General features: G+C 42.3%; 1 protein-coding gene across 1 annotated transcript; it reads left to right on the top strand.

Annotated features, from left to right (window-relative positions):
* The first annotated feature begins 2,852 nt into the window (after window positions 1-2,852).
* Window positions 2,853-192,776, top strand: LOC146812206 (protein-glutamine gamma-glutamyltransferase E-like). Its single transcript, XM_085615144.1, has 7 exons — window positions 2,853-2,912; window positions 7,521-7,665; window positions 25,883-26,125; window positions 35,356-35,706; window positions 99,772-99,929; window positions 151,621-151,754; window positions 190,580-192,776. The coding sequence occupies exons 1-7, from the start codon at window positions 2,853-2,855 to the stop codon at window positions 190,731-190,733; spliced, it is 1,245 nt and encodes a 414-aa protein (XP_085471270.1). The 3' UTR covers window positions 190,734-192,776.
* Window positions 192,777-246,272: the final 53,496 nt, after the last annotated feature.

Below are 246,272 nucleotides of genomic sequence, written 5' to 3'. Positions count from 1 at the left end.
TCTGGTATGTACGTTGTCAGATAATAGCCCATTGTTAATTACCTTGAACTGGGGAAGACTGCACCCCAGGATTCCAGAGTGGTGTCTGCCAAAGATAGCACTTGAAGACCCAATATTTTGTGATCGGATAGGGCTGCCAATACAGCTGTACTTCACTGATAATGAGGGTACAACCACTGACCCCGGGGTGGAATGGGATGCATTTAAAGAAGTCTTACAGGGATCTCTCTCTCAGAGGCAGTGGGCTAAGAATGTGCTCTGCAGACAGTTCAAGGACATTGAGGAATGTGTCAGGGACCTGGAAGTCCGTAACGGGATGGACAAGGGAGTGCATGAGGGTCTGAGGGAGTTGTGGAGGGAGCAAAGCAAGATTCTTTCCCAGCTTTACAGTCTGGATTATAAGGAATACATCAGATGTCAACATGCAATGGGTGATAAGGCGGGCTCTACTCTTGCGTGCCTGTTGAAGTCAGAGACAACAAGGACTCCGATCAATACCATATGTGATCCTGATGGGACACTAGCGAACACACAATTGTATTTTAACATGGTGTCTCACTCTTGCTATAGTCCTCTAGGACTGACGGCTTTCCCATGGAGTTTTATGAGGTATATACTGTGGGCATGGGTCGGCGCTTACTGAACATATATCAGAGGACCAGAATGAGGGGAATTGTACCGTTCTTCATGAGGGAGGTGATAATAGTTGTTCTCCCCAAATCAAGAAGAGTGACCCTTAATGCGGGCTTATACAGGCTGCTGTTTCGCAAAAATGCAGACTATAAAGTGTTGGGAAAGGTACTAGCGTCCCGGTTAATGCCCATAGTGCAAATGATAACACACTCTGACTAGAACGGTCAGGAGCACATTCCTTAACCTTCGATGGCTGTTCCACATTATGGACTTAGCCAAGCGTGGATCGACCCAGTGTTGGGTGGCTGTGCTGGACATTAAAAAAGCGTTTGATATGCTGAGTTGGCCCTTCCTCTTTGCAGCCTCAGCAAGCTAGAAATGGGATGGGAATTCAAAGGTGGGTCTCTTTCTTATATACAGACTCATTGGCCAAGGTGCACATGGGCATGGAGATCTCAGAGCCCATAGCCATACACAGCGGTACCAGACAAGGCTGCCCACTCTCTCCCCATAATATTTGTGCTAGTGATGGAACTTCTGGTGTGCCTTTTGTGACTCAATGGCCCAAAGTTTGGAATAGTCATTTGATGGCAGAGCCATAGTGTTTCCCTCTATGCTGAAGATGTGCTGATTTATTTACAGGTTGACAGTAATAATGTACTTCTGCTGGTTGAACTCCTTGACGAGTTCAGGGCCATGTCGGGACTCAGGGTGAACTAGGACAAATCATGTATGCTACTCTTGCTGAAGGTGCTGGAGGGAACAGTGCAAACATGCCAGTCCATCCCACTTCGCTGGAACTTAGACATATTCAATATTGCAGTATATCATCGCGAACAAGAACTAATAGATCGAAATCTGGGAGGGTTGTCGTAAAGGGGCAGCACTCACTGCCATTATGGACCCAACTGTCGTTGTCACATATGGGAGGATTGCAAGATGTTGCTCCTGCCCCGGCTCTTGTATCTTTTCTCACCACTGCCAGTAGTATTGCCCAGTGCCTTCTTTTCGGACCTGCAATTGCTATTAATGTCATTTATCCGAGAGGGTGATAGACACAGCGTGACCTTGCTGAAGTTATACGCTCCTCTGGACAATGGGGGACTGGAGGCATTATTTTATGCTTAACCCCAATTACAATAGGCGGTACACTGGCTGGGCTAGGGAAGCAGGAGTGTGGGGTGTGCTGGGGAAATTGGGGGAGATTGGCATTCTCAAATACTTAATTGGTATGGCATTGGTTACAAGAACAGACCATAAGTTATTAAAAGCGGCCAGAATCTGTTGGAAAAAGTTGTCCATGCATCCGGGGACAGTAGCCATACTTATCAGACCTACCGATCTGGTTCCTCCCACAGACTTAGCGATTGAGCCCCATATGCTTCCTCTTATTTGGAGCACTATACACTCTTCGGAGACAGATTTGGGGGGGGGAGGGGTTCCACAAAGTGTTTCCGAGCTGACAGTATTGCTGACTCATGACCACCAACACAAGATAATCACTCATTTTTATGGAGCCAGTTACCACACTCAGGAAGCAGTTGAAAACGTAGTGGCAAACTAGACTAGGATGGGAATTGACCCAGACTGTCTGGAAATTGTGCCTGCAGTCTGTAAAGAAGGTATCATCAATGAATGCCAGGCTGCGGTACTCCCAGATTATTATCCTACACCACACTTCCCTGACACCAAAGAAGGTGGGGTGCATGTTCCCGGGGGCATCCCCTGCTTGCTCCTGTTTTGCTGATCAGAAAGCTTATTTCCTAAGCACTGCCCTGTGATCACCAGATAGTGGAAAGAAGTGTTGCATTATTTGGGGGAGCTGATTTAGGGCTCCTTCCCCTCGACCCTGTGCAGACGTTAGTAGGGATGCGCCCAACATCAACAAAGAATAAACACGCTAATGCTTTTCTGAATCTAGCCCTGGTATTGGCAGAGTGTGGAATCGCCATGACGTGGTAATCTGCAGCAGCACCCCATTGCAGAGATGGAAAACTGACCTGCTCATATAGGCTTAGGCAGAAGTAACTGTCCAGTCTGCCATATAGCATCAGGAGAAGGGGCAATAGAGATATGATAAGTTGGATGGTTTTATTGAATAACTAGAAAGCAAGTCTGATGATATACATGTGACCCACACTTATGTCCACATTCCAGGCACAAGTGGCCCATGCCTGGCGAGTGACTGTGACCTTCAGGGATACCTAGGAGTTGTAAGGATGCCGGGGCCATTGTCCCCCAGAATACGAATGTATGACATTGAACTTGCTGGCCCTGAAGTTTGTGTCTGTACCATGAGTTGTTTGTCAGCCCAAGCAAATACTGATCTCAATGATAATGTATCTGGTATATTTGACTGTCCCCTGACCACCCTAATAACCAATAACTGATTGCTTACCTTGGTTATTTGTGTTTTTCTGAAAAATACAATAAAGATATATATATATAAAACTTTCAGTAAAATGAGTAGTTTCCCTATTTTGTTTGGATTAAGTTAACGGGACATCCTACCTGGAGAAGGTGGGAGTCTAACTTGTAAAAGGGCTGTCCTCAGAAATAGAGACTGCTTTCTACATGTGAGAGAGATGGACACTGAGAGTAATCCTTCTGTACTTATGGAGCAGGTATCCTTGATTAAGTTAAGTTGTGGATGGCTGTGCTGAGGTCTCTACATAGCATTGGCTGTTGTCTCTGCAGTTTCTTTAGCATCTGAAGTTACCCTCAGACCATTTCAGGCTTAGGTCACTCAACTGTATCATTACTGTGTCTTTGTCATAGACTAGTGTTTCCCAAACTGATCTGCGGACCCCCAGGAGTCCTTGACATATTCCCAGGGGGTCCGCAGGCGGCAGTTTTAAAAGCACTGCAAAGTTCCTTGTATAATTAGCAGTTTTCAGGCAACAATAAAAGGGTCAAGATAACGCCAGTGATTAATGTACCTGCTGAAGAGAGAAGAAAGTTTTGGCAGCTTTGACTTATCTAATGTAGCACAGAGGGTTAATATGCCTACTGCAAATAACGTGTACCGTGCATTTTAAAAAACAGTATTTTATGAACATACGTCAATGAGTTACTGCTTTTGTCACAGAAATTCTTTTGTTACTGTGCACTTCATAAGCGACAATCGTAATCTAGCACAGTGACCTATAAACTGTCTTCAAAGAGCTGCTTGCAAACTGCATAGTACAAGTTAGTAATGTATGTTTTTCCCAGTCTTTCATTATCCTACTGCTGCTCAAAAGGTTTATTTGGGTAGAAATACATTTATATTATTAAAGTCAATGCTAACCACTGTATTATGTTCTGAATCCTGATTTTGTGCTTCTCCAGACCAAGCACTCTTTAAAAATGCCTATCAGTATGAATTACGTGAATCCATTACCTTGTAGTTCTCTTTGCTTCATGTAATATTTTCTATACACTGATTTACACTTATGATTTATTGTCTCTATATGTATGTGATGTAAAGTGCTCTGACATCCTACAATGGTATGAGAGATGCTATAAAACAAATTAAATACATGTGACAGAGGGGCTATGGAGGGATGAGAGGCACTGGTGGAGGGTGATAGTAAGGGAATCATTGAAGAACCCCAACAAAGATTGTCGTATCCTGGTGCATAGTAAGGTCATCATTTACTATTCTTTAAAAACGAATACAATTCAATATATAATGATAAATATGTTGTAGATGGCACCATTGTTTCCTAACTTTTCTTGGGGGGAGAGCCTTACAAATCCCTCTTTGTAGTGGTCAGGCTCACTCACTGCACTTGGTGTGCACCGTATGGGAACTGGTCTGAAAACAGTTGCCAGGGCTGCTTTGGGTTTCCAGTCTGGCCCTGGCAGGAGCAGGTGCCGTGTACTGCGAAATAAAACCAATCATTTAAACGTTAGTCACGGAGATGCAGCACCAACCTTCCCATAAACATTTTGCTTTTTTTGCAAATTCTTTCAGTATAGAATACTAAAATCCTTAGTAATTTGAATATTTGTTTTGTGTTCACATGTGTTTATTTTTTTTGAATTACTGTTTTAATGTTTGAAATTTAAATCATACAAATTGCTTGGGGGTCCCTGGCTTCTAGTGGTGACTCAGTGGGGGTCCTCAGGAGTCAAATGTTTGGGAACCACTGTCATAGACATTTCTTGTGCTTTGAGTTGTTCCTGGTGGCAGTGAGTCTCACTCCTTCGAGGATCCCTATGAAGTATGCATCCTAGGGTACAGCCTTGAAATTATACTTCCAGGTTATATGGAAGTTTTTAATAGAAAAAAGTACTTGTAAGGTTCCCTATTTTGACACTGCGATTGCTGTCCTCTGCCAATGATTCTGGGATAGTGTAGACCTTGGAACAGCTGAGACAACCGGCAACCTCAAAATGGTATTGGGACCATGGTTAGTTGAGACACTTGAAGCAGGGATTGAGCAAGACACATCTCTGATTCTGAATCATGGAGAGCTGTAGGTCAGAGCCGGGCCTGCAGCACAGGACGCACTAACAAAACTGGATAGAGATAAACTAGGGACCTCATGAAAGGCTCACCTCTATCACAATCAGGGCCAGACTGGCCGTAGATGGCACGGGGCATTTCCCTGGTGGACAGGAGGGGTCGAGACGGTTTTCTGGTCTTTGGGAGGCGATTTTGTCACTGGGGGCCGGTTTCGCAGCAGTGCTGCAATATCGGGCCCCAGTAACAAAAGCGGAAGTGGTGCTTTTTATTAACACCCCCCACCCGCTGGGCCAGTTGAGCAGCAATCTGCCAGGGTTGGTTGTTGTTCCCAGTCCGGGCCTGATCACAAAGGCATGCTTTATGGTGACACTGCTGGAACAGGCAGAACCTTTATATCAACCTCGGCAGTTACTACAGCTTGTCATCCTGTCATCACCCTGACATAGCGCTTAGAAGCAAATATATTGTTAATATGACAGTAGAGGAATGGCTCAGTGCTTAGTTTGTAAAAGAATAAGTGTGACGATTCATACTATTCTAGGCCCCAAAGCTATAAGAATGGCTTGGGAGGCAGGTATTAGTTATTGTATTAGTTATTGTAAATGTACCCTGAACTACTAAATGGCTGTTGTGCTCATACTTAAATTAGCCAGACAGTGCCACCATGTGGCAGACTGTCATAAACCCTGGTGCTGTCAATTAGGTGCGGTGCCGGGCACCTGCAACCACTAGCTCAAATTAAGCCCTGAACAGGTTGCTATTTCATGGAATGATTAGGTCTTTGCAGTGAAAGAATCCAGGACGTATAGTTTTGCTGTAGGGTTCTGATCATCATCCATGCATAATGAATGACAGCTGGTGCTATCTATAACATGTAAATCGCATTCAGTGTTAGGCAGTAGTCATCAGTCACAAGAATGGGTGCAAAATAATAAATTCCTGTTTATATATTTGGAAATGCATATTTTAGTGACATATATTTCCTTGTCTTGGCAATTGGTCCAAAGGCCTCACTAGACATGTTGCTCTTGACATGTGACACTAGCATTTTACAATTGTAACATTTTGTTTTTGGTTCAACAGAAGGTAGATCCACAAACTTTTTCATAAGGTCTTCTCAGTGCAGGTTTATTTACCTCTGCATTTGGTTATAAAGTGAATCTGGCAACCATATTTGGTGTGGGTCAATTGCTTCTTAAGTAAATAGCTTCTATTAAATTGCAAAGTGCTCCCGTATCCAAGATGTTTTGTTCGCACTGTATACTACGGCACATACATAAATGCAAAAAGTTATCAGCAAATTCTAGTTCGATAAAAAGGTTGACTGGTGATAAATGTGTCACATTGTTACTTAAAAACAACCACAAGGTTGTAAGTAAATATATTGTAGCTAAACATCTTATTGCTTCAATCATTTATTATGGACACGCATTTTCAAAGTACTTCATAGCAAAAAAAGACATTAAACAAACTACTGGCCATTGCTAAAATATGTAAATGATGTTTCCTGATTCTAGCAGTGCAATTTATATTATTTTTTTTTCAATATTTAACAAAGATGCACGGGTTTTAACTCAACAATGAGACATACCATTCAGATTCAGGGGCAGATTTACAAGAACTGGCGCATCTCTGCATATTAGCAGAGATGCGCCAGTTCATTTGCGACACGTAAAAAAACCCTTGCGCCACCATGGATGCTTCGCATTTACAATGTACGATGCAACTCCAGCAATGGTAAGGAATGCCCATTCCTATCATGCTGCATCACTCCTTACCCCTGCTTCAAGCAGGCGCAAGGTTTTGACGCAGTGGCATCGTAAAAGTGACTCTTTTACAAGGCTTTCTTATGGTGCAACGCCCACCCTGCATATATTATACCGGACCCAGGTATAATGTAGCGCAGGGCTTTACAACGTGACGCATATCCCTAAAAGTGTCACGTTGTAAATATGTCGCAACGCGGCACATTGTTTACGATGCTGCTGCGTCACAGAAGTGACACAACCGCGGCGTAAAGTTGTCGCAAGGGGCTTGTAAATCTGCCCCTCAGAATTTAACACAACAAATTCCATGTTTGTTGTTTTTCTACAGCAACCTTTGCTGTTCTTCTATCCAACTATATATTGGCAGATTTGACCTGCCAAAATTAGCCTGAGCCGATGGGAAGCAGATGGTGCCCAATTTATCACACATCTTTGAATTACGATGATCAATGTGCAAATATTGATTTTCGCATGGATCAGCATTTGACTCTTTATTCGGAGTCAGGCCCAGAGTCGTAGCTCTGTCTAGTCATGGTCGTCAAAATATGTTCTCCAGATTTGATCTAATAAGTCCTCTTCTGCCTTCTCTTTTAAAGTAGCATGATCAATTCCAGCAAATTTTGAAACTTCTGAATTGGAAATGAACCCTTTTCATGTCCCTCTTCTAGATATGGCCTCCAGTCACCCAATTTAACCTGATATGTTTTAGGAACTTTCACGTCTGGAACGAGGGCTGGTTCACTCGGCCGGATTTGGGATCAGCATATGATGGGTGGCAGGTTCTAGATGCTACACCTCAAGAACTAAGTGAAGGTGAGAGAAAGTATTTTTTTCCAGTCTTTATGTCTTTCATGTGTAACTTGACAAATCACGAGACTATGAGTGTGCATTGCTGAACTGAAATGTAATATAACCTTAAATCCTGCCCTAGCAGCCTATACCGGCCATTAAAGGCCAGCTCCAGTGTTAAAGACCCAAGCCGAAGACCTTTAACAAGAGAGTGGGATTTTGATGCCAGTATAGCCCAACTACAGAGGGCTATAAAGCTATTACAACATTCCACCAATAGAGGGCAGAATGTTCTAACAAATAAAGCAAAGCCCTCACGGAGCCCAAGGGGTTGACATCCCTTCGGCTCCGTGAGGCCTGGTGTGAATGATAACATTGGAATGTTGGCGCTCAGGGCGTCTACTGGCCATTAGAAACCCGGAGCACTCCATTGTTTTCAAAGGCACTCCCAACATTCCAATTTCCAATAATAATGTGAATATTGGAGTATTTAGAGCACCATGGAAGTCAATAGAGTGATTCTGACCCTATAATGGCTGATTTAGACCTTCACCTACGACATTTCAATGTTTGTCTTTCAGTTTCTTTCTGTTTATTTTAGAACATTCTTCCCTCAGTGGATGGAATGTTCTAATAACCCCATAGACCTTCTGTCTTAGGTTATAGTGGTTGTTAAAGGCTCTCATTATAAACCCTAAGCTGTGGCTCAGGGATATAACTCATTATCAAGGCCTTCAACAACCGCTGTAGTCTTTGACAGCAAGCTATAATTTTATATTATTAACAACTATAATGAAAAAGGGAAGGCTTCTAAAAAGGCACAGATTCACAAAGATTTTGTGTTAAGTAGGTGCTACGTCCTCTTGGACCACTCTTAGTTTAATAAAGTTATATAACAGGAATACTTCTTGATTACACATGGTCTACTCCTGGTCTACTCATATTCTGGAGAGAATGTCACAGAAAACATCTCATGATTTGGGCCCATTGAGCAGTGATTCTTAACCTGTGGTCCGTGGACACCTAGTGTTCCGAAATTCATACTCAAGGTGGTCCACAACCGCTTAGAAAAGTAAGTAATACTGCCAAATGAATAAGGTATATATAGATGCAAAATGTATAATGTTTTGTACATGTGAAGGAATTTGAAATTGGAGGCTAAAAACTAAGGTCCTGATTTAGTATTCAGTGAAAGGGTTACTCTATCACAAATGTGACGGATATCTTGTCTGCTGTATTACAAGTGCCAATGGACTATTTGCACCTATTATACAATGGTTGGGATATCTGTTGCGTTTGTGACAGAGTAACCTGTCCTCCAAACTCTAAATCAGGCCCTAAGTTGGTATGCTTTGCTCGATTCATAGGAGAAGCATAAGTACAGCAAACAGAATATAATATGCACAATGGCTGGTATGAACTGAAGTGCTGTCAAAAGAGAGAATGCATCAGGGTAAAAAAGAGATGGGCTAAGTTTAGCATGTAACTTCATATTTTAGAATTATTATCCTCATATAGAAAAGCCCCAAACTTCTCATTAAAATGTAAGTTTTGATTTTACAATACTTGGTTATGATATTTCGACATAGATGAATTTGTTTGACGTGTACTTGTTTCTGTATTTTTTTTCCTTGGTTTGAGGTTCAAACTATAAAAAATGTTTAGGCCTGGGTCCCCGGCATTAAATAATTACCCAGTGAGTCTCTGTGGACTAAAGTAAGTTTTCAGTGGGGGGTCCCGGGATTCTAGTAAATATTCAGTGGGGATCCACAGAAATCAAAAACTTAAGAATCTCTCCCATAGAATACATAACAATTGCTAAGGGGGCGTGTAGGGAGGTTGCTAATTAGGCCATTCAGAGGTTATCTTTTAAGGAACAAGCATAGGCCCATAGAGCTGATTATAGATATGCCTCTGCATTATAGGTGGATGCAGGTCTACCCCATGTCAACACTGGCGCAATGGTGCATGCCTTAGTCCACATTGAAATAAGTCTGTGTCAAGCAGTGTTAGAATTTCAATAAAGGTTTGCCCAATTTTTTGATTTTTTTTAACAATGATCATCTGGCCTTTAATGTGCCAGGTTCTGATGTACAAGAGGTGCCTATTTAGTCATTTCTTCTATTATTTAGGAACTACATTTGTTGTAGTGGGCTTGCACTAATTCATATTCAGGAGTATTGAAAGAAAAGTACAATACTACCTACATGTTGATTAATGGGTGGGGAGCCCACAGTTGCACGATGATATTTTTCTATAGAGGATTCAAACTCCATGCCTTGATAGGAACCCACAAGTAGGACTTACTCTGCAGAAAGAAAGGAAACAACACCGCAAAACAAGAATTGGCTCATCTTGAGGTCACTACACTCATGATGTAGGGAAGCAGAGAGAGGGGCAACATTTCCTACATCTGGTACTTGGGCTGAGCATTTATCATACCTGGGAATAGCAAAAGTAACAGCGCATATCTGTAGAAATTCAATCCCTGCCTGCAGCCATAAAGAAATGATACTAGAGACCAAGTGGACATTTCTCACACATAACAAAAAAACATATATACAGATCAAGCATATTGGTGATTGACATGCACTTGCGGCAATTAAAATCATTAAACTTTCAATGAACATTCACTATGCACACATTCTACATGTGTCAGAAATAACATTACTCTCTCAGTATACTATCTACACCCTCTGTCAAAAAGTCTGTATATATCCTATTCTAAGACACTAGAAAGGCCTATCTCTATAGATGGGAAAAAGTTTCAAAAACAAGTTAAGATTTGAACTAGTCATTATATATCCTGAATGTATATATTCAAAAATATTGCTTCCGATGGCCTGTTTTAAAATCCTATACTGTTATGGATAAATATTGAGATCGTGACTTTCCCACAAACAGCAAAATTTCAAAAGGTTACCCATTAATGAGTTGTTTTACAATATAAGTCCTCTTAGGAGTTTCAGACAGACAGGTTTAAACCAAAGACTTGTCTAGTTTAGAGTGAAAACAAAATGATATTCTCTCAGGTTAGAAAAACTAAAGCCACCTTTTTGAAAAGTAATCATCAATTTCTTCAGAGATACTGATAAGGATTTCCTTGGGTGCCAGTTCAAACTTGCCATCTTGTTCTTTTCAATTTTAGTATAAAGGTTAATCTTGCCGGGAGCACATATATTTTGTAAAATCAATGGTATCCTTGATATAGCATACATTTTTATAGTGGTACCTTTTGCCAAAAATCCTAGATTTAGTTTGTGCCAATGTTCACAGCTACTCCAGGATCAGCTTACTGATAAGTTCATTAATGTTGAACATTTTAGTTACCCCTCTCTGGATTTGTATGTATATCATTTGTGTGAGCTGCCATTGGAATTGCATGTCAGAGTATTCATTTTTTTGCTTGTCAGTTTTTAAATTCTGGTGTCTTACTTCAATTGATTGTATAACCTTGCAAGCATCCCAATTAGTTCAGCAGTTCCAGTAGTATTGGTAAGGATTTTCAGTAAATTACTTTGTTAGGAACATGTCTTATGATAACAATAAGAAAGAATTCTCCATATTCCTTATTTTATCATGTATAATATTGTTGTCAGGCCTGGAGGCTATCACTGAGGGCACAAGGGCTAACTTAAATATGAATTGAGACAATAGGCACTCTTGTTTAGTCCTTTTACAGGGGAACTAGCATCTATAATGTAACATTTACATCAAGGTTTGCTTTACAATCACTATACATGGCTTAGATGCTATTAATAAAGCAATTCCGCCGAAATCATTGTACATAACTTCTCAAATAGATATAAAAGGTTAACATTATTAAATGCCTTTTCCGCATCTAAAACTATTAAAAAGTGATGTCTTCCTTTTGATTTTCTACAGTAAAGTAAATCTCACATTTGCCTTGTTATCACAACTTAATGTGCCCTTATTGTATAAAACCCTTTAAATCTGTGTCAATCAAAGGAGTTATAATTTAACGAAGCTGTTGCCTCATATTTCAGGTGGTATTTTGACATCAAGATTTGTTAGTAACATTGGTCTAAGGTTGGCTCAGTCTTTATAGTTTTGGTTTCACTTTCAAAAGAGATTGTTACATTGACTCAAGACATTATTATGCACTTATTTTATAGTGATACAAGCGTGGGTGCTGTTTCAACCTTAAAGTGATTGAAAATCTATATGTCAAGTTACAGGGACACTGACTATTTTTTTAACGTAGTCCCTTATCTCACTTACATCTAGAAAATATATAGGAAGGCATTATATGTCCACAATGCCAAGGTCTTTCTCACGGTGAAGGCGCACTCCTTAGAAGTCCATATTTTATTCTGCTTTTTTTTTTAATATGTTGTGTTGCCATTTTGTAAAGTTACATTATGTTTCATTACTTTATGTTATGTTGTTTTTCAAAATGTATAATGTAAGGTTGTAAAGTATGGACAATTATCTTAGGTGTGATACATTAATTGAGCAAATCTCATATGTGCTGGATATGGTGGCTGGTTATCTTTTGATGCGCTATAAAGAGAAAAACACAATATTCATCACAGTGACTCCTTGCCTCACACTGAAACAACCTCCCATCAACCTGATAGGGTTTTAATAATGACTTCGAAGGTGATCAGAGAATCTATATGCTACTCAAAAATAAATCTTAGTGGGTCTCCAAGAAAGAAGAGAAGGAGCGCGGTCTACCACTTAGTAAGACTTTTGAAAGCTTGAATACATTTGAACAAACAAAGGAGAATCCCAGAATGAGAATCTGTGGAGAGTAGTGAGCTTTAAAAGTGGCAGGTTTAATGGATACATACCATTTCCTCACTTGCTGTTTGTATATTCAACATGTAATTGCAGTGTTTCATCATTTACCATTTACTCGCCATTCTCTCGGTGTGCCCTTTGTATCATTTCATTGTCACCATTTCATAGTTGTTTATTTACCTTGCGACTTTTACCACACCTATTTGTAAAAATAAAGACTCCTCTAAAACCGTTAACCTCCTTAGCTTTAACCTGCTACATATAACCCCTCACCTTTACATTCTTAACCACTTACTCTTAACCCTCAACTTGCCCTGAGTCCCTTAACTTTACATGCTTAATAAATGATCTCTTACTCTTAACCTCTTATCCCCTTATTCCATACCCTTACCCCTGATCCTTAACCCCCTTTCCCTTAGCCCCATAACCTCACACATAACCCCTCAAATTTACACCCTTAATCTTTTGTCCCCTTATCCTCACGCCTGACCCTTCCCAATAATTCCTGATCCTTAACCTTACCCTCAATCTGTCCGCTGTAGGACTGTCAAACTTGTAATTGTCCCCTTAATTTCTTGCCATCTGACCATTGCCTCTTACCTAAAACCCCCTACTATCTTACCCTGAAAGATTTATCCCTTAACCCCTTAACCTTACCTTGTACTCTAATCCTCTAACCATTCTTACTTCTTATCCTAACACGGACCCTCATATTCCTCCCCTAAAACCCCTTTACCTCATACTCTTAACCCATTAACCACATGCCCTAAGCCAATCTTAATTCCAATACTCCGACCCTTCAGACTCACCCCTTTACCTTTTTCGCATACACCCTTCCCCTTATATTTACACTATTAAACCCTTATATTTACCACCTTACCTTGACCCTTTAACCCCTTACCCCAATCCCCTCACCCTTTCTTCCTTTACATTTAACAATTACCCTTAACCCTATACCATTCTAAAAACTATTATTAATATAGCATTGCTTATGTATTTTTCATTATATGATTTACTGTGACATGACAAACAATGAGATGGCCTATTATGAAATTAGAGTCCTACATGGAAAGTTGATGCAATCAAATGTTATGTTCTTAGTTACACAGTCTGATTCTTTCAGGGATTTGGGAGTTGCTCTTCACCCTCAAAAAACATAAAAAGTATTTTCATATACACCTCCAGCAGTCCATAGTGAAATAGTCCAGGATTTGTGTGTTCTCCTATAAGAGCATTACAATCAGCACGGATGTTGGCTCACAATCAACATGGAAATTATGGCAACATTGTGGATTTCTCAGCACAACGTCCTGAAAAATCGGTCAAAGAACAGTATGTATTGCAAGCTGATTAGTCAATGTCACATAGCCTTTCATTTTTTAAGTCTGGAAAAACAGAACTGCTGTTGTCAATCATATATTGTTGCAAATTATTTAAAATATAGACAGAGTGGACTTTGCCTTGTTACCACAAGCTATTATTTGTTTAGTATATCATTCCTCCCTCCTGGAAGTGCTTCCAAAGGAATGTATGAGGGACTATTTTACATTTAAAAAGTACACTAAATCATCACGTAGTTTGTCACACACAATTCTTTATCTACTGCATTCACTCCATAAAGCGCCCACTACTTTTTGCTACTTTTTCCAGAGCACTGGTAAAACTCAATAGAGGTAGCTTTCATATGATAAGCAGCATTTGCACATGGATTATATGTCAAACATTTTTGTGAATTTCTTTGTTTACTTTCATTGACAAATTAAAGCACACCTATCGGCTTTACTGAGGATATTAAAATATCTTTGATTCTACATCCACCTCATTATCTGCCCTGCCTCTATAATTGAATGTGATATCTCAGAAGTATGTTAGAATGAGTTTCTACTTGGAAGAGGCATGCTGGAACAATGAAGGTAAATCAAATGTTATAATCATAGGGCAACAACAAGTGAGCCAGAGAGGTTACACTGGCAGTGTATGTTCCAGACCCGGTACACCAACACAGAACAGTAAATGTAGAAATGCTTGTACACCAGAGAATATCGCTACTATATCATCCCAGCTTAATTTCCTGACCACTGCATTACCACAGTACATCACAAGGCATTACATCATTTCATGTAAGTTAATTAAGGTTAAAGGAGGTTTAATAATTAAAAAAATAGAGCAATGGAAAAATATTTAAACCTATAGATCCCTAAAGTTTCCCACGTTCATGTGTAAGTAGCTCATATTGTCCTGATTTATTCTTTGCATTCTGTGACTTGGGAGTCTAGATTTTAAAATCCACAATATGCCTCTTGTGTTCCAGGGTTAGCCAGAATATCTCCAAAATTATATTATGGCAAGGATGGGATGATATTATGTGATGACTATAATTCTGAAGTCCACAATATGTCATTCTTGGGGACCATGTTCCTAAAATACCTCAGCCTCCTTAGCAAACATGTACAGCAGACACCCCACACATGCTCAGGCCCACAGCAGTCACTCAGCAGACACACACTGTCACACTCATACTACTTTCACTCACACCACATTCCTCTCGCGCACAGTGACTCTCACATTCATCTCACCCCCCAACTCAGTCACACTCTCTCCTCATGCTGGTTCATATACTTCTCAGTCCAACACATTCTTCTCACACTTATATTCCAATCATAGGAGCTCAAACTCTGCTCACACATACTTGTCACTCACACCACTTGCACTTTCACACTCATAAATATCTCTCACCCAGCTTTCCACACACTCTTCTCATCATGCTCACTCCTCTTTTCACACCTTCAGTCCTCTCATTCACACTCACCGTTCTTACCCACACCCTCATTCATACTCCTGTCACTCAGTTCTCTCACTCATGTTACCACTTATATTCCTCTCATTCACACTCTCAGATTCTCTTCACAACTGCAAACACAGCACTGGGTCAGTTGACAGCTACCCAACAATCTAAGCAAATGGCCCCATCGCCCATCAACTAAGGCCATTGGTTAGGCTGAGAGGAAACAAATATGTCTTAACCCTTGGGTGTGGAGGGGATGAGAAAATACACAACACCCCCACCTTTGGCCAAGGTGGGGTGGCAAAAGATATCAAAGTCCCTGCTTTTGTGAAACACACAAAATGTTGTCCACCGTTAGGCTTTGTAGGAGAATTATAAACATCCCACATTTTTTTTTCTTAATCTCTGTTTGAGATCCATGGAAGAGATTAAAGACATCATACACTCTTCCACAAAGTGGAAAGGAGTAACAGCAAAACTCCTTTTGGGCAAGATGGTGGACTCAAATATATTTACCATGCCAGTCCCCAAGAGTTGGGTGGGTCAAGCACACCCCTCCTGCTTCAGGGATATTGAAAAAATAAACCTCCTGACGTAAGAAAAGCAGGATGGATTAACACACACCATCTCCACGCTTGAAGCAGGGGCGGTGTTAACACAATCTACCCCTCGCCCGGGGACAAGGGAGGAGGCTTTTGATCATTTTCAAATAAGGAAAACTGGGGGCAGGAACTAATACATTCAATTTCTGGCAGGGGTGGACGCTTTCAAAATAAATTAGAATATTGTTAAAAATTGCCCATTTTCTATAACACAGTTGTAATGGTGGTATTTTCTCACCAAATGTTTTAGTAATTCTGATCTTTGGGAATATCAGGAATAATGAATACATAAATGTTACTACCTCATTGCCCTTTATCCAGGCATGCGATGGGTGATAAAGAACATTCCCTAACCTCGGGCAAGGCAGGGAGAGGCCTAAAAGCAAATACAAATCTTTCCCACTCTTGAAATTAAAGGGCAGTAAAAGAAAACTCCATGCCCCATCCTTGGGCAAGAAGAATGAAAAAATATTCCTCCATCCTAGTCCGAGGCAGTGGACTTTACATTCATCACCCCTACCATCAGACATGGAGGGAGTGAAGGGAAATATCCCTCACCGCCATTGGGCATGGCAGGAGGTATTGAGGGTGCCAAACTCACACCTTGCTGCTTTGGACAAACAAGGGGATAACGAACACCCTCTGCCTCATTTAATACAATATTTGCAGACATCAGGAGAGACTAAAAATCCTCTTAAAATCCCCATCACCAGTGATCAAGGCCGTTGGCCGGGTGCTAAAGGACATCCCTGCCCTTGACTAAGGTTGGGTAACAAATATCTCCCCCCTTTGGGTAAACCACGTACAAAGAGACACAACTCCATCCCATAGACAAATACCTCCTATTCTTGGGGAAGTTGTAAGATTTAAGACATTAACTTTCCCTCACTGTGACAAGGTCAGATGGGGCTCACACACCCCATGACGACAGTTGAGCAAGCCTCGGTGGTTACTATATCCTGCCTACAATGTGCTAGCAGAGGGTTAACATCACCCCCAGCCTTTGGGCAAAGTGATGGTATAACACCCTGACCATGATGGATATGAGGAGAAACATATTTTCTATCTTCTTTTGGTAATGCAGGGGGTGATACTAGCCACTCATGCACTTGAACAAAGCCGTTGTGAGGTGTGGGCTTAATATGCACACCCTCGACCTAGACAGAGGTCTATCCCTGCACTCTTGGTCCAAGTTGAGGGGTAAACATTTGCTTACTGGTAATCTTCATTACTGTTGTTCAAGTCTTCATCATCACATACATATGTAGGCCTTGCACCCACTTGACAGACTACGTTTTCCAAGTTAGATATCAGAAGAATTTTAAATATTTCTAGTGAATGCAAACCCTTATGTCATGAACCCTTCCCTTCTTCCCATAACATCCTGCTATATCCAAGCTTATAATGGTGTTGAAGGTGTATCTATGGAGGATAGTAAGAATCCTGACTGTGACATGGAGGACTAGTGCTAAAGTATTAAAGGTTACCAATTAGTAGAAGTTTATTACCACAGTAACTTTCCTCCTCGTCACAGTCCTTTACATGTTGAGGATCTACCCAGGTATTATACATAAACACAAAGTGTGAATTATAAGGTTTTAACTTAATGTAATTTAGCAATTACCTTATTGCTGATTGTAGAACAGTAATTCCACAATTTTCCCAATCACTGGAAAGGAAGTCCAAACGATCATGAAATAGAAATGCTTGTGGGGTAGTCATGATAGCTGTCCTTTATATTCCCTGCAACGACACCCCTGTAGTTTCTTCCCAAGTAATTGACACATCTCTTGTAAATTTGACTTTTATCTCTCCTGGGACATCCTGATCCACTGATCGAAATGCTTGAGCTTTATCTTGCCTCATGCAACTACTCAAAGTAGCTGAGATACTTTCTTGCCTTGAATTGCTGGTCCATTGGAGTCAAAGACCTAGACATCAGCGGCTTCTCTGCTAAGGCAGAGGAGCGCCGCTTCACTGCATTTTGAGCATTGGAAAAATGAAAATAAAATGATAACAACATTATACTATTATCATTATATTTTTCCTTTGTAAGGAAGGTGTACGTGGTGAGTGGAGCTTGGCTGTCATCACAGCCAGCAAGGGGAGGAGTGGTGGGCACTTAAGTGCACATGACGGTTTGGCTGGCTGTCTTGGGCCGGCAAAATTGTCATGCACACTGTGCATGTTCCCCACTAGGCTGTAATATGCAGCCTGGTGAGGAACATGCACAGGCTCCCACTGCCTATCTGAGCATCGAACCATAGTGCTTGGACCAATCTCAATGCTGAATTGCAGCATTGTGATTGACTTAGTGGAGCCTGGGTGTGCTTCCTGCTTCAAGCAGGAACAGAAGAGGATGACGCGAGGCGGTTGTCGGGCAGCAAGGTAAGGAATCTTTTTATTTATTTTTCTTCTCCCCCTGCCCACGCTCCACTCGTGCTACACGGTGACAGCTGCCACTGGACCTAGAAAGCCCTGTTTTACCCAAGTCAATTATGAGAGATATCTTGATATCTAAAGAGTCAGGCATTCTTTGAGATGCATTCAAAACCAACAAGACAATCTCTTAAAAATAGTAAAATAGAGTTTTAAATTTGGGTCTACAATTCGGATCAACATGCAGGGCTACCCTGTTTGGAAATAATTTAAATGCCCCTAACTCTCTCAGTCTCCTTGCTCAAGGTAGAGCTATAAGGATGGCTACTTTATCTCCCAACCAAAAAAATCTTTGCATCTTCAAGGGTCTCATAAGAGTTCTCCTGAAGACCACTCATGCCATTGTTAAATCTCAAGGTGTGAGAGGATTTTGGATGACTGTTTTCCTTGTTCTAAATCTCTTAAGTGTAGATACTAAAGAGATCCTTTGAGATGAAACCTGACAAGGGCTCCTGACAGCTCTTACTGCTGTCCCTTCGGCTTCTTAAGTAAAGGTTGATAAACCCTTCAAAAAGCTGTTTTTCAAGACTGCTAGGATTTTCATTGATTCACATTTTACTGCATCCAAGCCTCTCTTTGTACACCATAATTGAAAATTCTTCCAGTATTTTGTGTATGCTTTTAACGTGGATTGTTTCCTAGAAGCCTTAATTCTAATGGCAACTCCACGGGACAGCTTAACTGTTGAAACCTAGCCGTCTCAACTTCTAAGAGGCTAACCACAGCGGCAGATGTTAACTTGAGATATAGCAGAGGAGAATGAAGAGGGGAAAAAGATACTGCCATACTGATAACAACCTCGGTGTCGGGAACCACTGCCTCATAGCCAAAAAAGAGCATACGATTACAACCATCCTTTCCTTTCATGTTTTATACAGAACAATTAGGAGGGGGGTAATTGGAGATAAAGCATAGAGTAAGCTCTCTGGCCACGGGCGTGTCAAAGAATGTACTCCCCAGGCTGCTTGGCACCAGTTCTCTATAAAGAACATGTGGAAGTATGACATTCAACTGAGAAGCAACTATGTCGAACCAAGGTTGATCAAAGTGCTCAGTCACCATCTGAAATACCTATTATCTGATATGAAGCTCTTGGAAAGTTGAAAAGGTCAGCTTTTACCAATATTTAGGAGTTAATATTCAATCTTCAATATCAATTAGCTGAGAAGGCCTCTTTTTGTGCTATTTTCTCAGGCTAAGTACTGCTGAACCAGGAACCCTAAAATTCCATCTAAAAAGGGAATTGGATTCATGGAACCCAACATCACATTAGAATATTGCATCAGCCTCAGTCATAAAAGACTTAGACATGCCCATGAGAGAGGGAAAGGATTGTATATACTCTAACCTAAAAAGAGCTATATCAAAACATGTAAGATCTTATTGAAAGTCAAGCATGTTGCACTACGTAACACAAGAACAACTTGCTAAATTGTTGCTCCTGCTGTTACCAGCAAGCATGCAGTGCACTATTTCTGAAAGAGGAATTTTCAGAATTGTGACAATACTTTACCACTAAAAATGGCTTTTAATTACTATTCTTTAGCCACCAAACTCAAGCTGTGCACCTGCTTCCAACTGAAAGTTATAACTTCTAAATTTAGTAAGGTAACCCAGTATTATCCTATGGAAAAAGGTCGGCCGTGTGATAGTGAAAAACAAATTTAGGAGTTTTTTACTACCAGGACATGTAAAACTTATAAATACAAGTCCACATTCTTAAAGACACGGCAACCTGCCATCCGGGCTGTTCAGAGCCTACCCTGGAGTAATTCACATATATTGAAACGAAGGTTTGGGCCCAGCAAAAGGTTTATTTTGCCAGGTCGAAATGGCAGTTTAAAACTGCGCACACAGGCTGCTTTGGCAGGCCTGAAACATGTTTGCAGGGCCACTTAATTGGGTGGCACATTTAGTGCTGCAGGCCCATAACACATGTGAAGTGTTTTCTTATTTATAATGTAGTATATTCTTTTAATTACGTATCAAAAAAAGATTTGATTTGATTTGGTATGTTCCGACTCTGCGTGAATATTGTTCTTCCCTGGAATATACAACACCCTCAGGGATAGCAGATGTGTCTCCACCAAAAAACCAGATGGGAGAGAGATTTGCTTCTCGTTCCCCCTTGACAATTTAAGTAGCATTTCACTACTTGGTTGTCTGTTCTTGTGTGAACTGGGTCCCCCACAATGTACTTAGCAACTCCTGAAGAGTGTACTATATTCCAAATGGATGATTTAGCTTCTCTAACTGTGTCCAAAAGTTAATTACTTCATCAAATCTAGAATCACCTCCTGCCCCAGAGACCTGCATCTTTGGAAATTATTAAGGGAAGAGGGCTCTGCATGGAAACTGCCTTCTCTAGGTTCTCTGGAGATCCTGAATAATTTCTGATGAGACAGGTCGGAACTGATTGAAGTTTTGGGACCCTGTAGACCAATTATCTGACAAGTGATTGATCATAAAGTTTAAGTGGTGCTGCACCAATGGTAAAACTGCTGTTGTAGAGGGCAGTAACCCCTGTTCAGTTAACCAGAGATGAGCTGAAGCGTTCGCAAACAGCCAAAAGACAAAATAATTGATAGTGCAATTTCAATCTTCTGTCCTCTGGAAGGATCACTCGCCTCTTCTGTGTGTCAAAAAGGTCTCCGACAAAGTGTGGCTGCTGCGCTGGTTGTTTTTCCAATTTAAAAAAAATTACCAGGAAACCCAGTGACTCAGAGCTTGACCAATTATCTTGCCCAGCTTCTTGGTCTTAAAGAACGAAGCACACATTAGCAATTCACAAAGATATGGAAATATCTGAGCCCGCGCCCAACTGCAAAGCCGCAACCACCGGAGCCATTGCCTTTAGGAAGACGCACTGTGTTGATGGGAGTCTGAAAGGTAGATATATGAACAGAAATTGCAGCCATCTCTGACTGTGTAGATGTATTGGCACATGGAGGTAAGAATAAGGTAATTCTAACAGGACAGGTACCAAAATCAGTAGATCAAGTGAAAGTAGTACATTTTTTACATTTTGTCTTGTGTTTTTTATTATTGTATTTGTTGTTTCTATTATGAACTAAAGCCATCACATGTTTCGAGACTTATAAATTACACTGCAGATTCATCAAGGCTGCTTCAAAATATTGGTTTACATTGATGCAGAAGGTAGTCCCTTGCTTTAAAGCGACTAGCTTCCAGTAGTGGCTGGCAGTGAACGGTGGTGGAGGGGCCTTGAGACAGAATAAAAAATAAAAATGCCACTTACCTTTTCGCCGGCCGCCACCTCTCCTCCGTTCTTGTCCCCTTCCTGCAGTCCTAGCAGCAGGAAGCACACAACTCCTGAGCTCCCTGAGCCAATCACAATGCTGCATGCAGTGTTGTGATTGGTCTGAGTGCCATGGTTCAGCGCTGAGATGGGGACAGGGAGGCTTTGCATGTTTCTCACCAGGCTATGTAATGCAGCCGGGTGGGGAACATGCAAAGTGTGCATGAGCTGTTTGGTTGGTCCAAGAGGGCAGGCCAAACAGTTCATGTGTACTTTGGGAGTGCACACCACTCCTCCCGCTGTGCCATCAGCCCCGCCCGCCCCAACGCAGCCCCGCAGCTACAAACACTAAAATGATAATAACATCGTTATTATCATTTTATGTTTGCTGCTCTGCAATGAGGCGACGCTCCTCCGCCTTAGTGGAGGAGCCACCCCTCCAAAAGAGTCACTTTCCTACACACCTGTACTTTGATTCATTTCTGCAGACATACAATCAGTGTAGGCTTGTACTTATAGGAGGGAGGGGTAGATTGGACACACACATACACACACTCACATCTATGCATTCACACATTCACACATGCACACACACACACATCAATTCACAACATCTGTTACCAAATATTCAAACATACATGCAGGCACGCACCAAACATTAATAAAAAAAAACACGCACACACTTGCCAGCAGCTCTGCTTTGGGGGTCTCAGGAGCGTTGAGACTACTGCCTTTCCTCATTGGTTGGCAGGGCAATGAGGCAAGGCAGCAGTCTGAAGCCTCAGAGGACCCAGAAGGCTAGGGATTGCTGGGACCTTAGGTCAGCAAACGAGGGAAAGCAGCAGTCCCTCACTCTTTACAGAGTGTTATGGGGTCATTGGGACTGCTGACACCATCTCTCTCTGTGACCAGGTGTCACTGATTGATACTCAGGCCCTGGGCACTTCAGGGCTTAAAATTGAAGCACCCAGGTTTGAGGCAATGAGTGACACTTCCCCTCTCACGAGGCAGAGGGCCTCTAGGACCTTTGCTGAGCTAAGGAGGTCATGCCCACCGGAGCTGTGACATCCTTATTGGAGCAAAGTTCAACTCTGGGGGCCAGGAGCCTGCGCATTTAGCTCATACCTGCCTCCTGGCTGCCTGACCTGAAAATAAAGAATATTTGTCAGGCTGACATTTGCAATTACAATCATAACTGCAATATTTGTCTTGACGATATTCTGATATACAACCATCCAAAGGCAATAGAGAAAGCAGGTGTACTATAGGAAAAGATGATCCCTAATTAGAATTCCACAGGTGCAGCTAAGTGAGTGTAAGGAATAAAAACAGCATAAGACACAGCCCATCAGGGAACCTGAACTCCAGTGCTTAATTTGGGCCTGCGCTTGCTGGTGGTCATGACTGGCACTTATTCCTGAACACTGGCAAGTGGAGACTTTATTTCGAGTATACCACATGAATTTGATGATTGTCTATTTTCAAAAGAGTTGATGAATGGAGAGTTCAACTATTTAATATACTTTTAAAATATATTAAAACTAGAACTTTCATGCCATCCCTACAGTTTGAGGTGGAATAGTCCAAAATGTCACACTTATTTGCCTGTGTTCGTAATGCTGCCACCAGTATGCAGCAGAAGGGGCAGGTGCTGTAGGGGGTGCCAGCTGCAGTGGACCTCCGTGAAGTAAATGGGGACCTGGTACTTGATTGTTTTTTCAAATTAAGCACCACAAATATCCATGTGAGGAGAAATGTTATGATAGAACAGTGGTCATTGATGATTCAGCCATCAGATAGTCCTGTGAGAAGAGAACAATAATACCCTACAAATATGCAGTCCCTATCAAACGTACAGATGCGCTCCCAGACATATGCAGGGCTGCATTCCCGCCCACAAGTGCACTCATGCAATTTGTGATAGTATATATACTCCTACCTGTGCACACTCACATATGCAAGACTGAACACTCACATATACAAAGTAGAATACTCAATTAGTCAGTCACAGAGTGACAATTGCGCAGCGGCACGCACACTGCACACACACATATATGTGCACTGAAACACATCTATTAACATAAACACTACCCGATGCAATGGCATACTCATCCTTGTGCACAGACATAAGCATGCACACAGAATGCCACACACATAGAAGTTATGCTGGAACAGTAGGGGTTGATGTTGGTATCTGCCTCAGGGCATTTGTTTGTGTGATAGATAAAAAGACGTTTAATTTTCCATCAAAGTAATTAGAAAGCCAATAAGAAATGAGATGAAAAAATAGGCCAATATACTTCAGAGAACAAGAGAGTGCTTCGCCCAAGAACAAACTTGAATAAACGGATAGAAGATTAGGAATGAAGGAGAATGAACACTAGGAATTGAGGGGCATATTCTTACGCCCCCATCGCCACAACAACGTCACTTTCAGTGACGTTGTTTTGGCAAGAGGGGCTTAGCACTATTCAGTGGCTTAACGCAGCTTAACGCTGCCTTGTGAATAGGGCCCCCTTCACGCTGTTTTTAGCGTGAAAAGGGAGTGCAGTGGGTGTTGCGGTGGACGTTCCACCGCAAAACCCATTGAGTCTGACGCTACCACTTATTCACAAGGGCAGCGTAAATAGGAGGTAGCGCCAAATTTAAGACCAGGAAAAATCTGGTCTTAAGGTGGCAAAATGAGGAAAAATGCTTTATTTCGCCTCGTTTTTGCTTTTTCCATGTGTGCTGCCTTGTGCAGCACACATGGAAAAAGCAAAATGCCATAGTTTGTTTATATACTGGAAGGTGTCCTTTCCTGTACATAAACAAACCTTTTTTTAATTCCGTTTTGTGACTTACATGTGTGCTTCATGAAGCAGCACACATGTAAGTTACAAACTGGCATTGAAGGTTTGTTTATGTGCAGGAAGGGACACCTTCCTGTACATAAACAAACCTCCTTGCTTGCAGACACCCTTGCACTCTGGTTGTGAAACTTAGCGCCATCACAGGGGGAAAAGCAAGGCTGCACCATATCCTTGAGAATAGGGTGCAGCCTCGCTTTTCCGAAATGGCAGAGAGAGGCGTTAAGCCAAGAAGGCTAACGCCTCTCTCCACCATTTCCTTGAGAATATGGCCCTGAGTCTTCCCAGTGAATAAAAGGGCCCGAGTTAGAGAGCAGTTTATCTGTCAGTGACAAACTTTTTTTGCTCCGCCTACCTGATATATAGCAGCATTCCAAATTTAGAGATGCCCGTTCCCCCAGCAGATATTATCATCATCATCATCATCAATAAAACTTTTTTCGATTTTTGCAAAAAAAAATCATAAAAGCACTTGATACCACACAACATTATAATCAATACAGCTTTTAAATCGTTATTAAAAATGATTTAAAATATCGTCAACGACGTATACTAAGATCCCTGCTTCCTTCAAATTTAATCGAGGGGAATAACATATTATGAAAAATTCATATTAAAATGGTTCTTCAGCATTTAATTTCCTTTTTTCATTAAAATTAGCATACAGTAATCATAATCTTTCATGTTTTAAAACCCCGAACAAAAAACACACAAGATAAAAGCAAACAGAAGGAGAGTTTAAGAACTGTAAAAACAACAGAGCAGGCCTGGTCTTGGCCTTAGGATCGGAAATATGAACTTGTAAATAAGTGGGTAGATGGATCACAAGATACTTCTAGTTAAGTTACAAGATTTATTAAGACACAGCAGAGCACTACACCTTGCCAGCTGACCAGACCATCAACTGACAAGTGTGGAACATTCAAGTATAAATAGAATGCACACAGGTATTCTGGGAGGCTTAAGAGGTGAGAACATAGAGAACGGTCTCATGACCAAAGGTGGCCATGTTGCGAGGAGTATAAGTTTACTACAGAACTTATGCTGGAGAATATTATATTTTGGGCAAAACATAGTGATATATGAAGTGTCATTAACAGTTGTATTGTCACATTCGCAAAGGGGCAGGTCCGAGTTAGAGAAACAACCATAATTAAAGGGAATGAAGCGGATAGCGATTGTATTGGTAGGAACTGCCATCATGGCAACATGACAGAGCTTTATGGCACAATTTCACTTTGCTTTTTTCATTTAAATAAAAAAGAAAATCCAGTGTGGGATATTATTATTTGGGGGGAAAAAGCAACAACCCCTCTCGCCATGGGGTTTTCTCCCATGGAGTGAGGGTCATTGAAATGTTTGTACTTTCACTTACTGCTATTCCTATGCCTTGTAATTATTTTGTCATTCAATCAAAGATGCAACGCTGATGAAATGTAATGCTTCAAGTGTTTTTTATGTGCCATGATTTTAAAATATAACATGACTTGCTAACCAATGTGGATAAAGGACATTTACTGTCCTTTCTTGTCTGCATCAGGTAAATATCAGTGCGGCCCCACCTCAGTGAAAGCCATTAAAGAAGGAGACATCGACCTCGGCTATGATGCAGCTTTTGTGTTTGCGGAAGTGAACGCAGACCGAACCACGTGGCTTATTTCGAAAGACGGAACAAAGCGGAAAGTGAGAAGTAACAGCAGCTCCACTGGAAAATACATCAGCACAAAAGCTGTTGGCAGTACCAGCCGACTGGACGTCACAAACAACTATAAATATCCGGAAGGTAGGGTAAACACCTCTCATATCCAGCGACGTAGAAAGGTTGCCGCGGTCCCTTTTGCAATCAAGGAAAATGCCCAACGACCGCGATTTGGGGAGCACAATAAATCACTAGTCAGGCTTTGATGAGCCTCCTCAGGTCAGTTGTCCCCAATGCCACTTCACCTGCCGCACCTTTCCTAGCTAAGGCCCTGCTCATGCACTTTATTTATTGCTCCTCACGGCATTTTCCTGTCCTTGTTGGCCTGAAGGATGAGTGCCATGTTACTTCGTTGCTGGCTGCTTTGATACTTGGTCAACCATGATAGCAGTGAATCTAGCAAGTGTTAAATAAGGCTCTTAATACAATGTGAGATATGCCGATAATGGGACAATTCTACATTACGTAAGAATATCAACATCCCAGTAGGCTATTATCAACTTTAGTATGTTGCTTTACTTTTAGACGTTCTGTGCAAAGGTGATGGCACCGGATTCTTGTCTACCTTACCATCACCAAGAATCCTCTCAGGTCGCCAGGATCTTTTTATCTGCAAAATTGTGTAGAGGGGAGGAAATTCAATTCTTAGTACATAATCAACAGAATCAAATCTTAGTTCCAAAGGACCACTGACTCCAAATCTAAATTTTTAGGATTTTATTACAACCACGAATAAGTGCACATACAAACACCTCAATACAAAGTGAAGGAAATAAATGGGCACTATTACAAAAGATATCCTACGCAGGAGTCTCATTCGACTCAGAATAAGAAGAATAATCAATTAGTCCAGTCTCTACATTAGAAGTCATTAGCCTAAAAGGAAAAACAGTTAGTCTATTCCTACTCTATCTCTAAGGTGACATCCCTACTTAACATTTTTCCTCCCAGGCAAGAGAGTAAAAAGGTGTCAGAAGTGAAGACTTCCTTAGAAGTACACTCACTTAGTCAGAGCTCGCTCTAAATGCTTCTTCTAGCTTCCCATCTAAACCTCAACTGCTCAACCCTCAGGGCACTGTCCCTAATACAAAATCCCCAATACATGGAACATGCCCTTCGGCACACCTCTTCAGCCAGGTCTTCTTCCAGTACTTTTCTAGTGAAACTTGTATTCCATCCAACGACGGTTAGCTTGACCTTGGGTCCCAGACACCATCTCTGCTGAAAGTATCATCCCTAAATTCCGGTGTACTCCCATATTGGCTTCTCGTACCGTCCTAACTCCTAAAACAAAGGCCTAGTCTCTCTAACGAGCTAAATGTCCTTGCACCTACAACAGAAACATGAGAACGAGAAACTTTTCACTTCTCTAAGATTTTCTAACATCCTGAAACCCAAAGCCTTTACCAAGGGAAATCATTTTCGGCCTACAACATTTAGCTAACATAAGAAATGAACAGGCCTTTCTCTTTAAACGTATATGCGATCAGGCCTTTACACTGTTTAAACACACTCCTAAAATCACACTTCAAGCATTAATTTCATTTCTCCTTGTACGTGAGTAAGCAGATTACACGTGCAAACTTTAATATGGTGCACGTTAAACCCAATACATTGCATTACATGAAAACCAATCATTATGCATGGACTAAAATACGTTTGCAATGAACTATGACATTACTCTTCAAGAAAAGCATGGTTACATTTGTAATCACACTTATGTTAAGCAGATTCTAGTGATAAATTTCTAAGTCACACCTTAATACTACTTCGATTAATATGTGGATGCGGACTAACAGTGAATATGATGCACCCCTACAAATTTCAGAATAACATGGCACTCTATCAAAGGCGAAGAGGGATGTTTATTTAGCCATATATGCAAGATGGCGTAAAAAGGAGCTGCAATTGGTGGCTAGATGTGCATGCAACCACCTAACAGCATGCTACCTCTCTGAAAATACAGCAGCTGAGTCTGGTGGCTTATTGGACTAATGCATTCAGTGTAGCAGCTTGTGTTGAACCATAAGTTAAAATCCCAGGGGGTCCAGTAAGCCTTTTGTCCTGAGGTTGATAAAATGAGTGCCATTAAGTTGGGTAACAATAAAAATCTGTTATTCAGCACCAAGATACCCTTGGGTGATCGTACACTTTAGAAATACATGTCATGTTAATTGGCTAAAACAAGCACAAGTGCTATTTATGCACTTTTTAAGTTGTGCCTACCAATAAGCACAAGCTGTGTGTGACAAAACACCCATTAGAGACTTACCAAGAACTTACTGGTGCTTAAAGTCATTCCATTGCCTATTATTGGTTGGCTTTATTTTAATTCTCATTTGCTTCTTCTTTATTCGATGGCTTTCCCATGGTTTTTGGCATGCACTGTTGTACTGGTATGACAGCCCTGCTGATCAGAGATGAGCTTTGTTGATTGCCTAATTAATCTTTCAAAGGGAGAAATGCACTGTATTTCGCATTATGTTGGCTTACTAATGTCAAGACTATAGCAAGAGGGAATGGATGTGTGGGGGCGGTAGAGATGTGCTGCTTGTGTAATCAGTATATGGATTATGACAATGTGTGTTGAGCTACAGCAGTTATTTTTGGTTCTATTGCCTCTTTTGCTTCCTTTTGTTTTTTCTCTTCTTCCTTTTATTGGAGCCCTCTGTGCTAAATTCCCAGCTACCACTAGGTTGTGGGTTAATCCTTCATTAGTACTGTTGAATCTGAATGAAGTGTATCAGTAGAACACAGAAAGGACTCTAAAAACTTGTAATTTCACATACCATAGTGTTACAAAGGGAAGAATGTGGTACATTTTTGGTGTGAAATGAATTAAAATCAATAATAAAAAGTTTAACAAAAATGATTTAATGGCTTTCCTTGTCCATCTTGTGTTTATCCCTGCCTTGGAATTCTGCCTCGACAATCTCTCAGATTGACTGGCTTCTATACTTCCACAGCTCCCTTTTAGGCAACTGCTTTTCTCTTTTTCTCTAAAGTATTCTATGAGCGTGAATGTGTTTTCCAGTTCTCTTACTTTTGTGCTCCTCCCCCTGCCGAACACCCAATTCCCAGTGCTCTCTCTTTTATTTCTCCCCAACAAACTCCCTGCCCATGGCCGGACTGGGAACCGAAACCAGCACTTGCAAGCAGCTCCGCTGGCCCCTGGGGTGGGGGGCTGTTTGCCAAGGCTGGTTTAGGCAGATTTTGTTATAGTGGGGCGATATTAAATCCAGCCCCCAGTAGCAAAAACGGCCTCACAGGGGTCTAAAACCATCCCCCACCATGGCTGCCCACTGGGTAAATGCCCGGTGCCCGCTACAGCCAGTCCGGCCCTGTCCCTGCCTCCCCAGCATTTTCGTGTTGCTTACCTACTCATGTGCTTTAACTTCCACCACTATGTTGCAGTAACTCATGTTATTGCTTCTCTCTTCCCCCACCTGATCTTCCATTGCCCCCATGCCCACTGTTTTTTTGGGATGGTGGGAAGGACCAAGCAGCGAACTGCTGCAGCCCCTCCCCCTTAAAACTGCTCTTTTTTTGCCATTTTCTTTTTAATTTACCCATCTCCAATCAGTAAAATAAAAAAATGACACCCTCTTCATTTTATAGGTGCACATGCGTAGTGATGCATGCACGTGCACACGTCATCGTGCATATTTCCACCTACCCAATGAAGTGGCTGATGCAGCTGCCTCATCAAACCTTTTTTATTGCTTCTTTAGTTTTACTCTGCTGCGCAGCATCTTGCCAATGAGCTAACACAAGCAAAGCCAGAAGGCATAGGCAGAATCTATAGGCCCCAAACTTCCTTTGACGATGTTTGTTAGAACTTATTTCATTTAAGAAATTGTAATGAAGGTTAGCGCTTAATTTGAAAAAAAAGTAATACAAGTGCAAAGGGACAAAGTTCATCTTAAGATCTCGCAGCTGGCAATGAACAATGCTAGGTTATACAAATGCTACAACTGTCTAGTTTTGATTCCACCTCATGCCTCTTTCTCCAATCACGAAACACTTTCTGGAGCTTTAGCTCACTCTTGCAGATTCTGCTTCATCCATACTTTCTCCCTCTCTTACTGTTTGCTATGTTTCTTTCCCCCACTTCTTTCCCTCTCCTGCTTTAGTTGGAAAACTTATGATGAAGAATTAGTATTGGTCCCTGTAAAATGCATGATGGTGCACACCACCCTCAACCACCAAGACAAATTATGCATTGATGTGCAGACACTTATCACTCGGTTATAACTCATGATCATTGCCCACACAAAACCGTATGCAAAGGGTGATCCCATGTATGAAAGAGGAATGTTTTAAGAATGTTACTGCACCTGTAGAGTAACATTGTCCTTTACCGAGGAAAGCCCAAAAAAGAAGATCCTGCTGGGCAATATTTTGAATTATAGATGGATATACTGAATAATGGAGATGTTTTCCACCGAGGGGTTATGAATGATGTCAGATATACAATGAGAGCAATAGCGAAGTTTCTTTATTCTCCCTTAGACTGCAGAGGTGAATACCATTCCCATTATTCACTGTTTACCAGTTTGTAATTTTATCTTAATTATGACCCTCCCTGTCAGTCTTGCCAAATATTTTACCTTCAACCTCCTGTTTTGCTAACTATGTTTTTGCTGGCCTTAGGATTCTGTGCACTCTTACCACTGCTAGCCAGTGCTAAAGTGCTTGTGCTTACTCCCTAAAACATGGTAAATTGGCTTAGACCTGATTGCCATTTTTAATTTACTTATAAGCCCCAGTAAAGTAGCATACCATATATCCAGAGCCTGTAAATTAAAAGCTACTAATGGGCATGCAAAACTTATTGTGCAAACCACCTAAGGAGCCCCTTAAAACATATCCCAGGTCTGCCATTGCAGCCTGAATGCAATTCTAAACTGGTTTTTTGACTTGGCAAAGTAAACTCCTTGCCAAAACTTAAACTCCCCTCTTAATACATATAAGTCGCCCCAAGGTAAGCCCTATGTAGCCCATAGCAAAAATAACAAGATGATGGATGGAGAGCTGAAACTTTTCAACCACTCACCCCCAGTCAAAAGATCTGGGCTTAATCCTTCGTTCTCTTTTCACTATGCACCCCAGTTTGGACCCATAGGGCAGGGTACATTGTAACTAAAAGGTTGGACATTTACTTTTAAGTTTTGCATGTCCTCCTAGTGAAAAGCTCAATGTGACTTCCACTACAGTGAGGCCTATCTCTACCATATGATAACATTTGGTTGCCTTATTCCATGTAATAAGCACACATTTTAATTGGGAGCATGTATTGGCTTCATGTTTGGTGTCTGAGCAAATGTAATTTAAAATTCTCTTTAATGGTAACGTCGAGTTTTTAAATTACAATTTTGAAATTGCCGCTTTTAGATATGTGACATTTTCCTATCCCAACTATTTGGTTCCTGCAGCCTGTTCCTGGAATCACATGACTGGGTGTAGTTGGCCGTTGGATATTTGAGGTAGTCCTTGCAGTAGTGAAAAAGGAATTAAAGAGTTGTGAGTATTTGGGTGTATTATGTGGTATGGCTGTGCAGCCTTATTGTGGAATACACTCACAAAGACTGTCTTGGGTCCATTCTGGCTCATTTTAATAACCTTAAGATTAATCCTGGTACCTATGGCTTCGAGCAGAAAGGCTTGCACAAAGGAACTTAGTGTAAAGCATTTAACAGTACCTAACAATGAAATAAGAAAGCCACACAACACAAAAGAAAAGCAACATATAAAAGTAGATTATAATTTATGAATTTTTATAGTCCTTGATGAGCAAAATACATAGGAAAGTTCCAGAGGTACAGATTTTTAAAGGATTTATCACTGTTTATTTCAACCGCAAACAAACATTGGTCAATTTAAAGTTTAATGTAGTGGTCGTGATGCTGAAGATATAGGATGTAAAGATGCTGAAAATGGTATGGTTGCTGTAAAGTCAACGCATTGCTTTTGTGGTGATTCCTCTGTCCACGAGTAGTGTAGTGCAATTTTGGCCACAGAGTTCAGGGTCCCTCAAGGTACTCTTCCAGACCATAAAAGGCCAGCAGGGGCCGAGGAACCGATTTCCGTGCACAGCGGTCCCTATGAATACCATCATTGAAGGCCAGTGTCCTTCTTGGGCGGCCCATCTGGACTCTGATGACACTCCCTGATGCAGCTGACTGGGTGCAAGTTTTGGCTGTAAAGGATCGGTCCCTTGGGACGCACAGTGGCAGTTAGTGGTGATTCCTCTACCAACTTGCCAATTTGGGCTTCTTTAGTTTTAATGCCCCTGGTGCTCTCCCAGGGATCCAACCCCCTGACTGTTGGAGTCACTGCTTCAGTCCGGATCTGGCGGATATCTGTTCTCTGAGCCAGGCACAGTCCTAACTTCATTGGTCCAAGGTGCAGCAGGTGCAGACCAACCGACAGTGCAACCTCTTTTTGTGTGGTCCAAGGGTCAGCAGGGCAGTCCTTATTCAGTCCTTGCTCCAGTTCCGATGTGATGTGAGGTTCAGGGTGCCAAGAGTGCCATATTTATCCTGAAAATGCCCTGAGAGGACTCGTCACTAACCAATGGGTTAGCAGTTATCCCTCTTGGTGATGACTTCCTTGCTATGTGTGGCATCTGACAATCCAAGAGTGCACTATTCTGGCAACTGTCAAGATGTCTGAACCGTTACTGTGAGGAGCTTGGTAGCCCACCCTAGAGTTGTGGCTACCTGTAGGCTACACCCACAGGAAAACCGGTTTGGGAACTTGTTTCCCTGTCTGAACCTGTGTCTAGCCTGCCTGCCTGAAAAAAGGGCAGCCCCTCAGGAGTATTATTGCCATTTTCCCACCAAAGGTGGCTTCACCTTTGAATCTCCCCTTTTGGGCTAACACCCTGAGTGTCATCCTGCAGAGGGAGGGGGGGGCACATCTCCCTGCAGCAGGATACTACTGTTTCTAAGCCTGGGAGTTGTTCACAGTACTCTGCAGATGGGCAGAAAGCTTTATGTTGGCCAGTGCCCCTGTGAGGCAACTTGACCACCTAAGTCACAGAGTTACAGCTTTCTAAAAGTTGCTTTGCTTTAATAGTGACATTAAATTTGACCAGTTAATCAGGTCAGGTTTAATACCACAATTGTTTGATACCTTACAGTACCCAGTTAGGTAGTCCCATTCAGAAGTTATACAGGCTCACCTGCAAGCCAGTAACCCTGTTTTAGCCAATGGGGCTACTAATGTTTCCCCAGTAAAACAACTTTAGAGGTTTCTCTGCTAAGACACTTCTAAGCATACATGTCATACTTAATAATATACAGCTCCCTGTCTCTGGGCTCTTTCGGCCTTCCTTAGAGAAGACCTACATATATTGTTAAGGTAAGTGATGATTTTGCCATCAATTGTAATGGCATAGTCGAACTGACAGTGTGACAGCTGACCTTTCAATTCGCAGTGGCAGGCTTGGAGCCATTTTATAATTTGTCACACACAGGGTGGCACAATTGGGTGGACACTCTGCCTTATACTATGGACTAGGGACTTATAAGTAAGTATATTTTTGCAAACTGGGGATAGCCAATCAACATACACTTTGTAAAGGGTTAGAACACTGGCACCGAGGTCTGCTTAGCATGCCTCCGGGCACTCTCAGCATCGAAAAATCGGAAGCTGGTAGTCCAAATTGGGGGAAAAGTGTGGGAGGGGGTGCTGCAAAATGCCTTACAAGAGGTTTTCACTACCAGCACATGTAGAGCTTAAAAGTACATGTCCAGCGCTTTAGATACACTGCACCTTGCCCTCTGGGCTGTCCAGGGCACACACAAGGGGAGATTTGTATGCATTGAAAAGGAAGGTTTGGGTCTGCCAAAAGTTTTTTTTTTTCCAGGCGGTCCCAAGGCAGCTTAAAACTGCACACACAGAATGAAAAGCCAGCCTGAGACATGTTTGAAGGACTACTTATGTAGATCGCACAATAAGTGGTGCAGACCCACTAATAGCATTTAATTTACAGGGTTTGGGTATATGTAATTCCAATTTACTAGGGACATGTGAGTAAATTAAATATGCCAATTGGAAAAAAGCCAATGTTACCATGGTTTAAGTAGTGTGCACATGCACTTTAACACTGGCTAGCAGTTGTAAATTGAGATGAGTTCTAAGGCCAGCAAAAACGAGATCAGCAAAAATAGAAGGGGTGAAGGCAAAATGCTTTTTGGAAGACCACCATAAGGCTTGAAGGTCTACCAACCTCACTCTTGCTTGTTACAAAATGTAGGAATATAGGCATTAATGACATTTATTAGCAAAACATTAGATATCCTGAGTGGTTGTCGTATTTATGTTGCATGCAATATTTATAATGCAATTGTCGAATATGTGAATGTGAACACCTGCTGAATTGTACAAATGTTCTACATCAAAATAAACACAAGGATGGTTAAAAACATATTTGAATGGCATATTTCAGGAGTTTTGCACAAAACGATTAAATATTATATACATTTCCACTCACACAGAATCATACATGCACACATCATACACACACACACACGCGTACAGGGCTTGACTCCCCATATGAGACAACAGGAGAGCATGAAGGCTACTATTAAGGGTGGATGAATGGGAAATCAGATATCCAGGTCAACCAGCCATGAGGAGTGAACACAATTTTCTTGCAGACACATTAATAATTTGCCTGCAAATGCTCCTGGAGAAGGTCACACTGACTTTCTGCATTGCCTCTGTACATTTTGGAGCTGGTATGAAAACATTTCCCACTGCTGCTTTAACCCAGTCCTGCGCTGTACCCACATGGGCACCGGCACAAACAATCAACTCCCAGATGCAAATACAATCAGATATGCATAGGTGCAAAGGCACACACTTTACCTCCTCTAACCAACACTCATAGACACTCACCGACACTACTCCTCTTAATGCGTTATTCTCCAAGTCTTTAGAATGACTTTGATGTAATACCATAAAATGTTTAAAACACATAGTTAATTTAAAAACAATGATATTTCAGTTGTGTTACAGATATAATTATTACAAACACTAGAACACACAAAATACTTTTTCATTATATACCCTGTGCCAACACCACAGGACGACACATGCTCCTATAAGTTCAAATATTGAATCTCATAATTCAAGGCAGCTTCAAAGTGTAGTGACTGATGTGCTGATGATAACTAGTTAGAGGATTGTGGTCAAGATAGCATAGTGAGCCTTCTGGTTTTTAATGGTATCTTCTGGTTCACCAGAGCATTGCACACTATACAGAAAAAAAACCTAATACCTTCTCCCTAATTTCTTTCTGCCAGGTTCAAACAAGGAAAGAGATGTGTTCAAAAAGGCCTCCAGAAAGCTGTTTCAAACAGGAGTGTTTGCAGAGAGCTTGAGCCCCGAGGAGTGGCTGAGCGATGAACTCATCGATGAATTTAGTGATGATTCTGATGATCAAGAATCAGAAGAGCAGTTTTCTGGCGAGTTCCAGCTTTCTAAATCAGCACAAGTTGGTCAAGATATCAATGTAGTCATAGCAATCAAGAACCCAACCTCTGAAAAGAAGACTTTCAACGTGAAGATCTGCGCCTATGCGATAACATACACCCGTACTCCTGGGGCGACGATCATAAAGCACTCAGTCATTCTCCAACTCGCACCTAATGAAGGTATGGTCAGAGACTGTCCAGTCGCAGAACACACATGTCTCTTGTTGACTCAATCTTTCATAGTTACACTCCAGTAGAGCTAAGATGGAAAGACCACTAGAGCAAGATGTGTTCATATAAAGAATGCGGCAGATAAAAAGGGCATCAACCTCAAATAATTTTAACTGCCTAGAGATGATCAAAGGTAACTTGATTGGTCTTTATAAAGACAAAGTTTATGGGGCTCTAATGTAAGATAGTTAAAAGGACTGGAAAAAGGTTTAGTGAATTAGGCCCTTTTTCATTTTGAGCACTGACCTTTCAGTGTCACTGAGCACCCTAGATATGTTATGCCTTTATAGAGAGACAACAATTTATGCATGGATCTATTTTTGGCAGGTTGTCAAGGTACACTAAATTATGACACCCTCTAATGGATGTCGGATGAACGAGATAAAAAAAGTGGTCTGTTCTACATTCACATTCTCTCTCTTGTAGTACACAACACAACTAGGCAAATGAGACAAAGAAAGGGCAACATTAGGATAATTTCCTTATTCTGGAAGACCTTTTAGACCTTGACAGTTTATGAAATCAATATAGGACCACAATATATCAACATTCCTATTATACCTCACACAGCCCCTGAGTGTCATACTTCGTCATCGGCCATCCTTGCTCCCCAGAGCAGGGCCAGCTCACCTGTGAGTTCACAGAAAGCACATATGGATGAGGGTTGGGTGGGAATCCAAGAGGAATAAGAGCTAAAAATCTCAGGAACCTTTAATCAAGAACTACCTTTATTGTGTTCTGTTTATGCTGTTCTGAAGGAAACAAGTTGATTAAAGGCTGAAGCATGTCTAGAAGTCATAATTTCTCCTGCATGGGCCCATGTTTCAGCCAATGGGCCCATACAGGGTCTGCGGCTTTCATCACGACAAAGGACCCCTATTCCTTATATTACTTTGCAAGCATTTTATTCATACAGCAGGCATACACATTCAATACTCATTTGTAGATATCTTCTATCCTGCTAAGTAGAGGAACATTTCATCAGTGTGTATTTAGGAGGTCCCTACGCTAAACTAGGAGAAAACCTCATAGAGGAGTACATTTGTGGTGGCTCTGTAGTAAAACATTAGTCCAAGATTACACCCTGCTTTTTCACCTACTATGACATCTGTCTCTGATCAAAGGCTAACTGGAATCTATTATTCCACATCTAAGCTCAATGTAGCAATTTTATTTAGAGAAACACATGCACTTCATGTGGCAGAGGGGTCAAGCAGGATCAGGGCGGCTTATTCTCCTGTCGAGTAGGGTGCGGATGTTATCTGTTGCAGCGATCAGAGCTGTCTCTGTGCTGTGATTCGTTCTGAATTCTTATTGGAATGGGTCTAACAAGTTGTTTCTTTCCAGGTGTTTGGTGAGTTGTAGATTGATGGTGGTCTTGGCATCGGCAGGGAGCAGAAATTCATGTGTTCCATAGTCGGCGTGGTGTCATCATTGGTGATGGTGCAGGTGATTGATTCTTTGTGTACGATGACGGTGCCTCCGCTCTGTCTGTTGGTGCAGTCTCTTTGTTTCATCATTTAGCTGCAGGGGGTTTCCATGGCAATGTCTGGGGCTGCTGTGGGGGTGAGCCAGGTGTCTGTGATGAAAATCACGTTGGGGGCGATAGTAGAGATGGTGTCCCAGATTTCAATGGCTTGTTTGCAGAGTGATCTGGCGTTGATTAGGGGGCAGTTGAGTTGATCTGGTGGCGTTTCGGCATCTGGGGTTGGCATAGCATCATTCAGTGAGATGGGGGTCAGAGGAGGGGTGTGGAGCATGGTAATGTGAGGAAGTAGTTGTTGTTGTGGGTGGGGTTGATCGAGCAAGGGTTACCAGCTAAAGATGCACATAATTCAATACTCATCTGGGCCCATAAACATTCATACATCAGCTAGTAAGCACCGCTCAGATCAATTTATTGTGCTAATACCTGCGAGATGAATTTACCTCACCAATTCTTACCATTCCTTTTCGTCCGTACATAATTTCCTCTGATCAATGGACCTAGTTGTTAGCAGTATAGGTGTAATATTATCAAAGTAAATACTTTAAATGACCACTGACTCAAGGGAGTTTAAATGTTTATATAGTAAATTTCATGTGAACCAAAGAATACAAAGTACAGCTGGAAGACCGTTTCTTCAAGGAAGGAAAATCAAATTAAGTCAGCAATTTAAGACTAAGTTATAGTAATGACAGTACCTGAAAAGGGAGAAAACAGAGAGAGCAGTACATTGACATAATACACAGAATTATAGTTACCTAGAATGGTGTGGAAACCAACCCCTTGGCATAGGAGCTGGAAATGGGTCCCCCGGGACAGTTCAGGAGACAAAGGTTCAGGACAGGATTCAGGACAGGATAGGTGACCTCTTTTAGATCCTACGCCTGCGTCGCACCCCTCGCTGATACTCTTTTCCTCCTTGATTTTCTGCAATCTTCTTCTAGCTCTTTACCTAATTCCCTCCTTGATTCTTCCACGATGTTCTTCTAATTTAGCTTTAGCTCTAAGTTCAGTTCTTCTTTAGGATCTGCTCAATTCTCGGACAGCATCTCGGTCTCTCAGCATCTCTGCAGCACAAGCAATCAATCTAACTAACTAACTACCTCAATTATACTCTTCTAATGGTAGACACCACCCCTAAATGTTTCACGTTCATGAAATTCCTAATTCTGATTGGTCAAGCAAGGGGGATGATCATCATCACACCATGCTAAGTTTGAATATTTTTCGGAAGCTTATTGTTCAATATTCCCACCCCTTAATTTACTTTCCCGAGCTTTATTTCCCACCCGTATTCACATCTTAATCAATACAATGTATGCAATTTGGTGTAAAATCCTTTCCGTTCACAGGACATCATGCTTGTTCCCAGGACATGTTGCTGTTTTCTTTTGGAGGGCATTCACGGCTTTGCATCGCGGTTCCAGACTTCTTACTACTGCGCATGTGAAATAATCACATGGTACACGGGCTTCAGTCCAACTCGGAGGCCCAAATACGAACTAATAGAGAGGTCAAAGAAAAGAATATTAAAATCAAAAATAAATGATTTCACTGTATACCACTTATCTCTACTCTAATCCCATTTACTTATAAAAATCTTTAGCATTAGCATTTTGAAAACAACTGTGCAGCTGCAAAGATTTCCCTCCAAGCGATAGTACGTCATACTACGTAGATGCAGTAGACGCATGCTCATCGCAGAGTCCCACTTTTAGCAGCTATCTTTAGTGACACACATATTACTTGTTAGTAAAACACACAGACAAGCTTCCCCTAGATTCAAATGTACGAATTTTGGTGCAGATTAGTATTTGCAAACATAATTAGTAGGGAGTTATGAGTTATTTGAGACGATTGCTTTCGAGAAAGTCTCTTTTTATACGAGTCCTTGCTCCATCAGGGTCCAGGGCACGGAGATCTGTGGCGATGTACCTGTGGGAGTGAGTTTGGACAGAGTTCCTGTCACTGGGAGTGTTCCAGGCGTGGATGGGTGCACTGCAGACGGGCTTGACTTTGGCACGCCAGTTGCATTCCCACTGTGCAGCTGCATTGCACCCTCCATTAAGTAGACCTAGGAGGCGAAAGGGGCTGTCTGATAGGTGAGAGGGCAACGGGGCAAATGCTGAGCAGAGGGGCGAGAAATGAAGTGAACCGGGTAAAGGGAAAAGAAGTAAAAAAACAACAGAGGAGAAAAACAAAGTACGATCAAAGCCTGTTGCAGCCCATAAAAGTTTATAATTACAGGAGCAGTAGGTGAAAACACGCAATGTACAATTAACAGTCAGGCAACAGAGTCACACAGAGTGGAGAGCAAGACCAAGGTGGTCTAGGGCTTTTGAATGGAGCCGTGCTGCGGCCTCCATTAAGTAGCCCTGGGAGGTGGGAGTGGCTGTCCGGGAAGTGGAACGGCAGGGGGCAAAATACTGCACAGAGGGAAAAGAACCAGAGTGAACCTTGTAAAGAAGTCATAAACAATAGGGGAGAAAAACAAAGTACAATCATAGCCTGTTACAGCAGATAAAAGTTTACAACTACAGGAGCAGTAAGAGTAAACACGCAATGCACAATTAACTGTCAGGTAACAGAGTCACACGCATTTTCAGGCAGTTGTGCCATTGTTAAAAATGTTTTTCCAGTAATACAGTTGGAAAGAAAATAGTAACGATACTTGGCAGGAGGACCGGGGCTTAAACTAGATAAAAGGTCGTTGGAAGACCGGCATTTGTTGCCATCACTAATTTCCCACCAGCAAATCAGATGCCAACTTTAGCACATCTCAATTCCTTCTTCAATCTTTTCAATTATTCCTTTTCTTTCTTTCTCGTTATTGAACTGCAAAATCGTCATCTTTTTATATAGATCTCCTTTCATTTCCTCTAACTGTATCTCATTGTATTTTCACTTCTTTCCCTTTTCATTTACTGTATATCTCTTTCTTTTCTTGCAACATTTGAACCATGTCATTATTGCTAAAACTAATAATGTTATTCCTAATATTGGCCGTATTATTTGACCTATTATACTATTACCTATGTAAGAAAACCAGCCCCCTATGGTAGTGATACTATTTGCTAACTTCTTCCATACACTGTCAACTTCCAGTAGTTTCAAGTCTTCCTCCAATTTCGTAATATTTTTAATATATCCTCCAATTTCAACACTTTTATCAGGAATGTAAGTGCAACAATGTTGCACTTTCAGCATTGTACAGACTCCACCCTCTTTTGCCAATAATATATCAAGAGCAAGTCGATTTTGCACAACCATAGATCTAATTGCAACCATTTCTGTATCAATCATCAAGAACCCTCCAGCAGTATCAGTCGATAGACGGTCAACCACTGTAGATAATTGACAAATTTTACGTGAGTTTTGAATTAATCCCACTGAAGGTATCAATGCACTGAATATATCACCTACTATTTCTGAAAAACGAGCTCTCTTCATACGTGTTAGTTCTTTTGCGTTTTCATTGCTTCCAGTGATTCTTTTCACATGGTACACTTTTGGTTATACTATTCTAAAATAGCAACTCCGGTACTAATGATCATGCAGCCTAAAATATGCTTTGTCGCCACATACGTAATAAATTCCAGGAAATACTGGATCTGTTCCACCTTTTAGTTCCCATCCCCCAATTACTAAAAAATTATGTTCTCATCCACTGGAACCAATAAATACATTGTTATAGACAGTCTTTAATCTATAGAGGCAGATCTTCCCCTTCTTTTCAAAGTCCAGGGACATAGCAGCATGAGTCTTGCCAGTTGTATACATATTTTCTTTCTCAGCCCACTTAGGTATCTGAGGTTTGGGTTCAGAAGCCCTTCTTTGGAAGTCCTGTCTCCTCTGCTCAACTAAATTCAAAAATATATTTTCTTCTTCGCATAATTTACATGTTAAATTGTGCTTGTGTGCTTCAGCTATATCTATTGTTTTCAAAGTTAGAATATATTCTCCCATAAATTGTGCATCCTTAGTACTAAGAACTGGGTTCATGTTCTTTCGCATAGGAACCTCAGAAAAAATCACATCTACATTAGAATGATAATACTGTAACTTTCCTGTTCTATAAAACAAACATGCTAAATATGCTACAAGAAATACAATAGGTTAAGGGAATATGGTGATATGTTACACCTTCTGCTACTGATGCTGGTAATTTCATACACACATAACAATCACTAACTTCCATTGTGTCTACATATTGCACTAATAAATGTGTGAATACATTTAAAGCAGTGTCATTATTTGTCAAAGGGTGGTATACATCTAGCTCATCTGGATCTTCTAAATATACTCTATTTCCTTTAATGTTAGCTAACCTTTCATGCGTGCTTGTGTCATTCTTTTCTTTTGTAACCATCAAATAAGGAATGGCTACTGTCAGTACTAACCAAATTACGAGCACAAAAAATATACTACATATACATATTCTACAACATCTTTGTACACAATTTTGTTTCGGTTTTCAGCAGCCCTATCATCAGCCATCAGCCATCTTGGGCTAAGAAGATTTCTCTTCTTTAATTCTGATTGATTTTGAAATATACATTTCTTGGGAAATTTTCAAGTTGGTCTCACTTCTTCGGCAATCTGTTCTGCATTTATTTCTTCATCACTTTCTAAATTTAAATCTAAATTCTCGAAATCTTCAAGAATTACATAGGTCCATTCAGGACCTTTGAACTTATTGTTCAATACTTTTAATCTTTGACTTCTTCGTTTGGGCTTTTCACCAGATGTCCAAGACTGACTAGAAATTTTGTTTACTTGGTCAGATTCTTCATGAACTGTTTTGAAATGATACTTTAACCTTTTCACAACAGTTGGCCAGTTATCACCTCTTCTGACCCTTTTTGCTTGTACTGCACTGTCACGGTCTTCAAGCATTCTTTTATTTTCATTAAGTTGTGGCACAATTTGATAGTCTTCGTTCTCAGAAACCTTTTCTAACAGACCCTGTCCTGGGCTTATTTTTACAATGTCCTTTTCTGACTGGATGCGTCCTTCTTCCCTGACTTGACCCTGTTCAGGTTTTATTTCATTTTTCTTTTCTTCTACCTGAACTACTTCTTCTTTTACTGTCTGATCCTGCACTTTGGTTTTCTGCAACCCAAACTTGTTCTTCTAGACCTATCTGTCCCTCCTCAGACTTGTGAATGGTTTCATCTACCTCCGTCTGAGTAGATTGTTCTTTCCTTGTCTGTTCCTGCTCAGGTCCTCCAACAATTGTATTTTCACCTTCCTGAGCATGTTTTTAAAAAAAAGTTTTTTATTAAGTACCTGGTACGATAACAATAAATACATTATATAATAGAAAGTCTGACATAAATAGGTTCTTACGATATTAGTCATAGATAATACAAAATCAGGTGTTTCTTAATCCAATTATATACATAGTACAAGAATACATACATTTAGGAAGCAGTTCATTAATAAATATTTGAAATATTTAAAATCTGGATACAGCTCTGCCTTACAGTTCCTCCAAGCCTTAAGGGGAGCCCATACTTCCAGCCCCAGCTTCCTTATCTTCCTTCCTCTCCGACTATATAAAGCGGATTCTATATTATGTATCCCCAGGAGTCTAGACAACCACAGCTGAAACGTGGGGGCCAGGGCGTCTTTCCAGCTCCCCGCTAACATTATACGCAGAACAGCCAGACATAGAAACACAAAGGCTTCTTCCTCCATCTTCAAACCCAAGTTGCTGTCAATACCTATTATCATTAGGGTAGGGGATAGGTTGACCTTTCTACCTAGCAGCCCCTCCCAAAACTTTTCAATCTCTTCACGAATTGTGCTTAGTTTATTGCATAGATAAAACATATGTACCAGATTAGCAGGCCCCTCCAGACACCTTGGGCATTTATCGTCATCCCTCTTATTCCACTCGTATAATTTGGCAGGTGTATAATATAAGTTAAATAAAGTTTTATAATGTTGTGTCTTTAAATTTGTGGATCGAAAAATTTTCCCTGCCATTTGCAGTGCCTTATCCACATCCACATCTGGATCGCCTAGTTTCAACATCCAAGAAGCTTCGACTTTTTCTATATCATCTTGTAGACTTAATAAAAGGGTGTTATATACCAATTATATTTTTATCCCCCCGCCTAATAGATAGTCAAGCATATTAATTCTGCCAACTGGAGAGATCCGAGGTCTGATACCCATTAAAGTATTATGTATTTGTATATATTTAAAGCTTTGATTATCTTGTATACCAAATTTCTGTTGAATAGTGCCAAAGCCTAGCATTTGCCCCCCTTCCAAGATGTCCCCTATTCTTATCACTCCTTGCTGTTCCCACATTCTCCCCTTTCTATCATAACTAAATTGAGGAAATAGGCTTGAGTTCCAGAGGGGGTATAATAGTTTATTTTAGGGACTCCAATTGTTCTTTGGATCAGCTTCCAGAACTTCCAGACACTATCCATTAATTTGTATCGCGTTTTTTAAAAATATCTTCTATCCGTTCTCCGCAACAGAAGCCCTTTAGCTTCCCTACCCAGCATTAGTTCAAATATAGATGGAAGAACCTGATTGCCATATGGGTTATCTGTCTGATTTTTAGAAGGCTCAAATAATATTGCCATTTGGCTAATCAAACAAGCTCATTGATGAAATCTAATGTTAGGGATAGCCAGCCCGCCCTTCGCCTGTGGCTGAGAATGATATTTCATGGATCGTCTTATTTTACCATACTGCCATATGAAATTCATGAATGTTGCCTCTATTGATTTCATTAAGCCTTCATCAATCAGATAGGGAATGGAGCGAAAGACATATAACATTTTGGGGAGCATAGTCATCTTCAATACATTGGCTCTCCCTATTATAGTCAAATGTAGAGCATCTATTCTTTTTAGATCCGCCATAATTGTTGTTAATAACGGGGCAAAGTTGTCTTTTATAATTGCTTCAGGTACAGGGCTCACTCTAACCCCCAGATAGACTGCTGATTCAGTACACCTTTTATCATTCATTACGATATTACTAGTGCAGACTATCTGGGTCTTGCTTTCATTTAACATATAACCAGAGCATCGTCCAAATTCGCTAGCGATCTCTCTTATACTACTCATAGCCCTGCCTGGTTCGGGGGTAATTATTGCCAGATCGTCGGCATAGGCCAGAAGCTTGGTCTCAAATCCATTACTAACTATTGATCTAATATTATCACAACCTAGCAGTCTTTGAATTAACGGGTCTATATACAGAGCAAAAACAATTGGTGAGCAAGGGCAGCCCTGACGTGTCCCCCTGGAGATAGATATTCTTTCCGAGCTACTGCCCATTAATTGGATTCTGGCCGCCGGCTCAGAGTACATGGCCTTAATGGATCTTATTATTTTAGGTCCAAAGCCTCTATATTCCAATATCCCCCATAGATACTTCCAAGTGACACGTTCAAAGGTCTTTTCTGCATCAAGAAGGATCATGGCCATCCGTCCCCCAGTGGCAGCCTGCACATCAAAATGTGTAATAACCCGCCTGATATGCTCTGTAGTCCCTCGACCTGGGATAAACCCATGCTGCCACGGGGAGACCAGACCGCCTATGATCCTTCCCAGCCTTTTGGCCACAAACTTTGCATAGATCTTGGTGTCAGTATTAATGAGGGATATTGGACGATATGATGCAGGACTCTCTGGGGGCTTCCCTTTTTTATGAAAAACTATAATATTGGTTTCCTTCCATGAATCTGGAATTACCCCAGAGCTCATTATACCGTTAAATAAGTCCAGAAGTATCGTGATAATCTCATTCTGAATACATTTGTATACTTCTAGCGGAATGCTATCGGGTCCAGCAGCCTTCCCAGTAGATAAATCTTGTAATGCTTCAGCAACCTCCCCCTTTTCAAAATCTTTCTCCAATACCTCTATATCCTGGCTACCGAGATGAGAGCCCAAATCTAAAAATTCACAGCTACCTGCATCTGGCAGCTTCTCTTCCTTATACAGATATTGGTAGAAGCGTTTAAAAACATTTAATATATCTTCTGGTTCTGTATACATCCTTACCCCCTCTTGTATATTTGTTATTGTATTCTTTTTGTTTTTCTGTCTAATCCGGAGGGCTAGCAATTTTCCTGCCTGTTCTCCTGTATCATAGAGCTTACCCCTATTCGTCTGATATTCATCAGCAGATTTTTGAGCTATCCCTTTATGTATCTCTGCTTTAATAGATATAATCTTCTGCTGGATCCCGGAGATCTCTTTCCCCTGACTAATATGCAACATATGTTGCTCCTCTGCATCCGCTAGCTGACCCATTAATCTCTTATTATCTTCCCGCTCTTCTTTCTTCACTCTAGCTGAAAAACGTATCGTTTCCCCTCTAAAAGCTGTTTTAAATGCATCCCATACAGTATTTTGGGATGCACTGTATCGGTTCATATTAAAATACACCTGGGTCCACTTCCTTATATGTTCCACAAAGTTAGGATTAGCTAGTAGTTTCCTCTCAAATGTCCACTTTGTTTGTTTCTTATTTAAGCTATCTGCTGGCAGCTTCAAAATTAATGGGCTGTGGTCCGACAAAGTTTTTGGAAGCTTCTCAATTGTGGCATTCTTAATTTCTGATCTGGTAATCATAAAATAATCCAATTTAGTATACTTACTAAAAGGGTAGGAAAAATAGGTAAACCATGGTTTATTTGGCTTTTTACTTCCCCAAACATCAATCAGCTCATGTGAATCCCTTAGTGCTTTTAATGCGCGATATACCTTGGGTTTACGGCCTACATAAGTGGTATTTTTACCAAAATCAACCGAAATATTAAAACCCCCGCATACTATCAAGGGTCTTGGACAATTATTCAATTCTATTTCCAGCTGTTCAAACAATTCGGGATCGTCCTGATTCGAGCCATAGATTGTGCATAATTTGTATCCCACACCCAGTTCTACTAGTGCCCATCTTCCAAGGGCATCTGACAATTGGCGTTTAGCCCCCCCCCCCCCCCCCCGCCTGATTTAGCCAGAATTGCAACCCCTCTAATGTTAGATGTCTGGGTGGAGCAAGCCAACAAATCAAATCCTCTAATATTTAATAAATATCTTTTTGCCCAAGGCACATGGGTCTCCTGTAAACAAACTAAGTCTAAATGATTTGACCAAACAAACTGTCCAAGCCGTTGCCTTTTCCTCCAGTCATTCAGGCCCCCAATATTCACCGTACCTATCCTAAGCCTCCCCATTTTCCTCTGCAAAATGGCCACACCCTATTTGATTCAATCCAACACCTGTTTTATATATCAAGCCTATTTCCAAATTACCATTCAATACCAGGTATTTCTTTTCTCCCCTCCACCAAACACCCCCATCCCAGCCCATCCCCCCCAACCCTGATAGCCCCCAACCCAAACCAATGTCTCCCTCCCCAACACCCACAACTCCCTCCACCCTGTTGAAGCGCTCAGACCTTGGTCTGTGCATGTGATGTATACAGCACTAGCGGCCTGGGTCCTTCTAAATCAATCACTTATAAATTTATGTTGCCCCATAATTCAAACTCATCAAATAACACATATAAAAGACAAAAAAGCACGGATCCAATCTTTTATATGGTTTAGAACTATCCCATATCCTATGTTATTACGTATCATCTTTATTTGTCCAAAGCATCCAAGTATTCTCCGGCTTTTATTTCCGATGCAAAATACCTTGTGTGCCCATCATGGATTACCTTGAGTTGCGCCGCATTAATAAGATAAATCTGAATATTTTTCTCTTGAAAAGGCTTTATTAGCTGTCTCAGCCTCCAGCGTCTCTCTACAGTTGAGTGACAGAAATCAGGCCGAACAAAAAAAGAGACCCCCCCCCAACTGATCTCCTTGCTTCTGGTCTAGCCTTTTCTGAAATTGCCTGTCGCAAAAGGAAATTGCCGAAGAATACAAGAATTGCCCTTGGTTTGTCCCCCTCCTTAGGTTGAGCACGAGGTTTAAACGGAGTTCGGTGTGCTCTTTGGATCTCCACTGCCCACTTCCACTCTGACATCTCCGGAAAGGCCGATTTAAAAAGATCGATTATATATGCCCTCGTATCCTGTCCCTCCTCCCCTTCGGGGATCCCCAGCACCCTGAGATTATTCCTCCTTTGTCTGTTCTCAAATTCTTCCAGCTTCCACTGGATATCCTTGATTTGAGCGCCTTGAGCCACCGCCTGAGTTGTCGCACTGGCCGCTTCTGCTTCAGTTGAAACTATTCTTTCCTCTAGGTTCGCCACCCTGTCGCCCACATTTGTGCATGCCTTGGAAAGTTTCCTGACGACCCCCTGCATCTTTCTCATCACGGCCTGCGCCTTCCGGCTATCCTGACGTGTTTCTTCTCTATGAGAAAGGATGGCCTGATGTATTACCTCCAGAGTGGGGGAAATTTTTCCGACGTCAGTCGGTGATTTACCTGATAATGGAGTATCAGACGAATAATCCCAGCTTAAATCCTTTTTCTCCCGCCTCTGTATACCAGGACACAGATTTAATTAGTTTTTTCTGTTACAGGGGGATCTGGGTCGCTCTCCTCAAGATCTGACTCTAAGTTACTGGCCCCTGGCGATGAGCTTAGACCATCATCTGACCACTCTGCCCCTTCTGAAACAGAGAAGAAGGCATCACTGGGCTCCTTATCCACGTCAGTTCCATTCTTAACCCCTGCCAGCGGACCTTTTGCCAGAGTCAGACTATTCATCTCCAATGCTGAGGGAGAATACCAAGATCTCTTTCCATCTTCCTCAGCTCCATTGGATATAGGAGCTTCGTCCTGCATATCTTTGCCGTTTACCATTATTTTCTGGCTCATAGTGATAGCCATTGCCTCTGTAGTATCATAAGGGGGAGGAGCCGAGGGTAAAGTCGTAGAACTTGATGTATCTAAACTGACCCCCCCAACAGGGGCATCCCTCTCGCCACCAGCATCAATGTCAAGGCGGGGACCCTCACCATCAGATTCAACTCCTTGACCCTCTCCATTACCCCCTGTGACCTTTGTACTCGGGATCACTAGGGTACTTCTAAAAGTTCCAGAGAACCTTGCTGGGCTCACCTCCTTACTCCGCTTCTGCCTCGTACCAGCTTTCTCCGTCTTTCCCTTTGCTGCAACCGCAGCTGTCACCGTCTCCATCTCCATCCGTGGCTCCTTTCCCCGCATCAACAGATCAGCTACGGAGGGGCCGACTGGACAATTCTTTCCCATAGCCCCGCCTCTCCCCCTCCTCGGCGGGTCCGATGCGAAGGGCTGACGCGTTCCCTCGGACGTCCGATCCGAAACATCCAGGCACGCCAGAGCCTCTCCCCATGGTCCTCGAGCTGCCAATGCCTTAGAGCCGGGTGGATTCGCGATCTTCGTGGCCATACCTCCACTAACCAGCAGCTGAAGCAGGTATTTCCGTACAGAGCGTTTAATTAATCGGGATCCGGACTTGAGCAAAAAAGCCCTGAATCTGTTGGAGCTGCTCCGTGTACCCAACATAGGAGGGGGGGGGTTATCTCCCAATATTACCGATAATTCGCTGTAGCAAAAGATCCTATGAGGGGCCTAATATTAAAAAGTTTGACCCAGCATACCCCGCCAGTGCTGCACTCGGCCACCTAAGCGGCCACCATCTTGCTCCCACCTCATCCTGAGCATGTTTTTCTATACCTATCTGGTCCTCACTATTCTCCTGTCTTTCTGACCTGGTTTGGATTCATGTTCTCACAATTACTTCACGTATGTCAACCACTGGTATCCAGTCATCCTGACTTGTGCTTGGTTGTTCTTGGTCAGCTACTTCAGGATCGGATATTCTAGATCCTTCAAATGTACAACCTTCTGCAGCCTCAACTGCTTGAGTCAGTTGGAGTCCTTCCTCGTCAGGTGCTGGTACTCTCTTATTATGGCTTGTATGAATCCAATTAGGCAAGCCTGCACATTTCACTGCTGTTGTTGTAATTAATTTAACCTGATGTGGTTTTCCCCACCTGGGTGCTAGGCACGACTCTCGAGTGTGAACCGTCACCACCACCCAATCACCAGGATTCAGATTACGTGCTTGATTCTGCTGCCTGGCAACTGTGTCTTCTCCACCCTGGTGGGAGATATAATGCACTAGGTCAGCCAGTTCTTTGCAATAGTCCAATACCAAGACATCAGATATATTCAACAGCTTGTGTCCTGGTATACATGCCTGCCTCATTGCTCTTCCCATGAGTATTTCATGGGGACCCAACCCTGTATTCCTGCCAGGAGTGCTTCTGAGACCCATCAGAGCAAGAGGTAAAGCATCAGGCCAGTCCAGTTGGGTGGATGCACATACCTTTGCCAGTCTCACTTTTATAGTGCCATTTATTTCTTCTACCACTCCAGAAGCCTCTGGGCGGTATGCACAGTGCAGGTTTTGTTCAATTTAAATGCTTCACAGATTAGTCGAAATATTTCATTATTAAAATGAGACCCTCTATCTGATTCCAAGGTTACTGGAAAACCAAACCGTGGAATCAGTTCTCTCAACAATAGTTTGGCAACTGTTATACTGTCATTTCTTCTAGTAGGGTATGCCTCCACCCACCGTGAGAATAAACAAACTATGACAAGTATGTACTTCAAACCTCTGCAACATGGTAATTGGATGAAATTTAATTGTAGCCTTATAAATGGACCTTCAGCTTTTCCAATGTTTCCGGTACTAACCACCACTGTCTTTCGACCTGGATTCATTTGTTGACAAATTAAGCATCTCTGGCATAGAATCTCTGCTACACTCCTAAACCTTGGGTTAAACCAATACTGTCTAAAGAGTCTGATCATGGCATCTCTGCCTATGTGGGTGTCTCCGTGATACATCCTAGCAAATTGTGAAAACATACAGTTTGGCATTACTGGCCTGCCATCTAGGTAAACCCACACATCCTATTGTGACCTTTTTTCGCATCCTTCTTTCACCCTTTCTTCCTTTTCTTTTAATTCTACCTCCTCTTGTAGTCTTCTTACTTCTTCCCATGTTTCTAATCCTGAGAGTAATATAAGTTGGCAGCTGATTCCATTTGTTTCAATTTTCTTGTTCACTGCCATTTTATATTTGGCACAGTTTTGGCCAACCTGGTCAGCATACCTATTACCAGCTGTCACATAGTCATTTCCTGACTGATGTGTGGCACACTTGACCACTGCCACTTCTTTTGACAATTTTATTGCTTCAATGAGTTCTTTTACGAATTTTCTATTTTTAATTGGGGATCCTGAAGAAGTCAAAAAATCCCTCTGCATCCAGAGCTGGTCAAAATCCTTCACAACCCCGTAACCATACAGGGTATCAGTAGAAATGGTTACTTTCCAATTTTTCCCAATTTTACATGCTTTAATCATATCACCAATTGGGCTACTCTTGCAGATTTGACTCCTGGTAAATAGGATGCTTCGACTATTCCAGCCAATGTACACACAGAGTAAGCAGCACTTAGTCCTCCCTCCTCATGGCGCATACACGAGCTGTCTACAAATAGCTCATGTTCAGCATTCTTCAATGGTTCTCCCTGTATGTCTGGACGGGTTTTGGTGCAAAGTTTAGTCACATCTAAACAGTTGTGTTCAACTTCATCTCTCATCCTTCATCTCTCATCTCTTCTCCATATACATCTGGCAACAAGGTTGCTGGGTTTAGAACGGTACAACTGACTATTGTCACATTTTCAGCACCTAATATGATTATTTCATACTTAGTCATCCGACTAGGGGTAAGATACTGAGTTTGAGTTCTTGTCAACAGAATCTCAACTGAATGTGGAACATGCACCTTTACCGGATGTCCCATCACAATTGACTCACTTTGTTCTAGACTTGTGCAGGTTGCAGCTACTGCTTTCAAACAACCTGGTAAGGCTGAGGCAACAGGGTCCAAGTAGCGGAAAAATATACCACTGGACGTCACATCAAACCATGTCTCTGGGTTAAAAATGAAAGTTTACAACTATTCCTTCCACAGAAAAACAGTGCACATTCTTTTGAGTAATCAGGCAAACTTAAGGCAGGAGCTTCACACAGACACTTCCGTAATTTTTCAAATGCTTCCATACTTAATCATCCCATTCTATTGGATCTTTTGCTCGTTTCTTGGTCATTTGTATTAGGGGTTTGGCTAGCAAAGTAAACCCTACAATCCACTGCCTACAGTATTCCACAACTCCAAGGAACATTCTTATTTCTCTCAAGTTTCAGGCAATTTCATCTGTCTTATTATTTCTATTCTTTCGAGAGTCACTTTTCTCATTCCACGTTCTATTTGGTGTCCAAGATATTTGACTCCAGGTCTGCAAAACTTCAATTTTTCAGGGGACACTTTATGTCCACCATCAGCCAAATGATTTAACAAGGCAATTGAATCAGTAACACAGTCATCTCTTGTTTTTGAAGCGACCAATAGGTCATCGATATACTGCACCAGGACTGACCTACTCGGCAGCACTAAAGTTTCATGACACTTTTTCAAGATTTGGTAAAAAATTGAAGGACTTTCAGTATACCCTTGAGGAACACGATTCGAAACGAAGATACGATCCTCAAATTTAAAAGAAAACAAATACTGACTATCAGGATGCAACGGAATGGAGAAGAAAGCGTGGCATTAATCAATTACAGTAAACCATCCTGCTTTCCATGGTATTTGGTACAGAATAACTGCTGGGTTAGGCACTACAGGGCAGCATGGTACAACAATCTTGTTGATTTTTCGTAAATCTTGAACCACCCTATATTTCCCATTGGGTTTCTTAATGCCAATTATAGGTGAATTGCATGGACTGCTCATTATTTCTTTTAGAATGCCTTGTTCAACCATTTAATCAATTTCTGCTGCAACACCAGCTTTAACTTCGGGACTTATTTTATATTGTCGAGTGTTTGGATAGACTGCACCTTCCTTCATGGTTACTTCTGTTTTGTTTGAAACGCCCCCTACTTGGATTGAATCTCTTGATAGGGGTAAGGGTAGGTTTAGAATGTCTTCTGTTGTCACAGTAGAACGGGTAGCACCAGTGTCCAACAAAAAGGTAATAACATTTCCTTCTACTTTACCATCAATATATGGACCTGAAATATATACCGGTAAGGACAAGCCAAGTACGCACTCCTCTTCCTCCCCCCTCAGGCACCGTCATTGGTCACTGTCACTGAAATAATTATCCTGCAAAAGAAATTGTGATGTTACAGAATTTTTCTTACCACTTCTTCCCTGAAATCTGGTGTCCGCACTGTACTTGGCCTGGTTCACAAAATTTGGCATAGGGGCAGGTGGCAACTGACTTTGTAGATTTACAACCTGCTGCGGTTGGCTCATTATCACCTTATTTTACGTCTGTGGATGTACATTTTGATTTGGGCAATTATTATTCTGAATATTTTTACAACCGTTTTTCCAATGCCCCAATTTTACGGACTCATGACAGGGAAACTTTTTCTTTGCCTCGCTACTCATTCTTGCCCTTAGGTTTCCCCCACTATTTTCACCTTGGCCTTGCCCTTTTCCTTGATTTCCTGTCTGACTATTTAGTTGGAGTTCCTGCTGTTCTGCTAGTTTTACTTGGGCCCACATCACCTTCTCTTCTAACTTTCTCGGTCTATTGTCAATTTTGTCTCCGCAGTACTTTGAGTATTTGAGTATATCATCTATCGACCTTGCTTGCCAACACAACATACGTGTTGGCGAATCATGTCTCCAATTTCTGGGTTTAATCCTGTCACAAATCGATATACAAAATGTCCCATATCTTGATCACCGATATTCTCAAATCCGCTATACTGCTTAAACACTTGCAGCAGTCGTTCATAATAAGTATGTACAGACTCATTTCTATCCTGAGTTGTTATGTCTATTTTTACCGAATCTGTTTCTTTCGGAGGAATTTTCCCTTTCAAGAAAGTGATTACCTGGTAATATTTCTTCATTACGTCTTCTGAAGGAGCTCCTGTTTTCTCATCTCTCGGTTATTCATCACTAGGCCAATCAACAGTAATTTTACATTCTGTCCACAAATCTGCAGGTACCACTATGTCAAACAGACCATCCAAATCTTTTAGCAAAGCCTTTGAAACCTTCACAAATCTCTCAACGTGCCTGTACCTTTGAACTGTTTTTCTCTTAGCTTTGGGAAATCATTAGTAAAAGACAAAATACCTTGTCTAGTCCATGGAACATGTACATATCCTCCTCCTGGTACCTCTCTCATGGGACATAATCTCTCGACCTTTCATGGTTCTTTCCACAGATAATTGTAGGTTGTTCTATTTTCCTATGCTTCTTCCTTTTTCCTCATCCATCTAGCTTTCCACTTGTCTAGATAACCCCATTTTTCTAAAATAGTCATTAATGCTTTAACTTGTAATTTTCTTCTGGATACATTCATATTTTCTAAATCCTTATCACTGAAGTCTGCTCTGTATGGTTTCTGTAATACCTTGGATTTCCCAATCTCGATGCCCATTTCATGGGCTAGATCTGTCAATTTCTTATGGAATACTTTTGTATTTCTAGTGATACTTCTACAAATGAACAGTAGTCCCACATTTCCAGCTATCATTTCTTCCAATTCTACTTTTAATTTGTAAATATCTAAAATTTTCAGTGGCTGTTTTGGCTTGTCTATTCCTTGTGCCCACCTTTCTATTTCTTCTGGCGATACTATTGTGGCACTCTTGACTCCTGTTGAAGTCTCTATTTGTACTTCCTTTGAACAAATAGGTGTAATTCTCCTTGGAGTTTCATTTATCTGTCCTCTTATTGGTAAATCCATTAATGATATCACTAATTCACATTCACTGCCTTGGTCATCAATTATTATTTTCTCCTTTCTGGGTTCAATTACAGGTGTGGACATTAATGGAGGTTAGGGGCAGATCACTGAATCCCCATACAATGGAACAACTGGAACTATAGTCAATGGTATGGTTAATGCTTTGGGATGGTGTTAGAAATGGGGATCTCTGGATGGCTAAGGCTTGCGCCAAAGCCAGGCCGAGACCACCACTCTAGTCAGGGCAAGGGAGTTACACGCCAAAGATAACCCCTGCTCACCCCCTTGGTAGCTTGGCACGAACAGTCTGGCTTATCCTGGTGGCAACGCGTAAAGCATTTGTGCAACACACACACACACAGCAACAACATACTAGGCACACCACAAAAGGAACTCCACACAAGGTTAAATATAAAAATAGCCTTTGTATTATCATAAAACGCATTAGATGGTAATCACATAATATACACTGTGCCAACTGGCACTGGGCAATATTTACAGGTTATTATACACATGACAGGGCCATGTGGGCCACTTTCAGAATCATCACTTGGTGAAAATAGTAAACGTAAGAACGTATCATAAATATAGACCACAGCCAGTAATTACTGGCAAACACTATATTCAGCATCATCCTGTAGCATAAATAATATCATGTACCGTATCACATTAGGCGCAAAATATATTCTGCGCCAACCTCATAAGCCTAAACATAGTAGACCATAATCTCCTAAACATAACTCGCATTAAGAAATATTTTACTAACATGAACCACAGTAGGGAGTAACTGATACCTAAACCACAGTAGAGAATGAAGACTAAAACATAACGTAGTAGGCAAAACCTCATAATCATAAAATCACATCTAGTAGCATAAATCAGGGTGCATACAACATACTATATAAATTACATTTCCTAGCACCACATAACTCACACTAGGGCAGGGGTCTTCAAACTGTGGGGCGTGACCCCCAGGGGGGCCGTGGAGTGATGCAAAGGGGGTCGCGCCTTCCCAGTGACACTTCTGCCCAGGCCCAAGGGCTTCAGCCCCCCCCCACACTTCCCCCGTCCTGTGTCTCAGCCCGGGCTGCTGCAGTGAAACTTGAGCTGCTGGGGGCTCAGCTGGGCAGTGTCTGGATTCCTATCTCCGGCACCCCCGTGTTTTTCACAGGTCTTTAAAGACCATTTGCATTTTTACATGCCTTTGCAAACTGGTTACAGAGGCTTAGGTTTTTTTGCTGGTTCCAGTACCCCCTGGGTCCCCACTGTGCCTATTCCTTACATTTGGATTTTACATTCACTGCTATAGTGTGAGAATGCATTTCATGGAAAGGAATACAAAGTTGGCTTCCTGGGGGCGCCGTGTGTGAAAGTTTATTGTGCTTTTGAAGCACCTGCTGCAGTGTTTCTTTCCCCGGCAATTACCAGGCCTCACATAAATGTCAAGATAACTTGCGTGATTAATTATCTTCCTGGAGAGAGATCAGAATTTTGTATAGTTGAGGTTTTGACTTCGGTGATGTTAGTGCAGAGGGTTAATATGCCTGCTGCAAAGAACGTGTACCAAGTAGATTACAGAGTGCGTATGATGTGAACAGATCAGCAGGTTACTGCTTTCAAAAGAGACATCCTTTTGTTACTTGCAATTTATAACTTAAAGTCCTAATATAGAATAGTGAGCTATTAACTTTCATCCTAGAACAGCATGCACACTACAAAGAATACATTATTAGACCATTAATTAATGTTGCAAAAAGGGTTAATTTGGCTAGAAATCAATTCTTATTATTAAAGGAAACTCCCAACTAGGCTGTTTCTTTTTGGACTCTGAGTTTGTGCTTCTCCACACCAAGCTCTCTTGAACTATACTGCCTACCAGTATGGATGACATGTGACTCCTATACTTTTAGTCCTTTGGCTTATGTAACATTTCTTATACACTTATTTACACACTTATGATTGATTGTCTCTGTGTAATGTGTGTGTGATGCAAAGTGCTTGGACACCCTACACTGGTATGAGTGGCACTATATAACTAATTCAATGCATCTGAGAGTGTGGGGTTATGGAGACTTGGTCACTGTTAAAGGGTGCTAGTGAGAAAATCCGTGGTGGGGGTGGTCATTGGGGGGGCACCAACAAACATTGTTGCACAGGGCACCACCAGCACTAAAGCCGGCCCTGGGAAGTATGCACAGATAAGCGCTGAAAATACCGCTTTAGGTGACTGCTTTTTTTTGTACCGACTGGGCCATCAAAATAATCTGCTGGTAACCCTAACCATAGGACTGGAAGTTTGTTGCAGGATCAGCACATTATTTATTTCCTTCACCCTCGATCCCCGATTAATGCCGCAATAGTTTAACTTAGATCTTAACGCCTACGCCCCCGTCAATAACATGCTGAGTTACTTCATGGGTCTGGGAATGCACCCTGCATTCAGACAACTCATTCCCCATTCCCGCCATTTATTGTCACGCTCACCTTGCACTCACAGTGATCACAATGCACTCACACTGATCACCATGCACTTGCACCATTCACCCGCTCACCTTGCACTCACAGTGATCACTCTGCACTCAAAATGCACTTGTCCTGCTCACACTATACCTCAACCTGCAGTCACACGAGTACACTACTCATCCTGCACTCATGTGACACTTCACTCACCTGTCCCCCTCACTACTCAATATGCAACTCACTCAAACAAGCCCATCAGTAATCATACATTCATTCATCCCATTCTGTACTTGCATCCGCACCCAAAATGAGAGAGGACAGCAAGGGAGTGAGAGAATTTGATTGAAGAGGTCAGGGATGAGGAGAAATGTGAATTGCCGAAGAGAAGTGTGGACACGCAAGAAGTGAGTGTGATCCAAAGGTGAGGGCTTCTGTTAGAACAAAGGGGAGATGTGAAAGAGGAATGGGGGGACTGGAGAGGTGTAAGATACAAATAGACAAAAATTTGAATGAAGAGACGAGGTGAATGAGAAGTGCTGAGGGGCACAGGAGGTGACCGGGCCAGAGAGGCCATGAGATAAATGTGAGAGACTGTTAGAGATGAGGGCAGTGAAAGGACAGAATGGCAAGAGGTGATTAAAGGTGAAGTGAGAGGTTGAATGGGGAGAGTTCAGAAGGTGTAAAAAGGGGTGAAAGAAAATGACCTGCAAAGTGAGAGAGGGATCCGGGGTTAGGAGAGGAGAGAGGGATGGAAGGGAGGGGGTGAGAGGAAAGCTGCATGGGTAAACGGCTTAACTCTACACAAAACCGCCAGGGTTTTAAGGGACCCCTGCTTCTTCCGGTCAGGGCCAGGTGAGCTTCTAATGTGGCAGCACGTATTGCTGCAGAGTGGAAGGCCATCACAAAGGTTGACTTGAAATCTTTCTGATGATAATTGCTGTATTTTGGTTATAAATGGGTACTAATTGGGTGAAGTCTTTCCTCAGCGTTACTGTGTGTAACAAATATCAAAATAATGAAGCAATGCTATCCCAAAATACGTGGCATCACATAACCTCATTTACATTTTCATCCCACGCAATTTAGTCAACAGGTTTAGACATTTTTGTCAGGAGGGGGTCCTTACGCCTCAAAATGTTGACAGGGGGGTCTCGGCATCCAAAAGTTTGAAGACCTCTGCCCTAGGGCCTGGCGACCTACAAACCTAATAGTCCCCCTGGCCAACTGGCCATCTCTAAGGGGCTCAAATACCCTCTGTCCAATAGACAGGGCGCGCTGCCACTGCAGCAGGAGTCAGGGGTGCGCAATTGCGCAAACCTAAACGCTGCAGCTGGCACTAAGTACTGCACAGCTGTGAAGAAAAGTACTGGGGCAGAGGAGTGCATCTCACTCCTAACTTCAGACATGCCCCCAAAAGAAAGAAAAATCTAAACGGTGCAGCTGCCCATACTTGCTGGGCAGCTGTGAATATTGAAATAAGTCTAGAACACTCCTGGTGCCCTTAGAACAAATATGCAAAGCGTTGGAGCCACACGGGGCTCTGTAAATAAACATGCCCCCATGGAGCACACTGGCTCCTGAAATAATCATGCGCCAACTAAAAAAAGAACTTGCCCCCAACGTTGGAGCCACACAGGCACAGGAAACAACATGGCCCCCAAAAGAAAATCAGTGCGGTCATCTCGGGCCCTAGGGGGGCCCAACTCGGCTCTTCTTGGGCCCCCTCCAACAGGGATACAAAATGCCAAGTCCCACTCTGGGACTTCGAACCCTCACTGGCCCCAGCACCAACACTGCTCACAGGGAGCACAAGATATCCGCTCCCACCCCAGCCTCCACTCACCGGGATGCGCTGGGTCTCCACTGGACTCCCTGCTCTCTTCGCAGGTGAAGTCTCCTCTCTGTGGGCAGGACTCTGTCTTCGCCCGGTCCCTCCCTTGGGACCGGGGATTTCACCAGGGCAGCATGTGGGGCTCTGTCTTCGTCACAGGAGCCCCTCTGGGAATCCCGCTCCGGTCTCTCTCTTCACCCGGCCCCTGCCTCCGGGACCGGGACTTGACCGGGAGACCAGCGAGGCGCTGCACAGCTTCCCCCAGGCAGGGGGAAGCAGAAGTCGAGTCCATAAGCCCCTGCCCACGTCGCAACACGGGTTGCCTGACTTCCGGGTCGCACTAGGCAGTGGCCCGGAGGAGATTCCTCTTACGGCTCGCCCACGGCGGTGAGACGCGGGGTGGGCTCCCGCTAAGGTAAATAAAATATCAGGCGGACAAGGAGGGGTAGGCTTCCTCTAATTAAATATATAAAAGCGGGTGGGCACCCGCTCAGGTAAATAAAGTAAATAAATCCAAGGCTGCCATGTGGGGTGGGCACCCAACGTAAATATAAAAATAAGGTGGGCACCCGCAAGGCCGGCATCACAGGGGAATCCCTACGCTGGGGGTTCCTTCTCTCGCTCTTCGTGCAGCGCCGTGCTGCAAGGCCCATGCGCTCCCAGGGCATCCAAGAGCCAGGTGCTCTTAAAAGTAAAGGCCAAGCGCTCCCAAGGCGCTTAGGAGCAAACAAAGGTCCTGTAGGTAAAATAATAAGTCCTCAGTGAAGAAGGGGGGCAATGCAGGGCCCAGGGAGGCAAGCCCTCCTGGCAGCCCCCCTGGGCCCCAACAGCAGCACCCTCAGCAGGAACAGCACCAAATACTGAACATTTTCATGGGGTCACAGTCCCTATATTTATACAACATTTTCCCTTTGTGACACAGTACAGGGCTGGGGGAAAAACCAGATGCAACTGGTTTGGGGGAGCTTTGGAGCACTTTGTTTTGCTCAGCTCCTCTCTCCTTTGTTAGGTGGGGGCTAGGTGCTCAGACGCACCACAGGGGGCGGAGCCAGCATTGTGGAGGGAAGGCACTGTCCTATTCAGGTCCCAGGTGCAACTCCTCCCTCCCAACTACATGCAGATCTCCCTATTCACCACTGGGCAGACTCATCCTGACTCCTGGAATACACCAGCCCTCTCAGCTCCTCTCAATCACAAGCCAGACATGCAATTCGCATCATGTAGGCAGACACACAGCACACAGAAATGCCAAGTTCTAAAAGTGGCATTTCTAAAATAACCACAATAAATCTGCGCTCCCTATTGCGCAGCATTTATTCTCACGAGTTCGCACATACTAAACGTGACCCTGCACTCCCCTCATACCAGGAATTACCATGGACACTCATATCCCCCATGCATTCCGATGGGAGGGCAGGCCAATCTCACCACACACACTCAGAGTGCACACGCACTTTACACTGGGCAACAGTGCAAAAGTGCGCAGAGGCCTAAAATCACTACCACCATGTCAGAGCTTAAGGGAAAAAGTTCAGGGGTGGACCTGCCAAAAAGGGCCAAGTCCAACAGATGGGTATTCCATTCGTTGGGTCAAGTATAACTTGTGGAAGAAATGGCATTCCCAAAACCGGGGCACTAGGAGTTGTTCTACTGGCTTCATCGTGGTATGGCGGAGGGTTTTTCATTAAAATATCCTCAATAAAATCATCTTCTGATTCTCCACTACCTGTCATCGTTAAATGTTTTGTTTTCTCTGTGCACTTGCCTCCTGATTGTTCCTCAGTCATCAGTACAGGATATAATCCTTTAGCCACCATCGCTTGTCTCCATTGTTTCATCTGACTATCTCGTGTTTCACGATTCAGTCTAGGATAAAATCCACTAATGTTTCTGCTACTTCTGGATATATCGCGCTCAAATGCTTCAGTTTCCCTTTCTTCTAATGCCTCATACTGAGTTAATCTAGGCCTGGGCTCCAATTCATTCATTCTCAATCTCAGATTATGTAAAATTCGTCCATTAAACGTACCATGTTCTGGGAAAGCTAGCACTCCATCACTTTTCGTATATTCTATCCAATTTTCTAACCATACACAAGTATGATAGCCTTTTTCAATCATCATGTATGATGCGGGCGTTTTCAGGTGAGGGATAAGAATTCCCTCTCTAGTCTTAAGGGGTTTATCCTTCTTAAAATAATTAAAACTTTTCTGCATAAATGTCATCTTTCTCCGTACATTTTTGTTGTTGATCCTTTTATATACTGGTCTCTGGCAAATACTAAATACCTTCTGTCTGGGCGATTCCCTAATAAAGTTGGTTTGTGTCTCCACATGCAAAACCCACTATCAATTATTATTATTGCTTCTATTTTTCTAACCTATCAAACGTTCGTTTTTATTTTAATGATCGACCAATACCAGTGCGGCTTCTATTCTTCTGACCAATCAAATTCTGTCTCACGCTATGCGTTTAGCCAATACTAGCGCAGCTTTTTGAGACGTCAATATCACTCCTTACTACTGACCCCTCCTTTACAATTTTCACGTCAGTCACTCACCCTCTGTTCCAACAAATCCCAGCGCGGCCCTATGTGACGTCAGTGCAGCACTCGCAACTGACCCCTCCTTTACAAGTTAACACAAATGACTTCTTTCCTTACAATTTTACATGAAACATTCATTAAATGACAACATAGAAACATTCGCTACGAGAAAACTGTTCCGCTTACTCTTCACACACTACAAGTAAAACTTTTCTGAATACTCTTCACTTAAGCACCAATGAACCTGCTACTCCTTTGGTATTACCCTTTCGAGGTGATATAAGACCAAAATTTCACCAGCGAACTCTATGCTATCAATCACTCTCACTTTTATACAAATTAATCCCTAATTCAGCACTGTAAGCCCTGCATTGCTTTTCAGCGCTACCTTTAGCAAACGAGCAACCTCACTGCACTTCCATTTACCACCCGCTATTCAATATTCCCGGGAATTTCCAGACAACATAGAACAAGATACAAAACGGGATTGTTAATACATTAATAATTCAAATCTCAATATTTACACCTAACTTAACTAAAACTAACCATAGCTCTGCTACCAGAAAAACTGATCAAGCGGAGGGTTACCAGCTAAAGATACACACAATTCACATACTCACCTGGGCCCATAAACATTCATACATAACCTAGTAAGTACCGCTTGGATCAATTTATTGCACTAATACCTGCGAGATTAATTTACCTCACCAATTCTTACCATCCCTTTTCGTCCGTATATAATTTCCTCTGATCAATGGACCTAGTTGTAAGCAGTATAGGTGTAATATCATCAAAGTAAATACTTTAAATGACCACTAACTCGAGAAAGTTTAAATGTTTATATAGTAAATTTCATGTGAACCAAAGAATACAAAGTACAGCTCGAACACCTTTTCTTCAAGGAAGGAAAATCAAATTAAGTCATAAATTTCAGACTAAGTTATAATAATGACAGTACCTGAAAAGGGAGAAAACAGAGAGAGCAGTACATTGAATACTCTACAGAATTATAGTTACCTAGAATGGTGTGGAAACCAACCCCTTGGCCTAGGATCTGGAAATGGGTCCCCTGGGACAGGTCAGGAGACAAACGTTCAGGACAGGATTCAGGACAGGATAGGTGACCTCTTTTAGATCCGACCCCTGCATCGCACCCCTCTCTGATACTCTCTTACTCCTCGATTCTGCGATCTCCTTCTAGCTCTTTACCTAATTCCCTTCTCGATTCTTCCGGGATGTTCTTCTAATTTAGGTTTGGCTCTAAGTTCTGAAGTTCGGTTCTGCTTTAGGATCTTCTCAATTCTCGACAGCATCTCAGTCTCTCAGCATCCCTGCAGCACGAGCGATCAATCTAATTAACTAACTACCTCAATTATACTCTTCTAATGGTAGACACCACCCCTAAATGTTTCAAGTTCATGAAATTCCTAATTCTGATTGGTCAAGCAAGGGGGATGAGCATCACACCATGCTAAGTTTTAATATTTTTCTGCAGCTTATTGTTCAATATTCCCACCCCTTAATTTACTTTCCCAAGCTTCATTTCCCATCCGTATTCACATCTTAATCAATACAATGTATGCGATTTGGTGTGAAATCCTTTCCGTTCACAGGACATCATGCTTGTTCCCATGACATGTTGCTGTTTTCTTTTGGAGGGCATTCAAGGCTTTGCATCGCGGTTCCAGACTTATTACTACTGTGCATGTGAAATAATCACATGGTACACGAGCTTCAGTCCCACTCAGAGGCCCAAATATAAACTAATAGAGAGGTCAAACAAAAGAATATTAAAATCAAAAATAAATGATTTCACTGTATACCACCTATCTCTACTCTAATCCCAGTTACTTATAAAAATCTTTCGCATTAGCATTTTAGTAAACTTGTATGGTTTAGTTTCAGCAAAGCATTATCATGTGAGTTTCAAGCGGACATTTTGAAAACAGCTGCGCAGCTGCAAAGATTTCCCTCCAAGCGATAGTACGTCATACTACGTAGATGCAGGAAACGCTTGCGCAATGCAGAGTCCCGTGTTTAGCAGCCATCTTTAGTGACACATGGATTACTTGTTAGTAAAACACACAGGCAAGCTTCCCCTAGAATCAAATGTATGAATGTTGCTGCAGATTAGTATTTGCAAACACAATTATTACGGAGTTATGAGTTATTTGAGAGGATTGCTTTCGAGCAAGTCTCTTTTTATACGGGTCCATGCTCCATCACGGTCCAGGGCATGGAGATCTGTGGCGGTGTACCTGTGGGAGTGAGTTGGGACAGAGTTCCTGTCACTGGGCGTGGTCCAGGTGTGGATGGGTACACTGCAGACGGGCTTGATTTTTGCACGCAGGTTGCGTTCCCACTGCGCAGCTGCGTTGCACCCTCCATTAAGTAGCCCTAGGAGGCGGAAGGCGCTGTCTGGTGGGTGAGAGGGCAACGAGGAAAATGCTGCGCAGAGGGGCGAGAAATGAAGTGAACCGGGTAAAGGGAAAAGAAGAATAGAGGAGAAAAACAAAGTACGATCATAGCCTGTTGCAGCCCATCAAAGTTTATTATTACAGGAGCAGTATTAGAAAACACGCAATGTACAATTAACAGTCAGGCAACAGAGTCACACGCATTTTCAGGCAGTTGTGGCATTCTTAAAAAAAAAAAAATCAGGAATATATTTGGAAAGAAAATTGTAACGATACTTGGCAGGAGGACCGGGGCTTGAACTAGATAAAGGGTAGTTGGAAGACGGGTACGGTGCCTTTACGCTATGTGACCTGCAAGCAAGGGAGCGTCGAGCAAGACTGAGGTGGTTATGGGCTTCTCAATGGAGCCGTGCGGCGGCCTCCATTAAGTATCCCTGGGAGGTGGAATGGACAGGGCAGGGGGGAAATACTGCGCAGAGGGGCGAGAACCGGAGTGAGTTAGATAAGGGCAAAAACAATAGAAGGGAAAAACGAAGTTCAACAACAGCCATTTACAGCACATAAAAGTTTACTATTACAGGAGCAGTAAGAGAGAACACACAATGCACAATTAAGGGTCAGGCAACAGAGTCACATGCAATTTCAAGCAGTTGTGCTATTGATAAAAATGCTTTTTCAGTAACACAGTTTAGAAGAAAAATGTAACAATACTTAGCAGGGGGACCACGGCTCAAACTGGGCAGAGAGTAGCTAGAGGACTGGGATAACACCTTTACGCTATGAGACCTGCAAGTAAGGAAGCTGTCAGGAAGATAAAGGTGGTCTAGGACTTCTCAACTGAGCCGCAATGCAACCTCCATTAAGTAACCCTGGTAGATGGGAGGGCCTTATAGGGAGGGCAGGGGGAAAATACGGCGCAGAGGGGTGAGAACTGGAGTGAATCAGGCAAAAGCAACATGGTAGAAAAACAAAGTACAATCACAGCATGTTACAGCACACAAAAGTTTACAATTGCAGGAGCAGTAGAGAGAACACGGAATGCACAATTAACGGTTAGGCATGAGAGTAACCCACAATTTTAGGCACTTGTGCTATTGTTAAAAATTAGTTTTAATAATACAGCGATACAGTTGAAAAGAAAAATGTAACGATATTTACCAGGGAGTCGGGGGCTTGAACTGGGTGGGTGGAAGACTGGGACAGCGCCTCTACACTACCTGATCTGCAAGTGGGGGAGTGGTGAGCAAGACCAAGGCAGTTGAGGGCTTCACACAGCAAAATAAGGGAGAATACTTTTTAACACTATAACCCTGGTACTTAAAACAAAAAGTAAGCTATGCACACAAAGCAAAAATACAACGTTTACTTCAAAATGGAGTTGGGCACCGAGGCCCAAGCATGTCAATGTTAAGATGCATATCCCAACTATAGCTAAATGAAAAATACGTAAATCACTTTTTTCACTAAATCTAAGTTTAAAATAATGTGTGCACACATATAATTAATGCTTAACCATGTTGCAAGATAACATTTTATTAAGTGCCAATAAACGATGATGACTTTGTGTCACCACCTGCAGCCCTCCTAATACATAGGGCGAATCACAAAATGCGAGCCAGTATGCAAAAAGTTGTTGTACAGTTCATGCTCACTTTTTGTGACATATCTCTTAGTGTTTTCAGCCTTAAGTTATCGAAACTGTTCATATTAGATGTGCAATTTTTATTTGTGATTGTATAATTAATATTTAGGTCTTAGTGCATGTCTTTTACATCTCAAGTTTATTTAAGTATTTATTTAGCTTAGTGCATGCTCACTGAAAAGATAGACAATGTGTTGTAGAAGCATCTTCTCAAACTACATTCATCTCTCTACATGTGGTTACTGAGCGTGGACCAGTGCCATAGCATAAAACTCAAGACATTCCTAACACCTTGCAGTCAGCTGTGGATGCATTCAACATTAGTATCTCTCATGAAGGTGAATTGTACTGACACTCGCAGATCTACGCTGAGCTACGCTTAGAACACCTCAAGAAGTAAGGTGTTTTGTATGCCTCTGTCTTTGTGTCCCATGAAGTGTGTGTTCTGCTCGAGCCAAGTTCCCAACAAAGTCTGTTCTATTTCAATGACTAAGATCAAACTCTACCTTTCAAAGTTACGTTTAAGAACCTACTTCTACACTCAACATGGGTCAATATTTTTGAGGATGGCGCGTGCACGAGTGTCTATCCATGGAAAGCTACACATGGTTGTGGGGATCAGTTGTGTTCAAGACGCTGCGTGAGTCGTCTGAGACTGCCTGGCACATCGTGAACAACCTTATAGGGTAGCCTCTCATGTTTCTTAAGGCTCGAGCTTCTGAAAGTTTAAAAAAAAAAAATGTCAACCTCTCAAGTGCATTTTAATCTAAGGCATCCGGTCTGGGTGACGTATACTTTTGAAATTTACTGCCTTCTTTCAACAACTGTGCACGTTCAACTGCTGTGTTTTTTTTTCAAAATGTAACGCGTGGGTCATTCGGCACGCGCTCACTCACCATTTTTCAATCCTGCCCGGTCATTTCCGCGGAGTCACCGCTCTCAAGATTTCGTTGCTAGGCAGTTCTTTTCTCTTCAGTGGTCACCGGGGCACGCCTTTGCCTTCAACCACCCGGTGCGACGTATCATGCGACCCACCATCTTGTAGTTGGCGGCGTCTTGCCTTCAACCACCCGGCGACGCATCATGCTGCCCACCATCTTGTGGTTGGCAGCGTTTTCTTCAGCTTTGCCAACTGCATGTGATGTATGCAGATTATTTTATTTTATTTTAATTCCAGTTTGAATGGATTTTGTTTTTTTCAACACATGGATGGGAGTCCTCGGTGATTTGTGCTGTTGTCTGGACGATCTCTAGTAATAACACTAGTGACTCGAGCATGACTTTCACGTTCTGAAGGTACAATTTTCGAACCCGCTCCTTTTCTGTTTCATATTTGCACTACGCATCTTTGATGAAAGCGCTGTTATTGTGACATCACGCATGATATTCATCAATGTAAATTTTACTAACTTATTATATTTATATGTATTATCTTAGGTATATTTTCTTAATTATTCAATGTGTGATTGTACATTTAGGTTTACCTTCATGTGGTTGCTACTTCTTAGGAATTCTTCAATGGGAGTTACTTTCATTTCATTCCTCAATGTACATGCAGGTGTTCTATTACTCAATTGCATCAATGTGCTTGCATGTGTTTGATTTCTCAATTATATCAAGGTATGTGCATGTGATAGTTTTATTACTCCATTGTTTCAATTTATCTGCATGCATGTTATGAGCTTTCTCTATTTGGGATTGCTTCTCAATTGATTTCCTATGTGCACATCTGTCTATTGCATTCACTAGTTGGATTGTACATTTCAATTGGTCTTTTATCTCAATGTGCATGTGTGTGTGTGTTTACTCAGTTATGGAGTTCTATTTTATTTTTATTTTCAATTTTCAAGCTGCGCAGTATTTCTCTACCAAAGGCTACGCGGCTAAACATTTTTTTTTCAAATTTCAATGCTTGCAGTATTTCTCCAATCTTCATCTACCAGAGTTTTCTTTTCTTTTTACTCTTCAACTCGTGTGTCTCATATTTTGCAATTTCTAGGGACACAGACCTTCCTCCGCTTTTAGTGGAGTGCATCCTGCCTTCCATAATTAAGGTTTCCGGTTCCTAGTCCCTGGTACCCTGGAAATGTCATCTCCATTTCACCTCTCAAGCGTGTCAATTCAATCTGGGCTGTGTTTTTCATGAGAGCAAGCCTGTTTAAAAGTGCTCTTTCACACATCCATTGTACCTGCCTCCCAGTTTCTACTAGCCTGTCTCAAAGTGCTACCGCACATATTTTTTGCACCTGGCTCCCAGTTTTTATTACTTATACAGCGCCTCTAAAGTCTACTTTGCAGTGTGTAACTCTTCCTAACTATCAACCAGTCTGTTCCCAGTAAAACGTAGGGTTTACAAGGTTCAATTACTCTATTTTTCTCAATTCAACCTGTGCTGTGCTTTTCGTGAGGCCAAGCCTGTCTCAAAGTGCTCCTGCACACATCTATTGTACCTGCCTCCCAGTTTCTACTAGCCTGTCTCAAAGTGCTACCGCACATATTTTTTGCACCTGGCTCCCAGTTTCGATTACTTTTATAGCGCCTCTAGAATCTACTTTGCTGAGCATCTCCTCCTATCTATCAACCAGTCTGCTCCCATTTCTCGACGTGGGACTTCAGATCAGCAACACTTATAGATGAGTCTGAAGCACACATCTCGACTTGTACTTTAAATGTGCTTGGGGGGGTCAAGACTCCACTTATAGACACATTTTATACAGTGTGTAAGCGGATCTTTATTTCAAGCACGTTTGGCAATGATACTTTCTCTCTAACACCCACGTTACTTTTCATCCATGGACATATGGGGTGGCTCAATTTCAATGTTATTATGGGCTCCACTCTTCCCCTGTGCTTATGGCAGTTTAAACGTATAGTGAATATACCTCTCAAGGCATGCACGGCGTTCCCCTGGCGTGGGGACTTTTCAAAACATGTGCACCTCTGCACGTGCATTATTATCTTTTTGCCAGTGTCCATCGAAGTCATTGTGCAATCCTGGTTACGTCGTCCGCTCTTCCTTTTGTGACACCTTTTCCACATGTTTAGAGGTTTTAGTGTGCGGCTGACCTTACAGACACCCGCATAAAAGTCTGGTAACATCTCTAGCTGCTCTCTCAGCTCTACATGGACACTGTATTTGTTGAGCACAAGTTAAGTATGGTTTCAAATTTAACTGCACATTGTTCTAGTGTTACTCCTTTGTTTTTTAAACTTTCACATGCATGCCTGGACTTGGTTTTACTTTTCTGGTCAAATGTTATCACAAATTGTGTTTCACTTTGTGCATTTTGGTTGGGCCTTTTATACATTTTGTTGTTACTATTTTTCAATTATTTCTTGCAAGATTGCATGTGTGTAAATCGCTCTAATTCAATGGTGTACCTATACATGAGGTTGTCCGGGTTTTGCCCATTCTCAAAGTTATACGATTTCAAAAGATATTACATACTAATTATTCTCTGATTCTCTGATTATCCCCTATTTTCAATGTGTGCAACATTCCCTTGTAAGGTTTACAAGGTTTAATTACTCTATTTTTCTTAATTTTTTTTTATTTGTGCAACTTTACTCGATTTTAATTTTCCCAGTACTTTCACGAGGTATTGCAAAGGTAAACTATTCAATGTTTTCAATTTCTATCTGTGCAGTGCTCCCTAGTTGGGATTGCACATTTCAATGTCAATTTGGGAACGTTTGTCAGGTTTTTTCTGCTCAAAGTTTTCCAGTTTGCCCAGTACTTTCACGAGGTATTGCAAAGGTAAACTATTTGATGTTTTCAATTTCTATCCGTGCAGTGCTCCCTAGTTGGGATTGCACATTTTAATGTCAATTTGGGAACGTTTGTCAGGTTGTTTCTGCTCAAGGTTTACCAGTTTGTGCTTTCTCAAGTGCACATTTCAATGTATGTCAATTTGGGAACGTTTGTCAAGTTATTTCTGCTCAAGGTTTTCCAGTTTGTATGTTCTCAAAAGTCAATTTCAATTTTGCAGTATTCCCTTGGTAGGATAGCAGTTCAACCTAGTTTCAAGTCTATTATATGAGTTTTCAATTATCTAGTTTTGTTGCTTTACATCAGGGAAGGAATAAGTCCATTTTATTTGGTTATTCATTCTCTTCTCTGTATCATTAGGAGTTTTTGTCATCTTCAAGTCCAGTTGCCTAGCATTATATTTTACCCTTCTGCTGTTTGTTGCTTTCTGTCGCACCTGTGTGACTAGTGGGTGTATCGGTAGGTAAAGTATCTTTCCAGTTTTTGAGTTTCATTGTATATTGTTGTGATGGGAGAAAAGGAGGTATGTTGTATCTTGCTTATTGTACATTTATATCTATGTCTTTATTCACCTCTTGCCCTTCTAGTAGAATGCCTATGTACTGTGATGCACTACGGAATGTTGGGTGCTGGTTGAGAAAAGCCACAGTTATCATGGTTCTGAGCAGCATGCTGGCTGCTCCTGGTGGGGTTCATCTATTGGACTTTTGATACTTCCAATAAACACCTCCTAAATATATCTACCAGCTTGGACTTCATTACTACACAATGTTACAATATTTTACATATCAGCGAGTTTGGGCCCAGTTGTAGGTAGGCTCAATTACATCTCTCACTCAATTAAGGGTGTGTATTGCACATCCCCTACTTATAATGACATGTGTGCACCAGTAAAGAAATGGGTTCTGCCCTTCAAATCCGCCCAGATTTGTTGCTTTTTGTCCAACGTGTATGTGTCCTTTTTACTGTGGGTTAGCCTCACAACCTGTGACTCACCCACAGTAAACTCATGGCAAATGGACTGCCCATCTTTACCGCCAGTGTCTGTCTTTTAAGATAAGACTGTTCCACGCAGCAAGGGTAACTTGGCTGGTTACAACTACTGAACAGATGAGCACAAGTGTGTGCACACTTGTGAAGGCTGCATGTGGGTGACTTCTGTTGTGTGCAGCCCAGTAACTGCACACAGGTAGCCTGGAGCAGAGGGGACTCTGCAGGATTGGATATTGACCTGGGGTAGGCCTCATAATGTTAGTGTACACTCATAGGGAAAGTCACTGTGGATTACTGTCTTGTCTGCAGTGACACTCCCTTATACATCTATGGGGAAGACTGCTTTAGAGCGCAGTTTCCCTTCCCTATGGTCTACAGAGACCAGTATGGAAGTCATCCTTTTTGCCCTTATCACCTTCATTTTGTTAACCAGGCCAGGGGCCAGTGCTCTGTCTTCGAAAGACATATGGTAGTTGGTATAATCCTAATTGGCAAAAACAGCCAGACCCCGTGGACGAAATGCACTGAAGTGTGCACTACTGTGGTACCTGGTGTCATTTTAAAGCCAGGCCTGCCTTGCATGCTAGTTTCAAAATAAAACTGTGCCCAAATTTGAATTTGGAATTAAAAGTACTTCTAAAACACCAAACTATCTTGTATTACCTATGTCACCCGTCTGCCCTAGGTGCCACTAGGGTAGGATGCATTGTCATAAAAAGAAGGGACAATATAAAATATGTTTTATATGACCTGGTTAGGAAAAATGGCAAAAGCCGTATTTCCCTAATGTAGAGCTGCTAGCCTCATAGGGTAACATAGGAAGGCTTCATTAAACTTCATAAAGTCTATCTTTGCTTGGGAGCTAGCTAGCAACATAATTCAAGGTAGTAGTACATTTATTTGATTAGTATATGATCATATATATACAAACACATCAATAGACAATACAAACTTCTTGATGTAATACATCATCATGAATATGAACATATTATAAAATAATATTAAAATAGCAGACTAAAATACATTTACAATACCAAACTGCTGACGTCACATACCTTATAATATATATTTAAATGCACATAAAATTAGCAGCACAGTATGTAAAGATTCCATTATAACTACAACACTATATAACTGAATTCTCAGAAAATAAAAATAGAATAAGGAAGAAACAGCTGTAAATGGTATGAGCATTCTAGTCATATAAATTTATCAGAGGTGTCATTAATCTTTTGATGGTCATACCTAAAACAGAAGTAGGTCATATCTATACATAAGCTTAAAATACCATTCTACAATAGGATATGTAGTGCATAATAAGCAGGTAAAAGTACATACCACACTTGTGATAATATTTGTAGCGCAGCTTTTTACAAAATGAATCTCATTATTCAATGGAAATATATGTAGATGCATACTTCACCATAGGCTCGTTTTTATCGCTGATCATTTTTTAGGACAAACCCTATTCCTAATATAGGGTACCCATTATCAAATAGAAGACACTGCATTGCAGTGGATCCACCAAGCATACATTACATATCTTAGTATTGCAAACACAAGCCATTCACTATTTTCTGATCTAAAAATCCTGGTAGCCTCTGTTAAACGATTTAATAGATAAAAGCCAACAAATTGGCAGTAGCCACCTCCTCCTTGGTTATAACCCAATAAACTAGAGGCTTTAGGATAATAATGTGTGAAATGTTCTTCAGGCCTAAAGCAAGATGCATCAGTACAAGTGGGGCACTCTTTGTCATTGCTAATATGGTTCAAATAAAAATATTTTCTGTTTGTTCCATCTCTTTAATTTGGACTGAACCCCCATAGTTCTACTCCATAGAGGACAGCATCATGGACCCTAGCACGTTAAATATCTATCATGTGGGTAGTTGGCCTGTTTGTTTGATGTATTCGTTTTCTTTGTAGTTGCCTTCATTACATGTTGTAAGGTCATTTCACTCTTCATAATCTGTGCCAACCAAGATAGATTTCTTGCCATCCTTAATCCTAAATAGGCCAATTCCTTGACCTGTTCTAATAACCCTGAGCCAACCTTAATTTTCCCTTTAAAGGATTTGTGAGGGCGGAAAGTCATAACTTTTGTTTTAGATCCATTTATTACCAATTCCAATGCCAATTCCTTGACCGTGCAGCCTAAGTGGTTCTGAAAACCTATCCAGTATATTGTGTAGACGCAAAGGGGTTTTCAAAATTAGCAGCACATATGAGAGCTGGTATTTGCTGTCCCGCCAATTCCAGTGGATAGCTGTTACACTTGTATAGCTTTTTTATGACCCCAGTTATGTATAGCGTTAACAATGTAAGAGCTAAAATGCATCCACGTCGGAAGCCACAGAATACATTGATTCGCTCCGACAGTTTGCCTTCACTCCCCCCCCTGACTTGTGCTAAATTCCCCTCATGCAGACAACTTACCAGATTTAGTAGCTTCAGTGGCATCTCCATTTCCTTCAGAACAGTCAACAATTTCTCCCTTGGAATTAAATCGAATACTGATTTAAGACCCACAAACACCACATATAAATTTCCTTTACCAATTCGACTAGGCGGCCGGACCTTCTCGGCAAACGTCACCTCTCTTTGGAACACCCTACCTCAAGAAATTCAACAGGCACCTTCTGAGCCTTGCTTCAAGAAATTACTGAAAACGTGGCTCTTCATTCATCCCCGCTAGCCTCTTTCCTTCTGCCTCTAGGTCAACTGTACTCCTCTAGCGCCGGGACACCTCCATTGCGAGGTAGCTGTTCGCGCTTTATAAAATGCAGTATTATTATTATTATTATTATTAAAACCTATTTCCATAAAATCAATAAGAATCGAAACACCTGTTCTATGGTGCTTGTGTGTACCCTAAATCTGACCTGCAAATGAGATATCTGTTCTTCCTCCATCCAAGTCTGTATTTAATTTAATAGCTGCTTACAAAAATACTTTTTGGGACGTATCTATTGAACTGATAGTTCTGTAATTAATTGGGTCTCCTTGATCTCCTTTCTTATAAATGGGGATAATCTATTCCCCCTCCATGTGCCCAGGATTTCTACCCTCCTTGCTATTGCGTTAAAAACTCTGTTCAAGGTAAATCCCCAGTTAATTGGTTGTGAACTATAAAGATTACCTGGGATTTTATCCAAACCTGGTGCCTTCCCTTTTTTGACACTTACAATAGCTGCTAGTTTCCTCCGTAGTAAATAAGACAGGCAGAATAATGTCCTAAACTTGGAGTAACATTTTATAATCGCTCTTATGATCTTGCGATACATCCCCTACTTGTACAGAGTACAATTTAGAAAAATATTGCTCCCAAATATGTGGCTGTATGTGAAAGGCGTCCTCCACCTGTGATGTAAGGCACTCCCTTGGCAAGAAGATGCCAAAATGACCTACTGTCCTTTAAAAGGGCCAACCTAGCTAAATCATGCCATGTTTACTTCTCCTAGCTTGTCCTTGCATGTGACTGGCCTTTATTGTATATTGTATAGCGAGCTTACAATCTTTGTTAAACCATTCTGCTTCTTTCCGTTTTATTAACTTAATCCTTGGAATTTAATAAAATAAGTCCCTGATTGAGGTAATCAAATTGGGGAGTATTCATGTAACAGCTTGTTCATTATATATTACATTCCCAAACTGGTTAAGGGCGTGTATAACAAAAGTGTACAACTGCAATTGGGTTTCCCCATTTAATTGAACTAAGGGCCACTTTACCCTCCTACCATCATTTGATGTTATGATTGGTGCATTCAGGCTGTTTTTGATTACGAGACAGACAGGGATTGTTTCTTAGTTCAAGAGCCAAGGCATTATGGTCGGTATTAATTCCTTCAATAACCTCCATATTGTGCAGATTGGGCCATACATTTAAGTCAATTAATATGCAGTTTATTCTGCTTTTGACATTTATTGTTTTGTAAGTGTGTCTTGCCTTACTGTCTGATTTAGTGCGCCCGTTGCATGCTCGTAGCCCATTTGTAAGGGCAAGAGATGCAAATTGTAAAGCAGCCTTGGTGATTTTTTTCAATGACACAATCTCCAACTTGGGAATGCCCGCTCCTCATCCTCATCAAGTATTAATTCTTGAAAGAACTCTATATGTTCAAATGTTGTATTAATGTCACCAGCTATAACAAGGTGATTCTTTGTATTGTTTCTTTCCAAAAATTAAGTCAATTTTGTCAATGATTCTTAATCATGATTCTAGTTCAATGGGTGATTATAAAAGTTTATCAATAGTATGCCAGGATGGCCATTTATTGCATTTATATCTAACCTCAGGATATCAGCAGAGTTTATGTTAAATTTTCTGAAATTGCAATGCATGGAAGTCTTGACCCATATTATACTCCCTTGGAGCGACCTGTGACTGATGGCCTAGCTTCTACACTGTAGTTGTTTTTGTGTAAATATCTTTTATGATTTTTCAAAGAAAAACAAACCAACTCAACAATGATACACTGCTTGTAGACACATAGTTAAGATCTCAGTAATCATGTTGATGCCTACAATATAATCAGAAAAAATACATAAAACATAAGTGGAGAAAAAAGGGGGCAGCCATGCCAATAGGCCAAATGTATGAAGGAACAAAGATTTGAAAGACTAGGAAAAGGTCATGCTGCTACTAGGAAGAAGGACGCTAAGGTGGGATGTTGGCGTCTAATGTGCGGAGGTAATCGCGCAGTGGCCTCCAGATATCCTTGGGATGGGAAGAAGGAGGTTGCAAGAGTGCATAATCTTAACTAACAGTTTCACAAAATGAAATACTTCTGAGCCAGAGAAGATAATATCTAAGACTGTCTGTCCTAGTCGAAGCCTGCACTACCTAAAAAACTCTATTGCGAGTATGTTTAATTTCATTAAGCATGAGAAACAATTTTAACAAAACTTCATCAAGTAAACAAACTCAACACTCCATGGTAAACTGATGTGCATAAACGTAATAACAAATTTCCGATCCAACGTAGTTCATTGCTTCTTTTATTCAAAAGCGTAATTCATTGATGAATGTAGAACTTCACATAACATTGCATGTAGTACTATAACTCGGAGTTTGTTGTTCCCAATGCATTTCGGGTGTGTCATGCACCCTTCGTCAGGGGAAATCTATTCTCACCCACGAGCTCGATCGTTTCTCTGATTGCCAATAATGTTAATCCAGTAATTACAGCGCGATTAGCGCGTGGGATGTCTATCTGTACTTCAAAAGCATATCGAGACGAGTGTTATTTTTGTATGTAAAAGACACCCAAGGTTGTCCTTACTGCTTCTACACCGGCTAATCGGCTTGAAACATCTAGAGAAATAAGGGTGGTGCACACAAGGGAGGAATGTTCACCCTACATTCACAATTTAGAACCAAAGGAGGTTCCAATACAAAGTTTATACATTCCCAATGGCACACACAGTTTATAGTAAAAGCTTGATTTGGAGAAATGATGCAATCCATAATTCATATGTTCTTTCAGTTCTTAGACTACATAGGACAATTAATCAAGTTTAGGTCTCCAAAATACTCAAAGTAGCCAACACGTGTTTCGTCGAGAATATTGACTTCATCAGGGCTACAAATAACAAGAAATAGGATTTTTTTAAACATATATACAATTCATTGTCAAGGCACACATTATTGCCACCACCAGTGACTTAGTGTACCAAGATTTTTTGTCAAAATTATATTAGCTCATTGTGGGCGGGCACGTGAACAAAGACAAGGTATTTCACCTGCACGCATGCAGTTCATATTACAGAGGTATCAAAAACACACATTAATTCCACCACCAGTGACTTAGTGTACCAACATTTTATAAACTTTTTTGTCAGGGGGGACTTGACCTGGCAGTTCGGTCTGGACTGTTCCCATGGCGCACAGGGTCAACACTGATTAGCATATGGTTAGGTCCAAACTGGGGTGGCGTAGTGGGCAAAAGAACAATGGATTTAACCCAGATCTTTTGACTGGGGGAGAATGTTTGCATTGTCAACATTCCATTCATCATTTGTTTGCTGTAACACTTTTCGCCTAAAGTGGGATGAATATGCCCAGACGTGGGTCCCTTGCTCACTGTGCCACTGGATTCAAGCTAGCCTGGCTGAAGAATAGTGACATACCCGAAACCGGTTGAAGGATGCTTGTTTCCAGTCCAGGGAGGACCTGGCCTGGCAGTTCGGTCTGGACTGTTCCCATGGGCACAGGTTCAAGACTGATTTGCAAATGGCTGGGTCCAAACTGGGGGGCGTAGTGGGCAGAACGATGGATTTAACTCAGATCTTTTGATTGGGGGAGAATGTTTGCATTGTCAGCATTACGTCCATCATTTGTTTGCTGTAGCACTTTTCGCCCTAAGTGGGATAGGTATGCCCAAACGTAGGTCCTTTGCTCACTGTGCCACTGGATTTAGGCTAGCTTGTCTAAAGAAGGGTGACATACCCTGAAACCGGTCCCAGGATGTTTGTTTCCGGTCCAGGGAGGATATGGCCTGGCAGTTCGGTCTGGACTGTTCTCATGGTGCACAGGGTCAAAACTGATTTCCATATGGCTGGGTCCAAATTGGGGTGGCGTAGTGGGCAAAAGAACGATGTATTTAACACCGATATTTTGACTGGGAGAGAATGTTTGCATTGTCAGCATTCTGTCCATCATTTGCTTGCTGTAACACAGTAAACGTACAGTGTCACATCAAAAGTTACAGGTGATAGGTGGAGAATTGTAAGATGTATACATAGCATAATTTGTTGTATATCCCATCACTCCCCCAGGAAATATTGAAACTCATGATCAATATTTAATCCTGTTTCAATGGAGTGCAGATGTAAAATCCATTGAGCCTCTTTGCGTCTGAGGCATAGTTACCTATTTCCCAGCATGTGTTTAGACATTTTTAAGTGTCTTTCCTCTGGGAAATATTATTTCTGGTCTGTCTAATATGTGGCTTCTAAGGAGTCTGTCCGCTGTGATTAAGTGCCAGTGTTTCTGCAGGTATTTACTGAACAGGGGCAGCTTGATCCAGGGATCAGCCTGGGAAGCGAGTTTGGCTACTGCCAGTCCAAAGTTAAGTTGTAGAACTTGGTCCCTGTCTCTAAGAAGCCATATACCATATATTTAGTAGCGTCCACAGCCCAGGTAAATGATTATTAAGCTGGTGTTGGCTGCGCCACATCAGTCAATGTAAATAGTTCTGATTTGGCCCAGTTAATTCAGAGCTCGGACAAATTATCAAAAAAACGATTACCTCCTGTACCAGGGGGGAAAAAGTTCTCTGATGGATGACGAATAGGCGGTCCATGCGAAAGTGAAAGGCCAAATTGCACATGACAGTCCTGCATATAGCGGACCAGTGGGTCCATAGCGATAAAAAAAAGGAGGGGAGAGAGGAGGGCAACCCTCCCTGGTCCCTCTCGAGATAGGAAACATTTCACAGAGTGAACCACTGACACAGCCACTGGGTGAGTATACAGAAGCATAATCAGGGAGATGAAAATTGAAGGGATTCCCAGTTTACCAAGGACTCCCCTTAAAGAGGACCACTCTAACGAGTGAGATGCCTTCTCAGCATCCAACAGGGCCACAACTGTGAGAGTAGATGGTGAAATCTTATTGAGGACAGCAAGTATGATGTGATGATTGAAAGAGGTGGGTAGATGCAAGACAAAGCTGGATTTATCGGGTGAAATAATGTGTTCCATTAAAAGAGACAACTAGGTGGCAAGGACCTTAGCTAAGATGATGTTGTCAAGGTTTAAAAGAGGTAGAGGACAGTAGGAGGAGCGTGAGAGGGAGTTCTTTCCTGGTTTCAGCGGGAAGACAAAAATGACCCAGTGCATTGATGGGGGGGCAGGGTGCTTGTGGCCAAGGACTCACTGTATAGTGCCAGAAGGTGGGGAGTCAGTGAGTGTTTAAAGGACTTATCTAAGGCCCCCGTCAGGCCTTCCAATCCGGATGCTTTCCAGCTGTCAAAAGCGTTGATGGCTTGCACAATTTCTTCGATGGTAATGGGCTCAGTGAGAAACTCGCTCTGGCCGTCTATTAGTCAAAGCATCGCCACCTCCTCAAGATTGGAAGATATTTCAGAAGGAAGATCAGGGACATGTGAAGAGTATAGACTCCAATAGTACTGTTGTAGTTAGAGTATGGCCTGTGCCTGAAACGACCCAATGTTCAACTCAAAATATTCAGTCATAGCAACTTGAACTTCAATGCAGAATACCAGGTCTCGAAGAGATTCACTATGGAGTCTCCAAATACGTTCCGTGCCACAGCCATATGGAACCTGCAAGTTAAGAAGGACTGGACTATGATCAAACATTGTGCACGGTAAAACGTAACTTCCCACAGTCAGGCGTCCACAATGGCCAAAAGAAGCTAAAAGTCCAGCCTGGCCCAAACGGAGTGGGGGGAGGAATAGAAAGTAAATTCTGAGGTAGAGAGGTAGCAGGAGTGCCAGGAGTCATATAGCAAATAGGAATCCACGATATGCCACAGCACATCCCGTGCTCGGGGCTTAGCACTAGGGTGTGTGCTGGTGGAGTCAGTTTGGGCGCACATCGGCATGTTTAGATCCCCATCCTGTAACACATAGTCTGCATCTGAATGTCCATTATGAGTTAATATGCCATGAAAAAAAGTAATCATCATCCACATTGGTGGCATACATTTTCAATTATAATACCCGTTTTTCGGCGAGAACACCCTGAAGGAGTATGTACCACCCATCGGGGTCTAAGTGACTGGATTGGAGGGTAAGAGGAAGGCTCTTATGTATGAGGACACAAGTGTCCCAGGAATATGAACGGTAGCAGAAGAAGTAGCGATGGGCACCCCATGGCCTAGCATACGAGCAGTCAGCAGCAGGGGACAAATGCATCTCCTGCAGAAAGGCGATTTTAACACTGTCTCTGTTCAAGTGTGACAATACCTGTTTTCCCTTCCTACTGTTGATGATTCCCTAAATTTTCCAAGTAATTAAAGTGAAGTCCAAAGACCTGTTCACTTGGATGGGCGGCATGGCAATAGCAAGGAAAGAGTATAAAGGAATGTGCAGAGAATGAAGGTGTAGGTGTCACAGGAAGTGTTGCAGCAATAAAACATGAATGAGAAAATAAACAAAAGCTTAGATCAAAACCTAAATCCCCAACCCCCACCCACACTGGATAATAAGGTATCCAGTGAGACCCACCAAGGCGAACCAAAAAACAAAACAATTCCAACAACAAGTATGTGTTGTATATTATGTGGGCATAGCAACAACACAGCGGGAAATGGCCCATTATGAAATATTATTATGCAACACTAGATATTAATAAACCACAGTTATACTGAAGCAACAATCACAGCAAAAACGAGATATGCACAGGTGTAAATGGCACTGGATAGTTGGTGGGAGGACAGCGAACAGACATCGATCATACAGAAATAGGGCAATCATGTTGGAGCAGGATGGTCCGAGGAGATGACCTTTTGGAATCGCTCTGCACTTCTGTTACACTCGTGCTTGTGCTGGCATCCACCTTACGGGAGCGAGCAGCGGCGCGCAGGAGCCATCTGTTTCCAATTAGCGTGGCCTCCCGTCCTTGTTGACATTCCTCTACTCTCGCTTCCCCTAACTGTCTCACCCTCGCCCTCGCTTTTTTTTTATGAGCACAGTTCTCTTGCCAGGCTTCCCTTCCCTATTCCCTATCGCGCTTGTTTATTTTACAAATGATTTTCAGTTCAAAGTGCTTCACATTTCACGCGACGGGGACGCCACATCTCCGAAGAACATATTGGATGTTATTGCTTAATATTGGTGATGTGTAACTTTGAGGTATAGAAATACCACAGGAGTTTAACCCATAAACCAAACTGAGATCTGGGTAGGTACAGTATAAACGCAACAATATCTCAGCAGGAATTATTGCAATTACTTAAACTTGTATGTACAAGACATTACAATAGGCGAACAAAAGAGAGGAGGCTTCAAGTAATTCAATTAATGTGCCCATAGGCGTCATATATTATGAGAAGATCAATAAATGTACAAAACAGTTGTTAAAGCACTGTTGGGTAAAAATACCCAGGCAACCCTAGTGGAATGTGTACAATGTGCTCGTGACAGTGAGGTAACGGCGCAAGTGACAACGTGAAAAACACCACAGCATACGGCACAAGAGAATTTGCAATATATATACAGATTGAAAGGTTCATACATCAACTTGTTCAATAATACAATTAGTGATTTCCATTATGTTAATGAACCAAGGGTCAAAAATGCGCCTAAGGCGTTTGAGCTGGTGGGCAAAGGTCGACAGCGTTTCAATCCTATTAGATTAGGATCATCTTCAGGACCTGGGTCGCCTATTCGTGGAGTGCTCTGATGCGCGTAGAATCAAGCGCTGGCGTAGGGAAAGAAGCGATGTCGATATGATCGGCGTGCGGTCTGTATGTCAGGATAGAATCCACCGCAATGTCGTTTGGAGAATTTGAATCGGGGCAGGAGCGGGGAGTACAACTTGCTCGTGATTTGAAGCTGCAGGACCGAGCCTAAACGGCGAGTCAAAAACGATCAATCTATTTCAGGAGACTGGAATGAATCCACAGTTTCACGGAGAGCAGGGATGCCACGGGCCTGTGCTATCCACAGTCAATGCAGTGGTACTCCCCGCTCCTCCCCCGATTCAAATTCTCCGAACGACATTGCGGTGGATTCTATCCTGACATACAGACCGCACGCCGATCATATCGACATCGCTTCTTTCCCTACGCCAGCGCTTGATTCTACGCGCATCAGAGCACTCCACGAATAGGCGACCCAGGTCCTGAAGATGATCCTATTCTAATAGGATCGAAACGCCGTCGACCTTTGCCCACCAGCTCAAACGCCTTAGGCGCATTTTTAACCCTTGGTTCATTAACATAATGGAAATCACTAATTGTATTATTGAACATGTTGATGTATGAACCTTTCAATCTGTATATATATTGCAAATTCTCTTGCGCCGTATGCTGTGGTGTTTTTCACGTTGTCACTTGCGCCGTTACCTCACTGTCACGAGCACATTGCACACATTCCACTAGGGTTGCCTGGGTATTTTTACCCAACAGTGCTTTAAGAACTGTTTTGTACATTTATTGATCTTCTTATAATATATGACGCCTATGGGCGCATTAATTGAATTACTTGAAGCCTCCTCTCTTTTGTTCGCCTATTGTAATTGTAAAGTTGCTACTATGCGTGTAGTGCATGTACTATTCAAGGATGTGCTGGAGACAGGTTGTAACGGTATAAAATCGCCTTTATTGACACTTTAGATCACCTTCACCGAGAGAGCACCGGGCTGCAAGCTCCCTACACTTCTCTCGCGCCATCTAACGCGCATGCGCAGTAGCGTCCAAGATGGCCGCTACGCGCATTCCTCTTCTGACGTAGTGCGCGTCAACTAGACCGCGACACTACATATCTCCCCCTTTTATACCATGCAACACAATGTACCTGATCTGGTGGTCAGTCCATTTCATAGTCTCTGAACTTGGCTGGTCTCACTACTGCTCGCCCAACCCAGGTGTGTCTTACCGGGGTGGTATGTCCTTCTTGACCTCCTTCTGCGACCGGGCTCCCTCTTCTACCTTCCGGAGTGCCCTGGCTCTCTCTCGCTCCATCCTCATCGTCTTCCCGGGCTCTTTCCTCTGGGGCCCATCCATCCATTATGTCTCTCTCACCGTCTTGTTCTTCACTCCTGTTCTCTCTGCATTCTCTCTTAGGAGCTCCTGCTTCCCTTGTCGCCCCTTCTGGTGGTGTCGCCCCTTGCGCGTCCTCCCGGGGCCATTGTAATATTTTGTTGCACTTGGCCATGCGGTCATGGGACCACACGTTTCCATCGCTGAGCAACGCTGCTGGGTCGTACACCTCTTCCACTCTTAGGGGTGGGGAGTACTTGCTTTCTCCCTTTCGTTTTAGAGTTGCCAGCTTCCCTCTGACCCACTCCCCTTTTTCCAACACCGTCTCCTTCACCTTTCTGTTTCGGTTGTAGTGTTCCGTGTAAATGCGTTGTGCCTTTTCCAGGTTGTGTTGTACCACCGCTGGAGACCACTTGCTGGTGATTGTCTTCTCTTGCCAAGCAACATTGTCTCTGGTGAATGGTCGCCTTCCTCGTAGGATTTGGAAGGGGCTGTACCCCGTACCGGTGGGGGTGATGCGGTAAGCCCAGATGGTGCTTTGTACTTCCTTTTCCCAGTCTTTGCCCCTCGTGATGGTGGCCTGTATGGAACCCATGAGCACCCTATTAAACCTTTCCACTTGTCCGTTACTGGCCGGATGATATATCGACGTGTGTCTGAGTAGAATGCCGTTCCTTTCTGCGAATTTAGACCATTTGTCCGAGGTGAATTGGGGACCATTGTCACTGATTATGGTTCTGGGGATGCCTTCCCTGAGGAATACCTCCTTGAGGAAGCGCAATATTGCGTCTGTGTCCATGACCTCTTTGATGTGTACCTCTGGCCACTTTGAGTACTTGTCCACTAATACGCATAGGTATTTGGGTATCCCCTGATCGTCCAGTATAGGTCCTAAGATGTCCACTGCCACTTCTTCCCATGGGTTGCTGGGATTCATGAATTTCCCTAGTGCCGGCCTCATTGGCTTTAGTATTTTGTCCGCTCCTTGGCACTGTGCGCAGTCTCTCATGTGCCTTTCTACTTGCATATCCATCCCCGGCCACCAATACCTTTGTTTGGTCCTGGCCTTCGTCTTCACGATACCCAGGTGTCCTTCGTGTAATATGGATAGCAGATCCGGTATAATGTTTCCCGGTGGTACCACTCTGTTTCCTCTGTATATGAACACTCCGTCGTTCCCCACCGACAGCTCCTCTCGAACCTCGTAGAACTGCCGGACCTTGGGCCTCTGTCGTCTCCTCTCCGGCCACCCATGTATGATGTACTCCTTGATGTCGCCCAGATCTCCATCTGCTGCGTACGCGTCTTTCCACTCCTGTCTACTGATGGTCTTTTCCGGATCATCCGTCAGGGCCACCATCTCGTCTTCTTCCGCTGTGCCGCTGGTGGCGCTTTCCATTGCTGACGCCCTGCTGAGGTAATCCGCTATCTTGTTTCTCGAGCCCGGTAGGTACTCCACGTCGTACCTGTACTCCAGGAGTTTCAGTGTCATTTTTGCAATCCGGGGAGTAGCGCTAGCATGGCCGTAGGACGTCAAAACCTTCACCAGGGGTTTATGGTCCGTCTTCACCTGAAAACGTGTGCCCCACAGGAACTGCCCGTACTTTCCCATGGCCCAGACCACGGCTAGCATCTCTTTTTCAATTACGCTGAACTTTTGTTCAAGAGACGTCAATGTTCTGTACGCGAAGCTGATCGTCTCCGTCCCGCCTTCTGGTCTTTCTTGCATGAGCACCGCTCCTAACCCTTTTTCGCTGGTATCCGTCATCAAGATGGATCTCCCCCGGGGGTTGTACCCATGCAGCGGGATCGCCTGGCTGATTTCACGTTTCACCGTGTCAAACTCATCTTGCGCCTCTTCCGTCCATGCAAACGCCGTCTTGTCCCTCGTGAGTTGTCTCATGTTGTGTGTTTTCGTGGCGAAGTGGTGGACAAACTTGCTGTAGTATTCCGCCATCCCTAGGAAGGACCTTACTTCTTCCTTGGAAGTGGGCGGGGGCGCGTCACAGATGGCCTTCACGTTCCCTTTCTTCTGTGTTATTCCGTGTTCTCCTATCTCGTGCCCCAGGTATGTGACTGATGTCATTCCGAAATGACACTTCTCCCACTCCGCCGTCAGACCATTTTCCTCCAAGATCTTTAACACCGCTTCCAACTTCTCGTCGTGGTCTTCTAGCTCCTTCCCCATTACAAGGATATCATCCTGGAAGTATTGCACTCCCTCTATACCCTTGAATAGGCGGGCCATCAGCTTTTGGAACACTGCGGCTGCGGATGCTAGTCCGAAGGGCATGCGACAGAACTGATAGCATCCAAACGGCGTTATAAATGACGTCAGTGTCTTGCTCGTGGGGTGCAGTTTTCTGCCGCTAAAGCGGCGATAATGTTAACGCCATGCTTGATAATATGCCCCTGTGTTTTTTAGATTTGAGCCAGGGTATTTACTCTGCAGAGGTGTCAATTTTGAAACAGATGGAACCAGCTTTGAGTCCCGGCGTCGGCTCCACGTCCTGCGATTCTGGGAAATCAATTACTCTCCCTGTGACTTAAAAACAGGAATCTGACTTGACCTAAACGCTGTTAAGGCAGTGTTTTCAGTCAAATGTACTATATTATGGCAGATTTCACTAACTGGCTTAAGATTTAACATAAATAGCTGAAAATTGTTACCCCAATGGCATGTTGTCCCTGTTAATTAGCTTTAAAGTTTGAGAATGTACACTTAAAATGTGCTGCGGGATTAGGGATTAAGCACATACGCAGAGATATACTATCATTCATACATTTAGAGAGATTACCCATGAAGAAGAAATGACTTAAGATCGAACTAAACGTGCTTGTTTAGATTCGAGCCGGGGTATTTACTCTGCAGAGGTGTTGATTTTGAAACAGATGGAACCAGCTTCGAATTCCGGCTCCGCTCCGGCTCCGCGTCCTGTGAAAACAGGAATCTGATTTATGTAATGTAATCTGGTGCTCGTGTAAAGAGCTCTAATTTGGTCACGTTCGCGCAATATAACAAGCATTGGCATTGCCAATAGGTCTCTCTTTTGGGACCTTATAAGTATTAAGTTATGCAGCACAATATTCTTGGTGCAACAACATCAACTGTTGCATGGCTAAACACTTATAAGGTCCCAAAGGTGAGACTTATTGGCTTTGCCAATGCTTGCCTTCTGAAACTAACAGATATGGAACTTATCTATGTGAGCTCCCCATTCTGGTTCTATTATTAGGGTGATCAAATTGAAGTTTCTCTGAATTCCCAGCCAAGTCCCCAGTATTGCTGTATAATGTTGAACTACTATTTATCTGAAACTTAAATGGAATAGGGGGAGTGTGCAAAAGCTGTGGAAAATACCCTCTTACTGCTGCATCACTACCATTCCTGAGTCAATCATTCTCATTGGGGTTACCGCACTTCTCAGCTTCACGAAAACCTGGAGGTCAACTAGTTTGTTAATGACAATGATAATCATTTTTTTCCAGTGGCATGAAAGATTGACGGAAGGCAAATTATGTTTAAAAAGGATTCAAGAGCACTTTGGGGGGAAAGACCCACTGCAAATTCCTCTCTGCTCAGATCAATGGCTACGTAGTCAAACTGTGTATTCTGCATGGGACACCGTTTCACATCCACTACATCATGTCTAATCAATGAGTAACAGTGTCGGAAACTCCTCACCCAATTAATACCTTTCTTTTTAAGAGATTCAGTATTTTCTCTAAACCCATTTTCCAGTTTGAGAACATTGACCATGTATACCCGTTTCGGGAAGTTCTTACTTGATGTAGCACAATGTTCCTTCCTACTTACTAGCTCATTTCCCCGGTCCATTTTTGATCATGGGGGCTCGGCGATTGCATTGTTTTCCTTTACCAGGAATTGCAGTTTTACTGTGTGTACTTTCTTGCTGGTGGATAATTTTGGTAATTACAGGATGATTTATGGGAGGACCTTGGAATCCTATTTCCCTCATTCCCTATCCCATTGTCAGAGCGTTCTAATTGTTTGTTATATCTGAATCCCTTGTTATCCCGTCCCCCCTGTTTGGGCATTTGAGGTAATACTATTTGTACCCTCTTAACAAACAAGGGGGCCAAGCCCTCCTTTTCGAATACCGAGCACAATTGCACAACTTGTGTTCGTAGCATACCAATTTCTCCCCTCATTTGTTCAATGAACTTTCTTAGTTCAGTTAATGAGTCCCCGACATCCGATATACTGGATTTATTAGCCGTCACTCCATCCTGTTTAAGTACACTGATAGCATCTCGGGGAACACAGTACAAAGGTGTAAATCAATTTTCTCATAGACATAATTACTGTCAGCTGCATCAGCATTAGGTCCATCTGAACTGCTTAGCGCCTGGATCTCCATACTATCCTCTACAGTGTACTGACTAGACCCAGTAGAAGCCACATTTACATCACTAGGTTGGGTTTTTACCAGAGATTGCACTTTATGTTTATCCAAAAATTTACCCTTTTTAAATATATCAGCTATTTTTGGACCATCAACTGCACAGTCTGGTTTCTTCCTCACTAAGATGGTTTTGACTTCCTCTATGAGATTGTCAATCTCGTAAAGGATACAATTTCCAGCTGCATGTTGAGCTACTCTTCTACTCTTTGCATTTCCTTGGGGGCTACACCACGTTTTTCTTTTCTCCATTTTCCCATGTGACTCACCAGGAAAGGATAATGAATAGAAATGCCGTAGGTGGATCTTTCAAAGGCAAAGCATAAAAAACCCAGTCACTTAATTACAGGCACCTCGCTCTCTTATGTCTCCCTTGCAATTCCAACTTTAGGCAGAAAAAGAGAGGGCATCAATCACCGAGGAGCAGACAGAAGGCTGGGCAAGCAAATACAGTCTGATGGTAATGCCAAATGGGGTGGCCCAGCCCAGCCTCTTCCAGGCTCCGATGGGAGTAGGACGGACCTGACCTTGGCCTGGACATTGCTCGGGTGCTGCAGGAGTCTTCAAAGCACTTTATAGCATAACGGCTGGTAGCAGACCCCTCCTCCTAGACCTGGGAAAACTGATAAGCGTAGTGTGGCAATAGCAAGAGTCCCCCCAGCACTTGGCATCTCGCACCGCAGGAGTCTTCAAAGCACTTTACAGCATGGCGGCAATTGCAGGAGGTCCCTCTTCATAGACCTGGGAACTCTGGTAAGTGTTGTGAGGCAATAGAAGGAATCCCCCAGCACATTATTCAAGGTATCGAAATAATGGTTACAATAAATCCAACAACATGCCATGGTCTGATTTATTATTAGTATTACATAAATTAATTTTAGAATTTACTATCCTGAAGTTACCTAACACATTCTCTTCTGATTTGCCAGCCTTTGGCAGCCTGAGCCCAACTGCCTCCAGAGTAGGTGTGAAGGGCCCTGGGGCTGGAACAATATAGCCATTTGGTGGGAGGGAATTTGCTTTCTGGGGAAGCCAGGAAGAGGAAGTGGGCTGGGAAGTAAACTGGACTTGAAAGGTAGGAGAACAGTTATTACAGGACCTAGGCCAGCCCCCACTTCCTTGATCTCTAGCCAGGTGGAAGCCCCCCCTAACGAGATTAGGAGAAGGGCTTGAAGGGGAATGTAGTGAATTGTTATCACACCTCTGGGTTGAGTTACACAGACACACTCACCAAGGAGAGATTTTCTCCATTTTGAATTTTGGAGAACAATGCATTCTGGGTCAAAATATGCCAGACTTTGCAGGAAGTGGCCACAGCAGAGAGAGGTAAGTTTACACCTATTGGCTGGAGTGCCCACCCCGCCAGTCCAGAATGAAGAATAAATATGGGAGAGCTGCAGGAGCACCTCATAACAGTGCCTTGAACAAAAGATGAAGAAGGACTGCCTTGCTGGACCCTTGGACTGCACCACAGAAGGCTTGCACTCAAAAGGGCAATACCTGTTGCACTCCAGGCTCCACAAAGAAAGTACTGTGCCTGACACAAAGGAAAAGGAGTGAACTCCCTGGTCAGCAACAGGTACAACAGCTGGGGAAAGTCACCTGCAAGCCCTCAGAGAGGATCTCCCTAGCTGACCAGTTGCAACGGGATTTTTTCCGGACTGTGCAAGTGCATTGTTGGAGATTGGGTCATAACTCCTAAGAGGCAATACAGAGTGTTGTAACCCTTGGCTGGTGCTGCTGGACACTTTTCTCCCTACAAGAACCAACAAGGAACAAGATCTGAAAGTTTGGAAACTTTCTACAATGTTTTGCTGAAACATTCCAGGCGGAGACTGGCTCGATGTTGAGAGTCAAGCTGGCGTCATCGACTCACAAATGGGCCTGACCGCTCTGGTTTGTCCCATTGAAAGCTTCGGAGCTCCTCGCCAGCGACGACGAGGAGACATACTTCAAAAGGTCCCCAAACACCAGCCCAAGGAGGGAGATCCCAGAGCCTTTCCACTTATATGGGGAAGGGGAATCAGGAAAGATATTTTGACTCTACAAGGGCAGGGTTGTGTTATGATTGCATGTAGTCAGGACACAAAAGGGGAAATTCAGTCTGCACAAAGAAGCCCCCCGGTGTGCAGTCCAAGGGGATTGCTATTATAGGTGTGGGGGTGGATGTTTGCCCAGGGATGGAGAAAGGGTATGCAGAGGTGACCTTAGTTTCCGTGGGTGGGGTGGAAGTTGCAACCTTGGCAGCCTTACCTCCAAGCATGGTGAAGTCCAGGAAAAGTCTAAGATCAACAGACTGTGGTTGAGGCTCTGAGGGATACAGAAGCCAGTGTGACCATCCATGATGTTGGACAAGCTGGTATCCACAGAGCAGATCCTACCTGGTGTATTCCACCAGTTTACCTTCTGAGACAATAGGGCCAAGCTCCAATCCCATGGCAAGGGTGAGCTTGGAATGGGGAGGCAAGACTGGCCCTAAGAACGTAGTTGTGCCTCATGCCCTCTCAGTCGAGTGTCTACTGGGAAATGATCTTGAAAGTCTGAGTGGTCAGGGGTCGATTCTCATTTGACCGTCCTGAGTGAGTTTTTGGTGTGACCAAGGCACAGGCTGCACATCAGGGGAGTCTTGGACACTTGGACCCTGGAACAATGGGACAAGCTTCCAAGAGCAATAGAAAGGACAAAGGGTCTGGTGAGCTGCCTAAGTAACACAAGAGGTCCAGAAGGAATCCAACCCTGGGCAGGAGGGTGTGGTCTCAAAAGGAGGGAGTACACACCTGCAAGATATGTCCTACTTGTCAGAGTTGCAAAGAGCCGGTGGACCCTCTAGAGGGGAGCTGTGTCAGTGACAAAGGGTTTGTCCCACTCTTCAGGGCCTTAGGCAGACTGCCTCCTGGCAAGAGAAGGGTGATGTTAGTGGTTCCTCAGAGTCTATTGGGAGGATTGGTTCTTCTATAGATTGTGGCCAGGGACCACAAGCCAGGGGAAACCAAGAGAGTGATGGTACCCCAATAGTAAAGAAAGTTCCTCCTCAAATTGGCTCATGACATCCCCTTAGCTGGACATTTGGGATAGACCAGGCTGGTCAATCATTTCTATAGGCTTCTGATGTCTGGCAAGGTAAAGGAGTTTTACAGCTCCTGTGTCGCCTGCCACACCTGTGACAAGAGTGGTGGCAAGCCGAAGGCTCCCTTAATAACATTGCCAGTGGTTGGCACTCCCTTTGAGAGGGCAGAGATTGACGTTTCTCCCCTAGACCCAACTGCCTCTGTGAACAGATATATCTTGGTGGTAATGGACCGTGCCACCTGAAACCCAGAAGCAATACCCCTCAAGACAGTCACTGCCACCACAGTGGCCAGAGCCCTACTTGGCATCTTCACCAGAGTAGCCTTTCAAAAGGAGGTGGTCTCAGACAAGGAGAATGACTTTATGTCTGCCTATCTGAAAGTGATGTGGGATGAATGTGGTTTTAATTACAAGCTCACTACCCAATATAATCCCCAGACCAGTGGTATGGTGAAAAGATTTAATAAGACTCTGAAGGGCATGATCATGGGCCTTTCTGACAAACTCAGGAGGAGATTGGATGTTCTCCTCCCATGCCTTCTGTCTACTTTCAGAGAGCTGCCACAGAAAAGGATTGGCTTAAGCCCCTTTGATAGACTTTTTGTCTATCCTGTAAGAGAGCCAGTGTGTTTGGTTAGAGAAGCTAGGAATAAACTTGTCAAGGAGCTCAAAGATTTGCTGGATTATGTGCTAAGCCTGCGGTCCCGAATGGCAGAGTTCGTGAGGAACATAAGCAGCAACCTGGATTCCAGTCAAGACCTTATTAGGCTTTCGTATGACCAGAAGGCTACTATGCCTGAGTACCATCCTGAACAGGTGGTGTGGATGTTGGAGTCTCTTTCCTCCAAGGGCTCTCCAGGACAAGTGGACTGGGCCCTACCCTATTCTGGAGAAAAATGGTGAGGTCACCTACTTGGTGAACCTTTGCACCCCCAGCAGTCCCCACAGGATACTCCATGTCAATAGATTGAATTCCCACCAAGACAAGGCTTACATGGCCATGCTGATGGTCACAGATGATGGAGGAGAGAAGGTGAGTGAGCCTGTGCCAGACCTCCTCTCAACCAATGCCCAAAATTGGTCTGTGGATGAGGTAATACTCTGTCCCAAGTTGACAGACCAGTAGCAGAAAGACTACAGACAAGTGTTGGAGCAGTTTGCTGGGCTGTTTTCTCTTACACCTGGAATCACCACTTGGTGTGTCCATGGCATTGACACAGGTGACAGCCAACCTATAAAAACAAGTTGTATGGGTTTTCTGACCAGGTCAAAGCCAGCATCAAGGCTGAGGTAGCCAAGATGCTGGAGCTGGGGGTAATTGAGCCCTCCGACAGTCCATGGGTCAGTGCAACGGTCTGATGCCAGAGCCTAATCCTCAAGGGGGAAGAAAGAATTGAGGTTTTCTGTGGACTACAGAGGCTTGAATACAGTCACAAAGACTGACGCTCACCATATACCTAGAGCTCATTTGAAGGGTGGGTGCTGCCAATTACCTGAGTACATTTGATTTGACCTCAGGTTACTGGCAGATTGCCCTTAGCATAGAGCACCTGAAAGGTCAGCATTTTCCGCCCCAAAGGGCCACTTTCAGTTCATGGTGATGCCCGTTGGCTTGAAGAATACTCCTGACACCTTCCAAAGGCTAGTGAACAGAGTCATGTCTGGATTGGAAACTTTCAGTGCAGCTTATCTGGATGATACAGCTGTATTCAGTTCCACCAGGGAGTAGCGACTGTCTACCTGAGGGAAATGCTTCAGGCCCTGCAGCAGGTTGACTGACTATCAAGGCAAGCAAATGCTAGATAGGGCGAGGTCAGTCGTGTATCTGGGCCACCTTTTACGTGGAGGCCATGTACAACCTCTCCATCACAAGATGCAGACCATCCTGGATTGGGAAGCTCCTAAGACTCAGACACAGGTCAGGGTCTTTCTTAGCCTGACTGGTTACTACAGGAGGTTTGTGAAGAACTATGGGACCATTTTGTCTCCCCTGACAGAATTCACCTCAAAGAAGCAGCCCAAAAAATTAATTTGGACCCCAGACTATCAGGAGGCCATAGACACTCTGAAGGAAGCCAATGGCCATATTTATGGACAAGTCACAAAGTGCAGCTCAGCACAGGAAGTCACCTTGCTGCACTGCGTGACAGGGAAAGAGCAGGAATTCGCTATATTTAAGTCAATATGGCATATTTCTGCCTTTTTCCCTACGCTGGTGCCCTTTTGGCAGCCTAGCACCAATGCAGTCATCCTTGCACCATGGTGCAAGGGTGCCTGCATTGTAAGGAGGATTGTTTTTCCGCAGGAAGGGGCACTTTCCTGCACAAAAACAATTCCCTGAGGCTTTTTCCTCTTTCTATGTGTGCTGGAGAATAATGCACACATAGAAAGAGGGAGAAACACGGAGAAATAAACATATGTCTCTTCGTTTTGGCTCACCTCAGGAGGTGCAGGTTTTTGGAGCATTCGCAGGTCTATCACTTGCCCTGATTTCCTCTGCATTGCATTGTTCAAGATTTATGAAGCCACTCAGGACCATGTGAGGTAGCCTTGTTTGGCTTCATACATTTAATTTTCAATTTTTGGCTCTCTTGCACCTCATTGCCTGGTGCAAGAGCAACGCAAAGGGGCTCATAATAATGCCTCTATGTGTTCAGCAACAGTCCTACTGCCCCGTGTCTACAATAAAGGATTTGTGGTACAGATAGATCCTTCAGAGCAAGGGATTGGGGCACCAATGACACAAGTAAATATAGAAGGCTAAGATCAACCAGTTGCCTTCATTAGCAGGTGTCTACTCCCCAGGGAGCAAAAATGGAGTGCCATTGAGAGGGACGTCTTTGATGTGGTCTGGTCCCTGAAGAAGCTGAGGTTATAGGTTTTTGGTACTCCCTTTTGTGTTCAAACAAACCACAGGCATCTCAAATGGCTCCTGCAGATGAGGGGGAGAATCCAGAACTGTTGAGGTGGTCCATTCGCCTAACGTGGATAGATTTCACCGGACTTCCCATGCCAATTCCTTTGGAATTTCCAGGTTTTTCAACTCAGATGATGAGGACTACCAGGGTGTAGGTTAGCTACCCATCACCTTTCATTGGGGGGAGGCATGTAGGAATGTCATCCTTTTTGCCCTTATCACACTATTTGTATGTCTGATGTTGGTGGTTACTGACTTTGAAAATGCCCTGGACTCTGCTAACAACGCCCAGGGCCAATGCTCTGTTCTCTAAAGGTATATGGTAATTGGTATAATTCTAATTGGCAAAGGCAACCTACCTGTAAGTCCCCAGTATATGGCAGGGGGTGTAGGTTTAGAGATCCCAGTGGACTAATGCAATAAAGTGTGCACTGCTGTGGTGTATGGTGTCATTTAAAAGTCAGGCCTGCTTTGCAGACTGGTATTAAAATAAAACTGGCCGAAATTTGACTTTGGAATTAAAGGTACTTCTGAAGTCCAAAATTACCTTATATACATATAACTCACCCCTAAGGTCTGCCCTGGAGTGCTCCTATGATAGGGTGCATTGATATAAAAACCAGGGGCAATATAAAATATGTTTTATATGCCCTGGTAGGGAAAAACAGCCAAAGTCATTTTTCTCTTTTGTAGTGCTGCTAGAACCATAGGCTAACATGTGACTACTTTATTAAACTCTATAAAGTCTATCTTTGCTTGGGAGTTAGCTAGCTATTTCATTCAAAGTATCAAAATATTGGTTACCATGAATCCAACAGCTTGCCAAGATTGGATTCATTATAACTATTATAGGAAAGTTGTTTTAGAATGTACTATCCTTGAGTTACCTAAAACAGTGCTGTAGCAGCCTCTTCTGATTGGTCAACCTTTTACACATTAAGCAAAGCTGCTCTCGGAGTAAGTGTGAAGAGGCATGGGGCTAAAACAATACAGCCATTTGGTGGGAGGAGATTGGCTTCCTAGAGAAACCAGGGAGAGGAAGGGGGCTTAGAGATAAGCTGGACTTGAAAGGTAGGAAAACAGTTGTCATAGGACCCATGCCAGCTCTCCTTCTTTGAACACCAGGCAGATGGGAGCCTCCATAATTTGATAAGGAGAGGGGCTGCAAGTGGAGTTTAGTGAGGTGTTAGCCACACCTCTGGGTGGAGTTAAACAGGCACACACACAAAGGAGAGATTTTCTCCATTTTGAATTTTGGAGACCAGAGCATTCTGGGTCAAAAATATGCCATAATTTGCAGGAACTGGTCAGAGCAGAAGAAAGTCACTTTACCGCTATTAGATGGGATGCCCCCCTCCTGACAGCCCAGAATGAAGGATAACTATGGGAGGGCTGCATGAGCACCTCAGAGCAGTGCCTGAAACATAAGAAGAAGAAGCCCTGCGCTGCTGGTCCATTGGACTGCTCTACAGAATGCTTGCACTCCAAATGACTGCACCTGCTGCACTCTCCAGGCTCCACAAAGAAAGGACTGTGCCTGACTCAAAGGAAAAGGAGTAAACTCCTGATCAGCAACAGGTAAAACACAGCTGGAGGATGTCACCTGAAAACTCTAAGAGAGGATCACCCCAGCTGACCAATTGAAACTGGATTTCCCTGATCTGTGCAGGTCTATTGTGGGAGAATAGGTCCTAGTCCTGCAGTGGCAATCCAGAGTCTCTGAACCTTTAGATGGTGCTGCTGCACAGTTCTCTTTCCAAACAAACCAACATGGAACAAGATCTGAAAGTCTGAAAACTTTCTACAAAGTTTTGCTGAAAAGATCCAGGAGGATACTGGCTTGACGCAGAGAGTCAAGCTGCCGTCTTCGACTCGCAAATTGGCCTGACTGTGGTCGTTTGTCCTGCTCAAAGCTCTGGAGCTCCTCACCAGCATAGACAAGGACAAAGACTCCAGAGGCTTACCAAGGCATTGCGCCGCAGGAGGCCTCAGTAGTCGACTCAAACTTTGGATCTGAGCAGTCCGAGGATGCGCTGAAGAGCCCATCAATAAGAGAAAAGCACCCGGGCCTGGCGATTGATGGTTTTCTTTCAAATTCTCCAAGAAGTGGACATGGGTGAGGCCCCTTCCCAGACTCTCCCTATGGCTCGGGACCCTATCCCCCAAGCATGATTATCAAGGGGTGGGCCTGGACCCCATACCCGACCCCATCATGCCGGAGGTGGAGGAGGGATTGGTCATCGGAGATGAGCTGCTGACCCCTGCATGCAGCGGGAGAAGTGCTGCTCATGTGGGAAGCCAGCAGGGCAGCATGGATAAGCTCACTCAGCTGTCCGCAATGTCTGGAGGCAAGGGGGTGCCAACTGTAACTAGGACCCCCAAATAAAAATAAAAAGCCACACGGTAATGGGTGTGAAAAAGAAGAGAGAGAAAGGTAGCGGCTCACCCAGACAAATCAGATGGAGAGCTGACCATAAAATATTCACTGTTCCAGGAGGAGCATCACATAATTCCCTGCGGGTGTTGAAATGACCAAGCCATTTTTGCTGTTTGTGGTACCCCACTAGATCTAGTTAATGGCCCTTAACATGAGTAGGCATGTTAATATATTGGTGGAAGCCCATAGAATCTATGATATCCCTGCTTTTGGAATCTGGGTTTTCTAAACAGAAATTTAAATATCCAATGACCATTAGATTTGAAAATTGAACAAAGAGGTCAAATTACTTCAAATATTTCTTGGCTAATATTTTCCATGGATTGAGTTGGTCAATACACAAGTAGGCAAGCTATTGTACCATTTTTTAGTTCAATTTTGAACAATAAAGAATCCACATTTTCAATTGTGTTACACTGAAATTGGGTGATCTGTGAGTATTTATGTACATAAGCAGCCTTCCCTTCTCCCTTTTTCGTAACGGCCATGTTTTTGTGAAGGAGCAAATAATCTTCAGGAGTTCTTCAAGTATTTCTGGTATGGGGTCCTCTGCTAGCCAAGATTCTGTAATTAACATTAAATCTAGGCTGGTACATTCTGTATAGCTATTTACTTCCAACCTATGTTTAACGAAGGAATCTGTGTTCAAGTAGACCACATAGAGGGATTTGTGTGTTGAGTAAATTTAAGACTATCCAGATTGGTTTGCCCAGAAATAATGCACAATCCCAGTGTTTTTAGACACCTACAGAGTAGCTCACAGCCATAGGTTCTTTTTTAAATAAGCACAGGGTTACATTTTCTTTTTAAAGTTAAGGGAAGACTGTTTATTTTACATTATTATCTCAGGCTGTGGATAGCAGGGGCTGCTAATGAGCAATGCTGGAGTCAGATTTATGACCTGGGGCACAGAGGTAAAGAACTGAAGCACTGAGTCATTTAAATCTTAAATAAATGTCCTTGTTAACTCAATATTGGAGCATAAGATCAAAATTATGTTTCTGAATGCTTTTAAATTTTTCCAGTTTCAAAGTGTTGCATTCATAAACAGCAGCCCTCTTGCTCCCAGTGGCCAGTAGACACTGTACCAGATGTATAACTGAAAAATACTGTAATTCCTTAAATGGGGGAAATTTTAAGTGACGAAATATAGTTCTATGAAAAATTCAGTCAATGTTTTAATCTACTTTCAATTACTCCAAAAATGTCTTAATATTTTATTAAGCATGTTTCTTCAGTTTAAATTCCTCCCATTGAAACAAAAAGCCTTTGGATGCAAGATGCCCACTGTTTGTAAATGCAATGCTTTGAAATGGGAGAAAATGTAAAAAATGAGTTTTATGAAATCCATATAAACATAAAGCTAAATCTTCAGTTTAATTTTCTTCCATTTCAATGTGTTGCATTTACACACAGCAGGCATCTTGCTCCTAGTGGCTGGTAGACGCATTGTCATATATATTACTGAAAAATACAAATGCAGGCTCCGTGGTTAAACAATCCTCTATAAGTATGCAGCTGTCCTGCCCCCTTTACTAAATAGCCATCCTGTTTCTCTCTCACTGGCTCCCAAAATCACTAGAGCACTAACCATGCAATCAAAAATGGCTGCACACGGAAGTGATTCTTGTTAAGTAAAGTGTAAAATTAGTGCAAAAATGTGTTTCAGCAGCCATGTTGAATTAATAATCTTACAATTGAAATGAGTGTAATATGACTTACTGATGTGTGTTTATTCATGTAATTTAGTTGTGCCACATTTACACGAAAACCCATATTAGTTAACATGGATGTTACTATGAGGCTGTTCCTCTCACTCCTGCTCAATCCTCCTCCCATCTTATCCGCCTGTGCATCTTCTTCTTTCAGACAGCCTGAGCAAAGATTATATCATGTTTTTTTCCCCTTAGATTGCATGTATTGCAAATGAACTTCCTCTTGTTCCTAATGTTGCAAATGTCCAAGGTCCTTTCGCTGTAGAACTAGTGTTCTAAATTTTTAACGATGCGTTATTCTCTGATTTGATCAATTTGTGTTCTCTTTGAAAATGCAAAGCTGAGACTACATTTTCTTCTCATTCTGTATGCAAGTATGGTGTTTAAAACCCCTTGATTTTATGGGTGAGCCAGAAGACTTTCCTTTTATCCTAATGATGTTGTCGGTCTTCTTAATGATTCTGTTATTTATTTGGGACTTTGCATTTCAGCCTTTATGGTTGTAACATTTCTTCTGTATCGTCTGAGGTTTTGTAAAAAATCTCTTTTAATTTCCCCTTGATCAAGAACTCAGTTATTGAGTGGACCAACTTATGTATTTACTACTCTGCTAAGCTAATGTTGGGTTCAGTGTTCAGGAGGGTGCCTTGTAGCACAAGACCAACCCCAGAGCAGAACCGTTAGAGGTAAATTTGGGGTGATCTAAATTTTGGAGCGTCTTGAATTTTGGAGTTCAGGGTTCTGCTTAGGCCTGGGCAAAAATTTCGTTCCGTTCGCGGAAATTGCGATAATTTGACATTTTTGCGTTCCGCGGAGAGCGCGAAAATGTCAAAAATTCCGGTTTACGCAGCTTGGCGATAATTTGTTTCTTGCTCGCGCTGTAAAATGATACATTCTCGCGCGCGCGCGATCGCCTTACCTGAATCCCTGCGTTCGCCGACAAGTTTTCTTGATCCGGTCGCGTTCTCCATGAGATGTTGTATTGTTTTTAGCCATTTGCGCTGTCTCGCGACAGTTCGCGCCCGCAGTGACGTCATGCGTCGCGCGATCACGTCTTTCTTCTCGCGATCATGCACCGCGAGAACAACTCAAAACAAGATGGCCGCGCCCGCAAGCAACCACATGGGTAAGTTGGCGACCCGCAACCATGCAGAAAATCTCGCGAACATGCCGGAAAAAAACTTCCGCATCTTTGCGATATTTCTGCTTGTTTGCGATAATTTTAAACATTCTCGCGATAATTTGCGAAGGTTAATTCCGCAAATTCCGCCCACCCCTAGTTCTGCTCCCATGTGTGTTTTCAACTTTCCCTGGAAATCTTGCCTATATAGTGTAGGTCGCACAGGAAGGTGATCATATAGATCATGTTGTCTGTGTTACAATTCATGAGTGTCCTGATTTCCCGTGCCACCCAAGTCCCTAAGTCTACTACCTTGGTTGTCGTAGTGAAGGGGCATATAGTACATCTCCTACTGGCAGTGGCCTGTTACTAGGGGAAGACCCCAGAGTGTACTATCTTAGTGTGAGTGGGTTTAAATGGCCTAGTACGGACCAACATGGCTCTAATTTTGTGTCCTCCTTTAAAAGAGGAAAGGGCAATTGCCAGTTGTTACAACTGGTATTGAGAGCCTGAGTTTATTATAGGTGAATGTCTCATTTCTCCGCCAGGGCAACGTAGTAAATTACTCCATCCCTCTGACAGAGATGCTTCCCTCCAAATTTATAAAAGACCACCAAGTTGGCAGTTAATTATAAAGCATGGTGGAAAGTACATGGCTCAGTAAGAATGGAGGAGCATATAAAGAGGGAAGGATAAGACAAGAAAAAGGAATATATTAATGCATACAAATTGTGTCACGCCAAGTAAACATTAATGCATCAACATTTATAGTGGCGATAAAATCACATAGTTAAAAAACTTTGGTATTGACAATAATAGTGCATATCTGTATGTGGTCATTTTCTCGAAGGAGAGTTCAAAATAACCAAAATTGAAAAGGCAAAGAGTTGTTGCAAAACTGTGCCATTCCTCAATGGAGTTGCAACGTTCCATGTATTTGCACTCCTTTTTTTTGCAGACTATGGGTAATGTCGCAACTGCCACATCAATCACTTGCCATTTGAGATCTTCCGCAGTATGGGTTGTTCTGTGGAATGTGCCACCATGGGTGCATTGGGCACTGCACAACGTATTCTGCTCCGATGTTGGCAGATCCTGGTTTTGATGGGTTGAGATGTTTGGCCAATATAGGACAAGCCACAAATGCAGTATACTACTTTGCGTGAATGCAATTAGAAACAAAATTAAGTTCATTTTTGAGATTTCCATGTTCAAAGAACTTTGTGTCAAAGGAAAGAGTACATGCAATACAGGGGCATATTATCAAGACAGGCGATAACATTATCGCCGCTTTAGCGGCAGAAAACTGCCTCTAAAACGGCGATAATGGGCTTGATAATATGCTCTTTGGAATTCCAATTGAAGTCCATGTTAGATGTGAAGGACATCTAACATGGGCTTCAATTGGAATTCCATAGAGCATATTATCAAGCCCATTATCGCCGCTTTAGCTGCAGTTTTCTGCCGCTAAAGTGGCGATAATTTTATCGCCTGTCTTGATAATATGCCCCACAGTTGCCACAATGGAAGGGTTCTTTCAGTTGGGGGAGGCCTCAGATTGTTTCAAGAGTTCTTATTCTAGTGGTATTGTGGCATTGCATTGAGGAATGGACCAAATGGTCTTTGATATTTTTCCCACGCTTAAAGACAAACTTGGGGGCTTGCAGAGAGGGGTCTATACTCTCAATTAAGTGCCAATTTTTTAAAATCAAGTTTTGAATTTTGTTTGTTTGGGTGCAGAATTTAGTTGCACAAATCATTTTATCAAGAGGGGTCTTTTTTTGTGGAATTAGTAGTTTTGCTCTTGAGCAGTACCAGGCACATTTGAGGGAATTTGTCACTATTCTTTTGGGCTAGCCCCTTACCACCAGTTTGTCTCGTAAAATGAAGACCTCTCTGATATAATCCTGTTTATGGATACAATTTCTGCGGAGGTGCAGAAATTGGCCATATGGTAGACCATCACATAGGGCCCTAGGGTGACTACTATTGTAAGCCAAGAGAGCGTTCCTCTCTGTGGGCTTTCTATAGAGGTTTGTGTAGAGTTTACCTTCTTCATGTTTGATGGTAAGGTCTAGTAAGGCAATTTCAGTCTTGTGTATGGTGCATGTGAAGGTAAAATGTTTCTCGTGAGCAAGCAATATCGTTGGATCTCATGAGCTGTTTATATGCACATTTCAGGATGTGATATGCACATTTCAGGATGTGATCTGTAGCCCGGGATCCACAGCAGCAATGCTGCTTGGCAGGTTATAATGTTCTGCCTTCCTCTCTCTAGATCACCTTTAGACTGAGATTTGAATTGTTTGGCTGTTCCCCTGATTTCCTTCTAGGACTCCTATCTGTATACTTCTGTAGTGACTACTGTATTGAATTTGTCTTTTTTTCCAGCTGACCTCTGTTTGCACCCTCAATTATTGATCTTGCAGTTTTGTTTCATTGTTGACAATTTTTGTCTTTATTGTCTCATCCTGGTCTTTTGTGTCACTTATTATATTGTCTACATTGTTTTGGTACGTTTTTGATGTAAAGCACTTGATGCCCGTAAGCTTAGCACATGCCAAATAAAACTACCAAATAATTAAACATCCATAAAAAAAATCTTAGTAGATAGAAGCCATGCCATGTCATTTGGAATGCAATCCAGAACTTTAGATTGTAATCACTAAACTCCAGAGAAAGATAATTTCTCATAATTCTTTATGTTTTTTCACCATGCTGTGTCTTCTGCATTTTCAGAGAAACAGATCCCACTGAAGATCTCCTACTGTCAGTATGAAAACGCCTTGACTGAAGACAACATGATTAAGGTCTCAGCTCTGTGTGAGGACGAGCAGGGTAAAAAACTTCTTGTGGAGCAGGATATTGTACTCAATAGCCCACCCATCTCTATCAAGGTAAGGACATTTTCTGCTATATGTAAAGCATGAGAAGCAAGCCGTTGTTTATTGGCTCTGGCTACTCCACATTTACAGTGGCAGCTCCTCGGCAAAGGCAGAGAAGCGTCGCCCCACTGCTCACGAGCAGTGTAAAATAAAAAATAAAATGATAATAACAGAAGTTACTCTCATTTTATTTTTAGTATTGGCAGGTTATTGCGGAGCTGGGCTTGGCTCCCCTGACATGAGGAATGGTTGCTGCACTCTAAAGTGTGCATTTTGCTTTGGCTGGCCATTTCGGGCCGGACAACATGTCACACGTACTTTGCATGTTCTCCACCCAGGCTGCCTTACAGCCTCGGTGGAGAACATGCCCAGGCTCCCATTCCCCACCTGAGCGCCGAACCATGGCGCTCAGACCTATCGCAATGCTACATTGCAGCGTTGTGATTGGCTCAGGGGAGTCTGGGTTTTTACCAATCACAACGCTGCATTGCAGGATTGAGATTGGCTCAGGGGAGCCTGGGTGCTTCCTGAAAATGAGCGGAGGAGACATGGCATGGGAGAGACAGTGGAGAGATGCAGCACTCAGGTAACTGATTTTCTGTTTCTTACAGTCAAACACCTGCCACCCCCGTACTGTACCAGCCGCCATTGGATACTTATTCTCTCAGGAAATGCAAAAAAGCCACACCACTTCATCAGCAAAATTCAAGACATCTCCAAAAACATTAGTTTTTAATACATTTTATTAGACTTAGATACAACCTCAAAGTGCAAATCATATGTTCAGTCCTAGAATCAGAATAACCAACCTACCATATTTTCACACAGATAAATGAATAGATAATACTAGACTTGCCGTCAACAATGTAAGTGCATATAAAACTATATCTATAAAGAAAGATCTACATAGAAAACATATACAATCAGTGACATGAAAAACAAGACCGATATACACACTCATTGGTCGTTCTCTGTCCTGCATTTGTTCATGTTTGGATAAAAGCATCAAATCAACTGGGCAACATTGAACCATTGAAATCACTCTTGATTTCTACATTTTGAGAATCTGCTTCTTCACTCCCACCAAAACATGCAACGACCATAGTTTCAATCAATCAATCAAAGCTTTATTTCGACATAAAATATCATAAAAGCACAAAAGTACATAAAACACAATTTCATAAAAATACATTTTAAAAACATGTTATAAAGGAGTCTGTTTACTTTATATACAATAAATATTTAAACATGTATTAAACTTTCACAGCTTTGAGAATGATAAGAATAATCAACTGGAGCTAATTAGCCTCTGCCTGATCAGCCATGCCCAGCCTAAAAATTTAGCCACCCCGCAAATTATAGTAGTATTTGTGTCCGTTTTAAGGATTCTCAATGCAGCAAGGTGGTCTCTTGTTCCTAACTGCAGACAGACAGGCCTAAGACATTTCATTCTAGGTTTCGCATATGCTGGGCAAGCGAAGAAGAAGTGGGAGATATTTTCAATAGCACCCGAGCAAGTTGGGCAATCCAGGGGAGTCTTGTGCGGGGGATTCCACTTGCTGGTACGGTCGCGAAGGGGAAGAGACCCAAACCTAAACTGAATGAAGAGTGATCTGTCCTTAGGCTTCATGATAAAGTCCAGATAGGGTTCTAAGAAGGGCGTAAACTTGTGCTGACGGAATGCCTCTGTCAATCTGCCAGGATTGGGGTCTCTTGCCTCCAGAGCATCAACCCATGCCCAAAAAGCTCTTTTACCTCCTTGGATAATGGTGCCCCCAAATCCTGATCGGATGCGAGGCCTGTTGCGACCAGGAGCTTCTTGATATGCATGAGCCACTCGATTTTGTGGGCTCCTCGCAGATTCATGACCTCCCTTCGGCGTAGTTGGAGAGCTCAGGGGTACGCCACAACCGCGCCCAATATAACAGAGGACGGAGAGTGACTAGATCTCTAATAGAGCGCCTACCAAAATCGCTCAATAATGGTTTCGTCGGGGTACCCCTTGGGAGCGATACAAGGTCCCTAAAGAACCTATTTTCATTGGTCACAAGGGCATCTACACAACAAAAGCCCCATTATTCCGCGCCATAGAGAGCACTACCTACCACCTTTGCAGCGTATATGTCCAGAGCTGGAGCAATGGGTTTAGTAGTGGAGGCACGAAATTCCTTTCCCAAGGATCCAACAACCCGTCTATGGTTTAACACCATTTTATCAATATGGGGCTGCCACTTGAGTCTGTCAGAGATTCTAATCCCCAAATAATCGAACTCCTTGACACGCTCAAGTGGTTTCCCATCCAAGGTCAGGGTGGATCTAAAAGATCTGGTTGGTTTAAAGTAGAGGAGTTTAGTTTTAGAGGTATTGATGACAAGGCCTCTCAACTCACAAAACAGAGAGAAGCGATCTAAAAGCTTCTGCAATCCTGCTGGTGTTTTTGATATTAGGAGCGTGTCATACGCGAAAAGAAGGGCGGGGACTTTGTCACCTGCCAGAGTGGGGACATCAGCTTCAACTTCAAGCAGGTAAGAGACTACGCCGCTCACAAACAGTGTGAAGAGCGTGGGTGCCAGCACGCAGCCTTGGCAAACCCCTCTATTCACCGGGATTTTATCAGTTTTCTGTTCCTGAGACCCCCATCTGATGCGAGCAAAGTTATCTTCATGCATCCGAATAAGAAGGTTCAGGATATATGGTGGAATCCCCATCTCCTCCAAGATCAGCCACAGGCGATCGCGGGGAACTAGATCGAAGGCGGTCTTAAGATCGATAAACGCCAGGTAAAGGGCGCCCTTGCCAATAGTGACCACCTTCCAATATAGAAGCACTAGCCTAAAGGCCTGGTCAATTGTACTAGTGCAGGCCCTAAAGCCTGCCTGGAACTTTGTCATAATGCCATTTTCATCCACCCAAGAGTGGATTCTCTCCAGGAGGACCCTACCGACCAATTTCTGTCCAGAGTCTATGAGACTAATTGGGCGGTAGTTCGCTGGGTCCCCCCTAGAGCCATTCTTGAAAATGGGAATTACTTCAGCTCCCTTCCATGATTCGGGCACCGGTGAGCCTTTCAACAAAGCGTCAATAAAAATCGCAAAATACGCAGCCCATCCATCAATGTTGGCTTTGTATAGGTCACCCGGGATACCATCTTGTCCCGGGGCCTTTGCAGGTACAATTTTATTAATGGCGGTCTCAACCTCTTTCTTCTCAATCCTGGAGAATAAAAGTTGATCTGGATGCGTGGCTATAAACCCTGTTCGAGTGCAAGGGTCCCCCGTATGCTCCACCTCTACATATAGATTCCTAAAATGGTCAAACCATTCCCTATCCGTAATATGGTTGGAAATTTGGTCCTGGTCGTGGTTAGTAGATCTTCTCACTATGGACCAAAAATACTCGCCATTTTTTGAGTGGCTCGCAGATTTTAAACAGTCCCAACGCTGCTCTTCCCAGTCCCTCTTAGCAGATGCGAGGGCCTGTATATAATGCAGCCTCGCTTGCCTGACCTCGCCCGGATTGTTAGATTTAATAGCGAGGACCAAGCTGTTTTTTTTCAATCTGCAGCCCTTATTGAACCACTTGTTTTCTGACTTGACACTTGGTTTGCATTTTTTCCTATGATCAAGAAACAGAATACCAATCGAGTCCATAGTTTCCTCAAAGACTTTGGCTACAGCAGTATAACCAGCCGTGTCCCTAGATGCTATGGAAAGCCTGAGGGTCTGGTCAGCAAGGATTTTCTCCAGGGTACCTAGTTTTGAATTACACAGAATACATTTAGGCCATTTGAGGAACCTATTACAATTAGAGGGCAGGAGTGCCTTAGTTGTCATTTACGTTCCTGATGAGGGGGTTTGCTCTTGCCTGTGCCACATCTCCTGCATACTGAGGGACAACGGGTTATGGTCACTATTGATTGATGGTATCACAATCATATTAACAACAAGTTTCCATCCCCTCCTGTCGACCAGTATGTAATCAATTCTGCTTTGGCAAGAGACCCTATTAAAAGTATTTGCACCCGCTGGGTCAGAAATTGTACGCCCATTAGCAGCTCTAAGCCCGAATTCTAATGCTAGAGCATTTATTTGAATTACAACCGGGGACCATCTTTTTACAGGGTTAAGAGATAGTGAGAGAATACCCCATCTAGTGTCCTCATCGTGTGTTCCCAGAATATCGTCTATAGCAAGCGGTTCGAATGAACAGTTAAGATCGCCAGCAACGAATAAGAGGGAATCAGAGGGACAAGTAGAAAGCATATCTGAAAGCGCTGTGATAGTGGAGGATTTAGCGCCCCCTTGGGTTCCTCGGGCATAAACATTAAAGAATTCCCATGTGTAGCCGCTCTTAGTACCTTTAATGGTAAGTCTCATTATATCTGGTGTAGAGCAGCTATTAAGGGTGATCCTAAGATTAAGTTCTGCCCTAACCCATACCATGAGTCTGCCAGAGGGGCGACCACGGCCAATTGAGGTAGCTGGTACAAAGAAGCAACAAAACCCCGGCTTGTACAATGGCTCGAGGCTCCAGGTTTCCTGGAACAGACATAGATCGTATTCCTCGATAAAATCACTCCAGTCAGGGAGAGAGAGCTTGCTGCGTAGACCTGCCACATTCCAAGAAACAAGCTTAAAATGACTAGAGAGATTTTCCCGGGGAATTGAGGCACTTAAGGGATGGTCTTGATGATAATCAGTGCTAATAATGGGCCTCTGAGGTGAAATTGCCAAAGTAGATGATTCCAAACCCGGGTGTTCTGGTGGTATAATAGATTCTAATGTACAGCAACCTGAGGGGGGCAGGGAGCTGTTTAGTATACCTCCATTACCCTGTAGTCAGTCAACAGCCTCTAGGCTGCTGTATCGATTATCCATAGGAATAAAATCTAGTGGCAGTGGGGGTATAGGCCAGCCCCCTTGCGAAAAACCCCTCCTATTCCGGTGAACAAGCGTCCACGCATCCGTGAAATGACCAGGGGGATAAAAATAGGTCAGGGGAAGGGCTCTAATGGATACTCCTGGACTAGGATATCTCCAGTTGCAGATGTATTCAACAGTTTTGGGGTCATTAAAATTAATTAGGATACAGTCCCCCCTTATATTCTTTGCCAAGTGGCCTACCCATGGGACCCTTCTTATCATGAGTATTTTACAGGTTTTGTGCATTGGCAGCGGTCTATTTTTATTGAGCCAGTGCACCACCCTGTTCCTCAAGGTTGTGGGGGACTCAACTTCGTTTTTGCCCAATTCGGGGACCCCTGTTAAAATTACTACAAATGGGGAAGTTTCAGGTGGCAAGTTAGGGATATTTGCCCCACTTGGGGTCCTAAGTGTAGATATCCTAACATCCTCTTTTGGTTGAATTGTACTATGCTGTGTGGGTTTCCTGTGATCGGGAACTAATATAGGCTCGTTAGTTACAGTTGATGCCTGATATTCAGAGGGGACTACTGACTGAACATGGGGGACCACCGGATCTTTTTCTACTCTAATATAATCCGATGTTTTCGGGGCCCCAGATTGATAAATATTATTCGAAGTATCAGTCAGTACCCCAAGACCACGTTCAATTCTAAGTAGGTGTTGTTCAATCTTGTGTATTCTGTCCTCCATAGGACGAAGGAGAAGCCTAATTGCTTCATATATATCATGTATATTCAATAGGTCTGAAGCCCTTCCCTCAACCACTTCACTTGTCCCCCCAATAGCATCCTGACACACCATTCTAGTAGATGATAAATGGAGTGGGGGAGCAACTTTATCTGCCAATGCCGCCAATAGAGGCTGCTCGAGGGCGGCAGGAGGTATTTTAGGTTTTCCGGTGTGGCTTACTGGTTTTTGCTTTCTTTTGCTATTCTTGCCCTTCCCACCGTTAATGGAGGAACACCCTTGTTTATTTTTAGGGATTGCCCCGGGGTTTCTCTCTCGCAGCTGCCTAGTGCTAGACTCTGGAACTGTGCTAGAGGCAGACGGCAACAAGCGAGGAGAGATTAACAAAGAATCAAAGGCCATAGACTGATCTTCCAAGGAAGCAGCAGCAACTGTTCCACTGGGTAGCAAGTCCTGGCCCGTGAGATCCACATCAGAGCCAGTAATGGCAACATGATTAAAACCTTGCTGTACAGGGGAACGCGCATTGGCGAAATGACCCATAGAGGACCTCCTGGCTGCCACAAGGTCCTGCGAAACACGGCGTTCCAGGAGCATAATTTCCTGGTCAATAACACAGTGAACCTTTGTTACAAATTGGTCCATCGTTCCAGTGAGATGTACATTAGCCACTCTACCTTTGATATCTTTTGGTGGCATAATAGAGGCCGGGAGGTTGGTTGAAGTGGAACCAAGCACAACAGAAATAATAAAAAAAAAAAACCATCCAAATATACAGCCTCAGAAAACAGTATCCCTCGCAATAAGTCTCATGGAGGAAGAAGATCAACAGTACCTTAGCGCGTGTGATGACAAAGCGTTGAAAGGGGGATTGCCCAGTCCGGTCTGCTCCGGGCAGTGACGGGCAAGGACGGGCCCGCCCTTGGCCCGGGCTTCGACCGGGCGCGTCCCGCGCGCATCCCGCGCTGCGGGTTCAGTGACCGCCTTTTGACCCCCCGGGCGCTGCCTGATGATGCGGATGGCGAGCGCCCGTAGCAGAGGATTCTGGGTGTTGGAGTCTTTGTACGCCGTTCCCCTCATGGCTATGCGGTTCAGGTGGCAACCCTCCGGCCGAGAAAACACTTTAGAAGCGCCGTTCCCCTCACGGCAGGATTGTAGCTTCAGGGCAATGGTATCAGGTCAGAAATGCGCGCGTCCCCATAGTTTCTGCTTCAACATTTTTCAACAAAACCTTCAATCATGTGCATTCCCTCTAAAACTGATATCACAAATGGATGTCCATAGGGAGACTTTGCAAATACATTAATCATAAGAATTCTGGGCATTCCTACGGGAAGACCGTGATAGGTTCATAATCTCACCTAGTGACCACATGTCCCCCATGCTCCCAAACTAACAGTAAATTCTGTTTATCCAGAAAGTCATGCTCAAGGCTGTGTGTTATGCACAATGAGAACAGAGGCCAAGAATTCATCAAGAACAGACCTTCTAAATACCAACACATATGTACAAATAGATAAAGCCAGGCATTTGACACATATAAAATGATAAGCAGCTGCTACTCCTTGCTGATGATGGGCTTATGGAATGCTCTTCTCACACCAATTTACCCCACTTTAAGCTCAATGCAGGACTGCATGGCCTTCTGAAAAGCTCTAAAAATGTAGCTCTTCGCAAAAATATTCTAAAAACTACAAGTCTCAAGGTTTTCCCAGATCTCTTAAGCACCTGATAATGAGATGCAGGCTCCAGAGCCACATCTGCCGTGAGTGGAAAGGAAAAGGAGGTTCAGGGCTTGAAAAACAGAGACGAAGGGACAGGGTGACTGAAAAACTCAAATGCATGGCAACAGGCAACGATGGATACACAGGAAAAGGGCTTTGCAACACATTTCTTTGGTAAATTAAATTGTGTGCATTAGAAAAATAGGCAAGTGTTTGGTGTGAGAGTTAGCCCGATGTTCAAAAGAGCCTATATCATCCACATTTACTCAAGGAAAGGGTCAGATGTCCCGCCCTCCCAATGGAGTCCTCCATTTGGAAACCCAACCACCATTGTTTCCACATTTGAGCTTCTCAACAGTACCTGTAGACCAAGGATTTGGTAAACACCATCCTACAGCTGACCTACATACATAACATATAATATATGAAAAGTCAGTCAGCTTCACAAAGAGTGGAAACTAAAACCGGAAAAAGTGACCATGTTGAGAAGTAAATAACTTGTCTGCAGAAAATCATCCTGGTACCTCTGATTTCAAGCATTTTTCACTGTGTGTGACCTAGAGCGCAGCTGTACAACAATACATGCCCAGTGCTGAATGGTCATTAGCAGCACAAAGCAGTGTTTATTGCTGTATGGTTTTAAGGCATCACCTTAACACTATGATTTGAAATGGCTAAGGCTCAATTTTCAAGGGACTGGACCCCAAAACAATTCAATCTGTTCATTTCTAATAACTATCAATGGAGCGCATATTTGAAGGCAGATGTTTGTATGAGTAATACTTAAGTATAAAAATGTATATAGCACATTTGGCTGATTAAGCAGTCTTAAGGTGCTGGGCTTCTTGCAACAATGAGTAAATGCTAGGGCGAAGTCATTAGTGGACATGAGTTAAAAAGGTAAAGCCACCAGAAGTGTCTTGAATTCCATGGGCTGGCTGTGATAGACAGTTTATTATCTACCAAACTAGCCATATTATCAACAAAAGTTCCCAAATTTAGGACCTTATTTAGAGTTTGGCAGATGAGATATCTGGCACAACAGGATGGATATCTTGTCCCCGTATTAAAAGCGCCATAGTCTGTAATGCACTTGTTATACAGTCTGCAAGACATCTGCCAAGTATGTGATGAAGCATTTCCTCTGCCAGACACTAAATAAGGTCCAAAGTCAACATTTAAGTGTGAGAAAGTATAGTATTAGTTGGGGTGGATGGGAGTCCACCACTAGTATTAATGTCATTATTCTTGTTATGTCCAGTAAATGTTTCAGTAATTTAAACCTGAGCTCAACCCCTCGTAGCTATGGCAAAGAGTAGACAGGCTTAACTTGAGAAAATGAGAAAAGCATTGCGAAGTATTAAAACTGTTAAAAAGTAGAAAACACAACAAAATAAAAATCCATCTCCAAGTTGTAAAACTAGAAAATAATTTATTAGAGAAAATGACACCAAAGTGACAAAAAATCCAGTAAAAGTAACCTGAGTTATGAATTTTTTAAATTTTAAATGAAAATAGCATGAAAAATGTTAGTGTCAACCGCGGTCATATAGTTGTGCGTAACTGGTACCTTGTTGCGAAATAAGGCCAAACACAATAGAGCATGAGTTGGACAGAGAAACCAGGGGGCATATTTACAAAGAAAGTGGCAGAGCGTGTCGTTAAGTCTAGAAGGCTAGCGATACGCTCCGTCACTTTAGAAACGCAGGGCTGCACCATATTCACAAGAAAATGGTGTACCTCTTCGTTTCCCCCTGCGCTGGCAATAACTTCATCTGCCTAGCGCCAACGCAGGCACCCTTGCACCATTGTAGAAGGGTGCCTATGTTCAGGGGAAGATTGTTTATGTAGAGGAAGGTCCTCCTTCCTGCACATAAACAATCTTGAAATGCTGTTTTGTAACTTCTATGTGTGCTTCTTAATGCAGCAAACATTGAAGTTGTAAAACGGTATTTAAAAAAAATGATAGCTTATGTGCAGGAAGGAGGACCATCCTGCACATAAACAATCATAGGCAATTTGCTGTTTTTATGTGTGCTGTACAAGGCAGCACACATGGAAACATCAAAAACGAGAAATAAAGCATTTCTCCTTGTTTCGCCTATTTAAGGACAGGTTTTCCCTGGTCTTAATTTTGACGCTGCCTCCTACTTACGCTGCCCTTGTAAATAGGAGGCATCATCAAAATCAATGGGTGTTGCGGTGGAATGAAGCAAACACAAGGAGATGGCGGACAGAGTGCTAAAACTTTCTAGACACTCACCCCCAGTCAAAGATCTGGGTGGAATTCATCATTGTTCTTTAGCTGACTTCGCCACCCCAGTTCAGACACTGTTATATGCAAATCAGTCTTGACCTTGTGCCTCATGGGAACACTCCAGCCCGAACTGCCAAGCCATGTCTTCCCTGGACCAGAAACAAGCATCCTGGAACCGGTTTCGGGTTAACAGCACTCATCAGCCAGGCTAGCTTGAATCCAGTGGCAAAGTGAGCAAGAGACCCACGTCTGGGCGTACCCTGCCAACTTAGGGCGAACAAAGCAGACACAAGGAGATGATGGACGAAACACTGAATCTTTCTAGACACTGACGCCCAGTCACAGATCTGGGTTGAATGCCCACACAGCACTTAATGCTCTCCCCTTTCACTCTAAATACAGCATGAAAGGGGGCCTTATTTACAAGGCAGCATTAAGCCACTTTAAGTGGCTTGAACACTGCTTTGTAAATAAGGCAAAGTTCCTATCGCCATCACAACGTTACTAAAAGAGACGTTGTGGTGGCAATAGGGGCTTGTAGATGTGCCCCCAGGTTCGATCCGGCCACACGTTTTACCTTCTGGTTTAGTCTCTGAAATAGAAGACTTCTATTGATTTCTTCTGTTTCTACCATCAGGGTCCAAGGACTGGACAAGTTCGAACTGGTCACCTGGACAGTTCAGGAAAAGGTTTCCAGCAGTTTGTTGTGTCTGTGTTACTTAACAGCAGATCAGCCAACTGATTGTGGGAGTCCACTAGTTTGTCCTCGATGCAAGTGCTGCAGCGTGGAACATCAAATTCCCCCTTCGTCACAGACCAAATACCTCAACATCAAATTCACTCATATACATCCATTGGTGGGGCCATAACACCAATACTTACACTCCGTTGATCTGCCTTCCTAGGGAAATAGGCTTCCAAACGCTGACATGAAAGGAATACCTTTACCTTACCCTAAATACGTTGACTTTCAATTCTAAGATATTCCCCTCATACGGCAATGAATCATTTAGTTGTTTGTAGGTTTAGTGTCACAATCATTTATCTACTCTTTAAATACTAAACTAAATTCTCTTCTTTAAATAATCGACACAACACATTTGTCAATTAATCAAGTATTCTTTATCTAAGAAACATTGCAAGAATCGTTAGAAATGATCATCAGCATTACGGAGCATCATATTTACCTATTCTGTCTAAATGTCGTCCTCTAAGTCAGTCAAGTCAGGGAAGAATTTTTATTCAGCAAAGTTAGGCCGCAATTCAGTCTCTCAAAGATTCTGGATAACAGCTGTCCAGCAGTGTCACTGTCCTCTCCATCAGCATAACGTCAGGAAATCGAGTTCGTCAAAGAAGAGCGAGTTTTTTTAGTTCAAATCCCTACCTACTTTTATAATGAAAATAATGTCAAAAAGTTTCAAGATCGGGGTTTAGAAAGTCCTGATTGGTCGACTTGGGGTCGCGAGGTGAAGTTCTCAGGGTGTCCGTGTGATGAACTCATCGCACTTGCTGGTTCCGGTTTTTAAATTGGTCATTGTTTTTGGTACTGGCGACGTTCCCGGAGCGACCTTGAAGGGTACATGTTCTCCCGGGGTCAGGTCCAGGCCACTGCTGCTGCCGGTGACGCCTGCGCACTTCACCCAGAACCTCATGTTGCCAGGGCAGTCATGTTCAACGTCTCGTTCAGCCATCTTGTCTAGGCCGAAATGGTCAACTTAAGCAAAAGAAACACAAAAACGTAATTAAAACATAGAAATGGCTAATAAAATGTTATCCCTTCGCTAATACCCATATGTGTGTGATCTAGCAGAAGCAACACTCAGAGCGGTTTATACTCACTTAATAAAGCACAAATCACAAATACATCACCAAAGCAACATATACCATGCAATTTCTAATTTTCTACTATTAGTATGCGTACATGAGTTAGTTTACAATTAATATAACCATGCAAAGTGCAATTCCCACGTGTAATTCTTTTGTTAGTATGATTGATAAGTATTTCACTGCAAACCAATTAATAAGATTACTATTAGTTAATTATTCAGATTAATATAAACATGCAGAATGGGGGGTATACAAAATTTTGTACTACCCGCTCCAGCAATCCCCCCTTTGGTGATTATATCACCACACTAACCAAACATTTTGTATCCCCTTTTATGGAATTTTAAATTGATTTCTCGTTTCGTTCATATTTCAGTTTCCCCTGTTTCTTCTCTTTTTGCTGTTTTATACATGCTATCCTTGATCTCTTCTAGTTCTATTTCTTCAAATTCTCTTTCTTGTTCTTATCCCTTCTCCTTAAGTTTTCTCTTTTTATTCTTTTCTGGTTTTTATTCTTTCTACAACAAACACAACCTAGTCTAATTATTAATAACAAGGAAATCACACATGTTAATGGAAATAATATCTTACCTATAAATGTACTACCTAATTTTACTACAAAGTCTTTAATAGCTGATATTTTCTTACCAATCTTCTCCCAGACACCTTCAACCTCCAGTGGTACAATTTCGTCATGCAATTCTGTAATATTCTTAATATAAATTTTCAAATCTCTACTTTCGTCAGGAATGTAAGTACAACAATGTTGAACTTTCAGCATTCCACAGACTCCACCCTCTTTTTTCAATAAAATATCAAGGGCAAGTCGATTTTGCATTACCATAGCATGCATGGCAACAATTTCAGTATTCACCAATAAGAATCCTTCAGCGGTGCTTGTTGACAAGCGATCCACTACTGTTGAAAGTTTTCTAATTTTGTTCGCATTCAGAGATATTCCCACTGCGGGTATCAGTGCTCCAAAAATGTCACCCACAATTTCAGTCCAAGATTCTCTCTTACTACGTGCTAAATAACTACCTAAGCTATGTACACCATCTTCTCCTCTATCCATATGAAAAATCTTTGGAAAAACCAGGCCAACATAACATGTGCCATACCAATGGTCTGGCAAACGATAATATGCCCTGTTCCCACAAATGAAATACAGTCCTGGAAAGACTGGGTCTCTTCCACCTTTAAATCCCCATCCTCCCATGATTCGGTATGTATCATGGCACTCACTATTCCCTAGAAAATAATTGTCATACGCCGTCTGATTCCTTCTTATACACAATTTCCCTTTCTGAGGCCAATCTAAAGCCATAGTTGGACTCGTTTCCCCTTTCAGGTGTTTCTCCATTTCTACATCCCAAACTGTTTTCTCCACTTTCCCTTCTGAAGCCTTTCTTTGCATTTTCAATCTCCTTTCTTCAACCATATCTAAAAATGTCTTCTCTTCCTTCTTTAAACTGCAAGTCAAGTTATTTCTAAATATATATTCTAATGTTAGTTCTTTAGTCTCTAAGAAAAATTCACCTAATACCTTTGCAGGTTTTACCTTGTTTAGTTTGTTAATCGCTGGTACTTGTGAAAATATAGTATCTACATCTGAAAAATAATACTCTAATTTACCTGTTTAATAAAATAAACTAGCTATTAAACTACATGTTATTCCATATGTTACAGGAAGGTGATGATAAGTCACTCCTTCAGATACAGATGCAGGTAATTGCATACAAACGTAGCAATCCCTTATGTCCATTGTTTTAACATATTCATACAACAATTTTGAAAACACATTATTAGAAAAATCTGTTATTGACCTATCTTTATGTAAATAGTTTTTATCTATTCTAGTTGTAACTACCTTTGGAACTTTCCCTATATTAGTTATGTTATCACTATGTCCTTCTAATGTATCTACAGTAACTTTAAATGAAATTAGTAGAGCAAGAAAACTCCAAAGAAGCATTAATAATCCTGCACAACAACAACACATTTTGCACCATCTTCTAAGGAAGGTACATCTACTTTTGCTAGTTTCTATGTTTGCCATCTTTCTAAAATGAGCCGTGTCTTTTGACTTAGCCTCTTCTACTTCACAACTAGTTTCTAACCCAAGGCTTCTAAGCACCTACGTGGTTCTACCAGTTTTTGTCTTTTTCAGTATTTTATTGTCTTTCCATCAGTAATTTTCTTGTCTCATTCAGTTTGGCATCTCATCATCTTTCACTTTCCCTTCGTTCTCAACATACAGGTTATCCTGAACATCCGCTTCTTCTCCAATATCGGACAAGATAACTCTCAGGATTTCCGATTCTTCGTCTTCCTCAACCACTTTCGGTATAACCACCTCTGGATCTCCTTGGCTATCCGTCTCTTTTTTCACTTCAGGCAGGGCCACATATGTCTATTCCGGTGATTTATACTTCTGGTTAGGTTTCCTTGTTCTTTTGCTTTCTTTGACTACTGTTTGTTCTTCTCCTTTCGATTTCTCCTGACTCGTTGCTTCATTCACCTGTTCAGCTCTTGGCGAATTTACACGTGTCAGTCTATATTTCAGTCTCTTTATTTTGTTTGGCCACACCTCGTCCTTTGCCGCTCTTTTCAATTTACTCCCTTTATCATTCTTTTCTCCAAGCTCTCTTTCTCAGAACTCGGCCTTCTGGTATTTTATCTTTGCTTTCCTCAGACTCTGTTTCAACTTGCTTTTTACCTTCAACGATTTATTTTTCCACCACTTCTTTTGTTTTCCCTACTTCTGTCCCTCCACGAATCTCCGACACACAATCTTACTGCTGACTACTTGTCCCTGCTTCTAACTGGATGTTGCAGTTCCCTACATCTCCTCGGGGGTCTTCCGCAATAATCTTTCCCTATCTCTCTGTATCTGGCACCTGTCCATCTAAAGGTGTTGTTTCAGGTGGAATTACTCTCAAGCTTTCATCTGGCACTTCCTTCTCATGGATTTATTTTATTGTCTCTCCACTGTCCTTGTCTTTGTTTTTTCCTTGTTCTTTCTTGGAAGAATGTGCTCTTTGTTCTGTCTCTGAGTCTGAACTGGCATCAGAAATCTGTAGCCTTCTCCTCAGGGAATTACTTCTGGGGACCAAAGTAAACCATGGCTCTGTCTCCCCCCTTTCAGGGTTTTCTCTTTCTTTGTCTTTTGGCTCTCCATCATCCGACTCAGTACTGGATTCCGATTCATCAAAGTACTCCTTTTCTTTACAGTCAACTGGAACTTTGGAATTCTCAAAGTATGACTTGCATGGATCCAGTTCTTCAATCCAGCACACTTCACAGCTGTTTTTGTGGTCAAGATGACTTGCCTTGGTTTTCCCCACCTGGGAACCAAACAGTTTCTTCTTCTGTGTACTTTTATCCTTACCCAGTCCCCTGGGCTTAGATCATGGGCTGGCTTCTTTTCAAGAGTGGTGGCATCCGCTCCAACCTGATGAAACACAGAATGAACTGCGTCAGCCAGGCTTTTACAGTATTCCAACACCATGTCATCAGTTATAGTCCTCAGCTTGTTGACTGGTATAAACACATGGCGCATAGCACGTCCCATGAGGATCTCATGCGGACTTAAACCAGTAGTTCTGTCTGGAATTTATCTAATAGTCATGAGTACTAGAGGCAAGACATCGGGCCATTTCATACCTGTGGCTAAACACTTTTTCCCTATTCTGTTTTTGATAGTACCATTCATTTGTTCTACTACACCAGAAGCCTCTGGTCGGTAGGCACAATGCAGTTTTTGTCGTACATTCAATGCTTCACAAATCAGTTTTATAATCTCGTTATGGAAATGTCCTCCTCTGTCTGATTCAATTGTTACTGGGAACCCAAACCTAGGTATAAATTCCCTCAACAGTAATTTCGCCACTGTCATTCCATCATTTCTTCTTGTTGGGAACGCCTCTACCCACCTGGAGAATAGGCATACCATCACCAAAACATACCTCAACCTGTTACAAGGAGGCATCTCAATGAAATCCACTTGCATTCTGGTAAAAGGTCCTCCCTCTCGACCTATTGTTCCTAGACTCACTACTGTCTTTCTTCCTGGATTGTATTGCTGACAAATTAGACATCTTTGACAAATACTTTCTGCTACAAGCCTGAACTTGGCATTATACCAAGTTTGCTTAACCCCTTCGCTGCCAGGCCTTTTCCCCTCCTGTGCCACGCCCTTTTTTGGCTATTTGGGGTAGTGCGCGCTGAAGCCCCTGTAACTTTTTGACCACATAAGGTATCCACGCCAAATTTGCGTCCTTTTCTTCCAACATCATGGGGATTCTGAAGGTACTCAGGGTTTGTGGATTCCCCTGGAGGGGTCACAGAAATGAGCCAAAATACAGCAAAATGTAGTTTTTTGGGGGGAAAATGGAAAAAACGGGCTGCAAATGGAAGCTTCTGGGTTTTTCCCTGCAAGTGTTATAAAAAAAGGGTTTGTGGGACTGAAATCACCATTTTCCCAGCTTTTAGGGGATACCAGACTTTTGTCAGAAACACAACAGTTTTTACACAGTTTTGGAATTTTTCTGGGACATAGCCTATTTTTGCTATTTTTTGTGCTTTCGACCTCCTTCCAGTTAATGGTAGAAATGGGTACAAAAGCAATACTGGATCCTGGAAAGCTATACATTTTAGAGAAGTAGACAAAATTCTGAATTCAGCAAGGGGTCATTTGTGTAGATCCATCAAGGTTTCTTTATAGAAACTAACAGTTAAATATAGGATACATTGAAAATTTGTAGAAAAAGAGCACCTTTTGTGTCAACGTTTTCACCTGTAACTTCTTGTAATTATGACAGCTCTTTGAAAACATTGTAACGTTACATCCGCTGGACATTACTGGTTGTGGGGATATATAGGACTTGTAGGTTCACCAAGAACCCGACGAACCCAGAGCCAAAAACTGAGCAGCAACTTGCAATGGTTTTTTATTATGTACCGGGTATATAGTAATTATTCTGTAAAAATGTGTACATGGAAAAATCGGTATGAAAGACACCTATGTATTTCTGAAATGGGAACAAAATATAGAGTTTAGAAACAGTAGATATTTGCACATTTCCGAATTTGGGAATACTCATACTAGCATGAGAATTATCAGTCATTTTTTAGAATGACTTCTTTTTTACACAATGTCTTTCATTTGGAAGGCAGAAATGCATCGAAAGTCAATAGGTAATACCAGTTCCTTTACAAATCTGAATTACCCTAAGTCTCCTGATAAAAATGGTACCTCACTTGTAGGGGTAGGCATAGTGCCCACGACAGGAAATGGCTCAAAACCCAACGTGAACACACCACATTTTCACAATGCAAAATTACCCTTTTTTAGCAAAGTGCCTAGCTGTAGTTTTTTAACCCTAGCTCTGCCGGCACCTAGGGAAACCTAGCAAACCTATACATTTTTAAAAACTAGACACCCAGGGGAATCCAGGATGGGGTGACTTGACTGCCTCCCACCAGGTTCTGTTACCCAGAATCCCTTGATAACCTAAAACATTGCCAAAAAACCCACTTTTCCCCACATTTCTCTGGTGGAAAGTTCTGGAATCTGCATGGATCCACAAATTTCCACCCACCCCGCGTTCCCCAAAGTCCTCCGAGAAAAATGGTACCTCACTTGTGTGGGTCAGCCTAGTGCCCGCGACAGGAAACGGCGCAAAACGCAACGTGGACACACCTCAATTTCGCTGTGAAAAATGACCCTTTTTTGGCAAAGTGCCTAGCTGTAGTTTTTGAACCATAGCTCTGCCGGAACCTTGGGAAACCTAGCAAACCTATACATTTTAGAAAACTAGACTCCCATGGGAATCCAGGATGGGGTGACTTGACTGCCTCCCACCAGGTTCTGTTACCCAGAATCCCTTGCAAACCTAAAACATTGCCAAAAAAAACACTTTTCCCCACATTTCTCTGGTGGAAAGTTCTGGAATCTGCATGCATCCACAAATTTCCACCCACCCCGCGTTCCCCAAAGTCTTCCGAGAAAAATGGTACCTCACTTGTGTGGGTCGGCCTAGTGCCCGCGACAGGAAACGGCGCAAAACGCAACGTGGAAACACCTCAATTTCGCAGTGAAAAATGACCCTTTTTTGGCAAAGTGCCTAGCTGTAGTTTTCGAACCATAGCTCTGCCGGCACCTAGGGAAACCTACCAAACCCACACATTTCTGAAAACTAGACACCTGGGGGATTCCATGGAGGTATGGCTTGCGTGGATCACCCAATGTTTCCTTATCCAGAATGCCCTGCAAACCTCAAATTTAGCTGAAAAAATCACCTTTTTCACACATTTTTGTGTGGGAAAGTTGTGGCATCACCGCGCTAACACAAATTTCCTACCACCCAGCGTTTCCCCGGGTCTCCTGATAAAAACGGTGCCTCACTCGTGTGGGAGGCACAAGTACCCGCGACAGGCAAGGGCCCAAAACGTATTGAGGCGACATGAAAATTGCCTACCTCAAAACTACCTGGTTTTGCAAGGGGGGTCACCTGGGTTTTTGGCCCGGTGCTCGGCGGCCACCTAGGGGAACCTACCAAACCCACACATTTCTGAAAACTAGACACCCGGGGGATTCCAGGGAGGTATGGCTTGCGTGGATCCCCCAATGTTTCCTTTCCAGAATGCCCTGCAAACCTCAAATTTAGCCCAAAAATTCACCTTTCTCACACATTTTTGTGTGGGAAAGTTGTGGCATCAGCAGGCTGACACAAATTTCCTACCACCCAGCGTTCCCCTGGGTCTCCTGATAAAAACGGTGCCTCACTCGTGTGGGAGGCCCAAGTACCCGCGACAGGCAAGGGCCCACAACATAGTGAGGCGACATAAAAATTGCCTACCTCAAAACGACCTGGTTTTGCACGGGGGGTCACCTGGGTCTTTGGCCCGGTGCTCGGCGGCCACCTAGGGGAACCTACCAAACCCACACATTTCTGAAAACTAGACACCCGGGGGGCGCACTACGTTTAGGACCCTTGCCCCCCAGGGGGCAGATCAGGGGCCACTGCCACCATCTGCCCTCCCGGGGGGCAGAAAGACTGGAATTTCTCTGGGGTGGGGTATTGTCATGCCCATTTTGGGGAGCCTCTACCCCATCACTAATAAAACAAAAAAATCCATGGTTTCTAGTGGGCATTCTGCGCCCCCAGGGGGGGGGCAGATTGGGGGCTACAGCTCCCATCTGCCTCCTGGGGGGCAGAAAGACTATAATTTTTGTGGGGGGGATGGTGGGGGCCTTGGCGTGCCCATTTCGGGCAGCCCACACCCTAAAAACAATTGCGCAAAAAAATCCCTGGTGTTTAGTGGCCTTTCGGCCCCCCGGGGGGCAGATTGGGGGCCAATGCCCCATCTGCCCCACAGGGGGGGCAGACAGGCTGTAATGGTGGCGGGTGGGTGGGGGCATTGGCGGGCAGCCCCCACCCTAAAAAAAACTGAAAACAAATCCCTGGTGTATAGTGGGCTTTCTGCCCCCCCAAAGGGGCAGATTAGGGGCCAATGCCCCATCTGCCCCCTGGGGGCAGAAAGACTGTGATTATTGGGGGGTGGGATGGGGGCATGGGCCTGCCCATTTTGGGCAGCCCCACCCCTATTTTTATTTTTTGGAAAATTCCCTGGTGTCTAGTGGGCTTTTTGCCCCCCCCAGGGGGGCAAAAAGACTAAATAATGCCCACATTTTTTGGGGGGGAGCAAAGGCCCTTGCCCTTGCCCAAGGGGCCACTCCCCCCTCCCTGGTGTCTAGTGGGTGGATCCCTGCTTGGGGATCGCCCTCCTGTGGCGATCCCCAAGCAAGCAGTGATCCATTGGAAAGGGGAGATTCTCCCCTTTCCAACGATACCTCTCACATCTTTCTACGTGCTCAGGGGGCTAAGATAGCCCCCTGAGCACGTAAAAAGTGAAACCTGAAATGAGCCTCTTGGCTCATTTCAGTTTCACTTTCACTGTAATGACGTCGGCACGACGTGCGCGCCGATCGTCATTACAGTGAAAGGGGGGTGGCCTCGGGAGCTGGGGAATCTCTTCCCCAGCTCCCGAGGCTATTTGCAGTAAAAGGGAATCCCTCTGGTGCCCGCACCAGAGGGATTCCCTAGGGAATGCCTCATGACGAGCTAGACTCGTCATGGGAACAGCGCGACTGTGCTCCATGACGAGTCCAGCTCGTCATGGGCACACAAGGGGTTAAAAGACCTAATCATAGCGTCTCTCCCTATATGTCCCTGGCCATGATACATCCGTGCCATGGCAGACATCATGCTATCATGCATAACTGGTCTTCCATCTCGATAGACCCACACATGATCTTTTTCTCTTGGTGCACATCCTGCTTTTACCCACTGTTTTACTTCTTCCTCTCCTGCTTCTTCCTGCAATTGTCTTACCTCTTCCCATGTTCCCACAGTGTTAGTAAACATTGGGAAACAAGAAATCAACTCCCTTTCCTTTGTCCGATTGATTGAATTCAGATTTTGTGCACAATATTGCGCCATATCATTGGCAAATTTGTTTCCAGTGGCAATGTAATCACCACTGCGACTATGAGCAGCACATTTTGTCACAGCCAATTGCCTAGGCAGCTTTATTGCCTCAAGCAACTTTCCAACCACTTCAGCATTCTTAATGGGAGTTCCACTTGAGGTTAGGAAACCTCTTTGCAGCCAAATTTGGCCAAAATCATGGACCACCCCATAGCCATACTGGCTATCAGTTATCACAGTCACTCTCACACTTTTCCCAATCTTACATGCTCTGGTGAGGGCAATAAGTTCAGCTACTTGGGCCGACCTTACTCCTTTCAAATAGGATGCTTCCATCACTGCTGCAACTGTACATACCACATATGCTGCACTCATCACTCCATCATCTGTTCTCAAACAAGATCCATCAACAAACATAACATAATCACTTTCTGCCAAATGTTCATCTTTTATGTCAGGTCTTGGTTTTGTACAGAAATCAAGTACATCCAAACAACCATGATCTGCTTCATCTCTTACCTCCACATGCTCTACATCAGGCAACAATGTTGAAGGATTCACATTCACACATCTCACAAGACTTACATTTGTTGCACCCAAAATGACCTTTTCATACTTAGTCAGTCGGCTTTGCGTCATATACTGAGTACGACTCCTTGTTAAAAGAATCGCCACATCATGAGGTACAAACACTTTCACTGGATATCCCATCACAATTCCCTCACTCTGTTCCAAACTTCGACATGTAGCAGCTACTACTTTCAAACACCCAGGAAGGGCTACAGCTACTGGGTCCAACAAGGATGAAAAATACGCAATTGGTTTCCTCAGTTTTCCATGCTTCTGTACTAGAACAGAGAGTGCACATCCATTTCTCTCACTGCAATACAACTCAAACTCCTTGTCATAGTCAGGCATCCCTAATGCAGGCGCTTCACACAATCCGTCTCTCAACTTCTTGAATGCTGCCAACTCCTCTTTGTTCAAATCAATTGGATCTCTCACATCACTTCTTGTCAATCGTACTAAAGGTTTTGCAATCAATGAAAAATTGCCTATCCACTGACGACAATATCCAACCATTCCCAGAAACATTCTCACTTCTCTTTGGGTCATTGGTGGACTCATTCTTTTTATGATCCTGATTCTGTCTATGGTTATTTTCCTGTGTCCTTTCTCAATGCTATGTCCCAAATATTGGACTTCTTTCTTACAAAATTGTAATTTCGATGGTGACACTTTTAGTCCTCCATCTGCCAAATGATTCAGCACAGCTACTGTGTCTACCACACAAGCTTCACGAGTTTTCGATGCCACAAGCAGGTCATCGATATATTGGACTAATACTGTATTTTCAGGAATTTCTAGACTCTCCAAAGACTTTTTCAATAGCTGATTAAATATTGAGGGGCTTTCTGTAAACCCCTGTGGAATTCGGCACCACGCCAAAATACGCTCGCCGAAACGAAATGCAAAAATTTGCTGACTGTCATGATGCAATGGGATGGAAAAGAAAGCATGGCACAGATCAATCACTGTGTGCCATTCTGTGTCGTGAGGGATCTGATATAAAATCACAGATGGATTTGGTACAATGGGACAACATGGAACAACAATTTTGTTTATCTTTCTCAGGTCTTGCACTAGCCTAAACTTCCCGCTTGGCTTTTTCAGTCCCATTATTGGTGAATTACATGGGCTACTCATTATTTCTCTCAAAATTCCTTGTTTTATCATTTTCTCAATCACAGGAGTAACTACTTCGATTATTTCAGGCGTTAATTTATATTGTGGGACATTTGGATAACATACTCCTTCTTTTACAGTTATTTTTACTTGATCTACATTCCTCATCAATCCTACATCTTCTCCTGTGAAGTCCCAAACTTCTGCTTTTACTGATTGTTTTAATTCCTTTGGTAATTCATCAGGGTTAAATACAGCATATGTTCCTGTAACCTCTTTCTCTCTGTTTGCCATTGTCATTTTATACAGCACATCATCATCTGGTGTTTCAAAGGCTATTCCATCTGGAGTACAAAATATGGTGCAATTCATCTTGCACAATAAATCTCTACCTAACAAGTTCACAGGACTGGTATCGCACACTACGAATCTGTGCATTTCAGAAAACTTCCCTATACTAACTTTCACTGGTTCTGTAAGGTACGTTTTAGTCTGTCTGTTGGATACACCAACTACTTGGATCGTTTCATACGAGAGAGGAAGATTCTTGACATCAGCTGATCTAACAGTTGATCGAGTAGCACCAGTATCAACTAGGAAAGTAATATTTTCATTATTAACTTTTCCATCTACAAATGGGCCTGTCTGGTCTACTTCTAGAGTTACGCCAAGTACGCACTCTTCTTCCTCCCTTCGGCACCGTCAACAACCCTCTTCTGAATTGCTTTCATCGCGTTGCAGCCAATACTGCGAAGCAACGCTAGCGCGTTGCGGCTTATTTACCTGTTCTTCGTTGTGGAATCCATTCTCTTACTATACTTCTGGCAATTTTTGTTCTGTGGAAAAGGTGGTTTTGGCACCTGATTCTGTTGTGTTACACCCTGCTGTTGTCGTTGCTGTTGACCACTCAACTCATTCTGCACCTGTGGAATCAATGATGGATTTTCATCGTTAGTACTTGGTGGAAATTTACACTAGTATTTCCAATGCCCTATCCTACCGCAATTATGACAAGGAAATTTCTTTTTAGCTTCCTCAATATTCCCTTTATTTTTCCCAGGATTAAATTTTTGTTTCGACCCAGCTTGTTCCGCTAATTGTGCTTCCTGTCTCTCTGCTACCTTTACTTGTGCCCACATAGCCTTCTCTTTCAGTTTTCGCTGTTTTGCTTCAATTTAATCACTGACTGGCACATGCATCAACAATGCAATTTGCGATTCCTTAATAACGAAAAATAAGGATTCGCTAATAAGGAATAGCAAAAGGCTATGCATGTAGAAATCGCTTACAAAACAGCGATTTCTAAACATTCCTTAATTGCTACTCGCAAATTGCGAGTCGCAATTAAGGAATACCTCCCCATTGATTCCTATGTGCCTAGAGGCCCATAGGAATGAATGGGAAGACTTTCTCAATTTGCTAATCTCAATTAGAGAATCGCAAATTGCTCATGCTATTTCAAGATTGCCAGGGCGTCAAAAAGACACCCTTTTGCACCCCTGAAATCTGCATAAGAATACATCTTGCACACACACATGCCCCAAGGGCATGTGTGTGTGTAAAATGGAACTTTGAAAAATGCACTTTAGTGCATTTTTCAAAGTTTTTGCAAATTTGCTCCCCCTATTAGCGAAATCGCTTTTAAGGAATCTCATTGCATTTAAGGAATCTCAATTTGGGATTCCTTAAATGCAATAGCAATTTAAGGAATCGCAATTTAGAAATTCCTTAAATTGCGATTTTTGCATTTGATGATGCATCCAAATGCAAAAATCCCAGTCGTTTGCGACTGGCTTTTGCTTTGATGCATGTGGGCCTGAAATATTTAGCATGTCTCAATACTTCATCTATTTTCTTATTTTGCCAATCTATCGTATGCTGTTTTATCATTTCACTAATTTCTGGACGAAGACCATATACAAATCTGTATACGAAATGACTCAAATCCTTGTCACTCAAATTTTGATCTCCACTGATTTGTTTAAAGGCTAAAATTAAACTCTCATAATAGGCATGTACTGATTCTTTGCTTTCCTGATGTGTTCTGTCAATTTTTACCCAATCTGTCTCTTTAGGGGGTACCTTGTTCTTCAAAAATGCCATAACCTGTTCATATTTCTTCATTACCTCGGGGTCTGGAGCTCCTGTTTTTGGATCCCTTGGGTATTCCTGTGTCGGCCAATCTATTACTATTTTACATTCTGTCCATAGATCTGCTGGTACTATTATGTCAAACAAGCTATTCAGATCAATCCACAATACTTTGGATAATTTCACAAATCTGTCCACCTGTCTATACCACTCGACGGGTTTTTCACGCAGTCGAGGGAAGTCATTCGTAAATGATAAAATATCCTGTCTAGTCCATGGGACATGTACATATCCTCCTCCCGGAATCTCTCTCATAGGGCATTCTGTCACAACCTTCTCTTTTTCTCTCACAGGATAAGCTGAAAACGTTTTGTCTGAAACTTCGTCTCGCTTACGATACCATCTGCTCTTCCATTTGTCCACATCTCCTCATTTTCTCAACAAAATAATTATCTCTTTAATCTAACCTATTCATTCTGTGGTATTCATGTTTTCAATGTCTTTTTCGGTGACATCTCCTCAATAGGGTTTCTGTAGGGCTTTTACGTTTTCAATATCAATACCCATTTCATTTGCCACTTCTTCTAATCTTTCATGAAGACTTTTTGCTCTCCATGTTACGCTTTTGCACAGAAATAACAACTCCTCATCTTGGTAGGTTTTTAACTTCTCTGTCGGGATAGTTCCTACTATTAATTCTTCCAGTACCATTCGTAATTTGGCTACATCTATTGACTGGGATTCTTTGTCTTTCTTTTGCAAGCTTCTCAACCATTCACTCAACTCCTCTGTTGATGGTCCTACTGGCTTTTCTATATTTCCTTGTCCAAAATCTTTTTGAGTTTCTGACATTGTTTCTATCATTGTCATAAGCTTTTCTGCACAGTTTTGACCTAAAAACAGGTTATTTGAAAAATTCGGTTCAATCATACTCATAGTTTGTCTCCATGGATTCTCACTCTGACTCATTATTGGTTGTTCAACCGGTTTACTACTTTTATAAGGGACTGTCAAACAATGTTCGCTATCTTTCTGCTTATCAAAAATAGGCATTACTGGACCTATCGTTACTGGAACGGTTACCGCTTCTAAATTCTTAGTCAATTCTCTTATTTTCTCGGTTAATTCCAGGGTCGTTTTTGATAGTTCTGCTGAATTTTCTCCATCTAATGTTCCTCCAGACTTCTTTTCTACCTCTCTAATGGAATTGTTTCTTCCCAAATCTTGGAACTCTGGTTCCGAATTTTATGATTCGTGCTGTCTCTTTCATTGGGGCACTTGGAGTTAATATTTCTGGTTCTGGTCGGTATGGTGGTGGATTCTTATAAAACATATCATCAAGAACATCATCCTCTGATTCATTCATTCCATACCCTCTCGATTCCACATTATGCCTCTTTTCTACACACTTTTGTCCTTCATTCTCTCCTGCAGTTCTTATGGGAAACAAACCCTCAATCATACTCGCATTCCGCCACCTTCTCATTCGATCATCATGCGTCTCATGTCCGTATGATCTGCCAAACAGGTACCTATATCCTCTACCATTTCTCTGTCTTTCTCGGTCATGCATCTCGTCTTTCCACTCCGCCAAAGCCTCAAATTGAGTCGGTCTAGGTCTCGGTTCTAAATTCATAATTTTCTCTCTCAAATTTCTCAAAACAGCCAGATTAAATGAACCATGTTCCGGAAAAGCCAACACTCCGTCCTTCATTCTCTCCTGCATTTCTTACGGGAAACAAACCCTCAATCATACTCGCATTCCGCCACCTTCTCATTCGATCATCATGCGTCTCATGTCCGTATGATCTGCCAAACAGGTACCTATATCCTCTACCATTTCTCTGTCTTTCTCGGTCATGCATCTCGTCTTTCCACTCCGCCAAAGCCTCAAATTGAGTCGGTCTAGGTCTCGGTTCTAAATTCATCATTTCCTCTCTCAAATTTCTCAAAACAGCCAGATTAAATGAACCATGTTCCGGAAAAGCCAACACTCCGTCCTTCTCGGTATATTTGACCCAATTATCCAACCAAATCCAACTGTGATATCCATATTTCGCAACCATGAAGGATGCAGGGGTTTTCGGTGGAGGAAGTAACTGTCCTTCCCTAGTTATGATTGGTTTATCCTTCTTAAACCACTTCTTAATTCTCCCAAACCATGACTTTTTCTCCTTTTCTGGTGGATCGTAATACATTTTCCCTTCTTTCGTATCTCACTAGTCTCTTTTTACAACTGTACCACTTTTCTATTCAATCGTAGCGCGACTCACACTAACGCACCAATCCGGAGCATTTATGTCACTTTTACAATTCTCCAATCCCAGCGCGGCGTACACTAACGCACCAATCTGGAGCCTTTTACGTTTCTGACCGACTGTCCAATCCCAGCGCGGTCGTTCTGACGTCAGCAGCCGCTGCGGCAGCTCCTGCTCCTGTCTACCCCTCCTTCACAAAATCCGCTCAGTAAGTTTTTGTTTCAATTTCTACAATTCTGTTAGCAACAACATAAAAACGCCACCATTGTCCGCTTCGCTAACCAAGGAATAGCAATAGACCTTTCTCACCAGAATTCTGTCTTTCCCGAGAGCAGCGCTTACCTCTGCCCTACTACGGAATCGTTACTTCCGTTGATAAAGTAGCACACCCCTCTACTTCACCCTTCTAACAAGCATTAGCTAACCGTTTCTCCAGAATTAAGACACATAGTTAGAGACCCAATGCTCCTGAGAAATAAAACTAGAGTTTCACAATTAACCCGAATGCCTTTTCATTCACGCACTTTCACACAAGAAAAAGAAGTACATTCACTCAGAATCCTGTCTTTCCCGAGAACAGCGAACAGTCTGTTCTACTACAGAATTATGACATACGTTAACAAAGCAGCGCTTCCCTCTCCTTTGTCCTTCTAACAAGCTCAGAGAGTACCTATTACCTTTCCAGTGATAAGCGTTATCGGAATGCCATTTGGATCCCTGGTACCTAAGACCAGAATTTCACAGGTAACCTTCGCTATCATACACACTTCTCTCACACAGAAAATGTCTCTAATGGCAACACACGGCGATGTCACCGAATCGAACCCAGACAATGCGTCGTGCAACTTCAATCGTCACACGTTTCTCCTGTGTACCTACAGGATAACAACAATTCCGTCTTTCCCGAGAACAGCGCTTACCTCTGCTCTACTACGGAACTGTTACAAACTTCTGACTTCCTACATCCCAGAAGCCGTGCAAACAACATAAAACTCAACACGACTCAACATAGAGTGTTAGTACATAAACCAATATCAATAACCAATAATCAATAAGCTATTTACAAGCAGTAATCACCAAACCAAAACAATAAAAACCATCATACTGCTACCAGAAAAACTGCTGCAGCATGGAACATCAAATTCCCCCTTCGTCACAGACCAAATACCTCAACATCAAATTCACTCATATACATCCATTGGTGGGGCCCATAACACCAATACTTACACTCCGTTGATCTGCCTTTCTAGGGAAATAAGCTTCCAAACGCTGACATGAAATGAATACCTTTACCTTACCCTAAATACGTTGACTTTCAATTCTAAGATATTCCCCTCATAAGGCAATTAATCATTTAGTTGTTTGTAGGTTTAGTGTTACAATCATTTATATACTCTTTAAATACTAAACTAAATTCTCTTCTTTAAATAATCGACACAGCACATTTGTCCATTAATCAAGTATTCTTTATCTAAGAAATATTGCAAGAATCGATAGAAATCATCATCAGCATTTCAGAGCATCATATTTACCTATTCTGGCTAAAAGTCGTCCTCTAAGTCAGTCAGGTCTAAGAAGAAATTTTAATCAGCAAAGTTAGGCCGCAATTCAGTCTCTCAAAGATTCAGGATAACAGCTGTCCAGCAGTGTCACCGTCCTCTCTGTCAGCATAACGTCAGGAAATCGAGTTCGTCAAAGAAGAGCGAGTTTTTTTAGTTCAATTCCCTACCTACTTTTATAATGAAAATAATGTCAAAAAGTATCAAGATTGGGGTTTAGAAAGTCCTGATTGGTCGACTTGGGGTCGCGAGGTGAAGTTCTCAGGGTGTCCGTGTGATGAACTCATCGCACTTGCTGGTTCCGGTTTTTAAATCGGTCATTGTCTTTGGTACTGGCAACGTTCCCGGAGCGACCTTGAAGGGTACATGTTCTCCCGGGGTCAGATCCAGGCCACTGCTGCTGCCGGTGATGCCTGCCCACTTCACCCAGAACCTCGTGTTGTCAGGGCAGTCACGTTCAACGTCTTGTTCAGCCATCTTGTCTAGGCCGAAATGGTCAACTTAAGCAAAAGAAACACAAAAACGTAATTAAAACATAGAAATGGCTAATAAAATGTTATCCCTTCGCTAATACCCATATGTGTGTGTATTTATCTAGCAGAAGCAACACTCAGAGTGGTTTATACTCACTTAATAAAGCACAAATCACAAATACATCATCAAAGCAACATATACCATGCAATATCTAATTTTCTACTATTAGTATGCGTACATGAGTTAGTTTACAATTAATATAACCATGCAAAGTGCAATTCCCACATGCAATTCTTTTGTTTGTATGATTGATAAGTATTTCACTGCAAACCAATTAATAAGATTACTATTAGGTAATTATTCAGATTAATATAAACATGCAGAATGGGGGGTATACAAAATGTTGTACTACCCGCTCCAGCTCAAGTGGGAGCAGGTTTAGCCTACCAGATTTCATTGCAGGTCTCAACAGCAGGTGCAATCCTTCTTCTGTCTTCCACAGTTCCAGTAGTTTTCTGGAGATGGTGACCATGATACCCCTTTTAAGCCTGGCCCTAGCCTGTGGGTGAGGTATGACTCCTGGCCCTTTCCTAACCAATAGGGTAAATCATTGAAAGAGTAACCATACCCACTTTTGCAGCAGTTCCTGTATGCCGTACGGCAAACATCCCTACAGTGCGCCCTTTACTTAAAATCAAGATGGCAGAACCTTTCTTCTTCTGTGCAGAATTCTTGTGCCCACCCCAGTGGTGTGGACAGGGAAATATGCAACCCCTCCTCTGTGGTCAATAAAAACTAGTTCTGGGAACAGTTCCTCTTCCAGTGGGGTTGGTGGACAAAGGAGGCTCTGCCAAGGTGTCAACTAATGTTAATCTTTGACTGAGTAGACCAATTTGAAGTTAAACAATTTCCTGAAACAGCCCACATTTTCCTCCTGCCGGAGAAACTGAACACCTCCCCAGACCCAAAGCCTTTGTCCCAGCTCTGGGAGCAAGTTTATACCTCACCAAGGATTCTATTCAGCACCTGGGTGACAGCTGGAAGCCCATGCAAATGGGATTTACAGAGGCTTTAGGCATTGAAAACGTAGCTTTCTAAAAGTACCATTTCTAAAATATTTATGACAAACCCAACTACCATTTGGGCTTATCATAAATATTTTAAAAAGTCAAGAATGACATTTGTAGCTGTTTCCTAGGCCAAGATAACATTATTAAGCTTAATTTTGTATCCTAAGGCTTTCTTATGAAACAGCTAAATCTACAACAGTGAAAATGGATTTTGGGGCCTTGTCACTGTTAGGACATTTCAACATTAAACTTTCACATGTCCTACTTTTAAATCCCATTTACCCTGCCTTACGGGCAATTAAACCTGTCAAAAAATGTTTTTGGGCACGTCACATTTGCAGTTTTTAAACTGCAGAGACAGGTTACAGTGGTAGGCCTGTAGTCATGTTTTCACTGTGTCTGTAATGGATGGCACAATGTTGCTCCAATCCACTAGTGACATTTAACTTACAGGTCCTGGGTATACTTTGCACCATATACTAGGGACGTACAGGTAAGTTAAATAAGCAAAGTAGGAGTATAGACAATTTCAACATGTCTTAGTGGTCAGAGCACATGCACCTGGGCCTAGTTAGTAGAGTCCCAGTGCCCAGAGTCAATAAAACAAGTAGCATGAGTCCAAATATATTGGAGTTGATCAGACAAAAATAGGTATTTTTCTACAGTAGCAAAAATGTATTTGTTCTTCCTTTTTCTCCTCAAGGTCACAGGGGGGCATAGTAATATATTTTGGACCACTTTTAGAGATTGCTGCTTTCATCATGATCTCTAGGGCATTCAAACAGTTGTTTCCTATAGATTAACTCAATGATTGTGTTTAATATGTAGGTAGACCGCCACAACATGATTACTGCCCATTGCATTCAAATCAGTTTCATAATACTGTAGCTTGCTCCCTTTATTTCCAGAGGATGTTGACCAGATTCAGAAATACCATGACTTTTCCACACCAGAAAGGAAATGGAAGGCATCTCATGCCAAAGATAACAAGCAGCGCAGGGATTGCTCTGGCTCAAAACAAACTGCACCAAACCTGCGTGTGACAAACAATATATACACACATTCTGTAGCCTTAATAGGGGGATTTTTCAAGAAAAGAAAAAGGGGGGTCATACAACTTTAATGAAGCAGACACTTAGCATTATTATCTTACTACAGGCTGACTTTTCCCAAGTTCAATCTCGCCCATCCATATGTTATTATTTCTCAATCAATGTCTACGTGTAGATAATTTGAAAAACACTTTTGAGGAAGCCCCCCGCCCCACTCAAGGCTGTGCTCAAAATTGTCATACAAACATGTTTAAGTTCTGAAATAATATTTTATGAATTTAAAAAGGCTTTGTGCAGATTTGTTAAGAGTGAATAAAGTTGCTGGCTATGAGAAATGTGTTTTGTAATGAAATGAAAGACTGAACCTTAAAGGAAAGTCTCTGTCACTGAAATATCTACTCAAACACACAAGCATGCACTGCAAATCCAATAATTATCATCATTTTGGAAAGCCCTAACTTTATCACACTAACTCATGAAAGGATGGGCATCACATTCAGGAAGAGTACTAACATTGTGTATAATCACCTAATGATTAGCTATTTCCTTATAAGGTAACTCACTATGTATTGAGAAATGGGTGTTCGCATTGCCTAATTATCATTTAGGAGAGATGAAAACTAGAACATAAAATAATGACAAGAAGAAGTCACATGCCAAATGTTGACAGATGTGCTCCAGCAGTCTCTTTGATGCAGAAATGACCTCAAATGTACATTCAGTCATGACCAATGGGAAATGCTCAATTTGGATAAACTGGAGCATTTAAACAAGTGTCTGGGTGAGCCAGGATAAAAGGTATCACCATAATTGTGGGGAACATTTATGATAACATTTACAGAGGAAACTCCACCTATTCTTGTCAAAGCTGGAACCAATTTGTGATGTATTTGCAAGTAAGAGAAATACAAGTAATGCTGGATTTATATAGGCTGCTAGTGACAGCTCAGCAGAAAAACATATGAGCAAGGTTCTAAATTGAAGAACTGATGAAGGACAGCTTTGCTCCTCAACCATTCTAAAGGCAATGGACTAGAGACCATACCTTCCAACCACCACCGTTACGCCTGTGTTATCCAAGTTCATCCTCAGTCCTGTACACATATTAATGTGGGCTGTAAACCTAGAATAAAAAATAATAAAATACCTCCTAATCTGTGAGCTCCACAAAATCTGTCCAGCAAACACCTACTTATTCCACATTTGGGAAGCAGTCGAGTCCCATACTGCCAAAAGTAATGTCAGGAGAACTGAAAGGGCTTGGTGGAAATGCCCTCCCTTTTGTCGGAGCAGTTGAACACTCAAGTTCTCTTGGCTTTGATGTCTGGCAATAAACACTCATCCCTTTTCATCTGTTTTTCTTTAAGACAGTTCATTTTAGGTATGAAAACTCAGAATCTGTATCTCTGAATAGAAATTTCTCTGTTATAGACCTTATTTTGTTTTTCCAAATTATCCTGATTTTCTGTACTTTTTATAAACTACCCACATTCACAAATAAAAACCTAAAACCTAAGGATAGGTACCATTTAATTGTCAAATATATGCCAATCACTACTGCCTTAATTCTATCTCCACATGGAATAAACTGTGTAGAGGCTTTGGGCTACTTACCACCACTTGCTCGTCCTCCTTCCAATAGATCATGCTTGAAGAGAGGACAACCCAACATTACTCTTTTGTTAATTGATTTTATTTGGTAAGGACCATTGTCTGTTTTCCTCCTGTCTCCCCTTTAATCAGTAATGTTGACCTAGACTCATAATATGACTCTTGGTGCCTTAGAGCGAAGCTGTGTTCAATGGTTTCCCAATGCTTGCATTGTATTTTACTCAAAGGCTGGCCCCCCAGGAAGTAAACTGTAATCATGCAGTGCCCCAATGACCTTACTGGGCTCTGGAGTTTCTTGTGCTCTTACTTCTAGACTATCATCATTATTATTGGGCTGCTAGATTACTTTTCATACAATTGTTACATGCTCTAGGCATCTGCACACTGCCTAAGTTTGTGTTTCTTATAGCTCTGATTTCCTCTATTAGAACATACTTTTATTTAACTGAATTTAATAGCCCTATTTTTCCACACACAAAAAATACATAGTTTAAAAATAAGTCAAGGTATAGTTTGAGGAAAAATTACTTTCCCTCCGCTGTGTGTGGGTTGATGCAAGCATGCAGAATACTATAAGATCTTTATAGGATTTAATTGACACACATGGATTTCTTAAAGAATCCAATACTCTGACTGGAAAATGTGGGACTCAATTCTCAGATATCCTTTATATTTTAATTACAGCAATGTTTTAAAGTTAATCTTGGGGAACATTTGAATACTAATGAGCATTCTTTTGATGACAGATATGTATACCATATACTATCTCAATTATATATTAAACTTCATTTGGCAAACTTAGAGACTGATTTAGAGTTTGGTAGATGGTACTCCGTCACAAACATCACGGATATCCTGTCCACATTGTTATTAGTACATTATGATATTATATTGTTATGCACTTGTAATATGTAGACAGGATATCTGTTACTTCTGTGATGTAATACTCATCTGCTAAACTCCAAATCTAGCCGTTATATTGCTGTGATGAATTTATGGATAAGTGGGATGGTGAAGATTCAGCATTAGATCCAGGCCTATAGGAGGCTGTTTTGGCTCTTAATCATGAAGCATTCATTGGCACAAACAAATGTGGTCAGTTCTTTCTATATTGTATGGATTCTTCAAAAGAACCTATATTCATTTTATAGATGTATTTTAGGTATCTGGACAGTACTTTTTTCACATTAAATACATGCACTATGTGGGGTATAAGTGAAAGGGAATTAAACACGCAACTAAGATCTGGGGAATGGGTTCCGTTCGTACTTTCTTCATTAAGGGCGCTTCAATTGTAAGGTTAATTTTTCCCTAGGAACCTTAAGACAGCTACAACACTGTTAGGTCGAGACCAAAAAGAAGTTGCTGGGGCTTTGCCTCCCTAAATCTGTGACCCATGTTCAATGTTAGGGTTCTAAAATATATCGTAGCACATCTAATGTAATTCAAGTCTGGGCTACAGGATGCAGAATTCATTGGTAAGTATTGGACAAGTATGCTATTGTCTCTTCTGTCTCTTCTCCAAAGGCATCCAATTCCTTCGTCCTAACAAATTCATCAACATGTATCGCAACTGTAAGGTACAATGCAGCTGCAGGAGAGGCACTCACTTCATTTTTCACTTTAAATACACACACTATATGGGACAGCAGTGAAAGGGGATTCCCACTCCCCATTTATTTATTTATGTATTTGCAAAGTTTTATATAGTGCTGGCTAGACCCGGAGGTATCAGAGCACTTTACATGAGGATCAGGGGTTTACAAGCTACATAATTACGTCAGTTACAGGAGCCATGTATAGACACTGGAAAAAAATTGAGATTACACAATATTATGAGTAAATAACGCGTAGTATATCCAAGACACTGGGAAGAGGAGGAGGAGAGGAGGAAATCAAAGCGGGGAGACGAGGAAAACTGTGTCAGATGTCTGGCTGGGTAGGTACCGGCGAGGGGGTGAAGCCGAGCCAAGCTCCTCTATTGCTGCATAGGACAGCTCCACCTGGCATCAGCCAAGGCTGCTCGGGTGCCACTGTAAGTACGAACAGTTTAGGTATCCACCCAGGGGGCATCGTCATAGAACCATCAACGCAACGTTCCCAGTGTTACAGGGAAGCGCTAACCCCCTCATCCTCCTACTCACCCCCAGGTCAAGAGAGGGGAGAGCAGAGATGTAAGGGACAGTTCCAAAGTCTGTAGAATTGAGGGACAAACCATTGTTCTTGTCTACAGTCCACTTAGCGGGAGTGAAACTGAAGAGGGGTTCATCCGAAATTAATCCTCAATAGTCCCCCATAGAGACATTGAAGATATCGATTCTTGGCACCATTTTAGAGTCAAGCCTGGGCCTGACCTTTCCTTGCATTAGCAGGTCTTGCTATGCCCCAGGTAAGGAGCAATGATTATGGGGATATGTTTAACCCTGTGACTCTGCATTTTGTCTTGCCCCTTGTTTTGTGAATCTTTTACTCAGTAATGCCTTTGATCCAGTTTATACATCGGGATCCTCCCTCACAGGGGGTATTTCCCTGGCGGACGCCATTTTGTGGTCAGGCGTGGCGAATTTTGCTTAGAAATATTAGCAAAGTTTTTTATGTGGGATATATTCAGGCACCCTTCGGTCCTCAAATCTCCCAAATTGGATCGCCTGGGGCAATCTCCGCTCCCCCACTCACCACCACTCAGCCCCTGCAGCGCGTCTGCTAGGGCATGCGGGATTCTCGCAACACCGGAGCCGACTCCCCACGGACTCCCGGTGTACTCACCGGATGTTGCTGTGTCTCGCGTTTTCACGGAGTTACACAGGTACCGTGGGATCGTTGGGTTGTTCTCGGTCTTAGTGGTTGCTGCCTTGCGTGCTGAGTATCTGCGTCGCTTCGTGTGATTCAGGGCTGCACCATCGGTAACAGCAGCTCCACTTCTTCCGCAGGCGCCCACCGCGGATGCAGAGGGGGCAGCTCCGGGTCTCGCCGCTCCTCCAATGCACGATGCAGTCTCCCGGAGGCCCGCTCCTGATTTAGCGGCCCCCACTCTGTTACAGGAAGAAGCAAGTCCGCTCGGTCCCATGCACCATTTTGAGGCGCGATCGCCTGGCGAGGTTTAGCCGATTGCACGGCAACAACGCAGCTTGGGGGAACGGCGCCCACAGCGGCAGACGCTCCCAATGCTCCGATGTCGGGAGTGAGTTTTTCCTGCTGGTTTTGGTGTGATGAAGCACCGCTCTTGCTTTGCTGTGTGCAGGGCTTCCACAGAGCTTCAGCTCCGAGCAGCCATGATGGAAGCAGCACCTCCTCCTCCATTCCCTATATTGAGGGTGCTTCATTTATCAGGTTTATTTTTTTCCTAGCAACATTGAGACAGCAACAACATCATGGGGTTGTGGTGGGTGAAGGAATCTTTGACCCAGGTTCAATATGAGGGTTCTAAAAAATATCTTAGTACATTTAATATAGTTCAAGCCTGAGCTACATAAGGCAGAATTCACCAGCATGTTATTGTCTTCTCTCCTTATGAATCGTGTTCTTTCATTCTGACAGAATACATCACCATGGATGACAACTTTAAGGCACAACGCAACAGCAGGACTGGGCGTCACTTTATTCCTAAGGCAGGGTTGCACACTTAAAATCTTCTGTAGGCTTTGTTGCTTACTGGTCCGAGTAAGAATAAAGGCAAGATGCAGACTACAGGGACATGCAAAAGTTGATCCCCTGTTTCTGTTATTCTTGCCAGAGACAGGGTCAACCATGGCTTCCATTCACAATAAATGAAGCTATAATATTCTAACATTCTCTATACACTAACCGAGATGGTGCAAACACTTTCCACTCCTGATTTTAGTGCAGGAACCTGACAGGAAGATACCAGGTCAAGAAGATACCCGTTTTTCCTCTTTGATACTTTCATTGAGCAAGCATTGAGCAAGTTTCTAATACATCTTCAACTGTCATGTCTTACTAGACCCTTGATAACACTTGCTTTTGGTCACTGTGCTGTCTTAGAGGCTGCTTCCCTTAACAGAAACATCAGGCCACATGGTCAGTGGCTACAGCTTCTTAGGCCATGTGGTACTTGAGCTGAAGTTGTACTCTTGAATTATGAAAAACATAATTACACCGCCCCTTGTTGGCTTGATATAGCTTTCGAACCTCTTGAAGAATTCTGTATGACATCTTGCAATCAGAAATACTTAAATAATAGGGAATGGAAGATCTAGACAGCTGATAATTATTGCTTTAATGCCTAGAGTAAAACTATTTTCTATTTGTTGAAGAGGGTGAGAACCTACTTCAAAAAATAATCACAGTCCTTCTCAGGAGTGAACCACAACTGTCAATAATTAATCCAGTAGTTAGCCCTTTGGTAGCTCGGCATAACGCAGTCAGGTTTGACTTAGAGTCAATGTATAGATTATTTATGCAACACTCAAACAATAATAAAGTGAAAATGTAACACAAGAAGAATCCCAAACCACTTTATAAAAATAGGGGATATTCTAATAAATAAAATGACACCAAAATAAGAAAAACCCAATCAGGATACTTGTTTTTTTTTAAAGTTTAGGATTATAAATAGTGCCAACTGCAGATGTCAGGTCCCTCCGTACTGGGACAAAGTCAAGAGTTCAGGCTGACTGCATTGGAGCATGTCCCAGGTAAAGGACCACGTTTGGCCAGTTGGGAGTTTTCCCCTTCTGTCCTTAGTGCGAGGGCTGCACGGTGCTGTGATGCAAAGGTCAGCATCGCTCTGTGCCTCTCTGCGTCATACTCAGTGAAAACTTCAGTCAAGCAGAGAGAAATGCACGCTGACTCCAGCTAAGTATCCAGGATCTTGAGGACAGCATTTAGGGGTCAGGAATCATCCCCCCGAGGCCAGCCAGGGGAACCAGGTCCAGTCCAGTTGGGTCTGATCAGCTGGAAAGCAGGAATAACATTTATAAGCTTCTTTTGCCCCTGTGGCTCAAACAGGAAGTTAGCCAATGGACCACTGGAATTACTTCTGTGGTCCTGGGTTCCAGGCAAGCAGGTCTAGTCTTCAGATATTGGGCAGTTCTTCTGGATCTTCTCTGGTCTGGTTATGTTGTGATTTGAGGACATGGGGATGCCACCTTTATACCCAGTGCCACCCTATTGTTGCGCACACCCCTTTATCTAACCCTAAAACTGGTTCTGGTCAGTTTTTCTTCCCTTTCCTCTTTATACAGCACCAGTATGTCTAGTAAAAAAAAGGGCAGGCAAGTCCTGGTCTGAGCTTTATTGGCAAGTGATGGATTAGGCATCTTCTAACATCAGGAAGGGGTTTGGTACAGCCCTTAAGTGATCCTTTGAAGCTCAGGGAGGGGCTCTGTAAAACACCCCTTGTTCGTCGCATCTCGGGCATAGCCTTCTGTCACCTGTGCTCCCTTCCTGCCCCCTGAGGGGTGGATATGCCCACGTGTAAGTCGCCACCCCCAAAACACCTCCTACAGCCTGCAATCTGTCCTAAATTGGCAGCACACTGTAAATGGACTACCACCAGGAACCTTCTTTCACATGCAGGGTTGGCAGGAGGACCTCGGTAATCATCTGCCCTCATGGTGGTGCTCGGCATCAGAAAGAGGCTGGATATGCCTCTCCTGATGCCTATATAGCCTACAACCTAATCAGCCCCTTCCCCTAACTTATCTGTCTCCACCCTGTCTTGTGGCCAGCATGAAGCACCCCAGGGGAAGACTGGTCTGCGACCTTCACTTCTGCCGGGGCCAACATTGTGCAATAACCACGTTGTTGTATTAGGGTAAAAGGCCATTTATTAGGACAGGGTTGCTAACATTCTATTGAACTTTATTAACATTAACAATAGCTCATCATTCTAAATCTTGACATAAAACCAGACATTTCCATTCTCCTCGAATCATTCACAAGTCACTTGTTTCCAATTCCCCAGTAAATCCATATCCTCTGCTTAATTCTTCCCCTTTCTGTCAGTGACCTTGTTCCTTATACCCAGTCACTCCTTCCCTTGCCCTACAACCACCTCCCTTGAAGATTCTTCCTGTGCTCGTCGCATCCCATGCACTGCGTTCAATCACCTGTGCTCCCTTCCTCCCCCTCGATGGGTGGATATGCCCGCATGGTACTCACCACCCCCTAAAATACCGCAAACCAGGAAAACCCCCGTAGAGCGGTTTCCGGTCGCCACCCCAGAAAAACGCGCACCTTTCGCCTTTCAGCAATAAGACCTTCAGCACCAAACTGAGTCATTCCACAAAGTGCTCACCACATCCTGAAATTCCATCATGTAATATAAATTTCCCAGGTGTGAAAGGTGCACCCCATCATCCCTGAAAAGACCCAGCTCCTCTTGCTTAAGCCCCCCCATGTGCAATCACCTTGCTGTCATAAGTCAGGCAGAGATCCGTCTTGCTCTGTTCAGCTTCCTCTGGGCCTTATCAATCCCAGGATGTTTCAAGGTCCCCAGCCAAACCCTGCACTGCACAAACTCAGTCCAGACCAAACATTTGCCTGAAAAATGTCTCTTGATCGCCTCCTAGTCCCTCTGCATATGTTGGAGCAAAGTCAGTCCTGACAAGCGAACCAAGTTATATATTTCACCAGATGAATCAGGAGCATATCCGGCAACCCCTCTGTGGAACCAACTTTGTCAGCTATGGCAACAAGGCACCCCAATACATTCCCCCTTTACCCCACCGAAGCACCACGTAATGACTGGTCTGCAGGCCCAGGTTCCGTCCATAAACTTGTTTGTCCGCATACTTTGCTGCCCAGTGCACACCGAAATGTCCAACAACCCAGGTAACCGCCTTAGTCTCTGGAACACTCACACACTCTGTGGCAGGAAAAAGAGGCAATTTGCTCAGACACCTTACCCCCCTTCCCACCAGGAAAAGTCCCCCACTGCTTTCGCACATAGTGCTCACAGCACCTCAATCTCCACCTGCCAATCTGATGAATCCATCCCCAAGACCACCCCAAGCATGCTGCAGCCGTGGCTGCCACAATCTGAAAGTAATGCATACTGAACCTCGTTGGATCTCTCCCAAGTCTGCGCAAAGCCATGCGCAACACTGCCAACAATGGAAAGGCAGTGTTGTGGTGTTCCTATAAAAAATATACAAGATCTGCGCGTTTAGACAACATACACTGTAGGATTGGTGTCAGACGAACTCTGATCACCCCAATCGGGTATGTTGGCCTTCTTGTACCAATTAGCTCACAGTGCCACTAGAATCTCCTCTTACCAAGGAGAGAATAGGTTTTGGCAACCATCGAACATGACAACCCTGATCCCTCAGGACCGTAGAAACAATATACTACCTTTCGCTCAGTCACTTGCGCTTTTTTAGTCTGTCTCTGAGAAATACACAGAATAATTAGGCTGGACGTTTTCAATATGAATTTATTGAACAGTTGTTATTCTGGTGTAGAATAGATGAGCTGCAACAACCGTGAGACAGTATACGATATAAATGATTAGCAGTACGATAAAGGTAAGTGGATGGTATAGCTCTACCATCTTACTATAGTCATGAATACATATGAATATATACAACACATGAAATAGGATGCGTACTTCTATGATGCCTCCCTAACTAGATGTACCTAAGTGTACCTAGCATGTATGTAAGTGTTAAGCCAAGAATCCCTCTAGGATTTAGTCAACCCCATTACTTGAAGTGAGAGACTGTGGGACCCCGTCCTGGTCTCGAGCTAGGCACCCCACGAGGGATGTTAGACCACTGCAAGCTGGAGGGTCTGCATGCAGGAACCACCGCGTCTCTGGTCACTTTGTCGGCTGGGAAGTCTCAGTCTCCTCTGCCTTATCTTACGAAGATGTGATGTATATATACCCATAGGTCTCCCCAGGGGTCCTACCTTGCTGTATTACTGTGTCGGCCTAAGGATGACGTTGGTCATGAACTTTGTACATAGATTTTATTCAGGAGATGGTAGTCCTGCTGTGCTTCCAACAATCCACATGCATAATGTATGAGATTTCGAACTAGGGAATATCCACGTTCTGAATGCAGTGGATTATCTAGGTGAAAGATCAGTCCCTGTAAACCGTGATAAGTGTAATGTAGGGAGAGAATATAGGTGAAGGGTAATGGGATTACCGTGGCCTATATTATGGTACCTATATGGAATATAACAGCAGTGACCCTACTGCCATCTCCGTGACAAAAAACCACGATGAACACCAGCTGTCCAGAAACTGGAAACCACACCATTCCCTTACAGGGTAGACTTAACTGCTGCCACTTTCACACAGCCGCACCCATTTACCCTCGTCCTCCAGATCCACCTTAGACTGCTGCAGTCAAATGCACAACCTCCCCTGCTGCAAATGCACCTTTCATACAACCGCCCCCCCATGGCATGCGGTACCCAAAAGGCCCTGAGATCCAGTACACCCCAAAAAGCATCAAGATCATACATAGCCGAAAAACTGCAACCTCACAATGTTCATAGCAACAAAGAGGCAAAACAGCCAAGAACTCCTGCAACAGCTCAAACGTAATAGCTTTCTGCAAAGCCACCCTCCCCACACCCCTAACACTGCCCACCATTTCAGAACCCGGTGCAGATACTCATCCTTGGCAGGGTCAAAACTCAAGTACAGCTTGCATTAGAAAGAGATGACTGCCAACGTGCACGCAATAGCCAGAGGTGACAGACCTTTGTCAGTACAAGATAAAATAAAACTCAAAACTCCCTGCTCAGTGTCCTGTCGCTCCAGTCGCATCATTTCCATAGGATGGCCTGAAAACTCCCCAAATTAGTTCCATGCTAGTCTGTAACTCCGCCTGGTGGACTCCGCCAGCGACCTCTAGACCAGTCTCACAACTCTCACTCCCACTAGGCCCAGATGTCTGCTGGTAATTGCATCTTGAACTCTTCTGCTCCTGGCACCAGCCGGCGAAAATGCTGCCACTGCCAATGAGACAAGGAATCAGCTATACCATTGCTACCACCCGGCACATGCTTCACCCTAAACACCTCATTAAACCTCAAGAATACCAGCATGAACCTCCACAACAGCCTCAACACCCACAAATCCCTTGCTATCTGCCTGTTTCACTAGTTTCACCACGGCCATGTTGCCCACATGGAACAGTATAGTCTTCTTCATCAAGTCAGCCCCCCAGACTGCCAAAGCCACCAACAGTGGGAAATACTCCAAGAAAGCAATGCTCCAACCTTGACTCAAACAGTGCACTGGTTACACTTCTGCACACCACCTCCTGTCCCAGAAAAGACCAAAACCCAGGTCCCCAGCCACATCTTAGACTATCTGGACCTGCCACACTGTATTCTCTTCCAAAAAGCCCAAGGACACACCGTTGTAATCATCCAGGAATGTCTGCCAAACACCCAGGTCAGCCCATACTGCCAAAGAGATTGACACCCTGTGGTGCGGCAGAACTGCCCCCGACACGGCCATGCCGATAGACCTGCAAAACGTCCTTCCTGCTCTCACCACCCAGCATGCACAGTTCAGGTCGCCCAGCAGCTTTTGCTCTGCTCTCAGCTCAATCTTCCTCTTCCCAATCACATCTGTCAGAAAGCCCTGTACCTTCGCCACATTCTCATTTGGCAACCGGGTCCCCCACTGCACTCCAGCTCGATACCCTGGAATGTCAACACACCACTAGAACCCTCCATCTTCTCAGGAACCAAAGGCACTCCAAAATCCTGTGCTAAGGACTACAATTGTGCCAATGGCTAGACACAGTTCCCTGAGACTTGTGTGCCAACAAACAAAAAGTCATCTAGGTAGTAAGACACTTCACGGTGGCCACCCCTCTTGTTGAAAACACACTGTACAAAATGTGCTGAAAAGTTCAAACAAGGCATAGGAAATGGTACATCTTATCGGCAGCACTTTGTCCACATAGATAGCATCCCAAATTGCATGCCTAGTAAAGAGAATTCCGCTGGATGTATGGGCAGTAACTGAAAGGTGGATTTAACATTGTACTTCTACATTTCAGCCCCCTCCCACACTTCTACACCAGGCGGATAGCATCATCTACCTAGGCGTACAGCGCCCTGGTATCCTCCTCAGTAATTAATTTGTCCCCCACTCCTTTTTTGGGCACCGCCCCAGTGGAGAAATAATCAGGTCCTGCAGGTGCCACTCAAAGAATAGACTCACTACTCTGCCCTCAGCCGCATCTTTGTCTAGTTTTGCTGCTACCACCTGAGGGAGTTCCCTAGCTGCCTTCAAATTGTCTGCCCACCGACGCCCCCTAGAACCCTGACACCCCACATGAAAACCTTCAGTGAATCCCCACTCCAATTGTAGAACTGCCTCCCTGTCTGAGTACAGGGAGAGCCAAGGTACCAAGACCTCCACCTTAACTGGAGTAAGGGCCTTTCATTCCCAGACTGCCCCCGGCCTTTAGAGGCCTTCCTCTGTTCTGTGGGGCTTGCTAGTGTAAAACACTGAGAGAGGGGGTGGTGTCCCATACACTTGGAACATTCACATTTAAACTTACTGGGGTGCCGGGAGCAGAACCCCTGTTTGAAGTCCAACAGGCCCCAATGCTGGGTCCTGTTGACTTCTGTGCATATTCCGCTCCCTGTGGAACGGCATAGGGCTGAATGGACTGATAAGTCAGAGGCAGGCTATATGCTTTGAGGCCGAGTATTGCGTGGACGACATCCACTGCATCCATAGCTCCAAATCCACCTGCCCCATGGCTTATCCGGGTAGAGGCTGACCCTAGCCCTAAATTCCTCATAGTAGCTCAGCCAAGCATATCCCCTGAAATGCGTCTGTGCTTTGCGAATAATATCCATGTACTTAACCAGAGCAACAGCCCTATCTAAATGGCGCTCACAATTTATGCTACAACAAACAAATGATGGACGGAATGCTGACAATGCAGACATTCTCCCCCAGTCAAGAGATCTGGGTTAAATCCATCGTTCTTTTGCCCACTACACCACCCCAGTTTAGACATGGCCATATGCAAATCAGTCTTGACCCTGTGCCTCATGGGAACAGTCCAGCCCGAACTGCCAAGCCATGTCTTCCCTGGACCGGAATCAAGCATCCTAGGACCGGTTTATGGCTATCAGCCGTCATCAGCCAGGATAGCTTGACTCCAGTGGCGTAGTGAGCACGGGTCCCACGTCTGGGAATACCCATCCCACTTAGGGCGAAAAGCGTTACAAGAAACAAATGATGGACGGAATGCTGACAATGCAGACATTCTCCCCCAGTCAAGAGATCTGGGTTAAATCCATCGTTCTTTTGCCCACTACACCACCCCAGTTTAGACATGGCCATATGCAAATCAGTCTTGACCCTGTGCCTCATGGGAACAGTCCAGCCCGAACTGCCAAGCCATGTCTTCCCTGGAGCGGAATCAAGCATCCTAGGACCGGTTTCTGGCTATCAGCAGTCATCAGCCAGGATAGCTTGACTCCAGTGGCGTAGTGAGCACGGGTCCCACGTCTGGGAATACCCATCCCACTTAGGGCGAAAAGCGTTACAACAAACAAATGATGGACGGAATGCTGACAATGCAGACATTCTCCCCCAGTCAAGAGATCTGGGTTAAATCCATCGTTCTTTTGCCCACTACACCACCCCAGTTTAGACATGGCCATATGCAAATCAGTCTTGACCCTGTGCCTCATGGGAACAGTCCAGCCCAAACTGCCAAGCCATGTCTTCCCTGGACCGGAATCAAGCATCCTAGGACCGGTTTCTGGCTATCAGCCGTCATCAGCCAGGATAGCTTGACTCCAGTGGCGTAGTGAGCACGGGTCCCACGTCTGGGAATACCCATCCCACTTAGGGCGAAAAGCGTTACAACAAACAAATGATGGACGGAATGCTGACAATGCAGACATTCTCCCCCAGTCAAGAGATCTGGGTTAAATCCATCGTTCTTTTGCCCACTACACCACCCCAGTTTAGACATGGCCATATGCAAATCAGTCTTGACCCTGTGCCTCATGGGAACAGTCCAGCCCGAACTGCCAAGCCATGTCTTCCCTGGACCGGAATCAAGCATCCTAGGACCGGTTTCTGGCTATCAGCCGTCATCAGCCAGGATAGCTTGACTCCAGTGGCGTAGTGAGCACGGGTCCCACGTCTGGGAATACCCATCCCACTTAGGGCGAAAAGCGTTACAACAAACAAATGATGGACGGAATGCTGACAATGCAGACATTCTCCCCCAGTCAGGAGATCTGGGTTAAATCCATCGTTCTTTTGCCCACTACACCACCCCAGTTTAGACATGGCCATATGCAAATCAGTCTTGACCCTGTGCCTCATGGGAACAGTCCAGCCCGAACTGCCAAGCCATGTCTTCCCTGGACCGGAATCACGCATCCTAGGACCGGTTTCTGGCTATCAGCCGTCATCAGCCAGGATAGCTTGACTCCAGTGGCGTAGTGAGCACGGGTCCCACGTCTGGGAATACCCATCCCACTCAGGGCGAAAAGCGTTACAACAAACAAATGATGGACGGAATGCTGACAATGCAGACATTCTCCCCCAGTCAAGAGATCTGGGTTAAATCCATCGTTCTTTTGCCCACTACACCACCCCAGTTTAGACATGGCCATATGCAAATCAGTCTTGACCCTGTGCCTCATGGGAACAGTCCAGCCCGAACTGCCAAACCATGTCTTCCCTGGACTGGAATCAAGCATCCTAGGACCGGTTTCTGGCTATCAGCCGTCATCAGCCAGGATAGCTTGACTCCAGTGGCGTAGTGAGCACGGGTCCCACGTCTTAGGGCGAAAAGCGTTACAACAAACAAATGATGGACGGAATGCTGACAATGCAGACATTCTCCCCCAGTCAAGAGATCTGGGTTAAATCCATCGTTCTTTTGCCCACTACACCACCCCAGTTTAGACATGGCCATATGCAAAAGAGTCTTGACCCCTGTGCCTCATGGGAACAGTCCAGCCCGAACTGCCAAGCCATGTCTTCCCTGGACCGGAATCAAGCATCCTAGGACCGGTTTCTGGCTATCAGCCGTCATCAGCCAGGATAGCTTGACTCCAGTGGCGTAGTGAGCACGGGTCCCACGTCTGGGAATACCCATCCCACTTAGGGCGAAAAGCGTTACAACAAACAAATGATGGACGGAATGCTGACAATGCAGACATTCTCCCCCAGTCAAGAGATCTGGGTTAAATCCATCGTTCTTTTGCCCACTACACCACCTAGCTTAAATCAGAAACACTGAGATCCAATTCTCCATATTTATGGGAACCCTCTGCCTCCTGGTCAGTTCCCACTCCTCTCATTTTGACCCCTCCTTCACCTGGATTTCCCTATGGAAGAGTGTGAAGAAGTTGTTATTCGTGCTTCAAAATTCTATTCATGGTTTTTCCAACAGATGGGACCCTAAAGGCATTGCAACCCCATGTAACGTAGTCTCTTTTTATGTTTATCCTCCTCAGTGTCATCCTTCCCGTCTGCCTCGCCTTGCCCTACTGTACTGTACGTTTGGACCCTGGTACCCACTATATGCTTGCTGCCAACCACCTGTTCAGGTGCCCCCAGGGCTGCAGCCACATCCGTTAACGCGGCCCATGAGCCATCTACCACTCCATTCCCCACACCCATCAACCTGCAAGACCTACCCCCAACACTAGGGTCCTCAATATCTCATGCTGCCTACTAATCGCCTTTACCTGTCGATATGGCACTGCCCATCGACTTATCCTTACGAAGTCCACCACTGCTCCAGGATTCTTTAGTCTTGGCACTCCCCTTGTCCGGACTTGACATCTGTAAAACACCAGCTTCACCTGTTTTCAGCTCCTTCCTCCCCAGAGGCACCTCATCATCATCACACACCTCCTCTTCTTCCTATTCATCACTTTTGTCATCATAATCAAGGAGTAGCTCTTCTTCACCCACTGCAGCTGCACATTCAGGCTCCTACACCAATCCCTTCTGTCATTGCAACCGACACATCATGCTGAGACAAACAGGGTTCTGGACGGACTCCAAATGTGTGAGCCCTGTAAGGAGGGCAGGTAGCCGCTGGCCCCCCCTGCCGCTTCTGACCAACATTCAGAGGCCTTTTGTACCGTGCTGGCATCCCCATCTGTTTCCTGGCCTCAATCAACAGTCTTGCTTCTCCTTTCCCCACCAGGCTGTTCCAACCTGCAGGGTCCCTCGCACCACAGAACCCCAGCGCCACACTGGCTCCCACCCTACCTATCTCCTGCTCGTGATCCTCAGGACCCACACCCACTGTTCCCCTGGTCTTGGGCCCACTGACCAGTGGGCCCCAACATTTGCATCGACCATCTGTGGCTCCCTGTCAACAGGGGCAAGAGCAGATTCCCTCTCCCTGGCCTCACACATCCTGGCCCAGTGCTCCTCTGTCTCCTGAATGAGAAGGTGCTGCTCATGTATATGCGCCTCTAGGTCCACACCCTGCCACCAGCTTAGCTGGGGGTCCCTAGGGCCCAAAAGCCCCTGCCAACCCGCAGGGTCCACTGAGACTGCCTCCTGATAAGAAGTGGGGCCCCACTCCCCCCAAGGCCCCTCCATTGGGGACCCAGACCCCACCAATTTGCACTTTTAAAGGGCTGGGCCAGGAGGCCCAGCCACCTTCATGGTAACACTCCCAGGGGGATCCTGGCCGAGAGGTCCAAAGGCCCAGCCCACCCTGGAAACTGCACAACATCTGCTATTCCCCTGGTTGAAGTTTTCGTCCGAGCATCCACCAAAATCACAGGCCTCCATCCTCCGGCATATCATCCCTCTCCTCGGCCAAGAAGAGACATGCTGGGAGGCTTTTCTGATGGTCTCCGATGGCGGTTCGTGCTCCTGCCACAGCCCTCCCCTGCTTTTTTGGCTGGTAGCAGCTCAGTTTACTGCTACAGCCAAACCTACCGACGCTGAACGTGTCAGGTGCTTCACGCAAAACCCCTGCCTGTTCTAGTACACCAGACCTGAGCAGGTCAGCCGTACCTGCTGCCCCCATTGTCTGGAGCACCGCCCGGACCACCTCATTGTCGGACGTTACCATGGCCGCTTCACCGCACCGGACCGCAGTAAAAAGAAATCAGTTATGCCACTAACACTAACCACTGCAGCTTGTTAATCACCTCCCCTCCCGGTGGTGCTCAGTGTCAGGAAGAGGCCAGATATGCCTCTCCTGACAATTATATAGTCCACAACCTAACCCTCCCCTTCCCACTAGCTAACCTAGCCCCACCCTGTCCTGTGGCCAGCATGAAGCACCCATGGGAAGACTGGTCTGCGATCTTCACTTCCCCTAGGGGATGACATTGCCTGTTTGATGCTCCTTCAGGATTATTTATCATGTATGCTAGAGAGAGAAAGAAAATTAGGAGCAGTTTATAGGCAGATTGTCAGGCATCAGCCCAGGACACAATAACTGCAGGGTATTCCACGTATTACCCGGAAGGTGCAAATAAAATCCTTGTGTACCACCTGGTCAGTGTGGTGGAACCTCAAAACAAATATTTTGATCACCCTTTTTCCATACAGAGGTTGAAAGTAGTTCATATATCTTGTTTGCCCCTAGGATACATCAGAGCTGTGGCCATTGTGGTATCCTTTTGACATGTAATGGTGCTTCTAAGCTCAAAAATGATTACTTTGACTTTTCGTGTAGTCATGCCCACATATTTTTCACTACAGGGGCATATGAGCATGTATATCACGTTAGATGACTCACAATTAGTGAACCATTTCAAGCGCCAAGGAGTCGTGAGGCCAAAATCAAGTTGCTTTACCCTGCTTATGAGTTTACATACGTTGTAGTGTCCATATGGTGCATGTCCTACTATAGGTGGTAGGTTTCAAACAGAGACTAGGTAGGTTCTGGTCTTTTGAATCTTCAGGCGTTTGTGCACTAATTTGTCTTTTATGGATTTCCTCATTTAAATGAGAACATTGGCTTTTCTAGCTCTAATGTCCCTGATGTCAGAATGTTCCAGTTCTTTCTAACTATTTTTTTAACCATATTGAAGTGCAGCCCATATGTGGTCACATAAATCAGTCATTCATAAGTGGTTCACTGTGTGGTTTGTAATAAGGCATCACTGGGAGTATTGGATACCCTTTTGCAAGCCCTAGGGATCTCTTTAGGATAGTTTTTGCCCACTAACTTAGTTACTATACATGCCGTGGGTAATCCTGTTTCTCAGAACATTTACTCCTGAGCCCAAGAAATTGGCCTACAGGTAGGTTATCCCTTAGGGCTTTTGGGGGGTTGCTGTCATATTGCAGTAAGTTGTTACAATCCATGGGTTTATAGTAGACCTCACTTATCGTGAGGTCCAGGAATTGAATTTCCACTTTGCTGTTTGACATAGCGAATTTCAGTCTCATTGATCCATAGGATAAACTGATTTTCTTCCTCCTCTGTACCTGACCATATCACAAATACATCATCAATATATAATTTCCATAGTGTGAAATTGTTCATGTATGGATTGAAATCACTGTAGAGGTGCTATTTAGCAAAGGAGTGTACAAATAGGCATGCCTGGCTTCGGGCAAAGGTACTGCCCATGGACATACCATGGGTCTGTCGGTAGAAATCATCTTCAAACCTTAAGTAATTTCCAATAAGGGCTGTTAAAACTCTTTAGGTGTTATGGATGCCCATTCCAACTCAGATAGTAGATTTTTTAGTATTCTCAAGGACTCCTCTTTTGGTTTGCTTGTGTAGAGGGTTTTGATGTACAGTGTCATCCGCAGTTGCTTGCTGGGATCGAAGTGCATGTTGCTCAATATGTTCAGCATTTCCTTGGTATCTTGAACATATGATGGCATCCTCTTCACCAGTGGTCTCAAGAAAGAGTCCACAAACTTCGATAGGGGTTGTAATGCTGATACTATGCCTATCACTATAGAGCAGCCTGGAGGTGAAGTTTTCCCTTTATGTATCTTTGGTATGATGTTAAAATATGGCACAACTGCGTTAGTCTCCATCATGAATTCTGCCTTATGCTTTGTGATCCATTTATTCTCTTCTGCTTCCTTTACCATGTATGCTATGATCTATACAATCCTCTGTGTTCATGGGTCTTTGCTCAATTTCTTGTAGTTTCTGCTGTCACTCAGACGTTTTGACCTTACTGGACCATAGGTTTCAGTTCTCAAGTATTTTGTATGCCAATCTCACCATGCTAGAAAGGGAGGGCACAAACACTTTACCACTGATTAGCAGGAGTCCTTTGGTCAACAAAAATGGGTTTAGCAAAAATACATAGTGGAGGCAAAAACATCTGGGGAAATACTACGCAAACGAGGGTTGTTCCCAACCAGGCGACTGTTTGGGATGAAAAGATACATAGTGTGAGCATAAATTATGAGACTCAAAGTTCCACCTACTTGTATGGCATCCCGATGTAAGCACCCACAATATAAATTGAAATTCATGCTCCAGAGTCTCGGGAAAATGGAAATATCCTCCTTTAGGTGTCCTCCTACATTTTGAGTATATTTCCAAATGTTTTGGAAGTTAAAAAGGTATCCAAAGTGCAGTTTGGAAGTTAAGATGGGTGCAGTTTTCCCAAGAGTACTCCTGGAAAACTTTTTGTGATTTCCATGTTTGCATCAGCAAAATATGGTTGCTAACTTTTTTCTTCTTTTCTGTACTAGCAAATATTTTTCCAACAGTAAAGACCTTTTACTTAGACCCCCCCCCCCCCTTATAGTTTGGTTAGCGAGAAAATGATTTGGTCCTTCACTTGACATGAGAAAATCACCAGGTAGGGAATGCTTGTGAGTATGATCAATCTCACAACTTTCTGAGTGTGGCCAACTTTCCAGGGCATGAATTGTGGATTAAGAATCATCAGACAAAAATGTGATGACCTAAAAATTGTCAATTTGAAATAATGTTAGAAAATGTACATTCAATCAGAGGATAGTTTTAGTTTTAGATTTCGGAAACTAAGTGAAAAATAACTTTTAATCAATGTTATAGAATTTTACAGAGCAGAGATAAACAATATTGGTTTTATTATTGCCAGGCCTTTTGATGGAAAATGCAAATTTACTTACATAATGAGACACAGCCTTTGGAAATGTGTTTACTATGAGGGCATACTTTTCCCAATATGTAATATGCCACATTTTTATACATTAAGCACCCAACCTAAGAGTCTAAAAGACATTCTGTAGAAGTGGGTTAGCTAATGTACAGAAAAAGAGTTTTCTACATGGCATAAGTACTTTTCCTTTTCATGTTACTGCAGTGCTTCTAAACTGTGCTTCCTGAAGCCATTATTTAAGTGAAGTAGCCCACATATGACAATTAGCTTCCACTCCTTAGGTGCAATTTCTACGACAGGTTACAATGGCCTTACTTGAAAGTTTAATAAACTAGTTGGGTGAAAACAATTTAGCAGTACAGTTTTAGCGACAGAGCATATGCTCTGTGGTACTGAATAGCAGTGTAACAGTGCACAGAGTCCTAATATGAACAAACATGGAGCCCATAAAAGGGTGAATTATCTGGTGGTGACCATGCAGAAAAGACGTTAGTATAATACATGCGATAAAGTGTCCTGAGTCCCCACAATCTTTCCTATGGTGAAGATTGCTCTAGAAACTTGCCAACAGCCACTTACTTGACTTTGAGATTGACTGCTCCTTTCCATTAATACTAACCCTGAGACTTACAGAAAACAATTGGTGTGCCGCCTGTTTTTTTTGTCTCCTGGCATGTCTAACCAAATCCAGTCTCTCCCATGAGTCATGGTTCAAAAAACTGTCACTATTTTACAATTAATATATTGAAAGACTGCACTGGACAGAGTTTTGTGTAGAATTAGCTTTGTAGAGTCATCACGACCATCAGAGAACCATTTTACTATATATGTGAGTAGATGGTTCACATTAAATTATGGTATGTCCTTTTTCAAAGTCTGATAACTTGTTTCGAGTAACAGTCCCTCGTTTCTCTAAGCTGTAGGCTTAGCCTGTGATAGTTTCTGCGATGTCTGTCCTTACATAGGTTTCCAAGCTTCTCAAGACATGGTTATTCACTCAGGCATATGACTAAATCAATAAGGGCTCCGGCACTTCCTAGAACCGCGCCAAGAAACCAATCGGTGTACGTGCACTCTATAACAAATTTTAGCATAACATAAGATTAACCTTCAAATGTCTCTGTTATGTTTTCCTAACCTTGGATCTCAAAGTTTGCTTGTGGTAGTCCTTGGCTCTTGCAAAGGCGTCTTTCAGACATCTCCTATTCATGTTCAACTAAAATTATATAAATCCTTTCATCCTTCGATGGTTAGTTGATTCCAGTATAATTGTATGTGGCCTGTCAGCTCATGATCATTGGTGCATTTTTGCACTGACTGTTCTACTTTTACCTTCTACTGTTTATGGCTTAAAACAGCACAGTGTTTGCTTGGTCTCAACAACAACTTCAATCCACAATCTGAAATATAATATGCGTTCGTAGAAATATTAATATAACAGTGAGGTGAAACATCCTTTACCACGCAGGCATTGCAATGCAATGCCTTTACAACACAGTCAATACAACATGCGTTGTAATGGCTTGCGTTGTAATGGCATGCGTTGTAATGGAAGTTGTGTGGTAAAAACAATGTTGCAAAGGTATGCATTGTAATAGTTTGCTTGTAACATCATACATCCAACAGTGAGTAGGAGACAGAGTTGGAAAACTGATACATGCACATTTACATGATAATACATGAGGTATATGATGGTTTAGAGGTAAATGGAGATGGACCTCTCATGTCAAAATTCAAAAGGGGCATTTTGGAGAAAAGCACCACACTTGGGGACTGGGCTATATCTTGCAAAAAAACTTTGTTGAGAAAGTATCACAAGAAATGTAGAAGTGAATGGCGCAAATAAGCACAAAGTGTTTCATTTGAATTATACTGTTTTAATACTCTTGCATTTGATAATGTGGCACATACCACTCCTACGTGTAATTTTATCTTTTCTATTCCTCTAACCCTTCAGGTACCAGAAAAAGTTGTAATTAAACAGACCTTCAATGCGGAAGTCACCTTCCAGAACCCTCTTTCTGAGGTGCTGAAGAACTGTGTATTGCTGTTGGAGGGAAGTGGCCTCTTGAAAGCACAACTTGTGATAAAGTGAGTGGAAGAAACACAATTGGAGAATTGGGACAATAATTTACATTTTGGCATGAAGGGATATCCGCTACAGATTGTGGGTGCTTCTGCTTTGACAAATTTATGATTCACCTACCACAATTGGAGGTGTGGGAGCTACTGGGTTTCGGAAAGCAGAGTCACATCTGTGTCCTGCTCTCAGAAACCCTTAGCCTGGCGACTGCCACAGGGCCATTAGGTCACAGTGCCAATAGCCCGCCCTAACTTCATTAGGGGTATTGTCACTGATTTTTCCCACAGAGACCACCATGAGAAGCATTATATTCCCGGGACGGAAAATGTAAAAGTGTCCCTAAGTTGCAATGGAAAACTGTCTATGCCTAACACATTTTCCTTTTCTTTTTCAGCAACAAACCTCAAATTAGTGAGTTTATTGCTGGGAGGGAGAAGGGAATGCTGAGCAGGCTGGAAGAAATGGACATGGAATTCAATAGTGATAACAATGCACCTTCACAATTATATAAGAAGAATATCTGTGTGTTTGCTTAGCATGGTGTGGAACAAGTAGAAGCTGCAAGGACGGTTGATAGTTGGCATTAATGTAAATTTTATAGGATTAAGCTTAGTTTTTTCTCTTAGTTACAAATGATCAGATATCGCACCCCAGCTCGATTTTTGTGCAGGGTTCTCAAAAAGTCAATGGATTCTTGAAAGTTGGGATCAATTTAATGTATTCTTTTTCCTAGAAATAACTCTCCATAGAGACACAACTTTGCTTAAATCCGGCACCAAAGCCTTTTACAGTTTATCATCCTCAGGACTGTTCGCTATTTCAATGAGTTGCAGTTTCAACTGCAGTGCTGCAATCAACATTCACAGGGGTATATTCTCAAAACAAACTATCCTAGAAGTTTCACTTTCATCTACAAGCTTGAGAGCATAATCTAGTTAATATACAGTCAACCATTTATAACTTGTTCATGTCCAGATACATTCAAACCTTTTACTATATCCCAAATGTTTGCCCCATCAGAACAAGATAGACAACAAGGCCACTTTCCCAAACCCTCTTGCACTAGACAAACACAGTAGCTAGGTTGGTTTTGATAATTTCACCCACAGTAATTAACAAACGTGTCCCACTTCCTGTCTCCTCCTCCTTTTCACTATTTAAATATTTGAATACGGTTCTCTTACAGACCTCCTCAATCTCCCACTTAATTCCCTTATGCCTTAACTTCTCACGCATTTCTAAATAAACTACTACTCATTCTTGTTATCTTCTACTTTTAAATAGAATGGCCCATCACGACTCTGAGCCACTTGACTTTTAATGTCTACTCCAACTCTGGGCATTAGCCCTCATTCTGTACCACATGCACACAGGACGACACATATTTAGACCTTCCAGTGATTGAATGAATGAATGAATGAATGAATGAATATCTTTATTCGATTAAAAATATATAATTATAAAAGAGCAAGCAAATATAAAATTACACAGAATAAAATCAAAATACATCCAAAGGAGAGCCATAGATTATATTAAAAAATGCAATAAAATGCAGCCAATAAAGTACATATTTAAGAAAAGCTCCAGATGAATAGCAAACATCAGAGTTAGGGAACATTCAAACAAAATAGAGGGCAGGCCTATATTGGCAAAAACCCTGTTTTTTAAGAATTGGCAATACAATTTTTCGCCTAGGTCTTTCATAAAATGTACATAATAATCTGAAACGATCCAGAGTCTGGGAGATGACTCATCACAAGGGCAGAGCAGCATAGATTTAAGGTCGAATTGGCTAACAGGGAGACTCAGGTAGCACCTTATATTTCCTAGTCGGAATTTCATCAACAGTGCCCTTTCTCTTACATTATTAATACATGTGAGATATGGCTCAACGCCTTTGGTTGTTTGCAGACCATTTAAAACTCTCATAGTAGGCTTCATAACCTCTCTACCTTTCCTGTTGGACAGTACCCTGCTCATGAACAGATCATTGTTTTTGTCAATACCCCCTTTAAGTATCACATGGTTTAACAAATAGCTCTGGTCTACCCATTGCAGCCACTGTATATAATTCAGCCAGGGGATTCTTAGACCATAAACACAAAACAGGCGATCCTAAATTATTTAATGATTGAAGGTGGCCTCCGGGTTACTTCATATAGGGTTCCAAAGGAGACGAGGGGCAAGCCCCATCAAATCGGTCACATAGGCCAGTCCTAATTATTCATGTAGAAAATGCTGAGGACTGACTGGACTAAGACCAAGCAGCCATCTGAAGAAGCGTTTTTCTTCCCTCTGAAGGCTACTGCAATCTGTAAACCCCCAGATGCCCGCACCATAAGTGAGAACAGGTAAGCATTTTAGTCTATACATTGCTAATAGGGATGCTATTGGTTTACTTCCCACCTTGGTAGATACATTAAACAGGGCCCCAACTGCACGAATAAAACGTGAACAGCGATCAGATAAACAGGGCCAAAAACTGTTGATCAAAGGTCACTCCCAGATAGGAAAATACCCCAACCTTAGTGATGTTTCTCTCCTTAATGGATTTGGGTCTGACCTTACAGCTCTACAGCCTGCATTACATAATATGCAACTTTGCAATGTTTGTGTCTAAATCCAAATTATCCATAAAGGATATTAAGTTATCAGCCAGGGCTCATAGGCCATTTGATGTGCCGGAGAGCAAAACCACATCATCAGCATATAAAAGGGCCATCACCGGTTTACAATTTATCCTGGTTAAATCATTACAGATGGTAATAAGAAAAGGCTTAGATTGTTAATTTACGATCAAATTAAAATTGGTGCCAGAACGTGCCCTTGACAAACACCCAGCCTCAGGGGAAAAAGAGAGATGCATTCCCCAGCTATGCCAAACCCCACCTTTGCAGTGACTTCACAGTGGAGTGCATATAGAAAATCCCCCAAATTCTGTGGCATACCGATCCGTTGGAGAATAGTCCATAACTTGGAATGGTTGACTCTATCAATTGAACTGCTCGGGTCTTTAAAGGCAAGATATAGCGGGCTTTTCATGGCAATCGCATGTTTACCCACTATTAAATTGAGGGTAACACGCTGTTCCTTTGTCCCCAAGCCTTCCCTGAATCCATAGTGGACCCTATTAAAAATTCAGTTCTGCTTAACCCAATCCTCCACCCTATGCAGGATCACCCAAACTTTAAGCTTAACCACAGTGTCCAGATGTAAAATTGGTCTAATGCAGTGGGGATCTTGACTACCATTTTAGAAGATTGGCTCTATGTTAGCCTGCAGCCAGGAAGCTGGAATGATACAGGGTGCTGCAGCATTCAAAGTGCTAGTAAAGATAGGGGCCCACAGGTTGATGTTTTCTTTAAATAGGTCCATGGGAACCCCATCTGGTCCTGCGGCTTTATGTGAAGGACTAGAGTGGATAGCTTTTATTACATCATGCTCAAACGTAATGGTTAGAGGGAAGGAGATCGCTGGCTCACCAGACTCAGGGGGAAAATGTTCCTCAAAGTAATAAATATACTTGAAATGGTCAACCCAGCTCTAGACACTAATGTTGAGCCCATACCATCACGCTTGTTAGTGGACTGCCGCTGATCATTAACAATAGCCCAAAAATGTTTAGGGTCCACTTTACAGAAGCTTATTATTTCAGTCAATGCTTCCTCCTTGAGGACAATCTTGCGCTTTTTTATGGCAAGCTTATAATAATAATATACAAAAATACTGTCGGTCTACTGTTCAGTACAGGTCAAAAACTGATGCACCTGAAATACAAAATTGAAAAAACTGGACAAACTAGTGTATGCTCAAAAAGATTATGCTCGAAAAGTTTTAGTTCCCATCACCCACCGACGGTGGCTTGCTTCATCATCTGGGAACACTGGGAACTACCATGAATGCCACACACCTCTGAAATTGTGGTGGCTAAACAGTTGTCCCAGAAGTGAGTACTAGTGTACTTCTTTTCTCGCAACGATTATGATGATGATTTAGAGGGTGATGGTTGCAGTACAAAAAATATAGTGAGTGAAAAGTGCTACTAAAAATGGCTACCAAGACACAAATATATTTATTCTGGCGCTGCCTTGGTGTCAATTAAAAACAGTGCATGAACAGCTTTAACAAATAACTGTCAGATGTTTTAGGTCTACATGTTTCGGCCAGTGGATAATGAAATCCTAGCCGATTCTAGGCTCACAATCTTTTTTGGTAAGGGGGAATACTTGCTTGAATTAGATCCTTACATTTCTAAAACAGTTGGCCCCATATTGCACCCAGGATTAGCAGAACCAGCACAACTAGGTAGCCCAGATGAGGCACCATGGTCCACAGTTCCTTTAGCCACGTGCGCTTTAGTTTTTACTTTTTTTATCAGTAGCCCCATCCTTGGAGCATCCAATAGTCCTTATAAGGTGCTTCCTTTTGGCAGATGGGCCTCTTTCCAGTGATGGATTAGAAGCCTTAGGGAGCTCTTGTGGAACTTGGCAATAATTAACACTGCCTTTGACTGAGTTTCAGAGTGGTCAGTAGATAGTGCAAACACTTTGGTTGGGCCACTGGCGGCTTCAAATTTAGAGACATACAGTGAACAAGGAGAAGGAACACCTTGTTACAAAGATAAACGTCTCTTCACCAAGTCAATTACTTTTGAAATAACTCCTACCACTCTAGCCAGAAATGAATCAAGTGTTGTGCCAGTATGCAAGGATGTAGAGGCCATTGACTTGTCCCCATCTGGCATTTTCCGCTTCCCCATCTTAGCACCCCTAGGATCATCAGTATTCACTGGCGTAGCATATGCAGGGAAGAAGGAGGGAATAATCAGGCTTCAAGAATTTCTGGCAATAATAATGTTTAAGACTCACCAAAGAAAGAGATGGACTAAGGCAGGCCCAGTCTTCGATCGGGCACATACCCTGCGTCCCGTGCCCAGGGGAGTTCTTCAGCGCTATATCGTTCTGCAATCAGCTTGGCCCCTCCTCTCTGGCAGACTGCAGCAGAGCAGTATGAGACTAGCAGTCCCCTCCAGGTGTCAACTAGGGCATTTCCAGGGATCCTCATCACTTGTGTGTGTATATTTCTATGTATTATAAGTATAATACACCACACTGCTACGGTAACAGAGCACTACTCTACGTTGTAATTATAATATGTAATAAGAACAAATACAGTCAATCACAGCACAGGCTTGATCTAATCTTCTCCATTCATTTCTCAAGTATTTCAATGCAACTGATTTATTTTAACAGTCGTGTTGATATGTAATAGTTAACTAGCTCCACAAATACATATCCTTTGGATGATATTCAAATATAACTGTTTCCAATTGACCACTGCTCTTTCCAAAATTGAGTCCTGATGGCAGGAAGTTTGCCTTGAGGGCTCCAGGATGGAGGCCACGCGGCTCCCCGCCACAACATAAAAAGCCCCGGGGCTTGGGCCGGCCTTTGAGCCCCCCAACCATTTTTGAGAAAGCCCCAGGGGGTAGTGGTCCTTGGGGCTGGGGGGGCCTTTGAGACCCCCACCCATCTATTTTGCTGGGGGTGGCAGTTGAGCCCCCCACCCATTTATGTTGTAGCCCCGGGGGGTGGCAGTCCCCGGGGCTGGGGAGCCCCTCTGGGCCCCCCATAAAATGTAAAACTTTTGCCCCCGGGATTTGTCCCCCCCGGGGGCTAATTATTAAAACCCAAACGTAGTTTTTTTACGGCATGATCCGCGCACCCTGCGGGTATTTCGCCATTTAAAAAAAAAATATATGGCCCTGGGGGTCCTTGTGGGACCCCTTAAGCAGGTCTAGACGGTCAGGGTATTTCTACCCTGCCCCCTTTATGAGTTTTACACACTAGTTCCACTGATTTCTTCAGCCTCGCTTCTACCGAGGCACAAAATGGCTACCAACACTTCCTGGTTTGGAGTGTTGACAGACAGTTGACAGCCAATTAGCATGCAGCTCGTGATCGGGAGGGTGCACTCAGGGTGCGTTCAGGGTGCGCGGATCCAGCGCGGTCATAGATATATATGTGATTTTGATTTTGATTTTCTCAGGAACTACTGAACAGATTTACACCATTTAAGCAAAGGCACGACCAAGGTCTACCTTTCTGCCAAATTTGGTGTAATTCCGTTCAGCAGTTCGGGCTGTAGCTGCGACTAAAGGGCCCTATGGAAAATTGCATGGGAAAAACAAGTTTTGGGACCCCCATTTTTCTCGGCCCCCGCTTGACGAATCACCCCAAGACTTTCAGGATAGGAGACAAACGGCGAACTACTCGTAAAAGTAATATATTTTTACATTTAATCCTGTATTCTTTTTAAAATCAATTTCGTGGATGCACGCTGGGTGCATGCTGCGTAAGCGCACGGTGCGCGGATCCCATGTGACCTGAAAAAAAGAGATTTGATTGGTTCATTACACTTCCTGTTCTAACTATTGAAAAACCCCACCCATTTCAATCATTCTTCTTTGACCTTCTTTGGAGGAACATCTCTTTGCAGAGAAGAAGCTTTTTTGACTAGGTTTTAACTTAGCTCAAACTTTTATCTTAACAAACAATGGCTTCAGGGCAGGAGGGATCTCCAGCATCTCAACATTCTTCTGGAGAGGAATTTCTGGTTGAAGAACCATGCCAGGAAAGATATTCATCTATCGTTTGGAAATTTTTTACTTTTCCAGAGGGGCAATCCAAGACCAATGCCACCAAAGTGACATGCAAGATATGTCAAAGAGTGCTCTCCCGTGGCGATCCAGAAAAGAAATACTCATGTGGTACAGCCAGCATGAAAAAACATCTCAAAGCCATGCATCCAATAAACCTGGCACGTCTAGAGTGCCGAAGAATGAGAGTTCTTCCTGGACCTTCATAGACATCAGAGCCAAGTACTTCTCGCGTGCATCCATCGTACCAACACCTGGACATCCGTCCTCAGTTTGCCACACTGAAAGTCCTCTGCTTGATGTGTAATGCAGTGCTATGCTACGGAGAGCAATCTATTGACTTAATTTGCAGGATGCAAGAAAGCCATCATTGTTAGTTTTTTTTTGTTTTTTTTCCCTTGAAGTTCATTGTTTTGTTCCACCAGTTCTGTTTTTTCCTTTTTTTTTCAAGAAAATCCAAATAAAATTAAAAATTGTTCAAAAAAACAAAAAAAATATATAAAAGAAAAAAGAAGAAAAAAAAAAGTTCTTCTAAGAACTAACTTTCCTGGTTTAGAAAAAGAGCTATATATTTGTTTGTTGGTGTGTGAAAGTTTAGATGAATGTATGTGTAGTACATAATTGACTGAATGGATGTATTAATAACGTATAATGAATGTATAAGTGCAGAACTATGAGGAAGTGCTGCAGCATCACACAGTAACCTCTTTAACTGCCGTGTGCTGTAGTACTTCCGAAGCAAAGGGATGCAACATATGTAGATAAATATGTTGCACATCTGTCCTTTTCCCTGCACAGCTGCTTAAATTGCAGCAATGTGGTGACACAGCCACCCTTGCACCATGGTGGAAGGATATCTGTGTCATGTGCTGTTTGTTTTTGTGCAGAAAGACACACCTTCCTGCACAAAAACAATCGGTAAATGCATTTTTCTCCTTCAATGTATGCTAAACATTTTAGCATGCATTGAAGATTAAAAAATGAGGAGAAATGAAAACAATTCTCCTTGTTGGGCTTTCGAACACCAATTAAAGAATGGTGCAGCATTCACACACATATCGAGATTTATGATTTATTATAAATCTGGAGATGTGTCCTGTTCTATGAGTATTCAGTGCAATCATGCACAACAACACTTATAGAACAACCTTTCAACGCAAAGTGGTGTGTATGATGAGGTTGTATTTACATGGAGTAGAAAAAGTATACAGAGCGCCTTTTCCTCTCTTTGTAAATATGAAAGAGTGTCTTGTGCAATAACTATGTGTCAAAAAGTGACATATTTCTATTTTAAAATTGCTTCCGAATGATAGAAGGTAAGCACAGAGTTTTGTCTGCATAGATGCTCAAACAAGAATGATTGAAATGATTGAGGTCCTTCAATAGGTACAATGGGAAATATTATGAACCACTCAAATCTGTTTTTTTGGAGGTCACATGATATCCGGTAACAGAGAGATTTCAAAACTACATCGGTATAAACAGAGTGTTTTTAAAAACTTGTTCAGTCTTTGTAGTTTCTTGCAGATCTGCCCATTCTGCATATTAATACTTAGTTAAACTTACCTTCCCAGCAATAGAAATTAAAAATGGTATACATTTTTTTCAGATTTTTTTTGCAATGTAAATTGATATAAACTGCTTATTTTAGAATTAGGATCTGTAAAGAAAAGAAAAAATAGCTATAAAATGTAATAATACATTTTTTACAACACAGCATAATTTCAACAAAGTAATTTGTTTGCCTTTTTTGCTGTTCTCAGAATATATTGAATTTCACTAGAAATAGTGATATCAATCGTACTCATCATTTAACAGCGGGCAAAAAAAACACAATCAAAAAGATTGTTTAAAAAAAACCAACATGCTATTCTCATAAAATACCACAAGATACAAATCACACATATATGAAATGCTTATGGCTAACAAAATTCTATAAATTTAACTTATAAAAACTATAAATGTTGTCGCTTAAAAATATTCACCGAGTCAATGAGCACAAAAAAGTCCTTAATTCAAACATATGCCTTTCCTTGAGACCAAATGGTATTTTTGCACTCCTTTTTATGTAAATTGTCCAATGGTAGTCCTATTAAATTATAATAATAAATTCCTCAGAGAATGAATTATCTTCCTAAAACTTTGACTTTAAAAATATTAGGTAGGGATTAGGTAATTCCCTAGGCAAACGTTGTTTGAAATCCAACTGGGAATCATTACAAAGTGTCCAGCCTTTGTCACATTTTAGATAGGCAGTGTAATGTCCAGATGTGGTGGAAGGACCATCATGGAAAATTATTGCAATTGCTACAAAAGTCCTTCCCGATATTGATAGTTGTGTTGCTACAAACTGCTTTATTAAAATATCCAATTTTCTTCCATCAGCTGTACAACGTTGCATCATTAAAATTATGTATTGTCCATATTTTGTTAAAAATAATGTGGATAACATTTCTGATTTACATTGGCTACACTCCATGTTTTGATTTGCACCTTTAACTAATTTATTGAAAGACACTGATTTACAGTCTGGTAATGTAAAAATACAGAAATCTTTCAGTGTCTACATTAGTGGAACATGTATACATGCAATTTTCACAATGATGTTCCCATTTGTAAGAAAGGCCAAAAATATTTTCTATTTCTACACCTTCATTTTCAAAAATGGTAATCATATACATTAAAAATTCCTGAGCATCTTGTTGGATATTTTGTGTAAATTGTGTAGAACCAGAACACACATCCGAAAGATTACGAACATCTGAAACAGATTGTATTTTACTTGTATCTGTTGTCAATTTTTCATAAACAGAATGCAACAGAGAACAAAATCTTTTTTGCCGATTCTGCATAATTTGTTCTTGCAAACCTTCAAGATAAAAAACAACATTGACCACTACATTAGCATAGCAGTTGACACCTGAACTATTTTCAAACTGATAACCAACAACCTCTTCAACAGTGTCCAATTTCTTTTTACTTGAAATCACAACATTATCTTGTTCTATTCCCTTCTCGACACCTTCAGAACAGATATTCTCAAACCTTCTTTTTCGACCAATCACACGCTTTTCAAACACAGGATACTGACCTAAATTTGGAGCATACACCCTTCTTAACCTATTATACTCTTTTACACAGTTTGCATCTGCAGTAACCTATGTCTCATCAAAATCAATCAAAAACAAACCAGATAATGTTCTGACTCGCGGCAAAGCAACATATGCCATACCCTCTTTAAATACAGTAGATCCAATGTTCACCAATGCACTGTCTACACTCAATCCTTGAGATTTATGAATAGTCAATGCATATGCCAGAGAAAATGGAAATTGTTTCCTACGGACATATAAATCTTTAACAAGCAAAAAACGAACTGAACAACGACCAATTTCTTTAACTTCTTCAATCTGATCAAATTTAATTTTTAAAAATTCAATTCCTTCTTTTTTCTGATAATTAACAAAATCCACCACTTTACCCATTGCGTCATTAACTAACCCTTTTTCTACATCCAAATTACGCCTTAAAATTACCCGACAGTTTACATACGCATACAGTGTCTTTTCTAAACCAGCTGTTTTAGATATTATTTTTTCTAAAGAATCCAGTTTTGTTTTCAACTTTTCCGTCAAAATAATAGTGATTCCTTCATGCTCTATTTTATCGATGGCTTCCATTTTTATAATTTCTTCATTTTCCAGTTTCAATAGTTCTTCGTTGAATATGGAACACTCGCGCAGTGTTGGCATTAAACAGATCACTGATTTATATTCAGCAATTTTCATGTACACTTTTGCAGGAACTACATTTTCATTTGGAAAGACATTGCAAAGTAATCGACTTTCCAAAGCTTGTTTGCCATGTTTTGTAAGAATTCCAATTCTTATATCTTGAAGAATACTTCCATATTCAGCATCATTTGCCTGTCGCATATTTGTTGTCAGTTCTTTGTATTCAAAATTAGTCCAAATGTTCACATTACCAACACTACCAAGAGACTTTCTGGTATCTTCATGTGCAGTGTTTTAAATACCGGTTGTCCTTTTACCGGTGTCAGTTGCAGTAGATCTTCAAAAACTATGACGTGTTTTCCTCCAAATAACACGTCATACTCTGTTTTAAGAATTTGCTGCATTCTTAAATGCACAAAGGCAAGCATCAAGTTTGACACCATGCTCACCTCATCAATAATGAGAAGTTTCATTTTCTTCAAGACTCTTGAAACTTCACAAGAAGCTTCTCCAGATAGCTTTGTTCTCATGCTCTACTGGTAGCATTACTAAACAATGTAAAGTAATTCCTTTAATGTTATGTGCTGCCAACCCAGTTGGAGCAGTGACAGCACAAGACAAATGCGACTCAGTTGTTTTTTGCAGATAACTTGTAATTACTTTAATTAAGAAACTTTTTCCTGTTCCAGCTTGACCACTCACATACATTCGGATAGGTTGAAATGGTGTACATGAGCACCCTTTCTTTTCATGAAGTAATCCATGGTCAATCTGCTCCTTCACTTGTTGATATATTTGTTTCAGTTCAACATTTAGTTGTTCTTCCAAGTTTCCTAACTGTATCACATCTTCTTGAGCTTGATACATTGCTGTTTCCACGTCATTCATGGCAGTTGCTGCTTCATTTTCAACAATTGGTTGTCCAAGTGGATCTTGACTCAGTGCAGCAGAACTTTGACTGTCTTGAGAACTGTCTCTATCAATCTCAGCTGCAATTGTAGCTCCTTGATCAATTTCATCATTCAACATTTTCATATAATTTGCAAAAGCACTGCATTGTATGCTATCTTTACAAGCAATAAATGAATCTTCATAGCTCTGAAAATCTCCAAGTAATTCCAGTTCTGAACGCCATGGTTTGAACATTTGCAAAAGGGCTAAATAGTAAAATTCCCTTTTATCAGCAGTGTCGCAACTCAGTTTCCTGTGATTAATTACATTTCCTTTCATTTGTTTCACCAGACATCCTTCAGAACCAATCACTGCATATTTTCCATCATTGATGTTCTCTGTAGTATTCCGTTTAAAACTGTAGTTTTGCAGCACTTCATAGAGACACCTGTTCTCAAGATGATGACTTCTGTTTGGGTAATATGTGTCCAACATATTCGTTTTTAAAATATCTGTGCTTTCTGGTTCTTTTCCTGCTAAATATTCAATTTCTTGAACAGATTTCAGTACCTGATTTCGCATTCCTGCAAGACCTAGACTCACCCAAATGATTCTTCTACTTTTGGAATATAGACTTGCAGAGGATAACCGATAAGAACATTCATATGCTCCAATTTCACGATGCAATAACATCTTTAAACTGAAACTGAATAATTTCTTACTTATAGTCTTCTTGTGAGAAATCTCTTCCCACATTTCTTTCAATTCCGTCTTTTCTGATTTAGTAATGAAGGACGTTACATATCGTGCAACAGCAATGGAATTGTCCGCAACATACTGAATATCCATGTTAGCATTCCACATGGATAAAATAACTGGATTGTAGTCATTTATGTATTTTGATTCTTCACTTCTTCTTAAGTTGAAGATATTTTTCGGATACTTTCTTGTGATGCTATGTCGCATAGCTGACATAAAACTGTTCACTATTCCTTTGGATAATACAGGACGTGCAAATCCAAAACGACATTTGGTATAGAGCTTATCCTTTGACTTGTACTTTCGTCGACAGTATTTTCCACATCGATGGCTTTGGAATCGTAAGACTTGTTGTTTTAAGTTTTTATGTTCTCTGCTATTGGGTACAGCACATGTGGCATAATCTTCAATGAAAGACAAAACAGTTTCATCTGAATCTGTTCCAAATTTGGGGGCGTCCTTGATCCATAACAACATATGTATATGAGGAGCACATCTTGCTTGATACTCCTTTCTCCAAAAGAAATCCACAACTTCTCCAAGAGGAGGATCCTTTTTATTGCAGATAAAAGACATCATAGCTTCAAATCTATGATTGAAATATCTGCATACATTAACAGGATCCAAAGAGCACAATTCTCCAGGTGTCTTGTATTCAATATTTTTTATATTGGAATTTGCCTCTCGAAGAAATTCAAGTAAATCATCCCAAGCATATTCAGCACAGCTTAGTGTAACAAACCATGTAGGAGTTCCCAAGTTCTGTAGAATACATTTCAGTTCTCCATGACGATGGTACCAATATTCATTAGTCCCACGCTGACATGCCATCAGATTAATCAACTGAGATTCTAAATGATCATCTCTCTGATGCACTTTATCCATAAAATCCTTTGAAGTTACATTTTGAAGATGCATTCCAGTTTTTAAAATGTGATTTACTGCATATGAAAGTCCAGACAAGTCACTTTCAAACAGAAGATAAAACATATAAGGGATACATTGTCAAAATCTTGGATCTTCTGCATATAATCTTGTTGTCCGATATTCAGATGCAGGAATCTGCACAGGACGTTCATCATATCGTCCACCTTTTCCTGTTGGAAACCACTGCGGGAAACAATGAGCTTCCAAGCTCTTTTCCCATACACTCATAAGACTTCCTGTTGCTTTTTTCATTTGGAACAACTCAATCGTATTCCCCATCACATCTTTGAAATGAAGTGGATGTACACTGTAATGTTCATAGATTTCTTCACATCTGGACATGTCCACTTTTTCAATTTGTCCACTTAATGTTTCAGTATCTTCTGCTAAATCTATTTCTTCTTCTCCTACAAACGCATTTCTATAGTACTCATTATTTTTTAACAGATACAATGATGCCTTTTGCACTTTTCTAACATCCACTAACTCTTGCCAGATTTTCTTATTCTTAGAAGGAACACCATTAACTAGAATGACTAGTGGTTCATTTTCTGCATGATCTACACCAATAGTTTCGAAGTGTTTCTTTAAATCTAACAGTAAATACACAACTCTTCCTTTCAATCCTCTTTGCAACTCTTATGGAGGTAATTTACCTGTTTTAGGCTCCATAGGAACAATAGCCTGAAACGGGTGAACACATTGAATGAGAACAGACTCATACGTATTTAAATCTATCAGCTCTGGAGAAATAGCAACCAACTCTAGATTATTATGAACAGCTCTAGCAGGCATTTTATTCTCATCTAATTTGTTATAGCAATATTTGCAAATACGCTGCTCAGATCCCAAATAAAAACAATCCTCTACCAACAAATAAGTTGCAAATTCCATCCACTTATCATTATCTACAATTTCACTTTTTTAATACAGATTCACACCCCTAGTCTGATTTTTATAGTGAGTTCGCCGACAACAAATACAATAAACATTTGGTCTTTCACCTGAAATTACCTTAAACTTTGTGATTTCATCCTCAAAACTTTTTGTAATTATGGGTTCTACATTGTCTTCAACATTTTGTTCTACTAATGTGTCAGTTTCTGCACTCTCTTGCTGAGGACCAAAGTAACAAAACTCAATATTATCACAAACCTTCTTCACATCTGATACTGAGCCACGCAAAAGAGCACTGTTCAACTCATTTAGCTTTAGTGCTGGACTTTTCGCATAATACAATCTTCTCACTAACTTCCGCATTTGAGTATGTTGTACTGCCAGCATCCTGAAATGGTGAAAAACACTTTGACAAACTTTCCTAGAAAGACAAGCCAGAGAATGACCATGCAAACCAGTATTTTTTCTCACTCTGCAAGGGTCTAGTCCTTGCAACACCTTAATCTTTTGTTTAACACATTTTTTACTATATGCTCATAAAAAACTACATAATTTATCAATAGATTCTGGTCGTACACTACAAATACTACTGCAAACCCAAGTATACACAGGGTGTTTAGGACGTCTCTCTAGAACTTCATCAGCTATCACTTCTTCTGCATTTCTTTCAACCATTTTCTCTTTCTCAATTGGACAACCATCTCTAACTTCATAACCTCTACCACTGGTGTCAACTGCAAACAGTAATTGTTTGCTCTGTAAATAACTCTCTTCATTAAAGAAAGGCTCTGAACTGGAACTGTGTTTCCATTCTCCCAAAAAAATTACAATTTTTTTTTCTATTAATTAGTCTTTTCCTCCTACTTTTGGCCATCATTAAATTGATTGGTTTATCTAGTGATCGAATTCTGTTTAATACTAAAATGAATAGTTTCCTATTTACTTCAAAAGCCTTTTCAACAATGTTTTCAATATGCTTCTTCTTTTTATAAAATAGATCTCTCTTTTTATATTTCTTCACACCTTTCAGCAAATTATGTACTACTATCTTGTAAAATATTTTTTTGCGTAATTCCTTATACTGATTTTGCCTTCTTTTAGCATACTTTGTCTCGTTTGACTGAACATTTTGTAGTTGAAACATTCTCAGTGGTTTCAGCGTTCTGTACATTCTGATTGCTCTTACAAACATTTTTAATAAATTGGTTTGTGATCTTACCAGAAGATTTTTTGTTTTTAGCCACATTATCTTGTACATTCAATACTTGTGGTTGATTTTTCTTCAAGTAATTCTCCTATCTCTGTTCTTTTCTTTTTCTTTTTGTTTCTGGCATGATTTCTCTATTTTAACGTTGAAAAACAGTATCTGCAAAAAAGAATCACAAATAAAAGTATATTAATAACTTTCAAATGTATACTATTCTAATACTGTAGAAACACATTTTATATAAAAACTGACTAAGAAACTATAGCCCTGAAGCACAAGTGTGACGATGGTGAAAAAACTACATGCATAGTGCATACTACTTTGAAGCAGTACATGTCCTAAAGCCTACCTCACTAAAAGACTACATGCTAACTGACTGAATGATTACAATACTATAAGGAGACACACTGGGTGAGTGACAGTGTGTTTCCTAGAAGTGTATGAATACTGACATGGATATTGATGGTGTGAAAGACAAGTGTGTAGGTGATTAGAGACCTACATGCATAGTGGACACATGTTTGAATCCATCCATATGTTAAGGCCTGTCTCAGTCCAATACTACTTGGATACTGACTGAATGATTAGAGTACCGCAAGGAGAGTGCCTGGGTGAATTTATAAGTGTTTGGGTTTTGGCACAGTGAATGGATTAGTCCATGGTGCTGAATGGGTCACTAGAGGACTGCATGGGGAGTGACAGGGTGTTTGCTAGAAGTGTATGAATACTGACTAGGGAATTGAAGGTGTGAAAGACACGTGTGTAGGTGGTTAGAGGACTACATGCATAGTGGATAGACATTTGAAGCAATTCATGTGCTAAGGCCTGGTTCACTGCATGAGTACTTGGGTACTGACTGAACGATTAGAGTACTGCAAGGAGAGAGCCTGGGTGAATTTATAAATTGTTGACTTTCGGCGCACTGAATGGATTAGTACATGGTGATCAATGGGTCACTGGAGAAGTATAAGGAGAGTGACAGAGTGTTTGCGGGAACTCTATGAATACTGTCTGGGATATTGAAGGTGTGAAAGACAAGTATGTAGGTGGCTAGAGACCTACATCCATAGTGGATAGACATTTGAAACAGTCCATAGACTAACACTTGGATCACTGCAAAACTACCTGAGTACTGACTGAATCATTAGAGTACTACAAAAAGAGTGACTTGGTGAATCTTTTTAAGATTTTGGATTCTAGTGAATAGGTTAGTACCTACTGCCAAATGAGTCAGTGGAGGTGTGCAATTAAAGTGACATAGTGTTTATTGGAGTTTATAGATACTGACAGAGAAATTGAAGGTCTGAAAGGCAATTCTGTTGGTAGTTAGAAGCCTCCATGCATACTGGAAACACGTTTGAATCAATCCATGTGCTAAGGCCTGCCTCACTCCATTAGTACTTAGGTACTGACTGAACGATTAGACTATTGCAAGAAGCGTACCTGGGTGAATTTACAAGTGTTTCAGTTTTGGCACAGTGAATGCATTACTACATGGTACTTAGTAAGTCACTGGAACACTGAAAGGGGAGTGACAGGATGTTTGCTGAAAGTACATGGATACTGACTGGGGAATTGAAGCTGTTAAAGACAAGTGTATAGTATGTTAGAAGAATGCATGCATACTGCATAGACATTTGTAGCCCTCTATGTGGTAATGCATGGTTCACTACATGAGTACCTGGAAACTGACTGAATCATTAGACTACTGCTAGGAGAGTGCCTGGGTAAAACTTTTAAGTTTTTCAGTTTTGGCGCAGTAAAAAGATTAGTACATGGTACTGGATCAGTCACTGGATGAGTGCACGATGAGTGACAGGATGTTTAGTGTAGGTGACTAGAGGCCTGTATTCATACTGGATAGGAGTTTGAAGCAGTCCATGTTGTAAGGCCTGGCTCGCTGCATGAGTACTTGGATACTGACTGAATGATGAGAGTACTGCAAAGAGAGTGCCTGAGTGAATTTATAAGTGTTTGGGTTTTGGCGAAGTGAATGGTTTAGTATATGCTGCTGAATGGGTCAATAGAGGAGTACATGGGGAGTGACAGGGTGTTTGCTTGAAGTGTATGGATACTGACTGTGGAATTAAAGGTGTGAAAGAGAACTGTGTAGATGGTTAGAGAACTGTATGCATAGTTGATAAGCATTTGAATCAATGCATGTGCTAAGGCCTGCCTCACTCCGTTACTACTTGAATATTAACTGAATGTTTACAGTATTGCAAGGACAGTTCCTGTGTTAATACATAAGCAATGCCTGCCTTCTAATTCTACCAAAAGTTGAGAACATGAAAGTTTTTAAGCAGTTATGCGTATTCAAAGATATGAGGTACCCAAATGCTTCTCTCACAGTGCTTCCCAAAAGCACACAGACTCATAGTGTGATTCTAGATGAGCAACACTATCCCTAGGAGTTTACCAAAACTCATTCACTACTGTGGAAGGGGTAAGGGGACTGCACACAAACTACATATTTCAGTACTGCACTTTACTGTCAATGCCTGACTCATTTTGTCAATGCATAAGCAATGACTGGTTTCTAATGCTACTAAAACTTGACAACATTACAGCTTTTGAAACAGTTATCTGTCAGCAAATACATGATGTTACCAAATGCTTCTCTCACAGTGGTTCCCAAATGCACACAGAGTCACAGTGTGATTCTAGACGAGCAACGCTATCCCTAGGAGTTTACCAAAACTCATTCACTACTGTGGAAGGGGTAAGGGGACTGCACACAATCTACATATTTCAGTACTGCATTTTACTGTCAATGCCTGACTCATTTTTTCAATGAATAAGCAATGACTGGCTTCTAATGCTACTAAAACTTGACAACATGACAGGTTTTAAAACAGTTCTCTGTCAGCAAATACACGATGTTACCAAATGCTTCTCTCACAGTGGTTCCCAAATGCACACTAGCTCACAGTGTGATTCTAGACAAACAACACTATCACTAGGAGTTTACGAAAACTCATTCACTGCTATGTAAGGGATAAGGGGACTGCACACAATCTACATATTTACGTATGGCACTTTAGTGTCAAAGCCTGACTCATTTTAACAATGCACAAGCAAAGACTGGCTTCTAATGCTACTAAAACTTGACAACATGGCAGGTTTTAAAACAGTTATCTGTCAGCAAATACATGATGTTACCAAATGCTTCTCTCATAGTGGTTCCCAAATGCACACACACTCACAGTGTGATTCTTGACAAACAACCCTATCACTAGGAGTTTACCAAAACTCATTCACTACTATGGAAGGGTTAAGGGGACTGCACACAATCTACATATTTAAGTACTGCACTTTAGTGTCAAAGCATGACTCATTTTATCAATGCACAAGCAAAGACTGGCTTCTAATGCTACTAAAACTTGACAACATGACAGGTTTTAAAACAATTGTCTGTCAGCAAATACATAATTTTACCAAATGCTTCTCTCACAATGCTTTCCCAAATACACTCAGACTCACAGTGTGATTGTAGACAGACAACTATCCCTTGTACAAAACACATTTACTAGTCTACAAGATCTAAGGTGACTGCACACATAACAGAAAACTTTCTACTACACATTAGTACCAAAATGCTTCTCTCAAAATGATTCCTAAATGCACACAGACTCACTGTGTGATTCTAGACAAACAACACTATCCCTTGCACTATACCAAAACCCATTTCTTAATCTATGAGTACTACATTTTAGTGTAGAAACATGACTCATTTTGCAAATTCATAAATGACTGGATTCTAATTCTACCAAAACATAAAAACAGCAGACTTATCTGTCTGCAAACACAAGAAAAACACAAATGCTTATCACACAATGGTTTCTACATGCACACACACTGTCAATAAGATTGTAGACAAAAAAAAGTACTCCCTGCACTTTAGCAGGAGAAATACATTAGTCTGATTAAAATCAAAATAGACTTCATACATCCCCTCACAATTAAATAACTCACCTTTCAAGTTGTTTTGTAGATTAAGAAGTATATCCGTCACACACCAGATTTTCTTATACAGAATCTCTGCACTGTGCACCTGTCAACAAAACCAAAGAATGGCAAAGTTTCCCTCTCATTTTCCACACATATACATATAAGCACCAAATCACATTCCTTCCCACATAAATTCAAAAGCAAACACACATTTCTATTGGTTAAACATTTCAACCCTTTCCAAATGACATAAATTTGAACCCTACCCCCAATCTGCCTTCTGCCTGTTACCATAGCAACAGGTCATGGAACACTGAACTGAGCACAGAGGTCACAAGTTCAGCACACAATGTTGCTAATCAAAACAGCAAGTGTGCTTGACTTTTCAACATATCAGCTTATCATATATTATGTTCCTTTCACTCAGTTTTTGTTAATCAAAAAGAATAATGCGTCTAAAAAACAGAAACATGCACCCTACCTTTCACTGTAGAAGGTTGTCAAAAAACCAATGATTTCTTGTCTTTTTTCAAAACTGCATTTTAGCCACCATTTTAGAAAAATCTTACTTTTCAAACTGCCATTTCGTTTACATCTGAGTGCATCCAGACCTCCCTTCAAGATGCTTAGAGTGTGGATTGTGGGACACAGCTATATTTTCTGGAGCCAAAGGTATGCAGAAAACAAAGGCATTCACAAAGACCTAGGTTTGCCAAATGTAGACATTAAATGGATTGGACAGAGAGGGTTAAAGTGGCACCAATTGATGCCATTGGTAAAATCCTTTATGCATATCCAACACCCTGACCTCATAATAGTGCACTGTGGTGGCAATGACCTAGGCACTTTGACTGGGGTATGTTTGGAAATGCTTATGAAGGACACCTTTGCAGAATTTATTTTACTTTTTCCCAAAACTGCCTTTGTGTATTCTAACATATGCCAAAGGCAGAAATGGAACTGGTCCAATCATTTTTGTCCACAAAGTCCATTTACAATAACAATCTGCGCTTTCATATGCAAGAGATGTATAGGAGTGATGGAGTACACTTTACTGATGAAGGAAACAGAGTCTTCCTCTACAACTTTAGACTCTGTATAGTACCAAAAACTCTCAATGAACACAACAGCTCTTTTTAGAGCCACTCAAGAACAAAACACTTAAGCTTGATGTTTATATCCCAAAAATTACAGTTATTTTTCCTTGGATCCGCGCACCCAACGCGTTAGGAACCGCGCACTCAACGTGAGAGAAACCGTGCACCCAACGCGATAGGATGCGCGACTCCTAATTTTACCGTAAAAAAAAATAGCCCCTATCACTAATTTTCATTATCCCCAGGGACCCCATCCCCTGGGGCTTATAAAAAAACATTGGAGACCGTGGGGGGAGACCCAGCACCCCCACGGTCCCAGCCGGCTCCCCGCGTCCTTCGGGAGCCGGCATTGCTTTTCCACTTGGGGAGCTGCTGACATGCAGCTCCTCGTTTGGAAAAGCAATATCGTTTGGATTTTGAAAGAGAGAGCAGGTTTCCTTCTCTCTCGAAGTTTGCTATGGGAGGGTGGGAGACTCCCGCCCTCTCATAGCAAACAACAGTGTCCTGGGGGTGGGCACCCCAGGACACTGTAGGAGCCGACCCTGGGGGGTGGCGGTCCCCAGGGCCCTTGAGGGCTCCAGGAGGGGGCCACGCAGCCCCCCTCCAAGATATTAATTTACCAACATTTTGCCCCCAGGATTTGGCCCACCCGGGGGCTAATTGTTAACGAAGCGCGGAAGCCCGCCCCAAATCACCACGAAACTTTAAGGATAGGAGCGGACCGGAGCTGGCCAAAAGTTTGGAAAATTTTGCGAAGATTCGTCAACCGGCGCCAGACTTATTGGGAATAGAATGTTGTGGATTTCCTATGGAAAATAGGTCCTAAGTATAATTACCTACTGGAGACCGCCAGCAGGTTATATATATATATATATTATATATATATATATATATATATATATTATCTACTGGCGGTCGCCAGTAGATAGTTATAGTTAGGACCCTGTTTCCATAGGAAATCCGCAACATTCTATTTGGAATAACTTTGGCGCCGGTCGATGAATCCTCGCGAAATTTTCAAAATAGGTGGGGCGCTACGCTCCGCTCCTACCCTGAAAGTCTCGGGGGGATTCGTCAAGCGGGGGCTGAGAAAAAAGGGGGGTCCCAAAACGCATTTTTCCCATGCATTTTTCCATAGGACCTTTAGACACAGCTACAGCCCGAACGGCTGAACAGAGTTACTTGCAATTTGGCAGAGAGGTAGTCCTCAGGTCAAGGAAGTGCCTTTTGTAGGTCTGGTGTAAATCTGTTCAGTAGTTCCTGAGAAAATAGCATTTAAATCAATATATATATGTGGGCGGAGCCTAACCACACATCTCATCCTGAGATCTGATTGGCTGTCAGCACTTCATCCAAGAAGTGTTGGCAGCCATCTTGGGACCAATATACATGATAGCACCTCATTAAAAAGCATTGCAGTTAATAGAAGATTTTAAGACTTTAGTTACATTATAAATCATTTGTTGATGGTACCATACTCATTTTAGGAATTGTGGTATGTTCTAAGGTGATTTCACCATGTGAAAAAGCCTTCTGCTGGGATATCATGATTGAGAGAAAAATATTTTCCCATGCTTTTACCACAGAGGTTTGGAAGGTGATCTATAAGCTAAACTGAGAGCTTATTTTCTGTAAATTCACATTATCTTTCTCAGTCATGTGAGAATGAAGTCTGACATTCTCAGTAAAACATGTACATCCAACAAGGGCAGAGACTGTCGGTTGATTCCTTTGTGTTCTACTGCAGCTTTCCAGAGTGTTCCAAAGAACTACTAGAGCGCTAACCGTCCTACTTATGATAAATGTATGGCACACCTGAAGCCATCTTGCTTGGATTAAAGTGGTAACTCTTAAAACATTTAATTTAAAAAGGAACAAAATGAGGTGGTTCATTTTTCCATAAAAAGTATGATTAGTGCTGCATAAAGAAAAATTAGGGCACATTTTGAGTGACTTCTCAAATCCTGGCATGCAGACTGAAACATGCACTTTCAATACCAGCAGCAGTTTTCCCTGGTGAGCAGTAGCTTTACTACAGTGATCTAATGAGCAAAAAGAGTGCTAACATTCTGATTTTATGGCAAATGTGTGACACATTTGAATGCCTTCTTGATGGAATCAAAGTAAAAAACTGAAAGTATTTCCTACTGAGGAGACTGCAGTAAATGAGGAAATTAGGAAACTTCATAACAAATAAGTCTCCCAAGATGGCCACCAGAGACAAAAGAGCCCAAATGTAGCCCAAATATCACCCAGATGTAGCCCAAGTATAGCCCAATGACAGAATGTCCAAGAATGTTCTTAAAAACAACTAGAGCACTTCTTGTCTTCATTATGACAAAAGTATGGCACACCTGAAGCCATCTTGATTGGAATAAACTGGTGACACTTAAAACATTTAATTTAAAAAGGAACACAATGAGGGGGTTCATTTTGCCATAGAAATTATGATTAATGCTGAAGAAAGAAAATGAGGGCACATTTTGAGTGACTTCTCAAATCCTCTTCTATTTCATTAAAAAATTCTGACATGCAGACTGAAACATGCACTTTTAATACCAGGAGCAGACTTCCATGGTGAGCAGTAGTTTTACTACAGTGATCTAATGAGCAACTAGAGTGCTAACATTCAGAATTCATGGCAAATGTGTGACATATCTGAATACCTTCATGATGGAATCAAAGTAAAAAACTGAAAGCATTTCCGACTGAGGAGACTGCAGTACATGAGGAAATTAGGAAACTTCATAACAAATAAATCTCCCAAGATGGCCACCGGAGACAAAAGAGCCCAAATGTAGCCCAAAATCACCCAGATATAGCCCAAATATAGCCCAATGACAGAAGTGTGCAAAACACTTATTATTTTGTGTTTTTGCAGTGTTATATAGTGCAGACTTGTCAGGTATTGGAGTGCTTTACATGAGCATTGGTTACATCACACAAGAACAAATTCATTTTGGTTGTAGACATGGGGAGACTAAGTGATTTGACCAGAATCACAGAATGTCGAGCTGAAGCAGAAACTTCAACCTGGTTCCCCAGTTGCAAAGTCTGCAGTTCTGGAAGTAACACCACATCCTCTCCCCTATGTGCAACATTTAATCAAGTTGTCAACTAGATAAAAAAACATAAAGATAACAAATAATTTAAAAGTGCTTTGTCGCTATTTGAAAACTCAGAAAATATGTCCTTATTTTAGTCTTTTAGAGCACTAACCATAATTTTGATGCCAATAAGACCCTCTCATATATGTAATTTCTAAAGGAATGCTCTAGGTATTACAGTTTTGATTACATCAAGATGATGTCAGGCGCTCCACACTTTTGTAATAAATATAGAATGTTAGCAATCTAGTTGTTCATTAGGATACTGTTGAGAGGCAGAGGCCAGGGGCACGGACTCTGAAAATTGAAGGCAGGTAGGAGGGTGCAAAGGCAACAATTTAACCACACTGAGCAGGCAGGAAGGGCCGTGGAAGCACAACAGACTATGGAGGGCAGTGGAAAGGGGGGCAGGGGCAACAAACCAACAATACAGGACTTGCAAGAGAGGCTGTTGGAGGGAAGATCTATTACGGGTCAAGGAAGCTAGGGGCGGTCCCCAGAGCCCCGGGAGCCACCACAGAACTGAGCAGGAGAGTGAGTCAGGGACAAAAGGGACACCTTAATTTGAGCCGGGGTGCCTAGGAACGCTTGCTCCAAAAATGAAGAAAACAGACATATGAGACATGGAATTGGAGGCAGAATACAATGGCAGTTTAATGAGAAGATGCAACTTCAAAGAAACCGCAGAATAGAGACCTAATGTACAAAATACAGAATCCAGATAATCATACAGCTGTCATGATATTCTCTGTATCTCAATTAATGGACTGACAGAGAGAGAGAGAAAACACATCTATAAATGCATCATGAGAAACAAGTTACACCAAGGAAAATGTTACCTAGGGACACTCATATTTACTCTTAGAGCAAGCATTCCTGCAATTACAATACAACATCTTTTAAATGCAAAAGTAAAGAGAACAATGGTTAAACATAACATGACATTTCATATAGGTAAAATAGAATAAGATACTTCAAGCAAAGCCGAGCAAGACATTTTAAGCAAAGGAAGACAAGAGCTCCCAGTTCTTGGGGAAAACCTGCACAGCCTGTTAACCTACATACAGACGGCGAGGTTGTCCGTCGATATCTGTGGGTGCTCCCTTTTTATATCATTTTGTGGGCTCCATTGCACGCTACATCTACCTACGTATGCTACCCAAAAGCTTCGTCTGCAGATTTTACCAGACATTTCGTCATTTACCCACTTAATGCTGACAATGGACTGGGTGAAAAGGTCAGTCTCTCAGGCCAATCGCTTATCGTAAGTTCCATAGAGCAAGCAGAAAATAATGGGTATTGTACAGGAATTCAATATATTCATGTATAAAATCTCCTCAGTTCTCCTAACTTGACGCTCTGCGGTTGCCACTTCCTTAAAAGCGGGAAACCTGCCCAGGAAGCAAGTACCAGTCCAGGATGCAGCCTACTGTATGTCGACAGCTTCAGGGGGATGTTGAACTTTGATACCGAGCACGGAGCACTCGGGTAGGGTGGGGGCTACTAGTTTGGAGCAGAAGGCCTCGCAGACCTGCCTTCAGACTGCTATACACTAAAATTGCAGAGCTATGGTCAATTTAACAAAGAGGCCTACATATTGAACAGAAGGGCCTACACAGGGGTTTTATGCTGGCTGAGTGGTAAGGATGTCTCAGGATAATTATATAGCAACACAGGACCCGCTGGTCAATTTAATACGGCCTACAAATGCGGCTGGCAGGGCAAGGACAAGGGTCTCATACTTCAGGTGTGGACAGAACGGGCCAGGGGCCCCCTGTGATACAAAATCTACCCTCCTTCAAGGCTGTGGCAATGTAATAGACCATTGTGGGCAGAAGGAAGAGGCAATGGTAGTACAACCATACATGCCAACAGACCCGATTCAGCCAGGAAACGTCCAATGTTTTTAAGCTCAAATGGGCTTTATTTGATCTGTCTCCTGTCTACAATATCCTCTTTTTCAATGTAACTCAAAGGGGAAAATCAATACCCCAGTTTTTTTTCAAAATCTCCCTCTTACCAAGTTCAAAATGTTCGCAAGTATGGTACATTGGATCATGGAAGGAAATGGGATAGGGACATGGACTTGGATAACAGAGGACAGGAGAGACATGGAGAGGTGCACCAAACTGACCGTGCAGGGCAGGCATCAGGGTTTGCAGCAGCACAATACACCACACAGGGCATGCAGGACGGGAGTGCAGCACAACAATCCATAGAAAGCAAGAGGGAGGGGACAGGACCATGCACATGGACAACAGAGAACAGAGGGGCAAGAGGCAATGGTAGCTAGCTGACCATAATGGACAGACAGGAGAGAAGGCTGCAGCATAACAGACCATAAAGGGCAGGAGGGACGGATCAGGGGCATTACAATGGAACAGACAAGCCAGGAGGGAGGGAGTAGGGGTCTGCACATGTAAACAGAGGGCTGGGGGCAAGGGGGCAGGGCAGGAGCAGCAAGATGGCCATGGAGGTCAGGCAGGATGGGCACTAGAAGCAAGACACAACATGAAGAGCAACAGTGAGACTGTGATGGCATACACACAGACCATGGAGGGAAGGTGGGAGGGGGTCAGGGGCAGCTAACTGACCACACAGGGAAGGTGGGAGGGGCCATGGCAGCACAGAAGACCATGCATGGCAAGTGGGAGGGTTAGTGGCAGCACAATGGCTATGATGGGCAAGAAGGAGGGTGCAGGGGCATGCACAAAGGACGATGGAGGATAGAAGGGAGGGTCAGGACCTGTGCACAGACAAGAAAGTTCAGGGGAAGGGGCCTCACAACAGACCACACGGGGCAGGCAGGAGGAGCAGTTGCAGCACAACAGACCAGGGAGGGCAGAAGGGTGTGGCAGTACAATGGACCATGTAGGACAGGAGGAAGAGGATAGAGGCATGGCATGTGGACAGGCAGGGTGGAGGTGGCAGGGACAGGTTACAGTCATCTGACAATGCTAGGCAGGTGGGAGCGGAGGGGCAGCTCAACAGAACACTCAGAGTAGATAGGAGTGGCAGGTCCATGGGACATGGTGGGCAAAAAGGATGGAGCAGGGGCATGCACAAAGACATCGGAGGGCAGGGGGAAGGAGAATAGGGGCAGCAAGCTAAGCACAGAGTTTAAGCAGGAGGTCAATGATGGGGCATAGAATTGGGCAATGGAGGGCAGGAGGAGTGGACTGGTACATCATACTAAATTGAGGGCAGTGGCAGCACATCAGGCCATGCATGGCAGGAGGGAGGAGGCTAGTCCATGGATTCACACAACAGAGGATAGGGAGGAGGGGGATGGGGCAGCAAGCTAACTGTTCAGAGAAGGCGGGTATTAGAAACTTTATTGTTTTTAAAACATTTTGTCTGTGCAAACTACTTAAAATATGAACAAGTATGCAGCATAATCTCACTTTTATTCAGGAAGAAGAAGACGTTAGTGACTGTGACTCCGGGCTCACTTGGCAAAAACACCCCCTGACCCTCCACCCCCTATCGCAAAATGTAATGCCCGTGAAAAGGGTAGGTGAACACAGTGTTATATAGAACATAGTCCTGAGAGCACGATTGAAAATGAAAACTAGATATAGTGTATGGTATAAACTATGCACCAAAAAGTGTGATATAAGATGAACCAGGCGTGAAATATAATATGCAATACATTGTGCGCAATGACAGATTCATTGGAGAGCGCGAGATAGCACAGGCACTAGCGTGTGCTATGCGATATGCGCCTTGGAGTGTAATATGCACAGGGCAGTGTTGTGTAACCTAACTAGTCTCTAAAGTTGTAATATAAAATATGTGCTGGGGAGTGTAACGTTGCATATGCACTGTGACAAAGATATGGATCCCAAATTGTAATATGCATGACATAGCACTGTGCGTTATAACATAGGCATCGAGGAAGGCACGTTAGATGGGGCAATATAATCCGTGCGAAGACAAGTGTGGCATGACATTTTCACGGGGTGGTGTTACAGTGCACATGGGCTAGAGAGTGTCATAGCATATGCACTAGCTAGTGGAATACAATACAGAGGTGTGTGGCACTCGGCAGGCAATGGTGGGTGTAACACAGCATTGGGCTCTGTCAGGAGCGCGCTGTGACTCGCAAGTGATGTTCGTCCCCTTTCCAGAGAGTAAAATAAAAAGTATTACACATCCGGCAGTGGATGTGTGTTTTATTAACTGTGAGGGGGGTTTCTTGCATAGTTTTGGTCGAATTTTTGTCGAATCCCCTTTGAATGGCTTGGTGTGCATGTGTATTAAATGTGCCCGTAAATAGCTACCCATGTTTGTATAAATAAACGACAAGGGTGTCTACCGGGATTAGGCACGGTAGAGCATCAGACATGTCAGAGCATCACTAGTGGTGTAAATACATTCCACGTGGATTAATTGCATGCATAGTCGCCTTTTAATGAATATCACGCAAATCGTCATGGTGATAGGTACGTACGGTTTGTCCAGCATGTCCTAGGTGTGTCTATAAATATATATTTTTTTAAAATAATAAAAAACAGTGGCCGGCCCTGGGGATTGGGGTCAAAAAAATATAATTAGGAGACAGGCCCTGGGGGATGGGGTCATCAGGGCCAATAAATTAGAATAAGAAGGGGAACCATACAGCCCCCCTTCTTAAAAAAATAAAATAAATAAAAGACTGGCATCGTGCCGGAGGCCATGCCCCCTCCATGCAGCACTCTGCAAACGCGCCCCCAACAGGCATCTCCAGTATGCGCCAGGGAGCTGCGCTGCAGACAGGTGTTCTGAGGCCAAGCCCCTTTTTACACCTCTCTGCAATGCAGCTCTGTGGCGCTTACTGGAGGTACCTAGTGGTCTAGTGTGACCCTAGGGACCCTTAGGATTCAAGGGGACTTAATCTCTCAACTTAGAACAGCCACAGGGCGCGTTTACACAGTGGTGAAGGGAGGGGACGGGGCCTGAGGTGACGTGTGCAAACACGCACCATGGCACGTTTTAAATTGGGGGATATAATTTCCCTTCAATACTGAGGGCCCCTGGGGGCTAACTAGCCCACCAAGTGCTTCCAGTAAGCGCCACTGAGCTGCATTGCAGAGAGGTGGTCCAGGCCGTGCCACTTTTTACACCTCTCTGCAACGCAGCTCTGTGGCACTTACTGGAGGTACCTAGTGGGCTAGTTGGACCCTAGGGACCCTCAGGACTCAAATGAACTTAATCTCCCAACTAAAAACGGACACAGGGCGTGTTTACACAATGGTGAAAGGAGGGGTCGGGGCCTGAGTTAACGTGTGCAAAAACGCCCTGTGGCCTGTTTTAAGAGGTAGTTTTCATCCCCATGCCCTATTATATACTAGGGGCTTATAGAGGAGGTAAGGCTAATCACAGGGGGACCCCAACGCATAATTTTCCCTAGTGTATGTAGGTGTTTTCACTGTATTCTAAGTGTCTTTTAACATAGCACTGGCTCTAGGACTGGTTAGTCAGACTCAGTTACCACCAGTATCCGTCTGAAAAAGTTGAGGGTACAGGATGATTTTGCAACAAGGCTTCTTTCTGCTCTTCTTTTTGTTCTTTCTGCACGTTATCCTTCTTCCTGCACTTATCTTCGTATTTGAGGACTTCTGTTGCTTCTTTCTGCACTTCTTTTGTTTCTTTCTGTGCATTTTTTCTTCTTTCTTCACATGTCCTATCTCTGTAGGCATAGTTAGAAATTAGCATTTAAAAAACCTTTGAAATTAACAGAAAAAACCATAGGTTTCAGGCACGTTATAGTTAGGAATTAGCATTTAAAAAACCTCAGAAATTCACTGAAAAAACCATAGGTTTCAGGGGTGTTATAGTTAGCTGGACTTTTCACTTGTACAAAACCATTGAAATTCCCCCGTTATAGTTAGTTCAGCTAACTATAACTCGCGCGCCCGCAATGCACTGCTGATGACGTCACATATTACATCAATCATGACATGGTCAGTGACATCACTCATGACATCACTGATGACATCTCAAATGACATCACTGATGACATCACTGATGACATCATCCTTGTGATAGAGTGGCAGACCTCCTCTCACCCTAATATAACCTTTGATACACACATTCAAAAATAGAGACTAAAATTTTCAAAACAATGGACATACCAATACCAGTTACAACAACCTCTTCAGTAATTCTAAGATCCACATACACATCCACTCATTCACCAACAGTCCAATACAGTCACTCATACATGTACTCACTCATCATATGTACTCATACACCTATACATCCTGTTACACAATGCCACTCATCCATAGTTACTCACACACATAGTCACTCATGCTAATAAAGAATCAAACATACATTTACTTGCATATACAGTTATACACACACCACCACACTTACTTCTACGGAAACTTACACATACTTAGTCTTTTAAACAATCACTTATAGAAACACATACTTATTCATACAGGAACTCTTTCAATCTCTCTCTCACATATACTCACATATATACACCAATAGCCACATATACTAGTTTAAAACATATGTAGTTACTCATAAAGACACTATTGAGACAGTCATTCACTCACTAACACACCCATACACACACTCATCCACCCATACAGTCCTGCACACATACTGTGTTCAACACATACAAACAGTGAGTCACTCATTCATGCACCTATGCACTACGTAATACCCCCACCGAACCATGCAGACACTCAGACTGATACTCAAAAAACCAACTAATAACCTATATAGACACCCATGTAGCTACTCACCAACCCATGCAGCCACTATACACAAAGTGAGAGACTGATACAGATATTTACATATTTAAACATTACTCACTAAGCCATGTATTCACTATGATACACTTAATCAGTCAGTTACACAATCAATTTTTCAAAAACAAATCATCCATTTAGACACTTATATACCCATTTATTCTTCCATCGACCTTGAGATATACATATATAAAACATATTTAATTTTCAGAATAACACACATTCACTGGATGATGTCATCAGTGATGTCATCAGTGATGTCATTTGAGATGTCATCAGTGATGTCATGAGTGATGTCACTGACCATGTCATGAGTGATGTAATATGTGACATCATCAGCAGTGCATTGCGGGCGCGCGAGTTATAGTTAGCTGAACTAACTATAACGGGGGAATTTCAATGGTTTTGTACAAGTGAAAAGTCCAGCTAACTATAACACCCCTGAAACCTATGGTTTTTTCAGTGAATATATATATATATATACACACTTATTGCCTCTCGATATCCAGATAGGAAATAGGATATCATATAGAACAACTGAAAAATATTTGTGTATATTTATGCAAATTCTTAAACTCACCTCACATAAAATTTACATCACAGAATAGGTCCAAGGGGGACTTTGTTTGACTTAGAAAGAGTATCACCCACCGGAGGGTACAATGAATAGAAGTATAATTTAAAGCCCACTAGCGGGCAAAAGAACACACAATAAACCGAACAAGAGTTACACATTTGACCCTTGTACAAGTCATATTGACCAAAAATCGCAAGATTGCCAATTCAACACACATGTCAAACAAACACTTTACGTTCCCCCTAGGACATGAAACACATATGAAACAAACAGACACTTTAAATGTTAGTGAGAATTAACATTATCACATGATATTAATGCTTAATATAATCCCAATATGGTTGGTGCACTACAAGGACCACAATGCAAAGCAGGATGTGATGTAACATCATGTGACTTGTATATAAAAAAGAATGTTGAAAAAATGTCCTTCACCCGTGAACAAGGTCTGAGTAGACTGAAACGCGTTGGGTTTCTAACCTGCCTGCCATGCTGTGGATATAATTAAACTGATTTGGAAATAACATTATACCAGGGAGTGCGTGTGGATTTATCCTGCAAAGGAATTTGATATATATATATATATATATATATATATATATATATATATATATATATATATATATATATATATATATATATATATATATATATATATATATATATATATATATATATAAAGTACTCCGCAGATGAGCAGCAGCTGAATCTTTGCCACTTTGACAACATACACGGACCAAACAAGTTAGTGCTGATTATTTTATTTCGTGCAGTTTTGCCGCCATAACGTTTCGGCTCCTCCGAGCCTTGATCACATGACAACGTGAACCAATGAAACCACAGTTTATAAAGTGACAGTGCATAATAAAAACTGATCATGTGACTTGTTTGATGAAAGAAATGGAAGACATACTATGACATTAGTCCATAGAAACAGTTGTAATGCTTGTGCATCAGAATATAAAAATTAAAAATGTATAAATACCCTGTATGGAAACACAATACTTCCGATGGCTTTACATATGTGCAACAATTAGCAACAAATGTGCAAACGCGCTTAAGTGCAAAGAGATGCTGTAAACATTGTTTCATTTAAGAGTAGTGAGGATATATGGATGAATCCAACTAGTAATTTAGTACCTCATCTACAAAATATTATTACGTGAGCAAAACATTTTTTATACAAGGTTAAATCGTTGACTAAAAAAATCAATGTACAACCGACCAAATTACAGATACATTTCATCATCTATTGGTGCATCTCACATCACTATGGGCAATATATACATGATAATTTTGTCATACTTCTATAAATGCCTAATAGCCACCATCATATTGGAGTAGTGTAATTGCTGTATAACCAGGTGCACAATCAAAGCAACTGTGGTCAATCATGGGAGAAATCCCTTGTTTGTTAGTCACTGCCATCTTTCCTCCTAACCCAGGAACAGAGTCATAAATCTTTATCAATCGGTTGAATTGTGCAAATGTGCAAAAGATAAAAAGTGCTGAACCATATCCATAAAAGTAAATTCACTGTGAATTAAAACAACTTAATTGAACCTTATTTGATACCTGTTGCCCTAATTCGGGGAGATTCGTCTTGCCTTAGTATAGACTGAGCCCAGTCGCAATTCTCTAATGGCAAGTAAGATACTTGTATAGATATCTGGTTAAATATTCCATGACTTATATCAGTTGCCACCAATGTACTTGTGAACATATTTACATCTTAGCACACTATTTAGTCCTTGATACATTAAAGACATGAAAAACATGACAAACTAGCAAATGGGGAGAAACCTGATTATCATCCCCAGCCTAATTCCTGCTTTCACTTTCTCAGACTATAAGGCAGCTAGATTTCAAATTAGGGGGGAGAGAGAGAAACTAAGGTTGTCTACCATGAATCTTATAGAGAGAGAGATGGCTATTTAGATCACCCTCTTTGCATTAGACAAACCTAAAACAATAAATAATTATCAAAATGGTAAAACCACTCACGGGTCTGACCAGCTAAGATAAAAACTTATTATGCTTATAAACATGTATCAACCGAAGTTTTTAGGGTAGACATGTATGTAAGTCCTCAGTAATATTCAACCCCCCTGGATGTTTGGTATCGAGCTGCAGGATAAATCTTGTTTCGAGTTTACGGAGCTTAGATTCTCTATCGCCTCCTCACCTACTAGCGACTACCGCATCAATGACATAGAATTTCAGGCCCTTATTGTCGCTACGGTGGTCTTCTTTAAAATGCCTTGCTACAGGATAGGTGTTGTCCTGGTTTTCTATTGCCTGAAGGTGTTGTAGGATGCGTTTATGCACCGCATGTTTTGTACTTCCAATGTATCTTAGATTGCATGGACATTGGAGTACATAAATGGCAAATTCAGTCTTGCAAGTGAGTACCTTATTAATGCGATGTTCCTTGTTACTGAAACCATCTCTAAAAGATTTCATGTTGATACCATGACTACAGGACTTGCAAGTTTTGCATTTAAAGAAACCACTGTTGGTCTGTAGCCACATAGTTTTTTTCAATAATTTCTGGGCTAGTATTGACCAGTCGATCCCTCATAGAAGGGGCCCTGCTGTAGGTGATGGAGGCTCTCTGGGGCAGGGTAGAACCAATAACAGGATCACTTAGAATTGTAGGTCAATTGCGATTGATAATTTTATACAGTTCTTTGTGTTGCCTATTATATCCTGTAATGATTCTAAATTGGCTAATTGACATAGGTGACTGATCATGTATTGCTGTGTTTGCAGTTGTTTCTAAGTGAACTGTGGGTTTGTAAGTATCAAGAAGTTCTTGTCTGCTGACTTTCATAGATATGGCTAGAGCGCTTTTAATAACTTGTTCACTATAACCCCTTTCGAGAAACCAGTTCTTGCTAGCTTGTTGGGCTAATTTTAGATCTTGTTCACTGCAGCACACTCTCCTTAGATGGAGCATCTCTATGTAAGGGATACTGGTTATCAAATGTGCAGGGTGCGCACTGCCCGCATGTAGGATGGTATTACCTGCAGTGATCTTTCTGAACAATCTTGTTTCAATCTTATTGTTGCTAATGAACACCTCGGTATCCAAAAAGGTAACACTAGACTGACTCATAGTTGCAATAAATTTAAGATTGAATTCATTTTCGTTAATCATGGTGATAAAATCCTCCGCCTGTTCCTTACCACCCCTCCAAACTACAAATAAATTGTCAATGTAACGATACCAAGCAATCACATTAGTACTAAAAATAGCCCCATATTTGACTTTGAGGACCAGTTCCTCCCAAGCACCCATATGTAAGCAGGCATAGCTTGCCACACCCTGCAGCTGGTGGTAGAGAAGATTATTGTACATAAAAATGTTATTACGTAGGCAGAATTCAAGCATTTGCAACAACATTCTATTATGATCCCCATATTGCTCTGATCTCCGAGTTAAATAATGATTAATTGCAGATATGCCATCAATGTGTACAATGCTCGTATATAGTGCTGTCACATCGGGCGCCAACATCCAGTCATTTTCCATCCATGAAACCTGTTGTATTTTGAGCAAAAAGTCACCTGTGTCCTGTATGTAAGACTCTAAAGCTTTCACATGACATTGTAAAAAATAGTCGATGTACACTGATGTTTTTTCTAAAAGCCCACCTCTTGCAGAGATGATTGGTCTGCCGGGTGGGTTTTCCATGTATTTGTGAACTTTAGGTATGAAATAGATCAGAGGGGTTACTGGATTGTCATTTTTGAGATATTTGAATTCATCCTCAGATAACATTTTCTTACTTCTCCACTTAGCCAGTTTATGGTAATATTCTTGCTGTGTAGCTTTCAAAGTTGTCAGCGTTCGTAACATTGTCTGTCATTAAGCTGGAGGTAGGCCTCCTTGTCATAATTTCCTCGTGTCAAAAGTACAATATTGCCTCCCTTGTCACTTCCTCGGACAATAATATCCTTTTCTTTACTTAGTCTTGTAACCAACGCCTCATATTGTTGTGTTTGTTTGTTATATTTTTGCTTTTCATTAGATATCCGCCTCTGAAGTCCTTTTAACTGTAAAGTGACATTTTCATGAAAAATATCAATAGCATCATGGGGCATAAGGGGACTGACGGTTGATGGTGACTTGAAAGATGTTTTTGGCGCTATTTGTTTCATAGGCAATGTTACTCTTTCATCCTGCCTTAGACTGTCATCATATCCTGCCCCCTCAGTTTCCCACAATTCCATAATGTCACTTTGCATTGTTGAACATGAGGCAGTTACTTCATCCACGGGATCCGGATTTTGGGATAGTGTATTTGTATTTACTTTAAGTAGATGAAATTTACGTGGCTTGTGTTTTCTGACCGTCTTATATAAATCAAATCTAGTTGATGCATAGTCTAGATAGGTTTGTGGTGCAAATGACAAGCCCAATTTAAGAATGTTTCCTCCTTGCAAGTGAGCTTCATAGGGGTCAGGTTCACAATGGTACGATTTTCATCTTTATATACTATTGTTTCTTGGCTGACCATTGACCCCTGCCCTTCTTTCTGTTTTGGTATTATGCCCCTCTTCCTCGCGTTGCGCCGCTGCCTGCTTTTTTGATTTGAGTATTTTCGCTGTAATTTCTTTGTACTCGGGGTCTGAGAGATTGCATTCTCTCGTGGCATAAAAAAACAATTTCCTCCTCTGGAGAGGGTTTAGTCAGCAGGCCTTGCATTTCCGCGCTTCGGAGCTCAGAGTCAGATTCATTATCCCCTACTGAACTGATGTCCGACAGGGTTGAGTCGGTCTGATCTTTGTTTCTTGGGACCTTAGGCTTTGCATATGTTTTTGCCACTGGCCCGCGTAGGACATCATACTTCTTTGAAAATGTAAATATTTGACCAAGCTCATAATCATTACGGTCTCGCTGAAATATATAGGCTTTTCTTTCTCTTATTTTCGCTTCTTCCTTTTTCAATCTTGCATTCATTTAGCTTGTTTGTTTAGTTTTTTCTTCGGTTTCACCTATTGCCTCCAGATCCTCATAGATTGCAGCTATTTCTTTAAGCAATTGTGCTCTATCAATATCTGCATACTTAATTAAAATCAATATCAGACGTCGGGACGATTCTAAATTACTTTCCGCCCATTCCCGCATGAGATCAGGATTGGGATTGTCATAACTGGGGGTCGTTAGAATTCGCAGACCTCTTGGGATGCGATTGACATCGATATATCCTTGTATGATTTAGATTCCCACCATTTGCTTTGTTCATTTTTAAGTTTTTTCTCCAAAATTTTAAATTTATCTTTAAGTGTGCTGTTACTGGGATTATTGTCTATATTCAATCTCCCCCGGATGTTGGCAGGTATCGGGAGGCTGTCCGAAAACATCGTCATTGCTACAGCCTCCCGGTCTCTCACGCTGTCGGCCGACATACTGAATAGCACTATCAATGTCTCTCAGGCAACTCATACAGTGTTCTTTTAGATTTTAGAACTAAGAAGCGCCAATGCACAATTACTCTCCACCCCAGAATACCTATCTTCTTCTGATGCCACGAAGCCAAGATTCTCCTCCCGGTGTATTGCGTCCTCCAACCCGGCACCCACAGAGCCTCCTCTTCTTAATATGGCGTCTTCGCATGCAGGTTCAGGGGGGTCTAACGCCGTTCTCCTTCCAGAAATACTTGCATCCAGGTGAACCTGGATAGAGTTTCATAGGTGGCGTTGTCCAAAAGATATATATATATCAGTTTACACTCCAAGATGCATGCAGGCAACATGTAGAGAAAAACATACTCTGGAATGCGCTGTTCTGCTGTTCAAGATATCGTGCTTTATTAAATTAAATTAAATAGTGCACGCGGTCATAACGTATTTCGGCCAACGCAGTGGCCTTGATCACATATATATATCCCATACATCACAGCTTACTCTTGGTTCCTGTATAGGTGTTCTGAGGACTTCACTCCCACCACTAAGGAATCTCCTAAGTTGTTAGCCTTTGTCCTGGACTTTAAACTTTCCTGAAGGGTCCACATAAGTTATTTCTACTAATATAGGACAACTTCTCCTTCTCCCTGACAGGTTGTACACGTCTTGTTTTTCTCCAAGGTGAACAGAGGAAATGTTTCATGTCCTCCCTAAGGGCACACTGTTTCCCCAAATTTTCCATGAAAGGATTCAATTCTGCCCATCACCTAACTGGTGGGGCTAAAAGTTCTGATGGGATCACTCCTATTTAAGAGCCTTACGCCAGCTCTCTGTCAAATTCCGAGACCAATATAAATGTGGTTACCGGGTTTGTAAGACTTGGTTTGTGAGGTTTCCACCTTACCTAACTGACACGTTGAGTTGTCAGGAGAAGTCCTCTTTATTGGCCTCTCAAATACGAAACTCCTTTCTTGTATCTTTGTGACTGGCCTCCTCTGTGATGTGTTTAAAGGTGTTCTTTCTTAAACTGCTCTCAGTAATGCAACATGATGCATTTATAGAGTTTTTTTGGTAATGTTTTTAAACTTTTCTTTGCCATCCTTTGTTGGATGGTTTGTACATTGTCTCATTGGTCACACTTTTTAAGAATGTGTTGTATGCTTTATGGTAGCCTAGTTGGAAAGGTTTGCCCTCTGCAACAGAATTCATTAAAAAAGATAAAGAAATGTATGGGGAGAGGAGTTGGCCTAACGGCTAGGGCGGTCGATCTCGAATCTGGGGAACTGGGTTTGAGTCTTGGCAATGATGCTGAACATCCTGTGATTCTGGGCAAATCACTTAATCTCCCCGTGCCTAACAAAAAATTAATGTGTCCTCATGTAATGGAACTGGTGCTATGTAAAGCGCTCTGATGCCCGAATCGGGTCAAGTTCGCGCTATATAAAATTCTGTGGGAAAAAAAAAAATCTGCGAGGGAACAGGCTTACTTCTATCATGAAAACGAAATTTCCAGTACATTATCATTTAAAAATACACACTATCAAAATGAAAATACTTTAAATATATTTTTCTCTAACTTCCAATGCCACCTTAAAGCCAGAACCTCTGACAGCAATGTGGATGTGTAAATTACACAATTCAATAATAACCAAACAGTTTCTGGATTGCCTTAAGCTTGCTATTTTTGCCTTTTCTACTGTTAGTTACAATTTCATAAGTGAAGTTGTGCTTTCAATACATGCAGTTCAACCGACTTACAAAAGTAATTTTTCCTTTTTCTTCTCCATTGGACAATGTTTTTTTTACTTGTTTACAATGTACATTTGTTCGGTATTCTGTATTCTCTGTGTGTGTAGGTTTCAGAAAGACTTGCTATCTGGAATTCACTAACAGCCCTACATAACCCCAAACTACCAAAATCCTGCACTAGGCTGTTCTGTGGCACCTAAATGTAAGTGCAACACTATTCAAATATAACCTCATTGTACCATCCTATACTCGGAGAAAGAACAAGGTGTAAAGCACGCTGCCATGCACTCTTTACTGATTCCATGGTCTACACAGGAAAAGTAGTGGATACAGTGCTTAATTTGAGCCGGTGGTTTCCGGAGCTCAGCACCAACACTTAATCATCAACACCGGCCCTTTTCATGAGCACCAGTTAAGGACACATTTATGGTAGGCAAAGGGAGATTAAGTGATTTGCCCAGAATCACAGGATGTTCATCCAATGCCAAGACTCGAACCTGGTTACCCAGCTCCAAAGTTGGCAGCTCTGGCCATTACGCGACATCCTCTCCCCACTTTGATGGTTAGTAGTTGGTTCTGTTTTAGACGGTGCTAACAGGAGAAATGGTCTAGGAGAAATGGTCTAGTGCAAGCTGCCTCCTGACAAGAACCCCGGCACTTATTTTTTTACAAATTAACCACTGAGTTGGTAGTAGTGGATGGTCGTCTGGTAAAATCTAAAAAGCATTAAATGATGTAAATGAGGACTGGAAGTGTGCATATATCACATAAAAGTGTCTGCTTGATTAGGTTTTTGTTGTCCTTATTCTGATAAAAAAGATTTTTGTTTTGATGTGTCCTTATTTTACTGGTGCTTTATTAGTCAGGTTCTCTTCCTGGAGCCTTCTCTTCGATGGGAATGTGTCTGGTTCCTCAATGAGTTGGGAGGTGTGAGTTTTTATTGTGTACTTTAAGACATAAAATTATGAATATCTGCGATTTATCACTTGAAAGTGACCACAACTTATTCCTACCAATCTATTTCCAAAACTGCTATAACCTCCTACTACAGCACAATGGAGAGTCATTTACTAAGGTATCATAGCATCAATATACTTTTGGTTTGTCTTTCTTGAATACAGGGTACAAGATCTGAAGCCACAGGAGGTGATGAAGATTCCTGTAGAAATTACTCCATTCACAAAGGGAACCCGGCAACTGCTGGCCAACCTGGTGTGTGATAGATTTTCGAAAGTCAAGGGATTCCAGAATGTTGTTGTGGCCCAGAACTCATGATACCTACAGCATCTCATTCGTTAACGCAGAATGTATACATTTTATGATATTTCATGAATGCGCTTTACAGGATTGCTATGCTTTTTTGCTGTGATCAATTTCTAGTCATAATTTCAATGCTCACTAGCCATATGTCACTGGGGAGATGCTGTTTGGAGTAGTCTGAGAGGACATGCATGATGGGCATCCAGAACATGTACCTTTCCTGTTTGTCCTATTCCTGTATCTGCAAATATAACTAAGAAAATAATAATTGGTAAGAACGCACTAGACATCATTCAGCTCATATATACTGTTATACCAGCCAAATAGGTCGGTCTTGGGACAAATGTAAGTTTCGGCATATCGACACTCTGTTGGAAATGCCATAAAGAATTAAATGGAAGACTCAAATTGCAGCATATCATCATCCGCTCATTGCCAACCCACTGTTGTTGCGTATATAAACATTTACCTTTCATTTATAGTTGATTTTCAAATAAACGTGTTGCCTCATTTTTAGGTCTCGCCTTGGCAGCGCATGCGCTGCATGCGCTGTCTCAGCGAGACCTAAAGTAATCTCTATATGTTGGCAAGCAGCCGGTAGTTTCTCCTGCTGTTTGCCATTGGCATAGTGTTGGCTTAGTGTTTCTTACCGTTGTTTTCAGTGGCCCAACTGACTTCCGTGTAGTCAGGAAGCAGCGGCCACCAACTACAGTTTTAGTCCGCACTGTTTGGACTTTTTGTTTGTCTTGCGCATCGCTGCATGACCTGAACATGGCAGCGGCGCATGCACAAGGTCCGGTGTGCGTGAGGGGTGGGCAGCGCATGCTGCTTGTTTCACTTACACCCATATTTCGTTCACTCTCTATCTCAGAAAGGAAGTCCGGATGGGGCACATTGAGGCTAATGGACGGCAGGGAACGTTCAGGATGAAAGAGCCCCTCGTGCTTTTAGGCTGGTAAGCTGCCTTTCCCTCTGCGCCAACTGCACACAGACCATTTCAATTCAATAACAGTTTAATGACTTTTACATTAGAAGATAATAGCGCATTTAGTGTCACTGCTGAGTGTTCGTCTTTTCAAATTAAATAGTTGTGGTTTCGCGCTAACGACAAAGCAATCTAGCAGATATTTTTAGTATTGCCAGTGAGATACAGAATATTGTTTAATTAGTTATTCCCTTGCCTCCTGTTTAAGCTGCCGTTTTTTGCAAGCTTAACAACTGTAGGTAGGGCTTTTTATGGCGCAGATGCCCACCTACAAATTCAGTAGATGCTGGCAGCTGCTCGGAGGGCAGTGCAGCAGAGTGTGTTTGCAATACTCATTGGACCTAACCTGACAGTCTTCTTTCTAAAGGGCACGGGACGTGTTTCATGGCCCTGTTTAGTGCAGCACATTTGGCCCATAACATGCTGTTTTTTACAGAGAGGCAATGCTTCATGGTGAATCAGCAGCCATATACCTCCTTTGGGCCTTGTCTTCTTGGCTATCAGGCTAGCAGTGTAGTCACTGTGCAGACACGTGACAATGCGTCCTTGGCATCATCAGACGTGTTTATTGGCATTATGACCACCGTCTAGCATAATTATGGCACAGCACGTATGCCCAGTTTAGCCTAGTGTCTTGTGATTACATTCTGTAAGTACTAAGTTTACTTATTTTTAGACGCAGAGTTATTCAACTGCCTAGTGGACGCAAGGTAACAAAAGAGACTATTCCTCAGTACCAGCAGTTCCTTGGAGCCAGTGCCCTTCTAATGAAAGGAATACTAAACACTTACAAGGTCCCAAAGGCTAGACCGATTGCATTGCAAATGAATCTTTTTTTATATGCGCGAACTCCATTTACATTACAGTCACTTCTAGTAATGATACTATTAATGTGCACAGCATTTGAACTTCCTGCGACCCTATTTTATCAGAGTACCTAAATTAAGTCACTGCATTGTTCCATGTCTGCTACATTTTTATTTCCTGTATAGAGCTGCAGCTATATGGACGTATAAATCACACGTTTAGACCGAGGAGAGCTGTGTAAAAACAAGCCTTGAAAGTTCAACATGTCTCGCCTTTTATTAAGTTAAAGCCATCTGATTTGCTATACAATACCATTAGCAAAGCAAATGGCTTTAACTTAATCACAGGCGAGACCTATTGCGTTTTCAATGCTTGTTTTCAGTATATCTTTACATAAACTTGCATAGTCTTAACTGATGTGTCTTTTACAGCTTGCAGCAAGTGACATTTGTATTGGTTTTAGGTAGAATTTCAATAAAACGTATTTTGCAATCTGTTTGAAGTTCTGACTATTCAATATAAACGGCGTACATCTGGTCCCTCTACATGTTTGCAGGAACGTGAGAAAAGTCTGAAAGCTTAGGGGACCTACTTGTGTTGTTCCATTATTAAAAGTCGAGTCGAGTCCTAGAGCTGTTTACCTCAATTGCATCAACTGTACAACGACAGAGACTCCTTGATCCTAACATCGTCATTTCAGCCTTTTAATGCAGGTGATGTAAGAACCAAGAGGCATATTTGCAAGGAAATGAAGGAGGGTGGAGCTCTGGCAAACTTTGCAGTGCTGCGTCATGCCATTTCCAAAATGCATGGATGCACAGTATTTACAACAATACGGCGCACTCCTGTTTTTTCTCTAGCATTGGTGCTAATAATTGCTGCCTAGCACCCACACAGAACCCTTGTGCCATAGTGCAAGGGTACCTGCATTGCAGTGAATGATTGTTTATATGCAGAAAGGTGTCCCTTCCTGCACATAAACAATCATCAATGGTTATTTGTTACTTCTATGTGTGCTGCGTTCTGCAGCACTAATAGAAGTAGCAAATCGTAATTATTTAATGATTGTTTATGTGCAGGAAGGGATAGCTTCCTGCATATAAACAATCATTAATGGCGTTTTGCTCTTTCTATGTGTGCTGCAGAATGCAGCACATATAGAAAAAGCAAAAACGAGAAGAAATAAAATAATTTCTTCTCGTTGCGCTATTTTAAATGCCTGCTATTGCATGGCATTCGTTTTTGGCGCTGCCTCAGATTTACAGATTCTTGTAAATCTGAGGCAGCATCAAAAAGCAATGGGTGTGGCAGTAGAGCTCCCACAGCAACACCCATTCAACGCCAGACAACTGCATGAAAGAGTACCATATTTACAAAGCGTCGTTAAGCCAAAAAAAAGTGGCTTAACGCCACTGTAAATATAGAGCAGGACATTGTGCCACAGGAACGTCAGTAAAAGTAACATTCCTGTGGTCGTGGAAACCCCTTTTAAATATGCCCTCAAGTTCTTGTGTCAAAAGTGAGTGACTTTTTGAAAAGCAATATGAGCTTTATTACGTATCACAGTCACAAAATACAGTCAACATGGTTATGTGTAAAATACAATCAACGGGTTTATGCATGGACCACACTCAACGTGTTTATGCTAAGAGCTGGAATGATATTATTTGTTTTCGCAACTGGTAAATGGTTAGGAGTACAACAGACCTATTAACAGATTGGCAGATGTAAATATCAACAACAACAACATTATTAAAAAATATTGGGATCACAAATACCGACTCTACATACCTTGCATGTGAAGTAGAAAATATCAATGATATATAGAAGACCACAATATTGGCAGAAAATAGGTGAGAATAATGACTTCTAACTATTACTGACTGTATTAACTTTAAAACATTTAGAAGCTTCAAAACAATATTACACATTTTAAAAAATATTCTTAGAATATAAAAACGATATAAATACATTTATAACATCAATATAAAATAAAAATATATACTTTAAATAAATCACAAAAAATCAAAACATTACAAAAGAAAATTTATATTTAAACATAAGTAAAAAATACTACAAATGAATTATAATCATAAGAGCTGGATATTAAAATATTTTAAAAATATAGAACAACAATATTAAATGAAAAAATAAATCAATTACTGTCAAACTATTGAACTTCATGAGGGGGAATTACTATCACCACTCCAACATAATCAAAATTAGAGAAAGTGTTGGACTTTGGAGGGGACAGATTTACTGTTCCCACTTCAACGTAAGCAACAGTAGGGAAAGTGCTTTTCTTTCAAGGGGTAAAATGTACTTTTCCCACCCAAGTCTGAGCAAGAGTAGGGAAAGTGTTTGACTTGGGAGGGCTCACCTATCCTATTCCCACTTCAACATAAGCAAAAGGAGGAAAGTGTTAGCCTATGGAAGGACAGGTTTATAATTCCTGATCCTGAGCTAGCAACTAATCTGTTAGGGTTTGGAAGTCCCTTTAGGTCATACCTTCTGCAAACAGGGTGGTTGACATCTACAAGTCAATTATTCAATAAAAGTCATTTATATTTTGTTGACAATAAAGCTACACAAAACTGTGTTTCAGTCAAAGCCATCAGTTTTCCATACTGCTGTTTGCTGTTGTGCTGCTCCCAGGAATTTAGGTAAGGATACCAACATGATTTTTGTAAATTCCCTCACAGTGACAGATTTAAAATTTTCAGTTTTACATTTTGTTTTTTGATTTGTATATTCTTCACTAATATGCTAATAATATATGTGAGGACAGTGGTTTATTATATGGTGTGGCTGTGCAAATTCACTTTATATGAATGACACAATTCCATATCAGGTCTGATTAGGTTTGTTTGAAAATCCTTAGCTCAGTCCTGGGTAGCTGTGACATTGACCAGTCTTACTGTATGAAAGGAACAAGTATAAAGTACTACGAAGTATCAAAAAAGTTGAATGAAAAGAAAATGCAACACAATAAAAATCTGACATCAATTTATAAAAGTAGGTTGCCAATGACAGAAATCCAGCTGAGGGTTGTGGAGATATAAACTTGTAAAGAAAAAAAGAACTCACAGCTTTTCAATGTAATGCAATTGATCATTGAAATCTACAGCTGCTCACAGTTTAGCGTTAGCCACAACAAGTAACTTGAAAACGTCTGTAAGGGTTGTCTTGTGGGGACCAACTCCGACAGGTTTCAGTTGAACTGTTACCAAGCCAACTGTCATAGAAGTCAAGGTATGCAGGATGCTGAAGATGCTCAAGGATGCTGAGGATGTTGAGCCGGTGTCCAGGGACTTCCTTGGTCGTGAACACAGAGGGGCGATTTTGGATTTGAGGCTTCAGATCCCATGAAATCCAGTTGAAGTTTAGCACAAAAACGGCTGCCACTGGTTTACTGGTAACTTACATGCTGGGTGACCAAAACTGCACTCTGATGACCCTCCTTGGTATAGAGACAACTCTCTGGGGTTCAGCATGCTCGGGCACACCTTTTGAGGGTCTGGACTTGGTCTCCCAGGCTGCACCCCCGCATCCAGCCGCAGTCAGACTTCTTGGTGCTGGACTTGCAGAGGAGCAGGTTTCTGAGCTTTTATGGCCTTGTGGCTGTAGCAAGAAGTTAGCCATTCAACTCTTGGAGTCACCTTCTCTGCTCTGGAACTCAGGTTGACTTTTCCTCAAGCAGGACACCTCAGGCACCATCCTTTCATTGTTATCCCAAGTTGCAGTAGGTGCAGTCCAGCCTTTGATGCAGCCTCTCTTTGCTTGGTCCTTGGAACATCACGGCAGCCCTTGTTTGGTGCTGACCCAAGTCCAGACATGTTCTGAAGTATGAGTGCCAGGGTTGCTACTTTTATTCCTACTACAAGCCTAGGAGGATGAGATTACTAACTAGCCACTGGCCTTCCAGGTTCCCTCTTGCCTAATGATGACTTGCTTCATTGTGTGAAATCCGGCTAGCCCAGAATGCACCATTCTACCCACTACCAACATGACATAACTCTTCTCTTGGCATGTAAAGCCCCCTAGCCCAACCCAGAGGTGTATCTGGCAGTGGGCTACACGCCCTCTGAAAAAACGGTTTGACTATGGCTCATCCATCTCTACCCGAGATGCTAGCCTGTCGATTAAAACAAAAGAGTAGCTCCTATTGTGTTTGGTTACCTTTTACCCTTCATAGGCAGCTTCCCCTTCGAAGCTTGGATTTTGGGCTCACACCTAATCTGGCCATCATGCCAGGAAGAAGTCATACTTCTATTCTCAGAAGATCCTTTGTTCCTCCCACTGAGAGTCATCTTCACCTCTCTCGAGGAGGGTAGAAAGATGTCTCAAGGACAACAGCCTGTTTGGAACCGTAAATGACTACTGGGAACTGTGGTGTCAAAAAAGTGGCAAATTTCTAAAGTTACCATATGTGTATTCGTAACATTAAATTCGACTTGAGCAACAAGTCATGTTTAATGCAAAAATTATTTTGATACTTTGAATTATAATATCTTATAATCCCATTCAAGAAGATAGCAATGTTTTGTTGTCAGTGTGTAATCCCCACACTCACCAATGGGGCTACTAGCCTTACCACAGTAAAAATATCAATGTGGGGTTGTTACTCAGGACATGTAAAGTTGATAAAACATGTGTCCTTCTTTTTAATGTCCTGCACCCTGGCTCTGGAGCTCAGTAGGCCTTCCTTAGGGGTGACATACATTTTAAAAAGGAAGGTCTTGGCGTTACCATTGGTTTAAATGGAAAAGTCGAGTTTGCATTTTAAAAACCGCTCTGCCAGTTGGAAATAGCGGGCTGGGAGTTATGCTTTGCTTTGTCACATTTGTAGTGGCACAATAAGTGCACTTTAACTTGCAAGCCCTGCGTACCTCTGGTACCATATACCAGAGACTGATAAGTAAGTTAACTTCTGACAGTTTCAGAGTAGAAAACCAGCAGCATCAGTCCAAAATTTGTTGAGTGAAAATGCAAAAAAAGTATTGCCTTACATTATTTAATATTCTAAACAGTTCCTTACCCCCTGAGGTCGGCCTCTCTCTCTCACACTCACACACACACGCACACACCCCCTAAATGTTTTTTAAAATATAGCACTGCAGCAGTAAAAATTTGAAAAATACATCACAAATGCACCCAAGACCTAGGGCAGGGAAGTCTAGGCCCCAAACGGTACAACAACATCACAGTAAAATGGTAAACAAATCAGTAAATAATTCAACTAATCCACTCAAGAAAATGAAGAGGTATATTTAACCCTTTGCCTCTACTAACAATAGCGTGCAGATATTTACCCTTAAAAAAGTAAATCCTACCTCCCAACCCAACCCAAACTCTAGGCCACCCACCAACAAAGATACAAAATAAAAAAAACCAAAAGGGAACATAAAATGCTATGGGCATGCCCTCCCTAAACCAACAAACATTTTCCAAAGTGCTACATTGAACATTGTGAATACAGCAGGGATTTCAGACAATGAGAGAGTGATGATTTCCCTTCAAAATCCAAATCCAAAGTGATCAAGGGCTGAACATAGAAGAGGGAGAAGTCTCTAGGTAGTAAGAGGAAGTTGCTACTGTATGTAAAGTAGCCTCACAGACTTTATAGTGCTTTCTTCTAGTCTGGAATCCAAGCAGTAGAACTGGAGTTATGCATTTTTACAGTTTTAAGTATAAGATAGCTCCTAAAAGATCAAAACGCCAATCATGGGTATTTGGCTGTGCGAGACCGGGACAAAGTCAAATGTTGAGGCGGACTTCACTGGAGCGTAGTTCAGCTACACAGGATGATTAGACCCGCTATCTGTTTACCATTAAACTTAAAGGAATTTTCGAAGAAAAGTTCCTGAGAAGGTAAAGTTCAGCTGGGCATGGCAGCCGGAGGTGTATGAGGAGTAGGCATTGTTGTCAGGGAGCTGCTGGATGGAGTTGCAGTGAATATTTCTGCATTCAGACTTTGATAAATTTTAGGAAGTTGGAAATGTCCAGTGGGACGAGGCTGCAGGCTGTAGTTGACAAGGCTTCACAAGTTCAGATAACGTTGCTCGTAGGTCCGACTAAACAGATTTTGCTGCTGAAGAGAAGAATGTGTCAGGTTTAACAACTATTTCTTTTAAATACATTTAGTGTTTATACGTTATTCTCTAAAGTCTTAAAAAATTCATATCTCGGCTGTCTTGACATATGGAACACATTGCAAAGAGTAACACACGTGACACCAATTGCTGAATACTCTATTATATAAATTGAGTCATTCATATATATCTACACATTTGTAAATAAAGGGCTGTCAAAACAAGGTGAGGTTTTTGAGTGATGAGTGATTAAGTGACATTTGTGCTCAGTGTTGGATTTTAGTGCGCAGTATATACAACGTGATTATAAAATATGTACATGGGAAAGGAGGCCAGAAAATTAGAAAAAAACACAATGACTCTGTTGCCTATACATTAATTAGTCTTTTACACGCAGAGCCTTGGTTAATCTGGACCACGTAGGATTGTCGACGTTTCAACCCAAACTATGCTCAATTAAATAGTCAAGGCGGGTCTTCATCGGGACAGGGATGGGGGTTGGGGATGACAGCCCACCAAGAACCAGAGTTAATCCTGGTTAATCACTCATCTTGGGATACCTGGTGGTTACATCATGTATGATCTCCGCACAGGTAATGTAGATCAAGTCAATGAATCGCCAGAGTGTTGAATCTAAAGGTCTTTGAAGCGGCAGCAACAGGTGATTCAGTGCTACAGCGTGGAAACAGGCATGAGTCCTGTAAAGATGCAGCCGTCCATCCATCAGTAATTTTCTGGCCTCCTTTCCCATGTACATATTTTATAATCACGTTGTATATACTGCGCACTAAAATCCAACACTGAGCACAAATGTCACTTAATCACACATCACTTAAAAACCTCACCTTGTATTGACAGCCCTTTATTTACAAATGTGTAGATATATATGAATGACTCCATTTATATAAAATAATAGAGTATTCAGCAATTGTTGTCACATGTGTTACTATTTGCAATGTGTTCCATATGTCAAGACAGCCGAGATATGAATTTTTGAAGAATTTAGAGAATAACGTATAAACACTAAACATATTTAAAAGAAATAGTTGTTAAACCTGATAGAACCATTGTTTTTGTTTATATATCCATACCCAGGTTCTGAGGGACACAGGGTCACCCCATTATTGTTTAACTTGAAGAGAAGAATGTAGCAGGATCTAACACGGAGTAAGGCTGACTGGTAATGCACCTTGGGCGGACTGGCAGGCTGGTAGGTCCCTGTCTCCGGTCGATTCTCATGCCGCTTTTTGGTGAAAATGTTTCAAAGTCCCTACTTTTAGGATTAGTTTGGAGCAGTACCTTTGGCACCACAACCAAGGGTCCATGACTGGATGAGCACCACTTGGAGGGTCAGGACTCACTCCAGCAGAGGCCAGGTGCAAGGTTCAAGTTCTCTGGAGCTTGTTATGTCTCTGTAGCTCAGACAGGATTCCAACCAACTAACCCTTGGAGTCACTCCGGTGGTCCTGGGTTTAGGGAGCAGGTCCAGTCCACCTTCAGTCAGCAGGGCAGCAAGGCTGTCCCTCCAGTTGCAGGGCTGCAGGACCATACTTCTGGCAGCAAGGCACCAGGCAGTCTATTTGAATCTACCAGAGGTCCAGGAGTGTACTGATGAGATGGTTCAAGAGGTCCAATATTTATACCTGGTGCCATCCTTTGAAGTGAGTGTGACATCCTGGCGAGCCCCATAGTCAGGTTCTGGAAAGTTCTTCCCTTTCTCTGCCAAGGCTCCAGGTAGTCTAGGGTGACAATAGACTGGTGTCAAGTTGCTTTGTGAGTGTGCTGACGGCAGCCCTTTGAAATGTAAGTGAGGCAAGGAACAGCTCCACCCCAACCATCCAGGCAGGGTGGCCCAGCCTGCCAACACTTATCCGTCTTTGTCTCTCTGTCTGGGAGGAATACACAAAGGCCAATTGCCAAGCTATTCACAGTCATGTGACTCAGGACACTGGCTGGGGCACCAAATGGTTAGGACAACAAATGTCAACTCTCCAAAGTGATGAAAAAAGCAGGACATCGATGAAATAATGATCCATGAAATGTTTATGAGTACACGCGTTATTATTGGAGGACTTGGATTACTGAATACATTAATGGGACAAATTCCCATTTTTTGCTGTGCGACAGTGTAGAGCTTGAGAGGAGAGTTCGTATTTATACAACTCTCCAAAGATGGCATTTTCAGAATTGTTAATTACAATCTGGCTTTACCCTTAAAGAGGATTTTAAATTACAATTAATTTGAGAGCAAACATGACATTTCTACCTGGTCCTTCCAAATCAAAATACCATAGCTTATTATATATAATAAGATAATCCAATTTTATCCTATGGGAGAGGTAGGCTTTTGCCAGATCGAAATGGCAGTTTAAAACTGTTCAACAGGCTGCAATGGAAGGCCTCAGACGTGTTTTAAAGTGGTACTTTAGTTTGTGGACTTAGCCCACTAATAACATTCAATTTGTAGGCCCTGGGTACATATTGTATGTCTTTACTAGGAACTTACAAGTAAATTAAATGAGCCGATCAAGTGTATGCCAATTGTACCATGTTTCAGGGAGAGGGCACAAGCATTTTAGCACTGGTAAGCAGTCTTAACACTAACGGAAACAAAATTCAGAAAGGGGGTAAAGGTAAAACATTTTGGGGGGACCCTACAGAGAGGGCCAAGTCCAATACATCCTGTTTGAAAAAAAGTGCATCATGTGCTAAAAGAAAATTCCCATTCAGGTCAAACATCAACTCTGCATTACAAGTTGATTTTCTGCTGCTTCACTAAAGAACCTTCTCAAAATGCTGATGCCTTCCGCCCCATTACATTTATTGCAGGTCACGTTCAAAATGACAGCTGAACATTGTGATCCCATTCGCCTAAGGACGAATGCAAGCAGAAATGATAAAACTCTGTCATCTCCACAGGTGGAGCAGAGTTCACTTCCCACCACTACTTATTTAAAATAAAGGGGGTGTTTAAAGCTTGGCAAGTAGTTTTAAAAGCCAAGTAGAAGTGACAGTAAACTGCACACACAGGCCCTGCTATGGCAGGTCTGAGATAGGTTAGAAAGCCTACTTGTTTGGGTGGCACCATCAGTGCTGCAGGCCCACTAGTAGCATTTAATTTACAGGCCCTGGGAATATGATATACCACTTTACAAAGGACTTACAAATAAATTAAATATGTCATATAGAGTTTAACCAATCATACCATCTTTAGAAGAGAAAGCACATGCACTTTAGTACTGGTCAGCAATGGTAAAGTGCTCAGAGCCACGAAGCCAACAGAAAGAAGGGCAGAAAAATGGGAGAAGGAAAGCAAAAAGTTTGAAGTGGCCCTTCACAGAGGTTCATTTTCCAACAGGTTCCATCCCAAGAATGTCCCCTCCATGGACAACCTTAGGGAGCATGATGTAAGAGAGTGGGGTATGGCCTGAAGAGCTCTCTCGGAGAACACACTCCACCACCTGTCCCTTGAAGCAGGAAGCGGTGAAACCCTAGAGTGTAGCACTACAGAGGATACGTGAGATTGACAAAGATCAAGACGGCATATGGCAATGGTGCAGACAGAGAGCAGAAACACTCCCTTGTTCATGACCTAGTAACCTGTTAAAGCCACGTAGGAAAAGGGTATGACCAAGGGAGAACGTGATCGCAGAATATCCAGGGCCCAAGAGCCTTACAACCAGCACACCCAGTTTCTTTTACATGGTAACCATGGAGCAGGAAGGAAAAATGAGCATTGGCTCCCCACAAACTAGATGGGCCCCCAAACTGGGAGCCAAAGAAGGCACATTAAGATTCCAATCACTGCTGGCAGATCACATATCCTACCTTGATTGCACAAGACTTAAGAATCCAAATCAGCCCAGGCACCACAAGACCAATGCCCCTGGTCATCAATACAATGGGATCCAGAATTGGGCCTATAAGACAGAAATGCCGCAGAAAGAAGGGTAGATGGCCAAGGAGACAGTCCATGGTGCCACAAAGTTCAGGAGACAAGGCGCTCTAATAAAAGCCTCTGCCTGAGCTTGTAAAACCAGAAACGGGCAAAAGCACAGCAACACATTCTCACATCTTCAAGCAATTCTTAATTTCCTGAGGTAGGCCCCAAGGAAGAGAATGTGCAAAAGAAATCCAACCTGTCTATTGCATGGTTGAACAGTTATGCACAATCAGGCAAGAGGGTTAGAAAGCCAGTAAACACCCTGAGGATGCTCTACAGAAAGCAGAGACCAACACAGAAGTGACACAAAAAGATGACTCCGGGATGCTGAAAATCTGCAGCTAGAAACCCTAGGTGAGACCACAGAAAACAATTGGTTGGCTCACTAAGACACAAAGGAAGAGTGCAGTAACTGCAGAACTGCCCAGGTGAGGAAGGGTGATAGAAGTTTTAGCATACAAATCCTAGACTGTACTCCATACACATTATACCAGGGAACATCTGAGCATTCAAAACAGCAGAAAAGCATACCAAATGCTAGCATCAATGTGAGCTCCTCTAGAAGTAAGTAGATGTATATCATGAAACCTACAAAACAAGGGATCTTTATCGGCATCTCCCAAAGTTGATATACCATGGAAAACCCTCAAGTCACGTCAAGCCAGGCAGGTTAGCAGAGGACATCAAGGATGCAGAGAAGGAAGCCAAAGCAGGTCTTGTTCTGCCAAGAGAGAGGAAACACGCGAAGGATGCTGGTAATGTTACATCATGTATTATTAATTGTTGGAGATGGCTCTTTTTGCAGGGTTATCCCCAACATTTTTGCTTCTTCCTCCTATTTTTTCCTGGCCTGTCTTTGTTGATTTTAGGACTCTGGGCACTTTACCACTGCTGATCAGTGCTAAAGTGCATATGCTCTCTCTGTAATTTGTATTATGGATTGGTATTTGCATGATTGGCATATGTGATTTACTGGTAAGCCCCTAGTAAGGTGCACTGAGTGTGCCAGGACCTGTAAAGCAAATGCTACTAGTGGACCTGCAGCACTGATTGTGCCACCCACATGAGTAGCCCTGAAAAGGTAACTGAGACCTACTACTGCAGGGTCGCGCGCAGTTTTTAACTGCCATGTTGACTTAGCAAGTGCACCCACTTGCTGGGCCCTAACCTTCCCTTTTCTTGCATGTGAGTCATCCCTAAGGTAGGCCCAAGGTACCCCTGTGGGCAGGGTGCAGTGTATGTGAAAGGTAGGACATGCCCTGATGTGTGTGGCATGTCCGAAATACTGTCAACTTTGTTTTTCACTACTGTAAGGCTATCTGACCCACAGGATAGAATGGGAGTGTATTTATAACATCTTATAAATATAACTTTCCATTGGGACAAGATAGGAAAATAAAGTGTAGTATGCCTGAACTCAGAATGTTTAAATACATCTTTTAATGAGGGTGATTTTTACATTCTGTGTTTTAAAATACCACTTTTAGAAAGTAAGTATTTTCTTGCTTAGCCATCCAGTGTGCCTCTGCTAGGAGTGTATTGACTGTGTGGCTTTGGAGTGATAGGGGCTGGGGATGTGCAGTGGCTCCAGAGAGTCTGGGTGAGTCAGGGCTGGGCTGAACAGACCTGGGCTGCATTCAGAGTAGTGGGAGGAGTTTTCACTAGCAACTGAGTAGGCCCGGTCTGCATTTAGAGTAGGGGAAGGAGATTCCTTTCACACCTGAATGGGCCTGGTCTGCCAGAGACAATACTGTCTCCGCCACTTGCTGGGCAGCTGCACTGAGAGGACAGAACTGGTCTGGCTGGGCACAGGAATTCTCTGCCTGAGAGAACAAAAAATGTTTTGGGTATAAGTACTGGGGCGCAGACCCCAGACCTTTAGAACTTTGGACAAAGAAGACTGCCAAGAAGAAGAGCTGGAGAAGCTGTGAGGAGGAACTACCACTCTGCTGAGTGCTTTGCTGTGTTGGCCTGCAGTGGCTGCTTCTGTCTCGGGCAGTTAAAGGGCTGGACTGAACTTCCTGCAACTTCTTTATTGAGTTTCTCCAAGGGCTTGCGGTAGAGTTTGCCCCCTGTTCAAGAAGTCTCAGGAACTGCCATCAGCCCAGGGGACTGTGTGTTTTGTGATGCAACAGAAGAAAAAGCAACTTGATGCCGTCTACGATGCCGCTGCCGACACCGTGTCCTGAAGGCACCGCCGCATGCCGCACCGCAACCCTGGTCTCACGATGACGCCACCTGATGCATCCACCAAGCAGCTGCTTGCAACACGACCTGTGAGCACCGCACTCCACACCGCCTCGCTTCACGCCATTGCCCTGGTATCCCAAACAACGCCGCTCCATGCCGACATCGACTCCGCTGCTTGCACTGGGGTTCAAGGGCACTGCTCGTAAGTTACACACCACACGGTCCTCATCCTGCACCGCATTCTTGGCCCACCGACACCAGCGCCATCTACTCCAGTTTGTTAGCCGATGACAGCTCTGCAGCAACAACGACGCCGCTGCTTGCACCGTGACCTGCCAGCACCGGAACGAGCACCGCGAATCACTTTGCACCGCAGCCCTGGTCTCATCAACACCGCTGTATGATTGCCACCAAACTGCTGCCTCCACTGTGACCTGAGGGCACCGCACGCCACACTGCTGCACTTCGCACCCCAGCCCCAATGCCTGGCGATGCCGGATCTTCTGACTTCAACCGCTAGAAGTTCAATCTGCAATGCTTGTGACATCAAGGGCCCGACAACTCCTGCACCAACCTCCCAAACTGACACCTGCAGATGTTGCCCTTTGGGGCTCATTGAGTGGTCGCCGATGCCCCACATTTCTAAAGGTACTGTTTTGCAGGTCTTCCCGACACCGTAGCTGGCCCGTGAAACCACAGTCAGCCAGAACTGTTTGGATTTGTTGCTCACGATGCCGTGATAGCCCCAGATGGAGTTATCAACTTCAAGGAACTGTATTTCAAGTCTTTTTTGATTACTTAAGATTTATGAGAACTGTATGGAGCATTTTTATCCTTTTTGGTCTTGTTTTGGATATATAAATATATTGGATATTTTTCTAAACTGGTGTGGGGTCCTTTTGTAGTGTATTCATTGTATTACTGCTGGTTATGTGCAAATGCTTTACACACTGCCTCTAAGATAAGCCTGTCTGCTCGTGCCAGGCTATCAATGGGGTGAGCAGGGGTTATTTTAGAAGTGTATCCCCCTTACCCTGTTTAGAAGCAAGGGTCCCGATTTAGACAAAGGTACCTACCTCTGCCAACTACAGACCCCATTTTTAACATGGATTCTCCAGCCCACAGTAGGCTGGTTGGGAACATACATTTACATTTTAATTTGAAGTTACTGTTTCTGTCGTGGTACCACCTTAAAAGCAACTATTGGAACAAGGAAGAGAAATATGGAAGGAATTACACCTTCATCTCCAGCACAACATACGGTCCATAATATTCATTGACCATGAAATATGCAGTTGCCATGCTACTTAAACTGTAAGGCTAGGACTCTGGGTAACTAAGTGTTAGAAATAATCCAGACTTGCTTCAGTCACAAAGGCACGTTGTACTAGAGCCTCTTGTAACTAGCATCCTCATCTGGGCCTTTGAGCAATGATGAAACTGTAGAACCTGTAAGCAATATCACTCAGTGACTGTGGTAAATGGCCATATTCTGAATGGCTGTCTTAACTGGGTCACTGATGGTTATTGTTTCTTCCAGTTACAGAATGATGTGTGAGCTATAAAATGTGCTGTTTCGGGGACAGGAACGACTACAGGACCTAATGGTTTGTTCAGTTAAAGGCAATAAGACTATGCATCACATTTTGGTATGTTTCTGAATTGCAGTCAGAAGAGAGGGATGTGTCAGCTATTCTGGATGCCAGCATTTTCCTTTCATCGTTGTTGGTGAATACTGCTGTTATCTTTTATGTGTATTGTGCCTTGGAGCAGACTATAACAAACACACCAGAGATATGATCTTCTTGCAATTAAGTAAAGCTGCCTTATAATATTTAGGACTGAAACTCAAAGTAAAATGATGGGACCTGAGATGGCTAACTTGGGTTTTGTCATTTCTGTTTTTTCTAGTTAGGATGGTTGTGGTTAACCTGCATAGTGATTCATTTTTTCTAGAAATTCTCATTTTTGAGGCTAAATGTCTTAACAGAGATTTTTTAACAGGGATTTGGTATTCTTGTGTTATAGCATCTCCATTGTTCTGTCCTCATTCACCTTTTCACTTCCAGCCACAAACCTTCGGCCCCCATGATGTTGCCCTGTATATCCGTATGGAGTTCTAGGCTTACAAGCCTAGGGAGACATTGTCAACCTTTTCCAAACTTAACCAGACCAGCTTGATTACGAGTTCATGGTCTGGTGTAATCATGGGAACTAAAGTTTATCTTTCAACCAGATTCTCCTCAAACCATGTAATCAATGGCACCCAAACATTTAATCCTCTTAGAGACCCTGGGGAGGTGTCAATTTTCAAAGTATATGTCACTGAATTTAGCCACTCGCGATAGTGGGAGCATCTTTTGTTTCCCACTTCCTATAAATCTCCCTAATAGGAGGAATATTTTTAGGATTACACTATTAAGATTATAACATGATTGCATTCCTAAAGAAGAATGGGGCACGTGCATCAAGGTAATCATTTGTGATCACCAAATAGTGAATATTAAGGTTTTGCTATTTGGTAATTGCAAATGCGTATGCATGAAGAATTTGCTATTAATCTTGCGAATCCTTAACATTCCCTAGTAGGGAATCACAAATTGCGAATCACTATCAGGGAATGCATTCCCATTTATTCCCATGGGTCTACAGGCCCATAGGAATGACTGGGAATGCATTTGCAATTTGCGATTACCAAATTGGTAATCGCAATTCGCAAATGCAAATCCAAGAATGCCTTGGGGCCTAAGGCCCCCCTGAGGCATCACACAAAAAGGTAAGTATGCTAATGTGTAGCACACATTGTAGGAGAGTAGGATCTGCTTCTTATGGTTACCCCTACTTTTTGCTGATGTTTCACTGTTTTTCGACTTTAGTCTGGCTGGAACCCAGCTATTCAGGACCCCAGCCTAGCTGCTTCCTCTCTAAAATGGATTCCCTGTACATTAGGTACACTCCACATTGGATTCTGGGGTACCCTTGTGAGTCCCTAGTATATGGTATACTATATACTCAGGGCATAGGCACCCCAGAGGCCTACCAGGGGCTGAAACATGTGTTATGCCACCCCTGGGAAGCCTTCCAAAATGACACCACAGGACTGTTACTGCAGCCTGAGTGAGGCGGTGCATGCACCCCTTACTGAGATATAGGTTCACTATATCTCACCCTATCACTGCACATAGAAAGCTATCGGTCACCCCTATGGCAGGCCTTATCAATCGTAAAGGCAGAGTTCTTGGTTATATGTGAGAGGGTTCCCAGGCATGAGCTGAGCACCCCTGCAGCCTTCGGAATCTATCCTCCGCGGTTGTCAGTGGTGCAGCCTGACCATATACTCTTAAGTGCATTATAACCTCGAGGTAAATACTAACTTTGGACTGGTTGCACAGAAACATGTTGTGTTTGGTGTCAAACACCTTGGAATCATACCCCCACACTAGTAACTGGTGTGGGAGTATGATCCCACCCTTCTAGAGGGAGAGACATGACAGCACCGGTATACCCGGTACCAGCTTAAAAGAGCCCTAGCATCACAAAATGGATGCTGCAGCCACAGACACGTGTCTGGCCTCCTGCTGCTGACCGAAACTCTGGCAGGGGAGGCCTGGACAATAGCTTTCCTGTGACAGGGAGGTGTCACCACCTCCCAGACAGGCTTTTGTGTATTGGGGCTGGGTGGGAGCACTCCAAGAGTGCTTTGAAGTCCTGTACTGGGGGCACATTTGGTGTCCCTGTGCATAGTCCAGTTCAAACTGGTCCCAGGGGGTATCAGCCCCTGCTCTGGTGTGAAACTGGACAAAGGAAATGGGTGTAGCCACCCCTCTTTCCAAACCCTCCCATAGGTGGGTCCCCTGTGTTAGTCCAACCCCTTCCTTTGGTGTAAAGAAGGAACCTCTGTAACCAGAACTTTAGATATCCCTGGACAAAACTCTGAAACTGAATCCTGGACCTTCGACGATCTGTTCAATGCCAGATGACTGAAGAATATCCCTTGGAGTAAAGGAGTTACTCCCCTGCTTAGCAGGCATCCACAATTCATCTGTCCGGTCTGCATCTCCGAAGCTCCAGTGGGACGCCAAAAACTTTGCAACACCAGAGGTGGATTTCCAGACTTCCCCGAGGCCGACCTGAGTCCTCAGCAAAGCTGAGACCAGTAGCCATCATGGGTAACGTGAAACCAGAACCCCTGAACACCGTGCACATTTGCAAGTGCATCAGCTTTTCAACGTTCTTCGAAGCTGTGCTTTGGGTTCCTTGTAGCCCCAACCCCGAGCAGAGAATCCTCCACAGATTGCTGGCCTTCCCACTTCGAGTGACCCGTGGGCCGCCATTTTGCGATTCAGCTCGAGGTTACTTTGCGATCTCTTGTTCGTCGACTTGTGGGTCCGTGAGAAGGCAACTCTGATTTTCCTTGGGCTTCCCTGGTTGCTCCAGATGTGTCCTGACTCTCCATTGCTTGGTGAGTCCCCTGGACCTTGCTGGTCCACTACGAAGCCATTGTTCTCTTCCTGCATGGGTTGCTGTTGCCAAGGCTTGTTGTGTCCAATCCGGGCACCGACACTGCAGCACTCGACATCCTTTGTGGGACAGCTCGAATCCAGCTCCTGGTTGTCATTGACGCCTCCTGGTCCTCGTGGCTGAAGAGTCAATCTTCCCCACATCTCACCTGAAGCACCCGACATCGGTGGGCATTCGACTATCGTGCCCCTGGTCACTGGCTAGTGACCCAGACTCTGTCCCCTCTACTTTCAGGTTCTTCTCATCTTCGATCCAGGCTTGGATCTCTTCGGATACTTCTCTTCACAGCAGCAGCACTTTGCAGCAACTCACCATTGAAAACGACGACGCGACCCAACACCATTTGACACCTATGCACCCGGCTTCCCTGAGTTAGGTAACACGAGTACTCTGGTGCTCCCGTGGGTGTTGGCCCTGGAACCATCTAAGTCCAAAAGGGTTTGTTCCTAGTCCACTCCTAAGTGTCCTTGAACTTTAAATTTCCAACTGTGACTTTCCCCATAGAAGCTAACAGCGCTCGTGGCTGTGTTCTCACAATGCACACGTCCCCCGTGGGTCCCCTGTGTCACTACCTTTGGTGGTTCTGAAGGGGCTCAGCGATTCTACAGGCTCTAGGCCTTGTGTCTAGTGAAGTCGTGGTTCTTATACCACTATTTTAGTATATGGTTTGGTCCACCCCTGGGGCCTATCGTAAACTCTGCTACTTACTGTGAATATTTGACGTGTAACTTGTGTACTTCAACTTCTAGCCTCATAAAGAGACTAGGGGGGTGTGTTTTAGAATAAATACATACATTTTATATATATATACCTTGTGTGGATCTCTTTTCATTTGGTCATTCAAGAGATTATAGACTGGAAAAACAAGCTGCTTTACATTCCTTCAAGACTTAGCCTGAAGGCTGCTCTCCATAGCTACCACTAGGATAGATTTCAATAAAGGTTGTCTTTAACCTATCATCAATAAGGGATGTTTGGACTGGTACAAGGTGCCCACTATAACTGGTGGACAGCATATACCAGGCCAACTTCTCACACACATGCCGCTACATGGCGCACTGAAAAACATATTTATTTTTTGCATTTTCCAATGCATGCACAAATTACGATCAACATCAAGTTGATGGTAATTAGCGATCCTAAATGCACACTCACATTTAGGAAATGCTACATGCATCTAAAATAGGAAATCACAAATTGTGATTCCCTAAATGCATTTGCATTGAATGGGAATACATTTGCAATTTATGATTACCAAATTGGTAATCGCAATTCACAAATTCAAGGGTGCCTTGGAGCCTAAGTCCCTCCTGCGGCAGCCCCAAAAAAGGTACGTATGCTAATGTGTAGCATGTGCGCTACATAGGGCATTGAAAGAATTTTTTTTTTTGCATTTTCCAATGCATGCACAAATTACCATCAACATCAAGTTGATGGTAATTAGCGTATCCTAAATGCACACTCGCATTTAGGAGATGCTACATGCATCTCAAATAGGGCATCGCAAATTGTGATTCTCTAAATGCATTTGCAATTTAGGTAATCCCAAAAAATTGCGATTACCTATTTTGTGAATGCAAAAAGGTACATGCATCGGAAAAGGCATTTTTCAAGTTGCAAATGGGCTGAGTCTTCAAAACGGCCCATTTGTGATCGCTAAAAAACTTGATGTATGTGCCACTATATTCCTAAAGTGGTTGGTGTGCCAGAAGCTTCTAGTTTGAGCATTCAGAGAGCTCAAACACTGGATCATGAACACATTTTTTATTGTTTGGGTGCACTGAACCGAAGAAGGTACTATCAGCTGATAAGGAGAAGAAGATACTGACATGGTCTGTGTGTTCATGCTGCCTCAGGACTTCAGGCTCCACCTTTCCTGCATTTTGAAGGAGGGGCCTGCTACGAGCCGCCCCCACCTGCTGTGATGTGCTGCATAGACCCTGGACATTCTCCAAGGCACGGGAGGCTGTGTGTGGGGGATTAGTCATCCTGCTGCCTCGGGACTACAGGCACCATTGTTCCTGCATTTTGAAGGAGAGGTCTGCTACCAGCTGCCTTCTGCCAGCTGTGATAGGATGCACGCTGGCTTGGTCAAAGCTTGGCACAGGCCAAGGATGGGCCCATCCTGCGCCTGTCAGTGACTGACAGAGGTGGGCTGGGTGACCCCTCTTGGCTTTTGGGGTTATCCCCTGGTAATGTTGTTTTGTTTTAGGGCCAAACATTTATCTAAGAGCTGGTAAGCAGGTCTGCCTTCGCTGGGACATTGGCACAGTGGGATACAACCTGTTATATCGAGATGGGCGAATGGGACAACACATCTGCTGAAATGGGGACTTCACATACAGGGGTTGCCCGAAATGGTTCTACCACGTCCGGGCATTTTAACATCTTAAATCCTTTCTTATTTATCTTCAATGTCAGAGCAATTAATGATGAAATAAACACCTACATTCGTATTGTCCCAACTGCTTCAGTTGTAACCACTGATGTTATTTCTGAATACCCCATTATCTCAGTCCCTAACGATATAACGAATGGTGCCGCAGGAGGGTCTGGCTCAACGTAGTTAGCTGCCACCATGGTTGTTGCTGCTGAAGTTCATCAATAAGTGGCTTTGGCTGGTCCGAGCTATTTATCTGAGAATTATGTTCCCCCAGCCCCAAAGTGCGAGACAAGTAAAAGGGCAGAAGCAGTGGCTGGGACGAGAATAAAGGGAGATACGAAAGGTCAGACTTCTGTGATAGATAAGCCCCTCACTTCAGTCTCTGAAATTATTAATAATAATAATAGGGAATTTGTTTCCTTGCTGCAGTCACTGATTGAGGACGGGGGTGACAGATGTTTGTCTAAATGTCTGGACAAACTTTCCTCAATTGAGGCTAGTCTCAATACTTTATTAGAGTTTTGTAAATCAACTTGATTCAGGCACTGCCTAATGTTATTTCTGCGACTAGTGGTCCTGAAGGGCATCCCGGTTGGGGCAAGCGGGTCCTAAGTTTGTAAGGGAGCCTGAGCTGGGTCTTACAGCCAGACAACACCCTCTGCAAGGTGGGCCTGTAGTACCTTCTATTAATTCATTGTCTATTCAGAAGCCACCAGTATCCCATTACTCATGCCGGGTTTTATGGATCACTGACGAAATATCGAGAAGAAGAATATCGAATTGCCAAAATATCGAAGGAAAAATATAGAATGCCAAAATATCGAAGCCCTCGCTCCAAACAGGTAAGTACAAAAATATAGAATCCCAAATATCGTTGTAAAAAATATAGTTTGTCACAATATCGAATTTTTTTAAATGTCTTAAAATTAATGTAAAAGTAATGAAATAAAACATATAATTAACTGAAACATACTTAAAAATACTTAAATTAGTTTAAAATTAATAAATAATTAATGTAAGTAAAAACAAAATAATAATACATATATATTAGCGTAATATTTATTACAAAAATGCACTATTTTTTGCGTAGGATAGCGGGCGGGTAAAATTTACTATTACCACTCCAGTAAGTACAATAGTAGGGAAATCGTTGGATAGCGGTAGGGTAAAAATTACTATTCCCACTCCAGAGAGTGCAACAGTAGGGAAAGCGTTGGATAGCGGGAGTGTAAAAATTAGTATTCACACTCCAGACAGTGTAATAATAGGGAAAGCATTGGATAGCGTAGGGGTAAAAATGAATATTCACACTCCAGAGAGTGCAACAGTAGGGAAAGCGTTGGATAGCGGGAGGGTAAAATTTACTATTCCCACTCCAGTGAGTTCAACAGTAGGGAAAGCATTGGATAGCGTAGGGGTAAAAATTACTATTCCCACTCCAAAGAGTGCAACAGTAGGGAAAGCGTTGGATAGAGTAGGGCTAAAAATTACTATTCCCACTCCAGAGAGTGCAACAGTAGGGAAAGCATTGGATAGCGTAGGGGTAAAAATTACTATTCCCACTTCAGAGAGTGCAACAGTAGGGAAAGCGTTGGATAGCGGGAGGGCAAAATTTACTATTCCCACTCCAGGGAGTGCAACAGTAGGGAAAACGTCAGATGGCGTAGGTGTAAAAATTACTATTACCACTCCAAAGAGTGCAACAGAAGAGAAAGCGTTGGATAGAGTAGGGGTAAAAATTACTATTCCCACTCCAGAGAGTACAACAGTAGGGAAAGCTTTGGATAGCGTAGGGGTAAAAATTACTATTCCCACTCCAAAGAGTGCAACAGTAGGGAAAGCGTTGGATAGCGTAGGAGTAAAAATTACTATTCCCACTCCAGTGAGTGCAACTGTAGGGAAAGCTTTGGATAGCGTAGGGGTAAAAATTACTATTCCCACTCCAAAGAGTGCAACAGTAGGGAAAGCGTTGGCTAGCGTAGGGGGTAAAAATTACTATTCCCACTCAAAAGAGTGCAACAGTAGGGAAAGCGTTGGATAGCGTAGGGGTAAAAATTACTATTCCCACTCCAGAGAGTGCAACAGTAGGGAAAGCGTTGGATAGCGGGAGGGTAAAATGTACTATTCCCACTCCAGTGAGTGCAACTCTAGGGTAAGCGTTGGATAGCGTAGGGGTAAAAATTACTATTCCCACTCCAGTGAGTGCAACAGTAGGGAAAACATCATATGGCGTAGGGGTAAAAATTACTATTCCCACTCCAAAGAGTGCAACAGTAGAGAAAGCGTTGGATAGCGTAGGGGTAAAAATTACTATTCCCACTCCAGAGAGTGGAACAGTAGGTAAAGCGTTGGATAGCGTAGGGGTAAAAATTACTATTCCCACTCCAAAGAGTGCAACAGTAGGGAAAGCATTGGATAGCGTAGGGGTAAAAATTACTATTCCCACTCCAGTGAGTGCAATAGTAGGGAAAATAATAATTTCATATTTTATTAAAAATCAATACATTATTAATACCAACTAAAAATATTAAAATTAATTACCAATCACACAATATTTAATAATTAATTTATTATAAATGCCAATGTGTTTTATTAATAATTAATTAACAACCAATTAATTTTCAATACCAAAAATTAATGAATAAAATTAAAACCAATTAATAAGTAATTAAGAATAAATTAATTAGCAATATACAAAAATTATTTCAATAATTAATTATTTACAATTAAATTAATTCCCACCATATTCCCATATAAACCCACAACCCGCTACAAATATTAAATTAATACAATTAATATAATTATCAATTAAACAATTAATACTAATTAATTACCAATTAATACAAATTATTTACCAATTAATAATTAATCAACAACCAATTAATTTTTAATACCAATTAATAATTACCTAATAACAATTAAATTACTTCCCTCCCTATTCCCCTATAAACCCACAACCCGCTACAGAAGTAAAACGCAAAATTAAATTTAAAATAATTAATAATTCCTAAAAATTATTATTTAATGTACTATAATTAAATTACTTCCCACCCTAATCCCCTATAAACCGCTACGGAATTAAATTACACAAAAATTTAATAACATAAAATTAATTACTTTAAAAATATTCAAACATACATTCCAAAATGTATACATACTTTTAACACATATACTAACACTTAAAACACTATTAAAAAAATCGATATTTTTAACAACTATATTATGACTGTCGATATTACTTACTTCTATATTATTTACATCGATATTTTATTTCTTACCTGATTTTCGATATTCTTCACCACTATATTTTGACAATTCGATATTCTGTCCATTCTACATAAAAAACTCGATATTCTGTCCTGTCGATATTTTGAATTCGATATTATGTCTGTTTACCGGGTTTTATATTGGCCCCCTGAACCTTCCTCCAACCAAAAAGAAATATGTGATTCAACGGTTGCCGGGTCACTGGCGGGTAAGGCAGGCACTACCAAAGCAAGGAGGGCTCATTTTCCCCGCACGTTTCACTGAATCTTCCTCCTGCCTTAGCACCTTATGTAGTGGTACTTACCAGGGATCCTGTATTAAAGCATGGAACTAAAGAAGACTATTACACTTTAAGGACTAGAATAGCCCATTGGTTGTCCTGCTTGGGCAGTGAAGGTTATAGTCTATCACATAGGCTCATCGTTGCCAGAAGAGTTGATTGGGTGGGACCTTCAACCAAAACCTATAATAAGGACTGTATAGTCATAAATTTTGACCATCCAGGTGTAGCCCCAACGGTCCTGAACCTTGCTAGCCTTAAGGCACATGCCTCTACCATCCAGGCTTTTCCTTTGGGCTATTTTTATTGGTTGCCCATTGCTACACATTTTTTGGGCCCACTGTGAATACAAGTCATCCCTTTAACAGTCACGTGAGAGATCCTGAGGTTAATAGTTTTGTTTTAAAAAAATTAAATAGGTTTGAGGCCCTGGGCACAGAGGCAATTGATTGTGTTTCAAATAGAACACTTAGACCCAGTTTGGACAGCATATATCCCATATATTTTATCCACAATATCTCTCTAGCTCAATCCAATTGAAGGCAGACCCGTATTACAGCTTGATTCAATTACACCGACTGCATTCGCCATATGGAATGCCATAATAACAGTGGTGCCAACCATTATACATCACCAATAACGGAAGTCCAATTTCAATAGGACATATATAAATACAACTGCTGTTAGGAAGCAAAAGCAGTCTCTTAAGAAATGCATCCTCTATATGTTGCAATGGCTCTACATCTGCCATGCCCCATACTGCTGCTTATATGGCTATGGCTTTTGCCTTTGCCTTATAGATGAGTAACATTTCCGGTATGGGTTTATTCCCCAGTTTCCTTGAAAAGTTAAATGAGGCTGCAATACTTCTTTCCAAATGAAGTACTCTCTTTGAGACCATATCTTTGCAGAGCTATTTACCATCAAATAAATTACCCAATTATAAAAACAAATCCAGCACCTCAACCCTCCGCTATGATGAATAAAAACCCGGTAGGTTCTTCAGCGATGGTCCTGCAATCACAGTATTTGATTCAGACTTGTTAACATGTAGATCCAACAAGGCCATGAAACTAGTATACTTCTCTACGAGTCTCTGCAGCGGTCTTGGAGTTCTCGCCAGGAGCACCGCATCATCCGCATAGAGGTGAATCGGGAGAGGGGATGCCTCAATATATCGGACATATCTGGTGCACTCATTTAGAGCCTCTTCCTTACATCATTGCCTCACTTCTTGCTCCATAGCACAAGGTTTTGTCCATTCCCTCTCCTTACCATATCCAACAGAGGCTGTGGCCCCTGCATAGATCTGTCTTATAAAACGTATTATCTGCAAGTCTACGCCCATACATTTTATGTTGTGCCACAATTCACTATAGACCACACAGTTAAAAGCGGCTGATAGTCCATAAAAGCCATGTATAAGTGACCTTGTTTTGCTTTCGTATATTTGGACACCACCAGGTTCAAATTGAGGCATTGATCTATTGTCCCTCTGCCTTTCCTGAATTCTTACTGTACCCTAGTCAATCCTTTTTTATCATCAAGTCAATCTTTCATCGTATTTAACACAAGGCGCCCCATCAACTTAGCAGTGCTATCATTTAGGGATAGTACTCTGTAGTTTTACAGATTACCATTATCTCCCTTTGTATATATCAGGATAATTATGGAATGCTTCCACGAGTCCGTGGGGACGGGGCACTTTTGCTATAGCATTAAAAACATTCAACCATAAGGGGATCCATAAATCTTGTGTTTTCGGAAAGATATCTAATGGGACACTATCTGGGCCCGCAGCTTTTAAGAGTCTTAACTGTGCAATAGCACGTGATAGCTCAACCAACTCAAAATGTAAACACCCATTATTAATCCCTTCTGGAGTATTTACAATGGGAGTCATTAATTTGTTTGTGTTTTTAAAAATGCTTTCCTTTGATCCTCTCCCTCACCAACAAACCCACAACCGCCACAACCAACATCCACAGTATAATGAAGGCCGTTGCTACCTGGATGAAAGACGGCTGCCTCAGGCTCAACTCGGACAAGACAAAAGTACTCATCCTGGGAACCACCCCTTCATATTGGGATGACTTCTGGTAGCCAGCCGCTCTGGGATCTCCCCATCCCAATGGATCACACATGCAACCTCGCCATAATACTGGACTCATCGCTCACTATGAACTGCCAAATTAACGCAGTTTCCTCAGCCCGCTTCCACACACTTCGCCTGCTTCGAAAGACATTCAGATGGATCCCTACAGAATCCAGACAGATGGTTACCCACACATTCATCACCAGCAGACTCGACTACGGCAATGCACTCTATGCCGGCATTACCCAGAAACAGTTCAAGAAACTATTGAAAAGTCAAAATACCACAGCCAAACTGATCCTCAACATCCCCGCCACAGCCATATCATGCAATACCTCCGACAACTCTACTGGCTCCCAGTCAACAAGAGAATCACCTTCAAGCTCCTCACTCACGCCTACAAAGCTCTACACAACGAAGGACCAGCTTACCTGAACCACCACCTCATATTCATCGTACCCGCCAGACAACTCCGATCCTTTCAACTCACACTTGCCTCCATCCCCAGGATCCACAAGACCAGAACGTGAGAAAGTTTTTTCTCCTACCTCGCAGCCAAGATCTGGAACCCCCTGCCCGTCCACCTCAGGCATCAGCATCGCTGACTTAATTCAAGAAGGACCTCAAATGCTGGCTCTTTGAATGATCCTCCATCCAGTGTGACCAGCAGCCCCCCTCCCCCAGTGCCTTGAGACCTTCACAGGTGACTAGCTGTGACAAGACCCTGATTAATTAATTAATTGAAAATAAGTAATCCATCCTTCTTCCTCTTTAAGGCAAGGCCAGCCACCTCTTTTAAAAATGGGATATTCACAAACTTCCAGAAACCTCTGGCATCCATTAAAGAAGTAGCTTGTCTTAGATCTTTCCATGCTTCTTCCCTCAAAGTCTTTAATCTCCTCTCTCAGATCTGCTTTTAATTGGCCCTTAAGGCTTGGATCATTGAGACATCTCTAGGGACCATGTGTATGGCCTTTGAAAAAGTAGATAAATCATTTGTACAGGAAGTGTCAAACTACTGAACTACAGGCGGGTTTTTATTGGAGTATGGTCTTACCATTTAAGATTTTGCTTCTATTAAAACATTTTCAAATGCCTGCTGCATAGGACCAGAGTTCCCATAAGGGTCTAAACATGATTAGACATACTCCCTTTTCCTTTGTAACACCTTAGCTAGGAGATTCCCTTCGTCCACTTTAGCCCATTTTAGGACAAATCCATTCTACCTTGCTAGAATTGGTTTCAGTACATTTGTTCCTTGCTCTTCCACAGGAGCCTTCCCCTCTCATAGTGAACTCAAGGATAGCGTGATCACTAAACCCTAACAAAGAAGCATGGGTTGTCATTATTCACCCACTAAGTACTTTTGAAGCGATTACATGAACAATTGTTGAACCCTTATCTGGGCTACGGTACCGAATGCAGTATCCATAGTATCAGTTTTAGGATTGGTAGGATTTAAAGTCCCAATTTCCACTTCATTAATACTCTACCTATAGCATTCCCATATAAACTATGAACATCGTGGGTCATGTTTTGTCCTACAGAATCTGTTAGGGAACTCACTGGTCTATCTTTAATTAAACAGGTTCTAACATTGAAATCATCCATCCGCAGTATATCCACACCCTTGTGATGGTTAGAAGTAAAAACACTCAATGCCTTTTCCAGTGCTACCAGCACTTGGGCTTCACCCCCTCGAAATTATTATATAAATTTGCAAGAATCATATCGCTATCCCCAGTCCCCTCACATATCAGCAAGTGAAAATATGGTTAAGGCATTAAGAATTGTATTACTTTAATCTTGAATGTGTTAGCAATTAGTGTCAAGATTCCCACTTTAGCCCACCCGACACTGGCTGGTATGGCAGGTGTTTGAAAAGAGCGAAAGCCATCAACAAAAGCCGACCCCACCTCCCATGTTTCTTGAAGGCAAATTATATAATAGTTTTCCAGCTCCCTTATCGAGTCCAGGTTATCTTTTATCTCTTTAAACCTGCTATGTTCCAGGTTGCTATCTTTATGAGATTCGAGAGTCTGTCTATCCTTCAAACGAGCTACCCTAGCTCCCTCAGCTTCATTATCCTTTTTGCCATAAATGGTCAGTCAATCACAGTTCTCCAAATTAGACAGAGGAACATACCTGTTCTCTAGCAATATGAAGTTGCTACTCTTCAAAGAGCTAAAATGCTGATCTGGATAACCCCTGGGGCTCATCAAATTGCTTGGAGCTTCCTTTACAAAACTTGGTCTATAAAAATGGGCTAATGGGAGAGCAAATATCTGGAGTTCAGAGATGGTGCACTCGGGAGTTGAGAAAGAATATTATTCACTAGCCTAGGGCTATTTAAGTTCACCATAACACAATACTATAATATGTTTTGGGGGGATGCTCCCTACCACGTTACTCTTCTAACCATGAGAATATGCCTGTGCTGTCGAGGAGCCCCTCTCGTAAATTTTGACAGCCAGTATAAGCCCTTCCCTATTATTTGCTCTGTGGTCTCAGCCTGCTTTGTTTAAGCTCTGGAACATTAGCTAAGACCACAAAATATGGACAACTGGCCAGGGGTAAATCTAAAAACTGTTTCCTTCTCCGCTCCCCTATATTTCCCCCCATGGCGCTATCACCCCAGGGTCTTTTCACTTCCACCCATAGCTTGGAACGTGGATCTAACTGTGCTGGGTGGGAATCAACTGGATTAAAGGTTTAGCCTTCTTTAGACTGACAAGGATGAGATTACATTAGCACAACCTATCTGTATTTGAGAGCCCCTTTGTCCAGCCTTAGAATGTAAATTACGGTCACTAGGGTGACCCAAGTTGTCTAGCTGGTAAGGCACAGCTTCATTCACTCCCCTAGATGCATCACTGTGACCTTGAGTTAGCACAAAGGGATTCGAAAGCAGGATCATTGGAGTGCCCATTATAATTATGAACCTTAGATAAATGCTGCTCTATTTCCTCTAATCTACTCAATATAGGTTGTAAATGTATGTTCAAAGTGGTCTCTAGTCTGCAACAAACCTCTTCAATGTGCACAATAGGTGATGACTGTAAATTATGATCATAAACTGCCACCTTCTTTGGTTTCTTAGATTTGGGTGCAGTACTTTGCTTAGATCCTCTCCTCACTTTCCTGGAGGGCCTCCTGATCTCACCGGTAGCCCAGATGGAGCCATCTCTATCTCGGTATCCAAATCCACCTCAGCATTCACAGAGGGGGAAACTTTATTGATACACTGTCCATTTCTTACCTCCTCGATTTAGAGCATCCTCTCCATAATCTGAATCTCTTTTGATAATAAACTTGCCACTCTCAACAAAAAGGAGTCAAGGGTGTTAATTAGTTCTCCTCCTGTTTCCTGGCGCTCATCCTTTTTCATCCCCATGGATCTTGCTTGAGCCAGACTGGGACTTTAAATGTAGATAGGTGGCCAAACCCAGCCTCTCCCAGGCAATGACAGGTGCCGACGAGCCTTCCTTTGGATCAGACGCGTCCCGCGCTGCGGGAATACTGGGTGCCTTTGGTGCGTTGGGTGGAGGCCCGCCCCCTTACAGAGCAAGTCAGCATTCATGCCTTCAGGCCCATGGCGAAGGGGGGGAGTAAGTCTCCTGTTCTCCTTTGGGTGCCAATGTTTCACACATGCCCCAAAACACCACTCAGGTCTGTCCCATGTTGCGGGAGTGCCAGGCATGTTTAGCGCGTCGGGTGAAGACCCCGCCCCCTTACAGAGTGAGTTGGCCTTAAGGTGCAATGGCGAATGGGGGAGCAAGTCTCCGGTTCTCCTTTGAGCACCAAATATTTCACAAAGCCCCCAAAACACTACTCAGATCTGTCCCCACTCTTTCTTGTCTATTTAAGGCCATCTACAGAGACAAAACTATTTATGATGATCCTGTTAAACTAATACAACTTAAGTGTAAAGAATCTTGTTTTCTTTAAATGTACTCATCCTTAATTCAATCCTTTTTTATTGTTGCACTTGGTTGTTAACTATGTCAATTCTTCAAAGCTAAAGTCAGGCACTGTGGCTATTACAATAGATGCAGAGACTGTCTTTGATCGGATGATGTGAGAATTTATGATGAAGTGCCTTCAAAGGCATTGATTCAGCTATTCTTTATTTAAAATAGTATTTTTGCTGCATTAAGCTCCCAAAATCACTATTTTAGTTCATGGGTTTGTTTCTGTGCATTTACCACAAAGATGCTTCAAATTTCTCCTTAAGAGCAGTGGCAGGACAATGCTGCTCTCTACCTCCACTGCTTTTTGTTCTATCTTTGGAACACTTTTTGGACAAATTCAGACAGAAATCAGCCATAGTAGAGTTTAAATACTGAGATAAGGACTGCAAATGTTCTGCTTATATGGATGATATTTTGATTTATGTTCCGAAGCTGGAAGGTACTATGTCTGGTTTTTTTTTTTAAACCAGGTTTTTATGAGTTTCTGGATATAAACTGAATATAGATTCATCAGCAGTGCTACTTTTGAATAGCTATTGTAATATATCCTATTTTGATTTCTTTAGTTTGACTTTCAATTCCTCCAAAATAAAATATCTCAGCTCATGATTTACAGATTCCACTAAGGAATCTTTAAAGTTTTGCTTAGAAATATTTAGTACAAAACTGGTGAATTTGTTAAAAATATTGTCTCTTTTGTATTTGTCATTGTGATGGAGGTTGGATGCAATAAAGGGAATGTTGGTGTCGACTGATTGTGCTTTGTCTTTGTAGAAAATTGAATAGTTAGTTATTACCATTTGGGTGAAACAAGACAAGTATGAGGATATTGTTGGGGCAGGACTAAAGTTTAGACTTAAGGCTAGATATTAAAACACCCTGCAAATTTACAAGCAAAGGGCAGTGGCAGCTGCACTCTATGAGGCGGAGCTTTTGCAGAATGCAAACGTACAATCTCTCCAATTAGCTGAGAATAACTTCCTAAGAGCTCTGCTGGGGCTGAGGACAAGCAATCCCTTGTTGGGCTCTATGTGGAGCTCAATTTTACCCCTGTATCGGAAGTAGTAGCCCTTAGGCCAGTCATTTATTGGGTTAGGCTAATAAGAAATGCTAAGGAAGCAATATACTTGAAAACCCTCAAAGACGTCACTTTCAGAGGAGAGTGAAGGGTAATACATAGTGGTCACATGTACTCTACTCTACTCTACTACTTTTGGGCAGATCCCAGTAGAGTTAGGCAGGACACTGCAGATCAGATTAAAGATCAGCACTTCGAATTTGTGCAGACAAGGAAGCACCAGGTGCAGAGGTCAGTATCTATTATGTATAATTATTTTAGCTATGCCTATGAATTCCCCTGTACTGGGTATTTGGATGTGATATATCCCGAACTCAAGCGAACACTGTATGTAAAATACAGACTGGGTATCTTTCCGACGAAGGATTATGTATTTCATATCCACATACTTGCTGCTGGCTCTGACCATTGCAATTATAGTCTGGGAGAATTAGACAACTTAAACCATTTCCTTTTGCTCTGTAAACAATATGACCCTGCACGGCGGCAATGGCTCCTCCCTCCTTTTAAAATTGATGGGGTTGGATGTGCCAAATTAGCATTGACACTCTGCATCAGGCCGGATGACATGTACGTTGTTAATTACTTGGTGACATTTTAATGGGTTGCATTGCCCCATTTGAGAGAGCTGCCCAGTATTTTAGGCATCAGCTCATGCAGACTTTATAATCCGTTGTGCAGATACTGATGTTCAAACTTCATGGCCTCTCAATGTCTTCCTGTATTCTGCCCTGATACATTTGGTGAATTAACTGACTGCTTTTATTGGAAAGGAACTTAGTGTTCAAATGGTATTATGCCACTGGACTAATAGTACTGTATATGCCTTTTAGGAAGTACATTTTCAACTCAACTGTATGGACCAGATGTACGATCGTTTTTTGCTGCCGCAAATGGGAAATTGGCATTCTTGCCATGTATAAACGCTATTTTGCGAGTCGGTGACTTGCAAAATAGCCTTTGCGACTCTCGATATTAGGAAGGGGCGTCCCTTCTTATTAGGGAGTCACAATGGAATGTACCATTGTTTTGCAACCACATTTGAGGCCACTAAACACTCGCAGTTTACCAGCTACTTCAAGTAGGTGGTAAGCCACTCGCAAACGGGAAGGGTCCCCAGGGGACCCCTACCCCTTTGGGAATGGATGGATGTGAATATGAATGGATGCAAAAATATTTTTAAGAGCATTTTTTTTAAAACTGCTTTATTTAAAAAGCAGTCACAGACATGGTGGTCTGCTGACCCCAGCAGGCCACCATCCTTGGGAGTGCTAGCCATTCCTAATTGCATCTGCCTCATGAATATTAATTAGGCATGCAATTTGCGACCCGATTAGGAATCGCAAACAGTGTCTGAGACACTGTTGTACATTTCAATTTGCGAGTAGCAAATTGTGAGTCGCAAAACGATGCAATTTGCGACTCGCAAATTGGTAGGGTCATTCATCTGGCCCTATATGTTTTAAAGTTTCTATGCAGTTGCATTTCATTTCTGCATATTTGATGAATTTGTTGATTGTTTGCACTGGAACTGAATATAGTTTCAAATTATATTATACCGTCCAGCTAATTGTATCATAGATTTATGTGTTTTCTGTACTTGCCCTTTTATATACATGATGAAGAGTTTTCATCAGAATGGAATGGAACATAGTGCCTAAATGGTTCATTAGATTAATTGTTTCTATCAGAATGGTATGGAATATAATGCTTAAATGTTACAATGCTGCCCAGTTGATCGTACCGTATGTGTTTTAAAGAAGTACGATTTCTGTTTTTAATTGTTCCTAAATTATAGTTTCTAATTATTGTAAGGCTGACAGCTGAAACTATAAATACATTTGGAAATTGGTTGAGGATATTGTTGAACAAACTTAAATTAAATTGAATAAAGCTAATAGTGTTGTGAAATTGCTTTTGATTTTTCTATTTACCATTCTGTATGAGCCAAGTGTAATTATGCTGGACTGGTGTTAATAATTTGGATTGTTAGAAAAGAGTTTGAGTCACCAATTTAATTTAAAAGAAACATTAAATATGTCACAAAAACATCATAGTATGCTTACTCCTACTGTTATGTTCACTTGTCTTGAAACATTTCTTAGTTAAAAGTCTAAATAAAAGGGATCTATGGTTACAATTATTTGGTATATTAAGATTAGGAATGATAATAAAGGAAATTATTGGAAGACCTTGAGAACTAAAATTGTGCTCTGTGGTAACTTCACAAAAACACAATAGTGATTTTTGGTAGGAAAATAAACCTGAAAGGTAGCTGGTCATTGGGGGGGGGGGGAACCAATTCTTCGAGCTACGTCATACAAATACCTTGGAGTATGGTTACAAGAATGGCAGTCGCACAACTTACATCAGAGTGTACTAAAACCAAGAATTGCTTCCCTAATCTCAGCTTTCCAGCAAATTCACCGGAAATTACAAAGCCCGACCTTTCAGCCACTACTAACTACAATGCATGCCAACTTCATTCCAAATCTTTGCTACAGCACAGAAGCTTACCTGGGTAAATTTGTCCCTTTCCTCAATTCAGCACAAAATAAGGTCTTCAGAGGTCTTTTTCAGCTTCCCCAGTGTGCATCTCCCTCTCAGATTCGATTAGAATTCGAACTGATAAATCAAAATTTTGCACAAACAGATGCATTGATCAAATACATGTCATTATCAAGATTCTCGGATAGAAACACATTACAAGCATTGATATGGAATGAAATTCAAAGCAAAATGTACCAAAATTTGAACAACTGGATTCGAACCTTTAGCAAAGCATTAACAACGTTGAGAGCTAAAGAGCTATGGGACATGGCACTTCCGCACGACTCTTTTAAAAAAGTAATTAACAAGCAAACAAGGAGTCTGTCATGACTCGAGGATAAAGAAGAGTTCAGAAAAAGAAGGCATGCATGGATAACAATTGACACATACAGGGAGCCTCCCCAAGATATACTTAATGACACTACTTGGATCATTTCATAAAATAAGCTACTGCAGTTACGTTTTGGTCTATGCCAAACACTAGAATACATCCCCAAATGGCAATCACAACCTTTAAATACAAATTGCAGACTTTTGGTCACTACATGAAGAAAGTTTGACTCATATTTTATCAATCTGCCTGATCCTGTTAACGGAAAGAACAATTTTAATGGAAAAAGAATTTTTAATATGTATGGCATTAGATCATGTCAGCATGCCCTACTATTCTGCATGAAAGGGGAATAGCCACAAATAATAGTTGATTTTATAAAACTTTTTCTTTAAGCTTAATGATTATTGACCGCCAAAAATCTGATGGAAGTAACGTAAGGACGGCTCAAAAGGGACTTTACTCAACAGGGCACAATATGAACTCCTTTGAGGCTCAAAGGAAATAGTTAAAATCTGATTCATAATATAGCAGTACATGTTATTAGGGGCAGATTTATAATCCCTTGCGCCTCCGGGCATCACTTTTTGTGACGTACCAGTGCCGCATTTAACTGCTCCACTTTTACAAGGAAAAGAAAAGCCTCCTTGCGTGACTTTTCCTGGTCTTGTAAATATGGCCCCTTAGCACGTAGAACTTTGCAGAGTAGTTGTTGTTTTCTATTCCTCTTTCTATGCGTGCTGCATTCTGCAGCACACATAGCAAGAGGAAATCACCACTAATGATTGTTTTTGTGCAGGAAGGGTTCCCTTCCTGCTCATAAACAATCATTGAAACAATGAAGTTTTTCAACTTCTATGTGTGCTAATGCAGCACACATAGCAGTTGAAAAACAGCATTTTCCAGATTGTTTTTGTGCAGGAAGGGTATCCTTCCTGATCAAAAACAGTCTCCCCACGATGCAGGCATCCTTGCACCATGGTGTAAGGGTGCCTACGCCGGTGCATGGCAGCAGTTTGTGCGCAAGCGCAAGGGGAAGCACAGAGATGTAACATATTGTTGTAAATATGTCGCATCCCTGTACTTTAAAAGTGATTCAGTGTGGAGAAGCCAAATGGCTTGCAGAACGCACTGAGTCACTTTCTTGTGAATCTGCCCCTACATGTTTTTACTTGTGCGATATTTCATGGTTTTTATTAACTGAAATAAAATTATCTATCTATCTGTGGTAAGGAATTAGTAGAAGATGGGGTATATATCTTTTGATTAACTTATATAGAAGTAGAGCTTACCATATTCTTTTTGAGGTTCAGTTTAATAAACTTGTTGAAGCTATTAAATCGTTTCTATTTCCTGTTGGTGAGAAGAAGGGGTACAGACTTGTTCCAGCAATATAATTACATTACAGAAGCTTTGTCCAGAGGCCCTTCTTATGTACAAATTTATCAGATCCTCCTTTCAAGTGAGAGAAAAGTATACAACGTATGATGGCAGGAGCTTGATTTAAACTGAAGAATTTCTGTTCAGATGCGTGATAAGCTGTGGATTAGAATGTAATCCTCATCCAAATCTGCAACTACTACTCAAATATATTTCATCTATTTTATTTGATGGCAGTTTAGCCCTCCATCCTTTCCCCCTTTTATCACACCCTCTTTACTAAAAATATCAAAAGGCTATGTTTTATGATAACTTACTATCATGAATTCATCATCATAAAAACTTTATTTCGGTCCAAAGACCATAATTGTGCAAGTGCAATGCAATTCATACAAGCGATTAAAAACAGACTGAATATATTAATAGCTTGATGAAAAAAATATTCTTCAAACCATAATCCAAAATTCATCAGAAAAATGTATTGGAAATAGGTGCGCCTAGGAATCCAAGCCATCAAAAACCTATGCCCATTCCAAAATGGGCAAACAAAGCAAACACAAGGAGATGATGGACGGGGTGCTGAAACTTCTCAGACACTCACTGCCAGTCACAGACCTGGGTTGAATCCATCATCGTTTGTAGCTCACTTCACCACGTCAGTTCAGTCCCAGTGATATGCAAATCAGTTTTGACCCTGTGAATCATGGGAACATTCCAGTCCAAAATGCAAAGCCAGGTCTTCCCTGAACCAGAAATAAGCATCCTGGGACCAGTTTCGGGGTAACACCCCTCATTAGCAAGGCTAGCTTGAATCCAGTGGCAAAGTGAGCAAGGGACCCACATCTGGGCATACCCTACCAACCTAGGGCAGAAAAGCAAACACAAGGAGATGATAGACGGAGTGCTGAAACATTTCAGAAACTCACCCCCAGTCACAAATCTGGGTTGAATCTATCATGGTTCTTTAGCTCACTTCGCTACCTCAGTTCAGTCCCAGCTATATGCAAATCAGTCTTGACCCTGTGCCTCATGGTAACAGTCCAGCCTGAACTGCTAAGCCAGGTCTTTGCTGAACCGGAAATAGCATTCTGGGACCAGTTTTGGGGTAACACACCTCATCTGCCAGGCTAGCTTGAATCCAGCACCAAAGTGAGCAGGGGACCCACGTCTGGGCATACCCTGCCAACTTAGGGCAAACAAAGCAAACACAAGGAGATGATGGGCGGAGTGCTGAAACTTTTCAGACACTCACCCCCAATCACAGATCTGGGTTGAATCCATCATCGTTCTTTAGCTCACTTCAGCACCTAAATTCAGACCCAGTTATGTGCAAATCAGTCTTGACCCTGTGAATCATGAAAACAGTCCAGCCAAAACTGCCAAGCCACGTCTTACCTGAACTGGAAAAAAGCATCCTGGGACCGGTTTCAGGGTAACACCCCTCATCAGCCAGGCTAGCTTGAATCCAGTGACAAAGTGAGCAAGGGACCCACGTCTGGGTATACCCTGCCAACTTAGGGCTAACAAAGAAAACACTAGGAGATGATGGATCGAGATCTGAAACTTTTCAGACACTCACCCCCAGTCACAGATCTGGGTTGAATCCATCATCATTCTTTAGCTCACGTCACCACCTCAGTTCAGACCCAGCTATATGCAAATCAGTCTTGGCCCTTTGCCTCATGGGAACAGTCCAGCCCGAACTGCCAAGCCAGGTCTTCCCTGAACTGGAAACAAGAATCCTTAGACCAGTTTCGGGGTAACACCCTCATAAGCCAAGCAAGCTTTAATCCAGTGGCAAAGTGAGCAATGTACCCACATCTGGGCATACTCTGCCAACTTAGGACAAACAAAGCAAACAGAAGGAGATGACGGACGGAGTGCTGAAACATTTTAGAAAGAACTATTGATGGACGGAATGCAGAACAAATCAAAACATTCACCCCCAGTCAAGTGATGTGGGTTAAATCCATCATTCTTTTGCTCACCAGGCCACCCCAGTTTAGACCTGGCCATATGCAAATCAGTCTTGACCCTGTTCCTTGTGGGAACAGTCCAGCCCGAACTGCCAAGCCAGGTCTTCCCTGGACCGGAAACAAGCATCCTGGGACCTGTTTCAGGGCATCACCCTTCATCAGCCAGGCTAGCTTGAATCCAGTGGGGAAGTGAGCACGGGACTCACGTCTGGGCATACCATTCCCACTTAGGGCAACAAATGCAAAAGAAACAATTGATGGACGGAATGCTGGACAATGCAAACATTCACTCCCAGTCACAAGGATCTGGGTTAAATCCATCATTCTTTTGCTCACCACACCACCCCAGTTTGGAAGCAGCCATATGCAAATCAGTCTTGACCCTGTACCTTATGGGAACAGTCCAGCCCAAACTGCCAAGCCAGGTCCTCCTTGGACCGGAATAAGCATCCTAGGACCGGTTTTGGGGTTTCACCCCTCTTCAGCCAGGATAGCTTGATTCCAGTGGCATGGAGAGCACGGGTCTCACGTCTGAGCATACCAGTCCCACTCGGGGTGACAAATGCAAAAAGAACTATTGATGGACGGAATACAGAACAAATCAAAACATTCACCCCCAGTCAAGAGATCTGGGTTAAATCCATCATTCTTTTGCTCACCATGCCACCCCAGCTTAGACCTGGCCATATGCAAATCAGTCTTGACCCTGTGCGTCTTGGGAACAGTCCAGCCCGAACTGCCAAGCCAGGTCCTCCCTGGACCAGAAACAAGCATCCTAGGACCGGTTTCGGGGTTTCACCCCTCTACAGACAGGATAGCTTGATTCCAGTGGCATGGTGAGCACAGGACTCATGTCTGAGCATACCCGTCCCACTCAGGGTGACAAATGCAAAAAGAACTATTGATGGACGGAATGCAGAACAAATCAAAACATTCACCCCCAGTCAAGAGATCTGGGTTAAATCCATCATTCTTTTTCTCACCATGCCACCACAGTTTAGACCTGGCCATATGCAAATCAGTCTTGACCCTGTGCCTCTTGGGAACAGTCCAGCCCACAACTGCCAAGCCAGGTCCTCCCTGGACCGGAAACAAGCATCCTAGGACCGGTTTTGCTCAGTCGTGAGTCCCATGCTCTCCATGCCACTGGAATCAAACTATCCTGGCTGAAGAGGGGTGAAACCCCGAAACCGGTTCTAGGATGCTTGTTTCCAGTTCAGGGAGGACCTGGCTTTGAAGTTCAGGCTGAACTGCTCCCATGAGGCACAGAGTCAAGACTGATTTGCATATGGCTGGGTTAAAACTGGAATGGCATGGTGAGCAAATAAACGATAGATTTAGGCCCAGATCTCTGTACTGGGGTGAATGTATGACATTGTTCTGCATTCTGTCCATCAACTGTTGTTTTTCCATTTGTCACCCCGAGTGGGACGGGTATGCTCAGACGTGAGTCCTGTGCTCTCCATGCCACTGGAATCAAGCTATCCTGGCTGAAGAGGGGTGAAACCCCGAAACAGGTCCTAGGATGCTTGGTTCCAGTCCACGGAGGACCTGGCTTGGCAGTTCAGGCTGGACTGTTCCCATGAGGCACAGGGTCAAGTTCTGATTTGCATATGGCTGGGTTCAAACTGGAATGGCATGGTGAGCAAATAAACGATAGATTTAGGCCCAGATCTCTGTACTGGGGTGAATGTATGACATTGTTCTGCATTCTGTCCATCAACTGTTGTTTTTGAAACTTTTTTGACATTCACCCCCAGTCACAGTTCTGGGTTGAATCCATCATCAATCTTTAGCTCACTTTGCTACATAATTCAGACCCAGATATGTGCAAATCAGTCTTGGCCCTTTGCCTCATGGGAACAGTCCAGCCCGAATTGCCAAGCCAGATCTTCCCTGAACCGCAAACAAGCATCCTTAGACCAGTTTCCGGGTAACACCCCTCATCAGCCAAGCTAGCTCTTATCCAGTGGCAAAGTGAGCAAGGGACCAACGTCTGGGCATACCCTGCCAACAAAGCAAACTCAAGGGGTGGATGGATGGAGTGCCGAAACAAAATTTTGGTACATGAGGCTTCCATGACATTTCCTCCGAGAGAGTGATACCCAGATAACCAAAGGTACTTACCCTCTCCAAGGAAACCCCTACTAATACTAATTTTCCTCTAAAGGATTTATTGGGATTCAGCAGTAAAAGTTTTGCCTTTCAGGTGTTAGCCTCTAACCTTTGGGAATCGCTAAAAACCTTAAACCAATTTAAAAGCAACTGTAGCCCAACAGGAGTTTTAGAGTTTTAGAGACCAACAACGTATTATCTGCAAACAATAGGGCTATCACTGTTATCCCCCCCATCAAGGTGGGAGCATCAGCTGGGACATCTGAGAGAAACTGGACAACACCATTCACAAAAAGCAAAAACAAAGTGTAGGTGCCAGCACACAGCCCTGGTGTACCCTCCTATTGATGATTTCAAGTGGGTCTGTGAGCTGTCCTTGGTTGCCCCAAGGGACCCTGGCAACATTTGTCTCATGAAGGCGAAAATCAAGCATTACGATCTCAAGGGGTAAACCCATGTCTTTTAAAAAGCGCCAAAGCTTATTCCTTGGGACGAGAGCAAATGCAGACTTTAAGTTGACGAAGGCTACATAAAGGCTCCCTCAATCAATGACTACAGTCTTCCAAGTCAGGTGAAAAAAACGGAACACCTGCTCAATGTTGCTTATCTTTTATCTAAAACCAGCTTGGAATGAGTCAAGAAGTTGTGCTTGCCAATCCAATCCTGTATCTTTAAATGAGTGCACGAACGAACACCTTTTGCACTCAGTCGATAAGACTAACAGGTCTATAATTGGAAGGAGAAGATCTATTGCTTTTCTTGTGCACAGGGATCACCTCAGCTCCTTTCCAGGGTATTGGGGCCCCTGCTGCAATTCCATTTGCTAGGGCCAAAATATAGCTTGACCTGTTCTTCCTATCATATACGGAAACATCACCCGGGATGCCGTCAGGTCCAGGGGCTTTAGCCTTTACAATGGAATTAATGCAGGTCTTAACATCATTTTTAAAGAAATCCATGGCTGGTACATGGGCAAGATCAAGATCAAGAGAGATGTCTTCTGCGTCTGAAACACAAGGCCCAGAATACAATAAAGAGAAATGGTCAAACCATGCTATGGTGGAGATATTATTAGTTGGTGATAAAGGCGTATTGGCTTCCCCCCTAGTGACTAAAAGCCAGAACGTTTGAGAATCTTTCCTGGCACAGTCGTCCCTGATTAGCATCCATCCATTTACATCCCGCTCCTTTTTTGCTCTGACCTGTGCAGACTTATAAGACCTCCTCAGTTCCCCCACAAGGACCACAATGCATGCTCTAATTGCCTGCGCTTGTTAGTGCCTAAGACCTCTGCACTCCTGGTAAAAAGACTTATCTTCTGGCCTGGATCCTTAGGGCTTATTGGCTCACAAATATATGTAGCCAGCCACTCAAAGAGGTGATTTGGACAGGCCAGAACCTCTTCCAACCCTCCCAGGTGATAGTTTAAGCTTTGAATCTCTGCTACACTTGTCAGGAGGTTCTGCATGATTGTTTCAAGCTTGCATCCAAGGCTACCTGGGGCCATTTTAATCATCTGTTGTCGTTTGATGGCACTACCTCACTTGTCAATATAATAGGTTTTGGAAAACTAAGGGAGTCCCTCTAGGGAGATTACAGGGAGAGATTCAGGGGATAGTGATCGCTATCAGTGGTAGAACCCATAGCATATCGATCACGCTAGGCCATGACCTTAAGACCACTAAAAAGTAATTTACCCCTTCAGGTGGACCACGAACAATAGGGGAAAGATCTTTATAATTCCGAATGCCATAGGGTGAGGAGATTAAGGAATGGTTTTTAGTGGATTTGCTTATAGTTATAAATATAGTTTGGGTGTTAGGGAGGTTTGTCAAATGGAATTTTGGGCATGAATGTTTACTTTGTTGCTGTAGTCAGTCATTGGATGTTAGGTTTGGATCCAAACCCAGGTGGGGAACTGAATGATGGGCAGTTGATGGTGGTAGATATTGAGGTAATCTGTGCTTAAGTTAGATGGTTGTAATAGTGGGAGAGATGGATCTAGCTTCCAGAGCTACCAGATTATGGGCCACCTTCCCATCTGCCAAGCAATTCAATGCAGTCTGTGGGAATATTAAGGTGAGTAAGCCTCCTAGCTCGCAGATTATCATCCCTTATAACTGAGCGACAACAACTCATGTGACAAATCCAGTGTATGATTTTATTTATAAGGGACTCTTCCTCTTCGTGCCTGACGTAAGAGGACACTTTTGTGCACGTTTGTCATGTGGATGCATTTGGGAGGCAATTGGACGTGCTCACCCCAAAGAGGAGAATTGACTGGAGTGTTATCATCTTGAGGGTCTGGGAAGATTGTTGGAGATAGAAAGACGACCCCAGTGTTCTGGTGAGCCTCTATTAACTTGCAGCTGGACACTTTGGGCCCCCAGTAGATCACTGTGTCCAATCGCTGCATCAGGGATATTCTTAATATTTACGCTAGCGGCTCTTGAGAGTGGTTGATGGAGTTCAGTCTGTGCTAGGCTGGTTGGATTAACATGCTGGATACAGGTCTGGATGGGGGGGTTGAGGTGGTGTTCTCACCTCTAGTTAATAGGAGTTTGACCGGAACTATGAGGTCTTTAATTGCTGACGTCATCATGCTAATTTCTGCCCTTAAATAAACAGTCATCCTGGACACTGTGGGATCAAGCATGGATATCCCATTAGATGGGACCTCATCTCCATCTTCAGCTCTTACGCTCCCCCTGCCTAGCACTTTTCCCCTGCCCCCAGCTCCATCTAAATTTCTAAGTCCTCCCTTCCCTCTTGATCGCAGCTCAGGTTCTGAAGGGGAGAAAATCTATTGCTAAAGGTGAAGTCAGTTTCAACTGGGCCTTGGGCTGAATGAGTATTGAGTGGAACTATAATCTCTAGTACGGCATCGGCATCAGTAGCAATAGGCACAGGTTGAGTCAATTTACTACTGCGCATGGTGGGTTTACTGGACATTGAGGGAATAGGTTTTTGTGTCCTCGAGTTTGGGCTAGATGAAAGTCCCGTTAAGTTGTGTGAAGTAGCTGGCTCAGACGGGACAAGAATCTCCTCGCACTGGACCAGTAGGTCCTCAATGAGATCTAATACACAAGTGCTCTCAGCATTCTTATGGGCCTGCTTAGCTTTATTGGGTTTATCTGTACCTCCCCGCCCCACAGTCAACAGATTTTCTTTTCCCCATTACTTAGCCAAAACCTAAACTTGTAATTGACTTTGAGGCAAAGCCGTAATTGTCTTGAGCCAAACCACACAAATAGACCTGATAATGTCTTATCTTTTCTTATCGCTGGAAATCCCCTCTCCCTGACCAGGGTACTACCAATGTTCCTTGTGCTGTCCGCAGCCAATTAATAGTCCAATAGTCCAGAGGGGCTAAGTAAACTCAGGGACGTGAGATAAGGTGGACTAAAGGATGACCTGGACACCTGTAGTGTAGTTCCTATTTCCTTAATATGCTCTGCCCATTGGAATAATATACACTATAGGTTTGGCATAGGACTGAGGTCAGTATGCCCCTATCAAGTATATTAAACTTAATTTACTTTGTACAAGCTAACACAGAGTCTACTAGAAACTCCTTGTAAACAAGAAGGGAGTAGTTTCTGGCAACCGCATAAACATGACAACTTTGTTTCCCTTTAGAATCAGAACACGTCTCAGAATCATGGAAACAATAGATAACAGTATCACTCAGCTAACCGTGCATGCTTAGTTTCTTCAGAGTTACACAGAAATAGTAGACGGGCGTTTCAATAAAAGGATTTATTGAGCAGTCTTGTTTCTCGTGTAAGAGATATGAGCTGTTACAATCGCAAGACAGTATGCAAGATATATTATGTACAGTGTAAGCAGTAGAAAGAAATAATACTGCAATAGCATTGTCTTTTAGCTATGAAACATATTCATTTACATATACATAAATAACAGAGGCTAAAAAGTGGATACTCGTATGATGCTTCTCTAACTAATTCTACCCCAGTGTACCTAACCTAAGTGTAACAAGGTAAGAAATGGGTGCTGTATTCTATAGTATGGTATACTGTAGTTTGGTAAGCAATATTTGGTATGCCAAGAGTCCCTCTAGTTTGTAGTCAGCTCCATACCTTAGAATGAGAGAGGTGGGAATCTCTTTTCGGGTCTCAAACTCTAACACTCCAGGAAGGGAGTCAGACCGCTGGAAGCTGGTTTCTCTGCGAGCTGGGATGACAGCGTCTCTTGTCAGTGCGTCAGGCCAGGACACAAATTCCTCTAAAGTCGCGGTCTCTTCCAAACTTGCCGTGAAGAGCCGTATCGAGCTGTGCAGCTGTGCTTCGTCATGGCAAGGGAAGGTATATTTATACCTGGAAGGTGCTTAGGAATGTTTGCATTGGCGTAAAGTCGGGCAGAGGAAGACGTCATGAATGAACCCTTAAGGAATAGCGGGTCATTCATAATAAATGAGTTCCTGGAGAAATCAATAATCCTAGGCTGGGGGAACTCCCAATGGCTTAAGCGTCTGGTTTCTAAGAACTCGTTGTGACGTTGGGGTGGACGGATGTAGGTGACCAAGCCTGTATTTGGATAGCATGGCTAATGCCTAAATAAGGACAGGGATTTCATGCCTAAATAGGGGAATGTGAATTGTGCCTATATAAGGACATGATTTAGGAAAACCTATATACGGACACCTAAAGCGGAATACAACACCCACTCCACTTTCGAACAAACAATATTACTAAATGCTAAACAATAAAATGCTAAACATTTAAAACTGAGTACCACATGTTACTAAAAACATTTGTAAAAGCATACTAACATAAGTCTATCAGAAAAAAACTTTTGCTAGACATGAAATGCAAAGGTACTGTACATATTAAGGCAGTGTTTTATTCTAAGCATATGTTTATAGTAAATGTTAATGAATGAACATAAATATATATATGATGAAATGGTTCATAATTACATAAGGAAAATTCCAAAACCATTTCATGTCATGGTACATAAATGACATTGTGGTAAATAAAAGGTGACAATGTGTCCCTGGACGTTTTCAAAGAAGTCTGTTCTCTATGGATAGTTCTACTGTAAGCAGATTACTGAGCCATAAAAATTCAAATTTAGAATTAAAAAAAAATAAAAAGAGAAAAAGTTCCAAGGTTTGTTCTTGTTTTGAAAATATGAAGGCCAATTTCATAGCTTTTCCGGTACACTGTGAGCCGAATCAAAAGTCAGTGTGAGGGGCTGGTGAAAACATGAACTCCTCTATTCCTGTAGACAAAAGATAGTCTACCGATGTCGGTGACAGTTGGAATACCTCATTTAGAAGACTAACTGCACATGGATGTGAAGCATCGCCAGTAGCAATGTTCGTGTCCGATGTTACCTGTGTGCCTGTTGATCCATCTCGTACCTCAGCAGTAGCATGTTGCGTCTCTGAGATCTTAATGAATGCCGTCATCAGGATTGGTAGCCTCTGGGTACAACACAGAGTATGGGCCATTATTGGGTCCAGCAGAGTATCGATATCTGTTGGCATGATGGGAGTGTTAGAGAGATGTCTAGCCCGCATTCTTCACCGCAAAGCAGGCAGCTTAGGGCTGGCAAGATGCAATCTTGCAAGATTGGTCTGAATGACAGAAACCGTGTTGTATTTAATTCTCATAGATGAGGTAAGCCCAAAAGTTGCACTATGCGCTCATGACTCTTCCATTCTAGGAGAGCTTTCCCCAAGTTGCTGGGAGTGACGCCGATGGATAGACTTGCCATAGCGTAGTATTAGGAATCAAAACAGGATTCCTGCAACCAGTGCTAGAATTAGCGGCAGACCACCAAACACCGAGTGCACAAAGTTTGGAATGATTCCAAGGACCGCCTGAAAAGGTGTAACAGTCCGGAACATATGGTCTTAAATACATGTACAATACCGCTCGTATCAGACATGTTTAAGATACGTCCCATCATTTCTGTGAAATGTGTAGGGCAATTTGTACTCATTAACCCCTTCGATGCGTGTGACGGAGTGGTTCCGTCATGCGCGTCGGTCGCGCTGTGCAGATGACGGAACCACTCCGTCACGGCCCCGCCCGCGCGCGAACCCTTCAGCACAGCGCGGTAATCCGCGCCGCGCTGAAGGGGTTAAAGCCTGTATCTCAGCCGAAGTCCTTGCAATTTGTAGATCATACGTTTCTTTGGCCGAGGTCAAAGGCACGGTTTGTTGTAAAGCATGGCTTTCATTCTGCTTAAAGTATCAAATTGTAAAGAAGAAACATTCAATGAAGGCCATAGAGGCGACTCCCTGACTGTGTCTATTTGGGGGAACAATACTTGCATACAGCAAGTAACCCTGGAGTTAACCGTTACCAGATATGGTATTCCTGGCAACATGCCGCAGCATCTCGGATCATTCAACATGAGGTAACTCCCATTTGAAAGTTGGCCAAATGTTGGATTAATCACAGCGGCTGGTGAACCTTGCAGGTGGCAGGACAGGTTTGCCACAGAACCGCTACAAGCCCCGTGTAAACTAATATCCCGACATATGAGTGAACCACTCAGTGCATTTTCACAGTGTGTACCGCTAAGAAACACTTCACGCCCCCTACTCCAACATCTGTGTGTGTAAGGTAAATCCCAGGATGTCTTAATGTTTTCTTTACCCAACCTTTCATATTTGCCTCCTTGCATTTGTTTGATGCAATACTGAAAATGGAAAGTTGTAATAGGCAGAGTTATTTTGCCATGAATGATCCATTCTGTAGCTGGTTTTTCTGCTACCGTAAATGGCAATTTTTCCAGTTTTTAAATGCTCAGCACTGTATACTTTGCTCCCTTTTTGCCAGTTCGATCTGTTTATCAGTGAGATTGTATTCTGTAGACAGAGACGACATGTTGATGAAACGCCAAGGTACATAGCCTGCACGCAAGGATTGTAGCGATAATAACATAATAGAATGTAATTGAGACTGGCCTTGTCGCAGCATGACCTAATCTTGTTCCAGTATGTCTATAACAGAGGATACAATGTTGCCGAGTGAATATATCCTGGATGACAGAGTCGTTAACCCATTGTCGACCACAGCGAGAGATTTCTCTAAATTAATACAATTAATTTCTCGTATTCTTTCTGCGGCTTCTGTTTGGGAGCCTTCCATATTTCATTATAAGCAGCATAGATGCCGGCATATATGAAACGTTCTTGATGTGGTTTTCATGATCCCAGCAAGAAATCCCTAAGATCTGCTTCTTCTTTAAGTAAAGATAAGTGTTGTTTCACATCCTCGAGTGTAGATTTCTGTAGCCAATCAAGGCATAATATTCCTACACTTTATGTTGTTACTACCCCTGGATGCTGTCTTTGAACATAGCGTGGGTCTGGCCTATTGATAATAAAACCCTGTATTTTATTCAGGAATCTTTCTTGACAGATGTTTGTGTCTGTGGGCCAGAGCAACCATTTTTCCTATTCAGGATCTGATCTGTTGTTTTGTAAAATTGTGTCTACTGTCACCGCCCCCTGTATAGTGCTAGCCTATTACTTGCAAGAGTTGGTACAGAAGGTGTGTTCATATCTTTGTTCTTGGCTAATCCAAGGCAAGACGTTTGTTGGACAGTGTCATTCAAAAACATTATTTGCTGTGGGATGATGCAGGCTCTAAACAAAGTTTCTATCTCCTGCACTTGCCAATCTTTTGAACCCCAGACAGATCTTGTGTCAATTGTGTCTTTCCAAAAGTCAAACCCTTGTCTAGACAGTTGGGCAGTAAAGGCTGCAGAATAAATCAGTTTTGTATTAGTTAACATATTTTTCGTTCCTGTCTTGTTCACATTTTTAAAGTAAAAAGTTTCTGGATTGGATGTAATGTACCCTGAAAAATATGGACGTAGGACAATGTTCCAATTGGTTATACATGAATACATTTCTAGGTGCAGATCTATGCAAGAAATTATGACCATAGTGGTTGTAACAATTAAGCTGTTCATGGTCTAATGAACCCTTTAATTTTTTATGGTTAGAGAATGCAGCAGACATTTCTAAATCGGACATCATGTTGTTAACAGTCTCAAAGTCCCAATCATTAGAATAGGTACTGGAGGTAATAAAGTCACTTAATGACATTTTAAATAAGTGTGGAATCTTCAAAAGTTCAGACGGGCCGAATATATCATAATCTGTTTTATCCCAAACTATACCATCTTGTATAGGAACTGCTGTGATGTTCACTGCTGACAAGTCTCTTGCTTCACGATGGGATGATTTGTGTGGTTTCAAAAGTAAGTTCACATTTTTACTTCCAGTGTCAAAATGAATATATCTTACATTTATCAGCACGCTAAGAGTCATTACTAATGCTAGCCAAAGCAGAAAGAAAAATATTCCAGAAATAATCCATAGTTCAATCCATGGTGAAACCAGAAAAGTCTTTTTCAGGAAATGAAAAAAGTCTTGTACTTGATCTTTGAAAGTTCTTTTGGCTGGCGTCGTTTCAGGTTCGCTTGGATCCTCAGAAAACATATCAAACTTAATGAAGTAGCCAGAGGCAGTTCTGTCAATGGTTGAAATTGCATCAAGATTCGTTGAAATTGCTGGAAAAGTTGATCACTTGTTACGTCGGTGTAGACAGGTGTATCAGGACAAACTGTTACTTGAGTTTCAAGAGGAATGAGTTCTATAGCATTGTTGCTTAGTCATTCATGTCTTACTGCTAACTCCTCAATTGTGATGAGTCTTTCAGTTTGAACCTCTTGGATGTAGAAAGAGGAGTGTGTCTGCTACTTGGTTGGAGTCCACAAGGCCTACTGCTTAGTATTGGCCACATAGTGTGGTTTGATGAGGTCGATGGTCACAAATCTTTTCTCCTTTCTTCCAGCAAGGGGCGGCAGAAGTACTGTTCTTGTTCTTTGGATGGCTAGGACAGGTACTGGTTATCTGAAAGAAAGACCAAATTCCTTCTTGTCCGCAATCTTTTCTCTGACTAGATCCCCAACTTTTGGGATCCAGACAGGCCTTGCTGGGACGGCTGGAATTTCCCCAGTGGTGGTTGGCTTCAGGAACACGTTGCTTTGTTTCAATCTCAGTTCATTTAGATCCTGTAAGACAGCCAAACAATCTTTGATATCAAATGGTTTATTTTCCACCACTGTGCCTTTACATTCGAGATCAGGAGCCCATATTCTTGTCCCAAATAGGACCTCATATGGTGTGACCCTCCCAAGAGAACTTTTTGGCAAATTATTTAATGAGCGTTGGAGCCCATAAAGATGTTTGACAAACCCATCACCTGAACCTAATACTCTAGCTGTTATAGACTGCTTTATGTCCCGGTTTTTCCTTTCCACAACAGAATTTCCCTCAGGATGAAACGAAGAGGAGTTCCGCAATGCAACGCCCAAACTGGTCATGGCTTCTCGGTAAGCCCGAGAGCTAAACGCAGGGCACTGGTCAGAGTGTAGTGCGCTTATTGCATATGTGCCGAGAAAGACTCGCAAATCTTTTATAACAGTTTGAGCATCAGCCGAGCCCTGAGGCCACATCTATATGAACCCTGAGCACGAATCCACTGCGACCATGATATATTTATAGTTACCGTCCCTTTGAAAGGGACCCCAGTGGTCCAGGTCAACACAAGGTAATCGTTTGTCTGAAATCAACAGGGGCGTCTGCGCAGGACGTTTCACTGTGGAGACTTTCATCTGTTGGCATATTTCACATTCCAAAACATAGTTTTTGGTCTGTTTCCTAATGCCGGGCCACCAATATGTTTGTTTTAGTAAAGATACCGTTGCAGAAACACCTGCATGGACAGAGGCTATCCCTTCATGTGCTGCTAGGATCAGTCCTAAGCTACATTCCTTGTTTGGAATTACCCTATCCCCCACTTCAGGGATTCGAGCAAACGAAACGTTGTTCACATCAATTACATACGACTATTTGAGTGGAAATTTCTTGGGTAACGCCGCACCACTGCCTTTGATTGAAGCATTGACAGCCAACAATATCTCAATGTCTATTCTCGTTTTTGAACGAGGGATCGCAGCTACGGGAGCCGTTTGCACAGCCCCCTTTGCGGCTTCGTCAGCCAATGAGTTCCCTGCAACGTGAACGCCATCATGTTGATGACTCAGCGTGTGTATCACGTGAGCTTTTTGTAGTCCATTTTTCAACTGAACTACTTGTTCCCGACGCTTTTTATGCTTTTTTGTGCCACCTTTTGCATCTTTGAAACCATTTTGAGGCCGATTCTGTAAATATTCATTATATGACTGAACACAGTAAAAAGAATCGCACACTATGAGTGTGGGGAATTCGCGATCCGTATTTTCAAGTGCCAATTTGAATGCTTGTAGTTCAGCTCACTGAACTGTACAATCTCCTAGAGATTGTGTTTTAGTGACCATTGGTCTGAATTTACAATCGTGCATGCGACCTTTAACGATTGCGCACGCTGTACTGTAAGCTTGCTTACTTTCCGTAGCGGGTTGTGCTGATGCACCAGTATAAATTATAAATTCGTACTGATCAAGATGGAGAATCTCAGTAGGCAGAGTACATTCATGTTCATATTGCAGGAACGCTTGTGTTTTTAAATAAGGATCAAAAACGTATTCAACATCCATTGCAGCAAGAGAATTAACCCATTGTATCCATCTTGGATGTAAAGCTTTTACATTTGGAATGCTCGCTTTTGTAACAGCCTCTAAGGCTGGTACTGGAGTCACGACAATAATGCGTTTCTCCTGAGCTAGTGCTCTTTCTTTTGCTACAGCGGTTTGAACTGCTGTCAGAATTTTTTCTGTTGAAGTGAAGCGCATTTCTGCCTGTGTATACAAATGTGATTTGTATGGAATTGGTACTTTTTCACCTTTATTAAAAGTTAAGTAGGTGAATCCGTATTGACCCGAAATTATTCAAATGACTAAATAGCATTCATTTATGCATGTTTGTAAGGGATTTGTTGCTAACATGTTAGCTTGGAGTGAATGCAGGATAGCTGTGTGTTCCTGTGTCCAAATCTTGATTGAGAAATCAGGTTTGATTAGTTCGTAGAGAGGTTTAACCCTTTCTGCGTAATTTAGAAAGTGAGTTCTTTCAAAATTCAGGAAACCTAGAATCAACTGTAAGTTTTTCAGTGTTTTTGGAGGTTGGAGCAGCGCACACTTTTCTAAAAAGTTAGCTGCCAGGCTTTTACCTTAACTTGAAAGCTCATATCCTAGGAAAAAGAAATTGATATGGGCAATTCTGGATTTTTTAAAGTTGAATTTATAGCCCTCAGAGGCGAAGCCCAGTATAATGGTGTTCACCCTGTTCAAGTGCCTATCTAGATCATTGTCTGTCAGATAGATGTCATTGACATATGACAATGTCTCGTCATCATAAATTTGTAGTAACTTTGTTACTCTTGCTGAGAATACCCCTGGGCTGTTCTTGAACCCTTGTGGGAGTTGACACAATTGATGCTTGGGTCCCATTATTGAGAAAGCTGTTAAGTACCTACTTTCAGATGCTATGTTTTGACAAAATAAACCATCTGCAATGTCCAATGTAGTTTTATATTTTTTACGCAAAATGGTATTAATTAATGCTGCACTATGTGCATTTTGTATTGCAAATGTTTTAGAACAAGTGTTCAGGTGTCTGTAATCCAAAACTAGACAATATGAATTGTCAGGTTTGGAAACAGGAAACAAAGGATTGTTCATTGAGGAGCAAGTTTATCTAAGATCTCCTTGACCTGTTTTTTAGCTTCTTGCTTAATTGGGTATTGCCTTTGTGCAGTAGGTTGATTTTTTAGTTGTATTTTGTGGTGAGGTGAGTCCTCATCCCATCCTACATGCTTTTTTGTATAATGCTGGGACCTGGGCAATTGCCCATTTCCTGGCATAAGTATATTTTAAGTGAATTGGAATATGGTTGGAGAATGCTGGCATAATGATATCCTTGCCATGTGGGCACTCTCTGACAAACTTTGGTGACCAGTCCTGTTCTGCTAGAAGTATATCATAACCCCTTGAAAGTTTCCCCCAAAAGAGTGCTTTAACTTTTCTTGACATGTCTCCCTCTATTTGGAGTGTTATTTCATATAACTTTTGTGAAGTACTAACCCTGGTGTCTACTGTCTCTACTGTGATGTATTAATTCAAGTCCACTATCTCCAGAGTTCCTTCAGGTTCTGGAGAGCTATTGTTACTTCTGCTGCACTGTCCAGCATTGTCTGAGCCCATTCTCTGTTCTTGAGCTGTGTCAGTATTCTTGACATTTCTGATCTTCAGACCTGCTACCTTCTTTTTGGTGAATTGAGGTTTTGATTTGTTTTTCTGAACATGTTGATCATCTTTGGACTTCACGCGTTTTTCTTTGTGATCTGACCGTCCTCTTCTTTCTGATGCCTGTGATGATATCTGAAAGGTACGAGAGGAGCGTGTATCAGTATCCTGATATCTGTCAGGTTTTCTCAAATTATCCCTATTTCTGAGGTTATACCTCCTTTTAGAGGTCTCCTTTTGAGGAGACCTACCTCGGGATTGAGAATGTGTCTCTTTTGAATGTTGTTTGTTATTTTTCCCACTTCTTTTTGGAAGATGCATAATTGTGTTTAATAGAGTCCTTCTCAGGACCTTCAGACAGGTGTGGTTTCACTGTGTAATTCTTTTAATTCTTGTATTTGATTAAGTAATTCCTCGTCTGACATAGCTAAAATTGGCCATGTTGCTCCTGGTCTACCTAGTGGACCGAGCATTGTAATGTGATTGCAATGTTTTAGGGCGCCTTTAAACCAGAGATTATGCTCCTGGTATGTGAGTGGAATTTCAACATCCTCGAAAGCAATATATTCCTCAGGTGGTTCATCTTCTTTAAAAAAGTGAAATAATTCTGTTGCTGGATTTGATTCTGGGAATACAATCCATGAATAGAATACCTCTGTCTGGAAAGATTCATGTGCCTCTATCACGAAAACTGCTCTACAACCTCTTGGTGTTAGGCCATGTTTTAGAAGTTTTAGATAATTGCTCTCCTTAAATTTGGATGTACGTTTATAACACCATCATCGGTTTCATGTAAACCTGTAGAATTAAAAGCTTGATCAGCCGCAACTTCACCTGTCACGGTATTAGTATCCCTGTTAAGGGACATTGTTTTTGAAAAATGTAGAACAAGTTTCAAGAAAACAAAGATAAGGTGCACAATATTTTGGAACACTGTATCCTTCAACGTTGAACAAACCAAACAGCTAATACATAGGATTTTCATCCTACTCAGTTATGGCGAATATTAACCCTACCCACATCAGACGTCTTACTGAGTATGTGAGTAGGGGTCTTTGAGAAAAGCATGACTGATTACTCAGTATCTAGCATTAAATTAGTGCCTTACCAAACCGTTGGGTGCCATGTAGTGTAGTTCCTATTTCCCTAATAGGCTCTGTGCATTGGAATAAAATACACTATAGGTTTGGCGTGGGACTGGGGTCAGTATGCCCCTATCGAGTATATTAAACTTAATTTACTTTGTGCCAGCTAACTCAGAGACCACTAGAAACTCCTTGTAAACAAGAAGGGAGTAGTTTCTGGCAACCGCATAAACATGACAACTTTGTTTCCCTTTAGAATCGGAACACATCTCAGAATCGTGGAAACAATAGATAACAGTTTCACTCAGCTAATCGTGCATGCTTAGTTTCTTCAGAGTTACACAGAAATAGTAGACGGGCGTTTCAATAAAATTCAAGAAATTTTGGCCAAAAAGAGATTTGCTGAGCGCAGACCCCTGGGAGGGATATAGAAACAGATTAGGCTCTCGGGTACCCTGGACCTGTCCCAAGAATAGCAATAAGATCTTAAAGGAAATCCTCTTCCTAACGGGAAGCCAGTGCAATTCTCTGAGAAACAAAGATATATGCGTTCTCAGAGGTAGGCTGAGTACTGTTCGTACTGGCTGCATTCTGAACTACCTGCAACCTACTAATTAAATAGTCAGGCAGGCCCACATATAGTGCATTGTCATAGTCCAGTCTTGATGTAATTATCGCCTCGGCTGATGCTTTGCTCCATAATGAATGCCCAGTTGGGTGGAAGAAAATTGTATATGACACCAACTACAGACTAATAAAGGAGGTCTGACTGCAACTTCTATAAGTAACTTTGCTATACACATACTTTTAACAAAATCAAAAGATCTTGGCTAATACAGAACTAACAAAAAGTCAATCAGTCCGGCATTGGCTGCAAGCCTCTTACAAGAAAGAAAAACACAAGGCAAGAAAGATGAAAAGATAAATAAATACAGAAGGAAAGAAGAAAAGAAAATAAAGAGGGAAAGAGATTTGAGAGATGAAATAAAGAAAGAAGGAAAGAGAGAAAGAAAGAAAGAAAGAAAGAAAGAAAGAAAGAAAGAAAGAAAGAAAGAACGAAAGAAAGAAAGAAAGAAAGAAAGAAAGAAAGAAAGAAAGAAAGAAAGGTTTAAAGAGGAGAAGGAAAGAGAGGAATATGTGAAGGAGAGAAGGAAAGAAAGAAAGAAAGATGTAACGGAGAAAAAAAAAGAAATAAAGAAAGATGTAAAGGAGGGAAGAAAAGAGATAAGGATAGAAAGAAACAGGAGGAAGAAAAGATACAAGGAATGAAAGATGTAAAGGAGAGAAAGTGATAAGGAAAGAAAGAAACAGAAGGAAAAGAAAGAAAATGAAAAAGGAATGAAATAAGGCAAGAATGAAAGAAAGACAGAGAGAAGGAAAGAATGAAGAAAAGAAAGAGAAAGAGAAAGAAAGACTGAAAGATTGAAAGACAGAATGAATGAAAAAAGGTGAATGAAAGAGATTGAAAGAAAGAGACAGAATGAGAGAGTAAAGAGATAAAGAAAGAGAAAATGAAAAAGAATGAAAGAAGGCAAAAAAGGAAAAGGAGAAAGAAAGAAAAAATAAACAAACAGAAAAAGAATGAAAAATAAGAAGAGAGAATGAAAGAAGGTAAGAATGAAAGAAGGAAAGAGAAAGAGAGAAGGAAAGAAAGAAAAAGAAAGAAGGATAGCGAAAGAAAAATGGAAGGACTGAAGGAAGGAAAGAAAGTTAGGAACAAAATTGGGAAAGAAAGAAAGAACAAAAGAATAAAAAGGACATACTTAATACAGAACAGTCTCAAATGGACACAATCTTGTATGCTGTGAATTGGCAGCAGTCAGAAGAGCAAAACACGCCAATAGGAATTTACAAGAGCTTTGGTAGGAGATGGGATCTGATAAAGATAGACTGCGCATCAGGAGCAGTCTGCTAACACACCAGGCTCTAAACACTAATGCAACACTAAGGTAATTATATAGTAAAAACAAAAACACTGGTACTGGAGGGAGCTAACGTTTGTGCAGATGTACTCCTTGTGAGAGAGCAAAATTCAGTGACTCAAAGGGAAATTAACCAGTGGATTAAGTAGGCTGACCCACAAGCACATGCTATATGCTGTAGTGGGTAAAACAAAATATGAATGACACAGCAACAAACCAAAGCCTTAAGAAGGGTGGCTAAAAGCCCCTATATGTGAGTAGATTATATATATTTTAGTAAAAGCGAAGGTTCTTGGAAAACATCAGACCTTATATACTTATTTTAGTAGCATGAAAAGTTCTTGGC

The sequence above is a fragment of the Triturus cristatus genome, chromosome 7 (assembly GCF_964204655.1).
Source record: "Triturus cristatus chromosome 7, aTriCri1.1, whole genome shotgun sequence".
Classification (NCBI taxonomy): Eukaryota; Metazoa; Chordata; class Amphibia; order Caudata; family Salamandridae; genus Triturus; species Triturus cristatus.
The sequence above is the reverse complement of the archived record's forward strand: the minus strand, read 5'-3'. Positions and strand labels throughout refer to the sequence as shown.

What these genes read in the sequence shown, in the direction of transcription:
- LOC146812206 (XM_085615144.1), top strand. Translation starts at nt 2,853, where the DNA reads ATGCCGGGGCCATTGTCCCCCAGAATACGAATGTATGACATTGAACTT. An exon ending in CAACTATAAATATCCGGAAG is followed by an intron (nt 26,126 to 35,355) that starts GTAGGGTAAACA and finishes TCTTTCTGCCAG; the next exon opens with GTTCAAACAAGGAAAGAGAT. An exon ending in AAAGCACAACTTGTGATAAA is followed by an intron (nt 151,755 to 190,579) that starts GTGAGTGGAAGA and finishes TCTTGAATACAG; the next exon opens with GGTACAAGATCTGAAGCCAC.